The sequence below is a fragment of the Antedon mediterranea genome, chromosome 7, assembly GCF_964355755.1.
Source record: "Antedon mediterranea chromosome 7, ecAntMedi1.1, whole genome shotgun sequence".
Classification (NCBI taxonomy): Eukaryota; Metazoa; Echinodermata; class Crinoidea; order Comatulida; family Antedonidae; genus Antedon; species Antedon mediterranea.
Window position 1 is genome coordinate 24,576,107 of NC_092676.1, and position 228,095 is coordinate 24,804,201.

Consider the following 228,095-nt stretch of genomic DNA (forward strand, 5'->3'; position numbering starts at 1 on the left):
CTGTGGTAAACTTGAGCGAAGGGCAGGTACGTGTTGCTTGGTGCTTGGCTGCCTAGGCCTAGCGTAACATCAAAGCGAGTGAGGACTTTAAAAACTGCTATTTATCAAAATTGACTTGGCATTTTAGTAAATTACTTTAGTAAATTACTTTCAATAAAAGTATAATTATATTATAATCATAATCAACTAGAATTACGCGTACTTCTGCAACTTTAATCGACAATATTTTTTGTAATAATCTATACGATAACATTTCTTCCGGAATTCTATATTCGGACATCTCGGATCACTTTCCTGTTTTCTTGTTAATACATAAATCAGAACCTCTCCAACACCTGAAACCTAAATCAAAATATATATACATAAAAAAAGTCAATGACATTTCAATTTCTGCCTTAAGTAATGATTTGTCAAATGTTGACTGGACTAGTATTTATAACTCCAATGAACCCAATGAGGCATATGCTTTATTCAACGACATATTTAGTACATTATATAATAACAACATTAAAACCACTCGTTCCAGACGCAATATTCGGAAAGAAAAAAACCCTTGGATAACTAAATGCTTAATTAAATCTATCGACAAAAAACACAAATTATATAAAACATTTCTTATATCTAAAAAGCAAAAGGACAAAGATAAATATGTTAAATATCGAAATGTACTTACCAAAATCCTTCGTACTGCCCAAAAGAATTACTTCAGTGACAAATTTGAATTCCATAAAAATAACATCCAAAAAACCTGGCAAACAATAAATGGAGTCCTTGGCTAGAAATCTCGTAAACCGTTTCCTTCTCACTTTATTAACAATGACATTGAATTAAATAATCCTCAACAAATTGCAACTGAATTCAATCATTATTTTACTAGTATAGGGCCAAATTTAGTTAACAAAATACATGTGTCGGATAATGATAATTATACTAACTACCCTACCTCTTCCATGTGTGCACTCTCTCTTTCTTAGTCCTGTAACCGAACATGAAGTTGTCAGTATAATACTTTCCCTCAAAGATAATAAATCTCCTGGGTTTGATGGGTTTTCCAATAAAATTATTAAACGTGTTTCTAATTTTATATGCAAACCCTTAACTCACATTTTTAATACTTCTTTTCAAACCGGTATTTTTCCTGATTCTTTTAAGATAGCTAAAGTCATCCCTATCTACAAGAAAGAAGATCCTCATCTTTTCAATAACTACAGACCAATCTCCCTACTTCCTTGTTTCTCAAAATTAATTGAAAAAATAATGCATAATCAAATTTCTTCCTTTTTAACTAAACATAACATTTTATTTAAAGGCCAATATGGTTTCAGGAAAAAGTATTCAACAGATCTTGCTTTATTAGATATTTTTAACAAAATTACAATTGCCCTGAGTAAAAATGAGTTTTCTGTTGGCATTTTCCTTGATTTATCTAAGGCCTTCGATACTATTAACCACGATATTTTAATTCATAAACTTTCAAATTACGGTATCAGAGGCCTTCCTTTAAAACTAATTAAAAGCTACCTTTTCAATCGTGTTCAGTTTACTTCCTTAAATAATTTTAACTCTTCCTATTCCCGTTTAACCTGTGGTGTTCCCCAAGGATCGATTCTTGGACCACTCTTATTCCTGATTTTTGTTAACGATATACCAAACAGCTCTAAATTACTAAATTTTATCTTATTTGCTGACGACACAAATATTTTTTTCTCTCATCCTAAACTAAATATCTTGTTTAAAATTGTCAATGATGAGTTACTTAAAGTTTCAAATTGGCTCAAACACAATAAATTAACTCTTAATACATTCAAAACGAACTATATAATATTTTCTAAACGTAAAATTTCAAATTCTTTAAATGAACAAATATACATTGATAATAAAATGATCAAACGAGTTAATGAAACACAATTTTTAGGAGTAACCATAGATGCCTCTCTGACTTGGAAACTACATATAAATAAAATCAGTAATCTAGTTTCTAGAAATGTTGGAATATTGAACAAATTAAAACATATCTTCCCTTAAAAAACCTTATTAACCCTTTATAATACTTTAGTTTTGCCTTACCTTTCTTATGCCAATTTATGTTGGGCAATTACTCTAGATAAATTTAAATAAATTTAATACGTTATGCCCATGGACAAGTCTAGAGAAAACTCAAATTGACCGCCTTTTTAAACTACAAAAACGTGCACTTCGGATTTGCGCGGGAGAATCATTTAGAGCCCATACAAAATTACTTTTTAAAAGATTTAACGTTTTAAACATTTATGATTTAAATAAATTACAAGTTGCCTCATTTATGTACCGTTTATCTAACAATTTACTGCCTTCACATTTTAATGCTTTATTTACAAGAATTGACGAACGCCATTCCTATAAAACCCGATCTTCTGTTAACAATTATATCCTTGATAATTTAAATGTTAAGGCTCGACGATTTTCTATGTATTATTTTGGTCCCAAACTTTGGACTTCACTCTCAAATGAACTTAAACAGAAATCTTCCTTTTCTAGTTTTAAATCTAATTTCAAACACAAAATGGTGTCAGAATATGCTACATAATTTTTCGCCGATCTTTTATCCTTATTTATTTGGTGGTGATACATGGCATTAAATCCTTCACCCTGGTATTCAATAATCTCCGCTACATTGTATCGTTATACTTGTTATTATACCATATTTAATTATATTTCATATTGTACTCTAATTGTTATCATTATCCCTTTTATCATTATATTATATAATTGCCTGTGTAAGTGCCAAATCCAAGCTAGGTATACTGTGCTTGTGTTCACTGAAGGGTGTCAAGTGAACAGGTGACCAACCATATGGGTTATGCTAATGAGGGCATAGCTTGCTTGGGCTGTGGCTGGCAGTTGGATAGTTAGGCTTGTTGGGTAAGGACCTAGCAAGCACCAAAGGCTTACTTAGAAGCCTATAGAAGTGGTAGATGTACCGAGGCTTACTTAGAAGCCTATAGAAGTGGTAGATGTACCAAGGCTTACTTAGAAGCCTATAGAAGTGGTAGATGTACCAAGGCTTACTTAGAAGCCTAAAGCTGTAGTACAGTAGTAATTGATATAGTGTATAGCTATAGCTGCACATGTTATCCAGGCATATCTTTGGTAAGCAATTGAGACTTATCTTATTATTATTATTAAGTTGTAATTATTTTAAATCAAGAATTATTTATATTGTATTGTTTAATCTATGACTTATTTAGATACTTATGTAAGGTCTATTATTATTGTATAGAATTATTTATGTTGTACTGTATGATAGATACCGTATATATTATTTTGTAATCATTATTTATTTGTTATAGTAAATCGGATCAAGTTGGAGAACAATTAAATTCCGCATTTGCAAGAAACTTGTTTGTGCAGTTATAGCCTGGTTTATCTTAACTTCTATAATTTAATTTTTTTATTTTTTTTTTTTTATTTTATGTACTTTCACTATTATATATTCATATTTTAGTCTACTCTGTAGCAATGTTAGTATACTTATAGGCATACGGGAGTCACGACTTAAAGTTCAGTGAACTTATTGTGACTTCCATCCACCCACATTTAATATATGTTATGTAAATGTAAATGATATATATATATATATATATATATAAGTGAGTGGAAAAAAATAAATAAACGAAACGAAACGATTCATGAATCATTCCTGATTCAAATGCAAAATGTGCAAAATAGATCAAAAACTATACTCGTTTTGTAGTTACGAATATGACCGGTGATATTCGTCAACACGAATACGCTTTACGAATATGAAATGGGGATCAGCTCAAAAGTTTCACAAATGTGTGACGTATCCGTTTTCGTTATCGTATTCGTAAGGTTGCGAAAACTCCCTATTACCTTGTATGAACGGGCCTATAAGATTCCCAACTCCACTCCATACCAAAACAATGTTTGCTGATGTTTTACTTCTTCTCGCACCGAATATTTCCAAACCAGTGGACAACTGAAGTCCATTATATACTCCTCTTGGAAGACCGTAACCTATTGTAAAAACATACACCACCTTAAGTTTCATACTAAGCCCGCCGACGGGTATGTGTCTCGATCACCAAGTACACACGTCATATCTATTGGCGCATAGCCGCGTAGAGCATCGTGAAAACGAAACATTGCCGTTCGATTCGCCGGAACGAAACCGTGCCGGAACAGGAGTGAACGACCCTTTACTCTCTTTAAGTGAGTCAGCTACCCCTTATATAACATATTGGAATCTGGGCTCTCAGTGTGACTGAACGTACTTTGTCGTAATAAAACAATAGGCCTCATACCTATATCGTTTAAAGATGTATTGTCCCCTCTGAAAATAATTTTTAACTTTTTGTTGAATATGCCATTTTAATGTCACCTAATAGTTATTCACTTTTGGATAAAATTGGATCTAAAAAATGTATTTACCTGAAAAAACTGTAATTTTAAGCTAAAAAATGGTCAAATTTGCTGCTGCCAGCCAATGGATTTTTAGATGTATTTAACCATTTATTATGTTATTTATAAGGTAAAACATTATTTTTTTCGGTAATTTTTCTACGGAAGTAACTTTATTAAAGCTAAAAAACAACCTATTCAAAGTCTGATTTAATTAATCTTCATTTTTCATGTTTTTGGGGACAATACATCTTTAAATAAATTATTTAATTTAATTTTAATAAATGTAGGCCTATACATCATATGGAGGAGAAACAAATGTTGGGCATCATACCCACTAAAGGGAAACAAGCGGCAGGAGAAAGGCCTACTCACCACAGAGAAAACAAGATACAACTTACAAAATGTTATACACATTATTAGGATCGTATTCGTGGTCAACGTCAAGCCTACGCTCACAATCATTAATACCAATAAGCTGACTGGTAGACAGTATATGAGTGGAAAGGGTATTCGTGGAGCAACTAAGATAATTATGACCTTTGAGAATGCATCTCCAATGGCTAGTACAGTGATTCCTGTCGCACTCTTCTGGTTGCTCAATCCAATAGATTCGAGAAAGGTTGCCTAAGATAGTAAACAAACCATGATAAACACAGAAGAGATCAGTTTGGTTCCAATTTAGTACCAATTTTTATACCAATCAAGCGAACGATTGGATTAACCACCCTCTTGTCAATCATTGATAAATTTGCATGTGTTCTGTTGGAACCAAGATTTAATAAGAATCTAAAATATATACGAATATTTGTAAATACATTTTATATTACGCATTTCACAAAAAAATGTCGTCTCGAATGCGCTGTGGACTTAATATGTTACACTTTTTAACTACATGATTCAATTCTGCCCTGGTACTGCGCCACTTCCACTGTCCACGACAGAGCTAGTACATCAGAGTAACCCCTACGTTTTGAAAGATGTACAAGGTTCTTTAAGGTGCACATGACTATACAATATGCTTCAATTCTCCCCTGGTACGGCGCCACTTCGCATGTCCACGATAGAGCTAGAGTACATCAGGGTAACCACTACTCTCGAAAGATGTACAGGGTTATTTAAAGTGCACATGAGCATTTTGTTTACACGGGACCTATGGTTTATATACCTTAATTATCCGAGAAGACTCATAAAACCATGTGGCGAGAGAACCTCGAATCATCATAGTTATATGGATAAGGTTCTACTGTCTTAATCGGACGGCCACTCACAAATAAGTTAGAAATAAAATCTTAACAAGTTTAAACTTACCATGTAAACATACTGAAATACTAAAGCAAGGTAACAAGTAAAAGTTGCCAAACTGAATAACCAGACCTCAGGAAAACAAAGTAAACTCCTCGCCGATTGTGAAGTCCTTTTTGTTTCCATAGCCCCAATCTTACAAACATCAACATTAGTAGGCTTAGTAAAAAATATACAGCAGAACATTCCAGCAATAAAAATCACAGCTGCAGATATACGGAATGTCCATCTCCAACCAATATGTTCTAAACTAAACTCAATCAAATTGCTCATGGCAAAATTACCTAAAAAAGTATGAAAATTACATTAGGCGATAGTAGACCCATACATTGTGTAAAATGAGTATATATTTATATATATTTATATATATATTTATATTTAAAATCATGGATTTTTTAAACAGTTGATGTTTACGTAGAGTATTTGAATAACGTCACAGAGAGTCTAATTCTTTTCAAGTTAAAATAAGGTACAGAACACATCATTTGGGACGCCCGTATTCCTATGTTTTACCTACAACCAACAGGACCACAATGCAAAACAGGTTTTCTTTTACCTGATTGTATTGTAGTATTTTATTGGTACTCACTTTAGAATCAGTGGCACACACCTTCAGGTGGTGCGTCCATACAAATATAAACAACATATAAAAGGAAAACGATGATTAAACTTAAAACCTAATACAATGTACAGTAGTAATTGTACACTTGAATAAATACTTTAATAAAACAATTGTACACAACGAGCAAATCAATAATACAGATACAATAGGTCAGTAGTAAATATACATTACTTACAAAATGTCTGACAGAAAAAAATACTTATACATAGTAAATGAAACTAAAAAAACAATTGGATAACCGTGTAATCCTGTGTAAAGATGTTGTTAAATAAATAAATAAATCCAGGGGACACCTCTATTAAGCGGACACTTTAATAGAGGTTCTACATTTACATTCTAACGTGACAAGCATAGTTAAGTTGACTTCAAATTTACCAAATGTTGCTCCGAGTGCTACCAACGTCATTGCACTGGCCCTGCGTTTGCCTTGAAACAATAATATGACCACTTCGTTGGTTAAAATCATCGAAATGTTAGCACTTAATCCATAGAAGACTCCATAAAACACAATAACGTATATTAGTGTAGGAGAAAACGACGAAGCAACCAGAGAAGCACTTCCAATCACCGTACCAATGATGCCGACTTTGCGAAATGATAGATGACGTAATACCCACGTTGATACTAGTGTACCAAACATAAACGAACAATAAATGATCGATCCAATCCAGCCTAAAACAGAAAAAATTATTATCACTTAATGTCTATAAACAGTAGTGTTAAATATCGAAGGAGTAATAAGCTAGCTATCAACAATAGTCATGGCTGCGTTATGTGCTAACCTCCCACATTTATACTACAGTATGCACACAGGCCTAAAGGCTATATCAACTACACGTTCTTACCTGTTAGTGCAACGCTACTCTGGAACTCATGTTGTAGTTCATCAAAAAACAATCCAAAATTGTACAAAAATCCAATAAAAACAAACTGATGAAAAGAACCAATTACAGTTTTGAACCATGGTAAGTTTCCCTTGTACCATGGAACTGATTCGACGTCGTCATCTTTGGTGCTGGCTAACTCGTAATCAATCTTTCTGCCCATCCCGTATTAAAAAAAAAATATTAATCACATACGTATATGGAACTCCTTTTGATGCATTCTGTAAAAATAAATACAAGTTTTTGCATTTACGATAAACAAAAATAAAAAATAGGACTCCTTGGAGTAAGCCTAATAACTGTATGCTCGTTGTGATTGCCTACCGCCACTTATTCAACACATTTCAACACAGGGACAATCCGTATAAGCAAAAAGAAGACATTTTGTAAACCCGACTTGAATTCTACCTTAGCTAGTGAAATTTGCCTTTTAAGTTTGTTAGCAGTGGGCGTCTTTAAGCCTCAGAAAAAATAAAAGGATTGTGTTACGAGTTCCTATCTTCGCAGGGCGTGTCCTGTTAGATTGACTATGGCTCCGGGGATGCAGATTTACAAAATGTATGCCTAATCCAATGTGTGTCATTCTCGAACTCAACATTGTGCTGTCTCTCATTCTAGCGGCTCCCTTTTGTTAAGTCCGTGGTATATCCACCTCGATCAGGCCTATACCATCAATCATTTAAAACTTAGCAAATTTTGCTGGTTCCTCAGCCCCTATACCTAGGACTCACATGTTTGTTCTCCTGTGATTTGTCCGTATCTTTTGTACGTGTGCGGGTAGGCCTATTTATTTATATATTTTAAACCACGGACTGTAAATATTTGTATTGCGTCATGGTTATTAGTTGTAATCTTTATAAAATCAATCAATCAATCAATCAATCGTTCGTTTTATATAGCGCCATTCTAACAGTCATTGTTCATGACGCTGCCAAAAATATCAGAAAATGTGAGTTTTGAGTAGCTTAAAGGTGATCAATAATAATGTTTGTTTAATGCACGACGATAATGAATACAATGCAACATTGACCTTATTATTTCTATATATAAATTATGGTTAATTCTGACATAGGAGAGCACAATGCAAAAAACTTCGGTACAAATCTCCGCCTTGGATACCTACCTTATCTATCTGAGATGTACGGCGAAACGTAGATTTGATAGTGTTCACATCGACGCTATTGTTCCATATTTCTATCTAAGGAAGATATTATTATTACTATTTTTTAACAAAATTTATGATTTCAACATTAGATTTTCATCTCAATTTCAATTCTTCCCGGTCAAAGTAATTTCCGGGAAATAAGTTAACCTTGCAACAACCTGGTTTAATATTTTTATACACAAGGGAGCAGTTAATTTAGTTCGTTAGGCTAAATCAAAATGTCAGATCGGACATTATTCGGACAAATACGGGAGCACCACAAGGTACTGTACTTGCACCGTTTTTGTTCACATTGTATACGTCGGATTTCCAACCTAGGTTCCCGGACTGTCCAGTAATTAAATTTGCAGATGATTCTGCTATGATAGGTTTAATAAAAGAGGATGACGATAAAAATTTCAAATCTGAAATAGTTAGGTTTACGAAATACTGTGATGAAAATTTCCTGGAACTTAATGTAGCAAAAACCAAAGAAATGCGAATAGATTTCCGCCATAAAAAAAGAAGGGAAATTGAGCCTGTCCAGATTAAAGGACATGAGGTAGAAATCGTTAAAACATATAAGTATCTTGGGGTAACGTATGACAATAATTTATCATGGGGAGAGCATGTAGATCAACTAATTAAAAAATTAAATACTAGACTGTACTGTTTGAGGAAAATGAACGTTTTTAGGGTAAGGGAAGAGATACTACTATGTTTTATTCATCTGTTATTTTTTCAATCTGGGATTATTGCCTATTAGGCTGGGGTGGGAACATAAACAAAGCAGATAAGGGCCGCATATGTAAAGTGTTAGAAAGGGCATTAAGAGTGATTGGCTCGTCGGCGCTGACAGCGGACTCAGTCTACGATTGTCACTACGGAGAACGATTGAAAAATGGTTTACAGGCGGTCATGGAGGAGGAAAGCCACCCCCTTCATTCGGATCTTCTTCGCTGCCACATTGGTAGAAGTGGTAGACTGAGGCCGGTGTTGGCGCGGACGGGTCGATACTCAAATTCGTTTCTCCCAGCTGGGATTAAAAAATTTAACGATGACTTTAAGAGGTAACTACAATACTTTTGATAACAATAATAAATAATATAATATAATAATTAATAATGAAATATAAGACACTTTTTAAACCGTTTTTAATGATCTGTATTTTAACTTAAATATTTTTGAGCTGTAATTTTATGATGTACTTTTTTAATCATTGTGTATTTTTATTTTGTTATTCTACATTTTATACTTTATTTTTATACGATATTTTTATACGATATTTTTATGTGATAAGTGAGCAAATGCAATTTGCAGTTTATTTGGACAATAAAAGTTATCTGTATCTGTATCTGTATCTGTTAAAATAATAGATTTGACCCAAAAGGTGACTGGAAACAGGCACTTTCCATCAATCAATACAGTGTCCCTTTGGAAGACGAAAAAAAAATATCAGATAGTAGGACTGGACCTTAAGTTGGCCATTAGTCATAGCCATTTAAGTTTTTAAGTTTATTTTAAAACATACCGTGCGTGTGTGAAGGTACAGTAGTTAAATAATAGAAATTATACTGCAAATTGATAAAGATCAAATTAAATATACGCCATAAAGAATCAGAATATATTGTGGGGAATAGTATTATAAAATTACATTAGGGAGATTTGATGATAAGACATTTTTCGAGTGAAATCCCGATAGCTGAGTTTTATTGAGTAAGCTTGCAGGAATAACTGTAGGCTATCTTCCTGTGTCCCGTTTAGGACCGAGATGTCTGCCCATGTTAAAGACAATACGGCTTGCAATTTGCGAGAATACTGTCGGAACAGATGGTTATTCATTTATTATGTTCTGTACTTACACTGCGGCAGCAGCGAGATTAATATGTAGGCCTATAGTCCAGTCAATCTAATGATATACCCACCACAAATTGCAATAGTAACAAAGCTAGTATTTTTGAATTTTATATAATGTGTAGAACGACATACTAAAAGTCACCGAAAATCCAAGCATTGGGTCAAGGGGTCAGAGGTAAATAAAGCTCATTTTAAGTCAAAATTAATATGCCCCATTAATTACATATATTTAACCATTTAAAATACATTATATACAAGTGGGATTTACGTCATCCGAAAGCTTATTAAATTTCCTATTCAGTGATATCAAACTTATAGTCATAACATTTTATATAGAATGTCATTTTTGCGGGAAAACACAACATAATGTGTCAATTTTGGCTAAAAATGTTGTTTTCGCTGTAAACAACAATGTTATACACACAAGGATACCCTGGGGTGAACATTTCAGTTCAACGCGATACACATGACCAGTTCAAGATGCAGATGAGTGACATCTCCGTTCCTGTTGCTTCTGGATGATCTACATTCCATTTTTTCCAGATGGCATTTGTGTTGCCATGGTTACATTATTTATATTGGGATGTATAAGTATTTTTTAACCAGTAGAAATACAAAGATGTTCAACAGCAGTTTGACAATGACCTCCATGTTGTACGACGTTCGGACCATCTGGGGTGGATTGTCAACAGACCTGGTGATTCAAAAAGTTTCTATGAGAAGCCTCAAAGAAAACCAGAGGTTTGACAAGAGAATATAGAAATGCGTACATCCAGACCAAATCTGCGCTGAAATGTATGTAATGCCTTGTAATAGTATCAGGGCGTTACTCCAGCAGTGGCCAACATAAGACCTTATGTTCACACGTCAGGAACACAATGGCAATTGAAAAATCCATTTGGTTACGACTCAGAGACTTCATACCATTGACACGGGAGTTACTGCAGGTGACTCGGAATATTAGCAATGTGGTATTAAGCATTGAATATTTTGGCCAGAAAGTCTTGCAATGTATTCAAGATCCTGGTAATAAAGTCATATGTGTGCATCAATCCTACAGTTCCAGAGGAGACTCGAGGTGACTTTGTTATCCACCACCACTCTTTGAAACTACCAACTTATAATACTTTCAGCTATTAAACCAACATGATGCCACGTGGAAACAACTTCTTCTGAATAGTCTAATACATCCAACTCACTGAATGATGTCCAGTAGGCCTACATTTTAGATGGTATAGTGCTCTACTGCACAGCATTCCATGGAATAGTGTAGAGATCTGTAAAAAATATTGCTCTGCATAGTCTTTGATAATTATGAAAGCGGCTCATCCACCAAAGACGGCGCACATGGTAAGGCTGGTCAGGTGTCAGTGTCCCTGTACACTTTACCAGTGACATGTTTCACAAAATAGGATCACTTTCTGTAACAAACAACAATTTATAAATCTTCGTAACTAGTATTTGAACAACATGGCAATGAGTGAATGCAGCTGCTGATGCAGATGTTCTTTCGGATAGTACAAAAAACCATTGAATCAGCAAACAGGAAAACATCTGTCATTATCCGATGACACGGATCTACTAGTGCTCCTCTGCAGTCAAGCATTTAAAACATCTTGTGATATTCTTTGAGATGCTGGACAATCAAACTGGTTCAAACAGTACATTTTAGAGACATCTGTGATAACCTTCTGTTTGCTCATGCGATACTGGTGACAAAACATCCAGAGTTTTCGGAATTGGAAAACAAGTGGCTCTAAAAAAAGTTTGTCATTGCACTTATTTCTGACATTATGCTGTAGTCTTCAGATGCAAACAAGCTACAAAGGATGACATTGTGGTTGCTAGAAAAAATAGTTTAGTGCGTCTGTACAATGGACTGACTACCTGGACAACGTGGAATGCCTTTGACTCCATCCCATCTACAAGTACAACCTCGCATATCGCCAACTTCATAATCGTACCACAACCAAGGTACTTAACATCATGTTCAAGTTAAAGTTATCTTTTAGCAATGGAGTGGGGTTGATATGTGTACCGAGGATTGGGCATGGAAGATCAGATGATGGAAACATGGTTCCTCTACACACAGACTTAAAGCCAGAATCTGAGTATCTCCTTGAAGCATTCAGGGTAACTAGAACTACATGTGGTGAATGCAATGGCATTGCACTGTACTAATACCCGAACAAGAAAGTGATACTGATGACATATAAGTTGTGAGTCCTTTTCTATTTGAAGGATTAAACAATATCATCCCACACGGAGCAATTCAAATAAAAAGGTCTGGATTTAAATGATCTTACAAAATATACAAAAATATCATAATATACACAATATAACAAGAGTCAAAGTTCAAGAATTTAAGAGTCGGATGGCAACTGAAAGCGACGCCCATGAGGCATGAGCTCGAAATCACTGAACAAGGCATGGTTAACATTTTTTAGAATAGCCCTACTTTTTTCTAGAGTTTGCATGTCACAGAAGGAAGATAAGCTACGAAGTTGACAACCTATTAATTTAGAACAATCCTTTGTAGTGAGTTTCTCTCTTTGACCCTAAGACTAAAAAACCAGCATATAAAGGAAACAAGTTAAAACGTTCTCAATAAAGGAATTATAAAAAACCATGAGAATTACTTTATCGACATTAAAATGGTTCAGCTTCCTTAACAGATAAAGTCTCTGGTGTCCTTTCTTTACTATTGCCTCTGTATTTAATTCCCAGCTGAGATTGTCCTCAAATATAGTACCTAGGTATTTAAAGGAATGGACAATATCGCTGGTTCGTCATTTGTTGGGGATACCAGAGGGCTGCGTCCTTTCTCCTTCCTAAAATCTACAATAATCTCCTTGGTTTTGTCACATTGAGTTCCAAGTAGGAGTTTCCACAAAATTGGATAAAACCATCTAATGCGGAACCATGACCGTCCTGTGAATTTTGAAGGAGAGACAGCAAGACAGTGTCGTCAACAAATTTGAAAAGATGACTATTGTCCTGTTTGCTCCGACAGTAATCCGTGTATATAATATACAGGAGAGGAGAGAAGACGCAACCCTGCGAAGATCAAATACTTCTCATTACGTACATTCGTTGATACTAAAATTATCAAAAATCTATCTATAGTAAATCATGAGTTGATTCCAAATTATCAAGACCCATTAATTAATCAACAATAGTACATACCGCTAATGAATTTCAATTTTCTTGTAGCTAGCATAATTTGTCCTATTTCATGACGATACAATAGGTACAAGAAAAACATTATTTGCACCAAATACTTCCAAAATATAAATATAATATATATAAACATAATTTAGTTTTACGCTATTTTAAGAAAATTTGTTTTTGTAAAAGGTCAATGACCTTTTGACCTCTAGTTACGTATAACTGTTGTATTAATTGTTTTTTTAATGGATATTATTAGTAGGATATAATACTCTACACATTGGTACTAAAGCTATTTAGATATGATTATAAAACAATGGATTATAGGCATAAACGCTACCCCCTACCCCAAAATTGTTTACATTACATTTGATCAAGAATCAATTTCAATAAGAATAGTACATCATTACTTTTAAAATTCTTCTAGTTAACATCATGTTTCCTATTTTATATATCGATATAGGTACAGATAAACACAATTTTGATGAAATGCATATACAATTATGGCACAATATTACAGTTAATCATTTAATCATCAGGAAAAAAATGAGTTTTTGTAAAAGGTCAATAACCTTTTGACCTCTAGTTATATAAATAAATGTTGTATTTTGTTTTTTTAAATTGTATATTAGAAAGAAATATATATTCTACACATTGATATCAAGATTATTGAGATTGGATTATAAAACCACAAGTTATGGGCATAAATGTTACCCCCTACCCCAAAATATTCATGGAATAAAATCACTATATAGTTGTTGAGATTACGTAAAAAATAATGTGTTCCAATGCTTCAATTTTCGGTGACTTTTAATATGTCATTATAAACTACATTTGGAATGAAAAAATTAATGTTTCGTTACTATTGCAATTTGTGGTGGGTTTACCTCTAAATATCACTAGATTGACTGGACTACTACTGTAGAGAACTTGAGTAGCATCAGGAAACTAATAAACAACGCAGAATAATGTATTAACTCTTGATAATATCAAAACATCAACACATACAGTATACCAACATGTTAATACACATCATTGGAGTTGATCCACAGATTTGCAGCTGATGGCAAACGTGACCTATCTGTATGTGCAACACAATGAACCTGGTATTTTGATAAACCAAGGCATCACATAGGCCCAATTGAACTGATATCAAATCCGGTGCTGACACTGCTTGAGGGCGTAAGATAAGAAAAGTGGTTTTTTTTTCAGGAAAAACCACCAAGTAAAAATAGTGTTACGTTCGATTTGAAGATTCGCTATTTATACTTCAAAACATAATTAAACGGTACTCATATTTTGTATCAACTGTGGCTACATACTTCTTCATACTTCTTCAACATAATTGATTACTACGGAACTAGGGGACTACTTTCAGTAGAGTTGCTGTGTGTGTGGCAGTTGCTGTGTGAATTAGTACACTGGGTTAACCGGCCCTACTCATCTAGAATTATATGTTCTGGTTCTTTAAAGTGCACATGAGTTTAGTGTACACTGGACTTCGGTTTATAGTCCTCATCCGAGAAGACTCGTTCTACCACTCGGAAAACTTTAACAACTAAATATGACAAAGGTTATATTGATTTAACTTTATCTGTATAATCATATTTACTATGAAATAATACTACCCATCAGAAAAGTCGCTTGCGAGTTTATATATTATACTTTTCATTTTTACTTTAATTTAAATTTAATTTTTAATTTTAATTCCATGTTTCATAGTTCCTGTAGACCTAGGCCTATAGTTAATTTTTATTTATTTTACAATGTATTTCTTTTTCATGTATTTCAAAATACATAATGCATTTTGTTTTCATACGCATAACTATTGAAAAACGTAATAGGCTAACTGATGGCGGAAACATAAACTATATAGTAACAGTCTTAAAAGTTCTATTTGATGTCCACAATTAATATTAAATGAAAATTGACACACCTCTTGACCAGCGGTAATCCGGTTATACCGTATACATCTTGAAACCAGATTATGGCATATATTTAATTTTGCAAGCTAACTGCTCTAATTACACCCACTGGTCCGTTGTAACGGATTACTATTTCGTCTGAACGGTATTAATTCGTTTGGTCCACAATTAGGCTAACAAAGATATCATCAAAATAAACTTCATGATACTCAAATAATATTATAAGTCCATTTCATGTACATTTTATTTTTTTGTTTAATTTTTAAAACTTTTTTAAAACTGAGATTATCTAAATATAATATGTAATGGAAAGTAATTTAAATTGCATCATATTAAAATGTTTTAATAAATCATAGGCATAATAATATACAACCACAGAGAAAATTTGATTTAAATTAAAGATGTATTGTTCCCCTAAAAACATGAACAATGAAGATTAAATAAATCAGACTTTAGTAAAGTTAATCACTTCCGTAGAAAAAAAAAATGAAAAATGGTTTCATGTATGAAATGACAAAACAAATGGTAAATTCAACCAAAACCCATTTGCTGGCAGCCAATTTGACAATTTTTTGCTTTAAATTACAGTTTTTTCAGGTAAATAGATTTTTTTTTCGATCTAATTTTGGTCAAAGTGGATAACTATTATGTTTACATTAAAATGGCATATTTAAAAAAAATGTTGTTAATAATTATTTTTTCAAGGGGACAATACATCTTTAAACGAGAACAAGAAAAACTCGATTTAAAATATGAATACAAAATAATACTATGCAGGTCATAAAGCACACAGTACGGTAAGTTGTATAAATGTTATATATACAGAGAAGTAAGACACACGACGTGAACAATACTTAAAGATAAAACTCAAATGACATTCTAATTCTAACCTTATCTAAAGTATATATTATGTTTTTGGTGTTTTTTATACTCATCCAGCAACTGGAACTCGCCAATTACGTGATGGATAAACTATAATTAATTGCTTATAAAGTAACTTTCATTTGAGGTTGTGGAGTAAAAAGTGTCATGAGTTTCAAGGCCGGTAACGCACAGATTGAAAAAAAACAAGCTGCTACTCTCACGCTACAAGTTAAAATTGAAGATTTAAACAACTGTTATTTTTTCTTCTAAATAAACGTATTCAATTGCTAGATTGTGATAAATTTCAGCGACATTTTTCTTCTTTGTGTCCACCAAGTATCGACTGGGTGCGAAGTATTTTTGGTAGAGTGGAGTTAACAGCATTGTGATACACGATAAAACGTATAAAGCAGAACATAGGTATAATGCGAGGTAGTATGTACCGCTGGCATCGTACAAGGAACCTGAAAAATAAACAATTTGGTTTAATTATCTTTTCTGGAATGTTGATTGGACACGCGTTATAAACTAACGATCCTCATGTAACAATTGAAGCTTGGTTCCCATCCAACGCAACTACGTAAGCGCGCCCCACAGTAATTGACCAATCACGACGCGATGATCACCCGAACTGTTGCTTGTGATTGGTCAACTCACTTATACGTTGCGTCTACGTCGTTGCTTTACACCCAAGTTGTAACAAAGCTTAAGGCCCATTTACACTAGGACGATAACAATCGACGATATATATAAGCATGCATTTTTTTAACATAAAACAAAAGAATTAGAAAGGGGTTCGTTCTAGAACTATATGGTAATCATTTATGCTGTCTTTGATAAAAATTATATTTATAAAATTCCAATCAAATGACGTCATGATAAATAAAAACAATAAAATCGTTGTATTGTCACGATATTATTGCTCTTACTAACCATGGCGTTGTTTGATTGTACGTGTGAAAATATCATTTTCATCAAAAGAAGCATAGATGGTTATTCTATAGTTCTATAATCAAAGGTTTCTATATTTCTTTTGTTTTATGTATGTAAAATGCATATTTGTCTATTTATCGTCGATTGTTATCATTCATCCTAGTGTAAATGGGCCTTTACAAATTTAACATATCACCTGAATCCAGTCCAAGCCTAATTAAATTGTATTCTAACGCGCAAGCGATGTAATAGAATGGAAGTTGAACGAATCACGACGGAAACGTTTAAATCTCAATAATAATCAGTAGAAGGCCGCTGATACTTTCCCTTTTAGACAGTAAATTTATGTTTCGTATGGAATGCCGTTCATAATTATGATTTCGTATATTTAATAGTTGTGAGAAGAACGGCATTCCATAATTTCTAAATAAGGGAAGAACAAGACGTTTAATAATTCATTTTTTGTCACCGAGGAACGTTTTGTATATGAAACCAAGGAAGACTGACAAATTACAATAATTTCCCAGGCCGTAGGAGAGTGGTTAAAACAGACGAGGCAAAGATGCTTTAAATATAATTATAAATAAAAAATATGACGATCTTTGCCTGGGGGAAATTGGGGTGGGTAGTAAAAAATTGAACATTTCAGACGAGGCGAATGCCTGCTGATGGTCCGGCCCTGATTTCACTAGTCTTCCCTGATGAAACTAAAGTAAAATTACCGAAAATAAATGGTCCAACCAAACTTCCAAGACCATTCCAAATATGAAGTACATTTACAGTTGTTTTACTTTTATTAGTACCAAATATCTCCAGACCAGACGGAAACTGAAGTGCGTTGTACACTCCTCTCGGAAGACCAGTACCTAGAAAGAAAAATATGGTTGCCTCAATAACTTGTGATTGTCTTTGACCGTGATTGCCATTAGGAGCCGCACGTGGGCGGCTAATTGACCAAACACTCACAAGACGAGATGATTGGTAAAGCGTGGTTCCCACTAGAACGCAACGTAGCGACGTATCAACGCAAAGTGCTGTATTGCGTAATCACAAGTGGGAACCGACGACGCAACAGTGCTGCAAAAATCGCAGGTTTGATTTCACGCAGGCGGGGGCAAACACATTTATTGGAAGGGCATTTTCTTACGTTGCGTAGGTTGCGTTACGTTGCGTCGCTAGTGGGAACCATGCTTAAAAGTACGCGCGCGTGCTTTAGCCTAAAGCGTGGTTCCCACTATAGAACGCAACGCAGGGACGTACGTATTGACGCTTGTGATTACGCAATACAGCACGTCATCAATACGTCGCTGCGTTGCGTTCTAGTGGGAACCACGCTTAAGTTGTATTGCTTGTACGTTTGGCAACAAAGAAGGACGTACACACCCACACACGTCCGTTAACCGAGTTGAAGCACGCTCACTTTTAGCCTGAGGAATATATAGGCGGTAAATGCATTTAGGATTTGAGATGAAGTTTTGATGAAGGTTAAATATATTACTTGCCAAACTCCAAGGGAAGAGGATCAGGATTTGTTGCGCTAACTTCGCACAGCGTTATCAATTCGTGCTCATGACTCAAATGCTTAATTAAATTCAGTGTGATATATTCATCTTATAATAACATAAAACCAGAAGGTTGCTCTACTCACTAGGTAGTAAATACTTACAAAACGACAAGACAAATATAACAATAGGATTCCTTGTCCATGTCAAGGCTAAACTCATAATAGCTGACACGAGTATACAGACTGGTAGTGTGTAAATAAGAGGAATCACAATGCACGGAGCTGCAAAGATGATGAGAATTTTGGCAGAAGCATCACCCAGCGCCATTAACATAATTCCGGTAGCGCTCATTTGATCAACAAGTCCAATAGATTCAAAGAAACTACCCTATTTCCAGTTTCGAAGAAATAATAGAAAACATTACATTATACACCTATCTATCATGCGTGTAATGGGTAGTCTAGGTTCTAGACACAGTTTTGACTTAAAGGACAACTTTACTTTTTACAACGTATTAGGGATGTACATTTTCAAAACAATCGCGAGATTTTAGAAGGATATCGCCGCACGCGCTCGCCGTACAGCCGTCGCCGTAAATTGCTGTGACGTCACAGGTACAAAATCTATTCAATGAGTCCAACTAAGCAAAAGAAACAATAAAAAAATCAACATTTATATATTTGTTTACGATTTATTTACAAAGTGTGTTTGCTAGAAATTTTCGCGATTTGCCAGAAAACTCATGACGTAAATTTTGCGATTCACCTGTGACGTCACAGTAATTTACGGCGACGGCTGTATGGCGAGCGCGTGCGGCGATATCCTAAATCTCGCAATGGTTCTGAAATCATATGTACATCCCTAATACGTTGTTAAAACATGGTCCTCGGTCAAGTTGTCCTTTAATAAATATTAGTAAACGATAAATATTTTGGTGGCACATATATCATACTTATACTACTTGGAGCTCGTTCAGACAAAAATCGAAAAGCATAATTGGGGTTGGATCAGCTACAGTGACTTAGAGTACTTAAGTTGACCCTGGTCTCGTAGTCCCCATTTTTGTAAATACTGAAAAGGACGGAATAGATAATGGAATGAAATGTATTAATAGAGTAAAACCACAGATCATAACCGTGATTTTATCTACTTCTCACTTCATGTACGCTACATTAACATTATTACACATACACTTACCATATTTACATAATGGAAGACCATAGCAATGCAATAGCTAAGTGTTGCTATACTGAATAACCATACTTCAGGCCAGCAAATTACATGACGTGTTGCGGTGGGTTCTCTCTTTGTTATCTTATTCTTAGTGTCTTTATCTTCAATATTATGGTCACACACTTTTTTACTAGCCAAAAATGAGCAGCAGATTGTTTCCACTACAAGAAGGATTAAAGCAAATATACGGAATGTCCATCTCCACCCGATTTGTTGGATGACGTATTCAATCAGGTTGCTCATAGATAGGTTTCCTGAATAATCGTAAAACAAGTTTTAATGTTGGTTTGTATATGAACTAACCTACGTACTTACAAGATAATTAATAAATCATGTGGTAGTCATCAAATTTTCTTTAAAAATGAAAACTTTTAAAATTAATAAATCATGTGGTAGTCATCAAATTTCCTTAAAAAAACAAAAACTTTTATGCATTTGAATAGACTAATTTCATTCATCAATGTAAATGTCAGTGAATACAAAACGTGCAATTATTATTTCAAATGGGTACAGGTTTGAAGAATTGCAAATCAGTAGATAGGCCTAAATTACAACGTAATAGTAGTGCCTATAACAGAATATAGTAACTTGTAGCATCCGTAATCAATTAACCTTATTTTTGGAACTTTAATACAACAATAGGGAGCTTTCGCTTACAACGACCACAGGATATAATATAGGCCTATCATTCATTTTTGTCGAAAGCGTGGTTTCCACTGGAACGCAACGCAGCGACTTATTGACGCAAAGTGCTGTATTGCGTTTAATCAAATGGGAACCGACGACGTAACAGTGCTGCAAACATCGCTACAGCGAGTTCCCACTAGAACGCAACGTACAAGTGTTGTACTCAAAAGTACGCGGTGAACCAGGTCAATGTTTACGGCATGCTAACGTTGATGCGCAACAAGCAGGTTTGATTTCACGCAGGCGGGGGCAAATACAATTATTGGAAGGACATTTTGTTACGTTTCGTGGGTTACGTTGAGTCGCGTCGCTTGTGGGAACCACGCTAATGTCGACGTCCAGCCCTGTGAAATCGTAAACACAAGACATGATAAAATGCGTATGGTACGTGAATAATAATCCAAGGTGATCTGGACCAATTGACGAAATTGGTCCGACGACTTAAAAAAAATGGAAAGAATGAACTCCATAATGACGTCACAAAATAGAAAACGTTTTCATTTCATCTTACCAATTGTAGCGCCAAGTCCTACCATAGTAAGTGCACTGGCTCTCCATTTATCTTGATATAAAATTACTTGAGTTTCTATGGTAACAACTAAAGCAACGTTTGAACTCCATCCAAAGAATACGCCGTAAGAAACGATCACGTATACAATTGTCGGCGAAAAGGAAGACACAAGTAGCGATACGCTTCCGGTTAAGACGCCAATCATTCCCACTGTGCGGTATGACAGATGACGAAGCATCCATGTTGTTAAGATCGAACCAAATGTAAAGAAACAGTAACTAAGGGATCCAATCCAACCTATGAAGAAAAACAACAACATATCGTATCTTGTTAATTTATATTGATTGTGAATAATACTATACACTGTTTAAAATATTTATATTATATTTATTAATTAATTTAATTTATGAATTGATAACGTAATTTCTAACAGTAACTAATTGATCCGATCTAACCTATGAAAAAAAAACTGGTATCGTATCTTGTTTTTGAACGTGCTTAAGTTTAGTAGCATACGTATGAAACGCCATATGTGCCAAAATAATTATATTGATTCTGATTATACTCTGTTTAAAATAGTTTATGCATTGATAATGTAATTATAACAGAATGTAAGATTTTAATTATAATATAAAATGTCATCAAGTTTATGCAACCATCTAGAATTTTAACTTAAATTTAATCTAACTTTGGAGCACACTAATAACATTTAGTTGATAACATTACTGGGTATAACCTCCGGTGTTACTTTGCAAAGGAGAAATTAATTAGGTCACTCTTCCCTGTATGAATGTGACTGTTTCTACTAAAAAATACCTGTTATAGCAGCACTACTGTGGAACGTTTGCATCAACTCATCGAAAAACAGTCCGAAATTGTACAAAAATCCGATATGAACAAAATTTAATAATGCACAAAATATAGTTTTAATCCACCGGTTGTGACTCAAGTTACAGGAACAAGTACAGCTAAGGCATTTATCGGCTTCTTCACTCTGCTTGTGGACGTGGTCGCACCTCATTTTGTTTTTCTGTATATCAACTTAGCATCACTGAATGTGTGAGTGCTCTGCATACATGGTTATTTCCCTTTAAAAAAAATAAAGATAATTTTTAGTTCACAGTGAATAGGAAATAATTGTCATGTATTTGTCACTATCGTTTACGTCATGACAGGAAGAAGCATTTCTGGCACAAAATGTTTTTAAACTTATACCTGTTTATTTTCTGTACGTCTGCTTCTGTGAAACAATTCAAAGAGTTGTATCATTCTTTAGCTGCGGATCCTACCTGGCCACCTTTCAGTCTTATCTTTTATAAATCAAAAGAAAAATTTAGAATATAGGCCTTATGCAGTTGGAATGACGCAATAAACAACCTTGTCATTAATTCTGAAATATATATATATATATATAAATAAATAATAAAGACGCTAGTAAATTACCAACTAGATTTATAGATTTATATAATGTAATGTTTCAGGGTGAACTGATAAATCGAGTAGCAAGCAGTGAGTTGTATTCCCCCTGTATAGGCCTCTAGGAAAATCCATATCAATGTCATTGCACGAACGCAGCGTGTGATAAACGATAACAAACAATCGAAAATGATTGTTTCCTTTAATACAAAAAAACCCCTAACAATTGATATGTTATCGTTGGACTTTGTTTCCATTGTAGGCTGCTATGTGTATGCATAATTCCCGGCATAATTGCACAATATAAAATATATATATTTGATTTACTGCAGTGGAGTAAAAGGTTGAAGATGACGTGACCTGGGTGTCAAATTCCACATATATTATCCGTATCTAATCTATCGCATTATTGTCCTTCAATTCCATTGTTAGGCCTACATTAATGAATCAAAATATGTATTGATTTTAATGAAACGGATAAAAAAGCATGATACCTACCTTTGAATAGAAAATGACCTGTGTATTAAACTAACACTACAGTACAGTGCAATTAGATCACATGCCTCCTCTGCTGTGTATATAATTAATATATATGCAGTACTATTATATTTAATACCAGCAATTTAATTTAATATTTAATAGATGTACTTACAATACAAGTATTTACTTGCACTAGGCTACGCATCTATCCATCATCTATCGTCACTGTACGCTTCCTCAACCATGCTGCTCCGTATTTAACAATATGTCTTTGTTGTATTGCACTGTATACCAGATTGTGTTAAGAGGACAGAAACCATTTTTTAAAACGTTAATTCAGACAATCGTATGTTCTCTACCTCACTCACATAACGGGCCTTGGTCAGCAGATGTTTACACAACCTTGTAACTCTGTACAATGAGGGCGGCCTTAAACTTATCAAGACTACAGTACCTTGACTTGATTATTATTAACCTGGGCCTATTATTCGTTTCGTAAAGGAAACCTGAATCATTCATTATTTCATTTACCTTATTGAATATGCAAGCCGTGCGAACGGCCTAAGAGTAAGACGATTACTTTTTGACTGGGTGAAGTCGTCAAAACAAACGTCCATATAATCATCCCATGACTCTCTCACTGAAGGCTAGCCCTACTATGATTTTTATTAAAATATGTTAATTAGGTATGATTATTGCTGAATTATAAACTGATTGAATTGAACGACCTGCCATTTACAGTAGAATAACAATAATATTGCTCATAGCAATTTTACGATGCGGATGAATAAATTATCACAAATCAACAATAATAAATAATAATAAATGCTCGTTTTAGAACAAGAATTAATTAAGGCGGCCTATGGAGATAGATAAGGTGTTAACAAACTTTGGAGAAAGCGGTCCATACGCAGAGTCTACCACTGGTATTGTATGCTGACGTTGTCTGTGGCGTTCCACCACCTGGCACAGGTGTTTCTAGCCGGTAATGCTGATGGTGCACCACGCAGCTAGATTGCAGTGAGTTTGTATACGATTCTTGTGATGACGTTTACTGGGGTAGACCAGCAGCAGACAAAGGAGGCAAATGTTAACTAACAACAAGATAGGAACTTTTAACAGTCCTTTGATATGCTGCGAGACGGTCAGTCCAGTACTGATCGTATTTGTCGCAGCCATCAAGATCACAGTTAAACTCTTTGTCCGGAGCTCAGAATCCTGTTGCTAGTGTCTAATAAGACATTGCATTTATACTTATAATACGGCCGGTGCCGAATAATAGTTCAATCACTGATCATTTTTAACGTTTACGTCACTATTACCAGTAGTATTAAGGTCTGTCTACACATCGAACTTTATGTGACTGGGGTAGACCAGCAGCAGACAGGAGGCAAATGTTAACTAACAACAAGATAGGAACTTTTAACAGTCCTTTGATATGCTGCGAGACGGTCAGTACAGTACTGATCGTATTTGTCGCAGCCATATCAAAGATCACAGATAAACTCTTTGTCCGGAGCTCAGAATCCTGTTGCTAGTGTCTAATAAGACATTGCATTTATACTTACAATACGGCTGGTGCCGAATAATAGTTCAATCACTGATCATTTTTAACGTTTACGTCACTATTACCAGTAGTATTAAGGTCTGTCTACACATCGAACTTTATGTGACAAAAAATGTTGTTATAGATGTCATATTACTATTTGGGCAAATCACTACCATATTTGGGCACATCAAACTAGACAGTTTGATAAAACAGAGTTTTACACCAGAGGCCTACAGTGGTATTCTGTGCCGTTTTTCTGCTCTCAATGAAATGAACATTAATTTTGATATTATTTAGGCTAATGCATTGATTTTTGTTGTGCCAAAATATTTTTGATTCATTTTGTATATAGGGTACTATTGTAAATGACTTATTTTGGTCTATCCCTGGGTACATCGGAGCTTGGCAGCCCAGCTTACCTGGCTAGTCTCGTCACAATAGATCGTTTTGGCCGACGGAGTTTAGTTCCATGATGATTCTGGAGGAGTATCATATGCTCATACTATTTTTATTGGTAATTTTTCAATTTTGTTATAATAAAAAAACGTTATAATGTCGGACAAAAATACACAGCTACAACGTGTAAAAGCGGTTGTTACAGCTATATTATATCTTTGACTCCGAAGAAAAAAAATGTCTTAACAAATATTATTTGAGGAAGAAAAAGAATTTGATCAGAATCAGATTTATGGAAAATATCCAACTCATCTTTCCACAAATGCAACACAAGCGACTGGAAATTGAGACTATATAAAGGTCAAGGTGTAAATGTGTTTATTATGGACAAATGGAAAACACGCGTGATTTGTGTGGTTTGAAAAATATTTTAGAAACATCATTTAAAAACCGATACTATTTTCAGATGTGTTGTTGTTTATGATCGCACATAAAGATATAATTGATGCCTCATGATTTTATGAAACAAATCAGAATTCTTATTGTGAATGCATTTTATTACTAGACTTAGCCTAGGCTTGTGATACATTGAAATGACTCCCCTGAACGAAACGTTCTCAGCGGCGAAGAATGAGTTGAAATTGCCATCCTCCGGTATAATTATCTAGCGCTAGCTAGTCAAGCCGTACAGTGGTTATTTCATTTTCAAATAGTCCTTAGGTAAATGTACATATATGTATTTATAAATGAATTAAATTACTTTCTATTTGTTTAATTACCTTTTAATACATACATTTTTGGGAGAAACTTGTAAATAAATTACCCAGCCTAGGCCAGGGCCAAAAAACCCATCATAATATATAATAAGGCCCTAATAATATAAAATGATGATTCTGCCTCCAAGTCCTACTTAGCTAAAATTGGTATGCCTACATTATAGTCTAGTGGTGTACTGTGGCTTCTACATACAGGTGGTCTACTCATTCAACCCTCTAATTTTCTAACTTTGATTTAATTTTAAGTGTACTGTACTTCTTAATTAATCAACCTTTTTTCTATAATTTTAAACAGATCCTGGTGTAATCCGTGTAATTGTAGCTATGATCGGGAAATTTTGCATAACAACAGCTTTTGCTACTCTGTTCCTATACTCTGCTGAAATATTTCCAACACCAGTCAGGTAAACAATTGTGAAGAAAATATTATTGAATAAAGGTACAAAGTCTGGGTCTAGGAATTTGTCCAGATTCATAGTATAACCAAATGTGTGCTGGTTTAAGATATATTATATATAACATATAAAATGTTTTCGTTCAGTAATTTTTGTGTGAATTGGCTCACTTTTGGCATTACATTAAAACACTAAGCTAATAAATAACACTATGATACAGCAAAAATAAAAATAATAAATCTATACGTTTTATTATTATTTTATGTCTTCAGGCAATGTGGCCAAGGATTACCAAGAGTAAATTAATCATATTCCAATCAGATAGGTGGTAATACCCTTGGTACAGTGGCTATTTTGTGAACCAGTTCACCGGGGTATCGCCATAATCTTCTTGAATAATCAACTGGGTTCTTTAAAGTGCACACAGGTTAAATTTGTGTACATGGGACCTACAGTTATAGTCCTTATCTGAGAAGACTTGTTCCACCACCAGAACTAGGAGTGAGTCGGCCTCGAACCCTTGCCGATTTTGTTCTTTATAAATTAGCTCTCCTTATACTAAATTTTTTAATGATTAATTTCCACCCTCACCCTCTTTTTTTTTTATTTAACACAGGAGTGCAGGCATGGGACTAGCTTCAATGTGTGGTCGTCTAGGAAGTATTCTTTCACCTTAGCTTTGTATATGGCTGATTGGTGGCAGCCTTTACCCTTTGTGCTATTTAGCTCGCTGTCTGTCAGCGGTGGTTTAATTTGTTTACTTCTTCCGGAAACCATGGGAACACATTTACCAAAAACATTACAAGATGGAGAAGAGTTTGCTTCGTAAGTATTATTTATAAATTTAGCAGCTTTTTATTGTATAATAATAATATCTTGGATTTATAAAGTGCCTAATGCTGAACCTCTAAGCGCTGAACATATTAATTATTATTACCGCAGTCATTTTTGGAACAAATGCTTGGAAACATACTTCCATAATGCAGCTAGGCCTACCCATAATTTGTAGACCTGGGTGGTGAAAGATAATGCAGCTAGGCCTACCCATAATTTGTAGACCTGGGTGGTGAAAGATAATGCAGCTAGGCCTACCCATAATTTGTAGACCTGGGTGGTGAAAGATAATGCAGCTAGGCCTACCCATAATTTGTAGACCTGGGTGGTGAAAGATAATGCAGCTAGGCCTACCCATAATTTGTAGACCTGGGTGGTGAAAGATAATGCAGCTAGGCCTACCCATAATTTGTAGACCTGGGTGGTGAAAGATAATGCAGCTAGGCCTACCCATAATTTGTAGACCTGGGTGGTGAAAGATAATGCAGCTAGGCCTACCCATAATTTGTAGACCTGGGTGGTGAAAGGCAAATGTAAGTAAAGTGTCCCAAAGCTTAAGAATTGTTGCTCTGCCATTATATACCACTGTTTGTTTAATCAACAAGTGTCTGATCTGATAAACTCTTTCCACGGTCCCAATATTTTGAGTCATACTAAGTCTACTACTGTAACTTGTTGCAGTTTCTCTTAATAGTTTGAACAATATTATTTTATTATGCTATTAAACTTTGTACAAATGGAACAAAATCTTATTGTTTAAGCTAGTACAAGGAGCTCTGATATGCCTAATATTTGTAATACTGCCCTCTGTAGTTTGGTGATATATTCCTAATTTCTTTAAATAGCTCCCTCTCTTTTTTGGCCATGGATCTAAGTTAGTACCTCCAATAATATCTACGGTAGGCTCATGTGTATAACCATTTTCCCATTAAATACAATAACTTGTGACTATTGTTACAAGTTAAAAAAAATTACTTTTTTGCCTTTGTACAACATAATAAGCCTATTATTGTGTTTACTTTATTTATATTTAATAGAAACTCATCGAATAGCATGGAGATGTATGTTACTAAAAATAAACCCGAAGATTTGTAGCTTTGTGTCTTTGTATTCAACTAATTTAAATACAAACCGAAAAAGGAATAATTTACTATATAAGATACTGTATACGTACAAGTTCATGAACAATAGGACCTGGTAAGGAATCTAATTTTTTCCTACATACAATTGCACAATTTATTACAATTTTCGAATCGTGTATGATTCCACCAATTTACCAATTTTTAAATATCATTATATACAATAATTTACTGTACAAAATCTCGCTGTCTCAGTTGATTAGAAATGGGTCAATTGTCGAAATTCAGTATGCATTGCCAGTTTTGTCTTTTTGATTTAGTTTCAAATAAGATAATAAATCCATCCCAATGCAATCCTGTCATTTTCACTGTTGCGTCAAGTCGTAGTATAATTATAATGTTGTCGCATAAAAAAAGTTAAACTCTAATCGGCCTTGAAGAAGATTTATTTGTGCAGGTTACGATACTGTATGCTTATTTTAACCCAATGTCTGTTCCCCCTTGCAATATGAAGAGAATATAAGTGGAAAAATTTACAAAAAATGGGACTCTCCTAAGAAACGAAAGACATCACTCTTGTAAGAAGAATACAAAAACAATAACTAGACAGACAAACATATATTTTATGTCAAAATACAACTTCGCTGACTACTGGCTGCAACATTATGGGTATATATTATTTCCAGACATGTTCGTTTCGAAACATGATCGGGGTAATAATGTAAAGCGCAGAGTTTTGTGGATTAAGCGTCATATAAGATCGACGTATTATTATTATTATAAAGTAGAACACCTTTTTAGATAAAAACTTTGAAAAACATATGAAACACTTCCTTGTTGCTTTAAAATAAAATATTTTTTTTTTATTATCAAGGCACATTTGTACTGATATATTAAAAAACCAAAAGAATTCCGTTATCACGTGATAATACGTATTATGGCTAAACAATCTATCTACAAAAACATTTAATGATCTAAGGATAATAAAAAAATGTAAACATACATATTATTTAATATACACTGTTTGGTTTTTACAGTAAGAACCCTAACCCTTGGTTCTTATGGGACGCAACGCAAGGACGTAGACACAACGCAGGCGTGTTGACCAATGACAAGCGAAAGTTCGAATAATACATCGCTTGTGATTGGTAAAATACCTTACGTTGCGTTACGTGGTTGTGTTACGTCTCCAGTGGGAACCAAGCATAACATTCAAGTGTCCACATAAAGCTTGGTTCCCACTAGAACGTAACGCAAGGATGTAAACGAAACGCATGAGTGTCCCCTTAAATATACAGCGCTGAATATAGTCTGGCCGTAGTACAACACTCCATTTCTCCTCATTCGTTTGACAGTATTCCCTAAATGCCCAAAGGAGAGGCTCTACTGTGTACAATTTGAATATAAATCTAGGCCATCGACTATGTACTGTAAATCATTTTCCACTAAAATACATAATATTCAACTATTTCAGTTATATTGTATTTATGAATTCAAACAAAATAGACAGATATGTACTGTTTTATTGTCTTCACTCCGATCATTAATCAGCCATAAAGCGTCAATTTCGACGTTATTTATAGTTATTATTGCTTGTAAAAAATAATGTTACAGATCCCTTTATAAGGTGTCCTAAAAAATACGTCTCCTATGCGTCGTTAGTTAACAATAACTAGCAAAATAAGATTTTATGACTGTAAACATTTTGCCAATTCAATGCTGTCAAAAGTAGCAATGCCTGCCAGGAGCATGCAAAGTGCCTAAGTCCAGTTAGAACTAGTGTGCGTGTGTTGATATGAGTAACTAAATTCCCAACATACAATTGAACCATAAAAGGGACCATTGCCTCTAACAGACACTCCCGCTTGGTACCCACTAAACGCAACGCAAGCGTGTTGACCAATGACAAGCGACAGTTCGAATAATTCATCGCTTGTGATTGGTCAACTTACGTTGCGTTGTTGCGTCTCTAGTGGGAACCAAGCATTGGCGCGCGTACACATTTTATTTTAAATACGTTAAATCATATAGTGAACCAACTTATCTCAAACAATTAATAAAATACATTTCAGTGGCTGGAAAATGAGGTCACTCTTATGGATATATCAAAATATCCGACCCCTATTTCCGATCATCTAGTAAGAAGACACATTCCTTGAACTGTCATCAGACAATGATTCAAATTTGATTAATTGTCGCCGGATGTTATCTTATTATTTTAGGCATGTAAATATCCTTGCACAGTACAAAATTGCATAAGTAATATTTCCCTATTATACTGGAAGACGTGCCTGTTAAAATAGGTCATATATTCGGCGTCGGCATACATTTATCTGCGGATTGGATGCGAATCATTATAAATTTCCTAATACCATAAGCCAATTCAAATTTGACATAAGTAATATTTCCCTATATACTGGAAGACGTGCCCTTTAAAATAGATTGTTATACATTACAACAATCATATGTATAGGCCTATTCATCGTCAGCATAAATGTAAAATTAGTAACTTGATGTTTTAAGACCTTTAAACGGCAGAATAATCTTCTTTTGTTTTCTCGTGTTCTTTCCTAGATAATTAAGAAAAAACATCAATTACAATTTACATCAAAATGTGCTATTATTTTACAATATTTTGACCTGTTGACCTATGTTAATACATGGATATGTCAACACTTATCGCGTTGAAGTTAATAAGGTTTTTGCAAATAGCTTGATTTCGCGAGGAACGTAATTGTACAGTGCATGATGGGAAGGGGTTGGGAGCAAACATCACGACGCGTACATACAAACCTATCTTGTACGTAAGCGTCGTGACGTTTACTATAAAACCCTTCCCACCATGCGTCGCGCGCGCTATTTGCGATAAACCTTATTAGGAATTGACGACCGTGAATATGAAGCGCGCTATTTGCGATAATGAGAGGAAAACAACATCGCATACTTACAATCCAATTTCCTTTCCTTCTTGCATTGTTTCTGGTAATTTCTTACCCATAGTTTCCGGTAAAAGTAAACACAGCAATCCACCACTCAGGGACATAGAACTAAATAACACTAGGGGTAGCGGCTCCCACCACTGCTTCATGTACAGTGCAAATGGTGATACTATGCTACCCAAACGACCGGACATTGATGCTAATCCCATACCCGCGCTCCTGAAATAAATTTAATTTTTAATATAAATTTTACCTGACTATTTGAGTTACTAAACAATTATTTTTGAATTTTCTTGTATGAAAAGGGTTTTGATGTCAATATTAAACAGTGAATATGATCGTCCTTTGTAGCAGATTTCTAGAGCAGCTAATACGAAAAATCCCTTCTTTATAATCCGATATTTTCACCATAATATAATCTGCCAAATGTACGCACAAAATATTTAATTTTGGATGTCAGATATTAATTATTACCATTGTGTTATTATATAGTGTCATTACGAATTGCATATTTTATATGGCCCTATGTGATCTTTCTGAACCTTCCAATTTGTATTAGTTTAGCTAGGCCTGCACATTTTACATGTAATTTAATGTTTACCTGACTGGTGTGGGAAATAGTTCAGCTGAGTAAATATACACAATGCCAAACGCCGACGTAAGTCCGAATTTTCCAATCATTGCTACAATCAGACGAATTATTCCAGGCTCTGATAATAAATAATAAAAATGTTGTGATTATATACTTATTTAAGTTAAGAAACTATGAGAAATACCTAAAGACTGTAGAGAATCATATTTTGGCTTATAGGCCTATAGGCTAAAGTATAGATAACCGATTTTTAATATGATTTAGTGACATTCCAATATTTTAATACAGTATAACCAATCAATAGAGGTGAAGCATACGGTTTTTGATTGGTCACTCGCAGACACCTCGCAGTGAACTACTGTACTTCCACTGGTCGCATCATGGAGGAAATGGTATTTCCTCCATGCTCACATATAAACAGTCAAGAGTTTAAGGAGATGATCTTCTAATTATCAACTCAAAACAGTCCAATCGAATACGAATATGACCTATCATGACGATTGAACTCGAAAATTATAAACGTTGTTAAACCAACTCACATACAAACATAAACATCAAGTAATATACTTGGCAAATGCTTTTAAGTATTTTGCCAAGTACTTTAGGCCTATGACTCACCAAAGAAAATCGTTAAAAAGCAAGCTACCCCTCCGGTTATCATGACTATAGACAAAATGATTCGTCTACCAAAATAGTCAATGGCTAGAATACTAATGATATAGGCAGGGATTTCTATTAATCCAGACAGCATAAATGCGATGTAAGGATCGATACCAAGATCCGATGTGCTCAGTGATAATCCATAGTAAACCATTACGATAACCAACCTAGTATATACGATTGAAAGATTAGTTGAATATTATTTATAAACAAACAAACAATGTGTTGGTGTACTGTGGATAAGGCAATCTAACAACAATGCTGAGCTCCGGAGATTAAAGAGTTACTATTTATCTGTGGCTGCGACACGATCTGCCACAGACACGTTGCGCGCCGCGGAGAATATGTACATAGTACAGTATTGTTGGTATTTGTCGCAGCCAGACAAGATCAAATCAAAGAACTAAGAGTTCCTATCTTTTCAAGGCGAGTCCTATTGTCAGATTGCATTGCCGGAACCCAGAATCGCCGTATGCGCACAATGAATTAGGTTCTGTGCTGTAGGCTTAACTATGTCGTCGTTATCAAATTAAGGCCAATTTACACAGCCGAGCGGCAACGGTAAGCGGAAACCCGCGTAGCTTGTACCACATAGAATCTGAGCAGCAGCAGCGTTGTGTGTAAATGGTCATAAGGAATACGGTAACATAGATTTACCGTAATTATTACCGTTAACCGCCCGTCTGTGTAAATTGGCCTTTATACCACCCTATTTAAGTAGAAAGACAATGAAAAAGATCTACGACAGACCAATGTAACCAGCAGTTCATCATTCATCGGAAATTGATTATTCGGATTTAAAAAAGATTACAAAAAACTGCTCACCAGTTGTACATTATATTCAGCGTTCTATTTATAAGTACTCTGGTTTTGAATAAGTCTAGAAATGTGTGTTTCTTCATGTTACCATCTTGGTTCTAGAATGAATTAAAATACTGTAAAACAATAATCATCGTAGTTATATACAGTAGAATCCTTCCGTTGGGACATGCTTATTATTACGGCGGCCGGGGAAACTTTTCCGTGAAACGCAAACGTCACGACGCGTACATACAAACAACAAATCACGTGCGTATACGTCGTGACGTTTACTCTCAAACCCTTCCCACCATGCGTCGCGCACGCTATTTGCGATCAACCTTATTTATGAATTGACGATCGTGAATGAATGCGCACGAGGAGAAATACGGTAGACTACACACTGACCCACCTATCCAGAGGACACCGTCCCTAAGGCGACACTGGGTCCCAGAGGACACTGACCCAATTCAGAAGACACTAATCCTATGTCCAAAACGTGTCATCTAATTAGGAATTCTACTGTATCAATTTAATGGATAGTTATCAATGTTAATCGTGTAATGTATAAATACAGTGTAATTGTTCTGTCAATGCACTGTTATACGGATATTCGACAATTATTCTGTTAAATTTAACAAACTGAATTTTAATGTTGTATTCCGGCCTTTTTGATTGAGCAATTTCCGCCATTGTACAAATGTACTTAATACACATTCAGATGTACAGTAGGCATACATTTTATACGAATTAGTTAACCTTGACTTTTTCTAACCTTCTCAGAAAATGGATGTTCAGAAATGGTGACATTGTTCACTTTAGCAGTCTTTTGAATAATTGCTTCTGCCTTCTCCGTAGCGCCTTGTGAAAGTAGCCATCTGACAGACTCGGGAAGAAACCTATATGTCATGAACAATCGGTCATTAGAGCTTGGTTTCCACTAGGACGCAAAGCAAGCGTGTTGACCAATGATAAACGATAGTTCGAATAATCCATCGCTTCTGATTGGTCAACTCACTTACGTTGCGGTTACGTCTTTGCGTTGTGTCCTAGTAAGTGTGAACCAAGTTTTATGTCCAATACGTAAGACATGGTCAATTTTACCTACTATTTCGTATCACTGAAAAGGCAAAATCATGCAATAATAAATATAAAAGATGATATTAATGTGAATATTAAAAGTGGTGTTTACTCCATAAAAGAGAAAAAAGAGCATGCAATATAATAAAATTAGTCATTAATTAAATTGTTCCAAACCAAAAGTTAAACCTGAAAGATTAAAAAAATGAAGTGTGTAATTACGGCACATAAAGAAGTCCGACCACCGTTGGAATAGACAATACTATTTGAAGTTTTCTCCAGTCGCGAATAAAGTAGGCCAGAAGAGCCATTAAAATTATTCCAACTGCCCAGTAAACCTGTATCATAGTTCCAGCGATAGTCCTCCATTTTAACCCAACGAGTTCAGTTGCTGAAAGTACACAAACACACACGTCAGTAGGCCCACGAAACAACCGAACTACAATTTAAAGGGCCCGTTCAGGCTTGTTATTACTATTTTTGTTGGTAGGCCCCAAATGACATAAGGCACTTTCCCCTAGATTTGCCCTGTGACACTTGGTAAGTTGCTCTCTTGGACACATTTATCGCTAACTATCAAGTCAAACGGCCGAGCGGTTATGGCAGGGGCGCCGTTTACCGTAAAAATATCGGCATGAATTCAAGGCCGACTCGCTTAAAGTTCTGGTGGTGGAACAAGTCTTCTCGGATAAGGACTAAAAATCGTAGGTCCAGTGTACACAGTTATAACCCGTGTGAACTTTAAAGAACTCAGTTCATCATTCGATACGAGAGGGGGTTATCTCGGCGAACTGGTTAACAAATAGCCCCTGTATCAGGGGGATTACCACCTATCTGATAGGACAGTGATTAATTTACTATTGGTAATCCTTGGCCTAAAGACATAAAATAAATAAATAAACTTTGGTTGGTAGAAACAAACTTACCCTGAAATTTATAAGAAATAACAAACAATGAAAAAGAAGTTATAAACGTACCTATGATAAAAGCCACTAAAAATATACCAATAGATGCAGCTGCGACAATAAATCGTAGAATACAGTAAGCGGCAAAACTTTGGACGAACGCGGTGACCAACCCCAGTGAGCACTGGATGGCGATGCAAATAAGCAGAGTTGGTTTACGACCAATCCTAACAACAAAGATATTTAAAAGTCTGGTTAGAATTTTGGCATCTTTTCTCACATTGTTACAAGTATTGCCATTCTTTTGTATCGAATAATTGATTTAACATTTATTTTATTTCAACTACATCCAACAGCGAAAAATCGCCAATTATACTGGATGCCTTACAAATATTTAGATATAAATATATAAGTTATAAAAAAATACAACATAATTCATTTACAATATATAGCGTTTCTTTAGAATGTCGTATCCATTGTATATCTGTTCAACAGTCTGCATGCTAATAAACCGAATAATACAATATTGATTTAGCAACACCAGCAATTACTTGTGCTATTTGAATTTATTTAACATGTGTGATTTTACAATACATAGCGTTTCTTTATAATTTTGTATACATCTATTGTATTTCTTTTCTATGTTATAACACCTGCAACTCACCAGTCTGCTAATGAACCAAATACAATGGATCCGATAAGTACACCAGCAAAATAAATCGACTGCGCTAGTGCAACCTTTGCGTCCTTGTTGCAAACTAACTCAAACTAGGAAAGAATAAAAAAAGAATGATCCAGTCATACTTTTTAGAAAATGTAAAAAAATCAAGGAGTTCAAGGATAATTCTGCAAAAGAGTTCATTATCAATCAATCTCTGTCTCGCTCTCTTCCCCGGGAGAACGTGGGTGTCGAAGCCTAACAGGAAGAAATGGGGTTGGTTCAATCGATTGAAATGTGTACAGTCATCAATTCATTGAAACAACAATTAGGACTACATAAGTAGAACATCAAGAGGCCAATGTACACAGACGAGCGGTAACGGTAAAGTTTGGTTCCCACTAGAACGTAACGTAAACGTTTTAACCAATGACAAGCGAAGTTATAGACAGTTAGCAATCACAAGCGAATAAGCCATCGTTTGTGATTGGTCAATTCACTTGCGTTGCGTTACGTCCTTGTGTTGCGTCACTAGTGGGAACCACGCTTTAGGGGGAAAACAAAATATAGAATGTTATTTCTAAAGCTTTTTTGACACTATCAAACTGGTTTGACAAAACACGCTGTGATGTGCCAAAATATGATAGTGATATATCCAAATATGGTAGTATGACATCACCATGCGGGCACATCACATTTTGTTTTTCACATAAAAAAAGTCTGATAGTGTAGATAGAGCTTTACGAACATTTTTCACAAAACGCGGAGCGGATTGATTGATAATAAATATGAGAAACATGTAAAATAAATAATTTGAATTAGTTAGATTTTACTTAATTTCAAAATAGTGAATCCAACTCACGTCTTCCTGTATGGTTCTCGTGTATTGGGAATGGTCAAATGTATAGCCATTGAAACATTCCGTCAAGTCTGTTACATTATCATCATTACTCAAACCGACCGTCATTCTGCATTGTTTCTCATTCAGGGTCGTCGCTTCATCGTCTGCTGCTGGTCTACCCCAGTAAACGTCATCACAAGAATCATATCCAAACTCACTGCAATCTAGCTGCGTGGTATTAGACGGTACGGTGCACCAATGATCAGCATTACCGGCTAGAAACACCTGTGCCAGGTGGTGGAACGCCACAGACAACGTCAGCATACAATACCAGTGGTAGACTCTACGTTGATACGGACCGAATTCGCCCAATCTTGATAGGATCTGGTCCAGTTCCATAGTAAGTTGCTGAAATGAACAACAAATTATACACTATCTATAGGTCCGTTCATGCTTAGTTATTTATCCAGGTAAGTTGGTTAATACCCACTAAAGTGAAACGTTCTAATACGGGTAAATAGCTAAATCCTGAATGATCCCTGTATTATAAATCTGTGTGAATAGACATATGGATAATTTTGGTATGACAGTTATAGAGTCAAATTTTAGTTTTTAGCTGTTTATTCAACTTCTGTTTTACAATACTGTTGTCTGAAAACCAAAATAAAACGATAGCACATTTGTTTTCTAACATGCCACGTGTTCGTTAAGACCTATATTTTATTTTTGAAAATACCAATGCACCCCATTTAACAATACCGTGTAGAACTGTTTTATATATATCTATAATAGTTACTAATAACTACACCAATTAAATTATATTAACAATATGTCAAGGAAAATACTATACCTAGCTATGCTTTTCGAGCATGTTTGTTTTAAACAGACCCTTCAGTACAGTTCACTCATAAGGATAATAAGTAGGGTTCCTACAGGTCAATTGGAATACAAAATAGTGTACCATGGCCTTGCTATGTTACGATCTCAAGTACAGGCTTATATTGTCCATCTCCAAACACTTGTCGAATCGATAGTTTACGCATGGTAAACAAACACATAAAACGATTTTATTTTGGCGGATTTGGCGTCCCGTAATTGACAGGACAGCTTATGTACTGTACCTGGAATTGTCTTAGAACTATTCTAGACAAAGTATTGTCTTAGACCAAAATAAAGCTCACAAGCGATGTATTATTCGAACAGTCGCTTGTCATTGGTCAACTCCTTGCTTTGCGTCTACGTCCTTGCGTTGCGTCCTAGTGGGAACTTCGACGCAACCTAGGGACGTAAGCGCACGTCGACGTAAGTTATCTGACCAATCATTATACGATGATTCAACCGAACAGTCGCATGTGATTGTTCAACTCACTGCGTTGCGCCTACGACGTTTCGCTGCTTCCATGTGAGAACCGAGCTCCGTATAGAGTCCTTTAGCTATAAGCTTTTCTTTATTCTTTTCTATTTCCATTAATGGTGTTTGATGGTACAGACTCCGAGAATACATAGTGCGCATCATTATAGCATGCTGTTCTGGTCGAATTGTCACATTCTTCTTCAGTATGTTTTTGAATACATATTACGTAATATAGGACAATTACTACCCGAAACAATCCCCACGAAGACAAACTACCACCCGAACAATATTAATGGCAGCAATAGCAGTAGGACTGTTAATTTGTCTTTTGGGACAGCCTGGGAGGTAGGCCTAAATGTCTGCAATCATACCTAGTAGTAGTAAGTTGGTAGCACTATTGTTCTAGAACCGTTTTACTCAACAGTATACAGGTCACTGGAGGAGAAGAGATGGGTGATAAAAAAGTATGCTAGTTATTCTAGGTCAGTTATAGCCGTCATTCTTGCCACGTGGTACAGAGGTGATGGGGGTTATACTTTGATTACAGTATCCAAATATATACTGTTAATAATTCTGATATTTTTGTCGAATGAATTTGTTTAAAATACGCAGCTACTTTTAAGACATATATGCTAATTGATATACTTTGCCCTTTGCGTATATATTACAGAAATACCTTAATACATTTTAAATGAGGTCAACACAAATTTGTATGGAGTAGGCCTAATAATAGAACGTAATCATGTAATGTATGCACAAACTAAATACCGGTACCATGTTGTTAATACGCTTGTACAAGCGTAAATAATTCAATCTTCATTCAAGATAGGCGCTATGTAATACAATACAGTATAAATAACTAATTATTATCATTTTAGCTACAGACCTGTCTAATATAACGAACATTTTAGATTAAGCATGATGTCCACAAAACGTTGGAGTTGCGAACAAGAGTTCGGTAGGTTTTACGACTAGCGTAAGCCAAGCCATTCGTACGTCTGAACCCTAACTACTTTGATATCATCACAGGCCATGCCCATGTAAATCAATTGGTAATAATTGACCAAGGCAATTTAACAACAGGATGCTGACCTCTGGTGATCAAAGGGTTTATCTGTGGCTGCGACACTATCAGTACCACGCCCCACTTAACAGCACGCGCCGCGGAGAATATGTACAGTACAGTTGGTATTTGTCACAGCCAGACATAATTTCTAAGGACTGTTAAAAGTTCCTATCTTGGCAAGGCTGTAGTTAGATTGCCTTGATTGTACATTTAGGCCAAACTTGTGTTGAGAACCGTTAAAGTATGTCGCAGCACTCATGCACTTCGCAATTTCTAGTTACGATATATTCCTAAATGGTTTTTCATTATTATAATGTAATGATGATAAATTATCTTATCCAATTTTCAATACTTGAAACATGAATTTCAGTGACCTGGACAAATATTCAATACTGTGAAAGCCTTGCTAAACAATACCATCGCTGACCTCAAATCATCGAGCGGTTGACAACTTATCTGTATGCATGATTGCTGGAAGTAATACTAATGTGATTTCAGCATAACAAAGTTGCATAATCAGCAATCAAAACATATATTATAATAGTAGTGAGTAGTGGCTGCTAAGTTGTACAAGAAAGCAGTGTTTTACTTTGCTAAATTTACCAGATTTGCATACAAACCATACCACGTACGTATTGAGTAGTTTAGCCGTATAAATATCCATCAATCGTATATACGCGAGGATGCAGTTATTATCAGATGTTAAATTCATCTTAAATTAATCAATGTATTATTTATTACTGTATCAGCGGTACTTACCAGAATAAGTTAACAAATAGGCACGTACAATGTACTTTTAACAACAGTATATTATTTGTCTCACAATTTGAATATTATACACGGGAACAATGATACGCCTCGAATGCGTCGTGTGATCGACTGTATAACAGCATGAGGTCAAGTTCGGATGTCAAAGCTGAGCAGCAGTATGTAGTCAGCCAATGGGAACGCTAGGCTATTCCCTTGGCGAATTATATGTGAAAAGACCTGGCATGCCTTGGAGAATATGTGCCTTGATAAGAAGAAATAAAAGTGAAACTTAAGACGGGGTCAAATAGTCAAGATTGGGTTTGACCTGACTCCGCGTGACAATTGTCATCATCTTTAGTTGCCAATTCAACCAATCCTTGATCCAACCAATCACAACAGCAACACATGCATATCATATAGATATAATTTAATACGCAAGTATCAATATTTTTTATCAAAGTCATTATTAGTTTTATCATCACCACCCACCACCTTATGTTCGTCTCGGAATATGGTGTGTTATTATGGGCGGCCATTAGGGCCATAATAGTAAAAAATTAAAACAAAGAACTACGTCAAAAAACAACGAACGTTTTCAAAAATCAACGAACGTTTTCAAAAATCAACGAACAAACTCAAAAAACAACGAACGTTTTCAAAAATCAACTAACAAATATAGAAAACAAAGAACTAAAACATATTCTCATAATAGTCAAGTTAAACACCAAAGAATAAACAAAAAAACAACGGACAATTTGCCAAATCAAATGACAAGTTTTCGCAATAGGACAATTTGTCAATTTAAAGGTCAAGTCGAACAATCGAAGGACAAGCTCAGCAATCAAAGGACGTTTGCAAAAAAATATTAACTAATTTTCGACGTTTGAGGGCAGCATTCACTTTTTACAGAAAAACTCGAGGTACATACACATACAGTTTGTTTTAATATTTGTAATATTATCATATGAATCTCAACAAAATAGCTAAATTGCCTGAACACACTCCACTGGGACATGAATACCACTGATTTTGCATCGTGATATTCTAAAAAAAACACTTGATTTTCATGTTCCCACCTAAATATCTCGGCTATTATAAATCGGATTCTTTTGGATAGTAAAGCTCAAAATAAACTGTAGACAATACTGAACATTATGATATATGTTTTAAATTGTAAAGTTACAAAATAAAAGTATGTGTCATTTTACGTTTTAAAACAGACAGTGTGGGGTCAATTCTGTACCTGGCTATTTTCTAAAGCACCAAAGTGTTTTATTTGCAACTTAAGATCACTTGTATGCTATGTCATCAATCATTTTAAATAGTATCTTAAAAGAAAGATAGATAGATAGATTCCTTACATATTTTTCTTATGAGCAAAAATCTATTTTGAAAAAAATGTAAAACATCCTAAAAAACGCGGCAAAATGCAAATAGGGTTTGCCTGTGTTATCAGCCTTCACTTGAGAGACCGTTGGATTGTAGCGAAGTTTTCCGTATTTTCTTGATATAAATTGTAAGTAGCATTTTAATTTTTATATCATTCTAATGTTTGATATATAAGGAACAATTATTAGGTGTTATTTAGTTCTATATATCGTGTTTTTTATATTCACAATTGCCAAAGATACCTGGCATTTTTGTGCGACTCCTTTGGGCTTGAGTAAAGTAAAGTCCACATTAAAGGCCAGTTTTTATTAAACAAATCTATGATGAATAAACAGTATCTATATATAAATTTAGGTAAGGGCATAATTCGGTAAATCGCGTGTTACTTCTAGAATGTTTACTCGATGGTGGTATATAAAGTCAGTTCGTACTTTTGGTACCAATTTCAACCACCTGATGTAACCCTGTTTTCTAATTAAATCGAGTTAGATAATTAGTTATTGACAATTAAAACGGATTTAGGTTCAACGATTTGCCCCAAAAAGGGGTGTTTTCCGATTGTGGTATAGCCTACACCGTCTAATGGATGCCTATCGTGAAAAATACTCCCACACAATAATACGAGGATGCTTCGCATTTTCCTATCTCCTCCTACGATAATTGTTTTTAATGGCTGAAAACCGGTTGAACAGCTCGAGTACAGCATCATAATGTTGAAGACAGGCTGATTTTATTTTTAAAATACTATTTTGATAGATTTAGAAAACTTTTATATAAAATGTATTGATTTCCGATGAAATTTATTGCCCCTTGGGGAACCTATATAGATATACTGTAAATACGTATTAACCATTTTTGGTCGCCATTTGAATCGCAATTTTTTTAATGCGAGTGTGGGTACTGTTAGATATATAAACACATGTAAAAATAAACGTATTACTGTGAGTGTGAGTATGCCTTACTGTTGTATATATAAACGCACAATATACAAATAAACTTTATTACTGATAGTTGCTTCTCAATGTTGGTAGTTGTAATTAATTATTGAAAAAATATCACGTTGTAGTGGTGTATCGTTACATGTACTATGACATTTCAATCGACTATGAACAGTTTTAACAAAGTATTAAATCGCAAATGTGTTACTGTATCAAGTGGTATATTATTTACAGGCCTATAAAACATGAAAAAAATATTTCATTACTGAGTAGATAAAAGAATATATTTAAAAATTATTCTTCTTTGTACCCATATCCTCTTCCCCATCCTTCAACACTAATGTTACACACGTTTCGTTTTCATGTTTGATACAGTAACACATTTGCGATTTAATGCTTTGTTAAAACTGTCCCAGGGTGCTAATTTTAGTTGACTACTTAAATCATCGTGTCTATTCGTTTCTGTAAACTCCTGCGGTACGCACATTTGAAAAAAAAAATATATTTTTTTAATGCTGAAATTAATGTGATTTGAGAACCATCTGTGGCCATGATCCAGATGGTACGTGAGCGAAGCGAGCACATCATCTTGTTTACATTATGTATTTAAATAATTGGGTCAATGATTTCATACAAGCGTAGGTCCATTCTAATTGAAATGTTATGAGTAACATTCGCTGTTAGTATTGAATAAAATTCGTAAGAATATTTAACCCCTTCAAATAAGCCCTGTCATCCCATATATCAATAGCATAATCATCAGAGAACACCTCCTGAGTAAAATATTCCATTTGATCATCGGTCAGTGTACATATTATATCGGGAACAACAACATTTGTATTATGCTCATCTTCTTGAAATGGACCATTGTGGTCAATACCATAGTCTTGCGCTCTTTCCTGTAATATAGACATACAGTAAAACATTTGTTATTAATGTATGCTTACTTCTGTTTTATTGGATTCACCAAACACTATCATAAAATACTATTAGGTGCAGTAATAAATATACCGTAGTATCATATGAAAGTATCATAATATCATCATTATAAATCTTAGTTAAGAAACAGGATGTGTTTGTTAAGCATTCCACTCTTGAAATCATAATTACTAAACATGTTGAAATTGTATATTTTTTTGCTATACATAATAAAGCTTTTTTTTCTACAAACATGAAAATGATTACATAATTTACTCCATAAAGTATTTTTATAAAGCAAAATAAGTAATTAATTAGTCCATGGGAGAACTCAGAACAGAAAAGACCCGATTCAATTGTTTAATAACTGTAGCGGTAACTAACTAACAGCATAATACAATTTGTCACAATATAATTTTTAGTAAATTAAGTTCTGGACAGAATGCTGTGGAGCATGCCTGCGCCTATATTCCGCCAATTATAAAAGCATGTGTTCTAAATATACTTTTAATAGCCGCTATTACCATACCTCATTCATTTGTTCAAAATATTCATTACTGATTAAACTTCCTCTTCTGACGTGCAGTCCCATAACAAATAATTGCAACGGTGTTTTATTTGATGCGGTCCTAATCTTGTGGTTGTTCCACATTTCGACAAACGAAGTAACCAAATGGTTTATCCGTGGTAAATAAACTGCATGCAAACAAAATATATGTACTTCATTTTCTATATCGAGTATCCCTCGCGACTCGAAACCCTTTAAAAAGGTTATAAAAGCTTCTTATTATTTGCTCTCCAAGATCCCGCCACAGCCGTTCTATTCTCGAATTGTGGACGCTGCGTCCCGTAATGAAGGAGCCTCTTCCTGAATGAAAGAATAGATCAATAAATAATTTACTATGACAACATACACAATTAAAAACTTACCGTATTAATTCAAGATTGTACAAATGAATACGCAACTTATCTGATTCCATCTGTTGTACATAAACAACACTTTTTTTAAATAAAAGAAATTCAGCGCATACGTTGAATCTTTAATTAACTGCTTTAGGTACTTTAATACACTCTCAGAAATGAACATTATCTAGAAATAACTTACCAGGACCTCTGAGTGGATGTTCAAGCATGAATCGGGCAACTCCCACATTCTCTCCGCCACAGTCTGACCGCACTCTCGATGGTAGTCCCCAATTGACAACAGCTTCTTCAAATAGTTGTTGAACTGTTTCAGCCCTGTTGTTTGAACTGCATTTTAAATATACAATTACACGGCTAAATCCATCTATCCTACCATGAACCACAAATCTCCACCTATAAAAATTAAAATTATTATTTTTTTTATTTTTTTAAATTAATTACTGTATAGTACTGTGAATCTGTACTGAATACATACGCAATAAAATATTTATTGTAAATTTAATGCATAACATTCTTTACATTACATGAAAAGCTAGGCCTCTCGGCCTAGCCCTAATGATGGCTAGAGCCTAGCTAGGCTAGCCTCCTAAAATAGGCCTAACTAGAATAGCCTAGATAGGCTAGCTAGGCTAGGCCGCTAGCTAGGCCTAACTAAAATAAAATAGTCGTCCACTCTTTCATATTAATTAGGCCATATTTAATATGCAACACTTGCCTCCTTATATGTACACTCCATAAATGTTTATAAAAATATTTCTATTGCCTACATTACTTTGATAATATAATAGACCTACTAATCATAATAAATACTAAATAGGCTGTAAACAATGTGCCTACCATGCCCACCACACTGCATGCTGCTTGTAATCTACACGAGATCGATTGTGAATGCTGCCCTCAAACGTCGAAAATTAGTTAGTATTTTTTTGCAAACGTCCTTTGATTGCTGAGCTTGTCCTTCGATTGTTCGACTTGACCTTTAAATTGACAAATTGTCCTATTGCGAAAACTTGTCATTTGATTTGGCAAATTGTCCGTTGTTTTTTTGTTTATTCTTTGGTGTTTAACTTGACTATTATGAGAATATGTTTTAGTTCTTTGTTTTCTATATTTGTTAGTTGATTTTTGAAAACGTTCGTTGTTTTTTGAGTTTGTTCGTTGATTTTTGAAAACGTTCGTTGATTTTTGAAAACGTTCGTTGTTTTTTGACGTAGTTCTTTGTTTTAATTTTTTACTATTATGGCCCTAATGGCCGCCCATATGTTATCAGCACTGCATGTCACTACATCGTTATCACCAACTATTTTTCCAATGTTATCACTTACATAGCCTACATAGTACAATACAATACAAATCAGTACATTTTTATACCATTTTTATTTCTTATAACTACTTACTATTTATATTTTACGGTAATATTAATACAAATCAAATGTAAAAAAGTATATAATAATAGTAATACTGTAATTGTAACGGTAACAATTAATATCAACATTAATAATCGCGTTATATAATATTCGGTTAAAAAAGTTACATTTTAATACAGGCTCATTTTCATTGTGTGCTTTGTATAAATGTCAGAACAGAACAGAACAGAACAGAGATTGCACTACTGAGACGGGATGGAGATTGTCTGAAGATAATGATTACTTTTTGAAAGGTGAGGAGAGCAGAAAGAAGAAGAAAAAGATTTTCGGAGTGAATGTGGTGACGTAGCAAAACTAACAAAATATTTTGTTCAATTATTCTTTCAATAGCTTTATGTGATTAAAATAAGAGCGTACAGTTTTATTGCAGCATAAACAAAATGATTATTTCAATTCACAACGTGACTTTACGTGTTACTAGTATCAAAACAAAACTGTTCACACCCGTTGGTTTAATTCAATAATTTAATAAACTTTGTTTTTGTAACAAACAGCCGATCCTTTATGACTCGTTGCTTGCTAATTTCAATTCTCCAACGCATGTCCGATGTACGTATACAATTGAAACAAAGGGAATTAAATACAGTAGTACACAATTAACTGTCTTTGTGTAGCAGAAAAAAGTATTGGCTTAAAGATGTAGCCTATTGACACCAAAAACATGAAAAATAAAGAATAATAGAAATCAGATTTTGAATAGGCCATTTTGCAGATTTAATAAAGTCATTCACTTTCGTAGAAAAAAAACAGGTAAAATATTGTTTTCACGTATAAAATGACGTAATAAATTGTTAAATTCAACAAAAAATCTATTGGCAGACAGCCAATTTGACACGATGGGACCCTTGTTGCTGAAATTGACGCTTTACAAATTCGTATTGTCAGCTTTAAATTACAGTTTTTTCAGGTGAATACATTTATTTCAATCCAATTTTTGGTCAAAAGTGGATAACTATTATGCGACATTAAAATGGCATATTTAACAAAAAATGTTAAAACAATTTTATTTTTATTCATTCATGCAAATAGAGAGGAAAACTATTAATGTTATGATTATAAGATTAGAATTATATCATCTTCAAACTCACTGACGATTATTAAATCGCATCGAGTGATTTAAGAAATTCACGAGGTAGGCCTAATGTATTTTCAACAACCATAGGCTTCAATATGGTACCGTTCCTATACCTCTGTTCTGTTCGCAGTAGTCGTGTGTTTTCTCTCTTATGGTGTGCGCGCGTGTATATATCCATGGACGTTCCCATTGTTGATGAGGGTAAGCGTGGTTTATCACGAATTTTACCTTGTGGGCCATTAGATATGACTTCTCAACGCATTACATGCTCACTGATTATATATGAAATGCAAAGTATACATAAAACCACCTGCACAGTTGTTTTTGCCGAAGTTGCTTTACCTTGTAAATTTATTTTTTACTATTTGTCCATACGTTATTCCATCATGAGTGAATTATACTGACTTTATGCCTCCGTAGTTATCTTGTTCGAACGATGCATTTGTAAAGCTGTGTTCGTTAATATCAGTCTGTTCATTGAAATCCTTAGTCTTGGGCTTGCACTCTGGCTCTATCATGTTACTCTTTTTCCTAATAAATTGATTGATCAAGAAAAAAAATATTGATTATATTCAAAGGGACAGCCCTTAAAAAGCGGGTTGGAGAGGTTTCGGACACGATGGGATATATACGTTGTAACACTGCGAACAATCCTATTCATGAGCATGTACGTACGTACCGTGGGCACTTTGTTGGGTATCAACGGTGTCGCAAGGACGCAGCGCAAGCGATCTTATAGGGGTTCCCTATATAATGACTATGAAATCCCCATTCTGTAGACATTTGATTGATTTGAGTTTCGAAAAGACGTCCCAATCATCTCCGCATGCCCACAATACGCCCGATCCCCGCATGCACACAATGATAGAACATTAACTTGTCGTAAATCGAAAGCGCTCTAATTAATAGTAGAATATCGACACTTAGGGTACGTTCACACCATAGTCAATGACTATGTTCACACGTACGGCGTACGCCATGGCTAACGCCATACGTGTGAATGGGCACTTACTTTCCGAATTGTTCACCTTCTTCCATCGTTTCAGGCAAGTCTTTATTCAGCGTTTCTGGAAGCAGAAGAGCTAAAAGCCCAGCACTTATGGACATTAAACTAAATATTATCAGAGGTAATGGTTCCCAAAGCTTCCCAGCTTCTAAAATGAACGGAGCAAGTATTCCACCAATACGAGCAGTCATGGAGGACAAACCCATACCGACACTCCTGAAATAACATATAATATAACGTTGTTAATATTTAAAAAAAACAACCGTAAATGTAATTAAAATTGTATTTTGCTATTGAATTGATAAGCGTATTGTTAAATATGCAGTAATGTGACTGTATAACCATGATTTTTTGGTAGTAAATTGAGCTTCTTTTCGAGGTTTTACGGTAATTTTTCAATTCAATATTGTTGTATATTTTCGAAATGTTACTGTAACACGTCCCGAGAATGAATGAGTTAAACTTTTCGCAAGTTATTGTTTCTTTTTACGTATCGCCACCAGAGGGCAGTATAGCTTTGACACGCCATACAATATTTTTCTTTGTACGTAAAATAAGCAGAATCGCCGTCTGGCTATGCTAGGTGGAAGGGCAAAACAACGTAAGGACGTAGACGCAACGCAAGCGAATTGACCAATGAAAAGTGAATCTATCGGTTTCCGTTGCGCTTACGTGGTTAGATTGTGTGTCAACCAATTCTCTTACCTGACTGGCGTTGGGTATAGTTCAGCGGCAAATATATAGATTATAGCAAACGAAGCGGCAATACCAAATTTACCAATTAATGAAACAGTTGTACGCCACACACCATCCGCTGTTAGATAAGATGAGAAGACCTGTTAAAGTTATCTATTCTGTTAAAAATTAAAACAATTCGATAACTTAACTACAAAGTTGGCGCCCCATATGGTTCGGCACAACAGTAGCTGAGTAAAAAACCAAAACAAAACAAATCCAAAACAAAAAACAAACAAAACAAAACAAACACAAGAAATAAAACAAACAAAAACAAAATAGATTTACTCACGAATCCAAATTGTCCCGAAACATGCAATTCCACCTAATACCATGTAAAAGCAGATGACGGGCCTACGTCCCCATCGGTCTATTGCAAACAGACACGATAAATAGGCAGGGATTTCCACTGCTCCCGATAAGAAGAAGGCTAAGTAGTCTCTACCTCCAATATCTGCAGCACTTAAGGACAGACCATAGTACACTAAACTGTTCACCATCCTGTGAAAAATACGATAATACATAAAATATACAAAATTGTATAGTATACAAAGTAACGTTTTTTTTTTCGTTTTTTTTTTATTCAGTCAAAACCAACAGCGATAAATACCGCCACTAACACCTAATTATCTAGATAGTTAATTATTGGTATATAAAGTCTGTAAAGTAAGAAAAAAGGAATGGTATCATTTTCAGTCACTTGAAAATGTTAACCAAGTTAAAATGTATTTATTCATGTATCTCTCACCAGTTATATAGAAGATTTATTGTTTTCATCCGCATGTTTGGTGTTTTAAATAAGTCGATCATAGTGTATACCTCGGTGGATTCCTTTAAAAAAAACATAGCATGAATGTTATCCCGTTTTGTGTTAAAGATATTTAGGAAAGTTTCTCTCCTGAATAAGGATATCCCAAAGGAAAGAACCCATACTTGCTGTATTATATTTAAATATAGTCCGTAGGTTTCGAAATAAACTCTATTTTCCCTTTATGCCCTAGAGAACAGCCGCAAAAGTGCTAGTAAATTCTGTAGGCCTAACTTATGACAACGTTATGGCCAATTCTACCTAGCCAGCAGACAATTTATTTCCATCTACTTAGGTAGACCTAAATCTATATTTTCTTTAGTTGCTTGCGCTTGAACTTTCCCCATTGTGTGTTGTTTCATTTTGATTCACCGTAGTATTTCTTAATTAATTGTTATGTTATATTATATGGAAAAAGACTCCCAATATAACATAGCTAGGCTTGTTGTACCGTAGATCCACTTTACTATTGTCACTAATAATAAAAACAAGACTTACATCTTCTTTTTTCTTATTTCGTTCCTCTTCAAAAAGGTCTTTTGGTAAGTTGTCGACTTTATTTCTTAACGCACATGCGCGAATAATTTCTTCAGCCTCTTCCAGTCTATTTTTAGATATAAGCCATCGGACAGATTCTGGAATAAAACTACACAAATAAAAAAAAGGTTAAATAGTATAACCGTAAAAAAGCGGTAACATAGAAAACGAAAAGGAAAGAGGAACTAAAAGGGAAAAACGAATCTGTAAAGTTTGCAAATGAATATCACTTTGTTTTAAAATGTCCATACTACAAATAAATTAGTCATTTTTAAAACCTTATTACTTCAATCAACCAACAAATAAAACGTTTATTTTACTAATTAATAACAACAAACAGAAAAAATTACAAAATAACCTGGTAAAATTGTCCTTTTTCGCATATAAAAAGAGATCTAATTATTTAGTTTTTTAGTACTAGTACTCACATTTAAATGTATGTATTATTGTACTTATGGCAGTGGCCTACATACTATTGAATATATCAATGAATGAATACATAATTAATAAACAGACTAATAACCTAACTTTTAACGGTAGTTTATTCAAGCACTCAATTCTAAGTGCTGTATCTCCACATTTTTGACAATTTTGCACAGTATCGTAGGCATAGTTCAGAATGACTTTCCGACTCGATAGACACGTCGTGCATCGTGAAAACAAATTTCGATTTTGTAATGTTTGCCGAATTGATTACTTACGGTATCATAAAGAAGTAGAGTAGCATTGGTAGAGTCATAGCGAGCTGAAGGTATTTCCAATCCCTGATCAGATACGCCAATAGTGCTAAAATCATATATCCACCGGCAAAGTAAAACTCTATAACGATACCTGCAAACGTCCTTTTACTAGGACCAACTAGTTCTGTACCTAAAACAACAAAATTAATCTATTGTTGAGCATACATACCAGGGTCGAATATGAAACTTCATAAACATTGTATTGACATGCCGTACATTTCCTTCTCTTCCATTTAGTGTCAATTTGTAGAGGCACAAATAATTTATTTATAGGTCTATATATTCTTTTTTTTTTCTTTTCCCCCTTCCATTCGGGGAAGAAAAAAAGAAAGAAAGAAACTGTTGAGTCCGTTGCTTGTTAGATCGTTATTTATTTGGTGTCGTAAGACTGTTAAGACTTTTAATTTTGTTTGATGTTTTTAGTTGCTATATATTTTGCTCATAAGCCAACAATAAGTTTAAGCATGGACCTTAAGGTTATATATACTTTAGAAAACATGGTTTAAGCATGAGGTAGCTATAAGCTATAGTATAAGCTTATAGAATTGGCTGGTCCTGTTGTAAACAAGAGTGTGATTAAATACATAAATACAAAAAATATAATTAAAGAAACAATACTAACCTATGATAAATGCTATCAGAAATACTCCCATGTTGGAAAACCCGACAAGAGCTCGTAATATTGTAAACCACCAATAACCAGGAGAAAATATAGTGGCGATCCCAAAACAAAATGCCAGAGTAATACAAATGAATAGGGTTATCTTTCGTCCAATACTGTAAAAAGAAATAGTTCAAATTTATAGGTGGGTAAAATTGTAGACAAGATTAATTTGGTCAAATCACTATGGCAAAGATACTATTTATATATTGCAACAATTTAACGAAAATAATGGGTATATTGTCTCATGATGTCATGATTCGTCATCAAATAGGCCTACAGTCTCATTGTGTTATGTTTAAGTCATAATTCACGCAATGCAAATGATTATCTTTTACCTAAATGTACAATTTGATCAAGAACTCTATTAGGCCTAAATACCAACATTATGGAATTGAATCCATCTACAATCTACAACTTCTAAATTTAAATTAGTATATAAGAACTATTTACTTTCAAGATAATGATGAACGTTAAATATATATTTCATAAGACCAGTTAAGATCGGATAAAGTGATTTAAATAGAAATTGTAGCTTTGTTTTCATTTATTTATAATTAGTTTATGTATTTTTTTTCATTTTCGTATTTAATGTTATATCTTGGGGGTGGGTCAAACTTTCTGACTTATATGACCACCCCCCCCCCCCCACTACACATGATTACTTCATTGTATTCATTATCCCGTATGTTATGTTAAATTGAAATTAAAAGTTATATGCATTAGGAAAACATGGTTTAAGCATGGAGTTTATACCTCCATGGTTTAAGCATGGGGTAGGTATAAACTATTAAAATGTCACACTCATGTGATACAGTTTCTATTCGGCACCATTATATGTGATTAAGTTGATTACAACGACCAATCAAAATCGGTCTTTGGGGTCACGCATTGACCGTGGATTAAAATTTTCCATGGATTTGCAGCAATTATAAATATAACAACTTACATATCAGCTAGAGCTCCAAAGACTAAAGAACCCAGTAAGACACCTACAAAATAGATAGATTGTGCGAGCGAAGCTTTCTTGCCGTCTTCACAAACCAAGTCAAACTATAAATAAAATGTTAAAGATATATTGTCTCCCGGGAAAAATATTATAAAAAAAAAAATGTTTTTGTTAAATATCAATTTCAATATCACATTATAATTAATCACTTTGACAAAAAATTTAATCGAAAAAAAACAACTAAAAAACCTTTGATTTAAACAGAAAATGGTCAAATTGACTGAAAGTCAATGGATTTTTGGTTGAATTTAGCCGTTTATTTGTCTTTTTATATGTGAAAATACTTTTTTTTACGGACGTGATTAACTTGATTAAAACTGCGAAATGGCGTATTCCAATACTTGTTTTTCATTTCATCATTTTGTAAATTAGTATTATTATTATAAATTTCTGTTATGGTGGGATCACTGAAAACTATATGATTATTATTATTATTATTGGTATTATTATTATTATTATTATGTACAACTTACTTCTTGAACAACGGTGTTCTTGTACTGACTTCTGTCATATTCCCATCCATATACACATTCTTTTATATCTGGATCTGACAACTTGCAACGCTCAGTATCTTCACCAAATTCAGAATATGTGACGTCACAACGTCTGCAGTTATTCTCCCGTAATATGGTGTCTTCGTTATCTTCAGGAATTGTTGCATTGTACTTTAATTCATTACAGGTTTCCGTGTCTAGGTTCCATGAAGAACAGTCTTGACGTTCGAGTTGCGGGGTCTTGCACCAATGGTCAGTATTAGCTGCTAAAAATACCTGTCCAACTTGGTTGAACGCGCAGGTAATTGCCATGAAACAGACAAGAAAATAAACTCGTTTCTGGTAAGGCCCAAAGGCTCCAAGATAGGTGAGTATTTCATCAAATTTCATATCTGCTGCGTTAATTCTTTTATATAGACAAACACATTCGTTTCAACATCTCACAAATGAATGAATTGACCGGCTCTATCTATAACCAACTGTAAATTATAATTTTAAAAGACCGTCTATGTCACTCACTGATGCACTTAGATTATAAATAGAACTTTGTTCCTGATCCGATTATTTTTACAAAACAAGCGTATATAGATAATTATTATCAGAATCGCCCAATTCGCAAACAGAAATTTACATAAAGTAAACATCAATATGATAGCATTTAACTTGTAGTTATGTTAACTACTGGATATACTAAATAATAACCAGAAAAATGCGTGGTTCACATGACGACAATTATTGAGGAGTTATTTGGCTTGTTTCACGTCCCCTTGCAGAGCGCGCAACATGTAAAAATAATCGCAAATGTCAAAACATGTTACCGCAAATGTAAAAAATAACGGCAAATTTCATAGCATATTAACTGCACATATAAGTATAACCACAAATTTCCCTCATAAACAAAATTGAAAGAGTGGAAAAACTGAACGCGATCGTCAGTCATTCCGATCCGAGGTGTGAAAATGACTGGTCTAGTAACTGACAATAGCTAACAGCAAAATATAATGAAGCTTACAAATATCCAAACAAAACAATATTCAATATGTAACAATTCTTTTTTATTTGACCTAACATTCATATCATGGAGTTCTCGGTGGTTATTCAAAAGCACTGTTTTGTCGTTACAACAAAGATTTTATAATTATGTTCTAAATTTACTGCTAACATTAGGTAATCTTGACTGTAAGGTATTTATTTAATCCCAAATACAAATAGTTACTACCAACTGCAGCTTATGAACGAAATTAGCGTAATTGTTATCCACAGCATACCCTATGATGCTGTAGAAGCATGCACTGATCAAAACATAGCGACCATCGGGTGCGTTTAAAAAACCTATATTATTTACACTGACCTTAATGATCGCGTTTTGCATACTAGACAATTTGACAAAATTAAAACAAACAGCATACATTATTATTTATATTTGAATATATAACAGCATATCATTGACAATACTTTTTCTACTCCGTGACCTCATAAGCGGGGTTGATGAAACTAGTCCCTGCTGAAGTAGACTGTCCGTCGTGTTTGTCTGAATCTCTATGCTGATAACCAGACACCACGTCCGTGCTGTTATAACTGTTTATGTTGGTTTGTACACTAAAGTCAGCCTTCTCTACGCAAGTTTTCTGAGGCTTTGGGCGTTGTTTCCTGCAACGAAATGGTAAAATTAGCATAATGGTTCACCTGTGTTGGCCTTCCTCCAATTATCAGTTTATGCACTTCAACCATCGTCGATGTATGTGACATTTTCTGTTATTTTATTTGAGATTATCAGTGAAAAACAAAAATTAGATTATAATTAGATTATAGATAATTATTTCTTCGACAATTTATTTTGCGCGTGTTTGAAATATGGAAGTAATCGTCAAAGAATTTTGTATTAATCTCTTTTATTTGAATGTGACCACTGTCAAAAGTACGTTTTAATCAATTTTTATCGTCTTTTTTATGGTCATTTTGTTTACTTATTTTATATATTTTAATTAATTGTTTTAAAATGTAAAATAACGAATGCAAATATGGTTTTAAAAACATGAAAATCAATCATTTTATGTATATACAGCAAATGTTTTTTTACTTTTTAACGTTGTAACATATATGAGAGGAAAAATATTTTTATAACAGAGTATGATAATAAAGGTGGGACGAAGCTACACAAGACAAAAAAAAAACCCAAAAAACAATTACTTTAGTTATGAAAACCATCTTCATAATAAAATTAAATAAATTCATCTTCTTCCAAAAATTAATTTGAAAAAAAATATAAAACGTTGGATGAGTTTTCAAAGTTTCTTTCAATTAATTCTTCCTAATGTTATGCTAATGTGATTGATCACCAAATAATTATAATAAGAAAACATACTTTCCAAAGTATTCTCCATCTTCCATTGTCTCTGGCAGTTCTCTATTGAGTGTCTCAGGAAGTAATAGTGCTAGTAATCCAGCAGATATTGACATGAAGCTGAAAATTATCAGTGGTAACGGAGGCCATACTTTTCCAATCTCTAGAATTATTGGTGCGATTATACCACCAATACGAGCCGACATTGATGATGTTCCCATACCAGCGCTCCTGTAATATGTACAACTTATTTATTAGGCATAAGCAAATTACTTACAACAAGGCAATCTAACAACACGTTTGATTGTGTGTCATATTATATTTAAAAAATTGAGGTTTTAAATTGTATTTTTTTTGTATTGTTGATGCAGATGTTAATACAAACGTTCCGAGAATGTAATGCATTTTATAATGTTCTATTTTTTGTTTTGTTTGTCTTTGTTCAACTTTGGCAACGTTATCATGATGTCTGTCTCGTGCAAATGTTTTTAATCGAAAGTTTTTAAACTGTGTCTTATGAATGAGACTATGTTTCAACTAGAAATACAAGGCTTAATATAATATTATCTATTTTAATCAATGGATACTTCCAAAGTAACGACAACAATGATTTTATATTATAATATGTCACATACCTTACAGGTGTTGGGTACAACTCGACAGAATACATATAAATGATACCAAATGAAGCAGAAATACCAAACTTTCCAATGAGCGACACCGTAGTTCTAGCCCATCCGCTAGCTGAGAAATGGATAAAAAATAAAGAAAAAATGAATTTCTCGTAATAATGTTTCAAATTAATGTTTATCTGTCCTTGCTCAATGGTCATTTCACACTATCAGTACAAGTATCCAGTTACCAATTTAGCATAGGAAACAATTATTCAAATTGATGAAAACGCGCATAAGACGAAAGAAACGGTAATTCTATTCAAAGTGTATCTGCGCATGCGTATAAGCCCAGTAAACATACAGTAGTTGGATTTGTTATCGGAACTAAATTTGCCAATTACAACTTTGTCCACCGTCCCTGAAAAGAAAGTTAGAAAGGTATAGCAGTAACTCATTAAATGCTGATTTTTTTTTTAATTGAATGTTAGCGTGTACTTACGAACCCATATTGTTGTAAAACACGCAACACCGCCCAATAACATAAACACACAGAGGCAACGCCTTCGACCAAATCTGTCTATTCCAAACATTGCCGCCAAGTAGGCTGGTATTTCAACACAACCAGACAATATAAAAGCAAGATAGTCTCTCCCTCCCAGACTTGCTGTACTCAAAGAAAGACCATAATAAACAAGACTATTCACCAACCTAAACATTAAAGACAACCGTTAACTGGTGAATTTCTTTATGCTTTAATTTTTGTATATGTTTTAAATTGTACCGTACATAATAATAGTGCATGTATTTCTAGCCAATCGTCTACATCCCTTGAAATCAGTGAGTGCGATATAACTATACCCGGTTCTCTATCTGAGTCTACAAAATTAGTGAAATTATTTTACCAAACTTGTCAAATAAATTAAACATACCAATTGTACAGTATGTTTATTGTTTTCATTCTCATGTTAGGAGTCCGAAATAAGTCGGCTACAGTAGCTGTGGTTTCATTTTCTCTCTCCACCTAATAAGTTAAAAGAATATTATAATCAAAACTTATAAAGCGATTTTATTTTGTTCGTCGTAGCAGTGTTTTGTGTGGTTTGTTACGATTTACAACAAGGTAAACATTGTGTGCGTGTTCGTCAAGTTGTCTTTACTGTTTCGTTCTCAGTGTTGTCTTAGGATTTCTTTCTAAATAAAATATTGAGATTACCTTTGCTCTCTCTTCTTCAAACATGTTTTTAGGAACAGTTTCCGCCTTGTTTAGCCTCGCACATTCTTTGACTACCTTCTCTGCATCGTCGAATCTTTTCTTTGACATCAACCATCGTACAGACTCCGGGATAATTCTTAAAATAGAAAAAAAGCAATGATGTTTAAATTTAAATTTATATGACTAGATTCTTCCATATAGTCCATAGGCCGTCAATGTGCATGCTCGTCTACGTAGATCATGAGATGTGACTTTAGCCTATTAGCCTATATTCATAATCAATGTTAAAATAGTAGCTATTTCTAGCTTTAAGTACTGCTTACGGTATCATGAAAAAGTAGAAGAAATTTGGCACCGTTATAGTAAACTGTAGCCACCTCCAGTCTCTAATGAAATACGCCAATATACCGTACGTAATAAGACCAGCAGAGGTGAAGAAGTTGATGACCATACCAACGAACGTACGTTTTGATGGGCCGACAAGTTCAGTTGCTGCAAAGAAAAGGGAAAGCAAATACATATAAGGATATACTATACGTATAAAAAGTATAAGTCAGTGATGATACAATCATTTCATCTTCATCAACACATGCTATTGTTCTTATTGATCATGACGTGATTTGATTGGATTTGTGAAAATATATCATATCAATATCATTTTCATCGAAGATCGAAATAATAGTTTTAGGATGAAAGCTTTTTATGTCTTTTGTTTTCTGTACGCCTATAGGAAAATGTATCTATCTATTTATCATCGTTTGTTATCGTCCGTACACTGGCCTAACATGTGCCTGTAATTACGAAAGTTCTTTCCGCGTGCTCTACAACGTCCAGCTAGCTCCAGCTTGACTACCGTGGTCTTACTTACCAAGAGTAAATGAATTAAGGTATATTCCGATGTTAGCAAATCCAATGAAGAATCTGAAAATGGTAAAATACCAATACCCCGGTGCTACCGTAGTAGCGACTCCAAATACAAGCGTTATAAACATACATATAAACATTGTACTCTTTCGACCAATTCTAAAAAAGTAAAACATCAAAAATATGCAGTAAATTTAGTTGAAAAATTGTTTTAGACTCTCTAATAGCAGGCGGAAGAGTAGAGTAATATCACTCGTTCCTAGCTTGGCACTGCCTACACTATCAAACTAGTTTGACAAAAAAAAGTGTGATGTGCCCAAATAGTGATATTCTCAAATATGGTAGTGATATGAAATCATCATGTCCATATATGAGCACATCACATTTTGTTGTCACATAAAGTTTGATAGTGTAGACGACGGTGCTTTAGACTATTGAAGCTTGTAGAAATCTGGACAAATCCAACAGCAACCACCTCTCATTCTCTTCCCCCCCCCTCCCCCTCCTCCTCCTCCTCCTAGTAAAGCTTAGACCTACGTTTATTCTGTAATTAGTAAGGTAGGCTATTTTATTTTTTATTATTTTATTTATTCCACATTTATTTAGTCATCAATTACAGTACATCATAATTACAGTACATCTGAGAACAGGGATCCTGCATAAAAAGCTGTAACTTCGTTTTTTTGTAGGACCCTTTTACATAAGAACAAGTATATAGAACTTAAATAAACAAAGGTATGTTGTTAATCAGCATATAGTGATAAAAAGTATTTTTTTGACCTGTTTTGTTATACATTTATTTTGTTTCTTTAAGATAACCGGTTTATTACCACCATTACAAGTGAATTCTTTCCACAATTTTGGTCCATATATGTGTATAAACTGTTGACTGCAAGTTAGTCTTGTGAAGGGAATTTCGAATTCAGTTTCTGTTCTGAGGTTATGAGTAGGCCTATAATACTGTCACAGTAATTAAAAATATTTAAAATGTAAAGTAAGTGCATAGAATGAAAAGTTACTTACAAATCCGCAACATTACCAAATACGAATGACCCTAACAAAACACCAAAGAAATATACTGACTGAGCGAGAGATGCTTTAGATCCATCGTTACATACAAGATTGAACTGGAAAGAGAAAAGGGAATCACGAAGAGAAATGTGTTTATATTTTGTTGGTTGACACACTTACAAGAAATAATGCATATCCTGTCTAATATAGGCCTACATTGTTCTAAAAGATTGCATTCTTCTGTGAAATGAATCGCAAACCAATTTTACCCCATTGATATGGTCGCATGACAGCTACAGTAATACCGTATGGTAGAGCGCATGAAGTGAATTTAATGGAAAACGTACTTTAAAGGCGATATTGGACAAGTTGACAAAAGGCTTACTTCCTGAACGATGGTATTCTTGTACTGACTTCGGTCATATTCCCATCCATCTTCACATTCTTCTATATCTGGATCTGACAACTTACAACGCTCAGTATCTTCACCAAATTCAGAATATGTGACGTCACAACGTCTGCAGTTATTCTCCCGTAATATGGTGTCTTCGTCATCTTCGGGAATTGTTGCATTATACTTCAACGCATTACAGGTTTCCGTGTCTAGGCCCCAGAAGTAACAGTCTTGTCGTTCGAGTTGTGGGGTCTTGCACCAATGGTCTGTTCCAGCCGCCAAAAATACCTGTGCAAGGGTATTGTACATGGTCACTGTGGCCACCAAACATATCAGAAAATATACTCGTTTTTGGTAAAAACCAAACTCGCCAATATCTTTTAGAATATCGTCAAACTTCATTTTGTGTTTAATGCAGATACAAACAATGACAATGATCTGCGTAGTGTTAAACGGACCTTGTACTATTTACTAATATTTAAGTTTCAAAATTATCGTTCAAATTATCGTTTCGGTTGATAAATGAATAGATAAACAATGCCTCCTTCGTGTCACTGCATGATATTAATTAAATTGTAAAGATACATCTTTTGTTACAGTGTTTTATAGCTGTGATTTGCATAAACTGTAGTAAATATCTGTATAATGTACCCAGTAAGTCTAAAAGGCCACCATTAGATCTACTACCTAATAATACGTGTAATATGGATAATGGCCCGATTATTTTATTTTTATTTTATTTTTAACTGTTAAAGATATATTTTCCATGATCCACCTGAAAAAAATATTTTAAACATTTTTTTTTAATGTGCCATGCCAATGTCACACAATAGTTATTCCCTTTACCAAAAATTGGATCGAAAATATTTACCTAAAAAGATTTCTTTTTTTTTGTTGAACTCCGATTATTCATTAGGGTTGGTGAGTACCCTGCCAAAATACGCAAATTGAGGGCGCTATGCTTTGCCAAAATACGCAAATTGTGCCAAAATACGCAAATTGAGGGCACTATGCTTTGCCAAAATACGCAAGTCATGCCAAAATACGCAAATCTGCTTTGCCAACATACACAAATCATGCCAAAATACGAAAATCTGCTTTGCCAAAATACGCAAATCTGCTTTGCCAAAATACATAAATCATGCCTAAAATACGCAAATCTGCTTTGACAAAATAAGCAAATCTGCTTTGCCAAAATACCCAAATCATGCCAAAATACACGCAAAACTGCTTTGCCAAAATACACAATCATGCCAAAATACGCAAATCTGCTTTGTCAAAATACGCAAATCATGCCAAAATACGCAAATTGAGGGCGCTATGATTTGCCAAAATACACAAATCATGCCAAAATACGCAAATCTGCTTTGCCAAAATATGCAAATCTGCTTTGCCAAAATACACAAATCATGTCAAAATACGCAAATCTGCTTTGCCAAAATACACAAATCATGCCAAAATACGCAAATCTGCTTTGCCAAAATACACAAATCATGCCAAAATACGCAAATTTAGGGCGCTATGCTTTGCCAAAATACACAAATCATGCCAAAATACGCAAATCTGCTTTGCCAAAATTCACAAATCATGCCAAAATACGCAAATCTGCTTTGCCAAAATGCACAAATCATGCCAAAATACGCAAATTGAGGACGCTATGTTTGCCAAAATACACAAATCATGCCAAAATACGCAAATCTGCTTTGCCAAAATACGCAAATCATGCCAAAATACGCAAATTGAGGGCGCTATGCTTTGCGTATTTTGGCATGAATTGTGTATTTTGGCAAAGCATAGCGCCCTCAATTTGCGTATTTTGGCAAGATTTGCGTATTTTGGCAAAGCATAGCGCCCTCAATTTGCGTATTTTGGCAATTTTTTGGGTATTTTGGCATGATGCTCACCAACCCTACTCCTACTCTTTTTATAAGTAACATTAGTTTTTTTTGTTTTTTTTTTCTATGAAAGTGATTAACTAGATTAAAACTAAAAATGACCTATTCAAAGTCTGATTATATTAATTTTATTTTTTATGTTTTTTGGATGGACAATACATCTTTCATGTAATTGATTTTAAGCGCACATCAGCACATGAAAGAAAACTGTACAGGTTGACTTATTTTATTCATTGTCAGTTGTCGTATTACATAATATTTGTATTTTAATAGATTATTCGTTTTATCTACATTTATAACTCCAAAATGTCACACAAGAAAGCTATGTCACATTGTTCATGTTATTATGAAGATACTGATACGGTATCATGTCTAACGACAAGAAACAGTATGTATCAAGTCTGACGGCAACCTTTCTTTCACATGTGTTACTGTTTGTCTCTCTCTTGACACTATCATAGAAGTCCTTTTTCGAAAGCCTTATGTCACCTGTTAGTCCGGATGGTTAGTGCTTTAGCTTCCTTAAGGTTTATACCTCTTCAATTGCGTTAGCACCCCACCCTTTATTTTATTATAATTATTTGTTTATAGTGAAATTATTTTAAAGGGTTAGGTCATAATATTTAGAAGCATAAACTTATTTTGTTTTCGTGGATCGAGCATTATCACTTGTACTACCAGTAATGAAAACCACATATGTCTACAGCTAATTCTCTTAACTTTACTCTACCACTTCATACGCTTGGTTTGTAAAGCTACTTTCAATATCCACTTGTCCACAGTAGTCAACCATCGTAGGTTTACTTGTTGGTTCTTTAACCTTTTTTCTTCTGTAAATTAATATAACATGATTAAAATTACTGAAATTGTAAAGTATATCTTTATAATAATTATATCACTACTTAACTTATTTAATATGATAAATCATTAATACAATTTAGTACAATTATCTTGTGTAGTAGAACATTGAATTAATCAAAACTATACATTTGATATAAACTTACTTTCCAATTGTTTCTCCATCTTCTATTGTCTCTGGCAGTTCTTTATTGAGGGTTTCAGGTAGTAACAAGGCTAGTAGTCCAGCAGATATCGACATAAAACTGAAAATCATCAGTGGTAGAGGAGGCCATATCTTTCCAATTTCCAGAATAATGGGGGCGAGTATACCACCAACACGAGCCGACATGGACGATGTACCCATACCAACACTCCTGAAAAATTACATTAGTACGTCTTGTGTACGCTTGGTTATATTTTTTGGAAAATGTGTGTTTCTTTCTGTCTACACTATCAAACTTTATGTGACAACAAAATGTGATGTGCCCATAGATAATAATAGACATGATGATGTCATCTCACTACCATATTTGAGCATATCATTACCATATTTGAACACATCACACTTTTTATCAAACTAGTTTGATAGAATTTAGACAGAGCTGTATGGAATTAGAAAAGATAAATGCCGTAAATTGTCTGAGGACATTGATCAACCCAGATGTTCCAGATAACTTACCTGACTGGAGTGGGATACAGTTCAGCAGAAAACACATATATTATACCAAACGAAGCAGCAATCCCGAATTTCCCAATAAGAGACACTGTAGTCCTACCCCATCCCATAGCTGCAAATGAATAGAGTTTAAACATTAAATCATCACCTACCTTACTTTCTTTAAAAAAAAAACTAAAAAAAAAAAAACTTAATCAATCAATATTCATTAATTAATATTAATAAGTTTGCTCCTATGGAATTCTTTTGTATTGATATTCAACTAAAATCTGTTTGGCCTTTTTTTTTTTTTTTTTTTTATTAGAAAGTAATTTTACGTTATGTAATGTCTTTTGAAATCTCAGCCTTAAAGCCTTTTTTGGCTTATTTGAGATTCCACACATAAACTAAGACTTAACCAGGTTTTTATTTTTGTCTTGATCTTTTATTTATTTTATGTGGAACAATAAAAAATGAAATGAAATAAATAAAGACGATTGTTTTAGTGGTAAATTACAAAAATTTGAGCAAAATTCTGAAAGTGATAAAGGGCGTGCTATTCAATATTACAGCAATGTATTAAAAATATAAAACTCGAGACGTCTTATCGTCACCGATATATCGATTATTCTAAAAAGGAATATGTATGGTATTTTGGTATGTAGCTATTTGTCAACATTTCTTTCATCATATTAAGTGAATGGGTAGAGATATCTAATATGGTATGATTGGGATACTTACGGACCCATACAGTTGTTAAACAAGCCACACCTCCCAATACCATAAAGGCACACAGTACTCGTTTGCGACCAAATGTACCTATAGCAGGTATGGCCACAATGTATGCCGGTATTTCAACAACACCAGAAAGTATAAACGCTAAATAGTCTCTGCCACCCAGACTTGCAGTGCTCAGTGATAGTCCATAATATACAAGACTATTCACTAACCTAAATAAATTAAGAAGAACAAATCAGGTAAAAAATGGTGTATGTAATTTTTTTAAATTTAATTACTGTATACACTCGGTGCTGTGAGGCAGTGACGTTTTTTTAGTAACACATTGTAAAATGTATTGCTGGTAAAATACTGATCGTTCTTTACACGATCGTTAAAAAGAGACACGCTATGGGGTGAACGTGTTGAGGTATGCGATATATACAATCACATAATATCACTTATTAATCATTTACCAATTGTAAAGAATATTTATAGTTTTCATCCGCAAGTTTGGAGTCCGAAAAAGATCGACTACGGTGTAGGTGACGTCATGTCCTGCCTTCTCCTAAACATAAATATAAAGCAAGAAGAAAGAGTATAGTTTTATCTTTAATGTTGTTAGCGAGACAGAGGTGTACAGCCTGATTTCCATATGTCGCACAAAAGAAGAGTTCATTCTTGTTTTGAGTTACGGCAACCAAATGAATTTAACTGTATGTGGCCTACTATGGCAGGTTACTTGTTTAATTCTTCTATAAAATACAATTACATTTCTATGTCATCATCATTTATAATTGTTTACCATTTCCAATTTCTGTTCTTCAAATAAATTGTCAGGTAGTTCTTCCAAACTGACTTTGTTGACTTTTGCACATTCTTTGATAAGATCTTCTGCTTCGTCAAATCTTTTCTGTGATATCAGCCATCGTACAGATTCGGGGATAAATCTATGACAAATAAATTCTGCTAGTTATGGAATAGGAAAACAGATAAATGAGTACCGAAACTCCGCCCCATCGGCTATCATTTGGCCCTTCGCTCTTCTCCTTGGTTTGCACTTGGCCCAACGCTCCTGCCCGCAAGCTATCACTTTGTCCAACGCCTCGAGGAAGAAGCAGAAACAGAGTACAATATACCGTAATAAGTTAATACGTCCGTTCATTCAAATGTTATAAAATGTAAAATAACAGTAATGTATTATGCATGTAAAGTTAGAAATGTCACTTTGCAAATTGGTTAGAGATTACCCTATAGAACCAATACTTACGGGATCATCAGAAAGTAAAGTGCATTTGGCAATGTTATAGTTAGCTGTAACCATCGCCAATCCCTGATGAAATATGCCAGAACACCATAAAGGATGAAGCCGGATGATATGTAGAAGTTAATCACCATGCCAGCAAAAGTACGTTTTGACGGTCCAACAAGCTCAGTCGCTGAATAAAATATAATAGGCCTAGGCATCATACAACTTACGTAAAATCACATAATAGTTTACTTTGATTGAAAAATGTTTACTTACCAATAGTAAATGCGGCAAGGTATATTCCAATATTAGAAAAACCAACAATAGTTCTAAATACCGTAAACCACCAATAGCCAGGTGCAAATGCCGTCGCTATACCAAATACAAGAGTTATGAACATACACAGAAACATCGTCTTTTTACGGCCAATTCTAATGATAGAATCAAAATTACGGAATAATATTATTCGTTCTTATATAGAACAATGCTTCTAAGTGCTTCACATTATTACCCCGGTCATTTTTTTCGGATCAAACACGTATGGAAACATCCTCTTCCATAATGAAGCTAGTAATCGGCGGAAAACTGTGTCTTGACCTAACCGGATACCTATTTATACACCTAGGTGGAGAGACGAAAACGTAAGTATAGTATCTTGCCTAGGATACATGCGATGCGACCAGAGTTGGATTCGAACTCATGATCTCACGATCAGTAATCCAACGTCCACACACTGCGCAACATGCCCTCGGCAATATAGTACAGAATAAAGTAATAATTATAACAATATCCCGGATTTTACAAAGTGCTAACTGATGTGAAACCTCTAAGCGCTATACTGTATATTGTTACCCCGGTCATTTTTTGGATCAAACACGTATGGAAACATATTCCCAGTACAGCTAGTAGTAGCAACGCAAAGTTCAAACCTTATTTTTGAGTCAGTTATCAGTTATTATTAATGATTATCGGATGACAACGTTTGAAAAATAAATTGAAAGAAGGCAATGTATACTTACATATCAGCAAGAGATCCAAAAACAAATGATCCTACCAAAACACCTGCAAAATAAATTGATTGAGAAAGTGATGCCTTGGATCCGTCGTCACACACGAGATCGAACTGCAATAAAATGTAATTATGTTTATTGACAAAATAGGTTATTAAACTGCAATTTATGTAGCTCTTTAACAATAGAGTTCTTACGTCTTGGATGACAGTTGCTTTGTACTGACTTCTGTCATATTCCCACCCATCTTCACATTCTTCTATATCTGGATCTGACAACTTGCAGCGCTCAGTATCTTCATCAAATTCAGAATATGTGACGTCACAACGTCTGCAGTTATTCTCTCGTAATAGGGTGTATTCGTCATCTTCAGGAATTGTTATATTGTACTTTAAATCAGTACAGGTTTTCTCGTCTAGGCCCCAGGAATAGCAGTCTTGGCGTTCAAGTTGCGGGGTCTTGCACCAATGGTCAGTGGTGGGGGCTAGAAATACCATAGCGACTTGAGGAAACAAGGTTGTTACGCCCGTGAAGCATAGAAGGAAGTATACTCTCTTTTGATAAAAACCAAACTCTCCAAGATACTGGAGAATGTCGTCAAACTTCATGTTTTCCTTTAGATTTTCAAAAAAACATTAAAAATCATCTGCTTTCTAAGCAAATGCCTGATAAATAACAAGGGTGTGAACGAAAGTGTACTTTGCACTTGTGTTTTAATTAGGTCGTTGGATACACCAATATGTTATACCATATATTTTTTTATCATTTAACTTCGCCATGTGTGATAACAAAGTAAACTTATCGAACTTCGATAACACGTATATAGGTGCATCATCACAGAAGCAGAGATTTGACGTTTCATACCAAATACATCCAATAGGGTTGGTGAACCCCAATACATCTTTCTTTGGAAGATGCCATCTAAAGATGTACATCACACAAGATTCTCTAAAGTGAGTTTATAATCATGTCGACCATTGTCGAACCCCGTCTTTGCAAACAACCTACCTTTATGCAAAATCACTTAAACGAACTATATCGCAGTTAATAATATGAAACTTAATCCTAGCAAATGTTTAGTTATGAGTGTAAATTTCTCTAGAGAACATGTTAATCATGTTGTCAACATTGATGGACAGCCGTTGCACATTGTGAATAATACTACAATCTTAGGCGTTAACATTAGTTCTGATCTTAAATGGAGCTCTCATATCACTAAAGTTCTTAGCAAAGCTAATGGTAGATTATATATGTTGAAAGTACTTAAGCGATTCAAAATGCCAATTGTTGACTTATTAACTATTTACACTGGGTATATCATACCATTAACTGAATACGCTGCTCCTGTGTGGCATTATGGTCTCACCCAACTTGAATTAAATATGTTAGAGCGAATCCAAAAGCGAGCTTGTAAAATTATTCTAGGGCCTATGTTTTCACACTATAATCTAGCTCTTGATCAGTGTAACTTAATACAGTTAAATGTTCGTCGTAATGATATTTGTAGCAAATTTTTTGCCTCGTTAATTTCTAGCCAAGATGAGTGTATTCCACTCAGTAGGGTTGAGTCTCATGGCAGAGACATACGAAGCGCAAACAAACTTACTGTCCCTGTTTGCCGGACTGTCAGATATCGTAACAGCTCCATTCCATACATGATTAGGCAATGGAACCGCAACTGGTTTTACTTCTGTATTGAAAATAATTGTATCCCTCTGTATAATATATGTTTGAAGTAATAAGAATAAAATATAATATGTTAGGTAATTTTGTTCAATTCACTTGGCCAGTCATTTAGATTTTTACTTGCTTTGATGTTGTGCTCGTTTATTTTAATGTTTTTATATGATGTATTGTGTGGTTCTCAATTTTTTATGTTATTTTATGCTATCTTTTAAAAATATTTTAAATATTTTAAGTCTTTTAAAAATATTTTAAATATTTTAAGTACCTTTTAATAATGTAAAAAATTGTCAAAATTCAGTTTTTCTGTGAAGATGATTTTAATAAATATACCATTATGAATGAATGAATGTATTTGTAACTCTTATTCAATTAACTTTAAAAAAAAACAAACAAACAAAATAAAAATGTGTATATATTATATATTTGTTTATTAACATGTAGGCTATTTTTAACCACAATGGCAATAGTTAAGTCCTTATTTATCGTTGACTTAAACCAAAAAAATGGATGAGTAACAAAAACCGTCAGCCATTGTGTTTTGAGGTGACACTGGACATAACTCGTTCAGCACCAACAATATTCTTTGACTGACAATGAGCAACAGACCTCGGGTCTTTACTCGAATCTCACTCTATTCTACCACTTCATAGGCTTGGTTTGTAAAACTACTTTCAATATCCACTTGTCCACAGTAGTCAACCATCGTAGGTTTACTTGTTGGTTCTTTAACCCTTTTTCTGTAAAATGACAATATTGATAAGTACGATTTAAGCATCATTTAATATCATATTTACACAAATTATTTTTTTAGTTCAAAAATGTAGTGGGGCTGTAGCTGGTGGTCAACGTGCTTGCCTTCCAGCCACAAGATCCGGGTTCAATCCTGACCTAGTGCCAGGGTTGTAACTCGCGACTCATTCAACACCACTCCCTAAGCCTTAAATGAGACTATAGTTTATCTGTTGAATGCGTATGAAATAAATTAAAAAAAATAAAATATTGACTGTTTTATTGTTTGATAAACATACTTTCCAAAGTTTTCTCCATCTTCTATTGTTTCTGGCAGTTCTTTATTTAGTGTTTCAGGTAGTAACAGGGCTTGTAGTCCAGCAGATATCGACATAAAACTGAAAATCATCAGTGGTAGGGGAGGCCATATCTTTCCAATTTCCAGAATAATGGGGGCGAGTATACTACCAACACGAGCCGACATGGACGATGTACCCATACCAACACTTCTGTAAAATTACATTAGTACGTCTTGTGTACGCTTGGTTATATTTTTTGATAAAAAATGTGTGTTTCTTTCTGTCTACACTATCAAACTTTATGTGACAGTAAAATGTTATTTGCCCATAGATAACAATAGACATGATGATGTCATCTCACTACCATATTTAAGCATATCATTACCATATTTGGGCACTTCACACTTTTTTTGTCAAATTAGTTTGATAGTGTAGACTTTATTGAACTAGAAAAGATAAATACTGTATAATATTGTCTGAGGATTACTAATATAGTAGCAGGTTAAACAGATTGATCAACCCGGATGTTCCAGATAACTTACCTGACTGGAGTGGGATAAAGTTCAGCAGAAAACACGTAAATTATACCAAACGAAGCAGCAATCCCGAATTTCCCAATAAGAGACATTGTAGTCCTACCCCATCCCATAGCTGCAAATGAATATGAGTCCTATTAAAGTTAAGGCGATTGTTTTAAGGGTAAATTACAAACATTTGAAAAACGTACATGTATTAAGATGGTAGCCTGCTACAATATAAACTAAATTAACTCACGAAAAGGGCGAGCATACATTTATTTTCAATGATACTATGAATTTAAGATCCTAAAGACAGACATGTTATTTATGCGAAGCAAAAAACTTTACTCAATAAAATGCAAATTTCAGCAAAACTCTGAAAGCGATAGAGGGCGTGCTATTGAATAGTAGCTCGAGACGTCTTGACGTCACAGATATATCGATTTTTCCTAAAATGAATAGGTTTGCTTTGTGTATGTAGCTATTTGCCAACATTTCTTTCAGCATGGGTACATATAATATAATACAATATTTAAAATACTTACGGACCCATACAGTTGTTAAACAAGCTACACCTCCCAATATCATAAAGGCACATAGTACTCGTTTACGACCAAATGTACCTATAGCTGGTATAGCCACAATGTATGCCGGTATTTCAACAACACCAGAAAGTATAAACGCCAAATAGTCTCTGCCACCCAGACTTGCAGTGCTCAGTGATAGTCCATAATATACAAGACTAATCACTAACCTCAACAAATTAAGAAGAACAATTCAGGTATAAAATGGTGTAATTATTATGCACTAGGCGCTGCGTGTCACTGACGTTTTTTTAGTAACGAATTATATAACGTATTGCTGATCGTTCATTACCCGATAGTCAAAGTGAGAAACGCTATACGGTAGTAAACACGTTGATAATGTACAATAATAACATAATATCACTAATTATTTACCAATTGTAAAGAATATGTATTGTTTTTATCCGCAAGTTTGGAGTCCGAAAAAGGTCGACTACGGTGTAGGTGACGTCATGTTCTGCTTTCTCCTAAACAAAAATGTAAAAGCAAAAAGAAAGAAACTTTTTGTTTCGTTGTATCTGTAATTTTGTTAGCGAGACTGAGTGTTACAGCCAGATTCCCACATGGCACACGCAAGAAGAGTCTGTTGTTTTAAGTTACGGTAACCAGATGAATTTTACTACAGTATATATGGCCGACTGTGGCAGCAACTAGTACTGTTTTCTTCTAGAAAAGACAATTACATTTCTAAGTTTATCTATCATTCTTAATGTTTACCATTTCCAATTTCTGTTCTTCAAACAAATTGTCCGGAAGTTCTTCCAAACTGACTTTGTTGACTTTTGCACATTCTTTGATAAGGTCTTCTGCTTCATCAAATCTTTTCTGTGATATCAGCCATCGTACAGACTCAGGAATAAATCTATGACAAATTAAATTATGCTAGTTATGGAATAGGAAAAAGATAAGCGAGTGTCGAAACTCCGCCCCATCGACTATCATTTGGCCCTTCACTCTTCCCCTTGGTTTGCACCTGGCCCAGCGTTTCTGGCCGTCAGCTATTACTTGTGCCCAACGCTCCTTCCAATTGAGAAAGAAGCAGAAACATGACAGTACGATATACCGTAATAAGTTAATATTTACGTTCATTTAAATTTTGTAGAATTTGAAATAACATTGTATTTTTTTTATTTTTTTTAATGCATGTAAACTTAAAGATATGTCACGGGACAGAGAGATTACGCTATAAAACCAATACTTACGGGATCATCAGAAAGTAAAGTGCATTTGGTAACGTTATAGTTAACTGTAACCATCGCCAATCCATGATGAAATATGCCAGAACACCATAAAGGATGAAGCCGGCTGATACGTAGAAGTTAATCACTATGCCAGCAAAAGTACGTTTTGACGGTCCAACAAGCTCAGTCGCTAAATAAAATATAATAGGCCTAGGCATCATTCTATGGAACGCCTCCTCTGCCTTCAGTTCACATTTATCATGCAGTACACACCAATCGTCATGCAGTACACACCAATCGTCATGCAGTACACACCAATGGTCATGCAGTACACACCAATCGTCATGCAGTACACACCAATCGTCATGCAGTACACACCAAACATCATGCAGTACACACCAATCGTCATGCAGTACACACCAATCGTCATGCAGTACACACCAATGGTCATGCAGTACACACCAATTGTCATGCAGTACACACCAATCGTCGTTCACATTTATCATGCAGTACACACCAATCGTCATGCAGTACACACCAATCGTCATGCAGTACACACCAAACATTATGCAGTACACACCAATTGTCATGCAGTACACACCAATCGTCATGCAGTCAAATCTTGCGTAATTTATACCGCCACCTATCGACAAAATCGAATATCACGTGAGGTTTATTAGACGGCTGTAAAACTAAGACTATTTAAACTTCTTTTATGGAATTCAATAATTGCAATGGCCTCCTAGCCGCGCCTGTGTCTCGCATAGTAAATTATTGTACATATAAAAAACAGAGCATTCACAGAGATGTGTAGCGGTTAAAATAAGTACAGTATGTCAAACATAAAAGAAATCTTAGAGTCGATGGCCTAGTTTTACAGCCGTCTAATAAACGTCACGTGATATTCGATTTTGTCGATAGGTGGCGGTATAAATTACGCAATATTTCACTGCATGACGATTGGTGTGTACTGCATGACGATTGGTGTGTACTGCATGACAATTGGTGTGTACTGCATGACCATTGGTGTGTACTGCATGATGTTTGGTGTGTACTGCATGACGATTGGTGTGTACTGCATGATGTTTGGTGTGTACTGCATGACGATTGGTGTGTACTGCATGACCATTGGTGTGTACTGCATGACCATTGGTGTGTACTGCATGATAAATGTGAACGACGATTGGTGTGTACTGCATGACCATTGGTATGTACTGCATGACCATTGGTGTGTACTGCATGACCATTGGTGTGTACTGCATGACGATTGGTGTGTACTGCATGACCATTGTGAACTGAAGGCAGAGGAGGCGTTCCATACATTCGACTTATGTAAAATCACATAATAGTTTACTTCGATTGAAAAATGTTCACTTACCGATAGTAAATGCGGCAAGGTATATTCCAATATTAGAAAAACCGACAATAGTTCTAAATACTGTAAACCACCAATAGCCAGGTGCAAATGCCGTCGCTATACCAAATACAAGAGTTATGAACATACACAGAAACATCGTCTTTTTACGGCCAATTCTAATGATAGAATCAAAATTATGGAATAATAATATTTTTCTTATATATCACAATGTTTCTAAGCGCTTCACATTAATTTGTTGAGATCGAACACGGACGGAAACATTCTCCCATAAAGTTGTGTCTTGATCTAACCGAGTACCCATTTATATACCTGGGTGGAGAGAGGCAAACGTAAGTAAAGTGTCTTGCCCAAGGATACAAGCAATGCGGCGATAGTTGGATTCGAACTCACGATCAGTAGTCGAGCGTCCACTCTGCATCACACGTCCTCGGAAATATAGTACAGTATAAAGTAATAATTATAATTATAATAATATTCCAGATTTTACAAAGTACTAAATGTTGTGACCACTAAGCGCTATTATTACCCCAGTCATTTTTAGAAGAAACACGTATGGAAACATACTTCCATACAGCTAGTAGTAGCAACGCAAAGTTCAAACCTTATTTGTTTGTGTCAGTTATCAGTTATTATTAATGATTATCGGATGACAACGTTTGAAAAAGAAATTAAGAGAAATCAATGTATACTTACATATCAGCAAGAGATCCAAAAACAAATGATCCTACCAAAACACCTGCAAAATAAATTGATTGAGAAAGTGATGCCTTGTATCCGTCGTCACACACGAGATCAAACTGCAATAAAATTTAATTATGTTCATTGAAAAAGTAAGTTATTATCACCCGATTCTGTAGCTCTGTAACAATAGAGTACTTACGTCTTGGATGACAGTTGCTTTGTACTGACTTCTGTCATATTCCCACCCATCTTCACATTCTTCTATATCTGGATCTGACAACTTGCAGCGCTCAGTATCTTCATCAAATTCAGAATATGTGACGTCACAACGTCTGCAGTTATTCTCCCGTAATATGGTGTCTTCGTCATCTTCAGGAATTGTTATATTGTACTTCAACGCATTACAGGTGTTCTTGTCTAGGCCCCAGGAATAGCAGTCTTGACGTTCAAGTTGCGGGGTCTTGCACCAATGGTCAGTGGTGGGGGCTAGAAATACTATAGCGACTTCAGGAAACAAGGTTGTTACGCCCGTGAAGCATAGAAGGAAATACACTCGCTGTTGATAAAAACCAAACTCTCCAAGATACTGGAGAATGTCGTCAAACTTCATGTTTTCCCTTTAAAATGTTGAAGGAACATGAAAAAGCATCCGATTTCTAATCAAATGTCTGATAAATGACAAGTGTGTGAACGACAGTGTACTTTGTACAGGTGTTTTTAATTGGTCGTTAGATACACCAATTATGTTATAACAGAACTTGGCAGTTATTTAGTTTATATTTTTTTATCATTTAACTTCGTCATGTGTGATAACAAAGTCAACTTAACGAATTACGATAACACGTATATAGGTGCATCATCATACAAGCAGAATCATCTGACGTTTCATACAAAATACATCCTATGGGTTGGTGAACCCCGCTCCAATACATCCTTCTTTGGAAGATGCCATCTAAAGATGTACATCACACAAGATTCTCTAAAGGGTCTTTCACACCTGTTCCGACACGGTTCCGGTCTGGCGCTGGCAAATCAAATCGAACGTCAATGTTTCGTTTTCACGCGGGTTACGCGCTAATCGATTTGCGCATAGCCGTGTGGAGCTTCGTGAAAACAAAACATTGACGTACATTCGATTCGCCAGTGCCGGAACAGGTGTGAAAGACCCTTAAAGTGAGCTCATAATCATGTATTTGTAACTCTAATTCAATTAACTTACAAAAATAATTAAAACAACAATTTGTATATATTATATATTTGTTTAATATTAACATGTATTTTGAACCTCAATGGCAATAATTATGTCCTTATTTATCGTCGTTGTCTTAAGTCAAAATGTGATATGCCCATATATGGGTATGATGATGTCATACCACTACCCTATTTGCGCATACCACTATCATATTTGGGCACATCACACCCTTTTCACAACTAGTTTGATAGTGTAGGCAGAGCTTTCAAATTATCATTTCCTGAAGACCTTTTAAATTGGAAACAGTCGTCAAGCTAATTTAATTCGAAATGGACGAGTATACTTTAGTATACCGTCTTCTATTGTGGTTTTAGGTGACCGTGGACATGTTCAGCACCAACAATATTTTCTTGACTGACAATGAACAATATACTTCGGGTCTTTACTCGACTCTCACTCTATTCTACCACTTCATATGCTTGGTTTGTAAAACTGCTTTCAATATCCACTTGTCCACAGTAGTCAACCATCGTAGGTTTACTTGTTGGTTCTTTAGGCTTAACCTTTTTTCTGTAAAATGACGATATTGATAAGTAAGATTTAATCGTCATTTAATATTTACAATAATTATTGTTTTAATTCACAAATGTAGTGGGGCTGTGACTTGGTGGTTAACGTGCTTGCCTTCCATCCCCAAGATCCGGGTTCAATCCTGACCTGGTGCCAGGTTTGTAACTCACGACTCTTTCAACTACACTCCCTAACAAATGAGGCTTAGTTTATAAGCACGATACATTATAAAATACTTTATCCATCCTGTAATTGGCGAGTTTGTGCTCGCTGTTGAATACGTATGAAATAAATTAAAATAAACAAAACGTTGACTGTTTTATTGTTTTATGAACATACTTTCCAAAGTTTTCTCCATCTTCTATTGTTTCTGGTAGATCTTGATTAAGTGTTTCAGGAAGCAATAGTGCTAAGAATCCTGCAGATATTGACATTAAGCTGAAAATCATCAGTGGTAAGGGAGGCCATATCTTTCCAATTTCCAAAATAATGGGGGCGAGTATACCCCCAATACGAGCCGACATGGACGATGTACCCATACCAGCACTCCTGTAAATGATAAATTGATTTTGCCTAGGTTAGTCAGTTTTTACCTATTAAATTATTCACGAAATTGTTTGGCTGGTTCAGTTTAAAATGTAGACAAGTTTTGACCAAAAACATACGTTGTTCTGATTGGTACAGTTTTCAATAAAAATGTTCCCCAATATCGACTTACCTGACTGGAGTGGGATACAGTTCAGCAGAAAACACATATATTATACCAAACGAAGCAGCAATTCCGAATTTCCCAATAAGAGACACTGTAGTCCTACCCCATCCCATAGCTACGAAAGAACATTGAAGATGTTAATTTCACGATTGATAGTTTTTACAAATATTAAAATCTCGAGTTATCTGTATCTTCAATATGTGGTGGAATATTATTACCACGCCCTCTGTCGCCTTCAGTACGATTTCCACATGCCTTACTAAATGAAAAAATCGTAGAACTACTCATAGTGTGTTTATGAGAGTTTGTTCTATATTGTACTGGGTACAATAATTCATGCTACAGCAATATTTAAAGTACTTACGGACCCATATGGTTGTTAAACAAGCTACACCTCCCAATACCATAAAGGCACACAGTACTCGTTTGCGACCAAATCTATCAATAGCAGGTATAGCCACAATGAATGCCGGTATTTCAACAACACCAGAAAGTATAAACGCTAAATAGTCTCTGCCACCCAGACTTGCTGTGCTTAGTGACAGTCCATAATATACAAGACTATTCACAAACCTACAAACAAATTAAGTGAAAAAAATAGATATTTACTATTAATATCGTAATATATTTGTAAGACGCTAATTGATTATACTTTACATTTGATTATGGTGTAGGTCTAGAATAAAAACATAGATTAGTATATTGTTTATTACCAATTGAAAAGAATATTAAATGTTTTCATTCGCAAGTTTGGAGTCCGAAAAAGGTCGACTACGGTGTAGGTGACGTCATGTTCTGCCTTCTCCTAAACAATAAATAAAATCAATTAATACCAAAGAACTTATACAAGTTCTTTGATTAATACATAAATCCGTTTTGGTATTAAAATGTTGTATTAAATTTCGTTTCATATTTATTTGTGGAATTGAGAGAATAATTGCGGTCCAGCTCGATACACGCATTCATTGTTTGATGATTTTAACCATGTTAAAATTGTACCACACTGAACCTATAACTTTAAATCCTATGCATTTTTACATTCTATCCACAGTGGCCCATACCTTGTTACCATACCATACAATACAGACAATTACGTTACACCAACAAAACTTTCATTTGTGAAAGATGGTTCTACCTTCTTTTTATCGTCACATAATTTATGAATTTATCAATTTTTACCATTTCAGCTTTCTGTTCTTCAAACAAATTCTCAGGTAGTTCGTCCAAACTAGCTTTGTTAATTTTAGCACATTCTTTGATGAGTTCTTCTGCTTCATCAAATCTTTTCTGTGATATCAGCCATCGTACAGACTCAGGAATAACTCTGAAACGAATACAAAAATTATTAATGATGAATAAAATTGTATTTATAAAAAATTAATGGACTAATCAGTACAGAGAACATTTTTCCCAGTCTAGAGAAGCAAAATGCTAAACTGCTACAAATTCATTTAATGATAATAGCAAAAAAAAAACCCCAAAAAATACGAAACTATGCTTCCTATCGACTATCAGTTAATCGATTATCAGCTAATGGTTAATCAAACTTTGAAAATGTTCAATGCAATTTCCCCTTCCCAATTTCTTGTCACTGCATTGTATGTTTAAAAATAAACAGGACACAGTATAATGTATGCCTTGGATGTTTAAAAAAATGTCAAAAACAAATTAAATAGATACGGTAGTAATACTGTGATGGCACAGTTACAATCCGTCATGCTTGATTAATATTGATGAATGACGTAATGCGCAAACATATATTAGTTGGTTACGAATATGGGTTAGTGTACACATGCGTTGTTTTGTACTTGTCAGAAGAAATTTAAATTTACCGACATGACAATACTACTTACGGGATCATCAGAAAGTAAAGTGCACTGGGTAATGTTATAGTAAGTTGTAACCATCGCCAATCCCTGATAAAGTATGCCAGAATACCATAGATGATGAGGCCAGATGAAGTGTAGAAGTTGATCACCATGCCAACAAACGTACGTTTTGACGGACCAACAAGTTCAGTTGCTAAACAAATTTAAAGATATTCTTTAAAGCATGCAGTAACGACTATGAGCACTCACTGGCTAAACCCAGGGGTCCCAGAAAGAAAATACAATTCCAAAAAATATACAAACAAAATGTATAAAAGTACTCTATTTAGGAAACCGTCCTTCAAACAAGTTTATGTCGATGTGCTGTCGTCTCCTGTGGCTGCCTTTTGTTTTAATACCACCATTGCAGCAATGGCTTTTTTCGACCGTCTGTTCTCTATAGTGTTGCATGATCCTTTAGAATTCCAAAACAAGAGGCCTTTTATTACTGCGTTATCAAACAAAGTATCATCATTTTTAATATATTTACTTACCAATAGTAAATGCTGCAAGATATGTTCCAATACAAGAAAAGCCAACAATAGTTCTAAATATGGTAAACCACCAGTAGCCAGGTGCAAATGCCGCCGCTATACCAAATACAAGAGTTATGAAGTTGGCAAGAAACATCGTCTTTTTGCGACCAATACTGTGAAACAATTAACAGTAAAAATACTATAAGAAATGAAATCGTGACAGGGGCATTTCGGTTTAAGGATATAGGTATAATGACGTTTTTATGGGTTTATTTAATTGGCAAAATTTTTGCAAAGTAGGCCTACAAAATATTTATAATTGCTTTGTGTGTTTGTATGTAGGAAAAGTTTGTTTGCACGAAACCTTTCCACAATTGTACTAATTTTGTTTTCTTATTGAAAATAGCTACATACTAAAATGTATATATTGTTGATGAAATCAAAATACTCGAGTTATCTGCATCTTCAATATTATACAGAAATATTAAATAGCACGCCCTCTGTCGCTCACTGTATTTAAAGCACTTAAATTCACTGTTTATTGTTTATTTTCTTCCTATCTGTGGTTGTGTATGTGTGTTTATTTGGATTTTCGGTTAATCAGATTTTAAATGACGCAAAGATTCGAATGCATGATTGTAAGTAGTATCAGCACCATTGTGTTACTGTTATTACAAAGTACGCTTATGTGCCTGATTAGGTGTGTTAGTTAGATAAGATTACACACAGTAGCACAAAAGGCGTTATCAGTGTCATCAACAAGAGAACTCATCATATTTGTTTTGTTAGATATTAATAATAATAAATTAGTAGTTATGACAAATGAATGTATCTAAAACATTTAGTGTCTGGTGATTGATTTTTCACTAATAAAGTATTATTATCTGTTTTAATTTAAGTTCTGGTTCGACCGGAGGAAACTAGACTTGCCCGAAGTCTGTTGTCGTCTTTTTTTATAATATTATTAGTCCACCAGTCGGTGTTTTTGTCTGAGCTCAAGTATAATATGTATGAAACGCTATATATGCCAAAATATGTTGTATTAATTTCAGTCTAGATTCTAGACTAGGGGGAAAACAAGAAAGGAGTTTCCCCTCACTAAAATCCTTTTTTTTAACAGCTCGCATTCAATGCGTTCCAAAAAAATGAAACCGGCCTTTCAATTCACTACACGACGTATGAAAGGCCTAAAGAGCATTTTAAACAATCGTTTAGTTGTACTTACAAATCAGCAAGAGCACCAAAAACAAATGATCCTACCAAAACACCTGCAAAATAAATTGATTGAGAAAGTGATGCCTTGGATCCGTCGTCACACACGAGGTCGAACTGCAATAAAAAGTAATAATTATAATTACAGTACGTTCGATCATCGAAAAAATAGGTTAGCTTCTTATATGAAAGAAGTATGTGTTCTGTACTTACATCTTGTATGACAGTTGCTTTGTACTGACTTCTGTCATATTCCCATCCATCTACACATTCTTCTATATCTGGATCTGACAACTTACAGCGTTCAGTATCTTCACCAAATTCAGAATATGTGACGTCACAACGTCTGCAGTTATGCTCCCGTAATATGGTGTCTTCGTCATCTTCAGGAATTGTTGCATTGTACTTTAACTCATTACAGGTTTCCGTGTCTAGATCCCATGAAAAACAGTCCTGTCGTTCGAGCTGTGGGGTCTTGCACCAATGGTCAGTCGTGGGGGCCAAAAATACCTGGGCTACTTGATGAAACATCGTCGTAATGGCCATAAAACATAAAAGGAAATATATTCGCTTTTGATAGAAACCGAATTCTCCAAGATACTGAAGAATATCGTCAAACTTCATCTTTGCTGTTTTTTAATGCGGCATTTATTTAAACGATAAAGCTGTCAAGTAAATGACAGTGAGATGAATAACAATTTAAGGGTGTACTACAATGTACTTTGAACTGGTGTGGTGGTGAATTGGTAGCTGGATAATTTAAACCAGTGTATACCGGTATTGAGTCAGTGGATATTATCAATTTTCGTATCACAATGAGATCGCGCAAACAGCTGACGAGGGGACGATTTAATAATAATTTGAAGATGTATTGTCCCCCAAAAACATTAAAAATAGAGGTTATATTAAAGTCACTGCAGACAAATGTTTAAATTCAACCAAAAACCCATTGACTAGCAGCCAATTTGACTATTTCTTCCTTTAAATTTATTACAGTTTTTTAAGTAAATACATTTTTTTATCCAATTTTTGGTCATAGTGGATAACTATTAGGTGACATTAAAATGCTAATAAAATGCTAATGCTTATAATTCGTCTCATGCGCAATAAAGTACTGATAAGGCAAAGTTATTTCCATTGTGGTCCTAAACAAATATTACAGAATAAACAAGAAAAAACACACTTAAGTAAACAGAATAAAAACATACATATAGCAAAGGAGAATGTTATAGTGGGACCATGTCTGTTGGCTGTTAGTGAAACACAATTGCTTGTCACAATATTTATTTATAATTTAATTAAATAATTATTTAACAAAAATGATAGATGAGATGACAAACACAAGGGTGTGTTGCACCCCTAATAATACGGCATTATTTAATTTTATTCCATAATCAATTTTAACGAAGTGATTAATCATCGTCATCAAAATAATGTAGTAAATTTAATAAATAAATAAATGCTACCACCTACGACAAATAGATCGGACTATCAATCGATGGTGGCGGTATTTCTGTATTTTTGTAAACAAACATCTGGTTTTAATTTTACGCTGTTCATTTTCCCTGGTTGGTTTATAATAATTATAATATTTATTTATTCAACGTTATTGTAGACCAGTTTGTATAGCTAATAAATGTGTTTCTTTAGACAAGGTCTAGGTCTAGTTAGGACTATTCTAGTAGTACAATATGTAAATTAATGTAGGCCTAACCTCTAATTAAATAAGCATACACTCTACTCTACTGTACTACTACTATACTACAGAATACAGTACTATACTACTGGACCAGCTAGGTAGTAGTAGTGCAGTAGTAGTAGGTGGTAGGCCTAGCTAGTTTGTTTCTAGGGAGTTACACTACAGCACAGCAGTACTATAAGCGCCCTATGGTAGTGCATCACTGACTGGCAACGGTTGGCCTGTATTATTTGTACAAACAATGCGGTCTCACTTCCCTCGCCTCTCTCTGGCCTACTATCATGCACTACTGTTTAATGTGTCCAATACTATTTGTTTGCAGGCAGAGGAGAAGCAATGTTTCAGCGTTCTAGGGTGCACTGTTTGTCTGAGATTACAGACTTCCTATTTGTCACAAGTTTCAGAGGAGCAGATAGTCCGACAGCTTTGCGTGCTAAAGGGATTACATGCATCATCAATGCAACGTGTGATAAACATACAAATCACGACATGTCTGGCTTTGACGTGATCTCTATACCTGTAAACGACGTCCCAGAGGCAAATCTCCGACAATATTTCGATGTTGTGGCAGAGAAGATTCGCAGCGTGAAAAAGGATGGAGGGAAAACAGTTGTTCATTGTCACGCAGGAAGAAGCAGATCCGTCACTCTTGTGTTAGCTTACCTGATGCGCTGTGAGCACATGACTTTGCACGACGCTTACAAACTGGTTAAACTTCGCAGGGAGTTAGTTCGTCCAAATATTGGATTTTGGATACAACTATGTCATTATGAAAAAAAAATGTATGGCAAAAACTCTGTGCAGATGATTCCATCACCTATTGGAACTATTCCAGATGTTTATAGTAATGAAACTAAAAACATGTGGCCCATTTAAAAATGTAATAAAAATATTAAATATTAAAATGTGTACAGAAAACACTGTACTGTATAATATACAATTTGTATAATAATTTGCTTAAAATGATTCCTGCCAGGCACGACCACATGTATGTAAATATTATAATATTAAAGACATAAACTAAATAACTTGGTCTTTCTATAATATTTTATCAACACCCTATTTAATTGCAATCAATTGATGATTTTAATTGCTTGTTTGTTTTTATTTTGGCAATAAAAGTGAATGAATATTCAATATAAAAAATTTAAAATTAAAGCTTCATGTCTGGTTTTTATTTGTATTGTTTCTGAAATTTTTATGAAATTTCACTAAAAAAAACCGTGGCAAATGCGTGTTTTCTGAAACAATAGTTGTTTTGTTATTATTTTTAATCCCTGGTTTAGTTCCCTATTGAATAATGGTATCGTCCATTATGCGGAAGTAATTCAGTTGTGGTAAAACAGTACTTACTACACTAGGAGTGTATGAGGCTGCTTGTAAAAGAATACTTTCACTTTACTTGTTTTTCATTAAAAAAGAAGAGAGGTCATCTTTCTTTTTTGACGATTGCTGAGTCATGGCAACGGCTTCTGATGATGATAAAGCAATACTTGAAGAATTGTATACCATTTTTAATTCAACAGGAGTTATTCTAATGCCATGTCGAGCCTACGACGAAGTGTTCCCCAACATTTTTGTAGGCGAAAGGTGTGTATATACCGTATAATAATATACTGTACTGTACTAATCAATAGATAGTTTACTGTATCAAACGAATTGCGCGGTATGTGTACTTGTTTACTGTCCGTGCGAGGTAATTCCTTCCCATGTTGTGTGCTGTGGGGAATTCCTTCCTTCCCATATGGGGGAATTCCTCCTCTTTCGGGGGAAATTCCCTGGAAGGTTGTTGATTGTACAGAAAGGCTAACTAAAGTCAGGTTGTGTTATACAATAATTAGTAGCTATTTATACGTACATGTATAGGTCTACCACACACGGGATATCCGGTGGATGTTGGGTAGGCCTACAGTATATTCATTATAATATTATTAATATTTGGATAGACATAATCTATGATTGATTGATTGTGTTTGCTCTAGTACTCTCTCTTTGTTCGTTTTCTTTTGTTCCCAAAACATATTCAAATTAATTGTGTTATGCTTTCATTTCAGGGGAACAGCTTTAAGTGTTGCATTTTTAAGGAAGATTGGTATAACCCATATTCTAAATATGGCAGAGGGAAAAGGATTTGGAAAAGTTGACACATCTGCAGAGTACTATAAGGTCACTATAACAAAAAACATTCCAACCCTATAAAAACAAAGCTATTGTGTTACACAATTCAAACACAATGGTTTTCATTGACTGTGGAATAAAAATACAGTATAGGCCCTACTTTATTTATATATAGTAGTATACAGGGAACATTTTCGCCAGTGTGTAGCATAGCAAAAAGCTATACAAAACAACCTTATTGCTACACATTTTGAAACTTGTGTAGCAAAAAATACAAAACTATGTTTCTCGACTTAAAAATCAGTTTGATTAGCAATATTGCTAACAAAATGTTTAAATGAAATTTTTCCCTGAGTATATCTTTATAAATCAACAGGCACAGAACAAACCGTCCGGTGATATACTGACATTTTAATTATTTGAAACGATAAAACAGTCACCTCTTGGACACTATGTCGGCCGTAGTGTTAAATTTATATTGCAACTCCTCATCTACTACCGGTTTCACTAGAAAGTTTAGAGTGTCCAAAAGGAGAGATACAGTAAAACAGTTTGTAAGATTATACTAAACATACTACTTGAATGGTAATAAGAATAAGCTGCAAATAATATTAGGAAACATTTGATAAACTTTAATTTTCCTGTCACGTGTTTTATCCACACTTTACTAACTCAACATTTGTAGCAATAAGGGTAGTTTTAACAATTATTCATATCATACCACCAGAAAAAACGATACAATAGTATAGGGTAAATAATACAATAGTTTAGTAAACTGACCGATTATTAGGTATAGTATACTATATGATTAAACAATTCAGATACAGTACTGTACACAGTATTCGTATTTGACACTAATTCTGTTTTTGCCAATATAGAGAGAAGACGATGATAATAGTGCCTTAGTATACCGCGGAATAAAAGCTACAGATGTACAAACGTTTAACATTCTACCCATGTTGGAAGAATCTGCTAACTTTATCAACACTGCAATAGAATCGGGAGGTAATGTCTGGGTTTTTCTTAATTGTGACACCGATTCTCTGTACTGTGGTATTAATATTTGTGCAGTATCATAGGCACATTCTGTAATACCGTGTTACATATGTATCACATGTGACAACTGTATTATTTAACGGTTATGACCCATTCATACAAACGTCACAATTGACACATATGTCACTGTATTTCTAGATAAATAATAGATACAGAACCGAGAATCTGTAAAGCCGATTTTCCACTAGTCGAATTTTATCGCGCAAATCGAAAGCGTCAGCTTATACGCATGCGTAGAGAGGGAATTGGAAGATGGAAACATGAATACGCATGTTGTGTATAAGCTGATGCTTTCGATTAACGCGCGAACAAATTCGCCTACGGATACATTAATAGAATAGCATTGAACATTTTCTGTTTGTTTCAGGCAAAATTCTTGTTCATTGTGTCGAAGGCTTCAGTAGATCTCCCACAGCTGTTGCTGCATACCTAATGCTACACAAAGATTACACGGTCCAGAATGCCTTGCGAACTATCCGATCCAGGAGAGAAGTCTGTCCAAACGATGGCTTTCTAAAACAACTAATCAAACTACAACAACAGATTAATGATACAAAATAACATAAACAGTTTTTATACACATTTTAAAACAAATACAGTTTTTCCAGACGTTTGGGATGGAGGCAAAAGTTTTTTTTAAAAAGAAAAACATTGTATTATATTTACATTATTTTTCCATTCACGACAATACATAAATATTGTTTGCGAAATCAAATGTTGATATAAAGTTTACATCACGTATATATAGTTCCGAACCTCGCTATTGTTTTTAGCTTTCAGACCAGTTCCACCCTATTTCACTTATATTCCCTGTTTTCTGAACTTTCTTCATTCTCACTCCTGAGTACGATGGAAGTATATTATTGATCGAAACGTCGAGAAACAGTTCTTTTCAGAACAATATAATTTATACCGCAAACTTTACGTCAATAATACAACACTTTTTTTTACAAATTGTCCGACTGATGAATTCATAATTACACATTTTATTTTGATTATTTAACACAATATGAAATGCTTTTATTTTTTTTTTAATTATAGTGCAATAATAAGGGTAAATATTAAGGATAATTTGTCTAGTTTTGTATATGAATATTGTTTTTTATTAGTAGGCTACTGTATTATTTTTTGCTTTAAAACAATAATTAGTATTGTATTCTAACTGTTATTGATTGACATAATGTTGCTTATTAAGCATGAATTGGTGTGAGTGCTAAAGCTTGGTTCCCACTAGAACGTAACGCAAGGACGTAAACGCAACGCAAGCGTTTTAACCAATGACCAGGATAGACAGTTAGCAATCACAAGCGAATAAGCCATCGCTTGTGATTGGTCAATTCACTTGCGTTGCGTTACGTCCTTGCGTTGCGTCGCTAGTGGGAACCACGCTTTAGTGATGGGTATATATCTTTTTCTTATTCATTTCATTGTCGTTAGTCGGTTGTACATTTATCCCTTTCAGTTTAAGTATCTATACGTTCTATAAACTCTACAGTGAATTGTCTAGTTACACTATACTTGCCACGTCATATTTATATAACAATTGTTTTCGGAAAGTTTAGTTTTTAAATAATTGTTATGCGTAATTGTTATGGCCGAGAATGGTTTTCTCATAAAAAAAAACGTATATGTTTATAGGTTACGATACTTTTATAAAGATTTTAAATAATAAATATGCTTGAAATGGAATACAAATGTGTTTATCCTGTTAAATTACGACAGATGAAGAACTGAGTCTGGTAAATAAATGAAAAACAAGTTAATAGATAAACATTTCGTATATACAGTATAAAACGGTAAATATTTAATCTTTACTAAAGCTCTGTCTACACTCAACTTTATGTGACAAAGAAATGTGATGCAGCCATATACTGTGTGGACACGATGACGTCGTATCGCTACCATATTTGGGGATATTACTACCATATTTGGTAGTTTGATAGTTTAGACAGAGCTTTATGAATAATAAAGTATTTTGATAAAATGTTCGGTAATGTGACCGACCAACCCCAAAATAGACGAAACTTGCAGTCTAATAACTTTTTATCCTTACCCCGTCTTGTTTTTATCCTTACCCCGTCTTGTTTTTATCCTTACCCCGTCTTGTTTTTATCCTTACCCCGTCTTGTTTTTATCCTTACCCCGTCTTGTTTTTATCCTTACCCCGTCTTGTTTTTATCCTTACCCCGTCTTGTTTTTATCCTTACCCCGTCTTGTTTTTATCCTTACCCCGTCTTGTTTTTATCCTTATCCCGTCTTGTTTTTATCCTTACCCCGTCTTGTTTTTATCCTTACCCCGTCTTGTTTTTATCCTTACCCCGTCTTGTTTTATTAGATTGTTCTTGTAAAAGGTACAGTGTGCTGGTATAAAAATAATACACGTGTTACAAACAATTTAATGGAAGATCTAATATTTGCATTTTTATTATCAGTAAAAAAACATTACATGCTGAATATTCTAGTATCATAGGTCCACTGTAAATTACTACAATTAAAGAATACTCAGATAAAACAACTACTGATTGTAATCAGCCTAATGGTTAATTGACAGCATATGTAATTAACGAATAGTGGATTGTGCATTCTACTTTAGGAATCGTAAAATGATGACGGCAATGAACAGCATTGTGATAGTTATTGGTGTTCTGATTATGGCGGTATTACACAAGTTTCCCTCACAACATGTGACACAGCTCAGTTCATTGCCAGGTGTACACTCGCTTATAGCATCCGTAAACGTGCACGTTAACTGATTACCACATGAACGGCTTACAACTGAAAAAAAAAACCACAAAAATTAAATGTCTTATTTTACGTAATTTTTAAATTTTAAGATACGATAAAACACGGTTTGTGTCTTTATGCTTGGTTCCCACTAGGAAGCAACGCAAGGACGTAAACGCAACGCAATACCAATGACAAGCGACAGCGCAAATAATCCATCGCTTGTGATTGGTCAAATCACTTGCATTACGTCTTTGTGTTACGTCTCTAGTGAGAACCAAGCCATGTGTTATCAATGTTATGCTGGGCATTTAGACCGGCTTCAGATTGAGCTAGGTGCCACCCGGAAAAGACATTAATGACACAATAACAATGTTTTCTTGGTGCTGGATGATAGTTTACAGATTGTATGTGTCTATTTTTGCGGCCATTTTGAATTATCACCCCAACCCACCACACGATATGATTTTCCTGAACTTTTCTGTTCATACAAATAATAAGGACACAAGAAAACATTGTTTCATTAATGCCCTTTCCTGTTGACACCTAGCTCAATCTGAGCCGGTCTAATTGCAACCATACATCTATGCTCATTTTAAAATACGATAAAACCAGGGAAGTGTCCATGATAAAACATACGTGGGCCCTGCGTTATCAAACTATGTTATGCTAAGCAGTGCCATATCTGCTCTGTACTTTGCAATTTCTAGTTTTAGGTTCTGTTTAAAATAATCGAAAAATGAATAATTTACCACCAGCCGAATCGATAGATTTTAGACATCTTGCACCAGCAGCTTCGTGTAAAAAGTTACACGTTTCAGAATTGGTATCGTCATTTACTTTGTCGCAGTTTGAACAATCGTAACATACGAGTGCATCTGGAAATACAACAACGCATTACATTAAATACAAATACACTTCAGATAATGGAGGTTGACACATACAACGCAAGTGCGTAACGATGACTACGCGACGCTCGCGCGATGGATCCGAACTGTTGCATTGTGTGCCTACGTTGTGTTGCGTTGCGACCAAGAAGTGTGGGAGCATGCAAGTTCGTAAACGGTGCATGACGAGTATAAATTGGAAATTAAACGTTGAATAATCAAATAATACATCAATGAACTAGAAAGCCACTCCGAGAGTACATACCTCCGCCTACTGTAAAATTCTCCTACATAAGATTTCTCCGGTAAAAAATATATATATATATATATATTGTGTTCGTAAGGTCGTGTTCGTACGGTGGTTAAAATAAGCGCTTAATTTCACCCATGCCTCGGGTTATAAATTGAGCGTTGTTCGTACTTGAAATATTTAACCGCTTAAATGCTTAATCGACGAATCACAAACCGGAAATTACGGTATAAGGTCAGTTGTCTTTACAACCTACGACCCCATTTTCGCACGCTAGTTTCGCGTGTTGTATATTTTTTACTCGCGATCTTTTTTTACAATAACAATTACTTGCTACCTTTTACACTGCTTATCCTTGCGACAAACCTTATGCCTCTTAACGCCGATAATCCTGCCGAAATATGCCTTCTCCTGACGACCATTATTTTACTCATTGACGAAAAATTTGAGCCCAATGTTACTAACGACGGAAACACCACCGACCAGCTAGGCCTACTAAGCGGTCTACACCAACAAGGACAGCACCAGCTGACGATCGCTCTCGAAGCGTGTATGGAAGAGCTTCGTAGGAGAAATGACGGGCCTAGGCAGCGAACGTTGTCAAAATTTGACACATTGCCTCTATCGGAGATTTATTATCCTCGAAGGCCGAGTATAATTGGATTATCGCTGAAATAACCTGCAAATTTGGTGAACATTTTGCCTCGAATTTTTTGTAGCCTGAGGCAAAAGTTAATTGGATCACGCGAACGGAAAGCGGGAATAAGCTGGTATTTTCAACCCCTACGAACAGGTAGCGTTTATTTTCAACCTAGCCCCAAGGCATGCATCAGACACCGTTCGTACGTACAGATTATTTACCGATTATAACCAGTTATGCCCATGCTTGAACGATTCATGGCCATGAAAAAAACACCACGGTGTAAAGCATGCCCTGCGACTTTCCCGCGAAAGAACGCCGGTGACAAACGCCTTTGCTTATACACTGTGGTGTTTTTCGATGGATTTTAAGTAGTGACAAAAAAATGTCTAATTTTTTTCAATTACACAGTAATGTAGGCCAATCTTTTAAGAACATTTCACAGTAATTTGTTTTCTCATACGATCCTCCGTTCAAGAGTTACGATTTTTTAATTAACATGGTGTCCTAAAATCCTGTGAAAACGCTATGTTATTTCTGTTGGTTACGCTTCGTTGCACGGCATAATTTGTTTGTCATCGATCGAAGATGTCTTGCGTTTTGTGAAAAAGGCGTTCGCTGTTATTAAAGATGTATTGTCCCTTTGACTAATTCCAAAAAAAATCAAAAATAAAAGATTTCGAAAAAAGGTGGGTCATTTTGAAGTATCATAATAGTTATTAACTGTCACCAAAAATTTTAGGGAAAAAAAAAAATTTAACTGAAATACAGACGTTTTTTTGTTAAAAAAATAACTTTGACTTCCAGTCAAAGTTTTCAATCAAAACATATCCCATAATGAAACGCGCTTGTTTGGCTACTCTGTATGCATAATCATAAAACTTCCACATGATCTGTGTGAAAATACCTTCTTAACCGTGACGAGTTGTAAACAATCCTAATTTAGCATATGCATAATGCGTACTCATGGTTTGAAATCTTTGTTTACTTTTCGCTCATGACGATTTTCCAGATGAAATGTAATCAAACTAATTTACCTGTTAATTACGTAAACTTGTTGTTTTTGGCTCAAATTTTCGACTTAAAGTGAATAACTTTAATTATTACTTTGATATGGCCACTTTAAATTTAGAATATTTTGAGACTTCAGTGGCGTATCCAGTAGGGGGGCCGGGGGGGGGGGGGCCCGGGCCCCCCCTGATTTCGTTTCCGTCGGCACATCATCGCGGCCGTCGGCAAACAAAGGTGCCGGGGAAAAAAATAAACTATTTATTCTGACAATAATTGAACTGTAAACATAATTCTTTTGAGTGTTTGTTTATTTACATATCATATCATCATTGATCCTTTCAGATCAACTATTTTTTATTTTCATTACATCTAACGAAACACGTTAAAAATGTGTAGCACGTACGTACGGCCGTACGCGGTAGATTGTTTACTCAAAAGTCTTTGACCTTACCCTAAAACCTTGTTTTTGCATGCAGTTGAGCCTCTCATGACCTGAGATTTGTATGTCTTTCCTACGCTAAGAGATTATATAGTTCCACATGCCATGTGCTTTTTTGTCTAAGATATATTTATTATAAGTGCCAAAAACCCGTTTTTTTTCTCGATATGAGGCCTTTATTATTCAAAATTTTTAAAGAAAAAGCACATATACCATAAAAAATATCCATGTATTTCATTTTTGGAACAGAATATTCTGTGAGGCTCAACGAAAAAACCACCATTTTGTGATATGATGTCATCGTAAGCCAATCAAAGCTGAGCTTTCTCGCGATTGGCATTGCTCACGGTTGAATGATTTAGGATTCTAGCTGATTTGATTGGTGGATGCGAATCACCCGCAGCGGAATGCTTTCTCTCGCGCGTGTACCATGAATCTCTCTGATCGTTACTACACAAAGTTGAGCAATGAATTTGTCCGAATTCCGTTAAGTAAACAACTTTATATATTTTATAAGCATTTAATAACATGTTTTATTGATATTTCCAATGGTGGTATATAAAATAAATTACTAAAGAACGTAATTTTATGTAATTATTTTAACCAAACATGGCGTAGTTAATAGAATTGTCGACTGAGGCCGCAATTTTTTTTACTTCTTTCGTGGCTAAAAACGATCATTTTCGGCGATGTTTTAGACCCTATATTTCGAAAACTACAAGTCAGATTTTCCTAATTCTTTCTTTATTGTAATATGAATACAACATACTAACAGATAATGTTGGTTTGGTTTTAATTTTGCATCGTTATCCCATATAAGACAAAGACAATATGACTATGTAATCCTAGAACATATATTGATCAGACAGAGACGTTGTGTATGTACAGATAATGACACCAATTTTGTCCGCAAATTGGCAATTCCCGGCCCCCCCCCCCCCAACTTCAAAATCCTGGATACGCCACTCCTTCATTTTGTTGTGTTTCAAGGGACAATACATCTTTAAATATTTTTACCAACTACAACTTGTTTTCTTACGACCACCTTTAATGTCCTTTGAAGCTGAAAATCCTGCCAAGATATGCCTACTCCTTACGACCATTTATATGTATACTTGACGATGATTTTGAGCCTACCCTGAACAACGATTTAGACCAAAATATTGACGATCGACGTTCTAGCCCTGCACCAACAAGGACAACACCTACTAGTCCTTGTAAGTCTTTCTTTATTTGATTCATCCAGTTATTTCTTGGTCTTCCTACGGGTCGTTTTACTTTCCTGTTAGTTTCCTTCATTGTTTGTTTGATTGGGGTATCATCCGGTAATCTGTGTCCATACCATTTTAGTCTCCTTCGTTTAATTCTTACTCAATTCTTCTTGTTTTGTTATCTCGTATATTTTCGTGTTACACACTCTATCTGTTAATTTAATATCTATCATCTTTCGCAACATTTTCCTGTGATATATATCTATACTCTCTTGTAATTTTTTGTTTAGTACCCAGAGTTCACTGTTATATAAGAAAATACTTGTTTATGTATGCGTCAAACAAACGGGATTTCACGTCTATAGACATCGTTTTGTGTTCTAGCGACGACTTCAGCTTGTTATATGCCATAGCTGCTAGTGATTTTCTTCTTTTAATGTCTTTTTCTGTGTCCAAGTTACTACCGAGGTATTTGCATTCTTCCCATTTACTATCGGTGTTTCTTCCTATTAGGTATTCTTCTGTTTTACTTTCGTTTCAACGAAGCGTAACCAACAGAAATAACATAGCGTTTTCACAGGATTTCAGGACACCATGTTAATTAAAAAATAGTAATATAGCTTTTTGTTAGTTGTGACCTTGACATATGAACTTTTCCTCTCAAATTCGAACTCGTCCGAGCTTTTGGGGCATAGATCATTGTGGCCAAATTTGGTGAGCACCGGGTAAAAACTGTGGCCTCCAGGCAGTTCACACACACACACACACACACACACACACACACACACACACACACACAGGGGTGTAAACATAACCTAAAAACATAAACTAAACTGAATTCCTCTTTTGGGACACCCCAGGGACAGTTTCATTGATCTTTATATACAGTAAGCTACATATTGTCATGTATGTCATAGGTCAGCAGGTCATATTATAGATTAGGTCAGTATCATTCGACGATTATATTCGTGGCATTTTTTTTTCATTTCGTCTGAATGTTCCATTTTCACTACCCACGCAAATTCCCCAGCAGAGATCGTTTATATGAATACAGTAATATATTATTTAAAGAATCTTTACCTCGTCTCTCGCTACGGCCTTGATAGGACTATAATATTTAGAAATTTAGAACTGGTTTGAAGTGTTCCGATTAAGTACATATTTATTGATACTGTATGTAATAAATGTGCCCATGTGATCAATGAGTAATTTCCTCTTTCCTCCTCCTGACTTGTAGTAGGCATTCGTTTGTAGAGAATATGGAACGGAAACACGTTAGTTTAGAACGCCTTTCCCCGACCTATGGGTCGCGACTCGACGTTTGGGTCGCAAAAAAAAATGTAAGCTGTAAAGCTTGGTTCCCACTAGAACGCAACGCAACGTAACGCACCGACTTATCGACGCAAAGTGTTGTTGTATTGCGTAATCACAAGTGGGAACCGACGATGCACTAGTGCTGCAAACGATACAATAATGGTAATTATTGGAATTTGGTAGCCATGGGACAGAGGAGACGACAAACGTTCGACAATTAATCATTTAAAATATACTAATAATCTAATGTAGTAGAGCGAGACATAACTAGGCCTAAGTAGGCCTATTGCAGGGCCGTAGCCAGGATCTGTCAAGGGGGAGGGGGGTTCGGACACTAAGTATTTGGGTCACCCCCCCCCCCCCCCCCCCTGGGGTGGGGCCTGAGGTGAAGCGAATTTTGTTAAATGACACCCCTAGATGGCCGGAAAAGACACTCTCATGCAGCATGCTACCAATGAGCAAAACGGTCGTACTTGGACTCGTGGACTATTTAAACGATAACATTTTTGTTGCCGTATGTTAGATGCGCGTGCTCTGTGCGGAACCGCCGATTGTTTGATCATTTACTCGGTATTTTGTTTTGCGTTCAAGTTCAATGCGAACGTACGTCTAGGAGAAGCCCCGAAAAAAGCACACTGGGTGAAGGCAAATGCAATTCTTATTATAGCTCTATCTATAATATTTGTTTACAGCAATTTGTCGAGGAAATTAAATATGCCAATGTAAATAGGTGATATTGATACATTTGAGTACGTATCGGCTGGTGGTCTAGAAAAGAATAATCGGATGCCATAATGTGAACTACAGTACATGATACCATAGATATTATAGTGTAAAATATTAATATTCACTATAATCCTCTATGATACATTATACTTCATAGCCACACATATTAATAATGTATGTCGGAAGGCTATATACTTTATGCATGCTGCCTGACTGCCAGTGATCTAAACAATTGGTACGCAGTTGTCTGGCGGTGTCTTTTGTACGAATCGTTCGTGCCCCAGCTCGCTGTGAGACGCGTCAATATCATGTTACTATGCAGGGACCAAACATTTATTTTTCAGGTTAAAATCGGCAATTCATTTGCAACTCTTAGAAATTTACAGACACGTATTGCTCAAAGTACGCTCATACAGGGAAGAAGGTACTGTATGAGTTATTCCGAACGAGTTTACGAATTTTTCAATTTACGAACAACTTTTTGTACTGTGGGGCACGTATTTGGACGATTTTCGGAGATGAGGGTGAGGTATTGGGCATGTCGGGGATGGGGGTTCGCAGTCGGTTAAGGGGGGTTCGCTGTAAAGGGTGGGGGGGGGGGGGGGGGTGTTCCATAAACACCCCCCTCCCCTCGGGCTACGGGCCTGTATTGCAGCAGAGCTGATGCAGTGTCTCCTCCTACATACGGGCCTACAATACAAACATGTACATCTTCGCTTCGCTCACTATTCTCGTAGGAATTTCCCACAACCGTGTTAGTAATTTAAGGTTGGGCATCACTCATGCGAACGGACGGTTTGTAGTCTTATTAGAATAATCATAAATATTATTATATGATAACTTACCCGTTAAACTAAACAGACATAAAGCGACAATTATGCAAAAAATCTTATCCATGTTTTACGGTTATTTAGGCCTATAATTTCACAACTTGTTTCACAAAACGAATCTCGGATTACCACCAATACCGACCTCGGGACAATGCCGTGATGTTTTCTGGTTAAATGCAACCCTTTCATTGGTGGTTAGATTACCAAATTATAATTCGTATATTTAAGGTCAAATACACTGCGGAAATGATCGATTGACGGTATTTCATGCAGAGCGTCATTTCGACGATCGAACATTCTCTACTTCTACGGAGCGCCATTTATGCCTTTATTTACTTCCGAATTAGAAATAGTACTACGGTAACTGCTCCAGTGAACCAAATTTAGCACCGGTGGAGCACAGTGATATAAAATAGAAATAATTAAGTCACTAATTTTAATATCTTTTCGTATGTAAATACACTGTGCTCAAGTGGACACAATTTGGCGCCAGTGAGGAGCACAGTGATATAAAATAGAAATAAGTCACTGAATTTTAATATCTTTTAAGATATTAAAATTCAGTGACTTTTTCTATTTTATATCACTGTGCTCCACTGGCTCCAAATTGGGTCCACTTGAGCACAGTGTATTAACATACGAAAAGATATTAAAATTCAGTGACTTATTTCTATTTTATATCACTGTGCTCCTCACTGTTTTTTTTTTTTTATTTCAATGCTAATAGCCATCGACAAGCACGAACCAACAAAAATCGGTTCATGAATATGATGATATAAACAAAAATGTATATAAAATAATAATATAACACTTCCTAGCAAAATAAAAAACCCAATTGGACCCGAACGGGGGAAAGTGTCTATTTACGCAAAATTGCGCAATGTATACGCGATAACAATACCAGAAATAGAAAGATCGGGAAAAATTACATAAAACTACATTTTAAATTAAAAGAATAGGAAATTACAAGGTATCCCCCCAAAACGCAAAAAGGCGTGATTTTCAAGAAACTCGTACTCATTGAAAAAAATTTCAAAAAAATATGAAGTATGGGGGATGATATTTTTAAATAATAGTTGAAATGTATGAAAAATAGTAATTTTCGGGGTGGAGCTCCACTTTAAAAAATGTAAAGTTCGCCCTCTTTATTTTGTTGAAGAAAACAAAAACAGAGAGGGCTAGGAGAGCAGAGATGATCTTGATTTAACCACTTTATTTTGCTTTATTTTTACTGTAATATTATTTCATTGAACCAAATTATTAGTTTTCGGATGTGGTACTAAAATGTAAGTATATTGCTATGTTTTTATTCAGACTATAGGTGTTAAGGCATATATATAAAAAGGCGCTAACTTGCTAGGCTACCACCACCTGTCCTCTAGCTAGCTAGGTAGGGTAGCCATTTCCTCCCTGATGTGTGTGGATGCGAGAAGGACGATAATGATAAATTGATAGCCAAGGAAGGCAAGGCGTAGGCCTAAGATATTTTATAATTATTTCAAAATAAATAGTAGATAGTAGATCATTTGCTTAGTTAGTCGTATTGTATAATGGTGATAGGCGTATAATAAATTAACTGTTCTGAGTGAACTTATATAGGCCTAGGCCTACTCTAGGGCCTATATTTACTAGATCTAAGTATAAAGTATAAGAAACTTATTAACTACTCTCTCTCTCTCTACCCTACTAGCCTAGAGAGTAGGTTATTAAATAAGTATGTCAAACTGCTGTAGTCTGTCAAATTGTACCACCAGGTATATCAGGAGGAACACATTCCTTTTATTACGACGCTTTCATTAATACCATAATTCTGATTAAAAACTTCAAACTAAATAATCAATTTTTTCAATTTTCAAGAAGTATCAATAAAATCATGGAGTAAAGAATACTCCATGATAAAATGAATTCATTTGACATTTTTTTTTGGAAAATTTTTATTAATCAGCAGGCTGTCATGTGGCAAGGAACATCTGGAAGTCCAAAGCTAGGTCGAGCAGAAAGGGGAAAGCTACAGAGACCAACAAGTTTTAATCCCCCTCACACCCCACAAGCATTAGGCCTACCTCAACAGCACTCTACTAGGCACACACTAGACCGTAATCGAAAGATAGGCCTAGTAAGCTACGGACCAAATTATGGTCGCAGCAAACCACAACAGAGGCATAAAGCCAGCTACAGTGGTGGAATCCGCCAACAACCAGTACTACCTCAGGTAAAAGAAGCATTTAATGGTTCTAAGGGCGATCTCTTCAGTCAAAGACTAGTCTCCCAGAAGGCCTAGTTATAATCAGTGGCTGTAATGGACTAGTACACTGGTTTGACCTACTCGTCTCGAAAGATGTACAGTACTATGTTCTTTGCACATTAGCTAGATGTGTACAATGGACCTACAGTTTATAGTCCTTATCCAAGAAGACTCGTTCTACCACCAAAACGAGTGAGCCTTGAACCCTTGCAGATGTTATGGCTACGTAAATACGTTTCCACTTGACCGCTCGGCCACTCACTCAATAACATATAAATGCATTATACTTTGTTTATTGATGATTGTTTACTTGAATACTATATACTTGCAGGTGAAGTTGCCAGAGCTGCCAGTCCCATGCACTGAACACACATTCCTGACGGATGCTTCTGAAGTCCGTCACATGGAAGAGGGTCTTACACAACTTCTTACAGACTTCCATAATGGAAAATTAAGAGCCTTCAGTGGTAAGTAATTAGGTTAAATCAGGAATGTTTCTTAAATAGAACTTGGTTAAATCCAAAGTCTGGTATTTTATACTGAATCCTTAATGGTGTCAGAAGGAAAGGGGGAACCTAGATAAAGTTTGTTTACCAAGTTTTGAATTTAACTATTTTATTTAAAGTTGTGTCTACACTATCAAACTATTTTGACAAAAAAAGTGCGATGTGTCCAAATATGGTAGTGATAATGTCCAAATATGGTAGTGATATGACATCACCATGTCCATATATGGGCACATCACATTTTGTTGTTACATAAAGTTTTATAGTGTAGACAGAGCTTTAGAAAAGCCACTGTTGATATTCATGTACAAATTTTTTCTATTGTAATGTTAACAAATTGTCTACACTATCAAACTTTATGTGACAAAAACGCCAAATATTGTAGTGACATGACATCATCGTTTCCATATATGAGGACATCACATTTTTTGTTACAAAGTTTGATAGTATAGACAGAGCTTATAGTAAGAACACAAATCATAGTAGAATGTGACAACATCGTAACAATTACTTTTGTTAATATTTGTAGATGACACATGCTCGTTTCAAAAGATGGAAAATATTCGAGATCTTCAAGAGAAATTATCACGATTGCATTTTGACATGGATGCTAAAATGCAAGAACATGAGTAAGTTATATAATTTTAAATTAAATTCTACTACAATATTTATTTTTCAATACCAATCATTTTATTACATAACACTACAGTACAACCTGTTTGGGATATCTCTATTGAAGTCTTGTCTACACTATTGATTGTGTCCATATATGGTAGTGCTATGCTTAAATATGGTAGTGATAGGACATCATTGTGTCCATATATGGGCACATCACACTTTTTTGACACATAAAGTTTGATAGCGTAGACAAGATTTTAGATGGTTTTGTGTTTGTTTCAGGTCTACCGTAATTTATCTATGGTTCAGATGTAAATCTTGCTATATAATTTTCAAGTTTTTTTAGTTTATATCATGTGTTAATAATAAATATTTTTTTTTAGATTTGGTTCTGAGAAAGCGAGAGAAGCAGCTAACCAAAGTATGGATCACCTACTTTCCAATGTAAGTTACCTTTAGAATTCTCAACCAAAGAGCTTTCAATTTGCGACGACCAATGACTAAACTATGTAATTTTAGTGTGTCTTTGCTCCTCATGTTAACGCAAATTTGATGGTTTTCTGACAACACATCGATTGACCTGACCTAGGTCGGTCGTCAATCCTTGGTTGTCTCAAATCGAAAGCTCTTTATTATTTTCCCAGGCTACAGGTAATGGGCTAGTTACTTCTGCCCAGGACGTTAAGTTTTTTCTGTATATGTGTTTGTCTGAACAGCCTAATGGGCCACAGTTTTTATCAGACACTTGTCAAATTACAATGTTCTGCCAACATATTAAAGGTTAAAGGTCTTTCCAAACTTGACTACAATGTTCCGCGACCAAATATATTGTGATTAAGTCATATTTTGTTCGTCGTTAAATCTAAATTTTAAATATTTTATTGTTCTGGCAGTTAAACCAGCTGAGCATGGCAGTGTATCCTTCATAAGATTATAATATTTTGAGGAGGTGAGGGTGGTTTATTTATTAAATTTTTCTATTGTAGAATTGTAAAAAAAGTGTGTTTTTTTTTCTATCTCTTCATTGTGTTTATAAGCTTTTTAACTCTAAGAAGAAAAATCAATTCTTTCTTAACTAAAAACTATCAGACATAGCATGCAGTCACATAATGATTGTTAAGCATCCGTCACACTGGACTTGGTAGAAATCTTACATGATGAAGAACCAATGTCTCAACGTAAGTTCCACTACAGTTTAACATTACTACGTTCAAAATCAAAGGAATAAAACAAAACGACTGCTTGAGTGCTGCGTTGACCTATGACCTTTTCTTCTACTTTTCATGGTCATCTCTAGTTCAAAATCGAGAAGTTTCACCGAGTGACCGTCATACTATACTGTTAGGTCAGCTAAAACTATCTCGCTAAGTTTCACTAGACTGGACTCTGTGAAACTTACTGTAGCTTCTTGTCGGGGATAGTTTGTGTGCGAGTTAGTATGGTAAAACTTAACAGTCTGTTGTCTAAGTATTATTGCGGCTTCTTTGTTCGGTTCGGATTGTGGATTACAGAGACTTATATTAATTGATCGCTGGTAATATTTTCGCATCTTGAAAGAGTAGAGCATTACCGTATGAAAAATTACACATTTAATTGGTGCCTGTTAACTTTTGGACATCAATATACTGGTGCAATATCTGGGGCAGGTGATGTGTTATCAGTGGACGATGTTAAAGCTATACACTTTTTACGTGAAAAAAGTGTCTATTTTTTAAAAGAAGTGACAATCAATCATACCAAACTTGCACAGAAAGCGTATGAAACCTGCCAATGAACATCTAAATAGGGACATTAAAATTACTCCATGGATATCTGTCTATTTTCATCATATTTTATATGTATAGACATTTTGATAGGACTTAACTTTTTTTTATTTTAAGAGTAAGTATATATAATATATATAAAATAATGTATAGCGTTTGATATAGCTTTTTATTGTAGCATTGTAGATCACACAATTTACATTGATTCATAGAATTATTAACAAATATTTATACTGCTATACTGCTATACAACATTTAAACGCAATTTTTTAGTATACAGTGGTTTTGAAAGTATTTTTATAACCTAATTCCGCCGTCACTTAAAAAAAAATGTTTACATATCCATTTTCCTACATCTAGGCCGAGGCATTTTTTAAAAGTTCACTGTAGATTGTTACCACCCTACTCATTTTAGTGTATTTTACCCATAGATTTACTATACAACTTCTAATCTAATAATGCCTCAATTATTCCACCTAATAACATACAGACGTACCCCAATAACCGCCATACAAAAAACTTATAACACAATATTTTATTATTGCATGTTGTGATGATAATAATAAACTTTATTCAAATGATGTTTTCACAGTTTTTTTAAATCAATATTTCATTTATTGTACTGTTTTCAGATTATACAGTCGTTTTAAAATATGGAGTATTTCAAATCAAATCAATCTCTTTATTCATCTCATCAAAATAATACACATAACAAAAAGGAGTAAAAAATTAAAAGATGAAAGGGACCTAACAAGGGGCTTGTGATAGAAGGCTAATATTAAGATAATAAATAAATAAAAAATTAAATTTACGTCTTATTGATTATTTTTTGATAACCATGTGTTCTGGGCCGTACGGAAAATGAGTAATGTTCTCGCAGCCGTCTTCTGTAACCACTATAACGTCATGTTCCCGATATCCGCCGGCAGCAGGATGTGTCTCTGGAAGTGCGATCATTGGTTCAAGTGACATTACCATGTTAGGCTCCAAAACAGTGTCAATGTCTTCACGAAATTCAAGAGCTAAAATTAAAATATTATAAATAATGTGAGAAACTTATAGCAAATGTATTTTATTCACACCACGATCGCACGATCGTTTCTGGGAATGGTCAATATAGAATACTCTGTTATACACTCTTCGTCGAGGAGTCGGCGAATGTTGACACAGTAATTATGTAAATGGGGAATAACCTGCGACTTGCAGCCTGCTGGGCTGAATTGCGCACAGGTGTGGACGACACACGCCACAACTGTCTACTCCCCTAAGGGTCCCTTCGTGTTGATTGCTACTACCAAACGGCGCCCGTTGGTCTTACCACAACGACAGGAGCTGAATGGACCAGTGCACTGGGGCAACCCTCTACTCTTACGCAAGATGTACTGGGTTCTTTAAAGTGCACACGAGCCAGATGTGTATACACTGGACCTCCAGTTTTTGAGTCCTTATCAGAGAAGATTTGTTCTACCACCAGAACAATTTATTTTATTTATTTTATTTTATGTCTTTAGGCAATGTGGCCAAGGATTACCAATAGTGAATTAATCACTGTCCTATCAGATAGGTGGTAATCCCCCTGATACAGGGGCTATTGTGTGAACCAGTTCACCGGGGTAACCCCCTACTCTTTTTCGAATAATGAACTGGGTTTCTTTAAAGTACACACAGGTTATAACTGTGTACACTGGACCTACGACAATGGTCGAGGAGTGCCTTAAACCTGTGCCGATTGTATAGCTACTACAGCTACAGCTAGAATGACTACTCGATTCAAGGTTGTTACTGTGTTCCCAATTGACCTCGAAAGCTAAACTGGAAATGGAGAGGAAGAAAATAAATGGTAACACAAAGATTGTAGCACCACCACCGGATTCAAGTCGAGTGCAGTTATATCCGAACGGTTAAAGGAAGAGGCGCAGCAAATCATGGCCTCGATGTAGCCACAAAATCGACACAGGTTGTTCAATGCGCACCTATTGACCATGTGATAGAGAATAGATCTATTAATTTACATTCACAGGTGATTATTAATTCAGTGAGAAGTAATACCTGCTTCACGGCCATAGTAGTGGCTCAACACACCAAACGAATGACCGTATCCAAATGAACGGTATTGGAGAAGGTCATATGATTTGTACACTTCGTTCATTCCATGAGCCACATCTTTACACTTTGCTCCGGGCTTTATCAGCTCCTTGCCCGTTTCGAATACTTTACAGTTCGCCTCCCAAACACGAAGGTGATCGTCTGAGACGTGGTCCAGGAATACATTTCTCTCAAGTGCTGAATAGTATCTAAAATGTCATGGAGAATAATTGATAAAGAGGCTTAATTTTTGTTTAAAAGCTGTTAACACCGGCCGATAATGGACTAAAATATCGTAAATTTATTCTTTAAAAACATGTTATGATTCAATATCGTATATTGTAACGTAATTTGGATTATAGAATTATTAGATGTTGTGGTACATGTATGTCGTAGACTCTCTTTTCCCAGACGGGCTCTGGGGTGTGCGCATGCCCACTCCGAGTTTCCAAATAGTAGTAAACTATAAGCTACCGCATGGTTACTGTTTCCTAATGCTTCCGTTCTTTTGAATAATTGCCTAAAGAAGCGGCACGAAAAACATAAACGGAATTTTCAGTTACCCTTAACTATAATTAATAAAGTTAATAAATTATGTACACTAACCCCGCCATCATTGGAAAACAGTTCATGACACAAATGTCGCCCTTTTTAACTTTTCGACTGGTGACAGGATTGTGACAATTCTCGGAATTAAAATGTCCAGATTGGAACCAAGACCATGCTAAGGATTAAAAAAATATTAAAATAATAATATCCAACATAGTCTCTTCTTAAATATGTATTGTTGCCCTGGGGACACATCCTTTGGGGACACCTCCTTTGGGGACACCTCCTTCGAGGACACATCCTCTGGAGACATCTCCTTTGGGGACACCTCCTTTGTGGACACATCCTCTGGGGATATCTCCTTTTGGGACACATCCATCGAGGACACATCCTCTGTGGACATCTCCTTTGGGGACACCTCCTTTGGAGACACCTCCTTTGGGGACACCTCCTTTGGGGACACCTCCTCTGGAGACACATCCTCTGGGGAAACCTCCTCTGGGGACACCTCTATCAGGGAACACTTTCCCGTGCTACAAGCAAAAGAAAATGTCTGTACGCTACTTACTGTCTTGAAGAGCAATATTCGGACGGCTTTTGGCGATTTCTTTCACCATCGTTTGAACAGCGTGCAGAGCAATCTCGTGCTCGCCTACACCTTCAGCAAGTGCTTCAATAATCGCTCCACCACCAATGTCCGCAATCCGAGCCCCTTCTTTGATGAGCGCTATCTCCTCATTCGATTTCACCATCCGTAAATACATGGCGGAATGTCCAATATCTACCACTGTGCTGTCCGGCAAGGCAGTTTGAAGTTTTTGGAAACTATCCATATTGATGTCATCAAATTCACAACCGACTTTTCCTTTTATTTCACCAAGTTCTTGGTACACAGCTCTGTAGTAGTTGTCGCGGTGCCAGTCAGTGTAAATTATATTATCACCGACCGTTTTACGCCACGGATAGGCCCCGTTGACTTTGGCAGAAATTGTGACAACTTTGTCTTGTGTAACCACTAACCCATACGGACGGCCAAAATGACAATACATATAGTCGGAGTAATAATTGACATTGTGATACGAGGTGAATAGCACGCCATTTATATTTTCGGTTTCCATTAGTTTTCGTAATTTACTGATTCTTCCACTCATTTCTGCTTTAGTGAATGTGCTCTCGATCTATAAAATTAAAATATTTATCGTTGGTTAGTAGACCTATACTGTATTTAAATTGGGACTAGTCTGCTCCAAACTGCCATATTCGGCCCTCTTTGTTGAAGCCACACTATTTAGGCCTAAAGGCGTTTCACATGAAAAGGTTTTTTCTTTTCAAGTTGGCGCGTAAGACTGCCAAACCGTCATATCTTTCACACAAAAACAACATCTGACCAGGGAGTGGAAGCAGCGAGAAGTAAAGAAGGGAGATTTCGGTTTTGGCCTACCTTCTCACTCGCATTGAACAAAGTGTTTAAACGTCACTCGTTAAATTCTGTGCCTACAAGAATGATTAATTATCACAATTTTGACACCATCCCTCATCGTGACGACTAACCGTCATTATGCGTTGTAATAATTCAGTGCAGCCTCTTCGATTTAGGCCTATCTTCTCCTTATTATAGTCGTCACAATCACATTCTCTCGCCATCGACCATTCTCCTCGACTCACCATCACCTATCCTTTATAATAAATTCCCATCGTAGGCCTAATATATGAAACTATACTACTAAAGGCCTACCTTTTCACCATTTTGGAGTTTTAAAGTGCGAGGCATGTTTTTATTAAACGCTGAATATTCTGGTTGCATCGATAGTCCTCGCCGCACACAACGCCGCAACATTGTTGTCAACTTGACAGAACGGCAGACGTCCGATCCATACTTTATGTAAGAAGCAAGCTTAAACCGTTGTAAATACATTTCTAAAAAGTAGAGCCAAAATAATTCACTTTCTAAAATTAAAATTAATATGCATGAATGATAAACCCAGTCTTTTTATACGGCATCATCTGTTGAGAGATCATGATGTCATCATTCTGCATGGCATAAACAGCCGGCTTAACGAAAGAATCATTACTTCAAATGCTCATGGCTGTTTTTGTTTAGATTTTTTTTTTACAATATTTATTTTGTATTTATTTATTTAATCACACCCTTGTTTACAAGACCAACCAATTCTGGCTTATGAGTGAACCATGGACGTATATTGTATACCTCCACGAGTGAAAAATATAAAATAGCAATTCAAATAGAAACATGTACTCAAAATACAATATAAAATAGCAATTTAAATAGATACATGTACTCAAAATTCACAATAACAATAACAAACTGGTTTGTAAACTGGTTTACAAAAATATAGCCCCTGTATCAGGGGGATTACCACCTATCTGATAGGACAGTGATTCATTTACTATTGGTAATCTTTGGCCACATTGCCTAAAGACATAAAATTAAAAAACATTACAAATAAAGTGGCCACGCACAAGAGTAAATATCTGATTCAAACATAAACAAAAACAACATTTAACTGGATAATTATTAAATGTAAGCTATAATTTTAATCGATTATAAGAGGGAAGTAAGACTAAACCAAGCAGAATTGCTGTATTCATACGTAGTTGTGTCATGTTTGTATATACACATTCATATTTGTTATCTAGTTAAAGCGTGGTTTCCACCTAAAACGCAACGCAGCGATGTATCGACGCAAAGTGCTGTATTAACGTAATCACAAGTGGGAACCGACGACGCAACAGTGCTGCAAAAATCGAAAATTGATTTCACGCAGGCGGGGGAAAACACAATTATTGGAAGGGTATTTTCTTACATTGTGTAGGTTGCGTTAGGTTGCGTCGCTAGTGGGAACCAAGCTTTACTTTGCAGATAACTGAAATAAAAACCAAACATCTATATATCAATCAATCAATATAATAATATTTTACATCTCCCTGCTGTAATGTTGGCATATCTACCACAAGCATTATGCTTTTTTGTTATCATGCGTCTTCAAATGTTTTTTTTTTCACCTTCATCTGGTTTAACTGTCTTTATTGAAGTAAATGAATGTGAATTTGAATGAATGAATTGAATTGTTAGATTATGGTGATAGACACCTATAATAATCCTCGAAGGTTTCCAAAGCCTATGTTAAAGTGAACGGTTGTCTTTTAACAACAGCTTATTGTGCCACCAAGGGTGCACCGAAGCTAATTTTAAGGTCAAAACGAGATCACATTTAATTCTGCACGCTATAATAAAAGAAAAGAAAAAAAAATGTACACAGAATAAATAAACATTTATTCCTTATGACCATTTCCGCTCAGGATAGATACATATTTTAGAGCAAAAGAGAAGCTACGCGGTTTTCCGCTTACCGTTACCGTCCGTGTGAATTGGCATTTACACAGCAGACGAGCGGTAACGTTAATAAACATATAGAATCTTATTCCTCTTATGACCATTTACACACAACACGGAGCGGACGGGTGATTTCCGCTTAGGATAGATACAGATTCTAAAGGACAGGCTACGTGGTTTCCGCTTATTACCGCTCGTCTGTGTGAATTGGTCTTAGATTTATGACCCGCGTTAAATAGGCCTACATGTTGGCGCGTTCAACTGAAATAAAATTGTATCAATGGTAATTTTGAAACTAAGTAAAAGCGCTGGTAGGCCCACATTGCGTGGTTTTAGTCGAGTAAAGCTCGAGTCCCACGATCTGGTTTTTTCTTCTGTCTTCCAAAGGGACTTGTATTGATTGATAGGACGTCATGAGAAGAGTGTTGCAATCCCACAGTCATTTCTTCACTTGGTCACTAATGACCTACTTTTTGAATAGAATGTCATAAGCTTGCAATTTAGGGACAATCTTTGTATATTGTAGGTATTCAAGGATTGACCTTGTCAACCATTGTGTAAATACTTTCTCTGCTCTCTGCTTTGCTATTCATTTATCATTTAGAATTCAATTGTGATATTGTATATTCTTAATACAAATCGAAATGGATTTAGTCTTACTTTCGAAAGTTTTGATCATTTTGTATATGGTAAGAGAACTAAATAAACGCAAGCAGAAGAAAAAACGATTGCAAAAGAAACGCAGTGTGTGGGTGAAAACATGGATACAGCGGCGAAAATCCCATGGAGCATACCATGATTTAATAAAGGAACTGGAAGTAGAAGACATAGAAAAATATAATAATTTTATCTATAATTATATATAAATATATAATATATTATGACTTTTAATAACACTTTATAATCTTTGTATTCCATTCAACTCCTAACTAAAGTTATTTCAGGTGTCTATAATCATTTTTTGCTTTTTTTTCGACAAAAATATGGGAATGATGGGAAATGAGATTAATTATCACATACACGTACTGTTCCGCACAGTTCCAATTGCTTTTTTTTTTTGGAGAAAACATATCGTATATTGTTAAAACAAATTGAGATTTTAAGATACAGTTTTATATTAACGATAAGATAAGGAAGAGAAAACAGTTTAGTTTATGCAGAATCTTTCAACAAAACTGATGATCCGTTTCTGCTGCAAACTTTCAAAAGAATTACCATACGAAACCCGGTTTGGTGGAAAAAAAAAACGCGTTGCTACCGAACCGTTTAAAACCGATTGAATCTGAATCAATTGAGGTTTTAAACCCGTATTTAAAAAATAGGTTCTTTTTATGTGGACGGACCCGTTTCTACTATATAACAAGAAAAGACCATTATTTTAAAACGGTATATAAAATTCAAATCCGTATATAAATCATAAGGAATTGATTAAAGGAATAAAATTGGTAATTTTCTGTTGCTTGCCAGGACGGTCAATGTGTCGTCCGCCGCCTCACCCCAAGGTATAGTTGGACATTTGGTAGAGTAGGCTAATATTCTATACTATCATGGAGGTCTATACTGTGTTGGACATTTAGTAGAGTAGGCTACTGTTCTATACTATCATGGAGGTCTATACTGTGTTGGACATTTAGTAGAGTAGGCTACTGTTCTATACTATCATGGAGGTCTATACTGTGTTGGACATTTAGTAGAGTAGGCTACTGTTCTATACTATCATGGAGGTTTATACTGTGTTGGACATTTAGTAGAGTAGGCTACTATACTATACTATCATGGAGGTCTATACTGTGCTAGACATTTAGTAGAGTAGGCTACTATACTATACTATCATGGAGGTCTATACTGTGCTAGACATTTAGTAGAGTAGGCTACTATACTATACTATCATGGAGGTCTATACTGTGCCAATAGGGTTGGTGAGATCTGTCCATAATAGGTTACTTTTCTGTCCATAATAGGTTACTTTCTGTCCATAATAGCAAAGACTATATATCACAAGAATGAGTATTCCGCGATTTTTGCATGAGAAATTTGTAACAGAGAGCTTCAGTGAGTGATGGCCGCCCTCATAAGGGCGGATGTATACATACTAAATAAGACTTGATTTAATAGATATTATACACATTAAATAGAATTATGATAATAGTTTTTGCAATTATAAACTATTTTATAATACATATTTATTAACAAACTAGTATACATTCACTTTTACAGACAATTATTTAGTAACATGCTAAGTTAGTTCACAAAAAAGGCCTAACACAGCAACACCAAAAATCAACGGATCGTTACTACTCAGCGTGGCCTATTCTTTACCATTGCCGTGTACTAGTCTACGCCCGGTAAATTAAGTATTGCTTTTATGATATAAATTAGTATAAAATACATGTTATTAATAGGACAAAATGTTAAATGTCATTAACATTTATTTGTTTTCCAGAAACAAGTTAAATATAGGAATATTATTAATGATCCTTCGTGAAAACGCGTAAACACCAACACGCCCGGTCACGCTATCGTAGCGCCCGGTTGATAAAGCAAACTGTTTATACGGCAGTTTTTACTAAATAAATTGCATAAAACAAACAATTAAATATCCAAATAGTATTTAACATGATGTTGGCATGTAGTTGATAACATTTTTTATCATGAAAATACTACCGGTGGTCTAGCCTTTGATTATTGAAACCGTCACAAAAAGTTGGGTATTGACAAACTTGCAAGCCATGGATTCATTGGAGTCAGTGGAGTCAACGGCCCACGTGACCATGTTAAGTGCAATTCAAGCGAGTCAGTACGAAGTGTACTGCACTATTGTAAAAAAGTGCTAGGCACCATAAAACATATTAAATAATTTAATACAGTATAATCTAGTATGTTCATATTAAATTATTATATGAAACATCAGAGAGGAGTAATTATAAAATAAAATCATTATTTTATGTTATGTTGTTCTAAACATACCCTACTAGTAGTACTACTAAAATAAAGACAAGCCTGCCTGCTGCTCCCTTCTTGTTGGTCTCGCTTGTAGTTATTTTTTTTTCAAAATGTCCCCCGCCGGCCCACCACACAGCCCAGGCCTAGTCTAGCCCCTAATACAATATACAATACAATATAGGGCTTCCTACTACTAGATGATATTTTGTTGAAAAAAATACGTTTCACAAGACTTCCCTGGTTCATTCCCGGGTTTCGGCACCAAAAGTTATGTCACCGTCGGAACTCGTCCAATGGGTAATAATTTAGTAGAAGCGATAAATATGTGGGAGAAGCGAATAAGACTGAGTTTAATAATGAAGGTCCTAGTTCAAACACTGGACAGACAGAAAAGGAGACTATAACTGAATGCAACTATGTATTTTATTGTTAAGTTTAGAATTTAGTTTCAATGTCACAATTATTATTATTTTTACAACATTTGCTATTATCACAAAATGGCCGTATAAGTATTACAAAATGACAAAAGACGGAATATAAGTAAGTTTAACAATAATAAACAGATGTCAGATATTAAACGCAATCAATAAAACGATCAACTTGATTCAACCAAAGCTGTTTTAAAATACTATTTAGGCCTATTATAATTTAATCAATATTATTAAGGAAACAAATCAGAATTTAAAATGTAAATTAATTAAACCAACACAGCCCCTCTACAGTAGTGAGATTAAAAGCGGTTCAGACCCCTTTAGAATATGAAAGTTTTTATGACAAATAAACATGAGACTAGATGAGTGATATCGGAGGATTAATTCGTCGATGGTAACGGCATGGACGACAGGACTATCTATCACTGCCTTCTTCCGTACCCCAAATGTAACATGAGTAAGTAAGTATGAGGGCGCGATTAATGACTAAAATATACCCTCACACGTGCATGTTTATATCTATCTAATGTTAAAGAGTTAATACGGGCACCAGTGCTGCAGGTGGGCACCAGCCGTGCATTTTTATATCTATCTGATTCTGATGTTAAATAGTTAATATTATACCAGTGCTGCAGATGGGCACCAGCCGTGCATTTAATAATGTGTACATAAATCTCATAATATAGTTTATATGGGCACCATTCTTGTACGAGTAACATATTTATGTGTCCTATATCTGCAGTTCTGAATGTGAAAACAATTGGTGGGTCATTTATATTTGTTTTGTTTTCTTTATGGATTCAATATTTCGTAATGTCATCAATAAAAATTACTAGCTAAAAACCCTAAACCATCATTATGCTAATTATAGTTACATAATAGTTATTATATAACACCTATATAAATTCCTGTCATTTGATTGGACGAATGTGGGTCACATGGCGTGCAATAGTACGCACTATTCAACGATCGTTAAATAGTACTTTTTGAAACATTTTTGTGTACGAAAAAAAAACGTCTAGATGTTATATAAAACAAATAATGAATGTTTTGTATTCGTGTAATGGTACAAATAATGGCACTTGGTGAATGATGAAAGGTTATATCAACTCGCCTTTGCCTCGTTGATATAACCTTTCATCATTCACCTCGTGCCATTATTTGTACCATTGCACTCATAAACATTCATTATTTGTATACTATCCCATAGTCTAGAATTTATTAGTAACTGTAAAGCCTACGGAATCGAGAAGCTGCAGGCTGAATCGTCTTGGTCTGCTGGGTTTTGATAAATGAATATTCAAATAGTACCTGCTCATTAATATTCATAACCTGCACGACTGGTGCCCATATAACGCTTACCTCTACGGTGCTGGACATTTAGTAGAGTAGGCTACTATACTGTACTGTCATAATAGACATAACACATAACAATAGAATGTAATAGTAAAAGACATTTGGTTACAGTGTAATACGTACCTATGTTAGCAGACTGAGTATGAGTACCGTGTTTCGTAGACCTTCTGTTACTACGATCGTGGACCTATAATAGGTTCATGCTTCGATGATTCTGTATTCATTTCTTCTAATACCGCTCACGTATTTTGGATTTGAGTCTAATCCGATATGCTTGGATGGATGGATGACACCTCTACAACCGGTTTAAACTCCTTCGTGGTGGTGCGCGCATAGTCTGGGCCCCAGACGGAGTTTTTTCTTAATATTAGTAAAAATATAAATATTTTTGCACATATGGCGTTTCATACGTGTATTACTTGAGTTTGGATACTCCGTCTGGGGAAACACGCAAAAGTCACGTGGTTTGACACCAAGAATTCTTGGTGCATAGATTATCCGGTTGACTAGTTTCAGCTGCATGCGATTGGCTACTCACTCGTACACTGTTTTAATATTCATGTTTCAGAATTTCAAAGACTCAACAACTAAGAAGGTACACATGCGCTATGTTACGTTTAGACAATGTGTACTTGGGTACATTAATAAAAGTTTCTGAAGGCTAGAAATGATTTTATAACATTTGATGGGATTTTTCCCAAGAAAACTCGTCTTGCTTCTCCGCAAATCAAACATTGAATGAACATTTAATATTACGCGGAGATAATTTGATTTAATTCCCACTCAGACCCTGTCCTGTTCTGTGTAGTGGTGTACAACTCCCTGGACTGATGTAGCCCTGTCTGTTGTGTGCCGGTGGTGGTATGTAGGCCTACCTTATTGGTGTTTTATTTGGCAGGTCATACGTGCGAGTTGAGTAGGACCTACGAAGGAGGCCTAGGCTAAGGACTAAACAATTTATAAACAAAACAACTTGGCAACACGATTTCATATTTCAACAGTCTCGATCGTACATTCAGCACTGTACGTACTCGATCTTTTTCATTTTGAAACAAAATGATCATTGGTTGATTCGAAATCCATATTTACATACCGCCCGCCCCATATAGCCAAATACGGTATGATAACCTACGTCATTCTTATTGGATGTTTGCGGTCTGCAAATCGATTTCTATACGTGTTTCACAAGTCTGTATTTTCAGACAAAAATCGCGGTCGAAATAAAAACAAATAAATAAAAATAAAAAACAATACAGACTTAGGGCAAGTCTAGTGCGCGCACTACCGCCTCAATGAATTGTAAGGGAGTAAACTTGTATACTATTCTTCGGAGGAATATATTTAAGGTACATCTTTTTGTAGGCCTATTATTTGCCTTTTTTTGTGTCACTGTCACAGCGTACCCAGATGAAAGAAAAACAAACTCAAAGTTTAATAGAACTGAGACACTAGAAACGCGTAACAAAATATATACTGAATAATAGTCGTACAGAATCTATATTTACTTTGAATGAACATTCCTCTCGCTATCTCCCCCCCCCCCCTGCACTATTAGTGATATTCCGGTTTTTTTTATGATATTAGCGCAAATAATTGTCAATTATGTTGGGCCTCAGAATCTTTTAAATATTATATTATTATTAGAAACTTTGGACTTTTGTCAAGTCATTACAATGGTATAAACGTAGGTCTCGAGTACACCAGCAGTGAAGTCAACTGATACTAAGTATCCGTTAATGACAGTCATTGTGTCTTCAGAAGAAGACGGCGGCGACAAGAATAATAGAACATTTAACAGTAAAAACTGATGGTGGGACACAAGCTACACAATTTTCCGCTTACCGTTACCGCTCCTTTGTGTAATTGGCCTTAACACACCACAAAATGCAAAGTAAAGTACACTCAGATACCATTTTTCAGTGCAATTTATTTCAACAAAAATCTACATTAAAAAGCAAAATTATAACTTCTATAATAATTAGGTTTCCATGATTGAAAGAGGGCGCTGTCACACGTATCGAACCAGAGCCATAAATGGCTCTGGATCGAACGCTCCTATTAATCTGCTATACGTGCCTAAATTATCTACAATTTAAAATAAAAAAACAAGTAGCCATAAGCACTAATTCTACAGATCTACAAGTGATTAAAAAAAACAACTAGCTATCTATTATTTACGTTGGCTAACAAATATTAATTAATAAAAACTATAAAATGAAAAAAAAGTGCATCATGTTTCAAACGGTGCTAGAGGAACACACTAAACTCTATGACATGCACACTTAAGAAGATCACCAATCATTTTTCTAATGTCCTAGTAAATAATAAGTAGGCCTAAATATTTTCCATACACAACTAAATCGATGTATTTTCTATTAATAAATCAAGAGGATAATAACGATATCCGCATTACAGAACAAAATAGTTTTTATAAAGCAGCATTTGGAAGCATTATATTACCTCTGGACAGTTTTTCTATTTTATACAAGAGAAAAATGGATAACACAATTTGCAGCAATTTGTGTGGTATAGACAAGCGGTATCGTGTACAGACATCGTCCATAACGAAATACCCTTAAAAAAAAACAAGCGCATAAGAAATCAGCTGACGTGGTGGAAAAAATCTTAACATTACTTCTAACGTAGCAAACCATCGCGCATGCGTTATAATGCCAAGGTAAATCTATCCGTACAATAAATGGACGCACTGCCGATGGATAAATAGACCGATAGACAAGATAGCAATCTGAAAACGCCTTTCTAACAAGAAAAGCTAATTTCGATCGTAGGCATGCCGATAATTTAAACTACTTCTACTTTAGAGTCCTGAGTTGTCCTGTCGCAATTTGGGAAAATAAACGGTCACAAATTAAGTGCGTTATATTTTTCACTTTCTTTCTATTCTAGTTGCAGCATGTAATTGTTTGTGGTGTTTGAGTCATTGTTAGTTCACAAAAATAAGCAAGCTTATAGGGTAGGGTGCGATACTAAACAGTGAGTCTAATTAAGCTTAAATTTAGTAAGTCTAGGAAGGATAGGCCTAGATACTCTGTGACATGAAGAATCCCAAACCTAAAATGTAACACAAAATTGGTAACAAAAAAATGTGCTAGGCCTAATAAGAATCAATAGTTACCATATAAACATAATTTTCCTTCATAATTATGATCCTTATTCTACTTATTAATCGTTAATAAATTGACATTATATTTCATACTGAAATTATTCTACGTTAATTTAAATTCGTTTCTACATCAATTTACATCATTATTGATAAATAGTATATAGTGTAGGCCTAAATGTACGAAATTAATATTGTGCAGCACTCATTCCTATTCAAAACTATGATTTGAACCGGGCTACGGTGGTTTGGAAAACTTGCACACACTTTGATGATCAGTAACTTAACTTACTGCAGCAGTAAAAAACTTAATGCAGCAGTAAAAAACTAACTGCAGCAGTCATGTAACTAGAAAAAAACTACGAAACACAATCCTACAATAATTCCTAAAAATCAAAATAAATATTTCAGCTTTACTGGTTTTTTTTTTTTAGCAAAATTTAAAAAAAATTGCTAAAACATTAATAACTACATAGAAATAACAATACGAATTTCAAAGCTTTAGATTGAGAGAGAATTTCAGTGCGCGAATGGGGAACTACGTAAGTATGGGAATGATGAGAAATGAGATTAATGATCACACATGCACGTACTGCCTGTTACAGCGCACAGTTCCAATTGGAAACGTCTAAGACAGGTTATTGTGTTTAGGTCTACTTCTTGACAATGTTATGCTTAGGTCCGTACGGGAAATGCGTGATGTTTTCCGCACCATCTTCCGTGACTACGAGAATATTGTGTTCGCGGTAACCTCCTGCGCCTGGCTCTCCCTCCGGTAGCATCACCGTCGGCTCAATAGACACTACCATGTTTGGTTTTAAAACTGTTTCAATATCTTCGCGGATCTCAAGTGCTAAAAAAAAAGGTATAAAATAGGTAAGTGAATACAGTATAGTCATTATTAGATAGAGGTCGCTCTTTTAATTTGAGCCGGTACATGTCTAGTTAAAGTGCAGAACAATTAGTCTTCTCGTGAGGTCCATCTTGATCGTGTCTTGAACCCAATGCATTCATTGGAAATAGTAGTGTTGTTGATTCTGTACGATTTTATTAAGGCCAATTCAGACAACGTCTTGACACGTCGGTGCTGTCTGAGTTGAATCCCGACGGGACAAGTCTTGAGATAGCGTCGGGCGCAGTGTTTAGATCGTCGAGAGATTTTATATTTAATTTTCTCCTGACGAGACGACTCGCCGGGTCTTGTCGTACGACGCTGTCTGAGTTTGCCTTTAGAAAATGACGGGGAATATTTTTATTCGGGATGATAGAGAAAATGATAATTTTACCTGCTTCTCGTCCGTAGTAGTGACACAGGACGCCAAATGAGTGACCATAACCGAATGTACGGCGATGCAGAAGGTTGTGTTTCTCGTAGACCAGGTTCATTTCTTTCGCTATTTCGCTACACTTAATACCAGGTTTGATAAGTTTCATGCCGGCTTCATGTACCTCGCAATTGGCCTCCCATACACGCATTGATGCATCTGGTACATGGTCAAGGAATAACGTACGTTCTAGAGCTGTATAGTATCTAAGATATAAAAACAAACACATTGTTATACTTCATTGATTTGGTGATGCTTATAGTAATGCTAGGTTTTAGGTTTAAGTCTGTGTAAACTAAAGATGCTTTAATTGAGATACCACGTATGCATTTAATCGCTCCTATGAACGTAACCTAACTTATGATCATATTAGGGCAATGTACAATATTTCTCATGGATATATTATTACTATAATCACATCAGTAGCACAACTTCGTTTTGCGTACAAGGGTATGCGTAAAACAAGAAATATCAAGAAGAAGTAGCTTTATTGTACTGATAATACGTACGATGTTAATATAATATCAACAAACTAAATCGCTATAAAGGCGAATTTACAGATAAATTATAGATTTACAGAAAACGCGGAGCGGAAGGGCGGCGGCGGTTGAGCGGAAAGCCGCTCTGGATAGATATAGATTCTACGTGGAACAAGCACGCGGTTGCCTTTAAGCTACCAGTACATTTCAATGGTTGGCCTAGTTGTAAATGAACTAGATTTTTGAAAACCTACCCTCCCATCATCGGGAAACAGTTCATACTGCACACGTCTCCTTTCTGTAGTTTACGAGTTGTGACTGGATTGTGGGCACCGTCGGTGTTTATACCAGATTGAAACCATGTCCATGCTAAAAAAACAAAAGTGTAAATAAATATACATATATATTATTGTATGGTTGAGAATAATGTAAGCGGATAAAACAAATTAGCGTCGTTTGTGTAGGCTGTTCGAAATTTACCTTTAATGGAGTGGTATTATACTACTAAAACATTATTTTTCGACAAAAAATCATATCGAAAGAAACAACAGTATGAGCAGAGAAGAGTGTAATTGGTCAGATTGTTTACCTTTCTCTGACGTCAGAGTAGGGCAAACTTCTGACTAAAAGCTTGACATAAATATAAGTCGCAGTCTGTAAAAAATTATTATCCAGTTTTAATTTATTTATTGTACTTACTGTCCTGTAACGTCATATTCGGTCGACTTCTGGCAATCTCTCTGATCATAGTCTGGGTACAATGCAACGCTACCTCATGCTCGCCGACACCTTCGGCCATTGCCTCAACGACCGCTCCGCCTCCAATATCTGCAATCCGTGCCCCCTCCTTGATATGAGCTATCTCTTCATCCGATTTGATCATGCGCAGGTACATCGTGGGTTCACCGACGTCAACCATTGTGCTCTTTGGCAGGGCGTCTGTAAGTTTCTTATAGTTGTCTAAATTGATATGGTCAAATTCACATCCTATTTTACCATACTGTCCAAGTTCTTGTTTCACAGCCTGGTAGTAATTATTTCGTTGCCAGTCCGTATATACTATGTTATCACCATTAGCAGTCCAACGCCATGGATAACCGCCATCGATATTGGCAGAAATCGAGAGTATTTTATCGTGAGTTACCACTAAGCCATAGGGTCGGCCAAACTCACAGTATAAGAAGTCGGAGTAATAGTTAATGTTGTGATGTGATGTAAATATGACGCCATCGATGTTGTCTTTCGACATTAAATTGCGTAGTTTTGTGATCCTTGATTCCATTTCCCCTTTAGAAAACGTGCCCTTCGCCTAAAAGTTAAAGAAAAAAAAAACATGAATTTAGAAATATCGGACATGGTACCATAGAGATTTATGCTCAATAGATATGAGATGTGTGTCATGTACGAGTGCTACGGGTACGAATAACTATAATTATTACGGGGTTCCACAAAAACAGGGTGCACAGTTCGATTCAAATATGTTTCATTATTTTGAGGGTCACTGTTAACTGAAAATCAGATTTGGCAATTATTATCGGGGAGGGGTGGGGGCGATGCGTGTGCATGAGTCCCATTCCTAAAAAATATATCGACGCATGACTTGATTGTACATGAAGAGGATCATAGGTTATCACCCAAGTCACTTATATTGTTTGCCATATAAGGTTGAGTGATATTTGCACTATCGTTATAAAATAACTTAGTTCAATTACAGATAAAGAATATGACAATGTGATATCCAGGTACCGATATTGATTTAATTGTTCAAAAATTCTGCATAGCATTTTGGTTGACTTCATTTATTTTAATAGACTGAAAACTATGATTTTAGATGGGTATAACTTAACCATATTCGGCTTAAAATTAATATGGCCTAAATGATTTGTATATGAAGTGATACACAAACAAGACCCGCTTATAGAATGTGCATTTCAAAAAAACTTAAGTGCGGAAGCGAACGTCATCCAAAGGCTCTTTCCGGAGTCCTGAACGTTGGTGAGAAGATTTTTAAATGTTTTGAAATGTAAAATTAAAAAGTAAATGGTTAAATTCAACCAAAAAACTGTTTTTTGCTTTAAATTACAGTTTTTAAGATACATTTTTGTTTTTGATCCAATTTTTGGATACGGTACCGTAACTATTAGGTGACATTAAAATGGCATATTCAACAAAAACATTTTTTTTTAAATTAATTTTTTTCAGGGGGAAAATACATATATATGGTTATTATGGTTATGGTGTTTTATGTTTTGGTTTTTTTTTTTTGCTTTTTTAGGGACGTTATAGTGAAAGGACGAATAAAGTGCCAAATTTGCAATCAATAAACGTGCAGACATTTCGAGGTCAGATACTATCGATCGGAGACGGGATAAAATTAAGTTTAATCTTACCTTTTCCCCGTTCCTAATAGCAATGAGCGAGGGCATGTTATCAATATGCCATGTGTCTGTATGTGCCATTCGAACCCTAGACGTATGCTTAGTACCTTGATCATTCTGCAACAGGTTTCTAAAAAAACGAGTCGATAATCCGTGTCGTAAACGTGTAACTAGGCTCATCTTCGCAATCTAACAAAAAAAAAACACCAAATTCATATAAGAAGAACCGTAATAAAGTATCAAGTGTTTGAAATGATCTGTAGTAGAATTTGATAAGTATACATGTAGTTGTACCCTGCACTATCCGGATAAAGACTAACTTCCGTTGCTCTGCTGCCCTCCTTACTTATATTATTTGAGGCTAATTTAAGCAATCAAACATTATCACTGATAATGAACTTGATAAAAGGTCATTCAAGGTTCACGCAAAATTATATCAACAACTCCAGCACAACAGCTGCGGCAGTTTCGCAGCAAAAAAAGTGTATAAAAAGGTTAGAAATAATAATAATGAATGACCGATACAGTATATACAATTAAACTTATGTAGTGGTGTGTATATGGTCATGCTATACACGCTACATTAACCGACTCCTTAAAAACAATGTTTTACTAAATTATATTATATTATATTAGCATATAGGTGTTTAGTTTAGTCTGTTTGGTCTTTTCTTGCCCCCCTTTTATAATTGTTTTGTCTTCTCTGTATTGTAGGCCTATATGGCAGAAAATTGAATAAAAAAATAAAAAATATTGCCCTACACGTGTACGGATGTCTAGTTAGTTTAAACTAAATATTGAATCTATGCTCTATACATTAAACCTATTTTAAATATACTATTGAATCACATACCATTTTATTTAAACTCTACGTGAACCCTTTGTTGGTAATAAGTCAACGCACTTTTAATTACTTTACTCAGAATTTCGTGGTGACGCGTCAGTTTGACTTGTGTTCACGCTTATTTTCACTTATTAGAACATTGTTCGTTTAGTACTTATTTCAACCATGAACGTTTATCCATGTGGTAAATCATAGGTAAAATATGTCGAAAATAAATGTGTAATATTAAAATGTCTCTGTCTGATGTAATGCTGTCTGAATATGAGGGATATATCCTTTCCGATTCGTTGTGGTTTCCTGTGTAGACATACGGTAATTTGGTCTACGAACATACATGGTGGGGTTTCGTTATGAATAATCACTGTTAATTTTGCAATGTCGGTGGATTTTTTTTTCATTTTTTTTTTCTACATCGTATCATTAACTAGGCTCAGATGCCTAAATTTGAAAATAATTTAGGATGCTAAATCTAGACTATAATAGTTACTATGACATTTAAATATTCTACTTAGAGTGCCTGTAACCCCAGTAACCACAAGAAGCCCATGTTGTTAATGTTACGAACCGTACTAACTATTAATATAAATGATTAGTCCTATCAATTAATATTATATCAATTATTGTAACCACTTTCAATAGAAGTCTTTTTTAACCTCAATAAATAAAAACAATTCTAGGCCTGTTTATTTAGTAATACGTACGGTAGTATTAGTAATACATATACTAGTTAGTAAGACGAACACTTATTTATAAATTAATTAACTTCGGGCATATACGTAAATTATTTTGAAGTCACAAAAATAAAGTAAATTTTATCTTACCTTGATTAGTGTTGGATCCGGACATCTAAATAGAGTATACAATTAACAATGGGAATCCTTAACAATCAGGCAAGATGAAGCGATGTTGTAACTGTAAAAATTGTAAACGATCCAGAATTTAAGATTGAAAAAAAAACGCTAATGATGTGATATTTTAGCAAGTAAAAACATTATCCGTGGATCCAGTGTTGAAATATAGTATTCACTTCTCCCTGCCAGGGAGGAGCGAGCCGAGAGGCTCTACTCCTCGTGTTACCCCGTTGCTGTTTACGCTACCGTATGATTGTATAGGCGAGCTATCCCTGTTATATTGAATTCAAGCGATGATGTCATCAATTGAAAGTACGAACGGTTCACTTTAGTTCATGGTCAACTGCTTTCCGGTCGAGGACCTTCGACTGTATACACACAAAAGCATCCAATTTGACCTCACTACGATAAAATAGAACCGGAACGTGGTTTCCCTAATTAACTAATGTATAATTAGTCGTATCAATTAATAAATCGTAATTAAACTCTGCGCTAAAGGACGAGGCAGATGACAAGGTAGGTAAAGGACGAGGTTATTGTTAAAATACATTGGATTTGTATAGACAATTCTAAGAGTTCTTTTGGAACCTTTTTACAAAACTCATACACACATTTTCTTTCTTTTTTAATATCTGTAATATTCTGTTAGATATCATGAATAGCCAATTTCTTTTATCGCGGGAGATTTTCTGTATGTTTTATTTAATAATAATATTAATAACTTAGCACTAATGTACTGCGATGATTTTGTATTTAGATATAATTTTTGGATGGCGTTTTTACTATGTATACAACTTGATTTTCTGTCTAAGAAAGACCTTTCGAATATTAAAGTGATGGTTTTGGTTAACATAGTTTCAGTTGTCAAATTATTGAAGTCCCTTTATGTGTAAAATACCTAATTTTAAAGATGTATTATTCTCCTGAAAAAATAATTCTGAAAACCTTTTTTGTTGAACTTTGACCAATTTATTTTCCCGAAAAAAGCAATAATTCGGGTTTGGGGTTAATTAACCATTTATTTTGTCATATTTTGTTTTTGTTTTTTTTTTACTACGGAAGTGATTAACATTATCAAAACTCCAAAAATAACCATTCAAAGTCTGATTTAATTAATTGTGTATTGATCATGTTTTTAGGAAGATGTATTGTTAACAATACATCTTTAAAATACCATTTTTAATATACGTACTATTGTAATTGTATTTGTGCGCATCTACTAAGCCATTTCTATACATGTACATACAAATACAAGTAGTTTTTTTGCTGATTTCATCAAGATTCTAATTATGTGGTCAAACATTTAAAATAATTTAAAATATACGATTAAAATAACATATATTGTCAATGTTCTGGATGAAAACAGCACAAAAAACTAAAAATAGGCCTATATTTACTGTATTTAGTATTCTCTATAGATTAAAACTACTGAATAAATAATAATGACCTTGCGTTCATTGACCATCAACAATAATAAAAATTAACCTTGTATAACACGCATGCGCAGCTGTAAAGTTTAAGGATCGGTCAAGGTGGACGTTTAATAGATGATCGTGACCAATTGACCTGTGTCCTTGTTTGTACTAAGCAAGCTGATAGATACCTACTGACCAATGCCTCAGGCAATTGTATCCTTCAACTTTTCACGTTACATTGTTAACATCAGAGAGATGTCAAAATACGACTAGTAGGCCTATACAACAGACAACTTTAAGAAACAAAAGTTTCCCCTGAATAAAAGGGCTGACCGCAGTTAAAAGAATATTTCGTTCAATTGGAAGGTGTCCCTAATATAATTACAGCAGGTATCCCGAGGGGTTAAATAAACTGTATTAAAATTTTCCGTTTCTATGATGTATTGAACAAAAACATTATTAAGCCTACTCCATGAAAAAACACACTACTGTACTCTATTAGTATTAATTGTTTTCATTATTTCACTCTGATAACCGATGTTGAAAAATGATGTTGTTATATTTCTTACTCATATTACATGTTTTCGGCCCACCATGGAGATGTATAAAATGTTCTATACACACAAAAATGTCCTTTCTTCTATTCGTGCAACTATCTCACGTACCTGTAGAACCGGCTGCCGGACGACCAACTGTATACGTCAACGTGCATCCTTTTTGAAAATAATTTGTCGCCACTGACCGTTAGCGGGCGGGCAGCATGCAAATAACGAAAAATGGCTGTCACCTCAAGAGATGCTACTTGCAACGATGCAATATTTACCTTTGAAAAGGTAAGAATTAAATCACAATTTTCTGCAATGTCACATGTCTTTGTGCTTTGGGCCGTGCTTTGTAGTATAAAAATTTAGCTTGGATTTGTTTTATAATAAACTAATTAATCATGAAACGGAGGCTCTAGTTAGGCTAGGCCGGTAGGCCGTACGGTATACGGTAAAGCATGAACTATAATAATTCGCTGACCGAAAACTGTATAAGAAGCGCCACACCTTGTTTGTGGGTGAGCCCAGTAATCGGCCTAGGCCTAGAGGCTCCTCAATCTGAATTATTCCTACTTAGCCTAGATACTAGAGATTTACAAAGTATCGGTTCAATGCTGCATAGGCCTACCAATAAATTGTTAAATGAAATTTTAAAATGAAACAATTAATTGATACCATGCCCGATTTTATTTTTATTAATTTTAAATTATTAATTAAATTAGCTAGACTTTAGTCTGTGAGTATCATCAGTCTTACCTCAGTTGGTCATAATATTTCATATATAAAACGCTATAACTATTAATACAAGGAAGTTAAAAAACTGATTTTCAAATAATCAAAATAACCAAAAAAAGGAAAAGTGTTGACTCAGATTTGTAAGTTTCTTTGTTAAATAGATATTACAGTGAACAAGCTAATTGATTCTAATACCTAAAAATGACGATGGTAATTATTGCAACCAAACTTTTGAAATACTTTGTATCTTTTGAAATACTTTGTATCTTTTGAAATACTTTGTATCTTTTGAAGGGTGATGACAACTTGAAATCATATCCAACCCAGGACAATACAAAAGAAACTTTAAACACAATCTTTTCCAACCCGTCGATGCTTCCCCCTGATGCTCCGAACAAGACTGAAGAACTCCCAGACTTCAGTGGTTACGATATTGTGAAGGCAACACAATATGGTGCATATGATAGGGTCAATGAACTCCTCAACGAGGGTGCTGAAATCAACCATTTGGATGGCGAGGGTTGTAGTCTATTACACTGGGCATCTATCAACAACAGACTGGATCTTATGAGGTATTGCTTTTTTTTAAATCATATAGATATTTGATTGTCAAGTGTATAACATCTTCACTGATCATCATAATTATTTGTGGTAGAACAAGATTTGATAAGTTATTAATATATTACATATTAAAATAAACTATAATGAACAGATATATTTGATATTGTCTTCATTGATCATTGTTTTTTTTTTTATGTCAAATAATAATTAGTGATAGAACAAGATTTGATAAATTGTATTAAAATAAACTATAATGAACAGATTTGATATTGTCAAATGTTTATAACATCTTTATTGATCACATTTTATGTCATTTTTGTTTAAACCTCCACACTTCTTAAAAATATATATTATTTGTCGCAGCAGACATAAGATCAAAGGACTGTTACGATTCCTACTGTATCCTGTCAAGGCTAGCTTAGTGTCCTGTTGTGATTGCCTTGATTAAACTGATACAGGTTAAACAATACATAGTCTAGCATATTTTGGAAAGTTGCATTTTTTTTTGCTATATTTGATAAAATTTGGATATGTTGTAGAATAGACATCACTGAATCCAAAAAGTATTTGCTCCATTTTTTTTTTCATACGCAAGGGGGGTTGGCAGCCATTTCAAAATGGCCGCCATTTTGGACAAAATAATGTAAGTATATGGAATTAAAAGATGTTATCGAGATACAAATTCAATCATAAAAGTAACAATAAATGTTCACATAATATTTCACATCATTTTTGTAACTGAACAAGCCAAAATGGCCGGCATTATGCCCAAAATGGCTGCCATTTTATCCAACATGGCCACCATTTTATCTAAAATGGCCACATATATCAATCAAATATTTTTTAAAACTTTTATTCACATATATTTTGTAAAAATTAGATATGTTGTAGAATAGACCTCACTGAATCCAAAAAGTATTTGCTCCAATTTTTTTTTTCATACGCAAGGGGGATTGGCAGCCATTTAAAAATGGCCGCCATTTTGGACAAAATTGTTTCAAATATTGTAAGTTTATGACATTAAAAGATGTTATCAAGATAGAAATTCAATCATAAAAGTAACAATAAATGTTTAAATAATATTTCACATCATATTTGTAACTGAACAAGTCAAAATGGCCGCCATTATGCCCAAAATGGCTGTCATTTTAGCCAATATGGCTACCATTTTATCTAAAATTGCCACATATCAATCAAATATTTTTTTATTCACCTATATTTACAATTGGATATGTTGTATAGACATCACTGAATCCAAAAAGTATTTTCTCCATTTTGTGTTTATAGGCAAGGGGGGTTGGCAGCAATTTCAAATTTGTCGCCATTTTTGACAATTTTTTTTAAAATATTGTAAGTTTATGGCATTAAAAGGTGTTTTATCGAGATGGAAATTCAGTCATATAAGTAACAATAAATGTTCAAATAATATTTCACATCATTTGTGTAACAGAACAATGGCTGACATTTCAACCAAAATGGTCGCCATTTTATCCAACATGGCCGCCATTTTGATCTGAAATGGCCACATAATAAAATTGTTTTTCTTTAACGTTGATTAAATACATGGGCTATAAAGGAACCAACATAACAACATAATAATATTTGTGTTTAATTACTTTACTTATTCGTCGTCACTTTCGTTATCACTATCACTGTCCGAATCGGATGTAGACAACAATGGTCATATATTGTGACAGTTATTCTCGTCTGTTTCGCATTTACACATATCGGTATATTGTAGATTGTTTTTCTTGCACGTGCATATATTATGGGAACATGTACTTAAACATGAACACCGTATTACGTAGCTCCACAACTGCTTCTGGAGCAGTTTGCTTCTCGTATAATACTGGTCCTAGTTTACCGTTCTCTATAAACCAGCCAAGTTTTGGCATGGATCGGGAATTATTGGGTCAATAGTTGGCCTGGAGATGTGCACGTAGTATGTGCTGGTGCAACGCTCCAGACGTTGGTGGCAATTTTTCCACACCTTGATTATTTGGCAGTGTTTTGAACCGTTTCCATCTCAGGGTTGATGAATCTTTGGCTGACACCCTTTTAGTTTCAATAAGACCGCACAGAAACTCCTCGCATCCTGCCTTCACATTGAAAGATGGCACATTGTCTTCTCCGAGTTTGACTAACGCTTCTATGATGTGAGGAGATGACTTCATATACTGTACATCTTAAAAGCTGTTTTTTCCTGTGTACATCCAGTGATAGCATGGAAACCTGGTAGTCTGGCTGCCTTTTCCGGTCCAAGGGGATCGTATATTGATTAAAGAGCAATTCTTCTTGTTTCAGCTGTGCCTGTTAAAATACCAGAATTTTCCCCTAACTGTTGTAGGCGCCTTAAAATTAAAACAAATAAGTCGACTTCATTTCCTGGTGTAGATGCTACTTCAATACCATGAGGGATCATTAGTATATCTACCTCCTCTTCTTTGGGTGCTCACAGGTGTTGTTGGGGAATGTTCAGGTGTGTTTGTGTTCATCTTGTCGCATGACTGTTACAATAGGATGTTTAAAATTTCGTACTGATTTGTCGGCAAGATAAATTGTGAGTTGATCTTTTGTCGTGTTGCTTGACAAGAATATTGCTTTGTTTTTAATCAGTGTGGAATCTTCCACAATAATTTCCACAATGTTAGGAGGAGATGATTGATATCGGATATCGTCTTTAAGCGAAAGTGTCTTCTCATAATTGTCAAAGACAACACGTCCACCAACATAAATGTATTTGTTAAGTAGAGAATCTATGCAGGCTACAAATGCCTCCACAAAATCTTTGCAGGTGGTAAAAGTCTGAACATTCATAAGAGTTTGAACAACTGCCATTCCATCGATGATGAGATAGCGATTCACAGGCTGAGGTGATATTAATCATCTTATTGTAACAGTCACGTGAACACCCAAGAAGAGGTAGACACACTAATGATCCCTCATGGCATTGAAATAGCATCTACACCAGGAAATGAAGTCGACTTCTTCACGCAAGATACCGACTGGTTTGTTTTAATTCTAAGGCGCCTACAACAGTTGGGGGAAAATACTGGAATTTTAACACTCAGGCACAGCTGAAACAGGAAGAAGAATTACTCTTCAACCAATATATGATCACCTTGGACCAGAAAAGGCAGCCGGACTACCAGGTTTCTATGCTATCACTGGATGTGGTGTAATACGGGTCACAGGAAAAAAACAGCTTTTAAGATTGTATATGAAGTCACCTCCTCACATCATAGAAGCTCTAGTCAAACTCGGAAAAGACAATATGCCATCTTTCAATGGGAAGGCAGGATGCGAGAAGTTTCTGTGCAGTCTTCTTGGAACTAAAAGGGTGTCAGCGGTTCAAAAAACTGCCAAATAATCAAGGTGTGGAAAAATTGCCACCAACTTCTGGAGCGTTGCACAAGCACATACTACGTGCACATCTCCAGGCCAATATATGGATCTATAATGTACCGAGATCTGTAAATGCGAAGCAGACGTGAATAACAGACTTCAAACCAGTCAAAATAAAGTTGCTAGGTTTATATTAAATAAAAATGATCGTGCACATATTGGTAAAGACGAACTGAACCAAATCGGTCAATTATGTCTAGAGGGTAGAATTTGCCAACTCAAACTTAATCATGTTCATAAGATTTTTTATGGAAAATCAGTACCTTATTTAACTGAAAAGTTTAAAAGAGTTTCATCTAACCACCATTATATGACTAGAAGTAAGGTCAATGGATTTTCAGTTCCTAAATCTGATAGTCAAATGTCTACGTTTTATTATACAGGCATAAAGGCATGGAATAACCTACCTCATTCCATTCAGCAAATAGAAAACAAATTTAATTTTAAGAAAAATGTTAAATCACATTTCTGTTCTACCACATAACTATATAAGTCAATCATAGTCTTTAATTTAACTTGTTTTTTATATTATTGTTTTTGTTATATTTACGTGTTTAATGCAATATTTTGTAAAGTTTTTATTTTAAATTGTAAAGGACCCCAATGGAAATAAGCTGATAAGCTTTTTGGGCTTTCCTGGAAAATTAGTCCAGTCAATCTAATGATATACCCACCACAAATTGCAATAGTAACAAAGCAAGTATTTTTGAATTCCATATAAAGTGTAGAACGACATACTAAAAGTCACCGAAAATCCAAGCATTGGGTCAAGGGGTCAGAGGTCAATAAAGGTCATTTTAAGTCAAAATTAATATGCCCCATTAATTACATATATTTAACCATTTGAAATACATTATATACAAGTGTGATTTATGTCATCCGAAAGCTTATTAAATTTCCTATTCAGTGATATCAAACTTATAGTCATAACATTTTATTTAGCATGTCATTTTTGCGGAAAAACACAACATAATGTTTCAATTTTGGCTAAAAATGTTGTTTTCGCTGTAAACAACAATGGTATATACACAGGGATACCCATGGGGTGAACATTTCAGTCCAAAGCGATACACATGACCAGCTCAAGATGCAGATGAGTGACATCTCCGTTCCTGTTACTTCTCGATGATCTACATTCCATTTTTTCCAGATGGCATTTGTGTTGCCATGGTTACACTATTTATATTGGGACGTATATTAAGTATTTTAACGATTTTTTAACCAGTAGAAATACAAAGATGTTCAACAGCAGTTTGACAATGACCTCCATGTTGTATGACATTCGGAACCATCTGGGCTGGATTGTCAACAGACCTGGTGATTGAAAAGGTTTCTATGAGAAGCCTCAAAGAAAACCAGGTTTGACAAGAGATTTAGGAATGAGTGCATTCAGACCAAATCTGCGCTGTATGTAATGCCTTTGCAATAGTATCAGGGCGTTACTCCAACAGCGGCCAACATAAGACCTTGTGGCCACACGTCAGGAACACAATGGCAATTGAAAAATCCATTTGGTTACGACTCAGAGACTTCATACCATTGACATGGGAGTTACTGCAGGTGACTCGGAATATTGGCAATGCGGTATTAAGCATTGAATATTTTGGAAGGATGTTAGGCCAGAAAGTCTTGCAATGTATTCAAGATCCTGGCAATAAAGTACATACAGGCAAATATGTGTGCATAGATCCTACAGTTCCAGAGGAGACTCGAGGTGACAACAAGGAAGTTTTTGAACATGAACTTTGTTATCCACCAGCACTTTTTGAAACTACCAACTTACAATACTTTCAGCTAATAAAACAACATGATGCCATGTGGAAACAACTTCTTATGAATAGTCTAACACATCCAACTCACAGAATGCTGTCCAGTAAGCCTACATTTTAGATGGTAGTGCTCTACTTCACAGCATTCCATGGAATAGTGTAGAGACTTATGATGCGATCTGTAAAAAATATTGCTCTGCCATCATAGTCTTTGATGATTATGAAAGCGCCAAAGACGGCGCACATGGTAAGGCGGGTCAGGTGGTAGTGTCCCTGTACATTTTACCAGTGACATGTTCCACAAAATAGGATCACTTTCTGTAACAAACAACAATTTATAAATCTTCGTAACTAGTATTTGAACAACATGGCAATGAGTGAATCAGCAAACAGGAAAACATCTGTATCCGATGACTTTTGAGAGACATCTGTGATAACCTTCTGTTTGCTCATGCGATACTGGTGACACAACATCCAGAGTTTTCGGAATTGGAAAACAAGTGGCTCTAAAAAAAACTTGTCATTGCACTTATTTCTGACATTATGCTGTAGTCTTCAGATGCAAACAAGATACAAAGGATGACATTGTGGTTGCTAGAGAAAATGATTTAGTGTGTCTTTACAATGGACGACCTGGACAGCGTGGAATGCCTTTGACTCCATCCCATCTACAAGTACAACCTCGCATATCGCCAACTTCATAGTCGTACCACAACCAAGGTACTTAACATCATGTTCAAGTTCAAGTTATCTTTTAGCAATGGAGTGGGGTTGATATGTGTACCGAGGACTGGGGATGGAAGATCAGATGATGGAAACATGTTTCCTCTACACACAGACTTAAAGCCAGCACCTGAGTATCTCCTTGAAGCATTCAGGGGTAACTAGAACTACATGTGATGAATGCAATGGCATTGCACTGTACTAATACCCGAACAAGAAAGTGATACTGATGACATAGTTGTGAGTCCATTTCTATTTGAAGGATTAAAGAATATCATCCCACACGGGGCAATTCAAATAAAAAGTTCTGGATTAAAATGATCTTAGAAATATACAAAAATATCACAATACACAGTACAATATAACAAGAGTCAAAGTTCAAGAAATTAAGAGTTGGATGGCAACTGGCAAAAAAGAATTTCTTTTCCGGTTTGTTCTACATGCCGGGCATCGAAAGCGACGCCCATGAGGCATGAGCTCGAAATCACTGAACAAGGCATGGTTAACATTTTTTAGAATAGCTCTACTTTTTTCTAGAGTTTGCATGTCACAGAAGGAAGACAAGCTACGAAGTTGACAACCTATTAATTTAGAACTTAAATTAACAATTCTTTGTAGTGAGTTTCTCTCTTTGACCCTATTAAGACTAAAAAACCAGCATATAAAGGAAAAAAGTTAAAACGTTCTCAATAAAGGAATTATAAAAAAACCTGAGAATTACTTTATCGACATTAAAATGGTTCAGCTTCCTTAACAGATAAAGTCTATGATGTCCTTTCTTTACTATTGCCTCTGTATTTAATTCCCAGCTGAGATTGTCCTCAAAATATAGTACCTAGGTATTTAGGAATGGACAATATCACTGGTTCGTCATTTATGAGGGATACCAGAGGGCTGCGTCATTTCTCCTTCCTAAAATCTACAATCATCTCCTTGGTTTTGGTCACATTGAGTTCCAAGTAGGAGTTTCCACAAAATTGGATAAAACCATCTAATGCGGGACCATGACCGTCCTGTGAATTTTTAAGGAGAGACAGCAAGACAGTGTCGTCAGCAAATTTGACAAGATGACTATTGTCCTGTTTGCTGCGACAGTCATCCGTGTATATAATATACAGGAGATGAGAGAGGACGCAACCCTGGGGCGATCCAATACTTGTCATTACGTACATTCATTGATACTAAAATCATCAAAAATCTATCTATAGTTAAATCATGAGTTGATTCCAAATTATCAAGACTCATTAATTAATCAACAATAGTACATACCGCTAATGAATTTCAATGTTCTTCTAGCTAGCATCATTTTTCCTATTTCATAACGATACAATAGGTACAGGAAAAACATTATTTGCACCAAATACTTGCAAAATATACATAAACATAATTTAGTTTTACGCTATTTAAAGAAAATTTGAGTTTTCGTAAAAGGTCACTGACCTCTATAGTTACATAACAACTGTTGTATCAATTAGTTTTTAGAGTAAGAAATACATATTATACACATTTGTAGTTATTTAGATGTTATTGGCAGGCATAAATGTTACCTACTACTACACTACAGTACCTGTTGTTGATAACAATTTATCATTATAGGATTATTTTTATTTAAGTACATAATTAATTCAAAATACTTAACATCATTTTTCCTATTTCATATGACGATAGGTACAGAAAAAACACAAGTTTCATCAAATGCAACGGCAATTACGGAATAAGACATTTTGTTAGGAAAAATTTGAGTTTTTGTAAAAGGTCAATGACCTTTTGACCTCTAGTTAAGTATAACTGTTGTATTAATTGTTTTTTTAATGTATATTAGTAGGATATATATACTCTACACATTGGTACTAAAGCTATTTAGATATGATTAAAAAACAATGGATTATAGGCATAAACGCTACCCCTACCCAAAAATTGTTTACATTACATTTGATCAAGAATCAATTTCAATAAGAATAGTACATCATTACTTTTAAAATTCTTCTAGTTAACATCATGTTTCCTATTTTATATATCAATAGGTACAGAAAAAACACAATTTTGATTAAATGCATCCACAATTATGGCATACGATATAACAGTTAATCATTTTTTAAAGGAAAAAAATGAGTTTTTGTAAAAGGTCAATAACCTTTTGACCTCTAGTTATATAAATAAGTGTTGTATTTTGTTTTTTTAAATTGCATATTAGAAAGAAATATATATTTTACACACTGATATCAAGATTATTGAGATTGGATTATAAAACCACAAGTTACGGGCATAAATGTTACCCCCTACCCCAAAAAATATTTACGGAATAAAATCCCTATATAGTTGTTGAGATTACGTAAAAAATAGTGTGTTCCAATGCTTCAATTTTCGGTGACTTTTAATATGTCATTCTAAACTACATTTGGAATGAAAAAATCAATGTTTCGTTACTATTGCAATTTGTGGTGGGTTTACCTCTAAATATCACTAGATTGACTGGACTAAATCTTTTATAAATGTATTATTTGTAATGTCCGTAATTTATGTTATCACTTTGTATGTATTTTTTATGATGATTTTCCAAATGAATTCAAATCAAATCAACATATGACCATTGTTGTCTACATCCGATTCGGACAGTGATAGTGATGGCTAAAATGACGACGAATAATTAAAGTAATTAAACACAAATATCATTATGTTATAGCCTACCGTATGTATTTAATTAAAGTTAAAAAAAACCAATTTGATTATGTAGCCATTTCAGATAAAAATGGCGGCCATGTTGGATAATATGGCGGCCATTTTGGTTGAAATGTCTGCCATTTTGGCTTTTTCTGTTACACAAATATGAAATATTATTTGACATTTATTGTTACTTTTATGATTGATTTCTATCTCGATAACATCTTTAAATGTCATAAACTTACAATATTTGAAACAATTTTGTCCAAAATTGGGGCCATTTTTAAATGGCTGCCAATCTTCCTTGCGTATGAAAAAAAAATGGAGCAAATACTTTTTGGATTCAGTGATGTCTATTCTACAACATATCTAATTTTTACCAAATATATGTGAATAAAAGTTGAAAGAAATATTTGATTGATATATGTGGCCATTTTAGATAAAATGATGGCCATATTGGATAAAATGGCAGCCATTTTGGGCATAATGGCGGCCATTTTGGCTTGTTTAGTTACAAAAATGATGTGAAATATTATTTGAACATTTATTGTTACTTTTATGATTGAATTTCTATCTCGATAACATCTTTTAATGCCATATACTTACAATATTTTGTTCAAAATGGCGGCCATTTTGAAATGGCTGCCAACCCCCCTTGCGTATGAAAAAAAAAATGGAGCAAATACTTTTTGGATTCAGTGATGTGTATTTTACAACATATCCAATTTTTACCAAATATATCAAAAAAAAATGCAACTTATCATATCGCTACATTTAATACTGGACTAACAATGCTTCGGTCTAATTCATAAGAACTAACTAAAGTCCATACTTTTCATTTCCAGACTTTTGATATCAAAAGGTGCCATCATTGATCGAGCTGGTGGAGAATTGAATGCATCACCATTACACTGGGCAACCAGGCAAGGTCACTTACCAGCAGTAGTCCTCTTGATACAGAATGAAGCTGACCCATCTATTAGGGACAATGAAGGGCTAAGCTGCATCCATGTGGCATGTCAGTTTGGACACACATCTATTGTGGCATACTTTGTTGCTAAGGGACAGGTCAGAGTTCATGTATTAGTATATATGAATAATAATCTTATTCTAATAATAATTCTTATTATACAATGCTTCTACTGTAAGTGTTTCACATTATTACCCCTGTCATTTTTACTTTGTGGATCAAACACATATGGAAAAAAACTCCTATTAAGGAAGCTAGTAATCATCGCAAAGTTGTCTTGATTTAACCGGGTGTCCATACACCTGTGTGGAGAGAGGCAAACATAAATAAAGTGTCTTGCCTAAAAGATACAAGCAATGCAGCGAGAGTTGGATTCAAACTCACAATCAGTAGTCCAGCATTCAACACACTGCGCTACACACGCCCCTAAAATATAAATTTAATTAGATATTACAATACATAATTAATTGTATGAAAATTTGCATGGAGAAAAGTAATAATAATATACATATTAATGATAAAGTTTGCAGTAAAAAAACATGTAGTTTTTTCAAGCTTAACAGATTTTTTTCAGACCATACATGGTGCACACATTATACATACATTATTACATATTACAGTAATAAAATCATTGATGTTTCTCTTATTCACTCTCAATCAAAAACCAACTTTATTTAATGTATTTGTAATTTATTAGGACCCTAACCTGCTGGATGCTAGTGGTATGACTCCCCTCATGTGGGCTGCATTTAGAGTATTTGCGTAAGTACCATACGTTCCTAGATTTTAAATGATATAATTGTATACAGTCAACTCTCCTAATACCGGACACCTTTGAGCTAGCCAAATATGTCTGGTTTTCTGTAAAGTTTGGTATTCAGAATGTGTTTTAATGGTAAAATAAATTTGGGAATGTTTGAACTTCACGAAAAGACTGGTATTGGGAGAGTTTCTGGTTTTCAGAGAGTCTGGTATTTGTAGAGTTCTGCGGTGTGACGTCGATAGATGGCGCTGCGGGGTTGCTAGCCAGCCCAAAAATGCGTTCAACGCTACTATTTTGATAAACTATATAGATCTGTAGCTTGATTTTTTTAAACTTAAACTGTATTTGAAGAATAAATAGATTATTAAAACCAAATATTTAGTGATCTTTCGAAATTTTAGTTTTTATTGAAAATTATTAAGTTTTAAAATGTTGTGTTGTTGACCTTGGAGTCACTCAGGCAGGTTGAACACTACCATAGTGTTGTACGTCAGCACCGCAGAACTCTATATATTTATGAGCAAAACAAATGTGCACAATCTTGTCACAGGTGAAAACAAATTTCTTGCTGTTTGAAGATACACTGTCAATGTGATGTCAGTCACATATTACATTTAATAATTACTTTAATACAAGGCCATATACATGGCTGCAGTCACAAGTTCAAGTTAGTTTTTACCTACCGACATCGCGAGCTGTAGAGTCACATTGCACTCAACTAATAATGTTAATAAATGCCTATACAATGGATTAATAATATAGTACATTTTAATTCAATGAGTTAAAAGTCAATTTTGAACTATGCTGCTTCTGTATACAGAGTTGATCCTGTACGTATATTGTTGACGTTGGGAGCTAGTGTTAATTTGCAGGATAAACGATTTCAACATACAGCCTTACATTGGGCATCTGCAGTCGGCAATGGAGCGGCTGTTAGTGTATTACTCAAGGCTAATGCAGACACCTATATTGAAAATACTAGAGTAAGTACAGTATCGATATTAAGAGAGGAATTGTGGCTTAGTGGATACTCGGCTACCAATACCAGAGTCCGGGGTTCAAATCCTGCCATGTTTTTTGTTGTGAAAAAAAAAACTCCACTCTCATCAGGGAATAATTTCGCCAGTGTAGCATAGCAAAAAACTATACAAAACAACCTTTTTGCTACACATTTGTACAATTGTGTAGCAAAAAATACAATACAAAACTATGTTTCTCGAATAAATAATCAGTTTGATTGGCAATATTGCTAAACAGAATTTCGAAATGAAATTTTTCCCTGCTCATAGACTTGCTTAAGAGAATCAGGTGTATATGTTTTGCCATTTTTAAGAATTATGGAGAGGGAATCCACTTATGGTTATTTTTAGAATTTTTCCTAAATATATAAATTAAATACACAGGCACAGAAGATTAATTCTAAACCCTTACTATTTGATAACTATGATTAGTCAGTTTAATATCAGGGTAACATACGCGCGGGACATCTCAGAACCAAAAAGGCCCTCTTGTACTGTAGGTGTGTTTTTCTCACAAGATATCACAGAAAATTGTCTTTACACTCTGCAAACTTGGGTACAAGTTGTTACTTTTTTTCATGTGTAAAAAGGCTATTTGTTTACATGTACAAGTTGTTGTTTTTATGTCTGAAAATGGTAATTATTTAAAACATTAATTTTATATAAATCATGTATATCATATATAATTATCATGTACAATGAATACAAATTGTCAATTTGTTTTTGTTTCTTTAGGGAGAAACCTGCCTTAAGATGGCAATATCCAAGAAGCGTGGTTACATTGTTAAATTGATTCAAGAGAGTAGGGGAGAAATTCCATTTTCAAGCAGATATTCATTCCTTCAGTCCTTACAGGCTAACAAGGTAAATGCATTATTAGGTCTTTTCACGTTGACATTCATTCTATACAATATAAGTTGATATACAAACACTAGAAACTAGTACATAATATGAAGATAAGATTATATAACATGTAAGCAGCATTTTCCTATTGAATAGCGGACTTTGAACTCATAGAAACACTTGAACAAAAGATAGATGTATTTCAAAGAAACATGATAAATATCAAATGGACGGACAAAGTAAAAAAACACACTTATATCGAGCCACAAATCAAACCCACTATAACAATTACAATGGTATGAACACATGTTAATACTCCCTATATTTGCAATGGTGCGGACACATGTTAATAATCCCTATATTTGCAATGGTGCGGACACATGTTAATGATCCCTTTATTTTCAATGGTGCGGACACATGTTAATATTCCTATTATTTTCAATGGTGCGGACACATGTTAATACTCCCTATATTTTCAATGGTGCGGACACATGTTAAAACTCCCTATATTAACAATGGTGCAGACACATGTTAATTCCTCCTATATTTGCAATGGTGCGGACACATCTTAATACCCACTATATTTGCAATGGTGCTGACACATGTTAATATATTTGCTTTTTTTATTTTAAAGGATATTCGTCGGAAAGTGATGATTGGATCTCCATTTGTTATAATGTTTCTTATTGGTTTCATACCACAGTTAAGTTTACACTGGTTCCCCAAACTCATCTTAGCAGCATTAACATATGCTTTATGCTATATAGTAACACGGTATGTCATTTTCTAATTTAAAATATTTCATTTATCATTTCTAAACTACTAATATTAAGACAAATTAATTTAATCAATTATTTTTAGTACAGTCAACTATCTCAATACCGGACGCCTTTGGGCTGGTAAATATGTCTGGTTTTCCGGAAAGTCTGGTATTCAGAATGTGGTTTTAATGGTAAAAAATAATCTGGGACCTTTTGGACTTTGAGAAAAGTTTGGTTTTAGGAGAGTTTCCAGTTTTCGGAGAGTTTCCAGTTTTCAGAGAGTCTGGTATTGAGAGATTTGACTGTATAATTTATTATCAGTATTGGTCAAATTTATTTCAATTACGAACATGTATTATTATTACTGTTACAATTGTCTATGCAAGAAAGACATTACTAATTATTTATATAAGAGAAATTATTTATTTTTAATTATGGATTGCAAAACTTACCAGAAATTGAAAGTTAATTCTTTTCAGTTTTTGAATAAAGTTATATATATATATATATATTGTTGAGAATAATTTCCTTTTTTTATTTTGTTTTCTTAGGTTTTTCTTCGATCCCAGACTTATGGAACTTCTCCCTTTGTATATATATCTAGCTACAAAGCTCTACATGTACAGCACTTGGTTCATTTTCTTTTGGCCATATATCCTTTTTATTATCAGTTACAAAAAATAATGCCTATTTGAAACTCGCAGTGAAGAATAGTTTCAAACCATTTGCGTTCCAGCCTAGTCTAGCCTGTAATTAAAGTAGATTAAAGATGTATTGTCCCTCAAAAACATTAAAAAATGAAGATTAATAAAATCAGACTTAGAATAGGTTATTTTGTAGTTTTAACAAAGTTTATCACTTTCGTAGAAAAACAAATACCCCCAAAAATAATGTTTTTATTTTTTGCTTTAAATAACGTTTTTTTCAGATAAATGATTTTATTTTTGATCCAATGTTTGATGAAAATGAATAACTATTATGTGACATTAAAATCAACAAAAAAGAATTATTTTTAAGGAGAACAATATATCTAACAATAACATACAGTTAGTTTGTTCGTTTCTTCAAAATGCTTTGTACTTTACTTCACTACTTCACTGTAGTTATACACAATAATGATTCCTTAACCATTTAACACATGTTAGTGACTGGCATATACAGGTTCCATTTTTAATCAACTCAGTTTTTTTATGTTATAATTTCTGGAAATCATGGAAAAGTGATCCTGGTGTGATACAGGTCTCACAAGAACGAAAGAAAATAGTAAGAGCTTAATTTTACTTAAGAATATTTAGTATTACTTAATTAATTAATAATTCTATATTCGATAAAATATGAAGATAAACCAGAGTTGTGTTGGGCCATACCTAGACTTGCCCCAAGTCTATATTTATTGTTTTTTTATGTTAGTCCACCAGTCAACGTTTCATATGATATTTTGAGAATTATACTATACGTATGAAACGCCATATGTGCCAAAATATTTATTAACTAATTACGGGCTAGAATCTAGTCTAGGCCATACATGAAATCAACCTGAATACTGTGGGTCCGATTAGTTACTTGCCCGAAGTAAGTTAGTTTCATTGGCCAATTGTTGCCTTGGTAATTATCTAAGCCCAAGGTAATCTAACAACAGGACACAGCTCGCCTTGCCAAGATAGGAACTTGTAACTGTCTTTTGATCTTATGTCTGGCTGCGACAAATATCAACAGTACTGTACTATGTATATGTTCTCTGCGGTGCACAGTGTCTGTTAAGAGGCGTGGCACTGATCATGTCGCAGCCATAGATAAATCCTTTGATCTCTGGAGCTCAGCATCCTGTTAGATTACCTTTGCTAAGCCTAGCCAGTTTTTAATTTGTTTTTTAATCATTTATTTCAATAATAACTATTATTGTATACTAGTATTCTGAATTTTAATTTTTTTTATTTTCCAATAGGTAATAACAGAGCTTGCAGAGTCTGGCACTTTAAATATTGAACATTTCTGTACATCTTGTCTTATTAAACGACCAATCAGATCAAAGCATTGCTCACATTGTAATCGCTGTATTGCTAAATTTGATCACCATTGTCCTTGGATTGATAACTGTGTTGGTAAGTAAATAAATTGTATAGAAATAGTTCTACAATATTAGATGTAAAATTAGTAAGAAAAGTTACAATTACAGTAATAATTGTATTGATTAATATTTTAAATTTACCTTGTTTCTCATAGGTTGGCGAAATCATCGATACTTTGTGTTATATTTACTATTTTTGGAATGTATGATAACATGGTGTTTATATGGAACATTTCAATGTAAGTAACAATGCCTAAGCTTACTTACAGCCAACACAATTTTAACATAGCACCCAGCCAAAAGACCTCCGAGTAACTGGAACGTAATGTTTAATGTTTGTCCTACTCACTCCTAGACTATATATGTACTGTATTATTTTTTTTATAAGAAATTCGACACAAAAGAAGCAATACAAAAGCATCAATATTCATAGAGAAAAAAGAGGTATATATGATGCAATAATGATAATAATAAGCAGGTTAATGATGTGTCCAGAGAGAATAATGGGCTGATAGCCCGACACAAAGGTGAATTCTCTCTAAACTACTAACCTGCGAAAAGAAAACAGAGAGTACATTCATTAAAATATATATATATAAAATGTTAAAATTTGTTTCAAAATTTTTTTTTAACTTATGTTCAACAACTGTCTTCTGTTTAATTATTTTGCAGTTTGGAATAATGAATGCCAAACCAATTTTGAAAAGGATGGCCTGTGGATATTTGCTGGCCAGTTAATGTCTTGTTCACCTTGGGTGTTTTGGATCAGTTTAAATTCCCTAGTTCACATCATGTGGGTGGGTTTGCTGCTTGTGTGCCAACTATTTCAGATCTCATACCTTGCCGTTACCACGAATGAACGCATGAATCAAAGGCGTTACAAACATTTCAAAGATAAAGATGGTAACCCAATCAATCCTTTCAAGTAAGTACACCTCCTTCTTGACTCTATTCAGGGGTCACTTTCTAATGGAACCATAAGAGGCAATATATGTTTTAGTATTAGTAGTAAATTGTCTTGGAAAATGAAATATTTATTACTTTTTTTTCAGCCGTGGAATTGTACGAAATCTAGTAGATTTTTTTAACGTTCGCTGTTTTGGAATTTGTCGGCCAATGAAGGTGGACTGGATACTGCAGTTTTCACCAGATTTAAGCCAATCGGGCAGCTTCACAAAAGCCAATTACCAATTTGTGTGATCAAAATGGATTTTGTACGTGAATTATTCTGCGACTGAAAATATTCTATCTTTTTGAACAGTATTTTCAGATGAACAATCGATGCTACAAATAACTAGATGTACTGTATACTAGATCATTGTGGCTACTGACAGAACCCCTTCTATTGAGGGGACATCCCTATGAAGGGTACACTTTTCTAATTAAAGGAATAAAGAAGGGGGAATATACAGTATGTTTTAATATAATATATGTTTTATCAATAAGGCCAACCTCTATTTAGGGGACAGTAAGTGGCGTAACACAGAGGCCCGTGCTGTAGCAAACCTAAGTAGCCGTCCAATTTCCGTTTTTAGCCTTTTAAGCATATTTAAATGCCTGTTTTTCCCTCTGGGCACTGCTCATGGGCCCCCATAAGCTCCAGTCCCTTGGTTTAGCCAATGAGCTCTCATAAGCCGTTATGCCACTGGGGACACATTGTTAGGTGCCAAAAATGTCCCCTTTTAGGGGTTCTATTGAAATGTCCATGTCGGCATGTCATCTAGTGTTCTTCCCAGAACAATGACCTATGAACGAACGATGACTTACAGTATTCTTGAAAGCTAACCTGTAAAGGAGTATGTACATACTTATGTATAATTGGGAAATCATAACTGAAAAATTAATTTATCATGTTTTATTGTTTGTCATTTATGTGTAAAATGCATTCTCTTTCAAAATTAAACAATCATGTTTTTATGCATTTTTATGTGTTTTATAGTTTTTTTATTGAACTTTTATATTTACTTTTTAAGTTTGATTTCAATATTTGATGGTATTTATAATATAATGTATAAATTAATTTAACTTAAATTGAACCAATCATTGCCATTAAACATTGAAAGTGGTACTATATTGCACTTTCTAGTAGCAAAAACATGATTATTTACTGTACTTTATTTGTTTCATACCAGCAGTTAATAATAATACATATCTACTACTGTATATATAACCAAATGTAAGACAATAATCACTTCCAATGTCCAACAGTTTTGTTTATTTCCAAGTTCATTACGTCATGAATAAATCAGTAGGTTTATAATTTGTCTGTGTATTGTTTGGTTATTTAAAATCTGTAGTAAGAGCACATATATCTGGGATGTGTAATTTATAAAAACTTGTACTGCATTAATATAACATATAATAGCATATAATAAAAAAAACCCATAAAACTTTTATCAACATTTAAAATTCTGTGTGCAGCTACACCTACAAAACGAGAGAAGACAAACTGCATTCTCTTCCCTTAAGAGATATTATATATCTGTTGCTCTTCCGAAAATTTGTCATTGGAAGAAAAAATAAACAATAGCGTAAATAAAGCGAAAAATAATTAAAATCTGTAATAAAAATTAATTCTGAAATGTTCACGGTAACCGGGTCGCGATTTTTTTTTTCGTACATAAGTTGGGGACCCCCTCATGAAACGTCACAAAATAAACATGAATAATTCATCAGTTAAATTTTCTTGTTCCGTGTGCACCCAAGCGTATAGCAACAAGAAGTGATTACAGTAGTTTACACAAGTGCGGTACGATTCTAGGCCTATCTCCGCTGTGGTTGCCGCGTGCGATTTTATAAAAGAATAGCGGCGTTTTGTGTGGATTGTCGAAATAATCAGCCTTTAGTTTATGGTGTGTTTAATATAATTTATTACTAAAGAATTACGTGTTAAAATTATAGTTTCTATTGATACTATTAGGCCTAATTACTATTCTCTAAACCCATGTCTATTCTAGTAGTAGCTGTGTTGGTGTGTGTGACGTGTGTGTTAGAGTCAGCAAAATTAAACAATAAACATTACACAAAAATACATTTTTTATTCTCGTGGGTCTAACCTTCCCATCTCATGTGTTCATATACGCGCAGTTCCTTTGATTACATGCATATTGTTTGATAATAAAATAGCAGAATTTAAAAAATACATTACACAAATTATACACATTCTTTATTCTTGTGGGTCTAAGCTTTCTTTGGGCTATGTCCAATGAATTACTACTTAGTGTAATGTCTTGCCTAGCTGTCGATTAGCCTCGGCTCGACACATTTTGCATAGTGGTGTGTGTGTGTGAAGAAGAGTGCGCGAAGGCAATCACGTGAATTGACTTAGAATCCTAGGCCTACTGTAAAAGTATCGTATCGCAGTTGTGTAATCACTTCTTGTTGCTATACGCTTGGGTGCACACGGAACAAGAAAATTTAACTGATGAATTATTCATGTTTATTTTGTGACGTTTCATGAGGGGGTCCCCAACTTATGTACGAAAAAAAAAATCGCAACCGGGTCGATAGATACCTATATCTCGTCTTTCTATTGGTTGATGATGACATCAACGGGTTACGAAGGGAACGTACACATAGGCCTAGTACACACAACCAGTGTCCGCACAGCTGTAGAATACCATCCATTGATCTCTTTTGAAATAATTAATATTTTATAGATGACATCATTTCCTACTCTATTATTCTCGTAGATCACCACCGGGTGTGATGTTTAATATATTTTAGATCTTTTCTTAATAGTTACAGGTTCAAACTATATCACAAAAAAAGGTAAATATAATACTAAATAGGCTTCGCTAGTTTTCTACTCTCTAGGCTAGGCTGCTTCGATATTTTGCGATCAATTTCGTCGGCCTATAATGAATAAGAGAGCGTATGAATACAGGAGTGAGCCTATGATCCGATAATTGTTTAGGCCTAGCTTGGTTGTCATATAGGCCTAGACAAAAATAGGCATACGATAGGTATATATTATATTATATTATGATACACTCTCTCTGTAGGCTACCTAGGTAGGCTAACCTGGAGTGAGCAGTATGAATGATGATGACTTGTTTTAGTTTTAATAGTGAATTCCATTCAGTTAAATTGCCTTATTAATTAACTTAATTATTATACTATATTAATAAATATAGGACTACAGATACAGTAGGCCTAGCCTATATCCACAAAATACAAAAATGTAATTGTTACACGTTTTATTTCTTTCATTTAGAATACAGAGTAGTTTAACTTAAGCTGTGATGGCAGAAGCTGTAAAAGTTATTGTAAGATGTCGGCCTTTAAATGCCCGCGAGAAAGGCCTCAAGTGCAAAACTGTTGTGGGGATGGACAGCAAGAGAGGTTACTGCGAACTCTTGAAACCCGGAGGCAATGACCCACCCAAGAGTTTCACATTCGATGGAGCTTATTTTGTGGAATCAACTACTGAACAGATTTATGCTGACATAGCATATCCTTTGGTTGATGTATGTTAACATTTTATGGAAATTTACAACAAATTGAAGCTATTTATAGATACTTAACATTATGTATATGCCGTGTACAGTACATTATCTGGCTAACTGCTTTCCTACAAGCCATGGGTGACTTGTGTACTAATAGAGAAATCATCTAACAATCCTGTAAAATGTATTTTATTGACCAGACTACACAAATACTAGCCTATCTACCTGGCTATACTATTTTACTTTTAACTTGTTTATATTTCTGATTTTTCTAGGGTGTACTTGAGGGATACAATGGAACAATCTTTGCCTACGGTCAGACTGGATGCGGCAAGTCCTTCAGCATGCAGGGAATCACTGACCCGCCCACCCAGCGTGGAATCATTCCGCGAGCGTTTGAGCATATCTTTGAAAACATTCAAGTAACCGAGAACGTCAAGTACTTAGTTAGAGCTTCCTATCTGGAGATTTACAATGAGGAGATCAGAGATCTTCTGGGAAAAGATTCTAAACACAAACTGGATTTGAAAGAACATCCAGACAGGGGAGTGTATGTCAAAGGTAAACCAAGAATTGTGTTTTATTTTTTGTAGTTCATTTTACTTTGGTATAAGCGCACAATAATATACAAATAATGAATGTTTGTGAGTGGTGAGAATAATTTGAATGTGTTGAAAGATTGACTGTTAAGAAGGTAAAGAATACAATACTACAGGTTTTTTTTCACCAGTCTCATGCTGCATAACAATTTTTTTTAATAAAACCTGCCATGTAATAGAACCATTCAATAGAACAATTACTGTGCAATAAAGCCATTATGGAACCCTTACTGTGAAATGTAGCTATGAAATAAAACCATTACTGTGTAATAGAGCCATTAAATATAACCATTACTGTGTAATAGAGCCATTAAATATAACCATTACTGTGCAATAGAGCCATTTAATAGAACCATTACTGCACAATAGAGCCATTAAGTTGAACCATTACCATACAATAAAACTAATATAAAGACAATTATGTTTTTGTCTTTAAAGACCTATCAATGCACACTGTTCACAATGTGCGGGAATGTGAGAAAGTGATGGAACTTGGATGGAAGAACAGATCCACAGGAGCAACTCTAATGAACGCCGACTCATCAAGATCTCATTCAATCTTTACTATCCATGTGGAGATGTGCGAAGTTGACGATAGTGGAGAGGATCATCTTCGTGCTGGAAAACTGAATCTTGTTGATTTGGCTGGAAGCGAACGACAAGGAAAAACAGGTAAGAAGTGGTTTTGAATGAACATTCTTTAACCATGTTCATTTCAGGTTGAACTGGAATCTGGGGGAATTTTGATTAGGTCGTCTACGGCCGGACCTACGTCAGCCCACAGTGCAAACCGGTACACAACCAGATCAGCACATGAATATGTATATAACATGTACTTTTTTAATGTGCAAACAAAATTATTATATTACTACCCCACATGGATAGGTTCTAGCTTTGGAAAATGCTTAAAATAAGGTTGACCCAAATATAGCTACAGTACTACTAGTCCATAGTCTTCATTCTGTGCTTTCACAATTCTGTCCACAAGTCTATGTTGTGTGACCAAATGAACGTGAATTAAATTGATTGAAAAATTGAAGAATACTATTTTTAATGTGCACTGCAGTGGATATTTATTTTATTTTTAATGATGCTTCATTGCTTGCTTTATTATTTTTGTTACCATGTTAAAGGGCTAACTGAGACAAGTTTTACTTCTATGTTGGTCCTCAGTTTATGATTTTTTGTATGGCATTTGATGAAATAACTGAATTAGTTACATGTTGTTGCACAGAAACTTATGAGGAACTCTTTTTATTACAGGTGCCACTGGAGAGAGATTGAAAGAGGCAACAAAGATCAATCTATCACTGTCTGCTCTGGGTAATGTGATATCAGCTCTTGTTGATGGAAAGTCTAAGCACATTCCATACAGAGACTCTAAATTAACCAGGCTACTTCAGGATTCACTTGGTAAGTTTCTTGTCAACTTACCCTTCCTAAAAAAAGAGAGGGGCTTGAATAAAAAGCCATGTCAAAAAACTTTTCAGCCATTTTCTTAACTCTATCTAATAAAGAGAGGTGTGAATGAAAATCATGTAAAAAAATTTCAGCCATTTTTGTTACACTTTCTAAAATAGAGAGGCTATGTCAAAAAACAATATCAATATAATAACATGTTTTGTTGAATTTTAACCTTAATATAGTACTCTTGGTTTAATTTTGGTTCCTGGAATTTACCAATAAATATTTCGTCTATTTTTTATATTAAATACTTCACTTATAGTAAATGTTAGGCTCTGTCTACACTATCAAACTAGTTTGACAAAAGAGTGTGATGTGCCCAAATATGTTAGTAATTATGCTCAAATATGGTAGTGATATGACGTCCATATGGGCATATCACATAAAGTTTGATAGTGTTGACAGGGCTTTATTCATCTTTATTTTGGCATATTTGTTTGAAATGGAATAAAATAAATATCAATCAATATTAAGAAATCAAATATGATATCATGGCCTTGTGCACATGGATAAATAAAGATAAAGATAAAATCTTGAACCCATTGTTATAAATCAGTAATTTCTATAACCTAATTTTAAAATATGTTTACCTTGTTATAGGTGGAAATACAAAAACTTTAATGGTTGCTTGTCTGTCCCCGGCTGACAACAACTATGATGAGACACTAAGTACACTACGATACGCCAACCGTGCAAAGAACATAAAAAACAAACCGAAGATTAATGAAGACCCGAAAGATGCGCTACTACGTGAATACCAAGAAGAAATTAAAAAGCTTAAAGAAATTTTATCTGGGAAAATTCCAATGCCAGCGGGCACCGTGGCAGCTCCAGCTGTAGTGCAGGCTGTAGCGTCACCAGTCGATGAGGGCGCACTAGAAGCTGAAAGAGAACAAATAAGAGAGGTATGTACCATTCAATAACAGAAGATAATATTAATTGTCTTAACTTTTAAATCATCTTTTTAAGTAATCTGGGGTCTCTATCATACAAACCCCTTGTTTTCCTGAGACTCCATTTCATCATTTTCTTGAATCATTGTACATACCATTATTTTATTATGATTTGATGAATAAATGTACTTGTATTTGTATTTCACTGACCTCACATTTATGATGCCAGTCACATCCAGGAGGCAGTCTTCTCTAGCATCCAAATATATGCTGGGTCCGACTGTTGAAAGGCTTCCTAAAGTATACAAAATATTCCTTTATCTTCACAGGAATATGAGGAGAGAATTCAAGACATGAAGAAACAGTATGAAGAAGAACAGTCAAGTAAAGCAAAACTGCAGTCTGATATTAACCAATTGAAGCAGTTCTACGAAGAGAAGTTAGCAGAGGTAGATGAGCAAAGAGCGCAGCCAGGTAAAAATTGGCTGAAACCAGTTGAAACTGTTCAATTTGATGCCCTTAGATTTCAGGTGGAAAAAAATGTGACAACAGTGTCTTTGCTTAAATCGTTTTATTCCAGCTCAAGTATAAGTATGACACGCCATATGTGCCAAAATTGTTTTACCAATATTTAGCTAAATCGTCATCTAAAACCTAGACAAATTTCTGTGCTTTAAAGGAAATTATCCTCACATTTAGTTGATTGATTGCACCATAACAGTGGTGTTTAGGTTGATAAATTAGTTGAGTTCTGGTAAAGTGAATTTATTCAAATTTTTGCAGGAGCCCCTGCGTCATCAGCAACAGCAACTACAGCCCAGCCTACATCTGGAACCCAAGTAGTACCGTCGCAACAGATGGCTGTAAATGCACAGCAGCCAAGTACTTCACAACAACCAGGTTCTGGATCACAGGTGGTTTCATCCCAACAACAGGTGGCAGCAGCATCTGTAACACCTGCTGTAAATACATCTAGTGCAGTAAGTCATATAGTTCTTGTGGAGACCTCCATGGTTTCCAGTGGCTATTTCATGTAACTTTCATTTAGATGTCTGCAGTAGCCATATTATATGGTACAGTATGCTGTATTGAATAAAGGATTTGAGTGGTTTACCGTATGGTACTGGGTTTTAGTGGTACCATGGTACTGGTTTTTATTTGGGGTATTATGGTACTGGTTTTAGTACCTTATTAAACATGTTTTTAATCTTAAATTCACAGATCGCAGTTCCTCAGGAGGCTACTAACGGTGCAATATTTGTTCAAACATCCGACTTTGATGAGGGTCCTTCAGCTCCTGCATCCTCCCCTAAGGCCACAGAAGCGGCCTTACCGGTTCTTGACCAAGAAGAAGCCATGAAAAGGTAAAGAAAACACAAGAAAGAAGTTTTAAACCTCTGTCTACACTATCAAACCTTATGTGACAACAAAATGTGATGTGCCCATATATTGACATGATGATGTCATATCACTACCATATTTGGACAAATCACTACCATGTTTATTCATATCAAACTTTTTTTGTCAAACTAATTTGATAGTGTAGACAGAGCTTTAGTTTTAAAATGATGTTTGTTAATTTGTTGATTACATTTTTGTTGCTGTTTACAGAATTCAGATGCTTGAACAGTCGATGGTCGGTGGAGAGCGTGCTAACGATCAAAACCTGAAGCAAAAGAGAAGAAAGAAACTGAAGCATGCAGAAGTGCGCAAACTTCAGTTAGCAAAGGCTATTGCCAAGATGGACGATGATGGTATTATGTTGAATATATACAGTAACATTGAAGATCAGCTTAGGGCCAAGAATGAACAGATTGAGACAATGAAGGCAAAGGTGAATATCCATTTGACTCACTCTATACTTGCTTAAGCATGAAATACCAGTAATACCATAGAATCTATGTTATTTCTTATGACCATTTACAAAGAATGCGGATCGGAAAGATTGCCCTCCTGAAAAAAATATTTTATTTTTTGAATTTTTGTTGCTGAATATGCCATTTAAATATTGCATAGTTATTATTCACTTTGACCAAATAATTGGATTGATAGATTGAAAAAGGAAATATTTACCTGAAAAAAAACTGTAATTTAACGCAAAAATAGTGAAATTGCCTGGAATGAAAGTCAATGGGTTTTTGGTTGGATTTAACCGTTTGTTTTGTCTTTTTACAAGTGAAAACATTTTTTTAAACAGCTTCATGCAAATGATTGTGAAATCAACGATCTTAACAGCGAATTTGAATTTGAGCGAATCGATTACCTGGACACGATACGTAAACAAGAGAAGCAGTTGAAGCTCTTTCAACAGATCCTGGAGAAGGTTCAACCATGTCTACGCAGAGACTGCAATTATTTCAACATGGACAAGGTGAAAGCTGGCTGCACTTGGGACGAAGAAAGTGGAATGTGGAAATTGCCAGAATTGACAATCACAAAAGATAAACTACCAACAGCAGGTAATCTTTCTAGTATTTTAGAGATTCCTGATCATCGCAATAATGATATAGCTAGAATTCGTAACCGTGTGTTAGAATCCATGCGTACTAAACTTGTCTCACTTTAAATCCATCTCTCTTTGATCATAATGTACCTGAGCATTAAAGGTTAGCGACGTTTACGACTTACATCGCATAACCTTAGAATAGAAACTGGGCGGTGGTCTCGCATGGCACCCGATGAACGTCTTTGTAAATTTGGCAAAGTGCAGACCGAGCTTCACGCATTATGTGCATGCTGGCCCCATATACTGCACACATAATTATGCCAAAATTGTACTATACATTGCCATAGCCTACTATCAGAATTTGTTTTCGAAGTTCTTACAGTTAGTGAAAATATTATCCAAGTTTGTTATTGCTATTGTCATGCTTGTATCAACTACTATTTGTGTGCCATGTTGGACACTGTTATCCCTAGTTGTGAGTAAGAATAATAATAAACAATACATACGTTTTATTTTAACGCTATTAAGGCATGGAACAATCCTCCTCTTTATATCAAGAAATCGTCGAACATAACCTCTTTTAAACAGACTCTAAAATCATTGTATTTTTTAATTTAAAAAAAAAAAAACATTTTATACAAATTTTAAATATTTTACTATAATACTTTTAAATATTTCATATTTTACATTTTGGATTTTAACATTTAATCTCTTTTTAGTATAAGGAATCTGTGCAATTTGTTTCTCTGTGTTTCTGGACCCCAATTGAAATAAGTTTTTTAATTTTTGGGATATCCTTTTAACTCGAGTCTGTTGTACTGATTTTTAATTGTTTACATGTTTTTATTGTATGTATCTGTGTTGACTCAGTTAATAAAGAAATCAATCAATCAATACTGTACAGTAAAATAATGATACATTGGTTTGCTACATAAAGCACTTATAATAGATATAGTCTATGACATTTAAGGAGCGTTCCCTTGCATATGGGAAAGCTTATTTACATTAATTAATAATTCTAATAATTTAAACATGATATTGTAATAAATATAAAGGTATTATGCCTGGTGGTCGGCAACCTATGGGTCGATTGACAAACGGAGTTGATAGGTCAACGGCAAAGTACAATCCAGCTGAAATGATGAATGGGCCTAACAGCCAGCATGATGAAGATGGAGCTAGGTATAGGCAGGTAAGCAACTTCTCCTTTTAGCAGGACTTAAGCCACACTTGCATGGGTAAGTCTTACTAACCAGTAGGGAAGAACTCCCTTGCAATCGGCCTAGCAACTTTTCTGGTGCAACGACTTGCGAGCAAGTTAAAATCTTGATTATTAATAAAGGAATGTGAAAATCATGCAGAACTTAGAATAACTGCAGCATATTTCTATTCATATACAGCATATTATGTTTATTACATATCTGCATACCCGAGCTTTATTAATTTTACCCTTCATACTAATAACTCATAACAATGTTCTTTTATTACATCTTCAATAACAATTTGTGATATATTTTTATTTTTCTGGTTTCAATTGTTTCTTTTATTTTTAAATTGAATGCAATTGTTATGATTTTCTTATTATGCATGAACCATCTTCGCATGTTGTATGTTTCCATAGAAACTAAATCAGTCAAGTCATGATGCGGCTCTAGATTATTTCAAGCCAAAACGAGCCAATCATCTTTTAGGCAATCCGACCAATATGTCTACTGGTAAGTCGAATCAACGAATCAACCATAGTGTGAAAGATTTTCATCATTATTAATTGTAAATGTTATATTACTGTTTTCGTGGTTTTTGCGTACATTTTGTCTCTAGATTTCTTATAATTTATTTTCTTTATAAATACAGTAGAACCCTTATTAAAGAGACAAGTTTGAGACCTCAAAAAAGTGTCCTCTTAGGGCTTAGGGCTATCCCCTGAATAGGGCTATCCCCTGAATAGGGCTATCCCCTGAATAGGGCTATCCCCTGAATAGGGCTGTCTCCTGAATAGGGCTATCCCCTGAATAGGGCTATCCCCTGAATAGGGCTATCCCCTGAATAGGGCTATCCCCTGAATAGGGCTGTCTCCTGAATAGGGCTATCCCCTGAATAGGGCTGTCCCCTGAATACAGGCCCGTAGCCAGGGGGGGTTTTTATGGTTCGGGCGAACCCCCCCTTTACAGCGAACCCCCCTTAACCAACTGCGAACCCCCATCCCCGACATGCCCAATACCTCACCCTCATCTCCAAAAATCCTCCAAATACGTGCCCCACAGTACAAAAAGTTGTTTGTAAATTGAAAAATTCGTAAACTTGTTCGTGAACCTTCTTCTCTGTATGAGCGTCAACTAGTGATCAGTGGCGTATCCAGGATTTTGAAGTTGGGGGGGCCGGGAATTGCCAATTTGCCGACAACATTGGTGTCATTATCTGTACATACACGACGTCTCTGATCAATATATGTTCTAGGATTACATAGTCATATTGTCTTATATGGGATAACGATGCAAAATTAAAACCAAACCAACATTATCTGTTAGTATGTTGTATTCATATTACAATATTAAGAAAGAGTTAGGAAAATCTGACTTGTAGTTTTCGAAATATAGGGTCTAAAACATCACCGAAAATGATCGTTTTTAGCCACGAAAGAAGTAAAACAATTTGCGGCCTCAGTCGACAATTCTAATAACTACGCCATTTTTGGTTAAACATTTTTGGTTACATATAATTACGTTTTTTAGTAATTTATTTTATATATCACCATTGGAAATATCAATAAAACATGTTATTAAATGCTTATAAAATATATAAAGTTGTTTACTTAACGGAATTCATTGCTCTAACTTTGTGTAGTAACGATCAGAGATTCATGGTACACGCGCGAGAGAAAACATTCCGCTGCGGGTGATTCGCATCCACCAATCAAATCAGCTAGAATCCTAAATCATTCAACCGTGAGCAATGCCAATCGCGAGAAAGCTCAGCTTTGATTGGCTTACGATGACGTCATATCACAAAATGGTGGTTTTGTAGTTGAGCCTCACGGAATATTCTGTTCCAAAAATAAAATACATGGATATTTCTTATGGTATATGTCCTTTTTCTTTAAAAATTTTGAATAATAAAGGCCTCATATCGAGAAAAAAACCGGGTTTTTGGCACTTATAATAAATATATCTTAGACAAAAAAGCACATGGCATGTGGAACTATATAATCTCTTAGCGTAGGAAGACATACAAATCTCAGGTCATGAGAGGCTCACTGCAGGTCAAAGACTTTTGAGTAAACAATCTACCGCGTACGGCCGTACGTACGTGCTACACATTTTTAACGTGTTTCGTTAGATGTAATGAAAATAAAAAATAGTTGATCTGAAGGGATCAATGATGATATGATATGTAAATAAACAAACACTCAAAAGAATTATATATACAGTTCAATTATTGTCAGAATAAATAGTTAATTTTTTTCACCGGCACCTTTGTTTGCCGACGGCCGCGATGATGTGCCGACGGAAACGAAATCAGGGTGTCTGTAAATTTCTAAAAGCTGCAAATGAATTGCCGATTTTAACCTGAAAAATAAATGTTTGGTCCCTGCATGTAACATGATATTGACGCGTCTCATAGCGAGCTGGCGCACGAACGATTCGTACAAAGGACACCGCCAGACAACTGCGTACCTATAATTGTTTAGATCACTGGCAGTCAGGCAGCATGCATAAAGTATATAGCCTTCCGACGTACATCAGTATTTATGTGTGACTATGAAGTATAATGTATCAGAGGATTATAGTGAATATTAATATTTTACACTATAATATCTATGGTATCAAGTACTGACGTAGTTCACATTATGGCATCCGATTATTTTTTTCTAGACCACCAGCCGATACGTACTAAAATGTATTAATATCACCTATTTACATATTTATATTCCTCAACAAATTGCTGTAAATAAATATTATAGATAGAGCTAGCAAATAGCATTTGCCTTCACCCAGTGTGCTTTTTTCGGGGCTGCTCCTAGATATACGTTCGCATTGAACTTGAACGCAAAACAAAATACGGAGTAAATGATCAAACAATCGGCGGTTCCGCACAGAGCACGCGCATCTAACATACGGCAACAAATAGTTATCGTCATTTAAATTATCGACGTGTTTGAGGAGGAGGAAAAAAGTATGATCTTTTTGCTCATTGGTTATATAGCATGCTGCACGAGAGTGTCTTTTCCGGCCATTTAGGGGTGTCATTTAACAAAATTCGCTTCGCATCAGGCTGGGTGAGGGGGGGGGGGGTTGACCCAAATATTTAGTGTCCGAACCCCCCCTTGACAGATCCTGGCTACGGCCCTGGAATAGGGCTATCCCCTGAATAGGGCTATCCCCTGAATAGGGCTGTCTCCTGAATAGGGCTATCCCCTGAATAGGGCTATCCCCTGAATAGGGCTATCCCCTGAATAGGGCTATCCCCTGAATAGGACTGTCTCCTGAATAGGACTGTGTCCTGAATAGGGCTATCCCCTGAATAGGGCTGTCCCCTGAATAGGGCTGTCCCCTGAATAGGGCTATCCCCTGAATAGGGCTGTCCCCTGAATAGGGCTATCCCCTGAATAGGGCTATCCCCTGAATAGGGCTATCCCCTGAATAGGGCTATCCCCTGAATAGGGCTGTCTCCTGAATAGGGCTGTCTCCTGAATAGGGCTATCCCCTGAATAGGGCTGTCTCCTGAATAGGTCTATGCCCTGAAGAGGGCTGTCTCCTGAATAGGTCTATGCCCTGAATAGGGCTATCCCCTGAATAGGGCTATCCCCTGAATAGGGCTATCCCCTGAATAGGGCTATCCCCTGAATAGGGCTATCCCCTGAATAGGGCTGTCTCCTGAATAGGGCTATCCCCTGAATAGGGCTGTCTCCTGAATAGGTCTATCCCCTGAATAGGGCTGTCTCCTGAATAGGTCTATGCCCTGAATAGGGCTATCCCCTGAATAGGGCTATCCCCTGAATAGGGCTATCCCCTGAATAGGGCTATCCCCTGAATAGGGCTATCCCCTGAATAGGGCTGTCTCCTGAATAGGGCTATCCCCTGAATAGGGCTATCCCCTGAATAGGGCTGTCTCCTGAATAGGGCTATCCCCTGAATAGGGCTATCCCCTGAATAGGGCTGTCTCCTGAATAGGGCTATTATATCCCCTGAATAGGGCTGTCTCCTGAATAGGGCTATCCCCTGAATAGGGCTATCCCCTGAATAGGGCTATCCCCTGAAGAGGGCTATCCCCTGAATAGGGCTATCCCCTGAATAGGGCTGTCTCCTGAATAGGGCTATTATATCTCCTGAATAGGGCTGTCTCCTGAATAGGGCTATTATATCTCCTGAATAGGGCTGTCTCCTGAATAGGGCTGTCTCCTGAATAGGGCTATTATATCCCCTGAATAGGGCTGTCTCCTGAATAGGGCTATTATATCTCCTGAATAGGGCTGTCTCCTGAATAGGGCTATTATATCCCCTGAATAGGGCTGTCTCCTGAATAGGGCTATTATATCTCCTGAATAGGGCTGTCTCCTGAATAGGGCTATTATATCCCCTGAATAGGGCTGTCTCCTGAATAGGGCTATTATATCCCCTGAATAGGGCTGTCTCCTGAATAGGGCTATTATATCTCCTGAATAGGGCTGTCTCCTGAATAGGGCTATTATATCTCCTGAATAGGGCTGTCTCCTGAATAGGGCTATTCCCTGAATCGGGCTGTCTCCTGAATAGGGCTATTATATCCCCTGAATAGGGCTGTCTCCTGAATAGGGCTATTATATCTCCTGAATAGGGCTGTCTCCTGAATAGGGCTATTATATCCCCTGAATAGGGCTGTCTCCTGAATAGGGCTATTATATCTCCTGAATAGGGCTATTATATCCTCTGAATAGGGCTGTCTCCTGAATAGGGCTATTATATCCCCTGAATAGGGCTGTCTCCTGAATAGGGCTATTATATCTCCTGAATAGGGCTGTCTCCTGAATAGGGCTATTATATCTCCTGAATAGGGCTGTCTCCTGAATAGGGCTATTCCCTGAATCGGGCTGTCTCCTGAATAGGGCTATTACATCCCCTGAATAGGGCTGTCTCCTGAATAGGGCTATTATATCCCCTGAATAGGGCTGTCTCCTGAATACGGCTGTCTTCTGAATAGGGCTGTCTCCTGAATAGGGGTTGGCTTAATAGTGTTTACACATATTGCCCTTTTTAATTTCACAGGAAAGTGTCCCCTGAATATGGGTTGGCTTTAGTGTTAAAACACACGAAAGCGTTCCCTTAATAGGTTGTCTTCTACTGTAGAAAGAATCCATAATAGTCTAAATTTGCAATTGCAACAGCTAATGAATGAATTTGTTATCGTTAGAACACTGAATATGTTTCATTTTATAATATGATATGTTTTTGTTTGCTCAGAGTCAAGTGGCATAGGTGGAGTAGGAGCTGGGCCGTTGCTAAGTAGCAGAAACGCAAGACAGGCTGCCCAATCACAACCCCAGGTTATTGCTCCGATGGAGCCATCAATGCGCCGTCCAATGCGGTTAGAAGCCCTTCCAGCGACAAAAGGGAAAAAGAAGAAAAGATCTCCTAACTCACTAGAGCCACTCTGATTTTGTCCCTGTCTGAATAGTAGTTTGTGCTCAATCAAGTACTGTAAAGGAAGATGATATCTTTATGCTGCTATAGTCAGTCCAAAAAGGCACAAATATTATCTTAAGCTCTATTTACTCTATCAAAATGTGAAGTGCCCATATATGGAGAAGATGACATCATATCTCTACCATATATGGGCACATCACACTTTTTTGATATTGTAGACAGAGCTTTAGACGAAGAAGCCATCACAAAACCAACACAAGCAAATAATGTATCCTTTTGATGTAATTTTGTCATTGTCTACAGTTGTGTTATATTATAAATGCTGTATTTAACTGATGTGTGTAAAATGCTATTTATTACGCTCAGAATAATGTAATGTCATTACAGCCCCATTAAAGGCATTTACTAAATTTTGTCTCTGTTGAACGACATTCCAGTTACCTAAACATTGTCCTAAAACGTATATATTATTTAACCCATCTCGCATACTATTTCAAATGTGTCATTTAAAAATTGTAAAAGTTTAATGTCTGTGCGCAAATTGTATAAATACATTTTAATAATATATTTCACAGTGTTAAATATTGTGTGCCAATATTGATTGTATTTACCATGTGTGTGTCATATTACAGTATACCTTAAGCTCTGTCTACACTATCAAATTTATGTGACAAAAAATTTATGTGCCCATATATGGATACAATGATGTCATATCACTACTATATTTGGATACATCAAACTTGTTTGTATATAGAGCTTTAAATATACTAAGAAACGCATCAATATGTTGTTTCCCTATTCATTCATATATTAATATGTATTCAACATTAAACATTCAATTTTAATCGTCTTAATAGCCGTACAGTCAATTTGTTAATGTAAAGATATATTTTTTTGTGAATAATAATAATATATTATAAAAAAAAGGTATATAAAATTTTTGCTATTGTATAGATAGATAACACGTATATTTATGTGCTTGTAAACCAACGAAACAACGTTTTATGCAATGTTTTAACAAAAATATTTATTTTGCTGTGTAATACATTACTTGATTTTGTATTCCGTCCACCTTTTCAGATATATTTTTTACAGTTTCTTTATAATATTATCTAAATATTTTACTTCTTTTTTTATAGCTTAATTAGGCCATGTTTTGTCATCTCCATTTTCACGCAGTGAATAATATGTGAAGATGTTATTGTGCTTTTAATAGTTAAAGATGTATTGTCCCCTAAAAACATGAAAAATTAATTACATCGGACTTTGAATAGGTTATTTTGTTTATTTTAATCAAGTTAATCACTTGCGTAGAAAAAAAAAACGGAAAAGAAAGTATGTTTTCACTAAAATGACAAAATAAATGGTTAAATTCAACAAAAAACCCATTGTTTCACAGTTTTTTCAGGTAAATAATTTTTTTTTCAATCCAAGTTTTGGTCAAAGTGGATAACTATTATTTTATATTAAAATGGCATATTTAACACAAAAATTTAAAAAAATTATTTTTCAGGGGGACAATACATCTTTAACAAATATTTTGCGCCTGCCCTTATTACTGAAGTGAACTAAGTAACTAAAGGGGCCCATTTACACAGACAAGCGGTAACGGTAACCACTCATCTGTGTAAATTGGTCTTAAAGGAGTGATTGTAATCTGTTCTCTGTTAAATTTTATTAATATTATTATTAATTTATAATATTACGCATATATGTATTGTTTAGTATAATTCCGTTTTTATTAGAATAATTTTTTTTTTTTTCTGTGGTATAAGATATTGTTGTGATGTGTGTTTAGAATACAATAAATACATACAAAATACATTTATATATGTCGATATAACACATAATGAACGAACTGAGCAATCATTAAAATATGTATTTTCTTCGTAACTAATAACAATATTTTATTATACCATGGAGAAATAAGTTAGTTTGCGACTTAATAAAAATATAGGCGTGTATTAAGTATTCAGTACATGATATATTTAGTAGTTAAAAAATTTATCAAAAATATATTAAATATATACGGTATTTAATGGTATTGTACTGTAATTTAACAGATCACACACTTATCTACCATTTCTGTTACCGTACTTAAAAAAAGGTTATTTTAGCGACAAGAACTCCCAAATGAACTGTTTTACATAAACATATCGTAGCTCTACCGCTACCTTTAGTACCGTACTTACTGTAATTCTGTTTGCTGAAAAGGTTAAACACTTTCAGTAATGGATTGTATATGATCGTTCATAACTGTGCAATATATTGTGAATTATGTCGTCTAAAATCTGTTTTGTATGATTTTTTGTTTTATCATATATTTGTGTAATATTAATACAACCAACCACGAATGTACAATCATATGTTTTCTAATTGAGAATATTGTATTTAATCGATCTATATACTACTACTATACCCTATTGTAGTCGAGTGATAACGGGAGTGTGTACCGTGGTCTGTAAATTCCATTTTCACGATTTTAGTCGCGTGCAACGCGACTCTACAGCTCACTATGTCGGTCGGTATAAACACTAACTCAAATTTGAGCACGCGACTGCAGCCATGTATATGGCCTTGTTTTTTTTTTTATCAAACTCTATAACCTACATAACATTGTGTGGCTGGTTTATAGTCGAGAGTACGACACCACGCAATAACATTCATATGTTGCGTATATCACCCCGGTAGTCATCTTTTGCACACTATAATTGAACTTGCTGCATAGAGATTAGATAATATCCTATATAGCACGTGAAGATTGATCCAGGTACTGCCAGGTACTGTACGGCACTTATTAATGTTTACTGTTCTTTTATCATTGAAATACATTTGGGTTATTCTATTATATTAGAAGGGAATATTTTATTTATAATTTAATATATTTTTAAATTATAGTCGTAATAAATGATAGGCATTATTAGATAGCACGGTTTATAACTTACAAAAAAAAAATTGCGTTATAGTTGAACTTAATACTGTATTTATAACTGGGAGATGATAGCAATTTGGCAAAGGTTGCGGCGGACGATGATACTACATTATTATTATTAGTTCCGTTTCTAAAACTAATATTAGGCATAGACCTACATTATAATCACTTGAACCATGGATTTTTAATCCATGTTTAAACATACACTTTATGTTTAGCCTAGTAGTCAGATTTGAAACTGCTCTCACGTTAATACAACAAACCTTGTCTTGAATTTCAGAAAATGGATGTTCTTGGGTTTGAAATTCCGAACGCTTCAACATGGCTGTTACTGTTACTTTTACTGATTCTCACATACATGTAAGTATGGTCTAATTTTGAAAACTAGGCCTAGATTGTAAGACTGGCCTAGTATTATACGATTGCGACTCAAGATTGTGAGGGTAGGATGGAGAATATGTAAATAAGCATGATATTTTAAATATTTAACTATTCCTGTTTAAATGTTGGTTTTTTAAATCTCTTTATCTAGGTATGTAACATGGGGCCACTCGACGTTTTCAAGAATGGGTGTACCTGGTCCAAAACCCCTTCCAATAATTGGGAACATGCTTGGACTGATCGGGGTAGGTTTTTCTAATTTCCTATATCAGTCAAGAGGAAAAAGCTTCCTACTTTCTAGGATTTGTATGTGGTTAAGTTATCAGATATTCAATTGTTATTCAACTCTTAACTCCCTTTGTGAAACTTGACTACGGGCACCTCTCCCCCCCCCCCCCTCTCCCCTGATATTGTTTTCCTCTGTGTCACATTCCTTATGTCATCCTATGTTAAATTTAAAGAAACAATATAGTGTTCGACTAATAGATCGATTGGAAGTTTAAAGCTCATGATACCATTGTCGATACCATTACTGATAACTTTCCTAATCAAAATGTTATTGCTGAGCAGGCCAATTCATTACCGGTATTATTATCTTTATTTTATTTAGGGAATGCCATTGCATACGATTTATAAAGAATTGGTAGAGAAATATGGAAAAGTATGTGGGTAAGTTAAGAAATTAAATAACTAATCCTAAACAAAGCATCCATTTCAAGCCTTGGAATAATCAATTGACACACGATTTTGTCACTATGTAATATCTAATTGACTATTGACAGTCAGTTTAATTCAATGTGTATCACGTATCACACAATATCACGTATCACGTAAATAACCTGAGTAAATTTGGATTGGCGGCTATGTTTAACGACAATCAATTTAGTCATTGTAATCAATTTACTTTATAAAATGAACTATGACGTTTATATTATTTATTTAATTTCAATAGTTTCTACGAGGGAAGAACTCCAATTTTATTGGTAGCAGATATAGACATGATGCAAGAAATAATAGTGAAAAAATTCGCAAACTTTCGCAATCGGAGAGTAAGTAAGCTGTTAACTTTTATAGCATAATGTTTATTTTAAATCGATAATTACTTTCTTTTGATGAACTACATTAAAAGACGATATGAGAATAATACGAATAGGAACATAATTATATAATACATTTTTTAATATATTTCTCGTATTGTTCTTTCGATAAAAAAGTAATATGATTATATTGTTTTACTGTACATCTCAGAACTTTCCATTGAACAACGGCATTCTCGATGAAGGGGTGAACAATCTTCAGGATGATCACTGGAGAGAAATTCGAAACGTATTATCGCCAAGTTTTTCGGCAGGTAAAATGAAAAAGGTAAATAAAAAAATTAATGAAAGCTATTACAAACTTTAGAAAATTTACGGGAAAATGGTCATAACAGCAATAATGTTGATACTTAATGTTATCGTAACGAATATAATGTTCTTAAAGATGATGGAAAAATGATTAACTACAGTTGATGATTATATTTACAGATGTCTCCCTTACTAAATGCTTGTTGTGATGGACTTGTTAAAAATGTCCTCGAAAAAGAAGCTGCAAAAGAAAACGTCGAAGTTAAAGAGTGAGTAAAATATTTCATTATTAAATATTCTAGTTTTTCGGAAAGCAAATGAAATACCTAAATAGCGTGTTTTAATATCGATTAATCCAGATGTTTAACCCTCGAAATTCACTCGAAAACCCAGTAGTAAAATACGTTAAACCGTACGTTGCATATTCTATGGTTTTTTGTTTGTTTTGTTCTTTTGTTGCTGTTTTTTTTTTGCAGTAGATACATTTTTCTATTTTCAATCTCTCTTTTTTTTTTGACATTGATAATAAATAAAGTAACCATTAATATTGTTTTATAAATGTAGATTATTTGGAGCGTTCATTATCGATTCTGTTGCGAGTTGTGGATTTGGATTAGACGTAAACTGTCAAACAAATAAAAACCACCCATTTCAGATGCATTGCAAGAAAGCCTTTGATGTTAACTTTAGTAACATTTTTCTGGCCCTTTCTGGTAAGCAAGCAAACTTATGTGTCTCTTTAATTTCTTTTAAGTAGTCATAACTAAATTTATTTGATAATAGAAGAGTTTCACATAGGGTCCATGTGTTCTCTTACTTTCACCGTTTAAACAATATATAACTATACTGTAAATATTTAAAAAACGAAACCGAAATGGAACTAACTAGAAGGTTACCTGTTCCTACACATACATACAAGATTCCATAAGTACTCTTTGATCTTTACAAACGTTGTTATTCTTATATTGCAATAAACCAATATCAATATTTTTTTCTTTATCTTTTTTCTTTATAGTACTTTTCCCCTGGATCGGACACATTTTGAACCTATTTAAAGTTGCGGCAATAACGCCGAAAGAAACTCTAGAATTCTTTACCGATGTTACTAATCAGGTTATTCAGTTGCGCAAAACAGACGAGAAATCAAGAGTACGTTTTTTGTTCAATTGCAGTTTACTATAACAAATTCATTCAATTTCAAAGAATCGTATAATTCATTAGATATTTTGTAAATCAGAAGTATGTTTTGGTTACAGAGAATTGACTTCATGCAATTGATGATCGATTCACACACTAACACTCATAATGACGAAAATGATAAAGTTTCATCTTCAAAAGGCCAACTCACGAACAACGAAATACTAGCACAAGTAAGTAAAGTATAAAGAAGATAAGAAGACGATTTTTTGTTTACTTTATAAAGAAAAATTGAGTTTCAGAAATGTTAAATATTTTATTATAGGTTCTTTACTCTAAAATTATAATCGCTTTATAAATTATTAATAAATTATTCGGATATGTATTTATCAGTCACTGACGTTCTTCTTCGCTGGTTTTGAGACAACAACAACGGCACTTTCGTACATCTCGTATATACTGGCACGAAATGGAGATAAACAAGACAAGTTAATTCAAGAAATTGATGAGGTCACTGGAGGAAACACCGACATCGGTTACGATATTGTTTCGAAAATGCCATATTTGGACATGGTGGTTACAGAATCTGTAAGGATGTTCCCACCAGCAACAATGTAAGTATACAATTTTTTTCAAAAAAAACTAAGGCAATCTAGCAACAAGATTCTTATCTCCGGAGATCAAAGTATTTATCTATGGCTGCGACACGATCAGTTCCACGCCCATTAACAGACACCGCGCGCCATGGAGATAATATTATGTAGGTTTACATTGTATAATAATGTTGGTATTTGTCGCAGCCACACATAAGATCAAAGGACTGTTTCTGAAAGGAAATCTGAATCTGAATTCTATCGAATTTCTATCGATTACTGGTACTTTTATTCTTAAAGATTTGATCGTGTGTGTTCAGAAAGTTGCACAGTGAATGGCATTCAAATTCCGAAGGGAATGGTCATCAACTTTCCTGTCTATGCAATTCATAGAGATCCTGAAAATTACCCCGAACCCGACAGCTTCAAGCCAGAAAGGTGAGTCCGTTAATATATATTTTCACAATAATGTCCATTCCTGTTACAATGATAAGCTATTTTTACCTTTTCATTTTTACAAATATTAATATTATTTAATTATTTTTTTTGTTATTATTATTTTAAAAAACAAGGTTCAGCAAAGAAGGTAAACAGCAACGAAGTCCGTTTGCATTTGAAACATTTGGTAATGGACCTCGAAACTGCATCGGCATGAAGTTTGCTTTGATTGAAATTAAAATGGCAATTGTTAGAGTTTTACAAAAGGTGAAATTTGAAGTCTGCCCTGAGACAGAGGTATGTAATCTACGTCACTAGAATTCAAGTTTAGATTGCATTTTGTAAGTTTTCCCTGGTCTTCCATTCGACACGGCCACTTCCATTCTGAAGTCTTAACATCTAATCCCCTAACACTATCAAACTTTATGTGACAAAAAAAAATGTGATGTTCCCCTATATGAACACAATGACGTCATACCACTACCATATTTGGACACATCGCACTTTCTTCTCAAACTAATTCGTTAGTGTGGACAGAGCTTTAGTCTATCTTTTCCGTTTTCTTTCATTTTCAGATTCCACCAACTCCTCGTACAGCTGGTATCCTCACACCTGCAAATGACTTATTTCTAAGAGTTGTTGCCAGAGATTAACTACTACAACTAGAACACTACCGGCAAGAAATAGACTAGAATTTCAACGTGACATATAATATGTGTAATTTTGATTCAAAATTGCCTCACACTATAGTTATTAGGGAGAGGGAGACATTCATATAAAAATGTTTGCTTTTTTTCTTTCCTATGGCCGGCCGCGATTTTTTTTTTCGTACATAAGTTGGGGACCCCCTCATGAAACGTCACAAAACATGAATAATTCATCAGTTAAATTTTCTTGTTCCGTGTGCACCCAAGCGTATATCAACAAGAAGTGATTACACAAGTGCGGTACGATTCTAGGCCTATCTCCGCTGTTGTTGCGGCGTGCGATTTCATAGAAGAATAGCGGCGTTTTGTGTGGATTGTCGAAATAATCAGCCTTTGTTTATGGTGTTTTTAATATAATTTATTACTAAAGAATTACGTGTTAAAATTATAGTTTCTATTAATACTATAGGCCTAATTATTAGTCTCTAAACCCATGTCTATTCTAGTAGTAGCTGTGTGGGTACGGTGTGTGACGTGTGTGTGTTAGGTACGTATGACACAATCCGAGTAATAAGTCAGCAAAATTAAACATTAAACATTACACAAAAATACATTTTTTATTCTCGTGGGTCTAATCTTCCCATCTCATGTGTTCATATACGCGCATTTTTAAAGTTCCTTTGAGTTCATGCATATTGTTTGATAATAAAATAGCAGAATAAAAAAAATACAGTACACAATTTATACAAATTCTTTATTCTTGTGGGTCTAAGCTTTCTTTGGGCTATGTCCAATGAATTACTACTTAGTGTAATGTCTTGCCTAGCTGTTGATTAGCCTCGACTCGACACATTTTGTGTGAAGAATAGTGCGCGAAGGCAATCACGTGAATTGACCTAGAATCCTACCTAGGCCTACTGTAGAAAGAATCGTATCGCAGTTGTTCGTGTAATCACTTCTTGTTGCTATACGCTTGGGTGCACACGGAACAACAAATTTAACTGATGAATTATTCATGTTTATTTTTGTGACGTTTCATGAGGGGTCCCCAACTTATGTACGAAAAAAAAAATCGCGTGCGGTACGATTCTAGGCCTATCTCCGCTGTTGTTGCGGCGTGCGATTTCATAGAAGAATAGCGGCGTTTTGTGTGGATTGTCGAAATAATCAGCCTTTAGTTTATGGTGTTTTTAATATAATTTATTACTAAAGAATTACGTGTTAAAATTATAGTTTCTATTAATACTATTAGGCCTAATTATTAGTCTCTAAACCCATGTCTATTCTAGTAGTAGCTGTGTGGGTGTGTGTGACGTGTGTGTGTTAGGTATGACCAAAGATAGTTACACTATCTTTGGTATGACACAATCCGAGTGTAATAAGTCAGCAAAATTAAACATTAAACATTACACAAAAATACATTTTTTATTCTCGTGGGTCAAATATTCCCATCTCATGTGTTCATATACGCGCATTTTTAAAGTTCCTTTGAGTACATGCATATTGTTTGATAATAAAATAGCAGAATTAAAAAAATACAGTACACAAATTATACACATTCTTTATTCCTGTGGGTCTAAGCTTTCTTTGGGCTATGTCCAATGAATTACTACTTAGTTTAATGTCTTGCCTAGCTGTCGATTAGCCTCGACTCGACACATTTTGTGTGAAGAGTGCGCGAAGGCAATCACGTGAATTGACTTAATCCTAGGCCTACTGTAGAAAGTATCGTATCGCAGTTGTGTATAATCACTTCTTGTTGCTATACGCTTGGGTGCACACGGAACAACAAATTTAACTGATGAATTATTCATGTTTATTTTGTGACGTTTCATCAGGGGGTCCCCAACTTATGTACGAAAAAAAAAATCGCGGCCGGTGTAAGATTTAAATGTGTCCGGTGGTTGAAAGTGTCCACTGGACAATTTTCAGCATTGAATAGTGTAATACCAGCTGTTGAAAATGGCTGCAACCACCCGGGCAGCTTTCATCGATAAAAAAGTAGGACCATCGACATCGACATCATATTAACCCCGTAAAAACTAGGGCACTGGACGGTCACCAACTCCCGTTAGGGTAATTATAATTCCTTAGAATACCAACTTGAATCGCAAAATATCAAGTCGATTGAAATAAATATTACTATTATTATATCTGGAGACATATAGTCTAATCAAATTAAATTGTTTGTTTTTGATTGAGTATATACAACCTGTTGTCAATTTGAAGTAAATCGACAACTTGAAAAAATATATAGCCTACCGGTACTGTATTATTATTTCTAGGGAATGAATATCACTAAATCATATAGGCATAGGGCCTACCTATTTTCGTTCTCTCGAAATATTATTTCATTGGAATTCGCATTACTAATTCGCGAGAGAACGAAATAATTTCCCTCGAAATTATTTCGTTCTCTCGATCATTCCTTGTCTCGAAGTAGTAATTCGTTTTTTATATTGTTCAGTTCTTGAAATCTTATTTTGTTCTCCCTAAATATATTTGTTCCCTCAAAATATTTTTCAGTTCTCAAAATATTATTTTGTAATATTCATAATACTGTTACTAATTTAATAATATTAACTGATAACAAAAGTGCTTTAAACAAGTAAGTTCGTCATTGTTAAAGTGAGTTCTTTTTCATTATATTTTTTTTCACAGATGCCTGATTTTGGTTTTATTTAATGAAACATTGAATTGGTTAGTCACAATATTTTTTTTGTTTCTAGAGATTTTACATTATTTATTTATTTATCTAAAATACATTTGAAAAATATTGTTGATGCATATTACCAAAAAATATTTATTTTTTTATATTTTATATGGCAAAATAAACACCTTAATTGCGCATCATAATTATTCGTTCACTCAAGGGTATTTCGGTTTTTTGTTTTTTTTTAATAATCTCTAAAAAAAAAAAACGTCCACCTCTCTTAAGGGACCACTTCTCATAATTCCGTAACGACCACCTTTCGCAAATTACCACCTCTATTGAGGTGGTCACTTACGGGAGGTGTAGTCGGTAAAAGAAGTGGTCGTCTACGAGCGGTGGTAGTTTATGAAAGCAGTCCGTTATGAGAGGTGGTTACCCCTTCAGGAGGTTGTCCATTGTGAGAAGCGGTCCTTTAACAGAGGTAGTCCCTTTTAAATATTAAAGGTGGTCGCTAACAAGGGTGGTTGCTTACGATCAGAGTGCTAAGTTTTGAAAGCCGATCACTTACGAGAGGTGGATAGACTGACGGCAAGTAGAGAAATACATTTGCACATGATTTAGACATTTAGGTTTGTAAAATATATAATATTTTATTAGCTGGCGATATTAACTACATTAGCTGTGAGGCAATTTTCGTTACTACATTACCTGTTGAGTTGTACATTAGTATAATGTTGATTTTTATTTGATAAATAAGCTGTTGGTGTTTCTACATCATTAGCTAGTTCTAGGCTAGGTTTTATTATATGGGTGGATTTGACTTTTCTACACTAGCAGTTTTGAACAGGGCCTACTGTATTAGTTTAAATGGAATGCTACAAGTTGTATTATTTTTTTTAATTTATCGTTTTGTGTACTAAAGTGGCAGCATAATCAGTATTTATTTTTACCAGATGTCCAGCAAGGGTAATGTCCCAATTGGTAATTGCCACAATTGTCAGGTCAACCTCAAACCAGCGGCTCTCGGGACCGGGAGAGTTGTATGATTTGTTTTTATTATTATTTTTTTTTTTTTAATGCGCCTTGAGCACTCTGTGGTATGTGCGCTATAAAAATCCTGTTATTATTATTTGTTATTATTATTTCACCTTTTAGTCGTGTCTGTCTACAGTAAAGTGATCTTTAATTGGAAGAGGACCAGTACAATTACTTGTTTTTAATCACATGATTATAAACTATTTATTCCTCTTGTCTGTGCTCGTACAAAATAATAAAACGGTCGCTAATTGGAAGTGTCTTAAAGTAAAGTGATCTTTAATTGGAAGAGGACCAGTACAATTACTTGTTTTTTATCACATGATTATAAACTATTTATTCCTCTTGTCTGTACTCATACAAAATAATAAAACGGTCGCTAAATGGAAGTGTTTAAATTGAAGTGATCTTTAATTGGAAGAGGACCAGTACATTTACTTAATTTTGTCACATAATTAAACTATTAATTATTATTGTCTTTACTCATACCAATTAATAAAATGGTCGCTAATTGGAGATGTTTTAAGTAAAGTGGTCCTTTATTGAAAGAGGACCAGTACAATTACTTGTTTTTTGTCACATAATTAATAACTATATATTCTTCTTGCTTTATTAATACTAAATAATATAATGGTCGCTAATTGGAGGTATTCTTTAAGTAAAGTGATCTATAACTGGAAGAGGACTAGTACAGTTACTTAATTTTGTCACTATCATAATTAAAACTATGTATTCTTCTTGTATTTACTTCTACCAATTAATAAAAATGGTCACTAATTAGAGGTGTCTTAAAGTAAAGTGACCTTTAATTGGAAGAGGACCAGTACATTTACTTAATTTTGTCACATAATTAAACTATTAATTATTCTTGCCTTTACTCATACCAATTAATAAAAATGGTCACTAATTAGAGGTGTCTTAAAGTAAAGTGATCTTTAATTGGAAGCGGACCAGTCAGTACAGTTACTTAATTTTGTCACACAATTAAAACTATTAATTATTATTGTCTTTACTCATACCAATTAATAAAATGGTCGCTAATTGGAGGTGTTTTAAGTAAAGTGGTCCTTTATTGAAAGAGGACCAGTACAATTACTTGTTTTTTTGTCACATAATTAATAACTATATATTCTTCTTGCTTTATTAATACTAAATAATATAATGGTCGCTAATTGGAGGTTTCTTTAAGTAAAATGATCTATAACTGGAAGAGGACTAGTACAGTTAATTAATTTTGTCACTATCATAATTAAAACTATGTATTCTTCTTGTATTTACTTCTACCAATTAATAAAATGGTCGCTAATTAGAGGTGTCTTAAAGTAAAGTGACCTTTAATTGGAAGCGGACCAGTACATTTACTTAATTTTGTCACATAATTAAACTATTAATTATTCTTGCCTTTACTCATACCAATTGATAAAAATGGTCACTAATTTGAGGTGTCTTAAAGTAAATTTATTTATTTATTTGGAATTACACCTTTAGATCGGTGGCACACTTAGCACAAAGGTGCATCCTTCACAATATAAAATATAACAATTAACAGAAAAGTAAAAAAAGGCAAAAGCAACTATCAACCCCTATCCTACCCCCCCCCCCCCCAATTTACATCGATACATACAGTAGATCATTAGTAAAGTGATCTTTAATTGGAAGCGGACCAGTCAGTACAGTTACTTAATTTTGTCACATAATTAAAACTATTAATTATTATTGTCTTTACTCATACCAATTAATAAAATGGTCGCTAATTGGAGGTGTTTTAAGTAAAGTGGTCCTTTATTGAAAGAGGTCCAGTACAATTACTTGTTTTTTGTCACATAATTAATAACTATATATTCTTCTTGCTTTATTAATACTAAATAATATAATGGTCGCTAATTGGAGGTGTTTTAGGTAAAGTGATTTTTAATTGGAAGAGGAACACTTCATTTACTTGTTTTTGTCACATACTTAACAATTATTTATTCTTCTTGTCTTTTCACATACCATATAATATAATGGTCCCTAATTGGAGGTGTTTAGGCAAAGCGATCTTTAATTAGAAAAAAAAAATTTGTTTGGCATCATTAAGTATTATTGGTTATTAAAAGAAGACAAGACAAGTGCAGGCGTGATAAAAACAACCACCTATCATAAAACGTATGATACAGTATTTAATAGTGGACGCATTTCAATCCATGGGTCAGACATTATTAAACGGGCCGGACAGCATTAAATTGTTGAAAAACGCCCACGAACCCGTTGAAACATGCAACTGGACACTATCCAATGCTGAAAAGTGTCCACCCGGACACTTTTGAATGCTGGACACAATTCAATCTTACACCGGCCATCATAATAAGTAAATGAATATACGTTTACTTGGGAATGTTTGTATATGAACTCTTGCTGAATATGTTTACCTTGATAGAAATCCTAATGTTCGGAAGTAGACAATTATGTTAAAATTTAAAATGATAATGGTACATGGCAAATGTTGTCAACCTGCTAAAAACGTTTCGTTAGGGGTAGAACGTGACGTATAGCTTGCTAATTTACATATGGCATGGCGCTCATGTTATTACGCAACTTGCGACTATATAATTCGCTCTATGTTCTGTCACGGCTAGTACTTGAGCTGAGAAGTGTATAATGATAAATGGTTCTCTATGAGAGATGGTTGTCTGATGTTTGTTAAGTGACGTTTACCTATGGCAGGTAAGAACCTGCTTCTTACGGTTACTAATGAATATTCAATAATACATGGGTGGATAGAGAAGAACCAATTATATTAAATTAAACGTGACATTTGTTTAATGAATATTCATAAAGCCGTCGAATTTTACCATAGTTACGTTTGCTTTTTGTTATACAGTATTATTACTACAAGAATTGTAAACAAAATAAATGCCACACCTTTCCTCGTGCCGCGTTCGGCGATCTTGAGCCAGCCGTTTTTGAACGAAGTCCGAACCGGTACCTACCGTCAGTTCTACCCAGAACAACTGATGACTGGGAAAAAAAATGCTGCCAACAACTACGCCAGCAGAGGTTGGCAAGGACCTCATTGACATTTCTCTAAATAGAATTTTAAAATTAGCTTTCCTGATCTTCCATAGTTTCGCTGGTGGATAGTCTGGATTTAACGACCGAGAAATTAACAAACGATTATTTTACTTAAAAACCAGTAGTGGGGGTGGCGCCAGGATTTGCCCGACAGAAGTACCGAAGAGCCTCGATTGGTGGTGGGCCATGCGTGCAAAGCAGCATCCACTAGGGGAGAGGGCGAAAGTCAAAACGGAATTTTGTTAATGGATGGAAATACTCGCACGTAAATGATAAATGGCACGCTAGCGCTTTATCAATCTGCAAAATGATCATGCCTATACTTTCTCCGCCTGTAAACCGTGGAAAAAGGCGTTGGACACACGCGTTAGCAATTTTTAGCGTTCAATGCGAACGTCAACATGCAATCTCGTGTGTAGAAAACCCTATTAGCATAAAATGCTTGTGGTTGGTTTTTGTAGTCAGGATACACCATGCAATGACATCCATATGTTGCGTATATCTACCCGGTAATCTTTTACACACTATTGAACTTACGGAAACGTCTAAGCGCCATCCACTTGGTGACTTGTCAAGCTAATTCATTTTGACTAGTCGCCAAATGGATAGCACTTGAACGCTTTCGTACTTCCTGTATAAAAACAGATTAGATAATATCCTATTATAGCACGAGAAGATTGATCCAGGTACTGTACTGCACTTTGTAATGTTTACTGTTCTTTCATCATTGTTATGAAATACATTTGGGTTTTTCTATTATATTAGAAGGGAATATTTTATTAATAATTATATATATTTTTAGTAGTAGTAGTTTATATCAGCTGCTGCTTTTACGGATTTTCGTATAGGCCTATATATATATATATATATATATATATATATATATATATATATATATATATATATATATATATATATATATATATATATATTTGAAATACTCGTAATAAATACAATATCATACAAAACATAACACGGCATTTACCTTATCTCTAATAGAATGTTCCGTTTCTAAAACTAATATTAAGCATACACTAAAATCACTTGAACATACACTCTATGTTTAGCCTAGTATAGTCAAATTTGAAATTGGTCTCACGTTAAAACAACAACAAACCTTGTCTTGAAGTTCAGAAAATGGATGTTCTTGGGTTTGGAATCCCGAACGCATGGCTGTTACTGTTACTTTTACTAATTCTTACATACATGTAAGTATGGTCTAATTTTGAAAACTAGGCCTAGATTGTAAGACTGGCCTATTATACGATTGCGACTCAAGATTGTGAAGGTAGGAAGGAGGGTGGACATTTAAATAAGTTTGAATCACATGATATATTAATGGACAACCTGTTTAAATGTTTGCTTTATTTAATTCTCTAGGTATGTAACATGGGGTCATTCGACGTTTTCAAGAATGGGTGTACCTGGTCCAAAACCCCTTCCAATAATTGGAAACATGCTTGAACTGATCGGGGTAGGTGTTTTTAATTTCCTATATTAATCAGAGGAAAATGGCATAAGAGTATAAGAGTTTCATGTGTTTATTAAGTTATCAGATAATCTATATTGTTTTGACAACTCTTAACTAACTTTGTAGCCTGACCACAGCCGTCCTCCCCCACCCCTATTGATACTATGTTACATTCCTATGCCATCTTCTATGTTAAATTTGAAGAAACAATATAGTGTTCGACTATTCCTAATAGATCGATTGGAAGTTTAAAGCTCATGATACCATTGTCGATACCATTACTGATAGCGGTCGGCGATTTCGTTCTATTAAGACCAATAAGGCACGATTTAAAAATAGTTTCTTTCCAGGATCTATTAGAGCCTTAAACATGATGTAGACACTTTTTTTGTAATGTTTTTGTTTTTGAGTTCGTGTTGTGTCCGTTGGATATTGTGCTCCGCCAACAGAGCAAACAGAATGTCTATGTTTTTTCTTAAAACAAATGATAATAAAGGATACTTGACTTGACTTGATAACTTTCTTAATCAAAATCTATAGCTGAGCAGGCCAATTGTATTACCGGTAAAATTATCTTTATTGTATTTAGGGAATGGCAATACATACAATTTATAAAGATTTGGTAGAGAAATATGGAAAAGTATGTGGGTAAGTTAAGAAATTAAATAATTACTAATCCTAAACAAAGCATCCATTTCAAGCTTTGGAATAATCAATTGACACCGATTTTGTCACTATATAATATCTAATTGACTATTGACAGTCAGTTTAATACAAGTCAGTGTGTATCACGTATCACACAATATCACGTAAATAACCTGAGTAAATTTGGATTGGCGGTTTTTTTGGTGTTTAACGACAATAAATTAGTCATTGTAATCAATTTACTTGATAAAATGAACTATGGCGTTTATATTATTTATTTAATTTCAAAAGTTTCTACGAGGGAAGAACTCCAGTTTTATTGGTAGCAGATATAGACATGATGCAAGAAATAATGGTGAAAAAATTCGCAAATTTTCGCAATCGGAGAGTAAGCTGTTAACTGTTACACTTTTATAGTATAATCTTTATGTTAAATTAATAATTTCTTTTTTTCTCTGATGAACTATTAAAAGACGATGAAAAAAATTATTTAATATTTTTCTCGTATTGTGCTTTCGATAAAAAAAACCAATATGGTTATATTGTTTTACTGTTAGAACTTTCCATTGAACAACGGCATTCTCGATGAGGGGGTGAATAATCTTCATGATGACCACTGGAGAGAAATTCGAAACGTATTATCGCCAAGTTTTTCGGCAGGTAAAATGAAAAAGGTAATGAAAAATAAATGAAGGTCATAACAGCAATAATGTTGATAATTATGGTTATAGTAAAGAATATAATGTTCTTAAAGATGATGGAAAAATGATTAACTACAGTTGATTCTTACTGCATGTGGAATTTTGAAATGATAAAATGGTTAAAAAGAAAAAAAAGAATGTCTAATTTTTTTAATGGATCATTAAACACAAATGTTGTTAAATGATAATGTATGTATAAAAAAATAATAGAATAAATAATAAGTAAAAAAAAATAATTGAATGAACCCACATAGGGAAAAAAAAAGTTAAATGAAACTTTGATGGGTTATACTGTAGATGCAAAAAAGGATAATCTGTTGGAAATAAATTTTGTAAACATTTAAAGATCAAAAAAATCAATGTTAAAGGATGAGGAAAATATAATGTTAACAGTAAAAAGTTAGTAAGTAATTAGTATAACAGAGAATATCCATTGTTTAAATGAAAATATGTTTGCATAGATAAATCTAAAGAAAAATAAAATGGGACAAACCCATGGGATGGATTTATTAAACATAAACGTATTATAATTGTATGAAATAAATATGCATGTAGATGAAAAAAAAACCAAAAACAACTATGTAAGAAAAAATAAGCTTTGTTAATGAAAATGTGTTATAGATAATATGTATAAAAAGAGGAAACTATGTAATCAATGTGGTTAAATGATAATGTATGTATAAACAAAATAATATATGGAAATAGTTTTTTTTTTAAAGAAAATAAGTAAAAAAAAAAAAAAGTGGAATGAATCCACATAAGAGAAGAAAGTAAAAAAGTTAAATGAAAATTTAAGAAGTTATAGATTCAAAAAAAGATCTGCTGGTTTTGTAAACATTAAAGAACAAAATATTAATATTAATGTTAAAGGATGAGAACAATATTATGTTAACAGTAAACATGTAGTAAGTAATGAGTATAACAGAGAATATGCATTGTTAAATGAAAATGTGGTAGATGAAAAAATCAAAAACAACTATGTAAGAAAAAAAATAAGCTTGTTAATGAAAATGTGTTACAGATAATATGTTTAATCAATGTGATAATATGTAAACAAATGAATAAATAAGTATATGTATACAGATGATTAAACAAACATTGTAAATATAATGATATGTATAGTGTATAGTGAAAAATATATGTAAAGAGAACAGTGGTATGGAAATAAAAGTGGGATGAACCCACATAAGATAAAAAAAAAAAACTACAGTTGATGATTATATTTACAGATGTCTCCCTTACTAAATGCTTGTTGTGATGGACTTGTTAAAAATGTCCTCGAAAAAGAAGCTGCAAAAGAAAACGTCGAAGTTAAAGAGTGAGTAAAATATTTCATTATTAAATATTCTAGTTTTTCAGAAAGCAAATGAAATAACTAGATAGCGTGTTTTAATATCGAGTAATCCAGATATTTAACCTCTCGAAATTCACTCGAAAACCCAATAGTAAAATACGTTAAACCGTACGTTGCATATTCTATGATTTTTTTGTTTGTTTTGTTCTTTTGTTGCTGTTTTTTGCAGTAGATACATTTTTCTATTTTCAATCTCTCTTTTTTTTGACATTGATAATAAATAAAGTAACCATTATTATTGTTTTATAAATGTAGATTATTTGGAGCGTTCATTATCGATTCTGTTGCGAGTTGTGGATTTGGATTAGACGTAAACTGTCAAACAAATAAAAACCACCCATTTCAGATGCATTGCAAGAAAGCCTTTGATGTTAGCTTTAGTAATTTTCTTCTGGCCCTTTCTGGTAAGCAATCAAACTTATGTGTCTCTTTAATTCACGCTAAGTAATCGTCACTAAATTTATTTGATAATAGCAAGTTTTCTCTTACCATTTAAACAATAGAACTATACTGTAAATATTTAAAAATCGAAACCGAAATGGAACTAACTAAAAGGTTACCTGATTCTCACATACATAAGATGCCATACGTACTCTTTGATCTTTACAACAACGTTGTTATTCCTATAGTACAATAAACCAATATCAATATTTCTTTATCTTTTTTCTTTATAGTACTTTTCCCTTGGACCGGTCACATTTTGAACCTATGTAAAGTTGCGGCAGTAACCCCGAAAGAAACTCTAGAATTCTTTACCGACGTTACTAATCAGGTTATTCAGTTGCGCAAAACAGACGAGAAATCAAGAGTATGTTTTTGTTCAATTGCAGTTTACTATAACAAATTCATCCAATTTCAAAGAATCGTATAATTGATTACGTATTTTATTATAAATCAGAAGTATGTTTTGGTTACAGAGAATTGACTTCATGCAATTGATGATCGATTCACACACCAACACTCATAATGACGAAAATGGCAAAGTTTCCTCTTCAAAAGGCCAACTCACGAACAACGAAATACTAGCACAAGTAAGTAAAGTATAAAGAAGATAAGAAGACGATTTTTTGTTTACTTTATAAAGAAAAATTAAGTTTAAGAAATGTTAAATATTTTATTATAGTATCTTTACTCTAAAATCATAATCGATTTATAAAATTATTAATAACCTATTCGGATATGTATTTATCAGTCACTGACGTTCTTCTTCGCTGGTTTTGAGACAACAACAACGGCACTTTCGTACATCTCGTATATACTGGCACGAAATGGAGATAAACAAGACAAGTTAATTCAAGAAATTGATGAGGTCACTGAAGGAAACACCGATATCGGATACGAAATTGTTTCGAAAATGCCATATTTGGACATGGTGGTTACAGAATCTATAAGGATGTTCCCACCAGCAACAGTGTAAGTATAACATTTTTTTCAAAAAAAACTAAGGCAATCTAGCAACAAGATTCTTATCTCCGGAGTTCAAAGTATTTATCTATGGCTGCGACACGATCAGTTCCACGCCCCTTAACAGACACCGCGTGCCATGGAGATAATATTATGTAGGCCTACATTGTATAATAATGTTGGTATTTGTCGCAGCCACACATAAGATCAAAGGACTGTTTCTGAAAGGAAATCTGAATCTGAATTCTATCGAATTTCTATCGATTACTGGTACTTTTATTCTTTAAAGATTTGATCGTGTGTGTTCAGAAAGTTGCACAGTGAATGGCATTCAAATTCCGAAGGGAATGGTCATCCACTTTCCAGTCTATGCAATTCATAGAGATCCTGAAAATTACCCAGAACCCGACAGGTTCAAGCCAGAAAGGTGAGTACGTTAATATATAGTTTCACAATAATGTCCCTTCCCGCTACAATGATAAGCTATTTTCCCTTTTCATTTAAATATTAATATTGTATTATTTAATTGTGTTTCTTTACAAATGAGGGTACGTTTATTTTTTTCAACGTTATTTTTCTATTTGTGTTTCTTTGTTATTAAAAAAAAAACAAGGTTCAGCAAGGAAGGTAAACAGCAACGAAGTCCATTTGCATTTGAAACATTTGGTAATGGACCTCGAAACTGCATCGGCATGAAGTTTGCTTTGATTGAAATTAAAATGGCAATTGTTAGAGTTTTACAAAAGGTGAAATTTGAAGTCTGCCCTGAAACAGAGGTATGTAACCTACGTCGCTAAAATTCAAGTTTAGATTGCATTTTGTAAGTCTTCCATTCGACACGGCCATTTTTCATTCTGAAGTCTTAACATCTAAGCCCCTAACACTATCAAACTTTATGTGACAAAAAAATGTGATGTTTCCCTATATGGACACAATGACGTCATACCACTACCATATTTGAACACATTACACTTTCTTGTCAAACTAATTTGTAGACAGTACAGAGCTTTAGTCTATCTTCCCGGGTTGTGTAAATCGAGTTTGTTTTTTTCATTTTCAGATTCCACCAACTCCTCGTACAGCTGGTTTCCTTACACCTGCAAATGACTTATTTCTAAGAGTTGTTGCCAGAGATTAACTACTACAACTAGAACACTACCGGCAAGAAATAGACTAGAATTTCAACGTGACATATAATATGTGTACTTTTGTTTAAAAGTTGCCTCACACTATAGTTATTAGGGAGAGGGAGAAATTCATATAAAAATGTTTGCCTTTTTTCTTTCCTGGTTGATCACAATACGCAAATGAATATACGTTCACTTGGGAATTTTTTTATATGAGCTCGTGAAAAGAAACTGTTATAACTCATGTTATTTACCAGTAGATTGCTGGATGTGTTTACCATGATAAAAGTCGTAATGCTCGGAAGTTAGACAAATATGTTAAAATTTAAAATGATAATGGTGTGTATACTGTAGGCTTATGTTGTTAGGGATAGAATTTACCTTGAATTTACTCTGAATCCATCTTCTTTCGATAGAGTGTGGCAGATTGATGTAAGGAATACGTTACCCACGATTTAAAGCGACAACTATTACCAAATAGAGCTAAATAAAAACAATACATGACATTTATATGTTACGCGTGCATGGCTATTATATTTACTATTATTTCGTAACTAATTTTTATGTAAAATGTTTATGTACAACGCACTATTTTCGCTCTCTGTTGGGTTGGCATTGAGCTGAGACGTGTGTTTGAAACGTTTAGATAAATGGTTCTCTATGACATAACAGTGGTTGTATTAGTGCTGCTTTTTGAAATTTATTTGTGTGCATCGGCTACCCAATAAAGGTATTTAAAGATCACAACCCAGAATGAAAAACAAAAACAAAATGCTTCTCCACTAGAGTTTGACTTTTCAGAGATATAACATACATTTTAAAAATGTTAAAGTAGTAGAACACGTGATACTCTCTCAGATAGGTGTTGATCGATTTATGCATAGTGATGCAAGTGATTCATAATTATACCTCTTATACAAACATTACAAAAAATTAAGTTACTGTTGTTGTTTTGGGTTTTTTGTAGGTTACTCAGATGTTAGTCATAAGTCGTATCTAAGCCTCCATATTTGGTGTGATGATGACTGTACTTGTAAAAGGTGTGCTCAGATGTTATTTGTCTTGGCGGTGTGTCTATATATGGCATTAATCAGGCAGTTACATTGCTGCCCAAATACAATATGCCTAATCTTTATCGACTACTTCAAACATTAACAAAATGAGTTATGCTTGCGCTTTCAGTGAATGATTAACTAGTAATACTGTAATTTGCATATGTTGAACTGTCTGGTTTAACTAGCACTTCAAATTGAGGGTGTTATGCCCATATATGGATTTGTAAATAAAATACAATTGATAGAGACATATAAAGGTTGAATCATTGAATCGTATCGTCTATTCAGTACACAACCGTTAAACATGGACCTAAGCCTAGATTTTCTACCTCTGTCTACAACATGGCTTCTGTTTATTGGTTCTTTGGTTCTGTGGTATATGTAAGTACAGTGTGTGGCTCACTTATATTATTCTGGGCATGGAGCTATCAAATTAATTTAATTGATATAGCTCCATACCATGATGGATCGGTGGTCTTAGTAAGGATTATGTGCCTATCCCCTGAATACCATATTATCATATTATTAGCGATATATCCAGATTTGCTGATGTTACACCCATTTTTCGGCATACCCTTCACAGTTTAATCATACCTCCATGGTTTAACATGAACTAAACATATCTAGTGCTAGTATATTAGATGAAAATATTATCAACGACGCTCATGCAGCAGCGAGTCTGTGTTCCCGGAAGACTTGTTGACAAAAGACAATAGAATATATAAACAAGTGATTCAGCCAATCAGAGCCCGTGAAAGTGGTGGCACTTATGGTTAAACCATCAATCGTAATACAGTAATGGCTTTGCGAAGCCGATTAGCTTCTATATTCTACCATTGGAGGAATTTTTCTACCTATAATCTATATCTTCACTATAAAAAGAAGACAATTTCAAGGCGTATTGACTATTATAGACATATAGCTATATTTGATAATTTAAGTTTTTTTGTTTGTTTCATTTTTAATAATTGTGTAGGCCTATTGTTCATTTTTATTTTTTATTTGCCAGATATGCAACCTGGACATTCTCAACGTTTACGAAATTAAATATTCCTGGACCGAAGCCTACTGCATATTTTGGAAATATGGGACGACTGTTTGACGTAAGTGATGGCGTTATATAGCCGTTAATTATTTATTGTTAACATAACCAATCATAGTGTCAGCGATGTTGGTAGTTGTGGAGGCCGTGGGAAAAAATTGTATTAACTTTTACAACTCCATATTCTCGACATGCGCTAACATCGGAATAATATAAGCCACAATTTTTTAAATAAATAATGATAATTACTTTCAATATTTTATAGATTAAAAAAGGATTGCATGTCGTCCAAAGAGAATTGATTGAAGAATATGGAAAAGTAGTTGGGTGAGAAATTAATTATGTTATTGGTAATAGTTGTCAGTATTCACTAAAGCTTGGTTCCCACTAGCGACGCAATGTAACGCAATGTAACGCAATCTCTGCAACGTAAGAAAATGCCCTTCTAATAATGGTGTTTGCCCCCGCCTGCGTGAAATCAAACCAGCGATGTGTTCAACACTGTTGCGTCGTCGGTTCCCACTTGTGATTACGCAATACATCACTTTGCATCAATACGTCGCTGTGTTACGTTGCGTGCTAGTGGGAACAACGCTTAAAACACCATTAACGCAGTAACGATTGCTTTGAGTGTTTATGCGTGGTTCCCACTAGGACGCAACGTAACGACGTAGAGACGCAAATTGCTGTATCACAAGTGGGAACCGACGACGCAACAGTGCTGAAAACATCGCTGGTTTGATTTCACACAGGCGGGGGCAAACACCATTATTAGAAGGGCGTCATACCGTATCAAGAAAGAAGTTTTACTTCTTTTAAAGAGAACAAAAATGCTTAAGTCACTACAAATGATTTCAGAGAAACCATTTTTAACAATGGTGTTAAAACTCTTTTAAAATGTATTTATCATTTTATTAGATGTTTTTCTCTTCGGTCGCCGATTATGTTTGTAGCTGATCCAGATTTGGTAACTCGTATTCTTATCAAAGATTTTGATAAATTCCGCAATCACAAGGTAAGATTTATGCGTCATTAAAATAAATATTGGCTTTGGCGTTCCATACATTATAATTATTCAATATTTAAGTGTAAATGTACGTTCTTTAAAGGTTATGCTTATTATAATTTGTTATTTTCATGAGTTATGATTGGGAGATAATTAATCTTCAGATCGTCATCAGCGGCGTAACGAAGAAACCTGAGGCCCCTGGTTTCAGCCTAAGTAGCCGCTCCAACGTTCGACATAATGTTAATGCCTGTTTTTTTTAGTTAGTGTTGGTTTAACCAGTGAATGCTCATTAACTGTTACGCCACTGAATGTCAAGTTTTAATAAACTATAAATTGTTTGCTTAGAAAGTGTTGTTAAAATCGGGGTTAGGAGAAGACAGTCTGATTACTCTACATGACGCTCGTTGGAAGTACGTCAGAAGTATCTTGTCACCAAGTTTTACATCAGCTAAATTAAAGCAGGTAGGGTATGGATGATTTTAATGACGCTAATGAGTCATAGTATTATTAATTGTATTTTTAAGTTTAAAAACAAATTGTATGCATAATGAATAATATTAAAACATGAATCCACATTTTTTATATGGAAGGATGTGGAAAACAAATGGAGTTCGACAATTCAGATGTTATTTGTGATTCGCTAACACGCTCCATGTGATATTTAATCACGTGACTATATTATCTTATTGCTTTCATTAGATGACACCGCTTATAAATGAGGCTTGTACGAATATGTTATCAAAAATAGAAGAAAAGACCAGAAATGATGAAGTGCTTGAAACCAAAGAGTAAGAAAAATTGATGAAAAAAAACCCAACGTAATAATTTTATAATTCCGTCTCTCTGTCTAAATGTAAATGTGGGGAATAACCTCTAATTTGCAGCCTAACTAGGCTTAATTGCGCACAGATGTGGACGACACATGCAATAAATGTCATCTCCCCTAAGGGGTACCTTTATGCCAAGTGCTGCCACCAAACGGCGCCCGTCCGTGTGTCCACAATGACAGTGGCTGAATGGACCAGTACAACGCTGAAAGATGAACTGGGTTCTTTGGAGTGCACCCGAGCCAGTGTAGACTGGAGCTTCAGTTTTAAGTCCTTATCCGAGAAGACTATACATTTCTAATTTGCAAATAGCACTATTGAAAACAGAATGTTGCAATGTTTTTGATTATTTACCTAATTTGAATAGAATATTCGGAAATTATGTGATGGAAGTTGTGGCCACATGTCTGTTCGGAATGCAGCTCGATTCAGAGGGTAAAGATATCGAACGTTTTGCTAAAAACGCCAAGGAAGCTTTCAATACAAAGGCTAATGGACTAGTGGTTCTTTTAACGTGTAAGATATTTTTAAATTCATTCTTCCTCAGGGAAATTTGTCTTTATTATTTTCCATTGTACCATGTGTTTGTTGATTTGATTTAGGCCTATTCAATATCGGCTCATTACAATTACATGAACAGAATATTAATACATAAAAATACAAAATGAAACAAAAAGCCAGGATTGTCAAAAGCGAACCCCATCACTGTTTAACTAAGACGTTATGCAAACAAATACAGCAGGAGGGACCAGGGAAAATCAAAAGGAAGAGAGGCAAGGAAGAGAGGCAAGGAAGAGAGAGGCAAGGAAGAGAGAGGCAAGGAAGAGAGAGGCAAGGAAGAGAGAGGCAAGGAAGAGAGAGGCAAGGAAGAGAGAGGCAAGGAAGAGAGAGGCAAGGAAGAGAGGGGCAAGGAAGAGAGAGGCAAGGAAGAGAGAGGCAAGGAAGAGAGAGGCAAGGAAGAGAGAGGCAAGGAAGAGAGAGGCAAGGAAGAGAGAGGCAAGGAAGAGAGAGGCAAGGAAGAGAGGGGCAAGGAAGAGAGGGGCAAGGAAGAGAGAGGCAAGGAAGAGAGAGGCAAGGAAGAGAGAGGCAAGGAAGAGAGAGGCAAGGAAGAGAGAGGCAAGGACGCAGCAATCACAATATTATTTTGGTCGGTCACTTCAATTCATTTTTTTATTCTTTCATTGTACAGTAATTTATATTAAAACGCTGATTAACTTTTTTTCAATTTCAATTTCGTTTATTTCTGAACTTTCATCCATATCAACAAACGTACAAACAGAAAAAGAAAATTCGCAAACTCTAAGCTTAAATATATAGGATATACTTCTCCATCCACAATACATTTTTAAGTTATGGAGCATATTATGTTTGACTGATTATTTTTAACTACCATAAAAAATCAAATTAAAAATGTAATTTGCTTACAGTATTATTTCCATGGACTGCACACATCTTCAACTACTTTAATGTTGGAATGATTCCAAATGATATTCTAACTTTCTTCAAAGATGTTATTAATCAAGTTCTTACGTTACGAAAACAAGAAGAAAATTCGTCAGTAAGTTCAAATCTTTGTCTCATTGGATATATAACACGTCTGCATGTCGTCTGTATAGAGTAGTGGAGAGGTATTTACTTGTGATTTGTATAATATATGCCCTATGAGAGAACAGTCTTGTACTAACATAATAAAGTTTCTTTTATTTTTTAGAGAGTTGATTTTGTACAATGTATGCTGGATGCCCACAAAAGCAAACCGGATAATGAAGAATTTGAAGATGAATATTATAGTGATAGATTGCAGGCACAACAAGCAACGAAACCACTGACAAGCGACGAGATAATGGCTCAGGTTGTTCTACCTTTTAATTACTATCAATCACAATGCTTTAAAATAAGTTAACAGTATACATGTTTTCTACAAGCGAATATATTCGCGCGAATCGAAAGCTGTTGAGTTTGTGGTGAAAATGCGCAACCTATCAGAACGTTCCATAATTTTTATGTGTTTTTGTTCTTTTTTAGGCTTTAACTTTCTTCTTTGCTGGATATGAAACAACCAGTACAACGTTGTGTTATGCCTCTTACTCCCTTGCAACGAACCTAGAAATACAAACAAGGCTTGTCGAAGAAATTGATGAGATTACCAGGGGAGACGAAAACATAACAATTGAGATGTTGAACGGGATGCCTTACCTGAATCAAGTGGTTTTAGAGGTTATGAGACTCTATCCTCCAGCCGTATAGTAAGTTACCATGTTTTTTCTGTAATAATTTACTGACACTTTTCACATAAATAACATTCTGCTCTAGGTAAAATATTACAAAAACCGACTGAGAGATCTTTGCAACCACATTATAAACTACTTATTTGATTCAAATATTATGATTTTCAGCGTTGAACGAGAGTGTAATGAGACATGTACTATCGATGGAGTGACATTTCCAAAAGGCGTCCAAATATTCCTTGCGGTTTGGTCAATACACAGAGAGCCAGAATATTATCCAGAACCTGAGAAATTTGATCCAGAAAGGTAATACTATTTTTAGCCTATACTAGGCTACATTCAGACGTCATTCAGTACTCTCGGCCTACATAATATATATGTCAGTACAGTATTGACAATATTTCTAGGATGTTAGGCCTATTCTTTTTGTTTTCGGTGAATAAGAACAATATGTCAAACATATTGCACTTGTCAACATTATTTAAATTTAAACAGTGATATTAATAGAACTATTTCATTTTTTTTAAATTGTGAATAATTATAGGAATTTTTACTACCGGTTTTTGTAATTATTTAGATTTTCTAACGAAGAGAAGAAGAAGCGCCCTCAATCTACGTTTTTAGCTTTTGGTGGTGGACCACGAGGATGCATTGGTCAAAGATTTTCATTGATTGAAATTAAAATTGCAATAATTCGCCTCTTACAAACATATACACTTGAAACTTGTGCAACAACTGAGGTAATATAATCAGATTATTTTCTTTTTTAATCAGCATTGTCTTTAAACTATAGAAAATTTCATGACTTTCAAACACGTAGTTAGGTTACATTATGCTAATTTTCCTTTTCATTTAGTGTAACTGCATTAAACTCATCACAAACCCGTGCAATAGATCACTTATGTTACTGTCATGTAGCGGTAGTTGGATTTGACTTTTGAATTTGATGTTATACCATCTTTATTCACCAGAGCAGATACATCCAAAAGCAAAACGGAAAACATTCTATCATATTAATAGAGAATGTGTAGAGCTTTTAGTGTAAAACACAGATTATATTACTCTTATAATATATTATTATGATTATTTATTGTTTCTGTTTTCTTTCAATCAGATTCCACCGACTCTCGGAAAACTAGGCATATTGTCGCCTGTTAACGGTGTGACACTCAAAGCCGTACGACGAACCTAAACGATATTGTTAATTGAACTTGTTTGTAGTGAATTTTATTGTTAATAGGAACGTTGTTAAAAGTAGTCCGTGAAAAAAGTGGTCAACAAGCAGGGCCCAATGAAAAACAGTTTCAACTGTTTGGACAACCCTAGGTAAAGAAATGTAATAATAATAGTAGGCCTACCATTAGGCATTAATCACGGGAATACTATAGGATTTTAGGATAGAACCATGTCGTAACACTTTTAACTTTAATTTTTCCACTCTCTAGGTATTAGTATTTGTTATTTCATTTTATAGTCTGTCAAATTAGAAAGCTTTTTTGCATATTATTTTTCTGATGAACAATACTGGTGGATACATTGCTTACGTCATCTCTAACACATCGAATGGTGCATCATGGCACTCTGACGTCACAGCATCAGTTTTGCTGACATCTTGTGTTTTGATGATTACTCTAAAAACGAAATATAAATGACTTTATGAGGTAAAGGAAACGTCTTAACTTACCAAGGACTGGCGCAGATTCTGGGGAGGACAGGGGTCAGTTGAGGCGAAGGAAACGTCTTAACGGCTTACCAAGGACTGTCGTAGAGGTCGGGTGAGGTGAAGGAGTGGAAGTACGTTCATAAATTGTTTTTAGAGGGGAGAATATTCGAAACGGATCGGCGGCCTTGGTAACTAGTCTTGTAAGCCTACAAGGATAACGTGGCTATTCTTGTTAAACCACTTACACACAAAACTTTGGATTGCACTTGTAGGCCCTGACGATAGACTAAAGGATTGTAGAACTAATTAAGTAAACTTACCCTAGTGTTTCACCTTCATGAATAGTCTGTGGTAAATGTGTACCTTTGGTTTCTGGAAGAGTCACTATTAAAAGAGCACCGATACCAGACACGCCGGCAAAAATAAAATAAGGGAGCTGCGTGAAACCCGTACCAATGAACATTAGTTGAGGGGCTAGCACTGATCCGAGGCTACCTATCATGGTTGAAACTCCAATTCCAACATTTCTGTTAAATAAATGTTCAAAACATATGTTATCTACTGTTCAAATATTGTAGGCCTATTCAGTTTAGTAGTTTGGAATATAGGCCTATTAGACCTAACCTCTTATGATTATAATGACATTACCAATAATTATAATTAATGTTAATTACCTAATAGGTGTGGGTAAGATTTCCGCTGAAAATATAAAATGAATATTATAACACGATGAAATGCTGAACTTGCCAATCAGCCCAAACGTGAACACTAACCAGTTACCTAATTAAAGAAACAGAGAAATAAATGCAATTAATTGTACATTTCTGTCAAAGGTGCGATGCATTGTTGCAGTGCGACTGATAGTCAACCGTGTATTATAGCTGTCCTAAGAGAAATTATTTAACTATTATAATTAATAATTCGTACTTGTGAATGCGATTGCAATACATGCAATTCCTGACATTGACAAAAAGAAACCCATCACTGGACGACGCCCCCATCGGTCTATAAAGTATCTGCTGAAAAGACACGCGGGAATTTCTACTGCAGCCGATAAAGCAACGGTTATGTAGTCGTCTGAACTCAAGGCAATTGCACCGAGTGATACTCCGTAGTACACGAGGTTTACCACGAATCTGAAATAATCATAAAAACCGATTTAAATACATTGTCATTCATTGTAAAACTAACGTTTTAAGCATATAGGCCTACAATTGCCATCAATAAATTATTTTTTATTGCAGTAGGCCTACATAGGTATTATTAGTGCAGTATTAACTTGAAAGCTATTCCTACACCATCAAACGTTATGTGACAAAAAATGTGATGTGCCCATAAATGAACACGATGGCGTCATATCATAAACATAATATTTGGAAACATCACACTTTTTTATCATCAAAATAGTTTGATAGTGTAGACAGGGTTTAACAGGCATGGCATATAAAATAAAAATGTTATTTAGCAGAATTGAAACTCACCCAAGAGATGTAATAACAAAAGTTCTAAAGAATATGACTTTTTTCCGAAACAGGTCTTTAACTGATGCCTTGTTTTCTTTAGTATGGACATCCTCTTCCTCACCCTATCATATACAAATTTACCAAGTTTGGACGTGTCTTACTTTTATGTATTGCTTTCACATCGATAAAAATATATGTATTATTCAATAATTAATTATGGTTTTATTTTACCCTTTCTTCTCGTAGCATTTTGTAAACTTCATCCGGTATCTCCTCTTTCGCATATTTAGAGGCTTTTCTGTTAATATTTTCTGATTCATCAAATCGACCGATAGAATGCAACCATCGAGGTGATTCTGGTACTAACCTGAAATAATAGTGTATCAAGATAGAAAGATCAGGGAAGAGTTAAATTAAAGGAACACATCCTGTCCATTAGTGCATTAATTAAGTTTATCAAGATAAATAGATTTATTAGGTGTGTTTCAACGGGACACATCCCTGGTTAGATTTTAAAAAGTAAATGTCCCGTAGGAAGTTGTAGTCCGGCTGGGGACAGGCAATCTAGCAACATGATGATGAGCTCCGTTAGATCAAAGGTTTCATCTGTGGTTGCGAGACGATCAGTTCTGCTACACGATCAGTTCTCTACGTACACTCGATAAAAACCGGAGAATATTGTATTGTACTGTAACCTGATCAAAGGACTGTTACAAGTTCCTATCTTGTCAAGGTTCGAATTCAGCATCCATGTTGTTAAATCAAGGCAATCAACAACAAGAAACAGAGCTCGCATTGCCAAGAACTCTAACAAGTCCTTTGATTTTATGTCTGGCTGCGACAAATACCAAAACAGTAGGTTTTTGTAGATAATCCCTTTTCTCAAAATAGGGTAGTTATGGTCCCATGTACGTTATTCTCCACAGGGCGTGAAACTGATCGTGTCGCAACCACAGATAAACCTTTTGATCTCCGGAGCTCATCATCCTGTTGTTAGACTGTCTTGGTAAGATTGCCTTAGTCTGGGTGAGCAAGAAATAATCGGTTTCAATATTTATTTAGATAAACGTTTGTCGGAATTACTTACAGTATAATTGCCGCAAGTATAACGACATCAGCAGCACAAATACTCATTAACAGTGCTCGCCAATATCGAATAAAGTAAGCATACAGTGCTGTTATGCTGTAGCCCAAAGCCCAGAAAGACCCAGCGATCGACGTAGCCAATGATCGTTCGGTTGGACCAACCACTTCGGACGCTGTTTTATGGGATATAAAAAAAAAATAATTAAAAAATAGAAATTTCATTAGCGTATTTTATGCCTCTCTAGGCTGTCAAACGCGTTGTCGCTAAGAAATGTGTGTGATTCAATAGCAATGTCAAGAAACGCAAACGGTAAACACAAACTGTAAACACAGTTCCAGTTTTCAGATAATCCGAATAGACCAACAGTTACTTACCATATATGTAGGCTGGCATAAACACTCCTGCGTGAGTCAAGGAGGCTAGAAAACGCAGTGTTACGTACGTCCAATAAGATGGCGAGAAAGCTGCCACAAAATCAAGAAGAATGTAGCACGAATAACACGCAACTATTAATTTTTTTCTTCCATATCTACAATGTTCAAACAATAAAATCAAATAACGTGTTTGACACTTTAACACATCAATGTATTAAGTAAATATAAATAGACGTAAATTAGATAAACTTAACAGTCAATCAACATGAATTTCTAAATTTATATTTTGCAAAATGAATGTTTTAACATCAAGGTTCAAGATGATAATTGTATTTAACTACTGTAGAGTAGTTTGCGTCAGAGGTAGTTAAGTAATTGGTCAGATGTTTACTCTGACGTAATTCAAGTCCCACCCGACAATTACTGTATTACTACTTTTTTCAATGTACTTAGTAAAGTAAAAAATGACGTCAGAGTAAGGCAAACATCTGACCAATCAATATTCATGTTATCCGCCATATTTTCTCTTGTACATTAAAGCTTAGTTCCCACTAGGGCGCAACACACGTAATTTTACCAATCAGAAGCGATGGATTATTGGTCAACGAGTTGAACTTGCGTTGCGTCCTAGTAAGAACCAAGCTTTATAAGCCCACCTGTCACTTAGATTTCCAAGAAAAGGTGCCGATATCATAACACCAAAAAATGCAGTTGACATGGCAACAGAAACCAGTCGTGCTGATTCACACACCAGTTCGAACTAGAATAAAGTTATAAAAAAAAAAACAATAACCATCAATTTGGCTTAAATACATCCAACCAGCCTCATTATTATTATTACGGTTTTAGGGTTGTAGATCCAACATCTATTTGTTTTCTGAATATTTCAAGTAGTTTGATAATTAAGCATTTATATTTTATTCCATAGAACTAGTACCGTACTGCTAAAGGGTAAGGCTACTCTGGGATGGTACAGATAAAAGTAGGCTACATTCAATTTTTGTTACAGCTCACTCTGTCGGTTGGTCGGTCGGTTGGTCGGTAAACACTAACTTGAGCACGCGACTGCAGCCATGTATATGGCCTTGTTAGGGGTGAGGCTTTACTCTATACATATAGCATAGTAATACAGTTTTTTCTCGATATTTTAAAAACTTGTTTGTTTCCACTCTGAGACGTAACGCAAGGACCAATGACAAGCGAAGGATTATCGAACTGTCGCTTGCCATTGGTCAACTTGCGTTGGAAAGAAGACAGTTATATAATTTTAAGGGGAAATCTTCGAGACCCAACAGAGGGTAATTGACCCCTTGGTGGTTCGTTTCTATAGAAAGTGTTATCGACCTTTGAAGAGTTGTATCATAAAATGTTCATGTTTATATTAGGTATATGTTATTTTATACTTACTTCTTGCGTTACCGTTGTCTTATATTGCGAATCGTCAAACACCCATCCATTTTCACAAGAATGTCTTGTATTCTCAAGCTCACTGATGTTCGACCCTAGCGTAAAGCCAGTGTAGTTATATTGTGAACATTTACTTTCATCAATAAGTAAACTATCAGAATCGTCTGCAGGGCGCAACGCACTCATCATGTTCTCGCATTCTGTCGTATTCAATCCTTCTTCTCTGCATGCCTCTTCCCACCCTGGCAGACTACACCAGTGATCTGTTTCAACCAGTAAGAACACTTGTATCATAGAATGTAACGCTTCTGACATAACAGAAAGAGCTAAGAGTAGAAATGACATCCATAAGTATCGGTTGTATCTTCCCAGGTATTTAAACAACTCATCGTAATGCATATTTAACAAAATATTATAATGCCTTTATGTATGTACAGTTGTGGTTTTAGCCCAACGCTATTTCTTCAGGTCAAATCGTCAATATCGCTCTACAAAATACAAGTATACAACGCTCCTTTTCGTGTTTACAATCAAGTTTTATCTCGGTTTGTTTATTTATTGCAATAGTACTTAGGGCGCTTATCCTAAATGCGAAATTGATCAAAGTACGGACGCAATAGGCAGAAATATATAGAAACATGCCGATTGGTAGAGGTTATAGACGGTGACCCAAACAAATACGGAAATAATCACTCTAAATATCAACGCTGTAGGAAATCCAAACGAGGTGATTATAATACCGTGCAATTTCCTAATATGGGTTGATTTATGAGTAACTTAAAAATTCATTGATCTCACAGAAGCTACACAAAATGTTACTTATGTGTAGGTATTATTGTTGTTTTTAAATAATGTTTTAAAAATGTATTTTCCTAAAAAATCCTTATCTAGATCAGCCACTGCAACTAGCACGGACTCACTGAATAAATTCTCTGCAATGTTGTTTCTTAGTCTATTCTTGACTGAAGGATTCCTGATGATGATATTAAAAATGATTGATCTCACAGAAGCTTTTTAAACAAAATTGTGCAGGTATGATTGTTGTTTGTAAAATGTATTATGTCCTCAAAAACATTAAACATGAAAATAAAATCATATTTAAAAAAAACCTGAAATATGAAGGTTAATAAAAGAAGACTTTGAATAGATAGTTTTACAGTTTTAGTAAAGTTAATCACTTTCGTAAAAAAATAAGTTTGTTATTTATAAAAGTCAAAATAAAGTGCTAAATTCAAACAAAAACCCATTGACTTCCAGTCAATTTGGCTATTTTTATGCAAATCAGAATTACAGTTTACTGAGCATGCGTATTGAATATTTAAATTAAGTAAATGATGGTATTGTTTCTTCGCATTCCTTCTTTCACGTCGATCGTGTAGTAATGTTTCTTTTCATCACCATTATTCTAGAATACGTAAAGGCCTACGTCATGCCATATGTGTTTATGAGAGAATTAACAGGAATAATATGTTGTGAATGCCATACACATGTTAAAACGAACAAACTATTGGTAAGTTTCAAACCATTTATTCAGATTGTAGGCCTATATTTCAGAAGTAACAACAACCCGGATGTATAGTTTATTTGAAGTAAACATGTGTACGTATCGAATTCACAGGTTTGAGTTCGACACGACTGAAGTTTGTGGTTGTACCCACCAATCACACTTCGGCCTATGTGAGATATTTCGGTTAAATTAGCAAGAATTTGACTTAAGTTTGTAAAAGTAAGGATACCCGTTAAGTGGTATTCAATTTCAAAAGAAGTGTTTACATTTAAAGTGTTTCACTCATCATCTGCGGGGCCCCGACAGCCCCACAAACGACTAATGACAAAAAGAAGAGAGAGTGTGATTAGTGAATGTGATTAGTGAATGTGATTAGTGAATGTGATTAGTGAAAAATGTGTATATTATAAGATGTAATTGTTTTTCCAAAAATGAATTCCACTTTCCTAACAAAAATAAATTCATACAGTACATTTGTTTTACTTCTTAATAAAGTTTGAGAACAATAACGTCACACAAGAAGGTGATGCACAATTGATTTGTGTTTTTCTTACGAGGTAGATTTGGAATATTAGGCATATATATCTATATATTTATACAAGACGTAAATAAGTTACTAACTATTAACCGTTATACAAACGTGGTAATACTCGGTCTACAATTTCAATTAATTAGGGCCTACACAGTGGAAGCCCATTGGGTATTTACAAGTAAGAAATTATGCATATCATTATTTGTATAAAATAATGGTGTCTACATCTGTCAATCGTTTAATAGGAGTTATTCGTAATTTTTGTAATCCTCATGTTGGGGTCAAATTTCATCATGGCACTCTGACGTCACAGCATCAGTTTTGCTGGCATCCTGTGTTTTGATGATTACTCTAAAAGAAAAATATGACTTTATGATGTGAAGGAAATGGCGCAGATCCTGGGGAGGATAATTAAGTCGGGTTAGGTGAAGGAGTGGAAGTACCTCTATTTTTCTTTTTTAGAGTCCACCCACCCCACACATAATATTCGAAACGGATCGTCGTCCTTATTACGGTAACTATAATGCTGGCAATGACGTGGCTATATTCTTGTAAACCACTTACACACAAAACTTAAGGTCGCACTTACTTACGATATGCCATGACGATATACTGACAGATAATTATTAGAACTATTTAAGTAAATAGAAAACTTACCCTAGTGTTTCACCTTCATGAATAGTCTGTGGTAAATGTGTACATTTTGTTTCTGGAAGAGTCGCTATTAAAAGAACACCGATACCAGACACGGCGGCAAATATAAAATAAGGGAGCTGCGTGAAACCCGTACCAATGAACACTAGTTGAGGAGCTAGCACTGATCCGAGGCTACCTATCATGGTTGAAACTCCAATTCCAACATTTCTGTTAAATAAAAACACGTTTAAAACATAATATTATTTATATTCTAATATTGAATTTAATTTGAGTAGTACCACCTGATTACGGTTATAAGTTTATGACATTACCCATAATGAGATAATTGAAAAAGTATTGTCATCATTTTGAGCTTAATACTTATTATTTCTATCCCAATTAGAAATCCACAAAATGTCACATTAAAAGGAAATTGTTGATTGATTTGATTAAACTGTTGTAATCTAAAATGTGATTCACTTTGTCTGAAAATACTAACGATGGTAAGGCTTACTTATTATGATGATGATAAACATGTTCAGTTTTAAGTGATATTACTGATCATACACAACGAGAATATGATAAATCAAGGCTAGAAAAGTGGTACGGCTACTAGATCCCGAAAAAGGGATATAAATTACATATTGTTATGACTTGATAATTACCTAATAGGTGTGGGTAAGATTTCCGCTGCAAATATAAAATGAATATTATAACACGATGAAATGCTGAACTTGCCAATCAGCCCAAACATGAACACTAACCAGTTACCTAATTAAGAAAGAAATAATAAAATGAATTGGTTTAAGTACTTAACGTTTTTTGCAAATGCATTGTTGCAGTGCGACTGATCGTGAACCGTTAAAGAAATTATTTAACTATTATAATTAATTATTCGTACTTGTAAATGCAATTCCAATGCACGAAATTCCTGACATTGACAAAAATAAACCCATCATTGGACGACGCCCCCATCGGTCTATAAAGTATCTGCTGAAAAGACACGCGGGAATTTCTACTGCAGCCGATAAAGCAACGGTTATGTAGTCGTCTGAACTCAAGGCAATTGCACCGAGTGATACTCCGAAGTACACGAGGTTTACCACGAATCTTGAATAAACAGACAGATAGTTTTGAATAAGAAATTAGAATGGAAAAAGGCTTCCTACTTTCTAGGAGTTATGAATGTGGTTAAGTTATCAGATACCGTAGTCTATATTGTTTTGTCAACTTTGTAACACTGCTGATTTTGCCTTTTTTGGTCATTGTAAAATTAGCATTTTATTACACAGCTTTCATCAGTAGGCCTAAATAAATTTATTTTGGATTGCACTATAGTGCAAGTAATAAATGTCATAGCTGTATTACTTGATTATTATGAATATAATATGAAGTGCTTTTAACAGTCATAATTAGAAAAGGGAATGTAATTTAGCAGAATTGAAACTCACCCAAGAGATGTAATAATAAAAGTCCTAAAGAATATGACTTTTTTTCGAAACAGGTCTTTAACTGATGCCTTGTTGACTTTATTATGGACTTGGACTTCTTCTTCTACCTCTTCTTCTTGATTCTGTTTGAAGAAATCAAGCTCAGCTACGTTTCTATGTTCTATGCTTTCCTTTTACATCGACATATTATTATCATATTATTTATATTATAAATAATCAGTTTTTTTTTCATTTTACCTTTTCGCCTCTTAGCAGTTTGTAAACTTCATCCGGTATCTCCTCATTTGCATGTTTAGAGGCTTTTCTGTTAATATGTTCTGATTCATCAAAACGACCGATAGAGTGCAACCATCGAGGTGATTCTGGTACTAAGCTGAAATCATAGTGTATAACTAAGTGTATATAATAAAAAAGTTTTATAATGGAGAACACGGCGCCATATTTAGGTGTTTCAAAGGTACACATCCTGGTCAGGTTTTGTAAGTAAATGCAATGTAGGTTTTAATTCCGTCTGGGCAAGAAAAATCTAATAACGGTATGCTAAGCTCCGTACGATCAAATGTCTGTTCATGTTCCGAGCTAGCATCCTGTTGTTATCCTGGGTGAGCGAGAAATTGTCGTACTTACAATATAATTGCCGCAAGTATAACAACATCCGCTGCACAAATACTCATTAGCAGTGCTCGCCAATATCGAATAAAGTAAGCATACAGTGCTGTGATGCTGTAGCCCAAAGCCCAGAAGGACCCAACGATCGACGTACCTAGGGATCGTTCGGTTGGACCAACCACTTCTGACGCTGTTTGATGGAATATTAAAAAAATTTTAAATAGAAATTTCATTAGCGTATTTGATGTCTAGGCTGTCAAACGCGTTGTCGCTAAGAAATGTGTTTGATACATAGCATGCGTCAAGAAACGCAAACGGTAAACGCAAACGGTAAACGCAAACTGTAAACGCAGTTCCAGTTTTTAGATAATCCGAATAGGGTCAGACCAACAGTTACTTACCATATATGTAGGCTGGCATAAACACTCCTGCGTAAGTCAACGAGGCTAGAAAACGCAGTGTTACGTACATCCAATAAGATGGCGAGAAAGCTGCCGCAAAATCAAGAAGAATGTAGCACGAATAACACGCAACTAATAATTTTTTTCTTCCATATCTACAATGTTCAAACAATAAAATCAAATAACGTGTTTGACACTTCAACACATCAATGTATTCAGTAAATATAAATAGACGTAAATTAAATAAACTTGACAGTAAATCAGCATGAGTTTCTAAATTTATATTTGCAAAATGAATGTTTAACATCAAGGTTCATGAATATAATTGTATTTAACTACTGGAGTAGCTTTGCGTCAGAGGGAGTTATCTTACTTTATTACTGCTTTTTTCAATGTACTTGGTAAATTAAAAAATGACGTCAGAGTAAGGCAAACATCTGATCAATCAATATTCGTATTATCCGCCATATATTCTCTAGTGCATTAAAGCTTAGTAAGTAATTTTACCAATCAGAAGTGGGAAGCAAGCTCCCTACCTGTCACTGAGATTTCCAAGAAAAGGTGCCGATATCAAGACACCAAAAAATGCAGTTGACATGGCAACAGAAATCAGTCTTGCTGATTCACACACCAGTTCAAACTAGAATATTAAAAAAAGAAAAATAGAACAGAAACTAGGCTTAAAACATCTTCCTCAAGCCTAATTATTACTACCGTGCTTATAGTTACACGATATTTGTTTTCTTAACATTGAACAATTCAATTTAATGATTATCCATTTACACTCTCGGGTGGTACGAATAATAAAAGTACTTTCAATTGTTAGGGTTGGGGGATGAGGGGTGGTATTGGTACAATCCAATACGATTTTTCTGTAGACAGAACTAATACAGTTTGTTTTGATATTTAAAAAGAAAGTTGAACAGAGTGGAACTCCTATTACTCTTACTAAAGAGTAAACAAAGAGGCTCATTGGAGTCAAACCTAATACATCGACATGTAAAGTCCATAGTCTTATCCACTCGACTACACAGACGGCTCTATAGAAATTGTTTGCATTATAGCGAATTGTTAGCTCAATTCTTATGCATGATGCAATTATTCTGAAACCTTATTTATATGACTAATGAATATTCATGTGTATTTTGTGACGTTTCACGAGGGGTCCCCAACTTATGTACGAAAAGAAATATCGCGTCCGGGCCCAACGGAAAGCTATTATAATATAATAAGAATACATGTTATGTTATACCAAGGCACTCTTCAACAGGACACTGAGGTCGCCTTGCCAAGATAGCAACTCGTAACAGTTCTTTTGATCTTATGTCAAATACCAACAGTACTGTGGTGACTTTGTACATTTTCTCCGCGGCGCACGGTGTCTATTATTATTAGGGACGTGGAACTAATCATGTCGAGTCGCAGGCACAGATAAACCCTCATGTTATTACAGTGCCTTGGTTATACTTACTTCTTGCGTTACCGTTGTCTTATATTGAGAATCGTCAAATACCCATCCATTTTCACAGGAATGTCTTGTATTCTCAAGCTCACTGATGTTTGACCCTAGCGTAAAGCCAGTGTAGTTATATTGTGAACATTTACTTTCATCGATAAGTAAAGTATCAGAATCGTCTACAGGACGCAACGCACTCATCATGTTCTCGCATTCTGTCGAATTCAATCCTTCTTCTCTGCATACCTCTTCCCATCCTTGCAGACTACACCAGTGATCTGTTTCAACCAGTAAGAACACTTGTATCATAGAATGCAATGATTCTGAAATAATAGATAAAGCTAAGAGTAGAAATGACATCCATAAGTATCGGTTGTATCTTCCCAAGTATTTAAACAACTCATCGTAATGCATTTTTTTATACTAATGCCCTATATATGTAAAGTTGTGGTTTTAGCCCAACGCTATTTCTTCAGGTCAAATCGTCAATATCGCTGTACAAAATACAAGTATACAACTCTACAACTACAACAACTATTTATTTATTCCAATAAATGCGAAATTGATCAAAGTACGGGCGCACCATACTGAAAATATATAGAAACATGCTAATTATAATACCGTGTAATTTCCTAATATAAATGTATAGATTTATTAGTAACTCATTAAAATTCATAGAAGCATAAACAAAATTGAACTTATGTGCAGGTATGATTGTTGTGTTTGCATAATTTTTTTAATGAATACTAAAATCAGACTTTAAATGCCATGCGCGTAATTTATTCATTGATCTGGCCGAGGATTTTTAAACAAAATTGTACTTATGTGCGGGTATATGATTTATTTAAATTACAGTTATTTTTTACAAGTAAATCCTTTTTTTTATCATCTAATTTTTGGTCAAAGTTTATAGCTATTATGTGACATTAAAATGGTATATTCAATAAAAAAATTGTAAAATATTTTTCAGTGGGACAATTATTATCTTTAAAAAGACAAATTAAACAATCATATTCAACCAAGAACTTATTAGGTGGCAGCCAATAAGACTATATTTTTGCGTGGAGACTCTTCTCTGGTTTAACGTACTGTATGTCTTTGTGTTGCAACGTAAGCAACACAAGATATCAGATATAGTGGTCCTGAACTTTGAAATAACTTACCCATTAGCATCAAGAATTCCACAAAGAAGAAAAGCTTTTCCTATAATTTTAAACGCCACATTATTTCAACTTACTTATAAAATAATAAAAGAAAAGGTGAAAAATAAATACCTCTACTCATTGCAGTCGATTGTTTTGTACCTTTTCTGTTTGTGTTTCAGTATTTGTTAGTATTTGTTGTGTTACTGCATATGAAAGAGTATTATTATTATTAATATCTTATGGCTTGCCCAGCACAAGTTTCTCTTGGTTTTTCCGTTTGATTTTACTTTTTGGAACTTTGCCACTTTCAAAACTTAAAGAAATGTATTACCATTTTATAAGACACTTCTTTTTTCCAGTCTGTTTTATTCTCATAAAATATTTGTAAATTAAAAGAAATGTTATTTTTTATCGTTATTTTGTTTTTAAGAGAAATAAATGTTTTAAAACTTGAATTGAATTAAAAAACAACAAAGCGCATCGCAAATAATTTGACCAATCACGACGTCACGTTTGTTAAGTTAAATGAATGTTTTTTAAAACAGTAAAAAGTTTAAATTGGCATCGTGTTCAGTACTCGTGCTATTAGAATAGAAACATTTTCTTTTTCCTCAACATTAAGTTATCAATCAAGAAAGGAAATACAGGGCCTAGTGAGCATGCGTATTGAATATTTAAATTAAGTAAATGATGGTATTGTTTCTTCGCATTCCTTCTTTCACGTCGATCGTGTATTAATGTTTCTTTTCAGCACCATTATTCTAGAATACGTAAAGGCCTTCGTCATGCCATTATGTGTTAGTGAGAGAATTAACAGGAATAATATGTTGTGAATCAAAGGGAATGCCATACACATGTTAAAACAAACAAACTATTGGTAAGTTTCAAACCATTTATTCAGATTGTAGGCCTACATTTCAGAAGTAACAACCATTTATTCATATTATACAACAACCCGGATGTATGGTTTATTTGAAGTAAACATTTGTACGAATGGAATTAACAACAGGTTTGAGTTCGACACGACACAAGCTTGTGGACGTATTCACCATTTTTTACTTCTTAATAAACACCAGTTTCAGAACAATTACGAGGTAGATACAATTAATACTTTTAATATAGAATAATATATATTTATATATTTACAAGACGTATAATATTAATAAGTTACAAACTATTAACTGTTATACAAACGTGGTAATACTCGGCCTATAATTTCAATTAATTAGGGCCTACACAGTGGAAGCCCATTTGGGTATTTACAAGTAAGAAATTATGCATATCAATTATTTATATAACATAATGGTGCGTACAAGACATATCTGTCAATCGTTTAATGATGTTAAACGTCATTTTTATAAGTTACCCATGATCCTCATCTTTGGGTCAAATGTCATATCGATTGTTGAAATATATTTAGAAGCCATCAGCATTTTTAGTCGCGTGGAAACGACTCTATAGTTCACTATGTCGGTCGGTCGGTCTGTCAGTCTGTCGGTCTGTCGGTCCGGTATCACTATGCGTTTTATCGCTTTCTGACTTTATCTTGATATCAGTTTAATCTAGCTAGGTCATTTTTTCACAGTATATTCCTTATGGCCAGGAATCTATGTGGTTATGTTTTCACGGTGCGCAATAAAAAATTACGCGGTCTACGCACGATTTAACGAAATCACGTTTGTAATCATATCTTCACAACCATGAATCACAATTAAATAAAATTTGGTACTCATAAATTTCAGGGCATAAATCATCATAATGGCAATACAATGACGTGCGTAGCGCATGTAACGCATGCGTACGCGCGCTTAAGATTTTCAAAATTCATTTTCGATGAAATAAGAGTACGTTTCAGGCAATTTTAAGCGTTTACAAAATTGCACTGCGCGTTAAATGTTATTGCGCACTCTTTTTGCCCGATTTCTGTTTTCTTGACTTTTCAACTCGAAATCACGTTATACGAGCACGTCAAAAGTGACAGGCTACGCACGTGTAAATTTAAAAAATATAAATGTTTTTAAACATTTCAACATTTTTAAACATGTTCAGTAATTTCGGTCAGTATAGTTCACTATGTCGGTCGGTCGGTCGGTCGGTCGGTCTGTCGGTCTGTCTGTCTGTCGGTCCGGTATCACTATGCATTGTAGCACGCGACTTAATGGCTGTTGGCCTTGTTTCAAATAACGTTCACTCGCTGACTTCTTAGCATACAAACCGCATAGACTTCAAGAATTCATACCACATCATTTTTCACTTATAACTGTAATTGATATCAGGACATCTTATATTTAATGATTCTTATCTAAACATGTCGTCATCGCTATCATGATTGTCACTGCTACTATCATGTTGCGATTCCTTTTCCACTTCATCTTCACTTTCATCTTCTTTTTCTTCTATATCGTCTTTATTCGTCTCTTCATCCTCACTATCAGATGAAGACGAGGAGGAAGTTGAATCTGCTTCAGATTCACTTGTCGTGTCAACTGGCTCGGTTAGTTGATCTATTGGTTCGTCATTTATATCTTCAGCGTCATCATTAAGTTTGGTTTCACTTACTGCTTCTGAGATTTCCTCTTTAAAAAAATTAATTTGTTACAAAAGAAATTAAAGAATATTATTTGTTTGTTTAAGATATGTATTGTTGTAAAATTTCGAAAGAGAATTATATATTTGAGAGAGTTAAAAAAAAAATGTTTTATGTACATTAAGTTTACAAAGGTTTCCCTTATTTATTCTTTAATGTTTAGGGACTGACCTGATAAGTTCTAGCTATTTTAGTTCTTCTCATGATGTTTTATTTATGTGTGTTTAACAATTATTTTTAGGTAAATATAAAAATAGAGAGTAGCCTAACTAAACACGTGTGTCCACACAGTACGACTATCTCCTGAGTGTCGGTGTAGTGTTATTAAACATATATTGCTCTTCGTTCATTTCATGGGAAAGTATCCGCTTAATATAAGCAGGGAAGATCTATTGCCTGATATAAGGGTACCACCTGAATAGGAACGTCCTGTGATTAAGAATGTCCCTATTGTTTTTAGCCAAACGTCTTTTTTTTTCATTTCATTTCATTTCACATTTATTCAATTAATGAAAACTTAAAACAATGTAAACAATAAAAACAAATAAAGATTTCATTAATTTGGATCAGACTTAGAAGCCAAGGCCTGTCTCAGAAAGACCCAACAAAACATAATACAAAATAAAAATGTATACAAATTAGGTAAAAGTGGCATAATAGTAATAATTAAACTTAATTTGATGTCTGAATATTTTTGCATTTTCAAATTTTTTTAGATTCTCTTTTAAGTTATTCCATAATTTAGGTCCATGGACTGTAATAAAAAAATTGGCTTTTGCTAAGTCTTACAAAAGGAACATAAAGTAAATTTGTGTTCTTAAGATAATAACTATGGACAGTCTTACTGTCTTTGGCTTTTTAAATAATGAAATTATGGAAAATGGAAGTTGACCTTTAACATATTGGAACATAAAAGTAAGTATTTGTTGTCTATGTAAATCTATTACTTTTATAAAGATATTAAGTTTTTTAAACAATGGTTCAGAAGTTGAGGCAAATGGTGCTAGGTTGATTATTCAAACAACACGTTTTTGGAGTTTTAGTAATCTATCCATGTTTGAAGGATAATCACTGCACCAAATAAGGTTGCAGTATTGTAAATAAGGAAGGATAAGAGAATTGTATAATGTAATTAAAATATGTTGAGGGAAAGTAAACTTCAGTTTATTTAATATTCCTATAGATTTAGATACTTTATTTGCAACATAATATTGGTGCGGTTTCCAACTTAGATGTTCGTTTACAATTATATCTAAGAATAGAGTTTCAGGTTTTTTGTTAATGTTTTTCCCATTTAAAGTAACTTTTAAGTTTGATACGTTAACTTTCTTTTGGATGGGATGAAATAATAAATAATTAGTTTTTTCGATTTTTATTAAAAGTCTATTTGCATCAAACCAAGAACCAATTGTTTTTAACTCATTGTTTATAGTATATTGTATAAAATATCTAAATTATCATGCGAGAAAAATAATGTTGTATCATCGGCGAAGGACACAACCTGTAGAGTGTCACTCACACGAGTCAAGTCATTTACATATATTAAGAACAATAACGGTCCCCGCCAGAACCTTGTGGAACGCCACAAGTTATGTCCCTCGTCGATGATTTACATCAATCCAATGAAACAAATTGCTTGCGGTCAGTAAGATAACTTTTGAACCAGTCCAAAGATATACCTCTGATCCCATATTTATCAAGTTCGGAGAGTAAAATTTGGTGATTTATAACATTTCTTCTTTTCTTCTCGGTATTTTTTATATATAAATAGAGAGTGTCGGTTTTTACTAAAGCGTGGTTCTCACTAGAGAGGCAACACAAGGACGCAACGCAACGTAAGTGATTTGACTAATCAGAAGCGATGAAATATTCAAACTGTCGATTGTCAACTTGCTTAAGTTGGGTCTACGTTCTTATACGGTACACTTCAGAATGGCAGTATAGCCTACTTACCAGATTCAATTGGGTCATCATAGCTTTCTATCGTTATGATACTCATTCCTATACAAATAGAAAGTCAAAAGTGTTTTATTTTTTTTTGCTGCAAAAGCTAATGTTTAAATTCTTCAAAAACGTATACAAATTAGTATCTTTACAATTCAATTTGCTGTGATAGGAATAAATATTAGGCCTACAGTACATTAATAGTACTATTATACTATATTACATGCATTTACTATTATTAATAAATTACATTCATTTTGAAGCGAACAAGAATACAATAATAAATATTTTTTATTTTTGTTCCTATCAAGAGAATTCTGTTTTAAATATTGTCACAATTATTCATTATAAAACTAAATGGTTTTGTTGAACATGTTATTCATTTGGTACATTACGATGTAATTCTACTTACTGCGTGGTTCAAATTCGGATATCGTGGTATTAACTGTACTGGCAATTGAGTGTCCTAAAAGTTAAACAAATTTCATTCATCAAAAAACTAATCAAATCATCAGGAAGTAACCAAAGCTCCTTATAAAAGTATTGCATTTTATCAAGAAATATAGTTTAAGAAATATGTTTTCTTGAATTTTTAGGTTTTTCATTTTGTTTAGTTGTTAATCAACCCTAACCCTTAAAAAATATATTATAGTTAATACTCACGTTTTTCCTCTATCAGAATCGACTAGAATTGAAAAATTGAAACAAATAGTTTGCATATTACATTACAGAAATCCACTTTTTGAACTCATTATAGCCTTGTAATTTGTCAAAATTCTAAAGATACAGTAGTAAACTATAATGAAGTTGTAATAGGCCTATTGATACGTTATCATACTAATGTTAATCAAATATAAAATTTAAATGTTCCACTTACAGCTAACTTAATATCATCTCTTACATCTGTAATCTGATAAAGTATAAAATAAAAAACTTATATTTTTGGTAATGGCTTCATAAAGTACGATATAAATTAATACTATACTGGTAATTGATTGATTATGTACTGTATGAACTTATAAAGCGCAACCTGAGTTAATATTTTTTAATATTACTGTAAGATAAGATTTTGTTTCAAGAGACGGCTCTGTAACGCTTGGTTCCTACTATAGACGCACACACACTGCAAGTTGACTAATGACAAGTCTCATTGTGATAATCACTCGCTTGTGATTGGTCAAATTACTCGCGTTGCGCTTACGTCGTTGTGTTGTAGCGGGGAACAAGATATATATATATATATATAATATACGATTTTAAACGGATGTTCCATATTATATATTGTTGGTATAAATAACAGTAGTACTTACATCCTTGCTAAAGTAGCAGTATACAGAAATGGTTATTCCGTTCGAAGAAAATAAGATATAGAATATCAACCAATAGAGGTATTCTCTATCTGCCAGTATAACAAAGGCCCAGGTGAGGATTAGATGAGGTACCAAGTAAAGTGAACCGAATGTACAGTGCCTGATAAAACAACATAACAATTGTGTTTAATGTTATTCATCCATAAGCGTACAGATTGGTTCCATGTTTGTACGTTCTGTTTCTTTACTTATCTAAACAAAACAACATTATTTATCAGCTACCGAGGATTTTCGTTGTGCGTCAAACCACGGCAGTAACAAGACAATGAGCTCCCCTCGCCAAGATAGGAACTCGTAACAGTCCTTTAATCTGATCTCTCGCTGAGAAAAATACCAACAGTACTGTACAATGGGCATATTTTCCGTGGCGCGCGGTGTCTGTTAAGGGGCGTGGAACTATCGTGTCGCAGCCATATATAAACCCATTGATCTCCACCCTTGAAGCTCAGCATCCTGTTGTTAGAATGCCTTGGTTTACTAATTATAAATATGAGAAAGAGAAATTATGGGTCTGATTTCCTACCTGAGATGCAGTTTGATCTCTTCTGCTCTCTTAGATCCTTTTGATCCTTTAATTTTACGCAACGAGAGTAAAACCAGTAGCGTAATTCTTGCCTAAATAAAAAAAATATAAATACATACAATTGAATATTTTTAGTTTCCATGATAAAAAAAATCTTCTAATAAACACTAATAAAACGTTAATTGTCTTACCCGTCATGCACGAATACTTACAACAATTAGAGTCATCGAAGGGAATACAAAAGCAACTAGACCACCTGCTTCAAACTTTAACCAGCATCTGTAAAAAAATAAATAAAGGTAACATTAAGTGCAATTTTTTTTAACTGGATCAAAATAAATCCTCCTTTTAAAACTAATCTTTTACTTTTTTCAGTAGTTCAACCTTGTTACCATATTGGGTGACTCACCAGAAAGTTGGGTATACGGTGGATAATTGTTGATACCTAAAAATTTAACCCCTTAAAAATTTAACCCCCTAAAAATTGTATACCTTAAAAATTTAACACATTAAAAATTTAACACCTTAACAATTTAACACCTTAAAAATTATAATAATTACCCTTCACTATCACCGTACCCATGATGAATACCAAAAAACACCGCAGCAATCACTAAAGACCCTCCATATGCAAACGTAGCGTAACCTATCCTCTTCGACGGACTTCCTTGGACTCTGTATTGGTTGGCACGCATGAACAAGTGTACACTCTCAACCGTGAGCCACAAGAGAATGGACATGTAGAAGAAGTGCAAGAGTACGCCAAATATATTACAATACAGCTGTGAAGATACGAAATAGAACATGATTCTTAAAAAGATTGCAAGAAGTCTCACAAAATATTTAATTTGTTGAAACTTAAATTCGAACCAAATAATTTCAAATTAACAAAAACGGCAATATAAAATAATGAATTAATGTTTCGTGTAGGCATCTCTATACATTATTAACTTACGAGATAAAACATGATTCTTAAAAAGATTACAAGAAGTCTCACAAAATATTTACTTTTTTTAAACTTAAATTTGAACCAAATAATTTAAAATTAACAAAAACAGCAATATAAAATAATGAATTAATGTTTCGTGTAGGCATCTCTATACATTATTAACTTACGTGATATTCGATGACTTCAGAATTTACTATAAATAGTATCGTAGCGCAGAATGTCGATAACAGTAGATTGGAGTAAATGAACACCATTCCAGGTCCTCTGAACAAACCCCTTGATTTATCAGAAGAATATAATAGAATGTTATAGAGCAGTCCAATCACCCAAGTAGTATAAGGTTTGCGTTGTCAGGAGAATAATACAGAAGGAGTTCAGGACCTCTTTCATTGCTCTTAAAATTCCACCACCTAAGCTGCTAAGCTATAATTTAAAGATCATTTACACAAGACAAACGGAATAGAATTTTAGGCATACTTACCATATAGTATTGATAAACTTGGCAACGTAGAATATTGCTATGAATGAAACTATGCATATACTATATATGCCTAGCCTTTCGCCTAGTCGAGCATAGTCGAAGCCCTCCTCCTGAAAATACAGTGTAATTAATATAAAAAAGGATGTGATAGTGTTGATAGTGAGAGGCTACAGTAGTATAAGCAAGACACTGAGCTCGCCTTGCAAAGATAGTAACAGTCCTTTGATCTTATGTCTGGCTGCGACAAATACCAACAATACTGTACTATATTCTCCGGCCTCGCGGTGTCGGTTAAAGAGTGTGGAACTGATCGTGTCACAGCCATAGATAAACCCTTTGATCTGAGGAGCCCAGCATTCTGTTATTAGTATTGGTATGAGAGACGATAATGGTGAAGTGGTTGCTTTGCAGCCGAATTATGATTTATTTCATTTTAACCTATAAATTGGTAACTAATAAACAAGTGGGTTAGCTGCACACCTTATACTTTACTATAAATTGTATTACACTATTTAATAGGAACATAGTTAATACATATATGAATTGATCGGATCCACTGACCTCAACTGGTTTTTCAACTGGAGTAAAAATTCCAAATGTTGTTGTGTGATCACATTTACATTTCACATGCCTGTCAACATATCCAATGTTTTTACAACCAGTAGTTGACCAAATCCTGAATGAAAAAAATATTCAATTTTGTATAAAATATTATCGATCGAGTGGAAATTTCAATAATGCATCTTAATTTCGTCGGTAATCGTTACAAGACAGAAACTTATGATATTTATACTTGCGAGAATAATTTAATAATTAATAATTTTTTGGTTAGTTAAAACTTTTCACAACGTACCGTTTACTCACGTGCCAAAATACACAAAGTGCATTTTCAGTAAAATATGTTTCATCAGATGAAATAAGAGACTATAAAACAACAAGAAGTATACTGTAACAAGTTAATTAAGCAAATTCACTCTTCCGTTATAATAATAATATAGTATGCCTTATGGAAACAATGTACGGAAGGCTTGGGTTGTTTTAAAGTTGTTTTAATAAATTTGTAGTTGTAGTTCAAACTTATGTTTAACTTACATAATCTAACTCCATTGAAAATTCCACTGAAACTTGGAATGATGTCGTGTTTGTCCCTATACTGTATGACAACAAACCAGTTGCAAGCGTGTAGGGAACACCACTCTTATCTTCGATACTGAAATACATATGAATAAAACTTATAGATAACTCTTTAGAACAATGTAATTCTGGAATACCGAACTTAAAATTATAATCCTTGCATAACTACAGAAGTTTTTCTGCTGTAAAAGTTACTTGAATAGAATTTTGCCAAGTATAGTACTTGCTTTGTTTGCTTGTTAGCACGATAGCGCCTACAATTTTCAAGTTATCATTCTGTGTTATTTTTCGGTGTAAATATAGGTACGGTATATATTTACAGAATATGCCTATTGAATTTAAAAAAAATCGGTTCATTAATACTTCACAAATAACAAAAAAAAAGATAAATTTGTATTCTTTTAACATGGGCCGAAACATCAATATTTTCTTCCAAGTATACTTCACTCAGTTTCTGAGGGCTTTCATTAGTGTATTGTTATGTTTTTCTTCGAATGTGTTATTGGAATTTTGACCAAATAAATAAATTCATGAATGTTGTTTGTAAAAAGTCAATGGCACCGCTAAAAACAGAATTGTACCCAAATGACGCTGATTGAGATTTGTTTTGTACGCGTGCGCGTACGCGTGCGCAAAGGCTTTTGTGAATTGCATTGCTCTGTACTGGAAATATACTGTTACATTTACCTTTCCTCCATTTCAATGGAATCACTCTGCGTTTCAATAATTACATCTTTATCATAATATGTAGCGACAATCGTTGCTGTTTCTGAAGACGAAAATAGTAATTGATTATCATTAATTTAAAGAAAATTCTAAGATACCATATAGTTGACCAACATCATCATCCTCCTATACTGTACAGAACCTAATTTGAGTATAGTCGCACATGGGTTGGTCACATTTATGCAGCTGGGCATCCTAATTTTCCTTAAGTTTTGTGTTCCACACGTTTCTAAATTATTATTATCATTATTACATTACAATTTTTACACGAATACCTTGTTTCTACCCTGTTTCTACCATTACCGGTATTGTATAAGTTAACTATAATTATTGTAAGTTAAATATATTTCATATTTAATTTTTGAATTCTTCTCTTTAAATGATGATAATTTTATTTTTGTTATTCTGTTCTAATTTTTAAAACAGTTTGTGTGACCTTTATCTTAGACCAAGATTAAGAGATCAATAGAATGACACTTACCGTCAATCCCACGAGCAGAATTGGCATCTAACGTTACATAACATTTGTCCTTTGGTTTTTTGTTTACAGAATTATCTTTAGTAACAGCAAAGTCATCTCCATCTTTGGAAATGTGTACAGTCCAATTTCTAGATTTAATTGGTGAAATGCTGGAAACTAAGCAAAAAACACATACTTTAATGACTGGTTTTATACTTTTGCAATCTGTTTATTTTTTTCAATTTGTTTACTTTTATAATTTGTTTACTTATGCAATTCCTCTACTTTGAATCCCTCTTTTTTGGTAATCCCTCTACTTTGGTAATCCCTCTACTTTGGCAATCCCTCTACTTGGCAATTCCTCTACTTTGGCAATTCCTCAACTTTGGTAATTATAATTCTACTATAGTAATTCGCCTACTTTGGTCATTCTTCTACTATAGTAATTCGCCTACTTGGTCATTCGCCTACTTTGGTCATTCGCCTACTTTGGTCATTCGCCTACTTTGGTCATTCGCTTACTTTGGTCATTCGCCTACTTTGGTCATTCGCCTACTTTGGTCATTCGCCTACTTTGGTCATTCGCCTACTTTGGTCATTCGCCTACTTTGGTCATTCGCCTACTTTGGTCATTCGCCTACTTTGGTCATTCGCCTACTTTGGTCATTCGCCTACTTTGGTCATTCGCCTACTTTGGTCATTCGCCTACTTTGGTCATTCGCCTACTTTGGTCATTTGCCTACTTTGGTCATTTGCCTACTTTGGTCATTCCTCTACTTTGGTCATTCCTCTACTTTGGTAAATTCCTCTACTTTGGTAAATTCCTCTACTTTGGTAAATTCCTCTACTTTGGTCATTCCTCTACTTTGGCAAATTCCTCTACTTTGGCAAATTCCTCTACTTTGGCAAATTCCTCTACTTTGGCAAATTCCTCTACTTTGGCAAATTCCTCTACTTTGGCAAATTCCTCTACTTTGGCAAATTCCTCTACTTTGGCAAATTCCTCTACTTTGGTAAATTCCTCTACTTTGGTAAATTCCTCTACTTTTGTAAATTCCTCTACTTTGGTAAATTCCTCTACTTTGGTAAATTCCTCTACTTTGGTAAATTCCTCTACTTTGGTAAATTCCTCTACCTTGTAATTCCACTACTCCCAATTCCTCTACTGTTACAATTCCTCTACTTTTTCAATTGTGCAATCGTTCTGCACAAACAAATTACATGCCTACAATACTTACCAACGTGTTTTGATGGTTGGATTAAATCAACGTTTTCTTCTGAATTTACAACTTGTTGCATCACCTTTTCAGTGGCTATAATCATATCGATTTGTTTATTGATTTCCTGAAACCAAAATTATAGAAAGGTTACGCTGTTGTTGTTGTTAAAAATGTCGATAAAAAGTCAGGAACAGTTTCCTAGTGTAGACCAGTTGAATACCTTAAAAACCTGCATGTTTGCAGACAAGTCTAAGTCTATTGGTAACCAAACACTGAGTTTATTCAGAATAAAAAAATGTTAAGTTTATATATACAGTACCTTGTTTTCATTATATACAACTATATCTGTCACTGAAACAACGTCCTGGTTGTAAAAATAAAAAATAAACAAATTGTTTACAAGATACTTTTTTTTCTATTAGCCTAAAATAATCTAAAAATATCAATTAATTGAAATTTAAGGGACTCAAAATCACTGAAACTTTTACCATGACGCGACGAGTCTACGATCTGTTTTATGTCCGCCGTTATAAAATTAAAAAATCGCTATTGTGTCTACAATATGTTTGATATTAATAAGTAAAATGTTTACCTCTACTGTTTGCTTTATATCACGATCGGACACAAACACTCCATCTGCTAATTCAATAATCACTGATGATAACATATCAATTTCATTGTTTGAGAGTTGTCGTGGATTTGCTAGTTTTGATGCAATTCCGGATATGCGTAATTTATCTGTTAATGATGATCCGTTCATCTTGAACAAAAAAATGAACCCGTCCATTATTTGTTTTTCGTGTCACTCTAGCGGGGCCAGAAGCATTTTTCTACTATGAGGTTAAGGCAGAAATCATGAATAATGACATTGACATTATGACATTGTAGTATATATAGTAAAGTACAAATAATTAGGGTCATGAATTATTCATGATTTCTGTCTTAACCTAATACGAAACAAATAATGCGGCAGAGGATACGCCACTGTAGCAAGTTATCAGCAAAATAAAGTTACTTACTAACGCGCCTAGATTTTGAAAAGCAACGCGGATGTTCACATTGAATGTGAACTGTACACTGTTTCCACTAGGGTCAGTAGCGGTATAAACGACTCTTGTATTTCCAATGATAAAAATGTCTCCAGAACTATGTGTTGATGAGATTGTCGGCGGGATCATAGAGTTATCGGTGGAAAGAGGTTCGTTCCATTCCACAGATGAGTTCGTCTCGGTCGCATCAATAAAAATCTCTATGTCACTTGTCATGTTAACAAAGTCTGGAGGTTCATCGTCTGAAATTGAAAAAAAAGCGGTATGTTTATAAGCAGTTAGACAGATTTCATCAATATTTCTATGATGAATAGTACGAGTTCGCAGCAGATCAGCAGAGTTAAACCTTACCGTTTAAACGGCACATAAGCGCAACTGATTCTTTTTTCAGACATTAGGCCTAGCCTACTCACCAAACACATCAATTTCAAACTGGCATAGTACAAAATTCGCGGCTTCGTCAATGGCTCTGAAGGTGACTGTAGTTGTGGAAAAGAGAAATACGTCACCAGTGTTATGATCAGACGTAATGGTAGGCGGGATCTGTGAGTTATCCGATGCACTTGGCTGGGTCCAATTCACCACTGCTGTGTACAGGCCATCATCAGTACCAATTGAAATATCAGATGGACAGTAAATAAAATATGGCTTCTCTAAATCTATCGAAATAAGGTAATAATACACTTCTATGAACACCGAATGAAAGTAAATATATTTATATTTAAAAGTTACAATGATACAAAATATAATAGTGCAGGTAACATATTAAAGACTGTTTGTGGTACACCACATACATTTAGTATGAACAGCAATGTGACACCACCTTAGAAACAATACTCTTCTATAGCTGGTTTCCATTGCGCCCATTGTGAAGCTTACTATTGTTTTAACTTTCACACCAGTCCCACCCAATTTCCTCTATATTCCCAGTTTTCTGAACTTTCTTCATTCTCACTCCCGGGGACGATCGAAGTATGTTGATCGAAACGTCGAGAAACTCATCAGTTCCTTTCATTACTATACGTGGTGTACCGCAAACTTTACATCAACATTTTGATTTCACTATGCAAAACTTCAAACAATATATTAAAGACTATTAATAACATAAAGCTATACCTAAAACTGTAATAACGAAAGAACAGTTCTGTACGTTTGATGCACCATCTGAAGCAGTGTAGATGACTTGTGTTTGGCCTACAGTAAAAGCCTCTCCTGGCACGTAATTGGTAGTAACTACTGGATGGTGTCCAGAATTGTCAATAATGTCTTGGAAGTCCCACTCTACGCGTGCCGAAGGCAATCTGTACTCTGTGTTGACGGTAATATCCATAGGACAGGTATAAAATACAGGTGCTTCAGTGTCTGATAAATAGCCAAGAAAATAGATAATAATGCTATGATAACTATTAAATTGTTTATTCTATATACAAAGAAACATCGACCTCAATTCTTTTGAATTATGCGTATTGCTGTTTAATAAAAAATATTCTACTAATATACTTGATTCCCACTGGGCGCAGCGCAGGGACTAAGTGTTTTGACAAATCACAAACGATGGAGTATTCGAACTGCCGTTTGTCATTGGTCAACTCGCTTGCGTTACGTCTAGGTACTTACGTTACGTCCTAATGGGACCAAAGCTTAAACAATACGATCAATTGTGATTACCTTCAACTAGTATATGAAACACACACGTTATTGTGTTCATAGATGGATCAACAGCAGTAATGTTTCCAGTGTGGAAACCAATAGTAAACTCATCCCCTGACAAGTGCGAGTGATGCATTGTGGGTGCTTCTCCTGAATTATCCGTTGCATTAATGCTATCCCAGAAGACAGTCGCTGTTGGCATTCTGTGATCCGTAGAGACCGTAACATTGGCAGGGCAATTATGAATAACTGGAGATTGATCATCTGAAAAATAGATACAGTTTGTTTATGAAGCGCTGAACGAGAAACTCGGAAAAACCTCATTTATAAGGAAAAATATTTATCTCTATCAACTAGCTCTATCTATTAGCTATGTTGCTAATTCTTCTTACCTAAAACTGTTATATTGAATTGGCAATATGCAATGTTTCCCGCAGCATCTTCAGCGGTGAATAAAATAAGATGAAATCCAATTTGGAGTTCCATTGACGTCACTTCCCGATCAGCAATCAATGGATTCTCACCACTGTTGTCAGTTGCGTTCAGATAGTCCCATGAAACGATTGTTGTTGCAACATTAGGATCTGAAAAACCTGTAAGATCCTGAGGGCAATTTCTGAATACAGGGGCGGTAATATCTGGAAGATAAAGATCACATCATTTATTGTAGGCCTACAGTGATACCAATTTCGTTCAATTCATCCAAAGGTTTTACAAAGATTCGGCAAACTTTTTGAGATATCTTATCAATGGACAATCTTGATGTATGTAGGCCTCGAAAGCTTTTTTAGTTTTTCATTTTAAGAATAAGTATTTGATTTTTTACCGATTATAGTGATAGTAAATTCACATGTATTAAAGTTTCCAGCTTCATCTGTTGAATTGTAGACAACGTCTGTATCTCCAATATAGAAATTGTCACCAGACTGAAAGTTTACAGTTACGACTGGAGCATCTCCAGAGTTGTCCGTGCTGCTAGGTGCTACCCACGTGACTTGTGTAAAATCGCTTGTGTCCAATGCAACATCCTCAATATCTGTTGGGCAGTTTGTAAACTCGGGATGTTCTTCGTCTATTAATGGCAAAGAAAATTAGTAATTTATCATTGTAGACCATTTAATTGCATTTTTTAGTCGGCTACAGCTACGGTTGGTCGGTAAACACTAACTTGAGCACGCGACTTCAGACATGTATATGGCCTTGTTAAATATGAGTAGACTCATTCGAGAAGGCAGCACTCGAACACATTTCACGGCTGAAGACTTGTTCAACGGAGTATATTTACTTATCATGTGACTCACAATCTTCCAATCAATTGACAAGAATTTTTTTTTTTTTTTTTTTTTTTTTTTTTTTTATTCAGTGTATTACACAGAGGCGCCTTACAAGATGGAACCATCTTAGCTTCAAGGCGCCTCAGATTAACAAATACAACATTTTAAAACAACTAACAGAAACATCAATTAAATCTTCCAGAATTAACAAGAAATTGTTGTACATAATAAAATAATAAAGCATTTTCACAATTCGAAAGAAGATCGGAACCAAAAATAAAAATTTCACTTAAAAATGTAAAATTAAATGTTAAAGAAAAAATGTAAAATTAAATGTTAAAGAAAAATCATAATAAGAACGTTTTTTTGTTTCAAACAAATTGGATTTCTGTAGCAATTTTTTAAACTCAACAAGAAATGAGGAATGTTTTATTTCATTATTTAACTCATTCCAATGTGTTATAATAGATGGGACAAAAGATAAACGATATGATGTGGTCTTACAAAATGGAATTATTATATTTCGGATGTTACGCAAGTTATAAACTTCAATATTGTCAGAAAAATTAAATAAGGAGTAAAGATACACTGGTGTTAACTTATGAATAATTTTAAAAAACAGTATTAGGTTAAGAAATTGTCTAAGTTTTTCCAATGATAACCAGCCTAATTGACAAGAATTTACCTAGGTGTGTTATGAATATTGTTACAAATTCTAAACTACAAATAAAATCGGTTGCTGTAATTATTGTCTTACCCTCAGTAATTACGTCAAATGCGCATGTGTTCTGATTACTTGACGAATCAGTAGCTTCGTAAGTAACTGTCTCGGAACCAATCGTAAACACGCTTCCAGAATTTCTAGTTTGACTTATGGTTGGTTCTAAGCCAGAGTTGTCTGTAACGACTGGTTCTTGCCAGTCGATGGTAGCCGATGGTAGGCCAGGTTCAGAAGGTGTGTGAATATCAGGGGGGCAATATGTAAACACTGGTAGTTCATCATCTGCGAGAAAATAACAAAACAACAAATTGTTCACCTATATTCAAATAATAAATTAGTATAGACCTATTTATATGAATACTTAAGGTATTTAATTTAGGTATATTTAGGACGGACTTTACGTTGGTTTCCATTTCTTGGACGCAACGTACGGGCAACGCAAGTGATCAACCAACCACAAGGACAGTTTGGATGATCCATCGCGTCGTGATTGGTCAAAGTACTTGAGTTGCGCTGACACATTTGCTCTTAATTGTTCCTAAGGCTAGATCTACTTAAAACCCTATAAAACCAAACTTTCTCTTTGTATTATATTGTTTCGCATACCTATAACTGTGATTGTAAATTCACAGAGTGCTATGTTATTAGAACTGTCCACTGCACTGATCGCTAGGTAACTTTCACCAATCTGGAACGTGTCCTGTGTGCGAGTATCATTAATGCTAGGGCTTTCCCCGCTGTTGTCAGTTGCTGCTACCAAATCCCATGTCACGTCAGTCGTTGGTTCCCCAGTGGCTGTGTTCGTAGTGACGTCATCGGGACAAATTGAAAATACAGGAGGTGTGATATCTTGAAAGAAAAACAATAATATTGATAGTTTGTGACGTCACTATTGTTTGATAAAGTATTCACAAATTATTTTGTATTCATATTAAAATAATTTGATTCAAAATATGTAACTCTGGTTGACAGAAAATAAACAAATCTATGAGGAGACCTAAGGAACAAATGACGATGTCTAATTATGATTTTACGTGTTGGGTTTGATGAGCAAAAGTGCTCAATACAAAAGCAGTTCAAAATAGATATATTAATAATGTATCTATTTTTAAATATAGATACATAAGTAAATAAATACATTTCGATTTCAAATCATTTGTTAATGTATCGAAACATACTGTTCTAAAAAATGAACGAGTTAATCAAGTTTATTTATTCCTACCGTTTATGTCCACGTCAAATGTGCATATGACACTAAGACCTGCATCGTCCGTAGCTGTAATCTGGACGGTGGTAACACCAAGAGGAAACTGCTGCCCGTTAGAATGGCTTCCGGACGTTGTAAACTGATTTGAGTTATCGTCAAACACAGGGTCTGCCCAATTGCCAATGCCCCATGAATTACTGTCTTCGAGTGATCCTGTTACAGTATTAGGGCAGGATACGATTTCTGGTGGCTCAGTATCTACATGAGATACGGTAAATGCACTTATAATTTTAAAACATTTTTTCAGCATATGATGTAGGCCTATGCTAAAAGTACAGATAACGTCAATATAAATTAGGAGTTAATTTAGGCACTAATGTATTTGCCTGTTGCCGTCACAAACACGGTACTGCATAACACCAGGAACACAATAGGGCCTCCTTCAAATCGTGTGTATAATACCCAATAGAACAGGTCTAAATTATGTACATAATAGTGTATTACTATACAATATCACACGAAATGAATATTAATGTTAGAAGACGTGATATTGAAGGGTGTTTAGTGTCGCTAGACCGGGCGTTTATCTGGTATAATAGACGTACCTTCAATGTCAATATTAAATGAACAGTGGTCCGTGTTTCCCGATGGATCAGTGGCGTCACAATTCACGACTGTGTTCCCGATTTGTATTTGACTGCCTGAATTAGGTGTACAAGTTACTGTGCTGACGGCAATATTGTCCGTTGCTGCTGGAGTGGACCAGTTAATGACGGCATGATCTTCACCACTATCCGTTAACTGAGAAATATCACTGCCACACGTAATTGTCGGTGGTACAACATCTAATAAAAAGAGTATTATTTTTGATGAAATGTGATTATGATTGAGAAATAACTACAAAATCATGTTTGAATTGACAGTATATTTAGAAATAAAGGCATTTAAAGCACCGAACATGCAGTGCATTAATAGAATACAGGGCCTAAAAACTAATGTGTATGGTACATTCGAATCCTGATCGAAACGGTGAAGGATTTACGGTACAATGCATTAATGTAGAAAAAATCAAATCAAAATTTCAACAAACCGTTTCAGATTTTCAACACTGTATATGGCATGCGATTTATTTAATCAAAACTTTAAAGGATAGTAACTTGTATTCATTTATTTATATATTTATCATATATATGTATTATTAAAATGATCTACTATGTTCAAAACATATTTCAAAATTGTACAATTTGACAATAAAGTAGACTTGTATCTTGTAAAGGAATCAACGATGATACTGATTGTGATAAGAAACGTTTAAATACCTCGAACGATTACATCAAATGTACAAATTGCATGCAAATTGCACATGTACGGGTCTTTAGCAACAAAACGCATTCCATAGGTGCCTGGTCCAAGAACATCACCTGGGCACCCATCACTAACTTTACAATCAATGGACGAAACTGCATCATTGTCCGTTGCTGTTAAACCGGGTGACGCATATGTAATTGTAGCTTCGCCTGGCAAAATGTCAAACACAACATCTGTAGTAGGGCAGTTATCAAACACTGGTGTCTCGTTATCTAAAAAAAAATGATAACATATTAATAAGCAAATGTATATTACTTTCTTTTAGCTTTTACTTATCACTGATTGAAGCATGGCATCATCATTATCCTTTCTAGGCACGTGATATCAATCCATTTTTAAACCACTTACGGGCCATGTTATGCATAAATGTAACTATGCATGTTATTGAAGGGAAAAAGGTAGTTTTGAATGTTTTGGTATAACGTATGAAGGTACAGTTGATAATGAGCAATATTATGTACTTTATTATTATATATTTATACACTATTACACACTTTCAAACTTTATGTGACAACAAAAATGAAGATGCTTATATTGATATGATGATGGCATATCACTGACACTACTATATAATGGACACATCATACTTTTTTGTCGCATAAAGTTTGATAGTGTAGACATAGCTTTATACTTGGAAAATTCACTGGTAAGTAAAATCCGAACCACATACCTTGAACGTGTACAACAAATGTGCAGACGGACGTCCCGACGTCGTTTGATGAACTGATAGTGACCGTCGTCATTCCTACTGGAAATTCGTCACCAGATTGATGCGAACTCGTCAGCGCACTAGCAGACCCGTATGTGCTAGATGCTGTTGGATCTGTCCATGTAGCACGTCCTATGTTTGTTCCAGGATCAATAAGTACCTTGATGGTATCTGGACAGTTACTCATTTCTGGTGCCGGAAATGCTATAGGAAAAAGACGATCAACAAAACAAACTATTAAAAAACGAGAGCATAAAAGCCAATTTACACAGACGAGCGGTAACGGTAAAAAAAATATAGAATCTATGTTATTCCTTATGACCATTTACAGAACGCCGCGAAACGGACGGGCGATTTCCGCTCAGGATAGATACAGACCATGGAGGTATAAATTTTATAACTCCATGTACAGACTTTACGTGGGACAAGCTACGCGGGTTTTTTTTCGCTTGCCGTTTACCGCTCGTCTGTGTAAATTGGCCTTAATGGTAATATCAAAATTACATTTTTAAATAAAATAAAAACACAATTAAGGTTTTTGATGGGATTGACCAAACATCATTCTTATAGTCTGGACATAAAATGTATACTAATTCTTGAAAAGGAAGAAGAATATCTCTGATGATTCCAATGAAAGGTTTGTTAATGGTACTTTATATACACATGCATAAGACTGTTTATGTACTAATTCTATGCAAGTTAATGATGCTATTAATAAACTCCCCATGGGTAAATCCCCTGGATTTGATGGTTTGACAGGCGAACACATTAGGTATGCGAGTAAGCGAATTTACGTAGTCCTCAGTATATTCTTTAATGCCATGATATCTCATGGTCATGTGACAAAAGAGATATCTAAAGTTGTGCTCATACCAATAAAGGCAACTACCGACCTATTGCGCTTGCATGCGTGATGTCTAAAGAGTCTGTTTTGATTTATATATGCGAGGATACACAAACTTAATTTGTGTTTTGTATGTAACATTAGGGTTGAGGGATGGGGAAGAGGATGGGTGCAAAGAAGAACAATTTTTAAATATATTCTTTATCCATTTAGTAACGAAATATTAATTGTTTTCATGTTTTACAAATAATATACCACTATACACAGTAAAACATTGCGATTTAATACTTTGTTGAAACTATCACCGTCGATTGAAATAGTATAGTACATGTAACGATACATCACTACGACGTGTATATGTTTATATAATTTAAAACAATTTGTGAAAACCCGCCTCTATTCGGGCAAAATCATAAATTCGATTTAATGGTCAATAAATATTAAATTATCTAACTCAACTTAATTAGTAGGCATAATGGTTTTCAATTGTTTCTTAGAGCCAATTCCTACTTAAGTTGGTTCCTATCCTACCCTCCAAAGTTGTTCTGCGTTTAGTTAGGGCATGTGATGTACCGTAGGCCCATCCTCTACTGGTTTTACAACGCTACTCATGCCAGTTAGGGAAGGGTGGTGATGTGGGTGGTTTAACTGCAATAATAAAGATGTGTACATAATATACGGCGAGTGAAAGCGCTAGCTCATTATCTGTTTAAAAAAATGTATATCCAACCTCTGCAGCACAGATTGAAATGGTTGGGTTGGTTGAAAAAAAAATGGATCGAATTTCTGTTATGAGTATACAGTACTTGCCTTTACGACGCCTGAGGGAATAGACACTTGTGGAACAGAGATTGGAATGTTCCATTCATCGCAAATCAATACATTTGTATAAACGTATATTAAATCTATCAAAATAGTATTTTTTTTTTTAAATCTGTCTTCAACATTCTTATGCTGTACTCGAGCTGTTCAACCGGTTTTCAGCCATTAAAAACAGTTATCGTAGGAGGAGATAGGAAAATGCGAAGCATCCTCGTATTATTGTCTGCGGGTATTTTTCAAGACGAACATCCATTAGACAGTGTATACCGCGATCGAAAAACACCCCTATTTGGGGCAAATCGTTGAACCTAAATTCGTTTTAATCGTCAATAACTAATTATCGAACTCAATTTAATTAGTAAACAGGGTTATATCAGGTGGTTAAAATCAGTAGCGAAAGTACGAACCAACTTTATATACCATCGAATAAACATTCTAGAAATAACGCGCGATTTACCGAATTTTGCCCTTACGTAAATTTATATATAGATTAAGAATGAATACACATGTAACATTATCAATGGGTTAATTTCAAAGAAAAACTGTCAGAATTTTGTCAGTAAGCTTTAATGGAAATAAAGTATATTGTCTGTATGTATTCTTTTAATTTGTGTATATACATTTCCATTTTTATATGTTTTTTATGCCCGTATATATAGGTATAATGTACTATATTTGTGTATATTTTTTATCGTTCTTTTAATGTTAATTTTATGCATATGTGTATATATTGTATGGGTATATGTGTGTATGTATATATATTTGATATATAGTATGTATTTCTATATATATACGTGTGAATGTATTGATATTATTATATACAAATATATAAACTGAAAGACACACAAATTATGATAAATAAGTTAACAAAACGTTTCATAAGTAAACAACTTTTTTTAATAAATATGCAATATATTTTGTAATAGATAACATAACAAAAAATATGCAGAAAATAATGTAAATATATATGAGATTCTGTTATTTTTGTTTATGTAACATTGAATGAATAAAGGTGGTGGTTAACCACAACAGATTTTTAAAAAAAGAAATGGTAGTCCGATTTATGCCTGTTTTTTAAATGTCTCCCAAAGCATTTGATCGTATTAATAATTGGACACTGTACAAGAAACTGATTAATAGGGGAACCCCTTATGTGTAGTTAGAGTTCTTGTGTCTTGGTATACCAACCAACATCTAATTCATATGTGTGAAAAATACTCATTAACGCATGATATATTGTATACGAAGAAAAATCTGTATGTATGTTATTCTGTCCTACAGTCAGGAAATTATCAAAGCTTCCCACTTTAAACTTAGTTTAGTCGGAACTTGCCTTGTTAAGAGTTTTTAAATTACTTTTGGGTCACAGTTTTGACACCCGATTTGAAAGATGATACGGATATCAAACGATAGTACAGGTCATTGTGCATCAGAGCTAATACCAAAGATAATAAAAGGAGAAGATACAACAGTTCCGTTGGCGGTGTAAACCACATCCGGGTTACTATTTGCCTACGCCTGAAGGTGGCGCATTTCTTTTTCACTAGAAGAAGTGCGCCACCTTCAGGCGTGGGTAAGGTAAAACTTTTATTGTAAATATCTATAAAAATGCAAACGATGATTATTTATCAAAATGATTATCAAAATATTAAAAATATCAAAATTAGTAGAGCACAGACGCGAGAACACATCAGATCATCACGATCCATCGAAACGTGGGATTAGACGGGAACCATATCTAGAGCCCGCCGTCGTTCGGCTGCTGGATTCTTACGCGTCAATGAATAAGCGTCCGCGTTTCCTATCCTTCTATGTATAACAGCGCGTACTGTTGATTCTTTACCTATTTATATTCTTTGCTAATACACTATGTAGAACCTTCCCAACAAGATGCTCTAAAAAGAGTCTGCCTGATGTGTTTATATATATAAAAGTATCTCTTCGGAGATCCCGCCTGCGATTTTTTTTTCCGTACGAGAGTTCCTCCATCGGTTCGTTTCGGACTCAATCGACTCTCTTCGGTATTCGGTAAAGTCAGCTCACTGATGCGTGACAACATAATACAAACATTTACAAACCGCGAGCTAATACCAAAGAATTCTTTGCTAATACTTTCACACAGGCTCTCATAATAGTAAAATGAATCTACACTAATACGAGTTTTGATGACATTAAGTAATAAATACTAGGCCTACTTAGTAATTACATTAAGAACCCAATAGCATATTGAAGATATTTAGGTCTACGACCCAATAGTAGGTCGTATCAGATATTATTTTTTGAAGTTGAACCATGGAGGTATAAAATACCTCCATGGTTGAACGACCTTTTGTCACGAACGAGAGGCTCTTTTCTTATCGTTTATGGTATTGTAGCTAGCCCATGGCTAGCCTAGCCAAGCTTGTGTAAGCCTATGCAAGGTATTACTTTTGAATTTAAAATGATTATGTACAGTAGGAATTCCTATGCACAGTGTATGTTTTTTATACCTTTTAAAATAACATTATTAAATTAATATTTATATTGTAAGGTAATGGAAATTTTACGTTAAAGGTGTACGTATTAATTATCCCCAATCTTGAAAAATAAAGATTTCAGACTTTTAATATAGGCAATTTTGGAGTTTTAATTAAGTTATAGGCCTACAACTAATATTATTGTTTATTATGTGTATATGTAATTTGGAAAATCATAAAAAATACATGCAAAGTAAAAAATATTCAATTACGGTACTGACACGACTGCAATAGTACAAATACATTTAATAAAACGCATTTTCCATGAAGCTTATAATTATATAAATAAATATAAATATTTGTAATCTTAGGTCTTGGGTCTTAGCTTTCGTGATCTTAGGTCTTAGGGGGTCTTAGCTTTCGTGACACCCTACTATCATCTTGTCATGAAGATCGGTTTTCTGTATTCCATATTCTTGATTTTATTTTTTTTATTATGGTTTCTGAAATAATTTTTTTTTTTAAATTGTTCATTTTAATTCGAAATTTCCACCGGCCAAGATATCAATAATTATTAAATTAACACAATATTAAACGCTTTATAAGCAAGCATGTGTTTCTATACATTACAACTTACAAGAATACATGTTACTAATACTAGGCCTATAATGTATACAATTTTTCAAATGTTACACTTAAAAACCTGAAGAAAATTTTAATTTTCTTGATAAAAACATCTGTTAGTGTTACTTCTGTACATATAATTTCTAACCTACTACTGTACTTCATCTTATTAAAATAAAAAATAGTACTGTAGATGGAAATGTACTACATTGAATTTGAAGCACACGTAGCGTAGTGCTAGGCTAGCTAGGCCTTGCTTGTGACGACCAACAAAGTGCTGCTGCTGTATGTGTGTTACTGTTTGTGAATCTGATGGTACATACATTGGTTTGTGGCTGCCTATACAGTATTATATTATTAAAATTCTAGGCCTATTATTATTATTACAATGACGTTCAGTACTACTATTAATAGTTATTATTATATTTACAGTGAGTATAGTATTAGCCTCTAGTAGTATGTACAGTATGTATAAATCTGTCACTCGTGAAAAAAAAAGCTGTACTGCTCACGTTTTGTCTTGTGGTTGCTGTCACGCATCAGTGAGCATCGGTGGCTTACCGAAGAGTCGATTGAGTCCGAAACGAACCGATGGAGGAACTCTCGTACGGAAAAAAAAATCGCATCCCGCCTCGTGAATAAAAATACTGAAAAATGAGGGCGTATCAATCTCTGGTGCGCGTGCGTACAACTGAGGACTAGTGTTGTTCCGCCGCTATTCAATCGAGTTTGAACAATACCCTCAGTGGTCTAATGGTTAGGACATCTGCATATCAAGCAAGCGGTCCGAGTTCGAGTCTCGGTTGGCATAATAGGCATGATATGAAGGAGTTTAAAACAATAAAAATAATGCATGTTCTGTAAGTAGATCTATTAACGCTCAAAACGTAGGACGATAACTTAAAAATTGTGGAAGTTATTGTGGAAAAAAAAAAAACAAAAAAAAAAACAGGTACTTTACTTTACAACATTTTATTTTTCTAAGTAAAAAATTGTACTATCATTTTACCTGGTTGTTTACAAACTCCCTTATACTTCTCGTCACAGCTCGTCTCTTCCCACATGTAGTTGTAGCCTTGGTCCATAATAGTACAGAGTTGGATTGCGATTTCTTCCCAGTCACTACCATACGCTGTGAAGTCTACTGGTGTCCCATCATACCAGCCCCAATTGCCGTTCGATTTATGCAAACCGATGAACGCGTAAGCATTATAAGGTAACAGGACGTCCCGGATGTAGTCGTGCGCCTCCTGTGAATGGACAGATGCTAGTTCCCCCAGGTAGTATCGTCCACATATATAATTTGCATCATCGAAGTCGTAACTCCCGATGGTTAATCGAAAGCAACCGCCTTCTCCTAATATATATTGCTGACCGCTTTGGCAGGTACCTAAAAAAGACGTTACCTGTTTATATATACGGGGCGCTGTTGTAGCATAATTTTACATGTTCCAAACGGCGCCCGTATTACATAAACTACAATTTAGATCGTAAGCTAACAATCGAGAACTCCAATGTGCTCTCTACCATCGAGGGAGGGCTTCATTTAATGTTCAATCGTAGTGGTCTAATCCTTCCAAAGTTATCATTTTTTTATGACATTTTTCATAACAGAAATAGTGAATATGTTTACACTGTGATCTTTCGATTCCCGACGACATGAACCTAAAAAAATGTTCTTTCATTATTTAGTCATTTTATGAATAACATTTTTTATTATTAATACTATTTTATCATTACTGTTAGATCCATATTACTTGATGATTTGCTAGCATTATTATAGTTTATATATATATATATATATATATATATGTTTAAGCATAATTATACTGATTGCCGTTTCAATGCATCCGGGGTACATTGAAATACTTGAGTAGGCTAGTTAAGTTAATTAGCCTCCTCAAGGAAAATTACCAAAGTTTTTTTACTTTAGTAATACTGAATAACACCCATTACTTTCTTTTGACACCATTTTGGAAGTTTCAAGACTATTATTTTCATAATTATTATCCAAAAAAAAATTGTTTCAACGTGCCCCGGTCTCCCCACTATGTACTTGCCCCTCTTGAATATGATTGAAATCTCCTCGTATGACTTAAGTTGGTGGTTGGCCCATTAGTTGACTTTTAAAAGATTATTTTATTTTGTAGTCGTCGTCGTCGTTCAATAACATAATTTAAAAGGTTAGCCTACCGTATATCTAAAAGAAGTTTCAAATCGTGAAAAATTGGAAACTCATCGAATAGAACTCCACATTACGTCATGATTTTAAGGACGTTTTGGTCGTCGCAAAACAAAGAGCTCCTTAATACCGAGTGATGACCTCTGATAATATGTATTTTGCAGAAATGATGTGTTTGATAAAACACAGCATTGATTTATAATTTTACTACAATCCATTACCATAAGTAATTATCAATTATAGAAAAGTTAAAAAACCAACCTGGGTTAACAGTGATAGTGAAAAAACATTCTTCGCAGCTATTACTGTCAGCAAACCTTTCAAAAACCCTGGTCACACCTGGCTGAAATGTATCCCCTGATTGCGCGCTTCGTTCTGTTTTTACAACCCCTTCAGATTGCGTTATACTGGTTTCAGTCCACGTCACAACCTGATTTTGCCGTCGACCCTCTACGCTTGTTGATGAAGCACATGACACGCTTATTGCACCAGTTTCTGAAACAGGATAATGACTGTCTGATAATATTGTACGGCTGCGCGGTGAGTATATTAAAAAAGGTATTACACGAATTTCTTAATTATAAAAATTGAATATTGTTATTTAAGGTGTAAACGCATTTCTTTATGCAAATCGAATAGACTGTGAATCCATTGTACTGTACCTATATCTGATTTTTTACGTTACGTTCATTTTTTTAACCTAGATTTTTATTTATCATATTGTGTTTATAATGGTCATTTCGTGACAACAATTTTGTACTTCTTTTAAAAGACTACATTGTTATATATCAACAAACCATGTCATTTTATTTAGGCCTATCAGTGGGATTTTTTTTTCAATTACCTGTGTCTGCACTCACGCTGTCCTATATCACTCTGGTTATCATAGACTTTATTGACCGTTAATCAACGAACGAATGATACAAGATCCTTATTTTAACTTTTAAAGCTTCATTATATTCAAGTTATGTTATATCCCCAAACTTGTTTCTGGATTTCCTCTATCTCGTCGCCTACAAATCGTTTTATAGTTACAACGCCTTCAGATTGCGTTATACTGGTTTCAGTCCATGTCACAACCTGATGTTGCCGTCGACCCTCTACGCTTGTTAACAAATCATTGCTAGTGACCTATTCCAAGATTCCGTACTAAGACTACGTTCACACTGATCCCGGTGTATGAACGTAGCCTAAGGGTTACGGCCGGTGGGAGCAACCTACTTTTTTAACCGTTGTGTACCTTATTTTTTGCCAAATGTTCACCACATTCGATTCTTATTTATTCAGCAAAATTCATTATAAAATGTGCCCATTTTTTTTGCCGCGATATTGATAAGTGTTTAATTATTATGTTTGATTAATTTATAATAAAGTCTGTTTAGTTAAGGTTTATACGATAACGATATTATTTATTGTCATTTTAATGATGTACAAATGAAATTTGGTTGGTTTACATTTTGATTTACATACAATGTATACGTATGGACAAACTAGTGTTGTCCAGTTAACTATTACACTTACCAGTCACCAGTGTTCCTGCAACTATCAGAATCTAAGAAGTAAAAAGTGAAAGACTATTAATGTAATAATTTATTTGATCTCTACAAGATAAGGACTGCATTTTATCAAAGAACTTATAACACAAGAATCTCCTGTTCTTCAATTTGCATTCAAACACAGTATCGGAAGTACAGGGTTAAAAGGTCAAACTGGGCGACGCCATTTCACAGCATGGAGCAGCGCCCCCTCCAAACTAGGAAGTCAATTACTCTACCCCCTAGAGTATTAGCAGATCCCCTCTATGATTTTGACTTTCTAATTTGATGCGGGCGCCCTACTCCTCAGTCAATTACTCTATCCCCTCTAGAGCATTAGCAGATCCCCTCTATGATTTTGCCTTTCTAATTTGATGCGGGCGCCCTACTCCATGGCTCACAATGGCCCCACCCATAGCTCTATTCTATCCCACAATGCCTTTCGAAATTGTTACGCGCTTCGGACGAACAGGAGATTCTTGTGTCAAGTTCTTTGATTTTATTCTTTAAAGATGTATTGCCATAAAAAATGAAAATTAATAAAATCAGATTTAAATAGGCCATTTTGCAGTTATTCACGTACTTAAAAGGATAAAAGAAAAGAAAAAAACCTTTTCTGACAGACAATTTAAGTATATTTTTGCTTTAATTTTTTTTTTTTTGATCCAGTTTTAGTCAAAGTGAATAACTATTATGTGTCATTAAAAAGACATTCAAACAAAAAATTGGGGAAAAATATTTTAGGGAGGCAATACATCTTTAAAAAATATTATTTATAAAATAAATAATTGCATTCAAATTAAATTATAATTGTATATCATACATTTATACACAAATATCATGTGTTTTAAAATATAGAAAATTATAAATATATCTGTATAAGAAGAAATTTTAAAAGAATATTCTACAAACATTCTAAAATCGTCATTAACATATCTTATTTTGTGCGCTTCGTTACTTTTACGTTTCTTATCCTCTTTATATACAGTACACAGTAGGCCTATAAACTATAACATAGTTATGGCAATATGACAAAAGATTTTTATAATTATATATGTATAAGGAAATAGATAAAAACATATTATTGAAAATGTTACGGATAGATATATTCTATGTAGTTTGATTTATTTAACAACATCTTTATACAGGATTACACAATCAGCTAAAAGAAAACCTGTGAAAAACTGTATAAATGGAAAGAATAAATGTGGGACGCACCCACCAAAGAGAAAAAAAAAAACAACTTACCAAAATAAAATCCATTGCGTTTTATTCTATTCCTTCCATCCCATCCTATGGTCTTCTGAAAATTGTTTATTTTACCTCTCGCATTCTTAATCAACACAACCGCGGCGTAATATTGGAAATCAAACTATTGATTTTATACATAATTACACGATGAATAATTTAACTGCTTATTAATTATTATTATAACGCGAATGAACACCTACATAAAGCTAATAAAATATTATTTTAAAATCATAAGGCAAATTGATGAAAAAATGACAATGCTGTGGATGGATCTCAATAGAGATACAAAATAAAATAAGCAAAAAACTAAATCAAAACAGCCAGAAAAATTAGCAGAGCATTCGGGAAATTCTAGCCCTTCATCATTGCAAGTATAATATTATATTAATATATAATTTTTAATGAGATTTAATTACTTTGATTGGTTCACCGTGCTGAATTAATGCATTATATGAATGTGAGTAATTTAGAGAAAATGCTGGGTATTTAAATCTCGTTGGCTTAGGCCTTATAGTTTGCATAAACAATTGATCCAACTCTTCGGTGACCGATCAATACAGTATATTTGCTAATAATACCCACAGTATTGACGTAACCTACAATATTGTATCTTTCAACAAAAGACGTCAAAAGACTGCAGAAAAATAAAGACAATTTTCTGGGGTGTGGGTGAAGTTTGGGGTTTGCTTGTTCACATGACTTACGCATGATAAATGTGTGCACCTTCACATTTCACGGTGGTGGACCAGAATCCTGAAAAAAGTTCAATTTATCTTTATTATGTTTTCACAAACAGGTATAAAAGGGGTGGAGGTGCTTAATGCAATTAACCCATCAACTTAACCCACCCAGCCTGTGATATTTCTTTTCGTACATAAGTTGGGGACCCCTCATGAAACGTCACAAAAACATGAATATTTTGCAAACGCTTTCCGCCGTCGAGCCGTCTGTACAGTCGAGTGGATTGGACTATGGACTTTACATGTCGATGTATGGGGTTCGAATCCCATGAGCAACTTCTTTTTACTTTAATTTAGTGAGACAGAGATTATTTAGAGGGTTAGGTTTAGTTATATTTAGGAAGTAGTTCGGCTATCTTTTACATATATGTACGGAAAAAATCGGGAGACCTAAAGAACCACAAGCTAATGGAATTAACACTTAAATTCACTTTTAACAGCACATTGATCAATGCTGTAAAATTCGTATAGAAATTCAATCATAATTGAAAATCATTACGCAAAAAAAATATATACAATGTTAACTATATACCATGTAATATTGTTGACTTATTGATTTGCCGCGTATTGCTTATCACTGTTGGTGGTGGTCGTTAATGGATACTCTTCTAACTAGAGGTTTATTTTAACGACCCAGAAATTGTTCGATTGATATTTAGGGCTATCTTTATCTCTAAAACAAGTGCGTCAACCTATTAGTATTGATTCTTTTTTTGTTGTTGAAAAACAAACTTTGAGTGTGTAACGTTATTAATAATATTCAATCAATTTATTACTAAAAAGACAAAGAAGCCTAGATATAGCATAATTAGTACACACATCAATGGCCATGACACGCAACAATTTGCAATCAACTATCTCTTTCTTTTCCTTGAAATATTAATTTACTTGTAATATTGTTATGTTTCCAACCTTATTATCTGAAGTTGTAAGAAATGTGTCCCATTTTACGCCAGGGCAGCCATGATAGAAGTTCATAATGTTTGTAATGCCTTCATAACTAAAAAGGCGCAGGAAGAAAATTAGTTCTATCAATCATACTGAGCACACCTAACTATCTACAGATAGATAGATAATAAAGACAGTATTCATTCTCACAAGACAATTTAAATTTTAAAAAAGTTATTGAAAAGAAGAATGATGAATACTAAGAGGTATACAACACAAAGGGGTCGGCAAAATTTGCGTTATTTGACGTTCTAAAGACTGATTTAAGACTCTTTGTTGTGGCTTGGGCTAGTTGAACGATGGACACCAGAACTTAACGCTTTCATGATGTTTAAAGGCCAACTCAGGCCCTGTTCAGACCCATGGCGTTAGACCGTTTTAGCGTACAACGTTACTATCAAGGTCACGTTACAAACCGCAGAGAAAAAAACGAGGTGTTCAGACCCATAGCGTACGATTATCGTTACAACGGAAGTACGTCATTCAGGTTGTTTCTAGTTGCATATTCATGTGCTCTTACCCACGTGTTTTCATCATTATTTCCACTGTATTATAGGCCTAGATCTCAGCCCTACAATTATGACAAAATTTGCCGTAAATAAAACATACCTCAGCATTTATTTAAGAAAAATATAGTAAAGCCAAATTTCTGTTTCTATTGTTTTTATTTTGTATTAAAAAACATTTTCCCCAGGTTCTTGTGTTACGAAAATAAAGCAGGCCTTCTAATGATGAAGAAAAAATTGATTGTGATTAGTCTATCCAGTCCAGTCAAAAGATATATATTCTTTGTTCCAGTCGGTTGAAAATAACCCTTAACTTGCTAATAAAAGGGACACAGCTCCCCTTGTTTGTTTACTGATTTTTTTAGGAGTTAGGGGGTTTTCAGCATTAAACTTGTCCAGTCTAGTCTGCCTTGTATGATGAATGAGTGACTTGATTGTCCCACGCTAGTTTTTAGCTTGAATGAAATGCGTGAATGGCTCTAGGCCTAGCTAGGCCTAAAAGCGGATGGGATCGTAGTCCCTATGTTTAAATACAAGGTGCATGTATTATGTCATTTGTTAGAAAATATAATGGTAATCAGTTGATAATAGTTTGTAGCCTTTGTAACAGTTGTATTTGTAGTGTAGTTAGGCCTTATTTATTCTGGCCTTTTTGTTATTGAAATCCATCTAACACATTGACGATACAAGATGTCAGCCTAGGTCAAACCTTGTTTCGCGTCATAACAGGAAACGTTCTGATTGGATACAACGTTGACTTACAGTAGCGTCGTACGCTAAAACGGTACTATCAACCGTTTTCCACTACAACGCTACAACCGTTGTACGACGCGTTGTACGCTAATCCCCAACTGTTCAGACACACATTCTTTTAGCGTCGTACGCTAAAACGGTCTAACGCCATGGGTCTGAACAGGGCCTCAGACAGCGTCGTACGACGCTGTCTGAGTTGGCCTTCCTTCCCTTGTTTAGGCGCCGTATTCGATAGTGTCTCTGTATTTCCAGACACGTCCTTAATTCCGCCGGTTAAGTTAGACAGGTTCCATTTCTCAAAAAAACGGCCTAGAAAACGAATCAAGAAGCATTTTTGGGTAGAAGCTGGGATCCACTTGATTTAGGATATTTTTTTGACCTCGTTGATTACAAATATGGCGGATCCCAAGCGAAATTTGGCCATCTAAGCCCTTAATTTGCATAATTAAAAATGGCGGCCATTTTTTATAATTACCCTATATCTCGAGAACCACTAGTCACAGATAATTAATTTTGGTGTCAAAATGTTTTAAATATATGTTTTTATATTCACTTTAATGACACATTTTCTCAAAAAATTGATGCAAGTCGTATTTCTGACATTTTGACCTTTGACCTTGATTTATCGTATCTCAGTAACCAATAATCGGAGAGACACGAAATAGGGCTCAAATTGTTCAGAAACTATACATTCATATTTATTATAATGAAATGTTTTTACAAAAAAATGGCCGATTCTACAACTATTGACCTTTGAACTATTAGTCAAATATAATAATATAATAATAATATAACTTTGAAAATTGTGGTCTTATGAATTTTTTTTTCTTTTTAAATTGTTTAAAACATGTGTGTTTCTATCCAGTCTAATGGCATATTTTGTACAAGAATGGCCGATAGTATGGTTATTGACCTTTTAACTACAGCATAGGCCTACTGTATACTAAATATAATATAATTGCATAACTATGAAATTATTTATACATAATAATAATTAGTAAAATTATAAATTCACTGCCATCAAATATGATGTGTTATGATTTATATAGATTTAAAAAAAAATTGGAATACGCAAGTTACATTTGTTGAAATTTGAAATTACCTGCCATCAATATGATGGAGCATGATTATAGATTTTCTAAAATGTGAACATGTCAGCTACATTTAGAAATTCCTGCCATCAATATGATGGATTATGATTATAGATTTAAAAAAGAATTTGAACACGTAAGCTACATTTGAAAATTACCTGCCATCAATATGATGGATTATGATTACAGATTTAAAAAAGAATTTGAACACGTCAGCTACATTTGGAAATTTGGAAATTACCTGCCATCAATATGATGGATTATGATTGTATAGTACCTGCCATCAATATGATGGATTATGATTGTATAGTACCTGCCATCAATATAATGGATTATGATTACAGATTTAAAAAAGAATTTGAACACGTCAGCTACATTTGGAAATTTGGAAATTACCTGCCATCAATATGATGGATTATGATTGTATAGTACCTGCCATCAATATGATGGATTATGATTGTATAGTACCTGCCATCAATATGATGGATTATGATTGTATAGTACCTGCCATCAATATAATGGATTATGATTGTATAGTACCTGCCATCAATATGATGGATTATGATTGTATAGGTTTTTGAAAGAAAAGTGAACACGTAAGCTACATTTGGAATGAACATGTTAAGGGCATCAGTTTTGATCATTCATGCAAAGCGTTGTTACAGTAGCATAAAGCTGTACATGGTAGTTTTGAATTTTTGCACCTACATCTATATGGTTATGCATCGTGTCTTGCATCCACAATAAATCATCTCTAACGAAGCAGTAGGAATAGCTTCATTTTTCAGAAGCACTGGTTGAAGTTTACCATTAGATAGCTCCCACCCAAAATCTGTTGGTGATGGCAAATGCTGGATTGGCGATACAAATTTGTTAAAATATATATATATATATATTTTATAATAACAAAAAAATAAATGCTAGGGCCTACATGGAAGTTAGGATACATCAAAGAATGAACCAATACAAAAAACATACACATTCACCCCTCTTTTTATGCAGTATATGGCTTTCTGTGTGTTTTTTACACAAACTGCGCCGCCAACGTTATTACCATTCAGAGACTCGTTCATCATTTCATTTGTAATAATTTGCCTTTATTATTTAAATATTGTTCATACCCTTTTCAGTATACTGTATTAAGAAATATATCCACGACACTTTATTATTTTATTTAGTCATCAAAGCATGCATTATGAATTGAAAATATTACATAATTGTTATTAATAGGACGTAGTTATGGGATGTTTTGTTCCAAAATCAATCAATCGAACGTTATAATGTACTAGCGCACGCGCAATATTCTTTGGCGCAAGTACTTCTGTACGCTGTGCACATCGATATTTCATCGTAAAATGTGCAATTACATTTTTTTTAATACAAGAAAAAATTGAAAGTATTTTGTTGCTCCTATACTTTACATGCATTAATGCAGACAAGTTTGACACATTTTGATCTGCATATCACGTGACTATAATCCAATGTCGTAACTCTTTATATATGGCTCTGAGTTAAGACAGAGCCATATAGAGTTAAGACAGAGCC

The 228,095-nt window shown here is 34.5% G+C and overlaps 22 protein-coding genes and 2 long non-coding RNA genes across 28 annotated transcripts; 8 read left to right on the plus strand and 16 right to left on the minus strand.

Moving 5' to 3' along the window:
• Positions 1-3,907: 3,907 nt before the first annotated feature.
• LOC140055682 (uncharacterized) lies at positions 3,908-5,960 on the minus strand. The gene is made up of 3 exons (XR_011846687.1): positions 5,713-5,960; positions 4,803-5,028; positions 3,908-4,017 (listed from the first exon to the last, which is right to left on the minus strand). It is a non-coding gene; the product is annotated as an uncharacterized lncRNA (long non-coding RNA).
• A 9,677-nt stretch (positions 5,961-15,637) lies between these two features.
• Positions 15,638-23,307, minus strand: LOC140054396 (monocarboxylate transporter 13-like). Its single transcript, XM_072099375.1, has 8 exons — positions 23,108-23,307; positions 22,255-22,349; positions 21,856-22,127; positions 21,040-21,336; positions 19,806-20,095; positions 18,770-18,995; positions 17,826-17,969; positions 15,638-16,634 (listed from the first exon to the last, which is right to left on the minus strand). The coding sequence occupies exons 3-8, from the start codon at positions 22,058-22,060 to the stop codon at positions 16,414-16,416; spliced, it is 1,383 nt and encodes a 460-aa protein (XP_071955476.1). The 5' UTR covers positions 22,061-22,127; positions 22,255-22,349; positions 23,108-23,307; the 3' UTR covers positions 15,638-16,413.
• Positions 23,308-25,280: 1,973 nt separating this feature from the next.
• LOC140054259 (uncharacterized) lies at positions 25,281-36,682 on the plus strand. The gene is made up of 5 exons (XR_011846501.1): positions 25,281-25,600; positions 25,952-26,060; positions 26,668-26,876; positions 27,923-28,082; positions 36,585-36,682. It is a non-coding gene; the product is annotated as an uncharacterized lncRNA (long non-coding RNA).
• Positions 28,590-39,744, minus strand: LOC140054258 (organic cation transporter protein-like). Of its 2 annotated transcripts, XM_072099179.1 has the most exons (11): positions 39,617-39,744; positions 36,459-36,845; positions 35,603-35,706; positions 35,011-35,165; positions 34,256-34,424; positions 33,729-33,852; positions 32,981-33,072; positions 32,114-32,322; positions 31,505-31,613; positions 30,913-31,122; positions 28,590-30,534 (listed from the first exon to the last, which is right to left on the minus strand). In XM_072099179.1, the coding sequence occupies exons 2-11, from the start codon at positions 36,834-36,836 to the stop codon at positions 30,492-30,494; spliced, it is 1,593 nt and encodes a 530-aa protein (XP_071955280.1). In that variant the 5' UTR covers positions 36,837-36,845; positions 39,617-39,744; the 3' UTR covers positions 28,590-30,491. The 2 variants fall into 2 exon arrangements, with proteins under 2 accessions (XP_071955280.1, XP_071955281.1); XM_072099180.1 differs by lacking the exons at positions 35,603-35,706; positions 39,617-39,744 and having other exon boundaries at positions 28,592-30,534; positions 36,459-36,628.
• Positions 39,745-39,816: 72 nt separating this feature from the next.
• Positions 39,817-46,796, minus strand: LOC140055541 (uncharacterized). Its single transcript, XM_072100878.1, has 5 exons — positions 46,684-46,796; positions 44,614-44,667; positions 43,958-44,169; positions 43,382-43,720; positions 39,817-42,833 (listed from the first exon to the last, which is right to left on the minus strand). Exons 1-4 carry the CDS (start codon positions 46,794-46,796, stop codon positions 43,575-43,577), a joined length of 525 nt encoding a protein of 174 aa, XP_071956979.1. The 3' UTR covers positions 39,817-42,833; positions 43,382-43,574.
• Positions 46,797-47,286: 490 nt separating this feature from the next.
• Positions 47,287-52,658, minus strand: LOC140055543 (organic cation transporter protein-like). The gene is made up of 9 exons (XM_072100879.1): positions 52,248-52,658; positions 51,715-51,818; positions 50,727-50,881; positions 50,066-50,234; positions 49,326-49,473; positions 48,768-48,850; positions 48,312-48,520; positions 47,990-48,098; positions 47,287-47,500 (listed from the first exon to the last, which is right to left on the minus strand). The coding sequence occupies exons 1-9, from the start codon at positions 52,656-52,658 to the stop codon at positions 47,287-47,289; spliced, it is 1,602 nt and encodes a 533-aa protein (XP_071956980.1).
• A 1,070-nt stretch (positions 52,659-53,728) lies between these two features.
• Positions 53,729-63,980, minus strand: LOC140055544 (organic cation transporter protein-like). The gene is made up of 16 exons (XM_072100880.1): positions 63,971-63,980; positions 63,621-63,784; positions 63,292-63,383; positions 62,840-63,048; positions 62,123-62,231; positions 61,608-61,817; positions 61,334-61,433; positions 58,662-58,996; positions 57,308-57,462; positions 56,763-56,970; positions 56,440-56,575; positions 56,156-56,247; positions 55,726-55,934; positions 55,248-55,356; positions 54,634-54,843; positions 53,729-53,918 (listed from the first exon to the last, which is right to left on the minus strand). Exons 1-16 carry the CDS (start codon positions 63,978-63,980, stop codon positions 53,729-53,731), a joined length of 2,538 nt encoding a protein of 845 aa, XP_071956981.1.
• A 101-nt stretch (positions 63,981-64,081) lies between these two features.
• LOC140055545 (organic cation transporter protein-like) lies at positions 64,082-65,682 on the minus strand. The gene is made up of 4 exons (XM_072100881.1): positions 65,272-65,682; positions 65,084-65,187; positions 64,341-64,495; positions 64,082-64,254 (listed from the first exon to the last, which is right to left on the minus strand). Exons 1-4 carry the CDS (start codon positions 65,680-65,682, stop codon positions 64,082-64,084), a joined length of 843 nt encoding a protein of 280 aa, XP_071956982.1.
• Positions 65,683-67,391: 1,709 nt separating this feature from the next.
• LOC140055546 (organic cation transporter protein-like) lies at positions 67,392-72,740 on the minus strand. Its single transcript, XM_072100883.1, has 10 exons — positions 72,330-72,740; positions 72,143-72,246; positions 71,450-71,604; positions 70,093-70,195; positions 69,608-69,752; positions 69,266-69,357; positions 68,852-69,060; positions 68,331-68,439; positions 67,789-67,998; positions 67,392-67,497 (listed from the first exon to the last, which is right to left on the minus strand). Exons 1-10 carry the CDS (start codon positions 72,738-72,740, stop codon positions 67,392-67,394), a joined length of 1,644 nt encoding a protein of 547 aa, XP_071956984.1.
• A 991-nt stretch (positions 72,741-73,731) lies between these two features.
• LOC140054406 (organic cation transporter protein-like) lies at positions 73,732-78,784 on the minus strand. Its single transcript, XM_072099384.1, has 10 exons — positions 78,374-78,784; positions 78,174-78,277; positions 76,967-77,121; positions 76,458-76,626; positions 75,784-75,928; positions 75,318-75,409; positions 74,969-75,177; positions 74,611-74,719; positions 74,232-74,441; positions 73,732-73,892 (listed from the first exon to the last, which is right to left on the minus strand). Exons 1-10 carry the CDS (start codon positions 78,782-78,784, stop codon positions 73,781-73,783), a joined length of 1,716 nt encoding a protein of 571 aa, XP_071955485.1. The 3' UTR covers positions 73,732-73,780.
• An 868-nt stretch (positions 78,785-79,652) lies between these two features.
• Positions 79,653-80,966, plus strand: LOC140054507 (dual specificity protein phosphatase 14-like). Its single transcript, XM_072099523.1, has 2 exons — positions 79,653-79,728; positions 80,182-80,966. Exons 1-2 carry the CDS (start codon positions 79,659-79,661, stop codon positions 80,733-80,735), a joined length of 624 nt encoding a protein of 207 aa, XP_071955624.1. The 5' UTR covers positions 79,653-79,658; the 3' UTR covers positions 80,736-80,966.
• Positions 80,967-81,194: 228 nt separating this feature from the next.
• Positions 81,195-85,323, plus strand: LOC140054484 (dual specificity protein phosphatase 3-like). The gene is made up of 4 exons (XM_072099486.1): positions 81,195-81,449; positions 81,914-82,025; positions 82,856-82,982; positions 83,401-85,323. Exons 1-4 carry the CDS (start codon positions 81,319-81,321, stop codon positions 83,592-83,594), a joined length of 564 nt encoding a protein of 187 aa, XP_071955587.1. The 5' UTR covers positions 81,195-81,318; the 3' UTR covers positions 83,595-85,323.
• A 148-nt stretch (positions 85,324-85,471) lies between these two features.
• LOC140054485 (uncharacterized) lies at positions 85,472-93,288 on the minus strand. Its single transcript, XM_072099487.1, has 3 exons — positions 93,081-93,288; positions 86,510-86,635; positions 85,472-85,808 (listed from the first exon to the last, which is right to left on the minus strand). The coding sequence occupies exons 1-3, from the start codon at positions 93,130-93,132 to the stop codon at positions 85,618-85,620; spliced, it is 369 nt and encodes a 122-aa protein (XP_071955588.1). The 5' UTR covers positions 93,133-93,288; the 3' UTR covers positions 85,472-85,617.
• Positions 93,289-94,209: 921 nt separating this feature from the next.
• LOC140055759 (coiled-coil domain-containing protein 28B-like) lies at positions 94,210-116,135 on the plus strand. 3 transcript variants are annotated; one of them, XR_011846697.1, is made up of 8 exons: positions 94,210-94,351; positions 95,011-95,277; positions 95,642-95,777; positions 96,346-96,445; positions 96,818-96,878; positions 97,328-97,350; positions 97,524-97,612; positions 116,117-116,135. XR_011846697.1 is itself a non-coding variant. In XM_072101157.1 (7 exons), the coding sequence occupies exons 2-7, from the start codon at positions 95,020-95,022 to the stop codon at positions 97,552-97,554; spliced, it is 609 nt and encodes a 202-aa protein (XP_071957258.1). In that variant the 5' UTR covers positions 94,210-94,351; positions 95,011-95,019; the 3' UTR covers positions 97,555-98,524. The 3 variants fall into 3 exon arrangements, 2 of the variants coding, with proteins under 2 accessions (XP_071957258.1, XP_071957259.1); XM_072101157.1 differs by lacking the exon at positions 116,117-116,135 and having other exon boundaries at positions 97,524-98,524; XM_072101158.1 differs by lacking the exon at positions 116,117-116,135 and having other exon boundaries at positions 94,216-94,351; positions 95,014-95,277; positions 97,524-98,524.
• Positions 98,965-109,185, minus strand: LOC140055757 (creatinase-like). The gene is made up of 6 exons (XM_072101155.1): positions 109,040-109,185; positions 102,567-102,748; positions 101,400-102,009; positions 100,889-101,006; positions 100,247-100,491; positions 98,965-99,219 (listed from the first exon to the last, which is right to left on the minus strand). The coding sequence occupies exons 2-6, from the start codon at positions 102,744-102,746 to the stop codon at positions 99,020-99,022; spliced, it is 1,353 nt and encodes a 450-aa protein (XP_071957256.1). The 5' UTR covers positions 102,747-102,748; positions 109,040-109,185; the 3' UTR covers positions 98,965-99,019.
• LOC140055758 (creatinase-like) lies at positions 110,824-118,166 on the minus strand. Its single transcript, XM_072101156.1, has 6 exons — positions 117,885-118,166; positions 116,232-116,408; positions 114,541-115,150; positions 114,096-114,210; positions 113,324-113,568; positions 110,824-112,890 (listed from the first exon to the last, which is right to left on the minus strand). Exons 2-6 carry the CDS (start codon positions 116,397-116,399, stop codon positions 112,691-112,693), a joined length of 1,338 nt encoding a protein of 445 aa, XP_071957257.1. The 5' UTR covers positions 116,400-116,408; positions 117,885-118,166; the 3' UTR covers positions 110,824-112,690.
• Positions 118,167-119,930: 1,764 nt separating this feature from the next.
• LOC140054012 (palmitoyltransferase ZDHHC17-like) lies at positions 119,931-138,413 on the plus strand. The gene is made up of 13 exons (XM_072098805.1): positions 119,931-120,162; positions 120,901-121,178; positions 130,571-130,793; positions 131,393-131,457; positions 132,279-132,441; positions 133,213-133,341; positions 133,955-134,094; positions 134,633-134,733; positions 135,220-135,344; positions 136,027-136,183; positions 136,305-136,388; positions 136,822-137,074; positions 137,202-138,413. Exons 1-13 carry the CDS (start codon positions 120,106-120,108, stop codon positions 137,347-137,349), a joined length of 1,923 nt encoding a protein of 640 aa, XP_071954906.1. The 5' UTR covers positions 119,931-120,105; the 3' UTR covers positions 137,350-138,413.
• Positions 138,414-139,766: 1,353 nt separating this feature from the next.
• LOC140054417 (kinesin-like protein KIF17) lies at positions 139,767-155,062 on the plus strand. 2 transcript variants are annotated; one of them, XM_072099393.1, is made up of 14 exons: positions 139,768-139,920; positions 140,366-140,618; positions 140,873-141,158; positions 141,635-141,868; positions 142,460-142,609; positions 143,261-143,565; positions 143,883-144,027; positions 144,337-144,533; positions 144,775-144,917; positions 145,165-145,387; positions 145,751-146,012; positions 147,055-147,191; positions 147,621-147,714; positions 152,437-155,062. In XM_072099393.1, the coding sequence occupies exons 2-14, from the start codon at positions 140,394-140,396 to the stop codon at positions 152,628-152,630; spliced, it is 2,595 nt and encodes an 864-aa protein (XP_071955494.1). In that variant the 5' UTR covers positions 139,768-139,920; positions 140,366-140,393; the 3' UTR covers positions 152,631-155,062. The 2 variants fall into 2 exon arrangements, with proteins under 2 accessions (XP_071955495.1, XP_071955494.1); XM_072099394.1 differs by lacking the exon at positions 147,621-147,714 and having other exon boundaries at positions 139,767-139,920; positions 152,437-152,591.
• A 1,366-nt stretch (positions 155,063-156,428) lies between these two features.
• On the plus strand, positions 156,429-162,429 carry LOC140054071 (cytochrome P450 3A24-like). Its single transcript, XM_072098906.1, has 11 exons — positions 156,429-156,601; positions 156,885-156,981; positions 157,181-157,297; positions 157,459-157,547; positions 157,843-157,991; positions 158,294-158,427; positions 158,535-158,648; positions 158,809-159,029; positions 159,309-159,446; positions 159,581-159,743; positions 160,022-162,429. Exons 1-11 carry the CDS (start codon positions 156,546-156,548, stop codon positions 160,097-160,099), a joined length of 1,356 nt encoding a protein of 451 aa, XP_071955007.1. The 5' UTR covers positions 156,429-156,545; the 3' UTR covers positions 160,100-162,429.
• A 5,497-nt stretch (positions 162,430-167,926) lies between these two features.
• LOC140055547 (uncharacterized) lies at positions 167,927-182,998 on the plus strand. The gene is made up of 26 exons (XM_072100884.1): positions 167,927-168,040; positions 168,213-168,306; positions 168,893-168,951; positions 169,240-169,336; positions 169,506-169,622; positions 170,879-170,967; positions 171,259-171,407; positions 171,678-171,811; positions 171,921-172,034; positions 172,196-172,416; positions 172,697-172,834; positions 173,021-173,183; positions 174,502-174,512; positions 174,878-174,970; positions 175,599-175,692; positions 175,897-175,958; positions 176,550-176,646; positions 176,986-177,102; positions 177,340-177,428; positions 177,835-177,983; positions 178,895-179,025; positions 179,179-179,319; positions 179,493-179,713; positions 179,864-180,001; positions 180,273-180,435; positions 180,810-182,998. Exons 1-26 carry the CDS (start codon positions 167,970-167,972, stop codon positions 180,885-180,887), a joined length of 3,030 nt encoding a protein of 1,009 aa, XP_071956985.1. The 5' UTR covers positions 167,927-167,969; the 3' UTR covers positions 180,888-182,998.
• LOC140055548 (organic cation transporter protein-like) lies at positions 181,236-186,088 on the minus strand. The gene is made up of 10 exons (XM_072100885.1): positions 185,690-186,088; positions 184,939-185,042; positions 184,283-184,437; positions 183,909-184,080; positions 183,053-183,188; positions 182,840-182,943; positions 182,286-182,494; positions 182,033-182,138; positions 181,679-181,885; positions 181,236-181,326 (listed from the first exon to the last, which is right to left on the minus strand). The coding sequence occupies exons 1-10, from the start codon at positions 186,086-186,088 to the stop codon at positions 181,236-181,238; spliced, it is 1,683 nt and encodes a 560-aa protein (XP_071956986.1).
• A 1,713-nt stretch (positions 186,089-187,801) lies between these two features.
• Positions 187,802-190,280, minus strand: LOC140055549 (organic cation transporter protein-like). Its single transcript, XM_072100886.1, has 6 exons — positions 190,053-190,280; positions 189,816-189,937; positions 189,266-189,474; positions 189,030-189,135; positions 188,386-188,592; positions 187,802-188,079 (listed from the first exon to the last, which is right to left on the minus strand). The coding sequence occupies exons 1-6, from the start codon at positions 190,278-190,280 to the stop codon at positions 188,010-188,012; spliced, it is 942 nt and encodes a 313-aa protein (XP_071956987.1). The 3' UTR covers positions 187,802-188,009.
• Positions 190,274-192,531, minus strand: LOC140055140 (organic cation transporter-like protein). Its single transcript, XM_072100366.1, has 4 exons — positions 192,297-192,531; positions 191,362-191,465; positions 190,826-190,980; positions 190,274-190,614 (listed from the first exon to the last, which is right to left on the minus strand). The coding sequence occupies exons 1-4, from the start codon at positions 192,483-192,485 to the stop codon at positions 190,439-190,441; spliced, it is 624 nt and encodes a 207-aa protein (XP_071956467.1). The 5' UTR covers positions 192,486-192,531; the 3' UTR covers positions 190,274-190,438.
• A 2,964-nt stretch (positions 192,532-195,495) lies between these two features.
• Positions 195,496-222,524, minus strand: LOC140055550 (uncharacterized). The gene is made up of 35 exons (XM_072100887.1): positions 222,510-222,524; positions 221,248-221,278; positions 219,988-220,221; positions 218,554-218,934; positions 212,760-213,002; positions 212,041-212,301; positions 211,327-211,566; positions 210,737-210,979; positions 210,121-210,363; positions 209,551-209,796; positions 208,346-208,591; positions 207,912-208,157; positions 207,538-207,783; positions 206,986-207,231; positions 206,283-206,528; positions 205,840-206,111; positions 205,413-205,580; positions 205,140-205,184; positions 204,839-204,944; positions 203,622-203,777; positions 203,102-203,183; positions 202,373-202,490; positions 202,134-202,204; positions 201,842-201,956; positions 201,281-201,390; positions 200,967-201,075; positions 200,412-200,632; positions 200,063-200,129; positions 199,851-199,942; positions 199,268-199,427; positions 198,835-198,867; positions 198,621-198,642; positions 198,370-198,423; positions 197,967-198,014; positions 195,496-196,002 (listed from the first exon to the last, which is right to left on the minus strand). Exons 1-35 carry the CDS (start codon positions 222,522-222,524, stop codon positions 195,725-195,727), a joined length of 5,694 nt encoding a protein of 1,897 aa, XP_071956988.1. The 3' UTR covers positions 195,496-195,724.
• Between the last annotated feature and the right edge of the window lie 5,571 nt (positions 222,525-228,095).

Bases quoted from the DNA above. Each gene is read 5' to 3' on its own strand.
- LOC140054396 (XM_072099375.1), bottom strand. From the start codon at position 22,060: ATGAGGTGCGACCACGTCCACAAGCAGAGTGAAGAAGCCGATAAATGC. The intron at 17,970-18,769 runs GTAAGTATTTAC...TTTTCTTTCTAG, and splicing joins TATATTTGTCTTGTCGTTTT to GTACTGGTCTTCCGAGAGGA. The intron at 16,635-17,825 runs GTAATTTTACTT...TTTATTTTTCAG, and splicing joins GGTTGGACCATTTATTTTCG to GTTCCTTGTACGATGCCAGC.
- LOC140054258 (XM_072099179.1), bottom strand. From the start codon at position 36,836: ATGGAACTGGACCAGATCCTATCAAGATTGGGCGAATTCGGTCCGTAT. The intron at 31,123-31,504 runs GTAAACATTAAA...AATTTATTTCAG, and splicing joins CTATTTCCCACACCAGTCAG to GAGCGCGGGTATGGGATTAG. The intron at 30,535-30,912 runs GTAAGTATGCGA...TTAATTATCTAG, and splicing joins GAAGGAAAGGAAATTGGATT to GAAAGAACACGAGAAAACAA.
- LOC140055541 (XM_072100878.1), bottom strand. From the start codon at position 46,796: ATGATAGAGCCAGAGTGCAAGCCCAAGACTAAGGATTTCAATGAACAG. The intron at 44,170-44,613 runs GTAGGCACATTG...TAATTTTTATAG, and splicing joins CATGCAGTGTGGTGGGCATG to GTGGAGATTTGTGGTTCATG. The intron at 43,721-43,957 runs GTAAGTTATTTC...TCTTTCATTCAG, and splicing joins ACATCCACTCAGAGGTCCTG to GAAGAGGCTCCTTCATTACG.
- LOC140055543 (XM_072100879.1), bottom strand. From the start codon at position 52,658: ATGAAATTTGATGAAATACTCACCTATCTTGGAGCCTTTGGGCCTTAC. The intron at 48,851-49,325 runs GTAAGTCTTGTT...TTTTTTTTAAAG, and splicing joins GAAATAAGAAAAAAGAAGAT to GAATCCACCGAGGTATACAC. The intron at 47,501-47,989 runs GTAAGAGAATTG...ATGTTATTTCAG, and splicing joins CTATACCCAACGCCAGTCAG to GAGTGTCGGTATGGGTTTGT.
- LOC140055544 (XM_072100880.1), bottom strand. The intron at 63,384-63,620 runs GTAAACAATTAT...ATTTATGTTTAG, and splicing joins AAGAACAGAAATTGGAAATG to GAGAAGGCAGGACATGACGT. The intron at 55,357-55,725 runs GTAAGTACACGC...TCCATTTCTCAG, and splicing joins TTTTACAACAATATGGGTTC to CTAGCGGATGGGCTAGAACT.
- LOC140055545 (XM_072100881.1), bottom strand. From the start codon at position 65,682: ATGAAGTTTGACGACATTCTCCAGTATCTTGGAGAGTTTGGTTTTTAT. The intron at 65,188-65,271 runs GTAAGAACTCTA...ATTTTATTGCAG, and splicing joins AAGCAACTGTCATCCAAGAC to TTCGATCTCGTGTGTGACGA. The intron at 64,496-65,083 runs GTAAGTATACAT...TTCTATCATTAG, and splicing joins TTTGGATCTCTTGCTGATAT to AATTGGCCGTAAAAAGACGA.
- LOC140055546 (XM_072100883.1), bottom strand. From the start codon at position 72,740: ATGAAGTTTGACGACATTCTCCAGTATCTTGGAGAGTTTGGTTTTTAT. The intron at 69,753-70,092 runs GTAAGTATTGGT...AATTTGTCATAG, and splicing joins CTTTACTTTCTGATGATCCC to ATTTATTCCTGAGTCTGTAC. The intron at 68,440-68,851 runs GTAAGTATTTTA...ATTCATTTGCAG, and splicing joins TTTAACAACTGTATGGGTCC to CTATGGGATGGGGTAGGACT.
- LOC140054406 (XM_072099384.1), bottom strand. From the start codon at position 78,784: ATGAAGTTTGACGATATTCTTCAGTATCTTGGAGAATTCGGTTTCTAT. The intron at 77,122-78,173 runs GTAAGTACAACT...ATTGTTTCACAG, and splicing joins TTTGGTGCTCTTGCTGATTT to TATTGGTCGCAAAAAGACGA. The intron at 76,627-76,966 runs GTAAGTAAATAT...AAATTTGTTTAG, and splicing joins TCTTGCAGCATTTACTATTG to CAACTGAACTTGTTGGTCCG.
- LOC140054507 (XM_072099523.1), top strand. From the start codon at position 79,659: ATGGTGGCGGTATTTCTGTATTTTTGTAAACAAACATCTGGTTTTAAT. The intron at 79,729-80,181 runs GTTGGTTTATAA...ATTTGTTTGCAG, and splicing joins TACGCTGTTCATTTTCCCTG to GCAGAGGAGAAGCAATGTTT.
- LOC140054484 (XM_072099486.1), top strand. From the start codon at position 81,319: ATGGCAACGGCTTCTGATGATGATAAAGCAATACTTGAAGAATTGTAT. The intron at 81,450-81,913 runs GTGTGTATATAC...CTTTCATTTCAG, and splicing joins AACATTTTTGTAGGCGAAAG to GGGAACAGCTTTAAGTGTTG. The intron at 82,983-83,400 runs GTAATGTCTGGG...TGTTTGTTTCAG, and splicing joins CACTGCAATAGAATCGGGAG to GCAAAATTCTTGTTCATTGT.
- LOC140054485 (XM_072099487.1), bottom strand. From the start codon at position 93,132: ATGGATAAGATTTTTTGCATAATTGTCGCTTTATGTCTGTTTAGTTTA. The intron at 86,636-93,080 runs GTAAGTTATCAT...TTGTATTTCCAG, and splicing joins ATGTCTGTTTAGTTTAACGG to ATGCACTCGTATGTTACGAT. The intron at 85,809-86,509 runs GTAAATTATTCA...TTTTTTTTTCAG, and splicing joins ATCTATCGATTCGGCTGGTG to TTGTAAGCCGTTCATGTGGT.
- LOC140055759 (XM_072101157.1), top strand. From the start codon at position 95,020: ATGTGGCAAGGAACATCTGGAAGTCCAAAGCTAGGTCGAGCAGAAAGG. The intron at 95,278-95,641 runs GTAAAAGAAGCA...ATATACTTGCAG, and splicing joins AACAACCAGTACTACCTCAG to GTGAAGTTGCCAGAGCTGCC. The intron at 96,446-96,817 runs GTAAGTTATATA...ATTTTTTTTTAG, and splicing joins GCTAAAATGCAAGAACATGA to ATTTGGTTCTGAGAAAGCGA.
- LOC140055757 (XM_072101155.1), bottom strand. From the start codon at position 102,746: ATGTATTTACAACGGTTTAAGCTTGCTTCTTACATAAAGTATGGATCG. The intron at 101,007-101,399 runs GTAAGTAGCGTA...TTTAATCCTTAG, and splicing joins GAATATTGCTCTTCAAGACA to CATGGTCTTGGTTCCAATCT. The intron at 100,492-100,888 runs GTTAGTGTACAT...ATGACATTTTAG, and splicing joins TGTTTTCCAATGATGGCGGG to ATACTATTCAGCACTTGAGA.
- LOC140055758 (XM_072101156.1), bottom strand. From the start codon at position 116,399: ATGAGCCTAGTTACACGTTTACGACACGGATTATCGACTCGTTTTTTT. The intron at 115,151-116,231 runs GTAAGATTAAAC...TTTAACTTTTAG, and splicing joins CTATTAGGAACGGGGAAAAG to GCGAAGGGCACGTTTTCTAA. The intron at 113,569-114,095 runs GTAGGTTTTCAA...TTTATATCTTAG, and splicing joins TGTTTCCCGATGATGGGAGG to ATACTATACAGCTCTAGAAC.
- LOC140054012 (XM_072098805.1), top strand. From the start codon at position 120,106: ATGGCTGTCACCTCAAGAGATGCTACTTGCAACGATGCAATATTTACC. The intron at 130,794-131,392 runs GTCAGAGTTCAT...GTAATTTATTAG, and splicing joins ACTTTGTTGCTAAGGGACAG to GACCCTAACCTGCTGGATGC. The intron at 132,442-133,212 runs GTAAGTACAGTA...TTGTTTCTTTAG, and splicing joins CCTATATTGAAAATACTAGA to GGAGAAACCTGCCTTAAGAT.
- LOC140054417 (XM_072099393.1), top strand. From the start codon at position 140,394: ATGGCAGAAGCTGTAAAAGTTATTGTAAGATGTCGGCCTTTAAATGCC. The intron at 147,192-147,620 runs GTAAGCAACTTC...ATGTTTCCATAG, and splicing joins ATGGAGCTAGGTATAGGCAG to AAACTAAATCAGTCAAGTCA. The intron at 147,715-152,436 runs GTAAGTCGAATC...TTGTTTGCTCAG, and splicing joins TCCGACCAATATGTCTACTG to AGTCAAGTGGCATAGGTGGA.
- LOC140054071 (XM_072098906.1), top strand. From the start codon at position 156,546: ATGCCATTGCATACGATTTATAAAGAATTGGTAGAGAAATATGGAAAA. The intron at 157,298-157,458 runs GTAAATAAAAAA...TTATATTTACAG, and splicing joins CGGCAGGTAAAATGAAAAAG to ATGTCTCCCTTACTAAATGC. The intron at 158,649-158,808 runs GTAAGTAAAGTA...TGTATTTATCAG, and splicing joins ACAACGAAATACTAGCACAA to TCACTGACGTTCTTCTTCGC.
- LOC140055547 (XM_072100884.1), top strand. From the start codon at position 167,970: ATGGATGTTCTTGGGTTTGGAATCCCGAACGCATGGCTGTTACTGTTA. The intron at 168,041-168,212 runs GTAAGTATGGTC...TTAATTCTCTAG, and splicing joins TTACTAATTCTTACATACAT to GTATGTAACATGGGGTCATT. The intron at 169,337-169,505 runs GTAAGCTGTTAA...TTTTACTGTTAG, and splicing joins CAAATTTTCGCAATCGGAGA to AACTTTCCATTGAACAACGG.
- LOC140055548 (XM_072100885.1), bottom strand. From the start codon at position 186,088: ATGCATTACGATGAGTTGTTTAAATACCTGGGAAGATACAACCGATAC. The intron at 184,438-184,938 runs GTGGGCTTATAA...TGAACATTGTAG, and splicing joins CTTGGAAATCTAAGTGACAG to ATATGGAAGAAAAAAATTAA. The intron at 182,139-182,285 runs GTACGAATTATT...TTCTTTAATTAG, and splicing joins TATTGCAATCGCATTCACAA to GTAACTGGTTAGTGTTCACG.
- LOC140055549 (XM_072100886.1), bottom strand. From the start codon at position 190,280: ATGTGTACCTTTGAAACACCTAAATATGGCGCCGTGTTCTCCATTATA. The intron at 189,136-189,265 runs GTACGAATAATT...TTTCTTAATTAG, and splicing joins CATTGGAATTGCATTTACAA to GTAACTGGTTAGTGTTCATG. The intron at 188,080-188,385 runs GTAAGTTTTCTA...TTTTTCTTTTAG, and splicing joins CATGAAGGTGAAACACTAGG to AGTAATCATCAAAACACAGG.
- LOC140055140 (XM_072100366.1), bottom strand. From the start codon at position 192,485: ATGATGAGTGCGTTGCGTCCTGTAGACGATTCTGATACTTTACTTATC. The intron at 191,466-192,296 runs GTAAGTATAACC...TTAATATTCTAG, and splicing joins AGACAACGGTAACGCAAGAA to TTTGAACTGGTGTGTGAATC. The intron at 190,981-191,361 runs GTAGGGAGCTTG...TGAACATTGTAG, and splicing joins CTTGGAAATCTCAGTGACAG to ATATGGAAGAAAAAAATTAT.
- LOC140055550 (XM_072100887.1), bottom strand. The intron at 201,391-201,841 runs GTCAGTGGATCC...CTGTATTTTCAG, and splicing joins CAGTTGAAAAACCAGTTGAG to GAGGAGGGCTTCGACTATGC. The intron at 198,868-199,267 runs GTAAGTACTACT...ATACTTTATCAG, and splicing joins ACTGCTACTTTAGCAAGGAT to ATTACAGATGTAAGAGATGA.